General features: G+C 41.5%; 4 protein-coding genes, 1 long non-coding RNA gene and 2 other non-coding genes across 11 annotated transcripts; 5 read left to right on the plus strand and 2 right to left on the minus strand.

The window, feature by feature from the left end:
• The first annotated feature begins 13,072 nt into the window (after window positions 1–13,072).
• Window positions 13,073–34,191, plus strand: LOC134485924 (uncharacterized). Its single transcript, XR_010064302.1, has 2 exons — window positions 13,073–13,187; window positions 31,600–34,191. It is a non-coding gene; the product is annotated as an uncharacterized LOC134485924 (long non-coding RNA).
• A 44,231-nt stretch (window positions 34,192–78,422) lies between these two features.
• Window positions 78,423–81,235, plus strand: C2h3orf80 (similar to human chromosome 3 open reading frame 80). The gene has a single exon (NM_001399852.1). It carries the CDS (start codon window positions 78,787–78,789, stop codon window positions 79,528–79,530), a length of 744 nt encoding a protein of 247 aa, NP_001386781.1. The 5' UTR covers window positions 78,423–78,786; the 3' UTR covers window positions 79,531–81,235.
• Window positions 81,236–98,908: 17,673 nt separating this feature from the next.
• Ift80 (intraflagellar transport 80) lies at window positions 98,909–193,218 on the minus strand. Of its 3 annotated transcripts, none has more exons than XM_063281591.1 (20): window positions 193,051–193,218; window positions 183,420–183,503; window positions 178,827–179,046; window positions 176,565–176,675; window positions 174,140–174,208; window positions 161,607–161,716; window positions 156,469–156,558; window positions 155,186–155,323; window positions 143,814–143,993; window positions 134,841–134,959; window positions 130,691–130,765; window positions 126,481–126,644; window positions 123,112–123,176; window positions 118,800–118,935; window positions 118,272–118,419; window positions 116,575–116,746; window positions 115,436–115,525; window positions 115,154–115,326; window positions 103,653–103,776; window positions 98,909–99,431 (listed from the first exon to the last, which is right to left on the minus strand). In XM_063281591.1, the coding sequence occupies exons 2-20, from the start codon at window positions 183,456–183,458 to the stop codon at window positions 99,321–99,323; spliced, it is 2,334 nt and encodes a 777-aa protein (XP_063137661.1). In that variant the 5' UTR covers window positions 183,459–183,503; window positions 193,051–193,218; the 3' UTR covers window positions 98,909–99,320. The 3 variants fall into 3 exon arrangements, with proteins under 3 accessions (XP_063137661.1, NP_001013933.1, XP_038957948.2); NM_001013911.1 differs by having other exon boundaries at window positions 178,827–179,048; window positions 183,422–183,503; window positions 193,051–193,139; XM_039102020.2 differs by lacking the exon at window positions 193,051–193,218 and having other exon boundaries at window positions 178,827–179,054; window positions 183,366–183,498.
• Window positions 193,219–193,397: 179 nt separating this feature from the next.
• Smc4 (structural maintenance of chromosomes 4) lies at window positions 193,398–221,831 on the plus strand. The gene is made up of 24 exons (NM_001037185.2): window positions 193,398–193,711; window positions 194,633–194,770; window positions 195,749–195,927; window positions 196,515–196,706; window positions 198,049–198,225; window positions 204,488–204,652; window positions 205,029–205,156; window positions 206,454–206,594; window positions 207,202–207,352; window positions 209,132–209,296; window positions 210,253–210,486; window positions 211,963–212,148; window positions 213,346–213,507; window positions 214,979–215,204; window positions 215,299–215,378; window positions 215,937–216,089; window positions 216,991–217,117; window positions 217,681–217,870; window positions 218,605–218,749; window positions 218,960–219,133; window positions 219,778–219,960; window positions 220,059–220,291; window positions 220,865–221,048; window positions 221,618–221,831. Exons 2-24 carry the CDS (start codon window positions 194,638–194,640, stop codon window positions 221,768–221,770), a joined length of 3,861 nt encoding a protein of 1,286 aa, NP_001032262.2. The 5' UTR covers window positions 193,398–193,711; window positions 194,633–194,637; the 3' UTR covers window positions 221,771–221,831.
• Mir15b (microRNA 15b) lies at window positions 198,314–198,411 on the plus strand. Its single transcript, NR_031816.1, has one exon. It is a non-coding gene; the product is annotated as a microRNA 15b (primary transcript).
• Mir16 (microRNA 16) lies at window positions 198,463–198,557 on the plus strand. Its single transcript, NR_031817.1, has one exon. It is a non-coding gene; the product is annotated as a microRNA 16 (primary transcript).
• Window positions 221,832–222,318: 487 nt separating the features above from the next.
• On the minus strand, window positions 222,319–236,586 carry Trim59 (tripartite motif-containing 59). Of its 3 annotated transcripts, none has more exons than XM_006232484.5 (3): window positions 233,954–236,586; window positions 233,082–233,156; window positions 222,319–224,976 (listed from the first exon to the last, which is right to left on the minus strand). In XM_006232484.5, the coding sequence occupies exon 3, from the start codon at window positions 224,971–224,973 to the stop codon at window positions 223,762–223,764; it is 1,212 nt and encodes a 403-aa protein (XP_006232546.1). In that variant the 5' UTR covers window positions 224,974–224,976; window positions 233,082–233,156; window positions 233,954–236,586; the 3' UTR covers window positions 222,319–223,761. The 3 variants fall into 3 exon arrangements, with proteins under 3 accessions (XP_006232546.1, XP_006232547.1, NP_001102415.1); XM_006232485.5 differs by lacking the exon at window positions 233,954–236,586 and adding an exon at window positions 233,724–233,877; NM_001108945.1 differs by lacking the exon at window positions 233,954–236,586 and having other exon boundaries at window positions 222,332–224,976; window positions 233,082–233,142.
• Between the last annotated feature and the right edge of the window lie 31,274 nt (window positions 236,587–267,860).

Raw genomic sequence — 267,860 nt, forward strand, 5'->3', positions numbered from 1 at the left:
TTGTTGAACAGCAGCATGACTCCTGTAATAAAGGAATGATACTTTGTTGTAAGGTCATTTTGCCCTGACTTCTCTTCTAATGTGACCTAAGTATATTCCGGAAGAGGAGGGATTGTGTAATGGTCTATGGGGGTTTGAATATATTTGGTCCAGGGAGTGGCACCATTAGGAGATGTGGCTTTGTTGGAGTAGGTGTGGCCTTGCTGGAGGAAGTGTGTTGCTGTGGGGCCTCCTTCTAGTCATGTGAGAGACAGTCTTCTCCTGCTTACCTTCTAAACAAGATGTAGAACTCTCAGCTCCTCTAGCACCATGCCTGCTTGGATGGTGCCATGTTCCCACCAGGATGGACTGAACCCAAGAACCTGTAAGGCAGCCTCAATTAAATGTTGTCCTTTTTAAGAGTTGCCTTGGTCATGGTGTCTCGTCACACCAATGAAAACTCTAAGACACAATCCCTACACAAGAAACCAAATTAATATCCCTTATAAAAATGGTCCTGAGAGGGGCTTGGTCATGCTACACCCCTCTAGTCTTGGTTTCCAGGCCTGTTACATATCTGTAGGAGGTGGAGGAAGCAGAAAACAAAATCTCATTACGGAAGTCAGGCAAGCTGAAATTCACTGGGTAGTGAGCTAGACTTGAACTCTCAATCCTTCTGTCTCAGCCTCCCAAGTGCTGAGATTATGTCTGCAATGCTGCACCTGGTTCTCAGTGTCCTTCTGAATCATGCTGCTGTGACAATTCCAGCTTTGTAGACAGGGCAGCCTGTTAGAATTAATCAGTTCCTGAGCAAAATGAATGCCAACGTCACAAGGAAAACCTAGTTTGTGTATGTTCTAGGTCACAGTCTCTGTATAGAATTCAGTGGGTAGGTTCACTGAAATCAGTGATAGCCAGCCCAGTGTCCTCTCTGGCTTCACTGAGGCCCGAGGCCCTCTGGGAAGCCTGCTGACCCCAGCTCGAGAACAGGGGCAGTCCATTTCTCCCTTCTTCATCCTATTCCTGACTGTAAAGCACAGGGTCCACCTCCCAGGGAGTTTTCACACAAGCAGGAATCCTGATGTCTGCTTTGCAGTCACCTACACGTGTATAGATCTGTATGGCCTTGGCCTCCCTAGCAAGGGTGTTCACTCCAACTGGACTGCCATGAGATCTAGCTATGGCATACGTTGCAAAAGGAAGACTTTTAATTTGCACTTTCTGTGGACTTAATTTTGAACTTAGTTCCAGTCAATAAACACCTATGCTTCAGGGATTAACAGAATCTAACAGGCCTTCTGCAAGTACCCAGAGCTAGAGCACTTTAAACACTTTGTATGTCCTCCTACCCTTCCCCCAGATTCAACAACTCTCTGCCTGAGTGTTTTAGAAACGATCCCAAGGTCACCGGTTCCATGACATAGTTCCAAATGGATTGAGAAGTGTTTTCCCTAAAGACATTAGGTCTTGATTTATTATATTCTACCTTGATGATCTTGGCTTAGGCAATTGTCCTTTAAGACAGTAGTTCTAAAAATCTGAGCCAAGGATCTTTTGGCTTAGAGCACTAATCTCCACAATATGTACTTTAGGAGCATGAATTAATAATTAAGTCATGATCAATTTACTTGTGATAGCCCTTCTTGGTGTCTCATCAAGAATACCACCATCCCATCAGGAGAGCCTCTTCGTCTCCACAAATAGGAGATGGGGGGCAGAGAAAAAAAGGGAAAGAAAGAAATTCATATTAAAGTGCCCAGTGATCCAGAGTCTACCTGAAATGCCCAAGATTCATTCGCAGGAAGCATTGTGGTCATCCTGGAGCTAGTACTGCACAATACATCATGGAGAAACTACTTCTCCAGCCCCTTTAAAATCGGGGAATCAGAAAGCCACTAGGGCAATAATCATTGACGTCCAGAATAGCAAAAGATACTAAAATCATTGCACAGGAGTGTGACAAAGGGAACAGAGCTACACAGATTCCTACAAGGGTCCCATTGATTACACAGGGAAAAGAACAGCTTGAGAGTGACGAATCCTGTCGGAACTACCTTGGTCAAATGGTCCACATCCCCATTATCAGTGACACACAAATAGGCATCTCAGGCCCCCGACACAGTGTGGTGGGCGCTACTTCTATTGTTGAGATTCGTTTGTTCTGTGGTACCAAGAATAGGGCCTGAGCCCTGTGTTATGAGGCAAGTACTCTATCACCAAGCTACATCTCCAGTATTTGGGTTTATTGCTTGCTTGGTTGGTTGCTTTGTTTTGGGGCATAGGTACTTCCTAGAACTTGAACTTCTGGTTTTTTGAATCCCAAATGCTGAGATTATAGGCATGCTCTGTTTTGCATGGTACCTGTGAAGGATTTTCTTAGCAAATATCTGAAAACCTATGTATGACCGTGAGAAGGTGTTACACAAACCCAATCTTAGCTGAAAAGCAATGCCCTTCCAAAGGTTCAGTGTCTTAAAAGACAAAGGGAGAAGGAGCCGTCTAGATTAGAGAGTCTAAGAAACAGACATGGCACTTGATGTAACCTGAGAGCCTGGATCCGGATCCTGTTTTAGAAAAATGGAGTTCTGAATGTCTGGTTTCAATCCTTGTACTGTGGTTACAAGGTGTTGACATTTAGAGATTGAAATGTGGGAGTTTTGCCATTTATTTTAAAATCTGAAGGTGCTTCAAAACTAAAAGGTAAAAAAGAAAAATCCTCAGACCCTGATAAAACCAGGAAAAAAAAAGAGACACCAGAGCAAATGGAATCAAACAAAGGTGATTTAGAATGACAAGAAATATTTGTTCTCTCAGTGAACAGGCTTTCTGCAGGCCAGTGGCTGTCAGGGAAGTGCAGATGGTATTATGAGGAGGCAGCCTTGGTGGAGGTTAGCAGTGTGCAGCTACACTGTTGAATGCTGTGTCGGGGGTCACTAGGAGTTGGACCATAGAAAGAAATGAACAATAAAAACCAGTATTTAAGCCAGGTGGTGGTGGCACATGCCCCTTGACTCAGGAGGCAGAGTCAAGTGGATCTCTGAACTCAAGGCTAACCTGGTCTACAGAGTGAATCCCAGGACAGCCAGGGCTACACAAGCCAGGGCTACACAGAAAAATCCTTTCTCAAAAAAAAAAAAAAAAAACAGGATGTGTTAAAGATGGCGCCCAACACCATTACCAAACCCTGAAGGAGAAGGGCCCTGTGGAAAGAATGAACCAGTGACAGAAACAGTCAGGAAAGTGTGGTTGGTGGGACAGAGAGGGAAGCAGGAAGCTGGAAGTTGGCCAAGGGACAGTCCAAGGCTTTGGGAACATCTGGGAGGACGTGGTTAAAGATGGGTAAGTAGCAGGGAAAAGCTGAGGCTAGGAACACAGTGAAAGGGTGAACGGCAGGAGCTTCATCCCTCGGCACGAGGAGCTGAGTTTCCTTGTGGATGCCTAGGCTGAGGGGCTGAGTCCCTGAGAGTTAGAGACAGAGCGGTAGAATGTTGGGAGCAGATGCACACTGAGATCATGCTGAATGTGAAGAGGGAAAATGATAGCTTCTTGGAAGGCAGGGGAGGGTATTGACTTGTCAGCCAGTGTTACCTTGGCAACAAGAAGGTAGCAAGCAGAGCTGAAAGGCTGTAGCCAGTGATGTAGAAACTACACAGGCAGGGTCTGGAGGCTGAGCACCAGGGCTGAACTGGTGTTCTTTTTGCCTTCTCTGTCTCAGGTCACCGCTCTGAGCCACATTGTGCAACCACAGCAATGGGAGAATCCCCAGGAGCTGGAGATGTATTTCTACTTTGCTTTACCCAAGAAAAGCTCTAACAAAGGCCAGAATCTCAGAAAGTCCAAGGCCTATTTTGGTCTTTATTATCCAGTCTGAAGTGGTTTGGTTACAGGCAAGGCTAACTGCTGCACTCTATAGCATCTTTTCTAAACAGATTAATTCAGAGATCTTTTCTCTCCCGTGAAATGTTGACAGAAACGCTGCGTGCATTGGCTACAGAGCTAACGCTTCCCGTGAGTGGTGGCTGTGAGCACTCAAAGGGGAAGCAGGAAGTGGAACTAAGAGACGTCTCTTTCCTGGGACAGTGCTTCAGACTTGGGGAGCTGATTCAGTGAAGTGGCCAAGCCCAGCAAAAGGGAAAATGCATGTAGCCTGAACCCAAGACCAACAAAGTCCACACTGGAGACAAACTTTTAGCAATTAAGTGGTGCTCGAACAATTAGCCAGCACTGAGTCAAGATGCTGACCTGTTTGAGAGAATGTGTGTGCACAGAGTGTCAGTATGCAAAGAGTGTGTCAGCATGCAGTGTGTCAGCATGCAGAGAGTGTGTCAGCATGCAGAGAGTGTGTCAGCATGCAGAGAGTGTGTCAGCATGCAGTGTGTCAGCATGCAGAGAGTGTGTCAGCATGCAGAGAGTGTGTCAGCATGCAGAGAGTGTGTCAGTATGCAGAGAATGTGTCAGTACACAGAGAGTGTGTCAGCATGCAGTGTGTCAGCATGCAGAAAGTGTGTCAGCATGCAGAGAGTGTGTCAGCATGCAGAGAGTGTGTCAGCATGCAGAGAGTGTGTCAGCATGCAGAGAGTGTGTCAGCATGCAGGAGTGTGTCAGCATGCAGAAAGTGTCAGCATGCAGAGTGTGTCAGCATGCAGAGAGTGTGTCAGCATGCAGAGAGTGTGTCAGTATGCAGAGAGTGTGTCAGTACGCAGAGAGTGTGTCAGCATGCAGTGTGTCAGCATGCAGAGAGTGTGTCAGCATGCAGAGAGTGTGTCAGCACGCAGAGAGTGTGTCAGCACGCAGAGAGTGTGTCAGCATGCAGAGAGTGTGTCAGCATGCAGAGAGTGTGTCAGCATGCAGAGAGTGTGTCAGCATGCAGAGAGTGTGTCAGCATGCAGAGAGTGTCAGCATACAGAGAGTGTGTCAGCATGCAGAGAGTGTGTCAGCATACAGAGAGTGTGTCAGCATGCAGAGAGTGTGTCAGCATGCAGAGAGTGTGTCAGCATGCAGAAAGTGTGTCAGCATGCAGAGAGTGTGTCAGCATGCAGAGAGTGTGTCAGCATGCAGAGAGAGTGTCAGCATGCAGAGAGTGTGTCAGCATGCAGGAGTGTGTCAGCATGCAGAAAGTGTCAGCATGCAGAGTGTGTCAGCATGCAGAGAGTGTGTCAGTATGCAGAGAGAGTCTATAAATGTGCAATCTGTGAGAAGGGAGGGACAGGCAACAGTCACAGTGGCTACAACATGAAGCCATCTGTGGATAAGCAAATTTTTACTTTTAATTCTTTTCTTTCCTTTTATTGAAAGTATCGTTCTTATCTAATGTATCCTGATTATGCCCCCCCTCAACTTCTCCTTACTTCCCATCCCATCCAGATCCACCACAACTTCTCTTTTTTGAAAAGAAATAGGCTTCTTAGGAATAATAATAAAGCAAGATAAAATAACTAACACATCAGAATAGAGCAGAACAAACAAACAAGAAGAGCCCAAGAAAAGGAGCAAGAAACAGATGCAGAGAACCACTTGCTTGTGCACTCAGGAATCCCATAAAAACACTCATCTATACGCAAAGGACCTGTATGGCTTACGTGATGGTTTGTATATGCTTGGCCCAGGAAGTGGCACTATTGGAGGTGTGGCCTTGTTGGAGTGGGTGTGTCACTGTGGGTGTGGGGCTTCAAGACCCTCATCCTAGCTGCCTGAAAGTCAATCTTCCACTAGCAGCCTTCAGATGAAGATGTAGAACTCTCAGCTCTGCCTGCACCATGCCTGCCTGGATGCTGCCATGTCCCTGCCTTGATGATAATGGACTGAACTTCTGAACCTGTAAGCCAGCCCCAATTAAATGTTGTCCTTTTAAGAATTGCCTTGGTCATGGTGTCTGTTCACAGCAGTAAAAACCCTAACTAAGACAGTGTGTGTGTGTGTGTGTGTGTGTGCACGCGCGCGTGTGTGTGAGTGTGTGTGTGAGTGTGTGTGTGTGTGTGTGTGTGATATTAATTTAGAAACAAAACATGGAAACCCCTGACACATTAATTAGACAAGGAAGCGTCAAAGCTGCCACTGAATTTATTTTCTGCTGGCGTCTCCTGCTGGGCACGCAGCCTACCCTTAAGAGTAGTTTGTTTACCCAGTGAAACTCCCTTGGCCTAAATTCAATCTTCATCTGCCAGTGCTTATCAACAGGAGATTGCTTCTGGGTTAGGGATGCGGGCATGTGTCCATTTCTCCTTTCAGCTCTGGGACCCCATCTGGTGCAGACCTGTGCAGGCCCTGTGCATGCTGCCCAGTCTCTGTGAGCTCATATGTACGTCAATCTTTTTTATCTAGAGGGTCTCGTTTTCTTGGTGTCCTTCATTCCCACGGGCTCCTTCACTCTTTCCACCTCCTCTTCCTCAGATAACCCTGATCCCTGAGGGAAGGGATTTGATGAAGACATCCCATTTAGGGATCAGTGCTCTGAGGTCTTTACTCTCTGCATACCGTCTGGCTGTGGGTCTCTGTATTTGTTCCCATCTGCTGCAGGAGGAAGCTTCCCTGATGATGGCTGAGCAAGGCACTGATCTATGAGTATAGCAGGATGACACTGGGAGTCATTTTATTACTACATTTTTGTTGTTGTCTAAAACAGTAGCGTTTCATTTTACTGTGGGTCCCTATGGAGTAAGGGGAACACACATCCATTGTTGGTGGGGGTGCAAACTCATATAGGGAATCAATCTACCTAAAGATCCAGCTATTTCACTCTGGCATATTCCCAAAGGACCCTTCATCTTGCCACAGAAATGCTTGTTCAACCATGTTCAGTGTTATTATATTCATAATAGCCAGAAATTGGAAACAACCTAGATGTCCCTCAACCAAAGAATGGTTAAAGAAAATGTGGTGTGTTTATGCAACCGATTATTATTCAGTCGTTTAAAAGGAGGAAATCATTAAATTTGGAGGTAAATAGATGGGACTAGAAAATCATCCCAAGTGAGATAGCTGAGACCCAGAAGGATAAATATGGTATGTATTCACTCACACGTGAATATTAGCTGTGAAGTCAATGGTAAGCAAGCTCCAGCCGGCAGAACCACAGAGACTTGGTACAGAGTTAAGGGACTGGGAGGCACGAATAGATGGTGGGAGACTGGAGTGGGAGGATCAAGTGGAGAGTGGGATGGAAGAGGGAGATAGGGAGGAAATAGAGAGAGAACAGCTACAATTAAAGGTCCATCAGAGGGATAGTATGGAAACTTAATATAGCAGAAACTTCCTAAAGTAAGTGTGTCTGTCTGTCTGTCTGTCTGTCTGTCTCTCTCTCTCTTTCTCTCTCTCTTTCTCTCTCTCTCTCTCTCTCTCTGTGTGTGTGTGTGTGTGTGTGTGTGTGTGTGTGTGTGTGTGTGAAGATAATCTAAATGAAACCACCAAATAATGGGGTAGGCAGATCCCCAACTCGATACTTCTTGTCACCAAATGAAGTTACTGGCACTCGGAATGGGTTACATCCAATTAAGTTGCTGTCCAATAGGTGCCCTATTGGAATCCCCAAACAACACAGACTGTTGCCAAACTATAGGTTGTTCTCCACAAACTGGTGATGAGATCCCATTGCCGAAGTCTACACTACTCAGCTCTTTGCAATGAAGAAGTCAAGCTGGTTCCTACATAGAGCCTCCACCCCTATTTTCTATTGTCTTTGGTACCAGAGGGCATTCTGCAGGGCACTAAAGGAGAAATGTAAACACCAACCTAGCCATATATCCTTTTGTCTACCACGATGTCCCACCTCCAAGCCGTACTAGTGCGATGGTGGCACAAGGATTGTGGGAGTAACCAACCAATATCTGATTTACTTAAGGCCCACTCCAAGAGATGGAACCCATCATACCTGACACTGCTTGGGTGATCAAGAACCTGAGACTAATTTTAATTCTTAAGCGTGGCCACCAGATGGAGATAGGTTTATATTGCTGGATAACAGCTATCACAAATTATCTAATTGTAACTTTGGGGGAATGCACTGAAAGGAACTGAATTATCATCTTCGTGACTGTGTGCCAAGCAGTAGCAAAAGTATTATCGCTCCCGTACACCAGTAATAAGCAGAAGTATCTTTCTTCCATACATATTGTGCATGAGGGACTGCATGCACTGTGTACTTAAGGCCTAAGGCAAGTCTACAAGACAAATAATGAAATGGAAATCTACCTGTCCAGGGTCCCAGTGGGAGAGTAGGAGGTATGTGGTAGAGTGGAGATCTCATCTCAGCCCATGTGCTCCAGGGTGTAGCTTACCCATTATGTCCATCCATCCTTTGGTGGAACTTGAGACTTGCTGCCGGATTAGTAGATTTGGTTCAAGCCTGTAAGGCTGGAGGAAGCAATAAGCAAAAGAGAGACTAAAGGTTGACAGCGGACAGATCACTTCAGAAACTGAAGAAATTTTCCGTTTCTCTCTGCCAAATACCTCTCTGTCCCCCCAGACTCTCCAAAGACTCTATATGAACTCATGGGGGGGAAAAAGACTCGAGGAAATTCAAGAGGTGGAATAAAACCTGAAAAGATAACAGTTACTTGGAAACTATGATAGCAGAGTTTAAACTATAAAGGAAACAAGCCATGCTAGGGAGAACAAAAGGTAAAGTAGACACTGATGAGCCAGGCAGCAAAACTGTCAAGTTTTATTACACATTAATTATGCATAATAGTGAGTCTCATGATGACATTTCCACACTTGCATGTAATCTATTTCGATCATTTATCCCTCCCCCAAGCTGTACCCCTCTCCTCTCCTCCTCTTCCCACTTTTCACCAAGAGGAATCGGGTTGAATATCACACCCACTTGAAGGCACAGAACTGAATGAAAAGACAGGTTTCAGCTTCCGTCCAACTAAGCGAATTGCCTTCAACTGCAAGCTTATGAAAACTCTAGGATACGTAACCAATTTCAAAGTCTAACCAACATAAAACGCATACCCCAACTTCAAGATGCAATCTACGGTTACTTGACATTTTAAAAGAAAATTGTGGTCCAGTCTCTAGAGAAAAAGGAATCAGAAAATACCAGCCCCAGCATCACCCTAAGATGGGCTGAGCAGTCAAGGATTTTAAAACTTAAGTTCTGCTCAATAAAATAGAGACATATGTCTCCCCAGTAAACACAAAACTGGGGGATCTCAACAGAATAGTAAAAATATCAACAGAAGTTCAAAAAGAACAACATGAAATGTAAAATAACTAGGAGAATAAATTTTACTCTAAAATTATAATTTTAAGGTAAGCATGGTGGTCCCAGTGCTTGGGAGGCTAAGGCAGGAGATTTGAGAGTTCAAGGCCATCTTGACCTACTGACAACATCCTATCTCAAAAACACAACACTAAATTAAATTTCATAGAAGAATGGTAATGATAATGGAAAAGTTGATGACCTTGAGTATTCATCACTAGAGATCATTAAATCCAAAGAGCAGAGGAGAAAATACAAACCTGAATGAACTCTATGGGACAATATCAAAAAGGTCTAGGAAAATACTTCAGGGGTCCTAGAAGAAAGACGAAAGAGTTAAGCAGAAAATAATCCTTAAAGATATGGTAGAGGAAAATTTCCCAAGTGACAATAAGACAGGGCAGTGCAGTTTTGGAGCCAGCTGTCAGGCAGGACACGAGCTAGACGTGTACTTTGAAGAGTAAGAAGATATCTTGTAAAGCCAAGGATTTAAAACGCTTAGGTTAAACAACATAGATTCAGTTCCAGAAACTTCTGCATAATTATGCATCTGCTCTGTACACAATTGTACATCTGCTCTGTAATAATAAAGCCTATTTAATAATAAAGTCTATTTTAACACTACAAATACAGCTAATGAGTACTACCGAATAAAAGGAGGCAAACCGAAGCTTACACTTAAGGATGTTCACTGAAGCATTGCTTATAAGGCAAAAAGCAGAACTGTGTGCCCAACAACAGATTAATGGACTGTGTACACTGAAAACCCGCACAAGAATGAGATGGTTTACATATGCATGCAATATACACTAAGGGGGTCGTTAATGGATAAAACCAAGCTGTCAAGGAGTTACGTTTAGATGATCCCAACTGTTTGTATTAAAGCACTGTTGTGTTCTTGCCTATACTTGTGTTAAAATCAGCAGACTGTGGGGTTGGGGATTTAGCTCAGTGGTAGAGCGCTTGCCTAGCAAGCGCAAGGTCCTGGGTTCGGTCCCAAGCTCAAAAAAAAAAAAAAAAAAAAAAAATCAGCTCAGCGGACTGAAGTCCTTTACCTCCACCCAGCCAGAAATCACAGGTAGGCAAAAAACCATCTCTCCTTGTTCCTGTCTATAGCTACAAGCCCATGACAGTGGCTAATGTTTCAGCTCCCAGGTCTGCAGGGTCTGAGACCGAGTTCCTGCTCTCTGAACTCTCCCAGTGACCAGGGCAGTTTCTCTTCTGACTATATCCATCTGGAAATGCAGCTCAGCTCTCTGTCCTTTCTTACTATCTCTGCCCTCGTTGTTGTTGTTCCCATTACTCTGACCTTTGTCCTATGCTATGTTGGAGCTGCTGTTGCAGCCACCCTGGCTCAGGTACCCACTACAATGGTCCCCTCCCCCTTTTGTGCTGCTGAAGCTGCTGTTGCTGGTGACTGGACTCCAGTGGCCCCGCCTCTTCTGCAGGCCTCAACTGTAGTTCCTCTTTGCTGCTTCCTGTTCAACCCCCGACTGGCCAGCTCCATCTCTGTCACTCCTCTGGGTCACTCAGGTCACAGCCCTGCTTCTGTGGCTGGAAGGCTGTCACTGTGGCTCTGCCTCTGTGGGAGCCATCAAAGCAGCCAGTCACCCTGCCACTTCCACACTGGGCATGGTGGTGCTGTGGCCACTCTGTGCTCTTGTCCATCACTTTCCTGACGCTGAGCTGTCTCTGCTGCTTTGGTTTCCTGCTTTGACCTCTGGCAAGAAAAAACCATTCTGGAAAAGTCTTTTATTGAGCCTAATATTAGAACAAAGCAGGAAGCAGCCCGGTGATTCTCCCAACAGAATCACCAGGTGAGATGAACGACCTGCTTATGTAGCCAGAGTGGAGGTGTTTGCACCAATCACAGCTAACCCTCTGTGAGAATGGAGGTTTGTATTTGCACCAGTCACGGTATCGTCGCCTCTGCAGGTCACCCAGGGCTGGTTCACAAGTCCTGTGATGGCAAAGTCTGGTGCCAACTGTCTGAAACAGTCATGGCTGGGGCTGCACCTTCAGATGCTAGGCTAGCAGCTGTGATGGTCATGCAGCGTTCTCGAGGCATCTATGGGGTGTTCCAGACGGTCAGTGCTGATGTAAGGATGGTTTGGTTGGCCACTTGACTGACAGTTCTTAGCTCAAGGAAGCCAGAGCATGGGGTGGAGGTGGGAGAGGGGGGCTAACAGCTATCAACTAGAGTGTCAAAATGCCCCATCCTCCAAATCTGTTTCCTAAACAAACATCAGAAGTCACACTTATAAGAACTCGTTATCAATAGCAATATTAATTTCTGTCTTTTGGGGGGCGGGGTTCAAGACACGGTTTCTCTGTGTGTATCCCTGGTTGTTCTGGGACTCATTTTGTAGATTGTAGACAAGGATAGTCTCAGAGGTTCCTGCCTCCCATGTGCTGGAATTAAAGGCATGTGCTACCATACTCCGCTGATTGGACAGTCTTTTACAGTGCTTTAACAATGTTTAGCATCTATCTGACTGGCAACCCAGAGAAAGAAACTCTCCTATCCATCTCAAATGCATAAGAAACTTGCTGCAAGGATGTTCGAGACTTGTCTCTAGTAGTTACCTCTTGGAAGTAAGAATGGGGGTGATGACCTTTGTTTTCTAATTTATACTCTTTGAAATTACTCGAGTTATTTTCTTAGTCATAAGCATTATTATTTAATATAATCTTATATAATATTTAATATAATTATTTTATATAACTTTCAAAAATGTTTCTTTTGCTCATAATAGTAGTGCTAGCCTCAGCCTGCCTTCTGCAACTCAGCACCAGTCACTAAATGTGATTTGCATGCCCTTTAGCAGGTCCCACCATCACAGACTGCTCTCTTGTCCTCTCCCTGACTCTCTTCTCTGTTTCTCTCACTCTACCTGTCTGCCTCTGTCTCTATCTCTCTCATGTCCCTGCTCAGAGACAGCCTTTTGGCTTTGCCCTTCCCAATAAATCTCTTACATGAGACACCCCCGCTCCCTAAGAGCTCCCAGAGACTTAACCACCACCCAAAGAGTACACATGGAGTGACTGATGGCTCCAGCCACATATGTAGCAGAGAATGGCCTTGTTGGGCAACAATGGGAGGAGAGGCCCTTGGTTCTGGGAAGGCTCAATGCCCCAGTGTAGGGGAATGCCAGGGTAGAGAGGCAGGAGGGAGTGGGTGAATAGGTGGGGGGAGCAAGGGGTGGGGGAATGGGGTAGGAGGTTTCCAGAGGGGAAATGGGGAAAGGGGATAACATTTGAAATGTAAATAAAGAAAATAGCCAATAAAAGAAAAGGAAAAAAAATCTCTTGCAAGAGATCTGTCAAGTAGTATGATCTCTGTAGCATACCCCAGGTGGCCAAGGTACTCCCCTGCTTAAATCCTAACAGTGGTTCTGCCACAAAAGTCCTAATAAGTAGACTAATCTTTAACTTGCTGAGTCAGCCAGCTATATAATTTTAAAAGCAACAACAGCAACAACAAAAATTTATTCTTAAATATCAACCAGTGGTAGCTGGTTGCTCTGAAACTGAGGACAAAGAGCTAACTGAGGTGCCCCATTAACATACCAAAGCTTGGGGTTGGGAATTTAGCTCAGTTGTAGAGAGCTTGCCTAGCAAGCACAGGGCCCTGGGTTCGATCCCCAGCTCCAAAAAACAAAACCATACCAAAGCTTACTATTGCAGTCTGCCAAGCTCTCGAAGATTCTTAGATACCTGTTACAGAGCCCTGGCTCAGCTCACCACTGCTCACCCACTCTTAACTTGTAACCTCTCCAGACCCCAGCTTTGCTTCCCTTCTCCCAAAGTGGCGGTTTGGCCCAGGGAGTGGCAGTATTAGGAGGTGTGGCCTTGTTGGAGGAAGTGTGTGACTGGACTTGAAGAAACAGTCTGCTCCTGGCTTCCTTTGGATGAAGATGTAGAACTCTCAGCTCCTCGTGCTCCATGTCTGCCTGGATGCTGCCATGCTCCTGCCAAGATGATAATGGACTCCTCAGAACCTGTAAGCCAGCCTCAATTAAATGTTGTCCTTCTAAGAGTTGCCTTGGTCATGGTGTCTGTTCACAGCAGTGGAAACCCTAAGACACTTACCTTCTCCTTTCATATACAACTCAGACATTTTGGTTTCACTCTTGGATCTCTCTTGGTTTCCTGGTCTCCTTGCCCCTCTTTCTTCTCTTTCTCTCTCACTCCTCCCTCCCCCAAAGCCATGTTTAGTCTGCACTCTTCGGGATGCCTCTGGCTGTCCTCTCCTTCATAGCTATAGTAAAATCTCCTCAAGCGTACCTAGGAGCAGCCAGGTCCTCATTTCCCATTCCACAGCGTCTATCTGGCAGCTAATGACCATCTGCAGCTCCAGTTCCAGGGGATCCAACGCTTCCTCTGACCTCCTCAGGCACCAGACATGCACTTGATACACAGACAAAAGTGCAGCTGAAACATTCATATGTGTAACATTTTTAAAAAGGAAATTAAATGTTTAAAATATACATTAGTCAGTAGAAGAAACCGACCCATGTCTCCTGCCTTTTGTCTCTGTATCATTATCACAAGAACCAAGACTTTGGAATGACTTCTCTTCCCGTCGTTTACTCTCGGGTTGCCCTGTGTCCTTTCCTAACCCATTGCCCATCATCTTCTAATTCCTGAATCTGTCCCTTGTGTCCTTTTTATTCTCAGAGTCAACATTAAAACTTCTTTGTATCTCTACTGTCCTCTGTAAATGCAATGTTCACCTTCTCCCTGGGCTAGGACCCAGCTCTCCTCAGGATGTTCTTCAGGCCCCTGACGGCCACGCTAGCTTCATGCCACTCACCCTAGAAAGGAAGAGGGTGTTTTCTGGCCTCACATGCTGCACATCCAGCACTTTTGGACCATGGGTCCTTGGGAGGCCTGTGTGCACCTGTCCTTGCTACAGTCCTGTGGGGACATACTTTAGCTATCAGCTTCCTGTCACTCTGCTTCCTTGGGAACTTCCTAAGGCATGATGATTCTTATAGAGCCCTGTCCTCTTAGTTGCTGTCTCTCCCTCCTAGGATCCTGTCCATTCTGGCTACTCCCTGAGGAAGTCATGGCTCAGCTCATCAACACTGACAGCCCCTCTATAAACCTAATCACTCTGCTAGTCCCTCCCAACTTCCCATCTGTGGGGGCAGAAGGGGCAATTCCTATTCTCACTCATCCAGGGTCACAACCAACGGTCCCAAAACAAAGATTAATAAGAGGAAAGCAGAATAAAGTTGTGTGCCAAAGATGATATGACACAGAAGACTCCAGAAATAAAGACCTAAAGATCCAGAGGAAATGGCCTATTTTTAAGCTTAGATTTTTTAACAAATGGACAGACTTGTAGATATGTAACTAGATAAAGGAATGTATTCTGATGTACTGCATCCCTCCTAGCTGTGGGGCAGGACTCCTCTGGAATAGGAACCTTTGTGGGGAAAATGAAATATATTAGCATTGCCTGATGTGGATGCTGGGAACTGAACCTGGGTTCATTGGAGGAGCAGTAAGCACTCTTAACTTTTAAGCCATCTTTCCAGCTCTTCAATTCTTTTTAAACCAGTTACAATTGCAGAAACAATGAAGCTATTTTCTTAGATAGCAGGGATGCAAGCCCAAAGCTCCTGATGCTTGCATGCTGCTGTCACAGACTTTCTCTGCTTTCTCCTGAGACAGATGACCTTAGCAAAATGGTATCTTGCAGGTCAGCAGAATCCCTTTTGGAGGTGTGACTTGGCAAGAGACCAAGCAATGCGGTCTGGCCATAATTTCATTTTGATTTTAAGAATTTCAGTTGAGCCAAATGAATACCTTGCTCCATTAAGAATGATCTTAGGTAATGGATCTACTCATTGCTTTAGACATTCATCTCTTTAAAGACTTCAGATAATGCCTTTTTGCAATTAATATCCATATGAGTACCTGCCTTTTGCAAACTAAGACAAGTCATTTGATCTTCCTGAGGCTGTACCCAAGTGCACCCATGTAGACTGTTCATGACGATCATTCAACAAACCCATCAAAGTAGGGCAAGAATTTTGAATCCAACAATATTTTGGGATGATACAGCCATAGATCTTTTGTCATTGCTTAATGGCTCACCTGATAGACTCATCTTGTAGCATGTCCATGGTCCTGCTAGGCTGGGATTGAAATAGAAGGCACAGTAGCTGGGCTTCCCATCCACAGGCAAAGGTTGAGTTAGTTACTTCAACCTGAGCCAACACCCTGGTCCCAGAGATCTAGCGGAGTCAGCTGTCCTCTGAATGTGTCAGCTTCAGCCCACACACATAGCTTCTCAGGAACTGGCCCTAAACAGACTTTGGAGGTTGGTCTGGGAGGGTGCAGCAGAGAAGTGTGAATTTATCACCCTATTATCCTTTTATGAGACCCAAATCCCTCTCCTCCAAGATTCCATCTTGGAAAGGAGTAAAGAGAAAGAAGAAAGGTATATTAGTTTAAAAAAATTGTAATGCTTTGGGGCCTTGTCATCTTGGAAAGACTGCCTCTCCTAGAATGTAATTCTTATAAAGAGAGTAAACACCCTTCCTGCACCAAACCTCTCACACAACTGACCAACTGACCACCTCCACCTTCTTGACCTAACTATCATACCAAGCCCACATGGATCTTTTACTAAAATCACCCTGTAGCCCCGAGTCACTGACATTGTTGAGACCTCTAGTGCTAACTCAGCACATCTACTTGGCCTTACCATCCCATCCCACAAAAAACACAGTAAAAACCGTGGCCCAGGCACTACCCCTATCTGTTCCTATTACCAAACCTTGTGTCTCCTCATGTGGACCTGCATGGGATAACTTGCCTTCTGCCCTTGGGACATGTAAGTAATGAGTTCCTCTTTCAATGCCATTGTTTCCACCCAGCATCTAACCATATTCCATTAAACAAAAGCCAGGGGTTTAAAAACAAGAGATAGTGAGAACTTTTCAAAGACAAGCTATTTTTTTTATGAGACAAGCTCTCAAGGGGCCTCAAATTCCCTACAATAGCTGAGAACGACCGTGAACGTCTGGTTCCTCCTGCCTCTAACTCCAAAGTCCTGGATTACGAGCATGAGTCACCATGTCTATTGGATGAGATGCTGAAGACTGGAGGCTTTGTACGTGCTAGGCAAGTACTTTACAAATGTTACCTATCTGCACCCCAGTCACCAGGGGAAAGTGCTTCAAATAGGAGACACCATGATTGCTTCAGTAACCAATTAATCCTACTCAAATCACCCCAAATGTGGCCTTCCTCAATGCCTGCCCCCAATGTTCTGGGTTCCCTAATGAGAAATACACACACACACACACACACACACACACACACACACACACACACACACACACTCTTACTTACATTTTAATATGCCTTAAACAGCTCAATGGTTGGGCCACTTCCAAACCTCCATGCAGCTAACCTACTCTCCCCTCCAATATTCCTGAGTTATTACTTACTAAATCCTATTCCATTGGCTGCCCCTGACACAGACCTCCAGCTCTCTTGGACTGAGCTCCCCAGCCCCTACATCATGGCTATGTTCTCTGTATGGCATCTCTCAGGTGTGGCGTCCACTTCTTTCTCCCCACAGTCCCTTCCCAGGAATCCTAATGTCCCACCTCTGTCTCTGCTGCACTTCCCAATTAATCCTGCTCCTTTTTATTGGATATTTTTATTTACATTTCAAATTAATCCTGCTCTAATCAACCCAGTGGCAGCTACATGTGTTCCTCCTAACTACCTGCCCAAAGTTCTGGGTTACCTAATGAAAGACACACACAGCCTTACATTTTAGTATACCTTAAATAGCTCAATGACTGGGCCTCTCCCAAGCTTCCATGTGGCTAACACCTCCCCTCTGATATCCCTGAATTATTACTTACTAAAATTTATATCCCAACATTGTTGCCCTAGAACCAGTTGCGGGGAGGGCAGGGCCACTCTTCCCTGCTCTTACACGATTGTTCTGCTCTCTCTTCTGCCCTCTCAGGCCTGGCTGCCTGTTCTTTCTCAGCAAGGTGACTATATCTCCTTCTTCCTCCCTTGCCCAGCTTTACAAAAGTCCTGTCTCTCTGCCCAGTCACTAGCTGCCAGCAATTTTATTTACCACTCAAAACCAATTGGGGGTAGGGACCCTCAGTGTCTTACATACAGATTCTTATGCAATTTTGGGAACCCAATTAATATAACACAAGCATTGGACCAAATTTCAACACATGATTCTCTTAAACTTCAAGTTGTAATTTACCTTAGTTTATGGAGTGTGGAAACAAAGACTTTCCCCAGGTAAGAAAGGCTTTCAGGAACCTTGTCACACAGGTTCCAGGAAGCAAATGAGAGCTGTGAAGAATAAAGTGACAGCTGCTGCTTTGTAGACACAGGTGGCTCACAGGTGGCTCACAGGTGGCCGTGGCCTTTGTCTTCTGTCCACCTGTGATGGTTTGAAGTGCTTCTATATACTTACCCCACCTCATTCTTGCTAATTCTTAAGCAGAGTAGGTAGTACCTGCTTTACAGATGAGATTCACTGTCAAATACATTTCCATACTCTCAAGCTATGTGACCCTGGGCACAATATGAGCTGCTCTATGGTTCTGATTCTTTCTCTATAAGAGACTGCTGCTCGGGGAAGATGTATCCTAAAGTATCAGAAAGTCAGGGCTAGGTGGCTCAGTTGGTAAAGGGTTTGCCACACATGGAGTTCAGAACCTCAGCGCCCAGATTAAAAAACTGAATGTGGCAATGTGCACCTGTAATCCCAGTGCTGAGGAGGAAGAAAGAGGAGGATCCCTGGGGCATGTTGGCCAAACAGTCTAGCTGAATTGATAAACTCCAAGTTCAGTCAGAAACCCTGTCTGAAATAAGGTGTAAAGCATCTCTATTTGCTGAGCCATTTTGCTAACCCTTATGAGCAACCTATTATTTTATATAATATATAAGCAACCTGTTATATAATATATATAATTAATATCTTATTATATATTACATATAATATATTATTGTATATTATATATAATAAAATATAAGCAATTTATACAATAATTTATATAACATTAAATATAATATATAGTATTACTATATAATATATTAAGCAATCTATTATTTTAAAAGTTACAGTGATTAATTGAAAGTGATGTTCTGGTTAGATCACATATGCAAATATGGTCCCATAAGATTATAATGGAGATGAAAAATCTCTATTGCCAGTAATGTCAGAGCCATTCGGTGAAATGTATTTCTCACTTGGTCACAGCAATGCTGATGTAAACAAATCTATGATGTCATAGGTTTTCTATAAGCATACATATGAATTTGTAAATAATACCAATTACTTTACATAATAACTATGACTAAGTTTCTAGTCTCTGGATTTACTGATCTATACCCTTTATTGTTATTTAGAGTGTAATCTTTCTGCTACTGTAAGCCTAGCCAAGAACCCAAGACTGGAGAGTTCATAGACCCTGAAGAAGAACCTACCACTATTATTTTGAATGAACATAATATCAACTTCCTAAATACTTACCTTAATCCCATAAATCAGTGCAGCTCTCAACTCTCATCAGCAGTAGACAGCAACTAATACAGAGACTCACACGTGGTCAAAGTGCACATAACAAGTGACTGTGGAGGGCCCGGCCACAGATGAGTCATCTGCATCTCACCCTGTCCCTCAAATCTCAGCGAACATTCAGGAAGAAGGAACAGAAAGGCCATAAGAGTCAAAGATTGAGGACAAATGCTGTGAAATAGCATTTGGGGGACATGACAGGATGCTCGACTTGTGAACTCACAGCAGCTATAGCTACATGAATAGGACCTACACAAGATCAAGCCAGCCAACATGGCAGCCTGGGCAGGGGGAGGGGCTCACGAAGCCCCACCCTTTTCTGAGAAGTTGTTCTAATTGAAGATTGCAGGAAGAGGGAGAGTCAATTTTCTGGAGAATGTTTCCTAGCATGTCAACCATGCTGCAATGGATGACACCTAGTGAATGTGTGTGTGTGTTTGTGTGTGTGTGTGTGTGTGTGTGTGTGTGTGTGTGTGTGCAGCACTAATTGTCTACTAAAGGCAGGGAGGTGTGAGGTTGGGAGAGGAGTAAGGAGCATCGTGGAGGTCTGGAAGGAGTGGAAATGGGAAGTAAGGTGTGGATGTGATCAAACATTGTACTGTGTATGAAAGACTCAATGAATACATTTAAAACGTTTTGAGAAAATGTTCCAGTAGGCTATGAGATATGATATCCTTGGCAGCTTCATACATATTGGGCTTGCTGATCCTTTAAACATCATTTTCTTCTGACCTGAATTTTGTTATTTTATTCACTGTGGCCTTAACCATACAGAACCCACTGCTGCTCTTACTGATGAGAAGCCACATTGAGTGATCGACCTGAAAACAAGATTTAAAGTAATTAATAACTGCAGAGTGGAAAGCCCAGGCTGGTTATTACTCACTGGTCAGGCACGTCCCATTGCAGCACAGATGTGAACTTGAACAAGAGCCAAGTGACAGAAACCACTGAAGCTTCATTTACTTCATTAAAGGCAAAAAAACTAATCAAGGTTTGAAAAGGGCCTAGAATGTGTGGAGAAACTCTTAATGACCTAGACTAATAACGCAAGAGCATATCTCTCCACAAAAGAGTGAATCTCACCGTGATAAAGAAAGAGGGAAAGTTGTCTGTGATCTTAAAGACGCTGACCCATCACTATACTGAATTCACAGCTAGCCATGGCTGGTTTAAACTACTCAGGAATCATTACACATTCATTAGCTGGTGTGAAAGTCAGCATGGAATCTACCAGTACTGGTGTGAAGCCAGACAAGGAATTTTTGAAACCTGTAGCTGAGTTGTTCGTGGAAGAAAATTCACTGGAGCAAATCTTTTTTCTTTTCTTTCATATACATAATCTAGACTTTTTTTTATTAGATACTTTTTTATTTACATTTCAAATGTTATTCCCTTTCCCAGTTTCCCATCCATAAGCCCCCTCTCTCTCCCCCAACACCTCTTCTATAAGGGTGTTCCCCTCCCTATCCCCTCCAACATTCCCCTACACTGTGGGGTCCAACCTTGTTAGGACCAAGGGCTTCCCCTTCCATTGGTGCCCAAAAAAGCCATCCTCTGCTACATATGCAGCTGGAGCCCTGGGTCAGTCATGTACAGTCTTTGGGTAGTGGTTTAGTCCCAAGAAGCTCTGGTTGGTTGGTATTGTTCTGCTTTTTTTTTTTATTAGTCCAAACCATATTGTATTTGATTGCATTATGAAATAATTGAATATTAACTTTTAAATGTTAACATTTCTTTTTCTTTTTTTTTATTAACTTGAGTATTTCTTTTTTTTATTTTTTTTTTACATATTCTTTTTTTTTATTTTATTTTATTTTTTATTATCTTGAGTATTTCTTATATACATTTCAAGTGTTATTCCCTTTCCCGGTTTCCGGACAGACATCACCCTCCCCCCTCCCCTTCCTTGTGGGTGTTCCCCTCCCAAACCTCCCCCCATTGCCGCCCTCCCCCCACCAGTCTAGTTCACTGGGGGTTCAGTCTTAGCAGGACCCAGGGCTTCCCCTTCCACTGGTGCTCTTACTAAGATATTCATTGCTACCTATGAGGTCAGAGTCCAGGGTCAGTCCATGTATAGTCTTTAGTTAGTGGCTTAGTCCCTGGAAGCTCTGGTTGCTTGACATTGTTGTACATATGGAGTCTCGAGCCCCTTCAAGCTCTTCCAGTTCTTTCTCTGATTCCTTCAACGGGGGTTCTATTCTCAGTTCAGTGGTATGCTGCTGGTATTCGCCTCTGTATTTGCTGTATTCTGGCTATGTCTCTCAGGAGCGATCTACATCCGGCTTCTGTCGGTCTGCACTTCTTTGCTTCATCCATCTTGTCTAATTGGGTGGCTGTATATGTATGGGCCACATGTGGGGCAGGCTCTGAATGGGTGTTCCTTCAGTCTCTGTTTTAATCTTTGCCTCTCTCTTCCCTGCCAAGGGTATTCTTGTTCCCCTTTTAAAGAAGGAGTGAAGCATTCACGTTTTGATCATCCGTCTTGAGTTTCATTTGTTCTAGGCATCTAGGGTAATTCAAGCATTTGGGCTAATAGCCACTTATCAATGAGTGCATACCATGTATGTCTTTCTGTGATTGGGTTAGCTCACTCAGGATGATGTTTTCCAGTTCCAACCATTTGCCTACGAATTTCATAAAGCCGTTGTTTTTGATAGCTGAGTAATATTCCATTGTGTAGATGTACCACATTTTCTGTATCCATTCCTCTGTTGAAGGGCATCTGGATTCTTTCCAGCTTCTGGCTATTATAAATAAGGCTGCAATGAACATAGTGGAGCACGTGTCTTTTTTATATGTTGGGGCATCTTTTGGGTATATGCCCAAGAGAGGTATAGCTGGATCCTCAGGCAGTTCAATGTCCAATTTTCTGAGGATCCTCCAGACTGATTTCCAGAATGGTTGTACCAGTTTGCAACCCCACCAACAATGGAGGAGTGTTCCTCTTTCTCCGCATCCTCGCCAGCATCTGCTGTCCCCTGAGTTTTTGATCTTAGCCATTCTCACTGGTGTGAAGTGAAATCTCAGGGTTGTTTTGATTTGCATTTCCCTTATGACTAAAGATGTTGAACATTTCTTTAGCTGTTTCTCAGCCATTCGGCATTCCTCAGCTGTGAATTCTTTGTTTAGCTCTGAGCCCCATTTTTTTAATAGGGTTATTTGTTTCCCTGCGGTCTAATTTCTTGAGTTCTTTGTATATTTTGGATATAAGGCCTCTATCTGTTGTAGGATTGGTAAAGATCTTTTCCCAATCTGTTGGTTGCCGTTTTGTCCTAACCACCGTGTCCTTTGCCTTACAGAAGCTTTGCAGTTTTATGAGATCCCATTTGTCGATTCTTGATCTTAGAGCGTAAGCCATTGGTGTTTTGTTCAGGAACTTTTCCCCAGTGCCCATGTGATCGAGACTCTTCCCCACTTTTTCTTCTTTTAGTTTGAGTGTTTCTGGTTTGATGTGGAGGTCCTTGATCTACTTGAACTTAAGCTTTGTACAGGGTGATAAAAATGGGTCAATTTGCATTCTTCTACATGCTGACCTCTAGTTGAACCAGCACCATTTGTTGAAAATGCTGTCTTTTTTCTATTCGATGGTTTTAGCTCCTTTGTCAAAGATCAAGTGACCATAGGTATGTGGGTTCATTTCTGGGTCTTCAATTCTATTCCACTGGTCTATCTGTCTGTCTCTGTACCAATACCATGCAGTTTTTATCACTATTGCTCTGTAATACTGCTTGAAGTCAGGGATGGTAATTCCCTCAGAATTTCTTTATTGTTGAGGAACCAGGACATGTAAATTTTTAAAAAATCCAATTAAAAAAAAGAAATGTCAAGAAGTTTTAAAAACAAAGATAAACTTATCATTAATGATAGAAAATCTGGTCCTCACTCACCTCAACTCTGAGTTCTACTGGCTACAAACCTGGGAAATGTCCATCAAAGTGTGCCATGACTTAAATGTTTTATACCATGCGTTTGCTGGGCCTTTTCTTTGTTCACATAGACTCTGATATATGAATACCTACTGTGTGCTCAACTGCCTACTGTGTGCTCAACTACATACTGTGTGCTCAACTGCCTACTGTGTGCTCAACTGCCTGTAGTTTTCAGTACAGCTGCCTGCTTCGGCAAGGAATTACTAAAGCCCTGTGGTCAAGGTGTGCTGTGCTCCACTCTCTGTGCTTGCTTGTAATTTCTGCAATGTTGACACAGTGAAGAAATAATCTAATGACGTGTTTCTTAAATATATATTCCCCTCATTAAGTGATGTCTGACTGTATATCACTTAAGCTTCCACAAATTGACTCAAAAAATGGCTATAATACAGTACAGTAATGCATCAGACATGTAAAAGCCACCATTTCCTAATTCTTTTACGACCTTGTATTATTACCAGCCCTGGAAGTTAGTATATACTTCCAGTTGTGTGTGTGGTGGGAGTCCCAGTAGCAATATGCTATTATACGTCTCTCCCAGCACCTTAGGTGGCACCCTATACAAAAGCTAATAGTAATTTTTGTCAAACCTAGGACCCCATTCCTGCTAGCCATACATCTACCACTGAACTACACCCCATTCGTGGTGAGCATTTTCACACCATGGAAGTTGGCAAACACTGCAATGGTGTGTGCTGCCTTTCCACAACGCTGGTTGTGAGCTGTTTACCAGCATACCACTGGCATCAGATAACCCGAGAAATCTCTAGATAAAAGTAAAAGTCATGTATGAAGTTTTCAGCCAAGACAAGCAGCCAACACTGCAGTTACATCAATATCTCCAGACCAGAAAACAGAGTCTGCAGGTTCCTTGTTCAAAAGTATTAAGACTTGTCAGCAGGAGCTGGAGAGATGGATGGAAGTTAAGAATACTTGTTGCTCTTGCAGAAAACCAGGGTTCGGTTTCCAGGACCCACATAGTAGCCCAAAACCATCTGTAACTCTAGTTCCAGGGGGGTCCAATTCTTTCTTCCGACCTCTGTAGGATCAGGCATGCACATGGTACACTTACATACATACAGGCAAAACACATATACATGTAACGAAATAAATAATTCTGTCTAAAATGAAAGGAAAAACACTATTACGTCACAGCAGAGCACTGAAGCATATTTGGAATCCTTCTAAGGGCAGCTGTATAGGCTACAGGCCTGAGAAACCAGCCCTGCAGTAGCCATACTGCAAATGCAAGGCCCTCACCACCTCCTCTGCTGAGATCGATCTTACAGTATCTTTACTAAGAGTTTGCATAATTCAAGTGAGGCATTGGATTTGCCCTTCAGTAAAGCACACACAAGCACACTCACCTATATAGTTACTCATACACACACATACACACACACACACACACTCACACTCACACATTCACATACAAACGCATACAGACACACTCATATACAAACACAGACACACTCACACTCACACATTCACATACAAACGCATACAGACACACTCATATACATACACACACACACACGCACACATCCACTCATATACACTTTCACATACACATAGACACAAACACACATGAATTGACATGCACATATACTCAGAGACTCACAGACACACTCACATACACAAAGGCACAGACACACACACATATACTCACACACTTGCACACGTACTCTCACACACACATACTCATATTCACACTCATACACACAGACACACACACAGACACACTCAATATACTCACACACATACACATACTTACATGCACACACACACATACTTACATACACAGACACACACACAAACACTATTACATATACACACTCTCACACACACCTACACATACATACTCAAATACATGCACACCCTCTCTTACACACATACACACACACATGCACACACACACTCCTACGGTTTCCTCTGGACACTGTTCATTGGAAACAACTTACACCCTCTGCCACCTGTAGTTAGAACTCTCACAGGGTCTTGTCAACCACAAACATTGAGGCCACCCTGAGCAACACTGCCAAGCCCAAGGCAACAAGAGGACCTAGAAAACATCAAGGAAGGCATCTGTAAGCACAGTCCCTATGTGACAAGGCCTCCGCCTAAGAAGAGAATCTATACACAGGTCAGGAGGGCAGAGCACAGGACACGTTGAGCTAAGCTGGCTGCAGAGGAGGCTGGGAAAGAAGTGTTTCTCACATTTGGCTTCTGGCATTTTCACAGTGGAAAGACACTGTCCCAGGGTAAACTGCCATGTTCTCTGGATCCCCAAATATATTTCCAGGCTTCATCTCTACTTCTGCTTCTTGGCCCTAAAGAAGTCATTGCCTGTTCCTCTGACAAATGAATAACCCTTGGCCCTCTTGGTGCTTTCAGTTGTGCTCCTTCTTGATGTTCATACTTTCTCTCTGAAACTCCTCAGGTGTAGGTGCTCCCTAGCACAGGCTAGCTCCTTTGTCATTGTCACTGGTACACTTTTTTCTCTCTGAAACTCCTCAGGTGTAGGTGCTCCCTAGCACAGGCTAGCTCCTTTGTCATTGTCACTGGTACACTTTTTTCTCTCTGAAACTCCTCAGGTGTAGGTGCTCCCTAGCACAGGCTAGCTCCTTTGTCATTGCCACTGTTGGCTGCTGAAAAACACACAGATGTGGTTAACCTGAAGTTGGAAATGATTAGCATTTAAATGACCCATAAGATTGTGGGACTGGGGGAGATGGCTCAAGAAGGAGAGGCCAGGGTCTCACAACACAGCAAAGCAGTCTAGAAACAAGATGCTCATAGCATACAGCTCGGGATCTGACGATATAATAATCAAGTTCATAATAGTTATTCCCCTAGACCAGCAGTTCTCAACCTGTGCATTGTGACCCCTTTGGGGTTGAATGAGCCTTTCTCAGTGGTGGCTATCAGATATCCTGCATATCAGATATTTACATTACAATTCAAGTTACAAATTCAATAGCAAATTACAGTCATGAAGGAGCAGTGAAAATAATTTCACGGTTGGGGGTCACTACATGAGGAACTGTATTAAAGAGCCAATGTATTAAGAAGATTGAGAACCACTGCCCTAGACACTCCTATAAAATTAGTTAGTTGTGCCAGAGATATTCTTTGAAATGAGGGTTCAACCCAGGACTGCAGCCACCGTACCTCTCTGGTTACCTTGCTCTCCTCAGGGTGGAAGCATGCTTCAGTCCCTCTATGAATTTTACACCACTGCCAGTTTTAAAGGTCACAGGTGCCATTTTGTAAATGTCTGTTTCATGAGGAACAAAAGGTAGCTTCTGTTTCTTTCTTTACTGCACATCAAGACCCATTGGCCAAAAAGCCTGTTGGCACCACCCACAAATCCACACACTCTCTGTTTTCAGCATTTCCCAGATAAACAGGGTCTTGGCCATTTGACTCTGCCTGCTTTGTATGCCCGAGAAACCACACCCAATGTCTGCTAGCCATAGCGAAGATGAGCCCTGTCCATGTGGAAGACCCCAAGCCACTGTTGCCCTCAGTCTCTAGCACAGAGACTTCCCATCACATACTAAAGCCTGTCTCCTAGACACACAGCCTCCTCCAACATCTCCACTCCCTTGAGCCTCACTTTGCTTCTGTGGGCCCCACACTGTGTCCTCTAAAGAATCTCATTCTAGCCCTGGCCAAGCTCTGCATCCTCAAATGTGCCATGCACACCCCTCACTGGGTATTAGCTTGTCTGGTGGTTCCTCCTGGTTGGGTCAAGGGCATATCTCTTTATCAAGAATACCACAGGAGTGACCGTATGGAATGGCAATGGGCAGGAAGGGGTCGATCTGTCCTTTTGCCGGTGGTATTGACATCCATCATTTGATTGCAATGATGCCCACCGTAAAGATACTTTTCAAACCATTGGTAATGAGTGAGTATTAGATATCCAGATCCTCAGATACTGTGTAAGCAGCTCCTTCATTCTGCTTTCACCCACTATTTGTAGTATCATTGATGTTTCCTACCTGAGTAGTTACTATCATGAATGCCCTGTGGTTGTTTTTTCAACTTCTATATCCCTCTGTGTTTATTATATCCTATCTTATTATGACAGCAAGTTTTCTATTTTATCTATTTATTTATTCATCCCTCAGTTTCTCTAGGTGCACAAAGGTAGGCAAATTGTCATCCATGGGACAAATCTGTTTTCTTACCTGTTTTGCAAATAAAGTTTTATTAGAACATAGGCACACATTAGTTTTCATAATATCTAGGGCCACTTTTGTGCCCCATCGGTAGAGCAGAATAGCTGACTGAGACTGTATATCTTTTAAAAACTAAAATATTTATCATCTAGTCCTTTATGGGAAACACCAGCCCCTGATTTATATCTTCAAGATACGTTCTTATTTTATCCCGCCAGTCATTATCTATTTTGATTCCCAAGTTGTCCTAGATTTTGTGGTAGCACCCATCGCATCTGACTTCTGTACCTTTTCGTATTTCCACAGCTCTGTAAGCCCTCCCTTACTCTGAGGTACAGTGAGATATTCTGGCTTATTTCTTGCTCTCTGTTATGAATTGGCCATCTCTCCAGGGACCATTCATTCCCTTTACTTGGGACATTCCTTTCAGCTTTGGGTAGGGACAGAGGCAAGAGCTACAGCTCTCAATGTCACCCTCAGCAGTGTTAGAAGGCTCCCCTAGACATCAAGGACCTCAACTTAGGCCAAACCAGGATTCATGGGGTTGGCACTAAAAAGACTTTCAGGACTAGGTGGTTTTTGAACCAGAGTAGAGGATTAATGGATATTGTTTAGATGATTTAAGATTTAAGGTTGAGAGGAGAAATACTCAGAAAGAAAAACAAGACACAGCAGGTGTGGGTTTGGACATTTATGGAAGAATCACACCCATTGTTCCTCACCATAGCTGTCTATAAGCTTGGGTAGGGGTTGAAGTTACTATCTTTAAGGAATTGCTAAGAAACCTACATACGATCACCGGGTGATCCCTGCCGACAGGATTACAGTTGATAACATCCCACGACGCTGGAAGGTAGGATATCTTTTTTTTTTTTTTTTTTCTGGAGCTGAGGACCGAACCCAGGGCCTTGCTTGCTAGGCAAGCGCTCTACCACTGAGCTAAATCCCCAACCCCAGGTAGGATATCTTTACAGTTGTTAAACAGCCTTGTTTGTGATTCCCAGGTAACCTCTGTGGAAAAGAACAAGGCCCTTCCCAAGGTCATACACGTTCAGGTCATAAGCTCTTATAAGTCTGGATCTTGTTGGTTTAAGAAGTGTTTTTGAAAGGAGTAGTAACTCTGTATACAAGAAATGTTTTTAAAAATAACCAAAGATAGTCAGTTTGATTGGGGCCCAAATTTTCTCAATCTCTGCCCTCGTCTTTGCACACAGTAGCCAATCAGGTCAGACTGAAATCTGCTCACAGATGTAAAAGACAGAGGTCATTTTGGCCAAGTGTACTCACTTGCCCTTTTTGGGTTCAGGTGCTTCTTTTTGACAAAAAGAAATCACCTTGCTGAATTGATTTGCTCCTTGGTGAAACACTGAGATTTTTCTTCCCCCAGCAAACGTCAGCACCCTTCTGCTAACTCCAGAAATGAGAGTGCAAAGGCCACCAACCCACAGCCAAGGGGTTCTTTTTTGTTTTTTGTTTTTTGTTTTTTGTTTTGCTTTGTTTTGTTTTTGAGACAGGGACTGCCCTGGCTGGCCTGGAATTCACTATGTAGATCAGGCTGGCCTTGAACTCACAGAGATCCCATCTGCTCAGCCTCCTTACTGAAGATGTGCACCACACCAACTTATTTTTAAAGGTCCCACTTTTTAATATTGCCAACAATGGGAATTAGATTTCAAAATGAGTTTGGAAGGGGATAAATAGTCAAACTGCTGCTACACCCATAAATAGATTCAAAACTTGCAAAGACTCAAAACTAAGTTGACAGACTCTTGGTTTGTTCTCCGTTAAATCACTTGAAAATAAGCTGTGGTTACCACAGTACTTTTCCCTGTGTCTCCTCTGAATTGTCTATAGGCAAAAATGCCATCATTACAACTCAGAACATTAATCATTTATTTTTTTAAATGTTTTAATTGTTCTAAAGTAGCAATATAAAATATACTGTGTCCTAGTTTCCTTTCTGTTGCTGGGATAAAACATTAACCAAACACTGCTTAGAGGAGAAAGGGCTTGCATTCCATCATTGAGGGAATTCAAGGCAGGAACTCAGGCAGGAACTTGGAGAAGAAACCTTGGAGAGATGCTGCCTGCTGGCTTGTTCACCAGCCAATTCATCGCCAGTTAGCTTTCCTATACAGCCCAGAGAACGGTACTATCCCCCGTGAGCCAGTCTCCTACATCAATTAGCAATGAAGACAATTCCCACAGGCCAATCTGATCTAGTCCATTTCTCAACACAGGGTTGCCGCTCAAGATGACCTGGACTCCTAAACAATCAAAAAACACGCTTCGGAATATGAGGTCTGACGTTTTAATTCCATAGTTTAAGGTGTCTGCTGAGCATGCTCACAGTCTGGAATTCAACCTCAAACCCTCAATAAATAAATAAGTAAATAAATAATAAAATTCAGTGATGTTAAATATAGTCATAGTGCTACGTAACAAATTTCTGGAACTTTCTCACCAGGTAAAACCGAAGCAAAAATTTTTCATTCCCACATGTTAATTTTCATCCAATACTGTTATATAATGCGAAGGCCATATTCCAACTTTCCAAATCACCCTTCCCCTTTACCCATGGGCTCTAAGTGTGCCACACACACTCAGTGAGCTATGGCCCCTGCCCTCTGTTTCTTATTGTCCCTCTGTCACCACCTTCTGCACTCACTGGGCTCTTACTGGCCCTATTGTTGTCCTGTTCAATGTACTGTTGTCACAGTTGGCGTGCGGGAGCCCATTCAACCTTGCTTTTCTACACGGCCGCGTTAATCTTTCAGTATTTCATTACTTTTGAACTCAATAGAATTTCCCAGGCTGAACCTTTTCTGTCCAAGACACCAACTCCGCCATTTCTGAGAACATGGTTTCTTTAGTGGAGAACGGAACACAGAAAGCAGTCTAGGGGCTTTGGTGTTGAATACATCGCAGTACCAGACCAAGCCTGTACCGATGTGCTCATTTCTAGGCAAGAGCATCCTTGATTCTAGTCACTGTCACCGTGCAGATAGGAGGCATCCACTGAGCCGCACGCTCTGTCTCAACATGGGCATTCATGCTGCTCCCTGCAGTCCAAATCCCACAGCACAGGGTGCTTTTAGCCTTTCCTCAGACTCTATTCTCTCTCCCTCTTCTCTCACTGTGAAAGCTCTGGCTCACAAAAAAAAAAAAAAAAAGTTAACGTGTTCATTAATTCCGTCTGTCTGATAATGCACACCCAAACATTTAGAATTTCATTATCGGCTCCACGGTTAAGCACAAACCTACCACTAAGTCCAGAAATTTTTGTCACCTTAGGATATACTCCACTGAGAATATAAATTGGAAATTGTGTGCTAAAAAATTATTTGCACTTTTTTTTTCATGTTATAAATTTTTTTCTTCTTCTCCTGGTATCTCCCCCTTGGAGTCTCAAGGAAGAAAATGACTCTGTGTCATTCAGACTGGCTGAGCTTCTGGGTGGTCTTCTTGGGTCTACCTCTCTGGGGTCAGGATTACAAGCATGTGTCACCCACCATACCTGGCTCCAAGCTATTAATGTGCAGTGCTGACTTACATCAATATACATATTTTTATTCTGGTTTTACTTAGTTTGATTCTTCAGTTTGTTAAACAGAAAATTCAAAAGTCGAACCAACAGAAAAAAGCATGCTTAGAAAAACTATTGATTGATTAGAGAAATCTTAATCCCATTCTTTCCACTTTTATCCTGTTTGCTCCTGTACTGTCAATAGTGGGGGGATGGTACATGCACACACATGAGTATTTGTCTCCTGCTATTCCTCTGCACCTTATCTTTTGAGACAAGATATCCCACTCAACCCCAAGTTCATCATTATGTTAGGCTACCTGGGCTCTGAGGTCCTGATATACCCCTGTCTCTGGCCCATAGCACTAGGGTTATAGCCCTGGGCCAACACACGTGGCTTTTTTACATGGCTGCCAAGGATCCAAACTTAGGTCCTTGTGTGACAGTCACTTTACTGACTGAGCCATCTCAATGGGACAATTTTCAATAGTTTTTAGACAATCTGCCCATGTTTAATTGAGAAATCTTGTTACCTCCCTCCTGAAGCCCTGGACCCTTCCCCTCAAGGCACATCGGTGAGGGCATCTCCTCTGTTTGCTGACCCTAATCAATCATGTGAGCTCTGCAGGCTCAGTCTCATCGGCAGTGAGGGATGGCAGTGCCTTGCTTGGTGAGAGTAGATATGTGAGAAGTGACTTTGCTGTGCCAATGCCAGATATGGTCCTGATTTCACTGCTAGTCACCATGTCTTGGGCCCTGACCATAACAGCCCAGGCAGCCCCAGGTGCTCATGGGAATTCACTGACTCCCGACTATAGCGGACTAGGACTCCATACATTGAAAGCAAGCAGTTGAGTGGAGCGTGTGAAGTGAGGCCTTCTGGCTGCAGAGACCAGGCTCCCACTCTGCTGTGTGGGACTGACTCTAATTATGAATGGACTCACGCCAGGCCAGGGACAGCACTAATCTGTCATCTCAGATCCACTTTCTGTATTAACAAGAAACCCAGGAAGTAAGCCAGTAGACTCATAAAATGATCTCTCCACATATTGGGAGCCTCAAGGAAATGTTTAAAAAAAAAAAAAAACAGTTCACCTTTGATTGACAAGCTTTGGTATGACAAAACTTCCTTGACTCACAGCAAGTTGCTCTAATAATAAAGTATAACCCACTCTCTTATTTCACAGCTCAAAATTGAAGATTATTCAAGAGGAACCGACTGAAATGCTGAGTAACTACCCAACCAAAACATTACTACTTTAAAGGAACATGGGCAAAATCTTAGTGGTGGCCATTTTAAAAACATTGGAAGGAACGTGGCTGTCCTTGGAGGAGTCTAGCTGAAGTGTGAGACACAACTGCAATGCTCTGTAGTCTTGAACAAGGATCGATTGAAGGAAAAATTAGTCCCACATGCAATTGTAAGTAAGTACGCAGTGTGCAGAAGAACTAAGTCTGATTTGACTCTACTTTGAAGATGACTGACTCGGCTTGTAGACGCATAGAGAGAAAGCTAGAATAAGTTAACAAGCTCTGAACTGTGGGGGGAAAATCACTAGGTGATTTTTTTTTTGGTTGCCTAAATTATAGTAGGTTGTTTGAATTATTTATAAGCACTAATTTGATTTTGATATCATACAAAAACGATATATTGTTTCAGTAGGCAGACAGACAGACAGGGTCTGTCAGAGATGGAGGCAGAGAAACTGCAGCCTGAAGTGTGGCTCTGCTCCCCAAGTCTATCAACTGCTGCCCGGATTCCTGGCAGCAGAATTCTACGGCTGGCAGGCTCAACGACACAGCCTCCTGCCAACAGGACATTGGCAAGCAGGGACATTAGAAATCTTCCTTGAGAGAATTTTAACAAAAGCCTAATAGGCATTACCACTTGGAACGATGGCCAAAGGCGAAAATCCATAAAAATCCCCATCCCCCAAGTCTCTATACATGGTAGGGGGGAAAAATGCAGCCATTAAGGCAGTGAAAGGAAGTAGGGTCATTAGGAAATCAAACTGGCTTGGCTGCAGAGAAGACAAGAACACGGTAAGTGCAATCCATCTTCAGAGAACTCCCTTCCCATCAGGCCTTGGGACCGACTGGGCCATAAAAGCAGCAGAGATAAGATAAATAATCACTGGGAAAGCTGACATCTTTATAGTGATCCACAAATGTCAGCAATTCACATCCATTTTATGCCCCACTGCATTTGTCTGTCGCTTCCAGAAATGTGGGGACACGGGATTTCCAGCTGAGGACGTTGTTGGGTCACACAGCGGGATCCAAGGCAGGCTTTAACACACCCACTTCTGTGATAGAACATAGGGCCGTATTTGCTGTCTCCTTGGAACTACACCAAATCATGACAGTGTAGTTCTCTTGCTGAAAGGCGGATAAACAACGTCTGCACTCAAGGCCAGAAGGCTGGTGCAGAGGAGCCTAAGGGTGCGGGGGACCATAGATGAGAAGAGAAACTCAACAGTTGACTTTCCATTTGAGAGTGGGGACGGCACGCCAGGAGAGCATGGTCCCACAGACACATGATAATGTCCCCTTTATTTTCTGTTCTCAGACCAGCTCCCGTAGCTGTGGTTTCCCCCCAAAACCTCTCCTCCAGTGTCCAGACACGTGGGATGCAGAGGAGGGCTTGTGGGAAAGCCTTTCCTATCCTAGTCTCTTTTGGAGGGCTACAGTTCCTCCCTGAAAGACAGAAAACAAAACAGTCAAATTGAACTAAAACCAATAACGAGGCCTCCATGGAGGACCATTTTAATGAAATTATCTCCTGAGGCTTTCTGCACACAGTTCCTAAAGACAAGGTCAAGCAGGAAAAAAAAATCCAGGACTTCTCTTCATATTTCTTGTCTGCTCACGAAAAGGTAACTTTGATTGGTTGGGGTTTTTTGTTTGTTCATTTGTTTGTTTTTTAATGAGACACATGCTTCTGTCTAAATCCTGGAGTTTCCCATGATGTTGACTACAGAATGAATAATTTTGAATAGCCAAGCACAATACCCATATGCTAATCAATGTAAGCTCAAAGTTGCTGAAACCATGGCATTCAATCCTGCTTCCTCATTCAGCTAAAAAGTTACTGAGAGAGTTTTCCAGACTTTAAAAATGATAAATAATCTTTTATTTTATTATGCCTGTATTTGCATTTATAAAATCAGAGAGTATAAATTCATTTATTTCCTTTAAAGCCCATATATATATATATATATATATATATATATATATATATATATATATGCACACACATACATGCCTTTTTGGAAGTAGCAAGGTATCCATAAATAGGATACTAGTTAAATAAGTTGTAATATCTCCAAATATGGGATAAAGTATCATGAATCTACTAAAAACATTGGCCCAAATCTTCGGAAATTCTTGTGGAACAACCTCCAAGATACATTGTTAAGGATATATAAAAAAGTAAAACCCTTATGTGGAGCTGAGCAAGGTGATCCCAGTGCTTGGGAGTCTGACACAGGAGGATGACCTCAATTTACAGCCATAAATGAGCTACAGAGTGAAACCAGGGCCCGTCTTGTTGTAGAATAAGAAGATGTGTCAAAAAGCAAATGAGGGGGGCTGGAGAGATGGCTCAGAGGTTAAGAGCACCGACTGCTCTTCCAGAGGTCCCGAGTTCAAATCCCAGCAACCACATGGTGGCTCGCAACCATCTGTAATGGGATCTGATGCCCTCTCCTGGTGTGTCTGAAGACAGCTACAGTGTACTCATATATAATAAATAAATAAATAAATCTTTAAAAAGCAAATGAGGGAGGGAGAGGGAAGAAGAGAGAATTGCCACAGTATCCTCTATAACATATAATTACATACATTCGCAAATGTTTAAGTATGTAGACACAGACATACCAGACTGATAAGAATGTGCTCCCCGAAGGAAGAGAATGGGGTTGCCCTGGTAGCAAGACGACTGTTCCCATATGTGGTCTTTAGGACTGTTGGAATTTTCCCTTGATTCTTTTTTCAATGTTTTAGCTCCACATGTGGCCAACCCAGCTCAGTTAATACCCAAAATCATTTACAAAAGCAATTCATATACTCTAACAACTCTTGCCTCAGGCCAGCTATGGTGGAATCCGCCTTTAGTCCCAGCACTCAGCAGGCAGGAGGCAGGAGCGTCTGCATAGTGAGTTCCAGGAGAGCCAAATGTACACAGAAAAACCCTGTCTCAGAAAACAACCAAAAATTCAAAACCGAAATCCATCTGTCCCAATGCAATAATCGTAGCATGTACTCACCTCTGATCATGTTTCAACAAAGTTTAAGCCTTTGATTTGCACATCCCCAAAGCAAAGACTCCCTCATGAAGACTGGAACACAACATTTGCGCAACTTTTTCGTAAGTCACCAGGGTGATGGACTGGTGCTTGGCAGGGGCTGGGTTTCAGCTGCAGAAGGCAATGGCTTTCTCTCTCCTGGCCACTGGGTACTTTTTCATCATTGGATCATTCAGGTTGAATTGAACTTGACTTACAGTGATCAATTATGTCTTTTGGTATTACCAGACCTAATTCATTACCCGATCCCTGGGGACAAAGTTTAGCATTACATATGTTTATAGCGGCAGCCAAATTTATAATCTGCTTATCAGTTCAGTACACTGCTTGGTCATTCTTCCACCTCTACTCAAGAAACAGTAATACACATCACAAACCTAACGATGACGCAATACAGTTCCCATGTTTGCAGCCATGTTGGAGAAGCAAACGGACACTAACGTTTGTCATGTAGATGCCTGTACTTAAACCACATAACCAGGAATTGAGAGCCAAGGTTGAAAGCGGAGTCCCAATTATCCCATCCCATTAGCTACAATTGTCCTACAGTATTCATATGAAAGTTCAAACAAAAGTGTGTTTGTATATAAATGTAGTTTGTTGAGTGAGAGTAATGTGTCACCTCTGTGACTTCTGGATTTGCTGAGTGGTGCACACAGATATTGGGTCCTTTGCAGCTTTAACCTGCCTGGACAGTTGGAACGTCTGACTACGCGTGGGTAGCCAGTGTGTGCTCTCGTGTGATGGGGACCATTCATTTTCACAGTCTCATTTATGACTCATGAGTCGACGTGGGTGTTGAAAAGCGAAATCCAAAGAAACAGGAACAGGAAAAGATGTCTTTCTATATTTAAATATAAATAATAGAAAGAGACTGAGCGAAGTTATAAATATCAGAAGCAAAGTGTTCTCTGTAAGGTCCGTGGTGAATGCATTACTGCAGCCTGAGAAATGTCGCTTAAACTCCGCTTTGGAAGCCCTGGTCATTGTGAAAATGAATGCCCTTTGATTGTCGTTATTGCACCACATCCTTTCCCTGACGTTTTCCAGGCTTACAAATGTTACAGCTGGTTTTATACATTTCAGGAATTCTGTATGTGATGTTTTTCTATGTTTATCACATTTTAGGGAGAGCATACCTATCACGTGATTCGCTTTCACAGCACGTGTGCACACAGACTGATGATTTTACACTGAACAGTTCTTACAATGACAGGAAAAATGTTTTTCAAGGTTTAAGTTATCCTCCTGATTAGCCCTACACACACTCATTGATAAAAACATTAAATGGCAGGTCTGAGACTAGAATCTGGGAAATTTGACAACATCCATAGCATTGATGTGATTTCATTGCAGTATTTTCAAATTTTAATGAAGCTAAGTCATTAAATTCACTTTTAGACAGTATCTAACTTGCTAGGAGGAAAAAATGGCATAGTCTGAGAGAGAAAACACCACAACCGTATACATACCAGTGCTGAAATCAGCTTTCTTCAAAACTTGAAAGAAAATACTTGCTTACAGCAAAATGCTTCCCATCTCCTGTTGTTTGGTTCCAACTTGCAGAGTCATCTTGCTTCTAAAATGGTTTCCAAGCTAGAGATAGGGAGGCTTTTGAGTCAGTGGGAAACCCCCTTCATCCTTGAGTTTGATCCCTTTCAGAACGAGCCGCTTAGGGGCAAAGTGCTTGGCTGTGCTTTCAATGCTTTTAAGTTTCCTCACGATACACGCAGGTGACAAACACTCATTTGTAGACTGCACAGGAGTGACTCTATTAATCATACCATCATGTCCAGTGATAAAACAGAACTGCCCTCTCCTCATAAAGGTGCTTTCAGAAGGTTGTGTGTAGGTCCTGTATCCATGAGAAATGCAATTGGTATCAAGATAGACAGTAAAGAGAGAGCTCGTGTGACCATGGATAACTAGTTTTGTTACCTGTTTCTCAAGACTGATTTATCAAATTTAAGGCAAACCAAAGCTAACAACCTGTGTTAGGAAACATTAGATCACCTTGAAGATTAACACCAACCCACTAACTGTTACCGATCATGTGCATAATTTATACATGTCATTATATACAGTTTTTATCCCAGAGTGTATGAAAGCACACGCCAGTATGAAAGCATAAATTATCACAACATGCAGGAGAGAGAGCAGAGCTTCAAGCACATGAATAATAGCACACTGCTATCGACAGCTAGGTAACAGGGAGACCAACTGCTCCAGAGTTCCAAGGGAAGGCAGATTCCAGAAGTCAGACGCACCAGGTCTGAAGTTCAGACGGCAGTTCATTATGAACAAAGGCCTGTGTGAACAGAGCAGGAACCATAGATCAGATTCTAAGGTAAACTTTCATATATATTTCCCGCTAAGATGAGAAATCTCAAGACCACGATCCTTTCACTGCCATATTGGTTTACGACACCCCAATCAATTTGTTACCAGGAAAAACTGAGTCAGGAATTACAGCTGTTCTCCAAATCCCTCTAAGCTCAGCTCCTCCTCTTGGCTGGTAACAAATGGGCAAATTTAACATTCGTGGGCACTGGTGATAGTGCTTAAAGGTCAGGAGATAAGCAGTCCACCTACGTCTATGGTGGAGCCATGGTGCCTCATAGTTTAGTGTGTAGGAGCCTGAAGTGGTTGCTATAGAAATGTGGTCATAGAGCTGGGACGGTTGAGTTCTTCATAGATCCTGGGTTTCAAAGTCTGTGGAAAGGGACAGGACTCTCCTTGGTGCCCAGTGTTTACAAGGCAGTTACAAGGGTGTGATTGATGTGGCTAGCCTGGGACCTCTGACAGCCTGGGTAGGGAGGAAGCTGCTGCTGCTGGAGGCCTGGGCATGCTCATTGGGTTTAGAGTGTCAGGACACTAGATATGAGTGGGTGTTAGGGACTGCCCACCTTAGTCTCTATAGACAGTCCATTCTTTTCATCCGTCACTGTGACTGTAGTTAGAGCAGGGTTCACTGCCGATCTGAGGGGAGCACAGCTAAACACTAAGAGGATGGTAGGAACTGAGATCAACAACATGAAGACAAATGAGAAGGGTCTTAGGGTCCGGGGAGGGGAACAAATCCATTATGCAGAAATCCAAACTGCTGAGAAGGCTTCCAAGGCAAAGCTCCAGGATAGCTCAAGAACCAAATGTTAGGTAGGCAAAGGGCAGACAGAAGCAAGCAGATGGACCAGGACAGCATTTCTGAGAAAGATCCTGTGTCTGATCCAAGGATTGACTCACCACAGCAAGCTTATCGCTTGCTGAAGACTACTGGCTCAGCACGGAGGGAGAGCTGGGCTTCAGAGCCATTTTTCCATTTCGATTAGAGCTAGACACTGTGGGCATTTTCTGGGCCAGTCCTTCATTTTATGCAATGCCATTGAAATCCTGAAAGACTTAGGGCACCCATAGCAAGGCCAGACCTGGGACTGGTACCTCACTCCCCCTTGGTCAGAGTTCTGTCCATTCCATGGCACAGGGTGGTAATGGAACTTTAATCCCAGCACTCAGGAGAGTCTCTAGGTTTGAGGCCAGCCCGGTCTGCAGAGCCAGTTCCAGGACAACCATTGCATGGGCTTCTGGTAGCCACAGAGTATTTTAAAGCACTGTGTCTGTGGAGCGTCAGTTAGCCGAGTAGCAGGAATTCACAAGTCCACAGATGGGAAGAAGAAAACGCACTTACACCGCAAGAGAATGGATGAAGATGAGCCATTAGATATCTACTAACGATAATTTATATGAGGCCCTGGAGAGTTAGGCCCTGGAAAGTTGGGTGTGTGATCTAGGATGTGTTAGGAAAATGTTCCACAAAGAGTTATAGCTATCTGAAGCTGAGGGCTGACATGAATAGGGCCTGGTAGGTCTCACCTGACTGTACATCTGAAGATAGCCAACTGTTGGCAGTAACTTACGCTTTGTGGGATTTACAGGCTGCATCTTTTTGATATCTCAAATTATCCTCACGGTCACAAAAAGGTTGTCTACCTGCAAACTCACATTCAAACAGGAATTGTGTGACACGACCACCCTTAGCTGCCAAACAAGCCAGGCAAGCAAATATTTCGGCTTTTCATGATGTCCAATAGATCTGTGCACAGGGAGAAAGCATTTAGAAAAGGTATTGGGTTGGGCAATACTCAAACCTGGGAGAAAAGGTATCCACATATACTGCTGTTCCATCCCGGAGACAGACATTACTAATCAACCAGGACAGTCTGTTTTTATTCAGCTTGAATATGATCTTAAAACTCTTCCACATAGTTTTCCAAGCAAGTTCTACTAAATAAGAAAAGCTGGCTTATGAGATGAAACCCGCAGGCTGGCATTGTTACTTTGTGGCTTTCAGCACAGCTTTGAGATATCATGATAAAGCTCTCTTAGGTCTTGGGTTCAATTCCCAACAACAACATGGTGGTTCACAACCATCTGTAATGGGATCTGATGCCCTCTTCTGGCATGCAGATGTGCATGTATATAGAACACTCATTTGCATAAAATAAATCTTTAAAAAGCAACAACTGTCTTAGTTAGGGTTTCAATTGCCATGACAAAAATATCAAGTTGGGAAGGAAAGGGTTTATTTGGCTTTTACTTCCATAGCACTGTTCGTCATGGAAGAAAATCAGGACAGAAACTCCAACAGGGCAGGATCCTGGAGGTGGGATCCTGGAAGCAGGACATGATGCAGAAGAAGAATACTGCTGACTGGCTTGCTCTTCCTGATTTACTCAGCTTTCTTATAGAATCTGAGGACCACTAACCCAGGGATGTCGCCACCACAATGCCTCCCCACTCCATCAGTCAATAATTAAGGAAATGCCCTACAGATAGATCTTATGGAGGCATTTTCTCAGTTGAAGTTCCCTCCTTTCATATGACAGAGAGAGAGAGAAAGAGAGAGAGAGAGAGAGAGAGAGAGAGAGAGAGAGAGAGAGAGCGCAATTTGTGTGGATCAACTGCTTCTGGGCGTGGGGCTTATCCTAGAATGTGGTTCATATATCAATTATCACTCCTAAGAAAACTGACTTTACCCAGCAGCAATCAAAAACCAACAAACGGCTCATTTGTTAGGAGCAGGGCTTTGAGCCCAGCTCCCATCCTCCATGCTGCGATTTGGTCTGGCTTGGGCTTGTGCAGGCCTGCTGTCACAGCTCCTGTGGGCTCGTACATGCATCTGCCCTTTTGAATCTGGAAAACATTCTTTTCCTTGGTGTATACGACCTCTCGCTTTGTTTTGTCCCCTCTTCAGTACAGATCTCTGAGCCTTGAGGGGACAACAAGTTTCTTTTAAGAAAATAACACCACTGCCAGAAGGTGGTGGCAGCACATTCCTTTAATCCCAGCACTCAGGAAGCAGAGGCAGACAGATCTCTGGATTTGAGTCCAGCCTGGTCTGCAGAGCTACACAGAGAAACCCTGTGGGAGTTGGGAGAGGAATAATAGCCATAGAGATTCGGTATCCAAATCACAGCTCATGAGGAAGTACTGAGAGTGTTTGTTCCTAATTCCCCACTTTGAGGCCAAAGAGACTGAAGTGGTTAGGGAACCTAACTGGGGACTCCATCAGCCACTAAAATATGGCCCTTTTACCAGCAGTTAACCTTGAAACTAGTGAGAAAGCACAGAGGGCAAAAGTACTCAAAAGTACTTGTGTGAGATGACAAGTCTGGTGATTGGAGTTCAGTCCTGGAGCCCACATAAGGGGAAAAGGAGAGAAGCAGAGTCATGAAATTGTCCTGAGTTTCACACGCACACAATGGCATATGTGCGCGTGTGCACACACACACACACACACACACACACACACACACACACACACACACACACACACACACACACACTGGCAGTAAATACATGAGAAACTTTACCTTGGTTCTGCTTCTGCTAACACCATTTCCCTGAAGTGCCTTCTGGGACATCTCATCTAGTCAGCAAGCTACTCAGGAAAACCTGGCCCCTCTATTTATAGGTTCCTCTGGCCCCTCCACACTCCGCCAACCCAACTCATTCACGAATGCATTTGTTTAAGGCTTGGGAAAGTGAATCCCCCTCCCATGGCCCACCCTCCATCCACGCTGAGCTGCTTCATGAAGAACACATACGCTAATGAAACTGATCATCAACCAGTGCAGCTCTGTAGACGGCTTACGACGCTGTGAATGTCCTGCGATAGGCTGTTGGTCAGGTGTGACCGGTACCTCATTTTAATTGTTTAAATTTAAATAACCACATGGCTACCATACTGAGTATCTAGTTCTAGACCCTTCTCTCCCCTTTTTCCCAAACTCTCTTTTCCTTATGTTCCAAGTACCTGGCTCAGTCATAGTTCTGCATTTCCTCCGGGTCCCTTGTGTGTTTATAAGACAGAACCGCTCGGCTGGCTCAGCTTCCCCTCTTGGTTGATTTAGGAGCCTTGTGGCACACCTTTGGCGCTCCCACCCCCATGCAGGGCAGCTTAGCTTCTGTGAGTCTGCCACGAATACGTAGAAAATATCCATATGAATGAAGAGTCATGCAGGTACTCTGGCTGCTGGTCTGTGTTCAAGTCCTGCAGCTCAGGCATCAGATGCATGAGGAGAGGCTGGTGTCTCTCTCAGCCCTTATGGTAGCAAACTGCAACTGTGGCCCTGTGAGTGTTTCGACCGAAATGGTCTTTTTGTCCTGAAGATTTCCTAGTGGTTCAAAGGTAACAGTGTCTTCAGGTAAGGCATTGTTGAAAGCAAGCTTATGAGATTTTTCTAGAACCTAGTTCAAAGAAGGCCTAAGCAGAAGACATGACAGGGCAGAACCAGCTTGGGCAACACTACTTCTGTTGCTCCTTTCTTGTTCAGTCAATAACCAACTACCCTGGGGGTGACCATGACTCCATCCTAGCTCACTGTGCTTCACCTTGGTCATGTCTATGCAGTCATCAGTATTTGGCTCCATGTATTTTGCTCAACACAGTAGCAGAGATTGGCCTATGTTACTGACATGTATAGGCAGTTTGTTCCTTTCTCCTCCTCCTCCTCCTCCTCCTTTTTCCTCTTCCTCTTCTTCCTCCTCCTTCTCTTCCTCCTATTCTTCCTTTTTAAGATTTATTTTTAATTCATATGCATTGGTGTTTTACCTGCAAGTATGTCTGTGTGACGGTGCCAGATTCCAGGGTTCAGTTCACAACATCCACATCAGATACCTCACAACCATCTGGTTCTAGGGGATTCATTGCCCTCTCTGATCTCTGCAGACACATGCACTCAGGCATGTACCCATTCCCATTGAGACACAAATACATACACATAATTGAAAATAAAATAAATAGTTTTAAAAGGACTCCATACATGTGTTTTCTTGTTAAAATATATACTCAGTTATCTTGAGCAAAACCTGTCAAACTGATGAGTTATGAACTAGCCAATCTTTAGCTTTAGTAGAAACAGCCACATTTGATCAGAACCATGTGTTAGAATAAATGAGTGAGTGAATGAGTAAATAACATGTATTTCACAGTTAACTTGTAAACACTAACACATAACTATATGAGTCTGGGCCTAAAATAAGAAATCTCTTAAATACCAAAGATAAATCCTTTCGACTATGTTGACAAAGTTTAATGCTGAGCATATGGTCTTGGGAGGCAGAAGGAAGAGAAGTCTATCCAACAGAGGCCGGGAGAGAGGCAGGTCAGGACTAGAATGAGATGCGAATAGGCTTTATACAGTGCAGAGCAGGGGCCAGACCCAGACATTGGCTCCCACACATATCCATGCCCACAGAAAGCGGGGTGTGTACTTCCACGGATGCTGTCTCCTGTTTCCTAATTGGTTACCTTCACCGTGGGAGTCTTTAGTCAGAAAGCATTTGGCTGCCAAAACATTATCAATTGAGCCATATGGATAATGTATCGGCAACATAATCTGCAATTAGTGCAGCTGTCAGTCAAGAGCTAGCCTGGGGAATACAATAGACCCAGAGCCCTACCTCCTCCCCTAGCTGTTCCAGCTTCCTTTCCAGGCCGACCCTGAGGATCCAGCGCCATCCTGCTTCCTCTAGGCTCATGGAGTAAGCTCTTAAATCCTCACTCAAAGCCCTCCTCAGGAGTTCTGGAATGATTTCGGCATATCAGCGGAGGATTGTGGGAAGAGGTAAGGAATTGGCACTGACCGTAGAATTTCATCGACAGGGGACAGAGTCATCGAGACTCCCAGGGATCCAAACTCTTGCCTGTTTTGTCTTCAGGTGTCACTGGCACTGCTGATAACAACGCTCTTTGATTGTGAATTTGCCAAGAGCATCTAAGTTCTTAGCCTTCTTACCTAACATCTTTTCTTACCTCATTCTGGCTATACCAGCCTTTCTCAGCCCCTCCTCCAAAACGTCTCTCAAGGCTTCAGAAAGGGAAGCCCCAGCCTGTGTGCCCCCTCATGAGCTCCCTTCTACAGCTAGTTCTTTTGATTCCTTCAGCTCAGTGTCTCCTAGAAAACTCGTCTCCCATTCACCACATACAGCATGCTGAGTCTGAGGATATCGTCAGAGTTGGTGCTATTCAAAAAGAAAACGCCTTGCAGATGTTACCATAGCAAAACTGGAAGATCCCAGATGTGTGCATCCAGCATATTAAATTATCTAAGAGCCAAGACTGGCTCATAAGATACTCTAAGGAAAGTTGGCAGAAAAAAAAAGAATTCGGATCAAAAAGTACCTGTGTTCAATGAAAGTACCAGCCTCCTACATCCTGTAACATACGCCTGTGAGGTCAGTGCCAGAGATCTGAGCTGCAGCTTGCCTTAGAACCCATGGCATCAGAGACATGAAGAAAAGTAAATGCTCTGGACTGGAAAAATGTTCTTTCATTTGGTCTAAGGACGGTGTCTTATCCTGCAAAGAGATATTTAAAACTGTTGGGCAAATGCTGACTTTGTAGTACAATGATTAGGAGACTCAGAGGCACATAAATACTGGTTCAAGTCCTAAATGTTGGGCCTTGGGGAAGCTATTTTAATCTCTTAAATGTTGAATAACTTGACATTTATTTTCCTGAGACTGGAGAGATAGCTCAAGAGATAAAAACTCTTGCCACCAAGCCTGACAACCCGAGTTTGATCCCCTGGACTCACATAGTGGAAATAGAGAACCAACTCCTATAAGTTGTCCTCTGACCTCCACATGCATGCCTGTCATGTATGGGTCACCTACCCTAATAAATAAATGTAATTTTAAAAAAATTAGATAAAATATTTCTTTTCTTGGGTGAGGCTATAGGTCCAAGGCAGAGGCCTTGCCTTGCTGTGCTGTGCCATGCCTTGTCTCGTTCTATGAGGTCCAAAGTTTGAACACAAACATTGAAAGAAAAAAGGTCTCCTTGAAATGGGGTGGTAATAATACACATAGGGTGGCTATGAGATTAAAAGTACCCAGTGTGTGTTCTGAATTATGATAACTACCCAACATGGGGAAGTTCTAGCTATTGCTGACATCACTACTGTTATATAATTCCCTGAAAGCTTGGTTTTTGCAATGTGTTTTTCACCTCTGGGAGATCAGACCCGGGGTATTGAATGTACGAGGCAAGTGCTACACCCCTCCCAAGACCATTAATGGATTCTTTAAGACCTTGTAAAGATGTCAAAGATATTTTACAGATGTTTGAGTTCACTCCGAACTAAAGTTAACAGGTGACTTAGAAGGCAAAGGAACACTGATGACCTACACAGAAACCACATAATCTGATGTCAGCCTCTGTTTCTTTTTGTTGTGCAGAGTTCTGGGATGGGGTATCTGGGTGAACAGTTGTACTGCTGGCAAGTTTGTGTTTGGTGGAATCACACTACCATGGTACCAAGCGGGGTATTGACATCTTGGTTTGAATGTCTGGCATGGTATCTTGGACATCACTCAAAGCCTTGGACAGGGAACATTCTGAGGAGATTGGCCTTCACTTGTGGGTAGAAAGAAGAGGCTACAGAAAAGACACTCTGTCCAGGCTGAGTCAGCTCCACAGCCTGCCACATCATCTGCCCAGTTAATAGAGTAATCTCCCAGGACAGATGGGACATGACAAGGCCATCAAGAGTCAACCTAAGTGGTAGTATACGGGAGGTGGTTGAGTCTGTTCTAAAAAAAATGATACTTCACCTGAGAAGCAACAAAGCACTCCCTGTGATTCAAATAAAAAGCACCTTGGATATTTAGAGCGACCTCCCAGCCTGTCACACAGCAGTGTCCGGGGGGGGGGGGCAGTTGGAACCACTTCTCTGAATACTGAAGCAATACCAAGAGGACATCTCCGAGCCAAAGAATTGCAAGGCCAAGGGGATGTAGCCATTCAGAGTCTTGCCTTTTCTTCCAAATGGTACCATAAGTACCCAGGATGCAGAAATTCCCTGGCTAGTTTGGCTCAAACCCACTTCCAAGGCCTGCATGCACCTCTCCCCAAAGGCAAGACCCTTGCCAGAGCTTAACAAGTCACCAAATGGCAGTGAAGACTGGTAAAGTTCCCCCAAGTACTGGGCAGAGAGGGTAGAATCAGAGGACTAGGGTTAGGAATGAGGGTTCTTGATACATACCACCAATTCAATGCAGAACTCAAAGAACTCTAGCATAGGTCTTTACAGACTTGAACAGTTTGTTCATTTGACTTGTAACAAAATATAGACGTGTGGTCTATGAGCCTCCAATTACTCTCTAGCCCAGAGCTGAGCAATGTTAACCTCTGTAGACAGCCACTAAGTATTGTTTCAGTAAAGATGCAATGAATGAAGACATCCTCAAGAAGAATGAATAGAAGTTAAACTCGCACCAGAGTTCCCAAAGTCACTACAGTCAATAAAGCAGAGCCTCCCGTCTCTCAGCTGAATATGCATAACCCAAGTAACATGTGTGTCTCACAGTGAGATGCAGCAGGCTGCCCCGGAGATTTTTGGAGGGCCAGCCTCGGCAATGAAATCTCATTAGACCAACAGCTCAAACAGCTGCCAGTTTCCTGGGAGGAAGAGAAGGATATTCAAAGCTTTCCAAAGATTCAATCCACCATACCTGACCCCTGCTAGGACTTCAACTCCAATTGCACATTTTTATAAGGCATTAAGGGGACATCATGATGACTAACTGGTTCTGTCTTATTTTTCCCAGGAACTATGAAGTTTGTTGCTTAGGGCTCTAAAAAGATAATTTTACCAAAGGAGGGGGGAAAGAGTTAATTCCACAAAATGAAGTAACTGCTAAGGCAACCTCTTTTAAAGCACTTTAAAGATTCTAAGGTCAAGAATTAATGGTCCGCTTACTTCAAAGGAATCAATTTATTTCTTCAGTGCTCATTTTCAGAATCAATCATTTTGCGTCACCTAGAGGACTTAAGACACTGAGCTTTGAGAGCACATTACCGTAAACTCACATCAGTCTGTGCATGACTTCCAGCTACCGCCAGCCTTTTCCACATAAATCCCTAAGATAGGTGATTTCTTGTTGCCTCAATTGGAGTGTACGCAACCCTTAGAGGCATTCTTAATAAGGGGTGGCAAAGGAGAGGTGTGCAGGCATTGGCTTAGCCCAGCAACCGTCTGGGGAGAACCCAGGAGGTGCTGTTGGGTGTGGCACATAGCCCTAGCCGTAGTACTTATCTCACCTTCCCTTCCCTCGCTGAGTTACTTCTCTAAGATGTAATGTACAAGGTCTGGGGCTCTGAAAGGTTGGAGAACAATAATTAGACACGGATGAGTCTTTGGACATATGCGTTTAGTTTCTGCTCTGTATAAAACATCCGTTCCATTTAATCTAAAGGTTGGTGCTGCTATCCCAGTGCTGAAGCTAACAGCCTGGATGACCTTGGACAAGTCTCTCCACCTCCCCAGAGCTTCAATTTGGATGGATGATCAGTGCTAAGTGTCTGGAAAATCCCATGCTAATTGACTTCACCAGCGACTCAGACAGACCAGCTGCTTGGCTTCAAAACCAACAAAGCTCCCAGAAGAAATGAGAGCATTTTAGCACTGGGCTTTTTGGCAGCTGCACACCCAGTGCATAATAGCTGCACTTTAGTCAGGGCCACTCGGGTAGAGAGAGCCCCGGCATTCAAACCCTGAGCATCCTATCCCGTCAGAAGTCGTTGGGGATTAAACCGACGTCCAAATTACACGCTTGTCCCGGATTGGATTTCAGCTGAGCACCATCCCTGGGGTGGAGGAGACATGGCTGCAGTCCCGGGCTACCTGCTCTGTCCAACCTTTATGAGCTGATTGGATCAAGGGGAAATGATCCCAGGAGCCCACAGATTTTACCCTGCCTTTGCCTGGACCTAATGGAAAATGACCGAGGGCTACTGCTGCTTGTGGAAGGTAAGGAGGATGCAGCTCTCCTATCCCAAATCTTCAGTCGCCCTAAGCATCTCTTCTCTAATTAGTGAGGCCCCTCCATGGCTAGCACGTTTTAATACCTCAGTAGTTTCCAGTGCGAATTGGGTCAGAGCTAACACATCTAAGGCAGCATTTAGAGAAGAAATTCTAGTTCCTTTTTAAAATTACCAGTGCGGTGTCCTACAAAGTGATCTAATTTAATTGGCCCAAGGGTTGCCTGGCCATTCATTTCAAATGCTCCCCAGGGGGTACTGTAAGTAAGCAAGACTACTTCAGAGAGATGGTGTTTGACACACCCAGCTACCAAAATGTTGCTCACCGCTTAGTTTTCCCTTTTCTTCTCATTAAAAGTCAGAAAACTAAAATACCTACTGCTCTGTAGTTCCTTTGGCTAAGAAGGGAGTTTTAGTAAAGAGGATGAATGGATCATAGAACAGAGAGAGAAAGCCCTGGACTTTTGGGAACATTGTGGCCAATGGCATTCACCCTGCTTGCTACATGGAACCATGACGTAGGTAATTTCCTCCCTTATTTCAGCCTCTGGGTTACGTCCTTCTTGCATGCTCCCAAAGGTCATCCTTAAAATGATATACAACACAAAAAGATGTAATAATAAATGTGCAGCCTTCTCAAGACCACCTCCGCCTCAGAGCCTTAGAGACAATCTTCTTTGTTTGAAAAAGGTCATTGCATTTAAATTTCATTTGTATTTAAACCAAGAATGTTACATTTTCAGTACTTTCCGGAACTTTCCATCCCCTGTGTCCCCATCGTCCATATAATGCTATTTAGAGAAACAAGAAAGTAGCCAGAGAGCTGTGGATTTAAAAGGGTGATTTCTTTTCTGCAAGACACATCAGTCTACTGACGACAATGTGCAACAGAAGCAGAGGCTGGCCACTGAGATGAGAACGGAAAAACAAAAAGGCAGCATTCTCAGAAAGGCAACCAGATCCTGGAATGAGGAAGGTACAAGCAGAAATCAGCCTTTGTGAGAAGGAAGACCAGTTCCTCTGCCCAGCAGGAGGGAGGTCCCGGTGGGTGAGTTTGACTTATTTGCCTAAAAATGCAGATGGGAACTCCTCAACCAGGCAAGAGTGACAGCAAAGATGTAAGTATTGAAAGTCAGGTGGGGGAGAGAGAAGCAGGTAGAAGCACTCCCATACACACACATGCACACTCTCGTGCGTGCACACACACACACACACACACACACACACACACACACACACACACACACACACAAACACCATGTGTACTACAGCTGTGTCTTCCTCTTTCCCTTTTCTCTTCCATCAGCCTTGACCTGTAGCAGGCCAAAGAGTGCTTGTGTAATGGTTGGGTTTAGTGCACACACCCAGGCACACACACACACATACACACACACACACACACACACACACACATACACACACACACACACACACACACACACACACACACACACACACACCTGGCTAGCCTTGGGTTATGAGACCCAATCTATGTACTGAAATGTTTTCATTGTAGGATATCAGGTCATGCAGACAATTGCATAAGATCCTGTTTTTGCACTACATCCAAGTCCCTTCCTACAGTTTGTCTGTATACCTCAGCATCCTTGGTGAGGATGAGAGAAGCCTTTTGATGAGCATCAAAACTGGACTTCGGCAAGCAAATATGGAGAATCCACTGAAATGAAAACGAAACATGGCAGTGAAGAGAAGCAAAGGTTGTATAAGGAGTTCTGCGGTCTCTGGACATAGCGTGGCACTCCTGTGGACCTACAAGGCTTGCAGAAGGAACAGTAATCTCAATATTACTCTTACTGCTACTCCCAAAGTCAGTCCTAACACTCCATCTCAATTCCACTAGACCTTTACCTTATTAACCCGGAGCAGTTCTACAAAATGGCAGGGGAATGACCCAGAACGTGGGTACGGGAAGGTAGAAGAGTGAGAAGAAGCTATGGGGGAATGGGCCCAAGTTCTCCAGCAATGCTTTCTGCCACTGCCAGGAACCCCACACCACACAAAGAAGCAGGGGCATTGCTGAAAAAGAGACACAAAGATGTGGATCACCTTTTCCTGGAATCAAGACGGAGGTCTGTCAGGTCCCAAAGAAACCCAGAACACGTGACCATTCGTGTGTGTCTATTAGCATATCAAAAGGATGCTGGGCCTGAGCCTCATTCAGTGCCCATGGCTTCTCTCAACTCTTCTCACCCTGCCTGCTTCCCTAAACCTCTCCTGCCCAGGGGCTTCCTTTCCCTTCCCCTCCTATAAACTCCTGCGGTTTCAGTCACATGTTCTCTTTGTTCTTCACTGGCTGTCAGTCCATCTCTATTTCTCTCTGTCTCTGTCTGTCGCCCTCTGATTTTCTTGGCCCTCTCCTCTTCCTCTCTCACAGCTCCCTCCCCACCCCACCCCCAGCCCCATGGCCACAGGTCAGTCCATCGGTCATGTGTAGTCTAATTTCTGTCTCTGCTCTGGTCTCTTCCAGATGCCCCTGGCTGTACCCTCCTTCATATCTCAATAAAAACCTTCCCCTCAAACATTACCTTGGGCAGTTATGTTCTCATTTTCCTTCATCTGGTGGCAAAATCTGGGTAAAACATATATGAGCTTCCTTTCGAGGACCTAAGCATCCTCCTGTTCCTAGAAGACCACAATTCAGAACTGCAGCTATAACTAAGAGAGTGGGCAATAAAGCCCACAACCTGATGAGCAGAACCGGGAAAAGACCAGCCAATCTCTTTCAAGATGATCCTTTTACTATAGCCTCCTAAGTCAGGGTTTGCCACGGTTCCCATCCTTCCCCTGTGGCTCTGGCTCCTCCTTATGAAGCCTTCACCCTCTGACCGCTCATAGTTACACTGTGTTTAGTACATTCATTATGTATGCATGTGTGCATGCGTATGGCTGCATTCATGCGCTAACACACATAGATCAGAGGACACTTTTGGGAGTTGGTTCCCTTCCACCGTGTGAATTCCAGGCATTGAACTCAGGTAGTCAGCCTTGGCAGCAGATGTCTTTAACTGCTGAGCCACCTCACTGGCCCCATAGTTAGAGCTTGTATCCATCTCTTTCCTTCTCTTAAAGTGATCCCAGTAAGTGGATAGCTAAAGAACTCCTTAATTTTAAATGCAAGTTACAAATATTAGACCGTTCTTCTCCTGCCAAAGTGACCAGAATTAGAGGTTTGGAATTTTCCAAGAGGTAATCTTAGGGGAGGGGAATATCTTCAGAAAGCAATGGCTTTAACATTACGGAATGCTATTTCTTCATAAATGGATATTAATGAATTACCACATTCTTATAATGAGAAAGTGGTTAAATGATTTTGTAATTCATGGTGAAGGACCAGGAAAAATTCAGACCCCCTAGCAAACAGAGTAGAGCCAAAAATGTAGGTTAGCCAGTTCAGTGACTCTGTTCCAGGAACTTGACTGACCATAGAGCTGATGATTACAGCAGCCGGTTCAGTAACTCTATTTACTGGCCATAAAGTTAGATTACAATCTTGAAAACAATCTTGAGAAACAGGAAGCTTCTCCTTGCAATATTTCACTGGTATTCTCGACATTTTCCAATGATGCCATCCCTACCCCCATGGGTTGTGGTTTCTTCCTTTAAATACCCCTTCTCCCAGCTACTCAGAGTTGAACTCCTCTACCCTTGAGTGGGATACGAGTCTCGACCCCAGTGCACTGGTTCCTATCAATAAACCTAGTGTGATTACAGCAAGGATGGTCTCTCGTGAGTTCTTGGGGGGGGGTCGCATCATCCCGAGACATGAGTAAGGGTCTCCCTACTCCAGCGGTCTTTCATTGGTCAACTTTCTTCTATTAAAATGTCAAAGCAGAGATCAGAAAGATGGCTCAGTGGTTAAAACATGTTGCTGCTCTTGCAGAGGACCTGAATTCAATTCTAAGGACCCAAGTCAGGCAGTTTATGACTACTTGTAACTTCAGCTCTGAGGGATCCGAGGTCCTCTTCTGACCTCCATGGGTTCTCCTGGAGTATCCATGTGTACACACCCACACACAGATGCATGTACTTACACATAATTAAAAATATAAATAGATAAAAAAATGTCAAAGCAGTGGTTAATTAGAAAGTGGGGCATAGTGGCTCTTGAGAGAGAAGTACACTTGTTTTTGCTGGTGGTAGTTTAAGTTTGTTTCTTTAGTTTTCACACAGGGTCTTATTATGTAACTCAGGCAGGCTTTGAACATCTTGTCCTTCCTGCCTCAATTCCCCAAGTATTGAGTGTCTTAGGCATGTGCGCCCACATCGGGCTCTGTATATTTATTTTTACAGTTAAACTGAATGGAGAGATACTGAGTGTGGGGATGGTTATTTTGAGACAGATTACCTGCATAGAGGAATCTAATCCAGAAAACTGGCTGCTCTGATCACATCTAAATTCCTTCTAAGTCTGAGTGATCCAGCTGGAAAGCAGACACACCCTTAGTACACACTGTTAATCTCTCCGACTGGAATCCTTTAATCCCAAACAATGGCGCCCAATTGAGGGCAGACAAAGTGATGAATCAGAGAAAGATTTGACAGAGTGGGTCAGAGATAGGATACACCCATCTCTCAAAGAAAAGCTATTTAAGAGCAGCGTAGGGGGAGTCGGTTCAGTCCATTCAATCAAATGGAGTTGAGTTGAGTCAGTTAGGAATCAGTGCAGTGAGTGCAGTGCAGTAGACTTGAGTTCATTCATGAGTTCATGCAAGTCGGTGCAGGTCAGCAGAGGCAGTTAAAGCCACAAATAAGAAAGGAGCCAAAAGATGCGAGTAAATTGCCAGAGTTAGTTTAAGGCCAAGCAGAGTAATTCAGTGAGAAGCTGGGAGAAGCCAGATTGCATACGTCAGCTTGGAGAGGAGTTGGAGCCAGAACAGCTGAGTTGAACCAGCCAGCCAGAGTTCAGAAGAACTAGAAAGAATGACCTTATTAAGCATTAAGCCTCCCAGATAACAATTACAACTGGTGAATAAAAGATACTTGTCATGCCTGCCTTGACCTGACCCCATTAAAATACTCAAGTTCATTTGGTGGAGAGAACCTAGCATTTTTGTGCAGGGCTGTGGGAAAGAATGTGAGGAACTTAAAGAGTTGTTTATTTTTATTTTATGTGTATGACTGTTCACCTGCATGTATCCATGTGTATCCTAGCATGCCTGGTGCCCATGGAGACCAGAAGATACTGGATCCCCTGAAACTGGAGTTATATAAGATTGTGTATCACCATATGGGTATTGGGAACCCAACAGGGTTCCTCTGCAAGAATAGCTAGGAATAGTTGTTCCATTTCTCCATCATTAGATGAACTGAATTTAAGATGAATTGAATATGAGAAATTTGAATGTATAAAAAGAAAATAATAAAAGGGGGAGAAAGTAGAAGACAACAGTGGATATTGACCCTATCCAAATGTACCTTTGGGTTACAGTTCTCTCTACAACGGGCATCTAGCCATCCCTCCCCTGTTGACCATCACTGTTAGTGCCTTCTGTCTCTACAGTGATTTCCACTCAGTTGTGGCTAGTTATCTAGTGGCCTTCAATCAAGGAAACAATGAAAGACAAGCCCTGATCCTGTTGTTCTTCCTCTGTTTGAACACCCCTACCTTTCCATCAATGCTGCTAACATTGGACTTCTGGATAGCACAATTGTGCTATCAAGCATTGAAGGGCACCCTGTACTCACCCCTGAGGTTTGAAACCAGGTACTGTCCCATTGGTGAGCTCATCCATCTGCCTTCCAGCCATTTGCGGAGTGCTGCTCCTTGGAGGACTCTCATGGCTGCAAAGCTGCAGCCTCACTGAGCTGCAGTCACTGAGCCTCCAAGAACAAGGAGGCTACCATTTGGGAGCAAGGTACAAAGGGCCATCAAAGCACAAGACTTGCCTAGAATTTATTGATAGGTTGATGAATGCCTTGCAGCTTCTTTTAGTATGATTGTTGTCTATATATTGATTTTAAAACAACAGCTTTCAATATTGTGGTTTATTTGTCACAGAGATTTGAGTTGCTGGAGGTGACCTCAAAATTGATGTAATTAACTGGCTGTAGTTTGTTCTGTTTAATTGATGTTGAGATGCAGACAAAGTAAAATCTCATGTGGGGGGAATTGTTGGTTCACTGGACGTTGTTTCTGGCTTCAGAGCCCTTGGTCCCTCAGACAATGATGTTCTGATGTTAGCTCCACTCTATTAGCTCACTCATGATTACTCTGTCATTATGGCTAATCAACAGCTGTGCGGAAACACATCCAAATCATATTTTTCCTTCCTAGAAATTAGCAGATGAAGGATAATTACTACCAAATAGCTTGAGTTATGATAGATGGCTTCCTGCCTTACACTGGTATGAGTGGAAACCTAAAATATAAAACTTTTATTTCTCTCTCTTTTATGTTTCTATAAAGTATGAACTTACAGCTTTTTCTTCCTGTCCGAAAGCTGGGAATGAGTTGCTCACTTCTCTATCCAAATATACCTGTCCAAATAAAAAAAGTTTTATGTTTTAGGTTTTCACTCCTACCAGCATAAGCCTTGAGTTCCTGGAAATGGAGATGCAGATGGTCATTAGCCACTTTGTGGGTACTGAGACTCAAACCTGGCTCCTCTGAAAGAGTAGCCAGTGCTCTTAACTGCCAGGCCACCACATCATTCCCATAATGGCCCTCTCACTAGAGTCCACTGCATATCATAACCTCACTCAAATGTATGGTTATAACAAGTGTCAGAAGCCAGTGCCATGGGGTGCTGGGGCATTGTGGGAGTGGTCCTAACTGTGATGGGGAATGACCAGAAATGGCAGCCTTTCTTAGAGATCAGGAGGTACTTGGGAGTCTGACAGCCTTGCTTCTAAGTCTCAGCTCTGCCACCACTTCAGGTGAACAGTATAAAACGTCCCTTGTCATCAGTGAGACCCTGATGCTACCAGTGTCTATAACATTGAGAGACATGGGTTTCAACCATTGTTCTAAAGTTTTTGAGTTATGGTCTTCTTGGATTTTTCTGAAAGCTAGGGCTCCTTCTCCTTAAAATATGTACATACATATTGCTATCCGGTGATGGTTAATCTGTTATCAACTTGATTGGATCTGAAGTCAGCTAAGAAACAGACCTTTGAGTGGGTCTGTGAGGGTATTCCGGAAGGATTAACTGAGAGAAAAAAACCCTCTCTAAGAGAGGCACCACCTTCCTGTGATGATAGATATCTGAGAAGAGGCGCTGCTTTTGCCTGCCTGCTTTCCCTACTTGCTGGTGACTCTACCTACCTTGTTGCTGCTACTGCTGTTGCTATCCTTTGCTGACACTCGAATTTAGCTTCTCCAGGCTTACGTTGTAGAATAAAAACCAGCAGATCTTCAGGAATCACCCAAGACTTCAGCCTCAGATTGGGACTGCTAAAGCATCCATTTTAATGGACTGAGTTCTCAGACTTTCCAGCATACAGATAGCTGCTGGTCAACTACCAAACCCATATCAGGAGGCCAAAAATCAAGGAGCAAAAGACTTTGCTCTTTTTCTAGAGAACTCACAGCCCACAGCCCTGATGAAATTATCCCTATAAGCCATTCTAGTTCCTTGCCTTCTGTGAAATACCATGGAAAGGAAAGGTCCACGATTTAGACTCTAGAGAAGGAATTAGAAATATTGGACCCTTCATGGCCCTGTGAGTGCACAAGTCACATACTTTTTTTTTTTTTTTTGGTTCTTTTTTTTCCGGAGCTGGGGACTGAACCCAGGGCCTTGCGCTTCCTAGGCAAGCGCTCTACCACTGAGCTAAATCCCCAACCCCCAAGCCACATACCTTAAAGAGCATCTTCAATCAAAATTCTCCACTTAAGTAATCCTGATTTATAAATAATAGAACTCAGTATATGTGGATATTTGATGATGAAGAAAACCTTAAACCACTGAAAGACCAAACATCTAAACACTGAGAAGCAAAACAAAGACATAACTGCTAAACTGGTGATAAAGCTCCCTGTGACACTTAGTACTCATTGTCAAGTTGACTGACTCTAGAGCCATTCAGAGATAGGCATGTGTGGGCTTATTTTGGTTAAATTAATTGACCCATCTTTAACTGTAGGAAGAACTATTCCCTGGGTAGAGGGCCCTGGATTTCCCTTCCATGATACCTTGAACTGTGAGCTAAAATAAATCCTTTCTTTCTGGCTTTTGTCAGTGTATCTTATTACAGCAACAACAACTAAATGATACCCACACTCTCCAACTTTACATATTAGAATTATCGCTTGACAGACTTGCTAAAGACATGGCTAGATTCTACCTGGGGTTTCTTACCAGGAGCTTCTAGGTCCAGGGCTCAAACTTTGAGACTTGCTTGTTGGAAACTAGTGTTGATTGTTGTTACTAGCCTTGAAGCACCAACTTCTCACTCTACTGACACCTATGCTGAGCACCTCTGAAGCTTCCTCTGTTGCCTAGCAACCACCCACCCCGCCTTACACTTTTTTCACATACATCTGTCCCGTCCCACTGTAACTGCCATTCTTCAAGGCAAGGCAAGGGTAACACTGGACCTGGTTTCTTCTTAAGTGCCCTCACAGAGCCTAACACAGTGTCTGCAAAGTTCATTGGCTTGACTTGAAATAGAACTAAATAGGCTGTATTAAATAACTTTAAAACCTGGTTCTGGCCCTGATTTTATTCATTTTGATTTGATTTGACTTGAGAGAAAGTCTCTTATAGTTCAGGTTTGTCTTAGTTAAGGTCTCTATTGCTATGGTGAAACACCATGACCCAACAAAAGCAAGTTGGGGAGGAAAAAGTTTATTCAGCTTGCACATCCACATTGCTGTTCATTAACCAAGGAAGCCAGGACAAGAACTCAAGTGGCAGGATCATGGAGGCAGGAGTTGATAGAGGCCATGAAGGAGTGCTGCTTACTATTTTGCTCCACGTGCTCAGTCTGATTTCTTATAGAACCCAGGAATGCAAGCTCAGGTGTGCCTGGGCCCTTCCTCATCAATTACTAATTAGGAAAATGTCTATAGGCGTTCTTATAATTTCATGGAAGCATCTTCTCAACTGAGCGTCCCTCCTCTTGGGTGACTATGTTTGTGTCATGCTGACATAAATCTAGCCAGCATAAGGCTGAATCCAAATATATTACGTAGTCTACAAAGACCTCCAACTTCCTATCCTCCTGGCTCCTGAGTGTTGGGGTTACAGGCACACGCCATGTCTAGTTTATATGATGCTGGAGATTGCATCCAGGGTTTTATGGATTCTAGGAAACCACTCTAAAGGGAACCACATACCTGTTCCTTATGACTTTATTAATCAAGCCTTCATCTTTGACCTGGCCTTTGCTGTCTCCTCCATGGAAGACACTGGCTGGCAGCTCTCTAGCCCTGTTTCCCTGTTCCCAGTACATGGTGACAATCTGCTCCCAGCCTCCTCTGCAGTTAGATTCAGTCTCATGATTTCAAGACAATGCATCATACACACACACGCACACACACCACACACACACCACACACATACACACACACACATCACACACACACACCACACACACATACACACACCACACACACATACATAAATACACACTACACATACACACACACACCACACACACACTACACACATACACACACACCACACACACATACATACATACACACACACTACACATACACACACACATCACACACACACACACCACACACACATACATAAATACACACTACACATACCCACACACACCACACACCACACACATACACACACACCACACACACACTACACACATACACACACACCACACACATCACACACACACACTACACATACACGCACACACATCACACACACACACACCACACATACACACACACCACACATACACACACACACCACACACACATACATACACACACACTACACATACACACACACACATCACACACACACACACCACACATACACACACACCACACACACATCACACACACACACACCACACATACACACACACCACACACACATCACACACACACCACACACATACACACACACCACACACACATCACACACACACCACACACACATACACACACACCACACACACATCACACACACACCACACACATACACACACACCATACACACATCACACACACACCACACACACATACACACACACCACACACACACCACACACATACACACACATACACACACACCACATACACATACACACACACATACTCACACATACACACACATACACACACACACACACACACACACACACACACACACACACCTGGTTCAGTGCACAACCAGCCCTTCTGCATGCTCAGTCTCCACAGGTTTAAGCAAGTTGCTAGAGAGACTGATGATGTAGGATCTGAGAAATGAAAGGAACCTGGGTCTCCTCACTGCTGCTTAGTGGAGACTGGACCTGCCTTGAACCTTTTGAAATAGAGGAACAACACTGCCGAGTAGATTCACTGAGATCATGAAGTTGTCTGCATATAAGTCCTCTACTAATGACCTTGTCACAGCCCAGAGATTTGTCACCTGTGCCAGACTCTGGGTTGGTATCTATAATGGCCCCTCACCAGCTTCCCTCTCTCCTCACGGGAAGTGGCTATCCAATCAAAGTGTCATATTGGCTTCTTCCATGGTCATATTAAGTAACTCATAAAAGCCTGTGAACAATGCCTCTTGAATTCCACAAAGGCCCTGGCTAGGGTGAGATACAGTCTAAAGAAACCACCACACTGAACACACTGTTCACCAGGTGCCTAATGCACACACTGGGCCATCATACAGAAGATGGCTGGGAGGGGTCAGGGCCTCTCAGGTCCTAAGCCTGATGCTCCGCTAATTCCATTTGTCTCCTGACCATTATAGCATTCATATCTCCTGGGGTATTCTGGCCTAGGTCAGCCTCAGTCACGTGGTCACTCATGGTTTTCTCTACAGCCTCTCTAAAACTGGCCCCAGGAAGCACAGGCAGGAAATTTCACGAGCTGTGTGATGTCCAACCTTCTGTTTTTAAGTCAGCAGACCCTCTATTTGCTGACTGCAGAGCTGATCAAAGTTCTCCTCCTGAATGTGAAGATCCCCAAGCAAACCTAAACTGGCCCTAATTATGCCCACTGCAATCGTAACATTTGGAGGTGCTGCACTTGGGGACAGCTTCTAGAAGAGTGATCACTGGATCGAAGGCAAGCTGAGTTACCTAGACAGATGGCCACAAGCTACACTTGATGGCCTCAAGTGTTCTTAGACTTAGCTGAGGTGAGAGGACTCACTTTGATTCCTTCGGTTTTTATGGTAAACCACCTTAAAATAATAATAGCCACAAATTCTGTCCCTGGGTTCCATGGGCCAGGAACTGGAATGCAGCACTGTGACAGTGGTGCAGTATGGCTGTTCCTCAGTGACCTCAGGGGATGTGAGGGCAGGGTTCTTGGCAGGCGAGCTCACTCACATGATCCTGGATATTGACTAAAGCCCTAACTGAGCAGCGCTGTCAACTACCATTGCCATGGGACCCCTATGTCCAATATAGAGAGAAAAGGAAGGAGAGAGAGAGAGAGAGAGAGAGAGAGAGAGAGAGAGAAGAGAGAAGAGAGAAGAGAGAGGAGAAAGAGGAGAGAGAGAGGAAGAAAGAGAGAATGAGGGAGGGGGAGGGGGGAAAGGAGGAGGGAAAGTCATATTGTATTTTATAACCCAGACTTGAAAATCATCCCGACTCATTTCTGCTGGTTTTCTTGTTTTTTGTTTTGTTTTGTTTTGTGTTGTTTTGTTTTGTTTTCTGTTGTTGTTCAAAGGGAAAAGCCATGAATCCCAGATGAGGTGAGGTTGTAAGAGGATACATAGAATGGATCTTGTAGCAATCACCCATGATCCCAGCATTAGGAGGCTGGGCAGGAATGTTGAAAGTTCAAGGCCAGCCTAAGTTACCAAAACAAACAAAACAGCAATCATGCAAAATGGAACATATCAAAGGTAGCCATAATCCTTACCATAGGAGAAGGCCATAGCAGAGTCAAGAGGCAAGGGGATATTTACATTACCATAGATCTGGGAAGAGGAGAATCACCTACTCAATGTTAGAGCATATGTACACTAGCATCTGATATCTATCTATCTATTCTATTTCCCTCCTTTCCTTTTCTTTCAGGATTTTTCCCTCCTTTCCTTTTCTTTCAGGATTTTACCCTGTAGCCCAGGATAACCTGCAGCTCAACCCACTATGAAGCTCAGATTGGCCTAGAACGCACTGCTATCTTCCTGCTTGGTTCCCCAAAGTGCTAGAGTTACATGCACCCCATCAACCCCAGCTATTGCACTGGATGGATCCTAAGATCTCTGGTACTTTATAACCAACCATCCACAGCTCTGTCCCTCTCCTGAGTCCTCCTCAGCCTTCAATTACAATGTGCTTTCATCCCTGAGCTGGTATGGCCTTCTCCCCAGGGTCCCTCCTGTCCCCAGATTCACAGAGTCCAAGAGATCAGCTTTACAATATCTGTTGCTTTTGTTATCCCCAATTAATGGTAGTGAATAGCAAATGTTGTTGGGGGCATCATGGGAATATTCTACTCTCTGGTGTTCTTTTATGCCTCTAATATGTAAGTGTAAACTTCAAATTCCATCTAAAAATACATATTGGCTTACTGTAACTACAAGCCTACGATGCTGTAAGCATACTCTGAGGCTTGCCAAATCTCTGCTTTTAAGAGTCTATTAAGCAGCTTAAATATTTTATTTTGGATTATGTAGATAAAGTTTATAAACACAGTTGTTAAAAAAAAAGTACTGGGGATAAGAAAGGCTTTCTACTTCTTTCTTTCCACTGGAGAGGGGGCATAAAACACAGCCTGTCTAAGTCTTTATCCTGGAGCCCAGGAGCTTGACCCATGGTGCCTCCTCAGCAAGAGCTAACATATACTTGCTGACTTAGTGAGCATGGTCTCAGGGAGCTCAATTCTCAGGGCGATTGAACCATCGGCATGGGCACATCCCAAGGGGCAACACTTGGGTTTGAACTTGAAACTACCACTCAGACACCCTCACCCCCAAACACACACAACTCTCTCCTGGTACAGCAGTTGAACTAGTGTAGAGTATTGTTGGGCAGGATCCCCAGTGACACCCTAGGGCCCAGGGCCCCTGTGGCTTTCTTACTGTCACTAAGAACACCAGAGTTAGAATCATAGCTCTCTCCCTGTTTCTGTGACCTTGAACAGATGACTCTTCTTGAATGTCATTTTCTTCTAAACTCTCTGTAATAATTTACTGAGCACTTACTATGTACCAAGCCCTTTGGATTATGATTTAATCCTTATAAAAACCCTTATAAATTAGATTTTGTTATTACTCTCATTTTATAAAGGACAGAAGTGAAACTTGGAGCAGCTAGGTGACCCACTCAAGATTTCAGAGTTAGTGTCAGGACTGAATTTAAAATCAGGTCTGAGTATACGATTTTGTCAAATCTGAGAGAATAGGCATCACATAAACAGGAATCTGGAATTCGGGGGCTGTCCTGCTGCACTGGAATCAAAGCCAGCCGCTAAGACTCTCGTCCTTCATGGATCACTCAGTGGCATCTTTTTTGTTCTGCTTTAATAAAAAGGAATCAAGGTGAAATGTCTTTCTGAACAGCTTGATTATAGAGTAGACTTGACAACCTTAATAAAATTGTGTCTGGTGTTTGAGGATTATATATACAGAAATTGGTGGAAAGTTAATTTCTTTTGTTTTCCAAGCATGTCAGTAAAAAAAAATTCTCAATTGATCCCTCTGCCCCCATCCTTAGCCTCATATTTAACCTAGCTCTGTCAAACGCTAACCCGTAGCTGTAGTCCCAAATGCATGGTGAGGCTGTCGAATTTCTGCCTAGACTAGTAGATTTTAAGCAAAAACAGTGAAAGTGTGCCTTTTAATAATTGACTTTTATTATTATAATCCTTTTTTTTTAATTAAAGTGTCCTTAGGGTTGCTCATCACGGAAACACTCCTGGTGGTGAGCGATTGCTTGGATTACTTTCTTGATGCTGAATACCAAACCTCAAATGAGCAACTTACAAAGGAGAGGCTCCACCACAGCGGGGAGAGCATGGTGGTAGAGTGGCTTGCAGCTGTGTAGGACACTACCTGTTCACAGTCCCTGGACATATGAGACTCCAACCCCTAATGGTCTCCCAACCTTCCAGAATAGTCCTACTTACTGGGGACTATGTGCTCAAAACCATGCTGGCACGATGGGAGATGTTTCACGTGCAAACCCTAACAGCAGCCATTTCATTCTTCTGGAGAAGCACCAGTCCACAGAAGCAAAACTGCAACAGCATTGCCCTCTGATGAGAGCCCTGCACCCTCAGTACAATTGGAATTTCAGGTAAGAGAAAAATCACAGAGGAGGAAGTTGGGGAGGTTTTTGGCCACTCACATTGGACCGGTTCTTCCCTGCATTGTTTCTTTATAGAGAATCACAGTATTCCTTGACAAAGCAAAAGGTTCTAGGAAATGGTGAGGTAATTAACTGGGCGTTTCCCAACCTTACTTGACCGCAGAGCATTTTTTTTCTAAACAAGAATAGCGTACCCCAGGATTCGTGCCCCATGAAAGTTTGGTAGAGGCTATTACAGTTGACTGTGAAATAACATGTGACCAAAACCCTTGAGCATGCCAGAGTGGACACAGCTGAGAAAGGATAATAAAAAATGCGATTATTTTTTGCATTGAGATTATATTCTAAAAGCACTTTAGTGCTAAAAAATATCACAACGTATTCAGAAAAGCCTACAAATTTAGAGTTTATATTATATCTTATCACACTTATAACATAAATGGCAAGATATGAGTAAAGAATGATTTAAATAACTAGGTGAATAGCTTAGTTGGTATTGGCTTAGTCCCTGGAAGCTCTGGTTGCTTGACATTGTTGTACTTTTGGGGTCTCGAGCCCCTTCAAGCTCTTCCAGTTCTTTCTCTGATTCCTTCAACGGGGGACCTATTCTCAGTTCAGTGGTTTGCTGCTGGCATTCGCTCCTGTATTTGCTGTATTCTGGCTGTGTCTCTCAGGAGCGATCTACATCCGGCTCCTGTCGGCCTGCACTTCTTTGCTTCATCCATCTTGTCTAATTGGGTGGCTGTATATGTATGGGCCACATGTGGGGCAGGCTCTGAATGGGTGTTCCTTCAGTCTCTGTTTTAATCTTTGCCTCTCTCTTCCCTGCTAAGGGTATTCTTGTTCCCCTTTTAAAGAAGGAGTGAAGCATCCACATTTTGATCATCCGTCTTGAGTTTCATTTGTTCTAGGCATCTAGGTTAATTCCAGCATTTTGGCTAATAGCCACTTATCAATGAGTGCATACCATGTATGTCTTTCTGTGATTGGGTTAGCTCACTCAGGATGATATTTTCCAGTTCCAACTATTTGCCCACGAATTTCATAAAGTCATTGTTTTTGATAGCTGAGTAATATTCCATTGTGTAGATGTACCACATTTTCTGTATCCATTCCTCTGTTGAAGGGCATCTGGGTTCTATCCATTTTCTGGCTAGTATAAATAAGGCTGCGATGAACATAGTGGAGCACGTGTCTCTTTTATATGTTGAGGCATCTTTTGGGTATATGCCCAAGAGAGGTATAGCTGGATCCTCAGGCAGTTCAATGTCCAATTTTCTGAGGAACCTCCAGACTGATTTCCAGAATGGTTTTACCAGTCTGCAATCCCACCAACAATGGAGGAGTGTTCCTCTTTCTCCACATCCTCGCCAGCATCTGCTGTCCCCTGAGTTTTTGATCTTAGCCATTCTCACTGGTGTGAGGTGAAATCTCAGGGTTGTTTTGATTTGCATTTCCCTTATGACTAAAGATGTTGAACATTTCCTTAGGTGTTTCTCAGCCATTCGGCATTCCTCAGCTGTGAATTGTTTGTTTAGCTCTGAACCCCATTTTTTAATAGGGTTATTTGTTTCCCTGCGGTCTAACTTCTTGAGTTCTTTGTATATTTTGGATATAAGGCCTCTATCTGTTGTAGGATTGGTAAAGATCTTTTCCCAATCTGTTGGTTGCCATTTTGTCCTAACCACAGTGTCCTTTGCCTTACAGAAGCTTTGCAGTTTTATGAGATCCCATTTGTCGATTCTTGATCTTAGAGCATAAGCCATTGGTGGTTTGTTCAGGAAATTTTTTCCAGTGCCCATGTGTTCCAGATGCTTCCCTAGTTTTTCTTCTATTAGTTTGAGTGTGTCTGGTTTGATGTGGAGGTCCTTGATCCACTTGGACTTAAGCTTTGTACAGGGTGATAAGCATGGATCGATCTGCATTCTTCTACATGTTGACCTCCAGTTGAACCAGCACCATTTGCTGAAAATGCTATCTTTTTTCCATTGGATGGTTTTGGCTCCTTTGTCAAAAATCAAGTGACCATAGGTGTGTGGGTTCATTTCTGGGTCTTCAATTCTATTCCATTGGTCTATCTGTCTGTCTCTGTACCAATACCATGCAGTTTTTATCACTATTGCTCTGTAATACTGCTTGAGTTCAGGGATAGTGATTCCCCCTGAAGTCCTTTTATTGTTGAGGATAGCTTTAGCTATCCTGGGTTTTTTGTTATTCCAGATGAATTTGCAAATTGTTCTGTCTAACTCTTTGAAGAATTGGATTGGTATTTTGATGGGGATTGCATTGAATCTGTAGATTACTTTTGGTAAAATGGCCATTTTTACTATATTAATCCTGCCAATCCATGAGCATGGGAGATCTTTCCATCTTCTGAGGTCTTCTTCAATTTCTTTCCTCAGTGTCTTGAAGTTCTTATTGTACAGATCTTTTACTTGCTTGGTTAAAGTCACACCGAGGTACTTTATATTATTTGGGTCTATTATGAAGGGTGTCGTTTCCCTAATTTCTTTCTCGGCTTGTTTTTCTTTTGTAGAGAAGAAGGCAACTGAGTTATTTGAGTTAATTTTATACCCAGCCACTTTGCTGAAGTTGTTTATCAGCTTTAGTAGTTCTCTAGTGGAACTTTAGGGATCACTTAAATATACTATCATGTCATCTGCAAATAGTGATATTTTGACCTCTTCTTTTCCGATCTGTATCCCCTTGATCTCCTTTTGTTGTCTGATTGCTCTGGCTAGAACTTCAAGAACTATATTGAATAAGTAGGGAGAGAGTGGGCAGCCTTGTCTAGTCCCTGATTTCAGTGGGATTGCTTCAAGTTTCTCTCCATTTAGTTTAATGTTAGCAACTGGTTTGCTGTATATGGCTTTAACTATGTTTAGGTATGGGCCTTGAATTCCTATTCTTTCCAGGACTTTTATCATGAAGGGGTGTTGAATTTTGTCAAATGCTTTCTCAGCATCTAATGAAATGATCATGTGGTTCTGTTCTTTCAGTTTGTTTATATAATGGATCACGTTGATGGTTTTCTGTATATTAAACCATCCCTGCATGCCTGGGATGAAGCCTACTTGATCATGGTGGATGATTGTTTTGATGTGCTCTTGAATTTGGTTTGCCAGAATTTTATTGAGTATTTTTGCATTGATATTCATAAGGGAAATTGGTCTGAAGTTCTCTTTCTTTGTTGTGTCTTTGTGTGGTTTAGGTATAAGAGTAATTGTAGCTTCGTAGAAGGAATTCGGTAGTGCTCCATCTGTTTCAATTTTGTGGAATAGTTTGGATAATATTGGTATGAGGTCTTCTATGAAGGTTTGATAGAATTCTGCACTAAACCCGTCTGGACCTGGGCTCTTTTTGGTTGGGAGACCTTTAATGACTGCTTCTATTTCCTTAGGAGTTATGGGGTTGTTTAACTGGTTTATCTGTTCCTGATTTAACTTCGATACCTGGTATCTGTCTAGGATACCTGACATTTCCTGAAGATTTTCAAGTTTTGTTGAATATAGGTTTTTATAGTAAGATCTGATGATTTTTTGAATTTCCTCTGAATCTGTAGTTATGTCTCCCTTTTCATTTCTGATTTTGTTAATTTGGACGCACTCTCTGTGTCCTCTCGTTAGTTTATCTATCTTGTTGATTTTCTCAAAGAACCAACTTTTGGTTCTGTTGATTCTTTCTATGGTCCTTTTTGTTTCTACTTGGTTGATTTCAGCTCTGAGTTTGATTATTTCCTGTCTTCTACTCCTCCTGGGTGTATTTGCTTCTTTTTGTTCTAGAGCTTTTAGGTGTGCTGTCAAGCTGCTGACATATGCTCTTTCCTGTGTCTTTCTGCAGGCACTCAGCGCTATGAGTTTTCCTCTTAGCACAGCTTTCATTGTGTCCCATAAGTTTGGGTATGTTGTATCTTCATTTTCATTAAATTCTAAAAAGTTTTTAATTTCTTTCTTTATTTCTCCCTTGACCAGGTTATCATTGAGTAGAGCATTGTTCAATTTCCACGTATATGTGGGCATTCTTCCCTTATTGTTATTGAAGACCAGTTTTAGGCCGTGGTGGTCCGATAGCACGCATGGGATTATTTCTATCTTTCTGTACCTGTTGAGGCCTGTTTTTTGACCAATTATATGGTCAATTTTGGAGAAAGTACCATGAGGAGCTGAGAAGAAGGTATATCCTTTTGCTTTAGGATAGAATGTTCTATAAATATCCGTTAAGTCCATTTGGCTCATGACTTCTCTTAGTCTGTCGACATCACTGTTTAATTTCTGTTTCCATGATCTGTCCATTGATGAGAGTGGTGTGTTGAAATCTCCCACTATTATTTTGTGAGGTGCAATGTGTGTTTTGAGCTTTAGTAAGGTTTCTTTTACGTATGTAGGTGCCCTTGTATTTGGGGCATAGATATTTAGGATTGAGAGTTCATCTTGGTGGATTTTTCCTTTGATGAATATGAAGTGTCCTTCCTTATCTTTTTTGATGACTTTTAGTTGGAAATTGATTTTATTTGATATTAGAATGGCTACTCCAGCTTGCTTCTTCTGACCATTTGCTTGGAAAGTTGTTTTCCAGCCTTTCACTCTGAGGTAGTGTCTGTCTTTGTCTCTGAGGTGTGTTTCCTGTAGGCAGCAGAATGCAGGGTCCTTGTTGCGTATCCAGTTTGTTAATCTATGTCTTTTTATTGGGGAGTTGAGGCCATTGATATTGAGAGATATTAAGGAATAGTGATTATTGCTTCCCGTTATATTCATATTTGGATGTGAGGTTATGTTTGTGTGCTTTCATTCTCTTTGTTTTGTTGCCAAGACGATTAGTTTCTTGCTTCTTCTAGGGTATAGCTTGCCTCCTTATGTTGGGCTTTACCATTTATTATCCTTTGTAGTGCTGGATTTGTAGAAAGATATTGTGTAAATTTGGTTTTGTCATGGAATATCTTGGTTTCTCCATCAATGTTAATTGAGAGTTTTGCTGGATACAGTAACCTGCGCTGGCATTTGTGTTCTCTTAGGGTCTGTATGACATCAGTCCAGGATCTTCTGGCCTTCATAGTTTCTGGCGAGAAGTCTGGTGTGATTCTGATAGGTCTGCCTTTATATGTTACTTGACCTTTTTCCCTTACTGCTTTTAATATTCTTTCTTTATTTTGTGCGTTTGGTGTTTTGACAATTATGTGACGGGAGGTGTTTCTTTTCTGGTCCAATCTATTTGGAGTTCTGTAGGCTTCTTGTATGTCTATGGGTATCTCTTTTTTTAGGTTAGGGAAGTTTTCTTCTATGATTTTGTTGAAGATATTTACTGGTCCTTTGAGCTGGGAGTCTTCACTCTCTTCTATACCTATTATCCTTAGGTTTGATCTTCTCATTGAGTCCTGGATTTCCTGTATGTTTTGGACCAGTAGCTTTTTCAGCTTTACATTATCTTTGACAGTTGAGTCAATGATTTCTATGGAATCTTCTGCTCCTGAGATTCTCTCTTCCATCTCTTGTATTCTGTTGGTGAAGCTTGTATCTACAGCTCCTTGTCTCTTCTTTTGGTTTTCTATATCCAGGGTTGTCTCCATGTGTTCCTTCTTGATTGCTTCTATTTCCATTTTTAATTCTTTCAACTGTTTGATTGTGTTTTCCTGGAATTCTTTCAGGGATTTTTGTGTCTCCTCTCTATGGGCTTCTACTTGTGTATTTATGTTTTCCTGGAATTCTTTCAGGGATTTTTGTGTCTCCTCTCTATGGGCTTCTACTTGTTTATTTATGTTTTCCTGGAATTCTTTCAGGGATTTTTGCGATTCTTTCAGGCATTTTTGCGATTTCTCTCTGTAGGGTTCTACTTGTTCTCTAAGGGAGTTCTTCACGTCTTTCTTGAAGTCCTCCAGCATCATGATCAAAAATGATTTTGGAACTAGATCTTGCTTTTCTGGTGTGTTTGGATATTCCATGTTTGTTTTGATGGGAGAATTGGGCTCCGATGGTGCCATGTAGTCTTGGTTTCTGTTGCTTGGGTTCCTGCGCTTGCCTCTCGCCATCAGATTATCTCTAGTGTTACTTTGTTCTGCTATTTCTGACAGTGGCTAGACTGTCCTATAAGCCTGTGTGTCAGGAGTGCTGTAGACCTGTTTTCCTCTCTTTCAGTCAGTTATGGGGACAGAGTGTTCTGCTTTCGGGCGTGTGGTTTTTCCTCTCTACAGGTCTTCAGCTGTTCCTGTGGGCCTGTGTCTTGAGTTCACTAGGCAGCTTTCTTGCAGCAGAAAAGTTGGTCTTACCTGTGGTCCCGAGGCTCAAGTTCGCTCGTGGGGTGCTGCCCATGGGCTCTCTGCAGTGGCAGCAACCAGGAAGACCTGTGCCGCCGTTTCCGGGAGCTTCAGTGCACCAGGGTTCCAGATGGTCTTTGGCTTTTTCCTCTAGCGTCCGAGATGTGTGTGCAGAGAGCAGTCTCTTCTGGTTTCCCAGGCTTGTCTGCCTCTCTGAAGGTTCAGCTCTCCCTTCCACGGGATTTGGGTGCAGAGAACTGTTTATCTGGTCTGTTTCCTTCTGGTTCTGGTGGTGTCTCAGGCACAGGGGTCCTGCCGCTCCTGGGCCCTCCCCCACGGGAGCCCAGAGGCCTTATACAGTTTCCTCTTGGGCCAGGGATGTGGGCAGGGGTGAGCAGTGTTGGTGGTCTCTTCCGCTCTGCAGCCTCAGGAGTGCCCACCTGACCAGGCGGTTGGGTCTCTCTCTCACAGGGTCTGGGGGCAGAGAGCTACTGTGGGCCGGGATCCGCGGGTGTGGGACTTCGGTATATTCTTGCCCAAGAACTGACACTATTAAAAGGTGTGACCCTGTAAGAGTAGGTGTGGCCCTGTAAGAGTAGGTGTGGCCTTTGTTGGAGGAGGTGTGGCCTTGTTGGAGGAGGTGTGGCCTTGTTGGAGGAGGTGTGGCCTTGTTGAAGTAGGCTTAGCACTGTGGATATGGGACCCTCATCCTTGCAGCCTGGAAATCAGTATTCTGCTAACAGCCTTCAATGAAGATGTAGAACTCTCAGCTCAGCCTGCACCATGCCTGCCTGAATGTTGCCATGTTCCTGCCTTGATGATAATGGATTCAACCTCTGAACCTGTAAGCCAGCCCCAATTAAATATTATCCTTATAATATTGCCTTGGTCATGGTGTCTGTTTACAGCAGTAAAACCCTAACTAAGATAGTCCCATAGTTGATACACTAGTTTTTGTAGCTAGTGTTTTTAACCAACTTTGTTCTGTTTTGTTGATAGAGGGAAGGGAAATAAAGTCCACAGACTCAGAGGATAATCACTGTCTTTGCATTCTAGACTTGGTGAGCATGGTTCAAAGGCACAGCAGCAAACAGAATCTGTAATGGCTAGTGTTGACTGTCAGCCGGACAGCATCTAAAGTCACCTAGGAAACAATCCTCTGGGTGTGTCTTTGAGGGATTATCTAGATTAGGTCTGCTGAAGTAAGGAAAAAACACCTTATCTATTCGAGACACCATTCTCCAAGCTGGGGTCCTGGACTGAACGGAACAGAGAAGGTGAACTGAGCAGTCATTATTTGCCAAATTCGCTGCTCCCTGTGTGATGTGATATGGCCAGCTACCTCAAGCTCAGATTGCCATGACTCCCTACCGTGATAAACTGCCCCTCCAACTAGGATCTGATATGGACCATTCTCCCTTAAATTGCCTTTGTCAGTTAATTTATCACATCGATAAAGATGAGTAATTAATGTAGGGTCCAAACAGGAAAACATAGCTCTGAAATTTTTAAACAAAAGAAATTTAAAGCAAGAAATTAGTTACAAGAAGAGCTAAGAATCTGTCAGGGAAAGAATAGGCAGCCCAGAGACTGCCACTAATCGAAGGAAACCTTGGGGTAGGGTCTCCTGCAGCACCATGAACATCAGCTAGCCTAGAGAACTGCTAGAACCCCACTTTACCTGCCTGACTTGTACACTATCTCACTAGCAGAAGTGCAGCCAAAATGCTTCCACAGGGAAGCATACCCTCCAAGTTAAGCCACCCTCTGATCTGGGGCTAAGCTTCAAAAGGTTAAGAAAGAAATGCAAAAACAAGGCCTTGGAGCCTAGCTTAGGTGCTGACAGCATTAATGTAAAATTTCCATCTTGTAGCTGGGCTTCAAGGAGGCAAATCACAGGTTAATTGAATGCTTGCTCTCCAAACCCCAGGTCCCCATAGCAAAGCAGAAATTCACTTTGGGGTTGAAAGAAGGAACCACAGTAAAACACTGCATTACAGATATTAGAACCATAGAATTGTTGGTACTCAGGAGGAAATATATACTAAAAAAAAATCCTATTTTGTAAATATAAGCAAATTCCACAAAGACCATTTTCTGTGGCACAGTGAACCACCCAGCAGAGGTCCTAGGATGACGTGGCCATGGCAGTCTAGCTCTTCCAAGCCATTCATGGATGTGAGGCCTTCGTTTCGGTCCAGGTTGGCCTATACATGCATGGGTACTATCTGTCAGGGAGACAGGCACTGTGGGTCTATGACCTGTGTGTGTCCAGGAAGACTGTTCCAGCAGTAAGGTCTAAGGTGGCGCCTAAAAACTATCATCTGAGAAGTTTGCCTCATAAATTTCTAACAGCACTCATTTCTCACGCTCGTGTCCAAGAATTGCTGAAGAATGATACCCCAGACTCAGATACCACGTAAAAGCAAAGAGCACTTATTTAGCTGTGCTTTTTGTATGCAGGGTCCTCCCCATTTGGGATGGAGACCCCTGGTGGCCTCGCAGGTCCAACTTTTATTGTCAGTTAGGGGAATTGCAGGGAGGGGTATGCCCCCTTATACCTTGATTGGTTAGAACTATCTCTAGGTGTCTGATTCTGCAGTTAGTTGGGCTCTAGAGACTTCCTAGGGAGTTGCTTACTCATTCTAGCTACCTGTTCTTACTCCAGGCCAGATGACAAAGTGTCCTCAGATTGGCTGCCAACAGCTGTGATTGACTGACCCCAGGTTCCTGGATCTGGGTTCTCATTTCTGGGAAACAGAAACTTAGGCCTAGTCTCCAAAAACTGCCAGTTTGCAACCTGTCCTGGAGTCAGTCTGACTCTGGCTAACTCAATCCTCTGACTAATAGAAGCTTATTTCTAAAACTTCTAAGGTTACTGTCTCAGTCAGGGTTTTACTGCTGTGAACAGACACCATGACCAAGGCAACTCTTAGAAGGACAACATTTAATTGGGGCTGGCTTACAGGTTCAGAGATTCAGTCCATTCTCATCAAGGTGGGAACATGAAGCATTTAGGTAGGCATGGTGCAGGCTGAGCTGAGAGCTCTACATCTCCATCTGAAGGCTGCTAGAAGAATGCTGACTTCCGGGCAGCTAGGATGACCACACTGACAAAACTATTCCAACAAGGCCACTCCTACTCCAACAGGGCCACACCTTTTAATAGTGCTGAGCATATACAAACTGCCACAGTTACGATGTGTACATAGAAGGGAGAAGATGAGAATCACCTCACCCATGAGATGGTGCTAAAGGATCCCATGAGGAGAGATGTATAGCTTCTAGTTGGGGGCACATAAGGCTTTGAAGAGATGTCATCAGACCTGGTGTGCCTTATATGGTTTCGAACTGTAGGGGCAAGGAGAGAATTCCTGCTGGCACTCACAGAGAGAACTGTGTGACTCTCAGAACCATGTGCTGAGCAGCTGAATCAGGTAGCCTCTTACATGAAGCAAAGGAGCAGGAAGGAAAGAGGTAGAAAGTGGGGAAGAAGGTTAAGATTATATTTGAGGTGTCTTTTCAAATCCACGATTGGATAAATCTTCAATGAGAGTTGCTTGGAGAAATTTCAAACATGTGGGGTAGCTTCAAAATGTTTGAAGACAGATCTGTCTTGGAGGTGATATGTTAATTACATCCAGCCCTGGAGGAATGCTGGTTGGACAGACCACAGCCCTCCCTATAGTTTACGGATGAAATCTTCCCTGCAAAAAAGATCTGCTCTTGAAGGTTGGTCTCCAACCCGTGGTGCAATCTTGGGAGATGGCAGAAGCTTTGGGAGCCTACTGGAGGCGGCGGCAGATCACGCTGGCTGTGTCTTGTTCTGAGTTCCTCACTCTGCTTCCTGTCCACCATGACTTAAGTACTCTCTGCCATGTGGTCCCAACACATCGAGTTCCACTTCATCAGGGACCCAGAGTCAGTGAAACCAAGAATTGTGTACTGAAACTGTACATGGGACACTAAATCCTCTCATTGTTAGGGGACAGGTGTTTTGTCCCAGCAATGAGGACAGAGTCATGCCACCAGTGCTGGTGTAAGTGCAGAATCTGAGCTGGGTGGGGTGAGGCAGAGCATGAACAGTCACTGCCCGATGCACCCGGGCTTTACAGAGAATGAGCAGGCTGGGTTGTAATAAGCCATTTCCCCTTGTTATGAGAAAGGCAAAAGGTATATTACCAGTTTCAAGTGAAAATAATGGGCCATAAAAATGTTTCACCTCATGAAACTATTTCTTCTCATGAAATCATTTCATGCTGTATGAGTTTTCTGCCAACGTGAGCATTTGGCTACTCGATCAACCTCTGAAAAATATATTCTGACTTGAACATCCTAACAATTTAAAATAAGCATGAGAGAGAAACTCATTCAGTTAACATAACTGGAATTCTAATTTCAGACAGCCAGGGCCTCACTAAGTAGTTCTCATAATGTTTATGGTTTAGTTTTCATATTGTCAGCAATAAAGTGAATGTTACCAGCCTCTCCTACAAGGTTGCCATGGTAAATTATCATGGAGCAAAATCTCGGGGATGGATTTAGAGAGATGTTTCAGCAGTTCAAAGCACTCGCAGCTTGAGCAGGGAAACCAGGTTCAGTTCCCAGCATCCACATCAGGTGGTTCACAACCACCTGAAACTCCAGTTCCCGGAAATCTGGGTACCTTTTTCTGGATTCTCCACTCACCTGCATACTCATGTTGCACATGCATACACTAAAGTGTACCAATGTGTGGGCAAGAGCACGTGTCCGCGCGCAAGCACGCACACACACACACACACACACACACACACATACACACATACACACACTCACACACAGAATCATAAATAAGTCAATCTTTTTTAAAAGAATTCGGGACTGATGGTTTAGCTCAGAAGTGGAGGGCTTGCCTAGCTTGTACGAGGCCCTAGGTTCAAACTCTGCAGCAAGAATAAATAGGTAATATATATTATTTATAGTATATAAATATATATACTATATATATAAATGTAAGTCATTAGTAAATAATATTGTATGTTCATTTGTTTTCCAACACAATCTGTCCTTATCAAAAGGATATAGAATTTCTTATTTATTAGCAATAGGTGACTTAATTGTAGTGGAAGAGAAAACTTGTTCGCAGAAATACAAACTGAAACAGCTGGTCTGTCATGTGATTACAGAAAGCATTAGTAATGGGTTACTAAAAGTGGCCACAAAATGACAGACAGACATAAAAGTTCTATTTCGGGTCTGGAGAAATGGCTCAGCAGTTAAGAGCACTGACTGCTCTTCAAGAGTACCTGGGTTCAATTCCCAGCATCCCCATGGCAGCTTATAATTTCGTGTAACTCTATGGTCTGACATGCTCACAGACATACATGCAGGCAAAACACATAAAATAAATTACTTGAAATTTTTATTTCTTCAGAAGAACTTTATATTTTTGATCTAGACTAATTCTAGCTTCACCACCATCAAAAGTCTTTTTTTTTCTTTGAGACTGGGGTTTCTCTGTGTAGTTCTGGTTGTCATACAACTTGCTCTGTAGATCAGGCTGGCCTCAAACTCGAGAGATCCACATGCCTGTGCCTCCCGAGTGCTGGACTAAGGGGCACCATGCCCACCTTCCTCATTGGTCTTATTATTTGCCTCTTCCACTCTCCAGGAGCTGTCATAGTGAAGACTGTCCCTCCCTGCACTTGTCCAACACAATAGGAGGTGAGCGGCCCACTTAGCCTTTCGAGATAGACTTTGATTGATAGGCCTTGGGTCTACTTTCAGTGCTGTCCCTAGTTTATCCTGTGATTCAGGTGTGGGTCTGTCCATCTGTCTGTCTCTGGCTCTAGGGCTGAATCCTGGGCCTTGCCCATGCTAAACAAGTACTCTCCAATGAACTACGCCCCCAGCCCAAATCAGATGTTTTAACGTATGCTGGCTTGTAAAAGGATAATAGCAACCTACCTGTCTTATAGACATTGAATCAGGAGGGAAACAAAACAGCATTCATCAGAGCTCTTTGAGAAGTTGTAAGCGAACACAAATGTGATTCAAAAGCCAACCTGTGGTTACAGAGTGGGATCTGTGTGTTCATAAGGGCCCGCAATTTTCAACCTTCCATTTCTAACCTCCATCCTGGAGCAAGTTCTCCATTTCCTTTCGCACATAGTTTAAACAGAAGAGTCAGGACTGACTTCCATTTTTCTCCTAGCATGCATCTTGAAGAAGTCTTTTGCTGGCTAGTCAGGAGCTCCTAATGTTGATGAGGACATCTGAATTATACTCCAGTGAAGGGCAGGAAAAGTGGAAGAACAGGAAACCCTTTGATCGATTTACTGGTCTCTAAGGGGACTAAAGATCCCACCTAGACCACTGGGTGGAAGAAGGTTGGGTTTGAGACTCTGATGTAGTTGGCTTATTACCTAAAGCCTGTCTCTATAAGCAGCAAATCTTGCAGTAGAAGCAACACTGCTTTCTCCAAATATTGGGGATGGCAGATGAAAGATCTTGCCACCTTGGAGACTTATCATTATAAAGTTTCCTTTGCCTAAAAGACTCCTGCCTATAGGATGATGTCACTATGCAGCAAGGCAGGTCCAAGATAAGGTGAAGCCTATCATTGGATGAGAAGGAAAGGGGGGCAGGGAAAAAGTCTAGGCAGGAGAGAGGAGGGGGTGAAGGAGGGAATCCAGATGGAGACGACAGAGCAGGATGAACCAGATCCAAGTGGACTGGGTGAATTTTATCTCATCTAGGTGGGCGGTTTCTAGCTTTGTTAATTGGCAGTGAATTTATTGTGTGGATGTATTGTGGATTGAGAATTTAACATATAAACCTGATTGTTGGTTTACAGTTTGTTGAATCTTGATTTCACCGGGTAGTTGGGAGTTTATACTTTAACTACAGGGGGTGGTTGCTGGGAGTGTGGGCAGAGTCCATGGCAGGGAGCCGCGATGGGACAGTCACTGCTGGACTTCTAGAACCATGATTTTACCAGGTAGCTGGAACCAGAGAGTTCGAAGCTAGCAGAGAGCCATTGAGAGATCCTAATCTGAGATAAATTAGAGATAAATTAGAGATGGCCCATTGGAGCCGAAACCAGCAATCGCCAGGGTACTCACAGGAACTGGTTCCATCATTTTTTTAATTTTTTTTTACCGCAATCCGTCTCCTGCTTTTTGTTCTGTTTTCCAGAGATCTTTTCTAGAAGGGTCTTCCAAGTCAATGTCGTGCCCAGGCAGGCCAAGGTAAAAACTTTGAGCATATTGAACTTTTCCGTCATAAGCACTCACTGGTGGGACATCATTTCACTATTTGACTGTTTCTCTGTTGCTTCCTGACCTTTCTCAAAAAGCTCCCAGAAGACAGAGAAAAGCTGGATTTCATAACATCCCCAGAGTAGGACCGAGTACTCAACTCAGAGAAGGGCCCACATTAAATATTCATTGAAGGAGGAAGGGGAGAAATATGATATTTAAAAAAACAAACAGATTATCTCAGGTCACAAATCATTTCTAGGAAGGCATGTTCATGCAAATCTGCACAAACCCCTTAACTGTTATTCAGGGAAGACTTATTACAAGTGAAGGGAAGCCACAAAAGGAGGGTGTTTAACAAATCAATTATAGTAATGAAATATCAATAAGGACCACACTGCACATCTCAAGAGCCTTAAGGCAAGAACCCATGGGCAGCACACACAAGAGAGGAAATTACCTTCTATTCTAGTGTGATATGCTTGCCATGTATGGTGGATTCATGCTGGGTCCACTTGGTTTATCTCAAGCTGTCAGGACAGCTTCCAGGAACACACAGGTTACTATGACCAACTCAGCTCATGTTCTTAATTTAAGTGTGTGTGTGTGTGTGTGTGTGTGTGTGTGTAAGTCAGAGGCTGATTTCAGGTGTCTTCCTTAACCGATAGCCACCTTATCTTTTGAGAGTCTCTTGTTAAACCTAGGCTCACTAATCCAGGCAAGCTTGCAGCACCTGGCTTTCTCACCTCCTCAGACACATCCTGACCCACCCAGCTTTTTACATGGCTGCGGGGATCCAAACTCAGTTCCTTCTGCTTTCACAGCAACAATTTTACCAACAGATCCATCTCCTTAGCCTGTAATGTCCTTAATTATTTACCAAACTGTATTCCAACAAACCATGCATTTTGGATTAAAGTCAGTCACCTTTTACTATCTTCCCTCCCCCTCGTGTACTTATTAACAAAATCTAGTGCAAATTTTAACAAAATGCACTCTTTTTCCTATGAAACGTGTAATTAGCTTCTATCTTCCTGCTCTATTTATTTGTATGTTAGATGTAAACAAAAGAATCTGAGGAATGAATGCAGCTCTTGCGAGGCTTTATATGCACGTGCTCAGATTGCTTTTCCTCCCTTCCAAAAGTTGCACACAATACATTCATCACATTGCAGATAAAAATGGATTAGGTGAAACCAAGGGCCCCGAGAATAAAGAGTTTCTGCCGAGGGATCTAAGAGATGACACTTTGGGACTATCAGTTTGGAAAGCAAAGAATAAAAACTCCATTTTATATTCGCTTTTCAGAGCTCATCCTTTGTTTTCATGGAAGCAAGGCGTCTCCGTGTTTTATTTTAGACCAGGCCTGTATTCTTTAACTGTGTCCTAAAATTCTGCCAACAAAAATCTAACTCATTAAAAGAAGACAGAAGGGCTGGGGATTTAGCTCAGTGGTAGGGCGCTTACCTAGGAAGCGCAAGGCCCTGGGTTCGGTCCCCAGCTCCGAAAAAAAAGAACCAAAAAAAAAAAAAAAAAAAAAAAAGAAGACAGAGAAGAAACAGGTTAAATGTTGATGTTTAGGGGACCAGTGAGATGGTTTGAACTGTAAAAGGCCAGAAATGTGAGTTTGATTCCTGGGACTCACATGGGGGAAGAAGATATACCTCCCCCATAAATATATAAAACGTGATTTAAATGTTTAATGCCTTTGTTTCAAATTTCAAAACACCACCAGGCAGGCCACCCTTCTCTTTCATCAATCACAGAATCCCCCAACAAACACACTTTCCTCCTGCTGTTGCTTCTGCTGGCACTTGATTGTAAAGGCCCAAGGAGACTCTGCCGTTCTTTCATTTGTCCTTCCAGCCCATCTTGTCTTGAACTTCCCCTAGCCTGAGACTATTAAACACACCAAGTTTATCTTTGCTTTAGGCAAGTTATGAAGAAGGAAGACGTTTGGCATTTGTTCCCTCTGTTTAACTGAAATTGGGTATGCAGAAATGGGGTCACACCATTCTTGGGAGGCTATTTATTTATTTATTATCAATTAGCAGGGTTCCCGAATACAGAACATACTCAGTATACCTTCTCAATGTAAGTACAGCAAAAAGATACCGGCACTGTATCAAAAAAAAAAAAAAAAAAATCTCTTCCATCCCCCTAACTTGCTATAGCTTGAAAGCATTGGTTTTTTTTGTTTGTTTGTTTTGTTTTGTTTTGTTTTTTTAAGCTTTATGGGTGGACTAGGCCTCAGTCCTTCCCCGTGGATCATGGCCAGAGAATGTTTTGGCTTCATAAGAACTTAGTAAAGTCCTGTGCTTAAGGAAGTTTCACAGACACTTTTCCTAGAAGAGACAGCATCATTCTGAAGTTCAAGCAAAGCAAGGTGCTCCCACCCAAAGAAGTATTAGAAGACTTTTCATTTAGGCTGGGCCATGGCCCATCTCCATCAACCCACTCCATCTCCATCAACCCCACCCCTACCCATCCCGTTCTGCTTGTTCGACTTCTCTATTCAGGAGAGAAAGCTTGGCTCATGGCTGAGTCTGTTCCGGCACTTTATATCCGTTTACTTATTTTCTCACACCAACCTTCAAATTTCCCTGTTAGTTTTTCTCTTCAGTGAGTCCTTCTGCGTGTGTCTGTTTTATACTGCCTCAATCAAAGTGGCTTTCTCAGGGGGGGCTCCATCACCCAGCAGATGTGCCTAAAGGGTCTGGATGTGCTGAGCCTTTCTCCAGGGGTTGGTGGCATGAACGTAAACTGCCCGAAGAACTAAGTAGAAACAGTGCTTGTTTCCTTTAAAGTAAGATTTTGCAAACAAAAATAACCTTGAAAAAGACCTTCAGATAGTGCTCAGGAACTTTGCCAACCGCTTCCCGCTCCCCTCCGCCATCACAGATAGGCTATTTATGCTGCAGGAGGGAGCCCCTGCACCCCACAATTCTGCTATCCCTCTTTGGGCAAAGGAAAGCCAAGATCTGAGTTGGTGAGCCTCTGGGAAATAGGGGGTCTTCTCTCCTTGATGAGCTGAGTCACCTCAACAGAGTGCTTCTCTGTCCCTCTGGGGCTACTTCTGTGGCTGTAACTTGAGCCTCTCCAAAGAATTCTTACCTGTTCTGGAGTTCCTTAGGGTCCCGGCTCCCCAACAACCTGGACCTACCTGTCAGCAGAACTATCCAGCAGTTCCCACCCTTAGGGCAGCAATGAGGCTGCACTGGCCATTAGTGGCCATCATTCATTTTTAATCAGAAAGATCACAAGAAAGACTGTAAGCGGAACCCGGTCCGAGTCAATTTAAATAATATTCCCGGGGAAATCCAATCACTTAAAACTGAGACACCTACGCTAGTGAGAGAGAGCGCCCCGCCCGTCTGGCCGGGAAGAGCGCGCTGGCTGAATTAATCAAGATCAAGGGGCTCCGGGGCTGAGAGCTCAGCCTTAACCCTTCCAGCGCCGCGGGGTACCCAGGTGCCGGAAGAAGAGCGTGGCCGGCGACGGCCGAGATGCCCAGAGAGACCCAGCGCCAGCCTGCTCTGTTCATCCCGGCGGCTCCGCACGCTTCTCCCGGGACCCTGGCACCCGGGCGGCCCTCGGACTCCAGGTCACAGGTTCCCGAGGCGGCGACAGCGGTGAGCAGCAGCCGCCTCCCGCAGCCTCGGCGCGTCCCGGGCTCCTCCTCCCTCTCCAGCGTGGCCAAGTGAGCACCGCTCGGGCCGCAGGTAGCCGAGGCGCGGGAGGCGGCGCGCGCGGGACCCATCGGCAGCAGCGCCCGGGCCAGACGGAGCTCCGAGCCTTGCGGTCCCGGACCCCGGCGGAGATCCGCGCTGGCCATGTGGGGTCCCGGGGTCACCACCGAGGGCCTGTCGGTGGCTCCAGCGCCGCCGCCGCTGCTGCCTCTGCTGCTGCTGCTGGCGCTGGCGTTGGTGGCGCCCTCCCGGGGCGGCGGGGGCTGCGCGGAGCTGGCGTGCGGCGAGCGGGAGCGCTGCTGCGACTCGGCCAACGCCACGGCCGTGCGCTGCTGCAAGCTGCCGCTCCACGCCTTCCTAGACAACGTGGGCTGGTTCGTCCGCAAGCTCTCTGGGCTGCTCATCCTGCTGGTGCTCTTCGCCATCGGCTACTTCCTGCAGCGCATCATCTGCCCCAGCCCACGCAGGTACCCGCGTGGCCAGGCGCGACCTGGCCAGGCGCGACCGGGGCCTCCCGGGGGTGCCGGACCGCCGGGGACAGCGGGGCCACCCGACGACGACGACGACTCGCCCGCTCTGCTGCGCGATGAGGTGGCGGCGGGCTCGCAGGACTCACTGCTGGACAGTGGCGGTGGTCGGGGCCGAGGAGGTGGCGGACGCCTGCCCCCATCCAGCGTTTCGGAGCACGAACTGCGGGTGGTGTCACCGGTCTTTCTCCAGCTGCCCAGCTACGAGGAGGTCAAGTACCTTCCCACCTATGAGGAATCCATGCGGCTGCAGCAGCTCAACCCGGCGGAGGTCGTGTTGCCGGTGTCGGTGCTCGGCCGCCCGCGAGGCGGCAGTGCCGGGGACCCCGACGGCGGCCAGGGCCGTTTCCCGCTCATCTGAGTGCAGGGAGCCTCACGGGGATCGCCGGGACCGTACAAGATTGGGGGCTGTGGGTGGCACTCAACTGCAGGTGTGTTGGCAGCCGTCACTGACTGCCTCTGATCACACCTAGCATCCCCGCACAACCTGTAGCCTGGCGCCTAAGTCGGGGTCAGCCCCCTCCCTCTCGCTTCCCGGGGAATCTGTGGTTTTCTATGTTTCTTTGGGCTCAAGGCTAGGCAGCTCGGCGAGGCAATGGCTTTGGATTAGCCCCCCCAGCTCTTCTTGGACGGTCGTCCCCGCCCTCTGCCATGCCTCCCCTTGTGTTCACTGTAAGTGCCTGCTTCTCCAATCCAAAAGAACACGGAAACCATTTGGTGTGTCTAGAGACCCGCGGCTTGCTTTAAGGTTAAAAGGGAAGGAGCACAGGTTCATTCCTTGCTCTCCTGCTCGGACAGGTCACAGTCTCCCAGGACATAATAGTCAGGAGCCTTTGGCTCTGGACCTCGACCAGTGACTGCTACATGCAGGTCTGTGGAAGCAGTACTTGGCTGTGAGGGGATCCCTTGAGAAGGACCCAGAAAACCCTTTGGCGTCTTCCTGGCCGAGCAAATAGTTACAGCTGATGGCTCACAGTTTTGTTGGGGAAGGGATACCATGATGGATGGTTTAGCGGCTGCATCTGTTCAAGATGTGGCAACTTATTAATCCAGACCGTATTTGCAATATGGTACCGACGGGCTTTGATTTTTCAGTTTGTAGACTGTTTGTTTTGTCTTGTATTTTTCTATTTTATCATGCATTAGACAATTCAACAAATTGACAAGATAATCAGTTTTGTTTTAGGCCAGTCATCGTCAAGAAATCGCCCGCGTGTTTGATACAGTGTTGCACATCATTTCATTAAAGGGGGGAGGGCAGCGTCAAGCAGGAAATGTGACATAAAAACATGAAGGATATCTTATTTTCACTATTTGAGAGTATATTTTATTTTTAGTACTGAAGCATAATACATAACTTTTTATAATCACTGTGTGCGTTGTGTAGCCCGGCTCTGATGTGTATCGTGGAAGGATCATGAGTATACACACGCCACACGGTGGAGCAAGATGGCTTGCCTGTACTTCCTTCTCTGTTTTTCATCGGAGATACATTCTGCAAATCCATTCTAAACGTAAAAACGGACTTGTAACTTTTGTTCAAACCTGAAGATTTGCAGTAATGTGCAAAGATGGGTTCACCCAACCTGTTTATTATAACTAAGCAGTATCATTTACTCCATCTACCATTCTGGGACATTCCCTTTAAGCAAAGGGCAATAGGACATGTCTGTGTAATGTATCGTCCGTGAACACTATATACATCGTGTGCCATATAGCTGTGGTAGCTAACTGCTAACATGAAAGGAAAGGGTGGCAAGGAATATAGCTAGCTTCCCTGGAGAAGTGTGAATAGTACCAGTTGTCCAGAGAGATTTTCCACATGGGTCTATGACTGAAGAAGATGGGCAGGCCTAAGAAATCTTCAATTATCTGATTTGTATTTTTAAAAACAATTCGGTTACTTTTAACTTTTAGAGGGTGATTGAAAAGGTCCGATGTCCTGGGAACTTCTTTACTGTATGAGTTAAAATAAAAGAATTGTTTGCTTTAAACATCTCAAAGCTAATGACCCTGTCATTAAAGAAAATCATCCAAAGTGTATTAAAACAGAAAAACACCGAACTGTTTCTCTGTGCATTTTTTATTTCTCTTTAAAAGACAGGATCTCAGGTTGTAAACCAGGTTTGGCCTGGGACTCTCTCTGTAACCCAGGCTGGTCTCAAAGTTAGCTCAGTCTTTTCGGCCCTGTCTCCCAAGTCCTCAGATTGTAGGTGTGAGCCACCATACCTGGCTCTCTTTGTACAATTTTATCAGATTTATTACTGTGGAATAACATATTAAAATGTGAAATACATAATCCCTTGTGGAAAAGCAATTTTAAACTGAACTGACAGGCAAAAAGCATTAGCACTTGAGATTCTATTACCTGAAAATGATACAAGATTTAACCAAACTTAATTATACTGCCTTATATATCTATGTTAACTCATATATGGTAAATTTGTGTTGTACATGGCTATCAGTAATCACAAAATGAGCTTATTTTTATAGCATATACGTCTTAGCCAAATGAATTCAGGAGTGCCATGTTTCCCTGAAAGGCTCTGGTCTTTCCCTTCTCACCATCCCCCTGCCCACAAACAAAAAAGATAATAATTCCAAATATGGTAATCAATCTAGAATGCAGACGTTTACAAGCTAGATAAACACATGCACACAAGTAATGTACACGTGTGTAATCACTGGCTGTGCGAAGCAGCCATGTGGTATGAGAGTTCAATATCATACAAAGGGAAAAGGTCTTCTTGAGATAGGATGAGTTTTAAAGGCCATTGATTGCCACATCCTGCAAAGGCAAGGATGCGCCAACCAGGCAGACTGGCATTTGCAATTATGCCAAAGGGCATGAAAGTACTGTGGAAGGAAAAGGAGGGAGATGGCAATTGTAGAGGCCGAAGGCAGTGTATATAAAGTAAATGGCCTCCCTCAACACTTTAAAAGGCAGTATGATAGGTACTCCGATATCCTTTTTTGTACATGGTTTCTCTCAAGTGGAGTTGATAAAAGCAGTTCAGAGCTGAAACTGATATGCTATCAGCGTGAACGGCAGGTTCAGATTTACACAGTATTCTATAATGGCTTTTCATAAACTGTAAATAACCCGGATTTCCTGGTTGAGAGAAACCGTGTATGTGTTGAATTTTGAGTAACAAGCCTTAACCACCTCGCATTAACGATAGAACAAACCCTCCTTCCTTTCACGTGGCCAATCACAGAAATGGTGATGCCATAAAAATCATCAAGTGTTAAATAACTGGTACATTTGCTATTCATAAAAATCGTATAGAGCCTGATTTTACTTACATACTTTTACTTACAAAATTCACTTTTAATTTTATCACAAGAATTACAGCATGGGGATGGGGGTGACACATATGCCTGTCAGTAACTCAAACAGTATCAGCTGAACTCCTAGTTCAACAGGGTTAAATATCCCCATTGTTTTGATATTTCGTTCTCTCTTCTCTCCTGTGTTCTTGCTCTGCATTGTTTTCAGGTTTTCTTCAGAACCACTTCCGAAGAGAACTTCTCGGTTCTCACTGCAGTAATTCAATAGCACTCTAGGTACAGCCTCACTCTTTGCACAGAACTCTTGCAAATCAGTATTTTTCTAGCATTTTCTTTGTTTACTCTTTGCATCAGACTTCTGTAGGCTTATATTTTGAGCCAAGTAAGTTTTTCCCCTTTAATTTTTACATATAGATCTCTCTCTCTCTCTCTCTCTCTCTCTCTCTCTCTCTCTCTCTTTTTCTCTCTCCCCCCCCCATTTTGGGTAAAAGATGGGATCTTACCATTTCTAGATCTCAAACTCGTTAGCCCCTGACTCGTTGCTGTCTCTATTGCTCCTCATCTAGAGATTCTGGAAAGGATGATCAACACTTCTTTCTATCTTGCTCCGAAAATACATTATCTGCTGTATTGGGGAACAGAATTTGGCTTTTGCATTTTCTTCATAACAGGGACCTTATTTTGTTTCCAAACCTTATGCATATAGTATTTCTTCATAGACTGCTATATCTTTCTGCTCAGTTTTTCTCAGTTTGCTTTGTTTCCTTGGTGCATACTGCTTTATCTAAGAATTGGTTAAACCCATGTTGGCTTGCCAACAGTCATTTGTTGTCCTGGATAAAAGATCCCATCCTGTGACAGGGGATGGAGCATAGTCTGAGGGAAGAGCCAACCAATAATTAATTCAACTTGAGACCCATCCCATGGGCAAGCACCAATCCCTGACACTATTAGTGACACTCTGTTATGCTTGCAGACAGGCATCTAGCATGGCTGTCCTCTGAGAGGCTCCATCCAACAGTTGACAGAGATAGATGCAGAGACCCACAGACAAACCCTGGATAGTACTTGCAGGGAAGAATGAGGGAAAAGATTATGGCCCCTAAGGGGATTGGAACTCCACAGTAAGACCAACAGAGTCAAGTAACCTGGACCCTTGGGGGCTCTCAAAGAGCATTTGTGGACTGGACCTAGGCTTCCTGCACATATACAGCAGATGTGCAGCTTTGTCTTCATGTGGGTCTCGAACAACTGGAGCAGGGGCTATCCCAAAAGCTGTTGCCTGAACTTGGGATATGTTCTTTTAGCTGAGCTGCCTTGTCTGGCCTCAGTGGGAGAGGATGCACCTACCCCTAAAGAGACTTGATGTGCCATGGTAAGGGTATACCCAGGGGGGGTCCCCACCTGCTCAGAAGAGAAGGAGACTGGAGAGGATTATGGAAGGGAGTGACTCGGAGGGAGACTATGAGCAGGATGCAAAGTGATTTTTTAAAAGATTTACTTATTTATTATATATAAGTACACTGTAGCTATATTCAGACACACCAGAAGAGGGCATCAAATATCATTACAGATGGTTGTGAGCCACCATGTTGTTGCTGGGATTTGAACTCAGGACCTCTGGAAGAGCAGTCATTGCTCTTAACCACTGAGCCATCTCTCCAGCCCCATGATTTTTTTTTTATTTCATCCTGTTATAGACTATGGAGCCTGGAGACCTCAAAAGCACCTGGGTATGGGATGATTGCTGTGTCTTCAATACTTCACCGTGTTCTCATAAGGTGTTTGCAGTATCTTTGTTTAATTGGCCAGAGAAGAAGTTACCCCTGACTGTTTCTAATGATTCCACATGATCTTGTAACTTTACTAGCTTCATTAAGATTTTTGTCTAAAGAACTATTTTATCTTTTACCTCCTCGTTGGTCACACGTGCTTCATTAGCCCAAGGATTAGACCCTTCCAGATTTATTCATTTGTTCTTCAGTTTATATGAGTTTTATTTATTTTTATTATCAGCCCAAGATGTTACCAGATCAAAACTAATTTTGATTATTTTTCTAGGTCTTAAAGACGTCATCTCTTGACTTATAGGCTTAATTTTGATGTGAACTCTCTGGTTGGTCTGCCTTCTACTGCTGTGATAAACTCTACAGCCAAAAGCAACTTGAGGAAAAAAGACTTTATCTGGCTTACAGGTCCTGACCAGGTCATAATCAATCACTGAGACAACCAGGAACTCAGGAGGAGAGGAACAAGAACCACCGCGGAGGAAAGCTGCTTACCGGTTTCCTCTTCATGGCTGTCCCGGCTGGCATTTATGTATGACCCAGGACCACCTGCCCAGGAGTGGTACCACCCACAGTGAATCCAAGAGCATTCATTAATCAAGAAAATGCCCCACTGACTTTCCTACAGGGAATCTGGTAAAAGGATTTTCTCACCCGGATGACTCTAGTGTGTGTCAGTCTGATAAAGAAACAAACCAGCCAAGCAAACGTCAGGATCGTTCATGAGGCTGTCACATCCCTTGATGCTCCTGATGCTTGGCCTAGCTGGCTGCCAGCTTTCTGCAGCCTCATGACACGTTTGCCTCTCCCTTCGTGTCCCCCTCAGTGTCTTGCTTCACAGATCAGTCTTCCAGGCCTTGTTCTTGGAAGCTCCTCACAACATCCCCGTCTTTACTTGAATCTTTTCTTTTCACAGCGGCAACCTAAGACCTTTGCTGTCATCTACCAGTCCCGTATTTGTGACTGGAACAAAAGGACATTCTCCGACTTGCCTTCTGAAAATTAATCTCCTAATTCTTTACTCTCATCTCTGTCCACTGTTTGAAAAAACAGATGTTTACATTTCTGAAGCTCATGGCCGGGGGTGGTGATCTCGTTCAATGACTAACACTGTCTTGCAGATTCTTTACCAACCTCGAAGACATTAATTTTGGATTCATATTCACAGAGATCACAAGAGTCTTCTTGCCTGGGAGCCTGGTTCACTCCCATCTGTGTTTGCTGTGTGGAGCATGTCTCCACATCTATTGTTAAACACCATTTGACTTGCAAACAGCACTTTTCCCCCTTGGGTCCTGTCATGCATGCCCCTGTCCCAAAACACCTTCAGATGAACTTTTATTGCTTGACTTTTTCAATAAAATAATTTCTACTTGGCTCAAGGTTTTCATTCATTTTAAGACGTTGTAGACAGCCAATGTTGAAGATGGGTAATGCTTTAGATGGCCAGTGTTGTAGATAGTAATATTGATAGCCAATGTTACAAATGGTCAGTGTTGTAGATGGTCAGTGTATTAAGTAGTCACTATTTTAGATGGTCAGTGTGGTGGTTTGAATAAAAATGGCCCCCCATAGCTCCATAGGGAGTGGCACAATTCGGAGGTGTGGCCTTGCTAGAGTAGGTGTGGCTTTGTTGGAGGAAGTGCATCACTAGAGGCGGCTTTGAGGTCCCAGAAGCTCAAGCCAGGCCTAGGCCTGTCACTTCCTGCCACTTGTGGATCCAGATGTAGGACTACCCCTCCAGCACCACATCTGCCTCTGTGCCACCATACCTCCTAGCATGATGATACTGGACTAAAACCTCTGAATTCTAAGCCAGCCCCAATTAAATGCTGTCCTTTATAAGAGTTGCCATGGTCTTGGTGTCTCTTCAAGGCAATAAAACCATAACTAAGACAGTGTTTTACATGGTCAGTGTTTTAGATGGTCATCAATGTGCTTTTGACTGAAAATGTGTGTGAGCAACTTGAACGGAAAGAATTACAGAAATTCTTCGTGACAGGTACTCTCGGCAATGGTTCCTCTGCTGCTTTTCTGTTATATCTGAATCCGAGATAAGAGCTTCTTGCTATAAGCAAGTTCTCCAAGCCTCATTATAAGCTTCATAATGTCTCCCAAGTCTCTCACACTTACTGTAGGAGTCTCCAGCGGTCTCTTGATGTTCTCTATGATTCACGGTTCCACTGTGGGATTGTCAGGAGGTTCTTGACACTGATCAGAGCTTCTCCTCTGTTGTCCTTTTTTCTAGGTCTCTCTCTCTCTATTGGTTCTCCTCCAATCTCTCTTAGATTCAGTCCTATCCAGAGATGATCTCAGAAGCTTCTTGAGTCAAAGATTCAACTGACTGACATTTCTTTGCAGGAGCTTTCCTGGGTTTGTCTTTTTTGGCTCCACAATTTGCTATAGGGTTCTCTAGGTCCCTTTATAAGAAGAGAAGACAGACGAGATACTCACCAGCTGCGTAAACCTGTGAAGGGTTTATTAGACCCTTCAGAAAGACAGCTAAAGAGCCAACTTCCCTCACAGATTTGGTTTTTTATTGGGCTGGGGAGCGGGGAGAGGCATGAGGGCAGAGGGCAGGAAGGCTTTTTGTGGTATTAACTCCAGGAATTTGAAAGCATTGGTTACAGGGAGTCAGAGGCACTAGTAGGCTGGGATGGACTTGTTTTCAAATGGAGGACACTTTTGTGTTTTGGCATCCTTGGTTTCTGCTGTCTTCCTGGGTCTGGCCTTCTCTGTGAGCAGTCTAAACAAACTTCTGGGCGAGGATTGGCTTTTCACACATCTCCATTTGACAAAAACAAAGCCCTTACTGCTTCAGCTTGTTTAGGGACTTTATTAAATTGTTTAGTACATTTTTGAACTTTTTTACTGCATTTTCCCAGTTGTGCCTAGAAGCCTTGTAGTTCTGATTTCGAGGTCTGGGAAACATAGAGCACAAAATTTCTTATTTTTCTATTGATATTGTCACCTTGCAGTCTCTTTTTAAGTGTTTGCAGGAGCTCTGAGAACTACTGGGTCTTCCATGAATTCTGATTTTGTTTTAGGAACGCAGCAGCTTCCCTGTGAGTGTTAGATAATTCACTGGTTCTAGATTCTTCTCTGGAATGAACCAGTTCCAGGTGTTCTGTGGACATTGTGTCTGCTTGTTGTCTATTTGCTCACTGGTCTCTTCTGTGTTTATGGGGACACTCTGAAAGCTTCTGGCTCTTTATGGGGCCTAGCTTCATCTTAAGTGTCCTCAGCTACTTCATAAGCGTTCTCAGAGTTTTGCTGCTTCTGGTTTATGCTTTAGAAGATTGTTGTATAGCAATTGCCTTTGAATTGAATCAGTCAATTCCTGGAAGTTCCTTGCCTTAATACTGTGGAGCAAACAGCTCCCAAGACTCAGGACGTCTCTGTAACTTACCAACTTCACCAGACAAAGTAGCAGAAATAGGACTAGTATTCTTTTATAGAAGATAAAACCCATCTATCCCTTGTTGGCTCATCCACACATCTGGCGACTTACAGTGGAATAGATTTAAGGTGTTTACCCAAAGCACAGGCTTCCCCAACATTACACAGGTTGTGAGGAATGCTGAGGAGAGGGGACTCTCAGAGCTGTCAAGCTGCCTACGAGTGGTGCTTCAGGGTCCAGCTTTCATTGGTCATCACCCATACTGGAGTGGGCTTTTGGCAGCCATCGAGTCATCCAAGCTCCCATAAGTAATCCCAGTAAACTAACTGTTCACCAAGTCAGACTTTGGTAGCCATGGTGGTTTAAATAAATATGGTGTCCATAGACTCGTGTATTTGAATGGTTGGTCCATAAGGTGTGGCATTATTAGGAGGTGTGGCCTTGTTGTGTTAGGCATGACCTTGTTGGAGGAAATACATCACTGTGTATGCAGCCTTTGAGGTCTCATTTATGCTCAAGCTATGCTCAGTGTGGTAGGCAGTCTTCTTGCTGCCTGTAGATCGAGATGTAAAACTCTTGGCTTTGTCTCCATCGCCATGCCTGCCTGCACGCTGCCATGCTCCCTGCCATGATGATAATGGACTAAACCTCTGAACCTGTAAGCCAGCCCCAGTTAAGCGTTGTCCCTCATTAGAGTTGCTGTGGTCATAGTATCTCTTCACATCAATAAAACCCTGGCTCAGACAGTGGACGTACTTTGTTCTGTTGTTGATTCATATCTTGAACAAGTAAATGCTTGATCATGTCTCCCCAGAAACAGTGTCTTACAAAAATTCATCAGTTTATCTCTTTCTAAGATAGTCATTTATCTTTCTGTCAGAGCTTCTATATTCCTATTCCATCCATTCTGGATTTCATGTATCCCAGGATGCTGGCCGAAGTCCATGTGTATTTAAAGATGACCTAAACGTCTGATCCTCCTATCTCCACCTCCCAAGTGCCAAGGTCACAACCATACAATTCACCATAACACACTGAATAGCATCACTTCTAGCTTTCTGTACAATAACATTTGGAACAAATTTTCATTCCAGCCTTTCTTATTGAGTAATATCCATCTATAACAACTCCCAACTATTTGTGTGATCTAGACAAGCTTGGTGGGTAAAACTGAACAAAATAAAATGTGGGCATGAATATGTCTTTGAATATAATGGCACATGTTATGGAGGTGACATTTCATTTTTTAATCATGATAAAACAGTAATAATCATGATAAATCATTTTAACAGTACTAGCTGTGTGCTTCATCCTGCCTAGCTTGGTCCTGGAAACCTGACCAGGTGATGAGGGAATGAGTGAAGGGCAGACAGACAGACACAAGTGCAGAATAGCTGGGGGAGGATGGGCTGTGCACTCTGACGGACACAGAACAGCAGCAACCCTATTTTGTATGTCTAAATCGAGGAAGTGAGTGTATTGCACACTAACCTCACTTTTTCCCCCACAAACAAAATAATTTAAATTTGTTACTTAAAGGAACCATTATTAAAAATATTATGAAAGGATAGCATGGTGGTGCAAGCCTTTAATGCCAGCACTCGGAAGGCAGAGGCAGGCAGATCTCTGTGAGTTCGAGGCAAGCCTCCTTGTCTACAGAGCAAGTTCCAGGACAGCCACATACAAAGAAACCCTGTCTCAAAAAAAAAAAGTTATAGAACTTGAGTGGGCACCTACAATGACTTCAGATTATGTGTAGGCTGAAGACATGTTTAATGATAAAAGATGTTTGAAAAAGTGACTCACATTGTTTCTGTCTGTTTCACTTTTTTAAATCTGACTTGGTTAATTTTTAGGATTTAAAAGAATTTCTTTAAAAGATCTGAAAAGCCCTGTTAGCATTTTAAAAGGGGAACAATGTTTTCCATGCTCACCATGCAGATGAGAAAACAGACTGTAACGTACCTGAACGTCCAGTGTAAAGGGAGATCCTGCATCAAGGACAAACGTAGTACATCCATGTGTTAGGGCTCTCTGTATATTGGGGAGAATGTTATTGCTAAGATTTCATATAGGATGGTAGGCTGTCTAGTCCAACTTGATAAACCTGGCTGTAAAGTAGTATGTCTACACCTATTTTCTTTACCAGTAAAATACCTACCGTAGAAGATATTATGGGAATGGAGATAATGTGTAGAGAGTACTTAACATAGTCTCTTGGGTATAAAGGTGGATTTCCAGTACTAATGCATAAGATTGACACGGGGGTCCGTGAGACGACTCAGTATGACTGATACAGTATGGTCCTGGAGTGCATTTATATAGCATACTTACCTTGTTTTTTAGAAAAGCATAGTTTAATCTTTTTTACTTTTGCCACAGTGAGGATCTCACTTGTGGACCTGCACATGCCAGGCTTGCCTACCACTGAGCAGCAGCCACGGTCTATATACATAGTTTGTATGTACAAAGGGAAGTTTAAAGATATTCTTCAATACACTCACAGCAAGTTTTTACTCTAGTAAATCATATACTAAAATATATATGTAGTGAAGATTCTGGAGTTTTTGTTTTTTTTTTTAAATTGAAATATTATCAGAATGGTTTTTTGTTTTAATGCCAGGTAAGGAGATATGGGGCTGCTTCGCCACAGCTGACAATAATTTGCCTTGTGGCCTGGCAGAGACGTGGTTTTTCCAGCTGCAGACAGTTTCTGAATTGTATGATGTTTGGAATTGTGGGAATTTTTCAGATCATGTATATATGCTAGAGGCCTGATAGGAGAGGTGGGTGGTTGTTGGTCCTTCAGGGGGTGGGTTGTGGTTTGTTAGGAGTCATGCTCAAAGAAGAAACAAGAAGAAAGAAATTAGTTTCAGAAATTTCTCTCTCCCTTCCAACCTTCTCTCTCTACTATCTAGTGATGGAGTGAAACAGGGGTTGAAAGGAGATAAAGAGTGAGAAAAAGAAGAACCCACAAAGAAGAAACAAGAAGAAATTAGATTCCTAGATCACTGTCTCCCCTCTCTCCTTCCTCTCCAATCTAGTGATTGATAGAGGGTGAAAAACGGGATAAAGAGTGGAACAAAGAATCCACAAAGTAGCTCAGTCTAGCTACATATACTTCCTGTCAAACTCGTTTAAAATTTAGCATAGCTTGATCTGGAGAAATAGCTCACTCATAATGAGTCTTCCAGGCAAGCACAAGGACCTAAGTTCTGATCCTCAGAGCTTATGTAAAAAGCCAGGCATGGTGGCCTGTGCTCTAACCCCAGCCTTGGGGTCAGAGGTGATCAGAGAGTTGAATCCCTGCAGCTCCTGGCCACCCAGCCTAGCTGAAGTGATGAGCTTCAGGCTCAATGAGAGACGCTGACTGGAATAATCAAGGTGAAGAGAGATCAGGGAAAGACAGCCATGTCAACCTTGGACCTCCACGAACATGCACACACAGATGCACATGTGCACATGTGGACATACCACACACGCGCACCTATACAAAGCCACAAACATGAATAACACTTACCATAATCTATGTTCTGTTCTGTACACCATTCTTTGTCTAAAACATAACATTGGAAATATCAATCTACAGCAGGGACCAGTGGCAGATATATTTATAAAATATACAGGGTGTTGATATATATGTGAAAAATTCTACCAAAATTATGAAAGTTGAAGTAGCTGAGAAGCTTCTATGATAAATGTGGGTTTGTTTGTTTTTTGTTGTTTTGGGGTTTTTACTTTTATTTTGAGACAGAGTCTCATTCTCTGTCCCCTAAAATTTGGCCTAAAATTCTCCATGTAGACCAAGCTCTTCTTGGACGTCTGGCATCCTACTGCCTCTATCTCTCTAGTGCTAAGGTTATAGGTATATGCCATCACGCCTGGCATATACACATATATGTGTGTGTATATGTATATACACATAACTATATATATATATATATGTAGGTTTGTATATATAGGTCAGGTATAGGTATGTGTGCCAACACACACACACACTATATATATATATATATATATATATATATATATATATATATATATGTATATACTATACACACACATAAGCACCTGTAAATACAACGTTCAAAGTGACTGGGCACATGACTATCTGACACAACACAGAATACATCTGGTCCTTTTGAATGTCCTGAGTGACCGACATGACTTCAGTATCCTAATGAGACACTCAGGCTGGAGCTGGCCACCTGCAGTACCACCCCAGTGATTAGTAGGTTGGAGATCTCAGTCAGCTGGACTCCAGGGGACAAAATGGGTTTGGAGATTGAATTCATTTATGCGGCCAATAAATTCTACAGTTATGCCTATGTAATGAATGCCTGATTAAGTAATCAGAAAAGACCTGAGGACACTGAGGCTGGTTGGTTAATACACGAGTGTGCTGGACAGATGACAAGCAGATCCCACAAGGAGGCACAGACTCGCCCCCCATCTACACCCCGCCGCATGTCCACCTTGAACTTGGCAGGCGCATGTCTTCTCATGTGGTTATTGTTAAATTGCATCTTGCATGCTGAAACTCAAATTCTAAGTACTGGTGGGTTCCATGAAATCACTCTAGTGGAATCTGACGCTAATTCACTGATAGTTTATCTCAAAATTGGATTGTAGGACAACAGCTGGTGCCAGAAAATTGTGCTTTGGTCACATTTGTGCCATGACAAGACTTGCTTGAGTGGTTCTGATTCGTAACAATACCAACCGCAAAGAGAAAGGCTAAATGCAGACAGCAGGAGGAGCCTTTCTTTCTGAAAGGTTACCATGTTAGTCCAATTTCTGTTGCTAATCATCAGTCCAGCATGGTTTACCTGGCTCCAGGTCTTAGAGATTCCATGGCACAAGGCTGGTAATGGCCCTCCTGCTGGTTGAACCCCAAAGCATATAGGATGTCACACAGCATGAGACAGGGAGGGTGCATGTACCTGTTTGGCCCTCTTCTGAGAAGGAACCCCCATCATTGAGATGCCTTGATAATGATTTGATCTAAGTGTATCTCTCAGACCCCAGTTTTGAATGTCAGCTTGGTTGTTTTCATTTTCTAAACATCCAGCAATGGAGGTTACTTTTCAATGCATGAAGCCTCCAAGGACCTTCAAACCATAGCACACAGTCACTGTCCGTACTGGACATATGAAGCCACAGAAGGAAACAAGTCATCCGTGATATGAAACTGTAACTGTACCACAACCAGCTGATAAAGGTAAAATGAAATTTTATCAATGGAATTGAGAACTGGTGGCCAACACCACATTAGGGCAGGACGCTCATTTGGATATGTAAGGAGGTGCAAAATAAGTAACACGTTTTTGCATATGACCACTCGATGCTGCTACGGAAATAGGTAACAGTTAACATGAGAGTAAAGGAGAACACTAGACAACACCTTGACCCTGAACCAAGCTCAGATTTTGACAAGTCCGAGTCATGGTCACTTACCTCGAGAACTTGTTCTGGCACAGCACAGGGACATGCCACAAAGAGACAGGGTGAAACCAAGAAACCAGTGAGATCGGTAGCTATTAAATGAAAGTGCTGGCTCATTCTGTGGGTGCCTGGAATTAGATTAGGGCCTTGGGAAATCTCTACTTTATTTTGGCTTTTAGATTTTCGAGACCACTCTCACCACGTTGCTGAGGTTGGTCTGGAACTTGCTATGTAGCCCATGCTGACTTTCCAACTTCCTGTTTCTGCAGGCCCAGGTAAGATCTTTATCTTAACTGAACTGTGAAGGTTTCTGTGGGTCTTTGCTTTCAAAATCAGTTATAACAACAGCCTTTAAAAAGTTATTCATCTACACAGAGCTCACCGTGGCACAACTGCAGACAGCTGCACATGATCCAGTCACATGGCAAGCGACTATTCCAAAGGGAACGGCCATCCTGGAGGACTCAATACAAGCTGTGGTGAAAGGCGTGTCCTTGCTGAGGGTGCTTACCAGTTCTCCTTTACAAATGTTCCACAGAAGCCCCGAGGAAGCAGCTGGTGTGTGTTGATAGCAGGACTCAGCTTTATACTGAACGTATCCACTGGACAAGTCTGTCACACAGGGCATGGGAAATGTTGCTCTTAGGGGTCTCTTTGGCATCCCACCAAACCTTACTGCTACAGAGTCCACCAACAGTCTGAGAAACCTCATCAGATCTACTGTCGTAGCTTTCTCATGTGGGCCTTTTAAAATCACCTGAGAACATGGCTGTTACTAACAGGAAAGTGGGGAGAGAGCGATAGGAGAATCAAGGAACTCCTCCCACACCAAGTCTAGGTCATAGTCTCGAAGCAGACCGCCCTACACACAGCCGAGGAGTTGACCAATGGCAGCAGGTCTGGGAGAGAGAGGGTGGGGGAGGGCTTCAAATGGGTCCTGGCAGGACTGACTCTGGACCAGCTTAATTTATTCAGGAATATATAAAAATGCTGAGACAAATGACTAGAGGACAAGATACTACACTGAGTCAACCACGAGCCACCTTACTTATGCCAAAGGATACTTACAGTTGAAACAATCGTTGACTGCAGGAAGTCAAGGAGCACACTGCATGAAGGGCGAGCCTTCTTCATGGGTGTCAGCAAGCAGATGGAGGATCTGCATTAGACAGATCCCTGTTCTCTTGGTTCTTCATTGGTTGTGAAGGGCATTCTTGGTAGAGCAGTAGACTAGCAATCAGGTCAAACCCTTGCATCTAAACTCCTAAGTATCTGATAGGGGTGGGACCTTAGTTGCTATAATAAAATATTGAAAAATGTATGAATTTAAAGACATTTCTTTCTCGTGGCATTGGAGGTTGAGGAGCCCACTATCGAAGGGCTGAGATATGGAGAGGTCCATCTCTTTGTATCTTATCAGGGTGGAGGGCGAGACACAGTAGGAAAATAAGCAGAGATTGGGAGTGAGGGAACACACATCTCTGTTGTAAGAGAAAACTTTTATAACAACTCCACTCTCTTGTTAAGACATCAAAACGGCAACCAACAGATTGGGAAAAGATCTTTACCAATCTACAACAGAGAGAGGCCTTATATCCAAAATATACAAAGAACTCAAGAAGTTAGACCACAGGGAGACAAATAACCCTATTAAAAAATGGGGTTCAGAGCTAAACAAACAATTCACAGCTGAGGAATGTCGAATGGCTGAGAAACACCTAAAGAAATGTTCAACATCTTTAGTCATAAGGAAAATGCAAATCAAAACAACCCTGAGATTTTACCTCACACCAGTGAGAATGGCTAAGATCAAAAACTCAGGTGACAGCAGATGCTGGCGAGGATGTGGAAAAAGAGGAACACTCCTCCATTGCTGGTGGGATTTCAGACTGGTACAACCATTCTGGAAATCAGTCTGGAGGTTCCTCAGAAAATTGGACATTGAACTGCCTGAGGATCCAGCTATACCTCTCTTGGGCATATACCCAAAAGATGCCCCAACATATAACAAAGACACGTGCTCCACTATGTTCATAGCAGCCTTATTTATAATAGCCAGAAGCTGGAAAGAACCCAGATGCCCTCCAACAGAGGAATGGATACAGAAAATGTGGTACATCTACACAATGGAATATTACTCAGCTCTCAAAAACAATGACTTTATGAAATTCATAGGCAAATGGATGGAACTGGAAAATATCATCCTGAGTGAGGTAACCCAATCACAGAAAAACACACATGGTATGCACTCATTGATAAGTGGCTATTAGCCCAAATGCTTGAATTACCCTAGATGCATAGAACACATGAAACTCAAGACGGATGATCAAAATGTGAATGCTTCACTCCTTCTTTAAAAGGGGAACAAGAATACCCTTGGCAGGGAAGAGAGAGGCAAAGATTAAAACAGTGACTGAAGGAACACCCATTCAGAGCCTGCCCCACATGTGGCCCATACATATACAGCCATCCAATTAGACAAGATGGATGAAGCAAAGAAGTGCAGGCCGACAGGAGCCGGATGTAGATCTCTCCTGAGAGACACAGCCAGAATACAGCAAATACAGAGGTGAATGCCAGCAGCAAACCACTGAACTGAGAATAGGACCCCCATTGAAGGAATCAGAGAAAGAACTGGAAGAGCTTGAAGGGGCTCGAGACCCCATATGTACAACAATGCCAAGCAACCAGAGCTTCCAGGGACCAAGCCACTACCTAAAGACTATACATGGACTGACCCTGGACTCTGACCTCATAGGTAGCAATGAATATCCTAGTAAGATCACCAGTGGAAGGGGAAGCCCTTGGTCCTGCTAAGACTGAACCCCCAGTGAACGTGATTGTTGGGGGGAGGGCGGCAATGGAGGGAGGATGGGGAGGGGAACACCCATAAAGAAGGGGAGGGGGAACGGTTAGGGGGATGTTGACCCGGAAACCAGGAAAGGGAATAACACTCGAAATATAAATAAGAAATAACTCAAGTTAATAAAAAAATTAATAAAAAAAAGACATCAATCCATTTGTGAAGGTGGGGTCCTCGTGATCTAAACACTTCTTCTTAAAGGTCCTACTTCCCAATACCATCACTATGGAAGTTAAATTTCAATGTGAGACTTGGAGAGGATACTCAACTCATGGCACCCCATGGATTAATGAGCACTGTGTTGTGTATGATAGAAACAGCTGGCTGATTCTGTACTCAATGCAAACTTACACTCTGTGAAGTGGACTGAGGGAAGAGTGCTTGCTACTTACTGCTAGGTCAGCACAATGGTCAATGCTCTTTCAAAGGGGGAAATGGATGATGTAGAGGACAGGTACCTAACGATACAGGAATGAGCCAGTGGATTAAATAGAATGCCAAGATCACATTAACGTCTCAACAGAGGCTTGGAGGAGGACAAGACAGTGTCTCATTTCAATCATACCTGATGACTGAAAGGGTGACGCCATGTATTCAACTGAGGTATAGTGGTCATTTTAAATTGTGAAGGTTCATACTACTATTAGTTAAATAGGGCTCAGATAGTGCACCAGTATCTTCAATTACATTTATATCACAGTTGGTTATTCCCACTGGCCTGATTGGTTAAGAGTCCGATATCAATGCTGTCAACTGCACTGGAAAATTACAAGTGTTGTTTTTGCTATTGGCAGAGTATGGATTTTTTTTTTTTTACTATAAAAGATACAGTGTCAAAGATTAGGGATGGGCTATAATAAAGAATCTACCTGATCTTTGGGAGAAGGAAGGTAACTGGTACAGACCTTTCAGAGTCCCAGAATTGTCTTGAATGCTAGAGTATCTGTTATAATAAATGGGGTGACTTGGAGGAAGGAAACCTAGATGGGATGTAATTATCAGAAAAAGATCTCAGGGCGAGAGACGAAGGTCAGCAGCACGGCTGGTTTACACTGCCAACTCGAGACAAGGTAGAGTTATTTGGAAAGACAGACTTTTGAGAAAATGCCTCAATAAGATTCACTGAGCAAATAAATAAATGGAATCTGCAAACCCATTGTGACTCCTGGAGTTCAGCTGACTGAGAGGTCTACCCCTGTCTCCAGGTCCCTGCCCTGTTTGGATTCCTAACCACACCTCCTTCGATGATGGACTGCAATATGAAACTGAAAACAGAAATAAATCCTTTCTCCCTAAATTGTTCTTGGTCATGGTGTTTTACCACAGGAACAAAAACTCTAACAAGACAGAGGGCAACGTTTCAATCAATCATGCATATATAATTAAACCTTAATTTTAAGAACAAAACTGAGAAAACTCAAGACAGCAATACTCAGGGAAGATGCTTCCTGCTGAACACATTCATGAGTGGGGAAGATGGACAGTCTCCTGGATTCACAAGATCAGGACGAGGAGGTTCTGTCTGTGCCCTTCTTCCTCCCCAGGACTTGCTCTCTGTGCTTCCTCTATGTGTCTGTTTGACTTCCATTTATCCTTCCAAATAAAACCTCAGTGAAGCCCTCCTGTAAGCTCCACAGATGATTCTGCTGAATTATCAACTTGAAAGGGAGGGGTTTATGGGGGCCCCCAATGTATAGCCATGTCAAATACAAGTGTAGATAGCTGGGGACTCAGGGCAACTGATAGCTGAAGAAAACACAGTCCAGCTGCAACCTGTGGCCTGTGGTGTCCACTGCTGACTCTGGTAGGCAGTGTTAAGAATAAACTGAATTGTAAGATATCAAAGAACACAAATAGACTTTATCATTTTTTTTAAACTTTTTTATTGTGATAAATATACTAAACATAAAATTTAACCCTTTAGCCATTTTTTCTTTTGAAACATTACGCTGAAATGTAACAATGTAGAAAGCATGTAATACATATAAGTCAATTTCTCAACTTCATGAATTGAACATATTCATGTATCCAAACTCTGGACTTGAATTGAGCAGTCTAACCGTTTATAAAAGAAAAGGTACTTGTTGGAACTACGGGCATTTCGATGAACAAAACCTGCATCAGCAGTTACCGTGGAGGCCAGGGGTGGTATTTTCCCCTGTGAGTGTTCATGAGCTCTGTGATGCACAGAGCTGGCTCAAGGACACTGTAGAGGGATGTCTGTGGCATTGTTAAAAAGCTTTTAGGGATTTGGGGATGCATTAGATTAAAGCCAGCCAAATAGGTTCATCCAGTGAGGAGAGTTTTGAAAACTCAGACTCTAGGGCTTAGCACAAATATTCTCAAGTCAGGGAGGAATGAAGAAAATGTAGTTTGCCCACTTTTTTCAATAGAGTAAAAAAACAACAGAAAACCTGGAAAGAAAACTTACCATTTGAATCCTTTTAAGAGGACAACAGAGGTTTACAACATCCACAGTGTTAACCATCACCACTACCAATTTCTAGGACTCCCTCACCCCAAAACAGGAACTGCACAATGCAGTCCTGAGTTCCCTTCCTCCAGTGCCTGTCCTCTTGTCTCTGTTCTGACCAGAAGAACTTGCTTATTCCAGTTGTCTTGGGTAAGCTCTGCAGGACTGACTGACATCTGTGCTATGTCCAGTCTACTTCACTTAGTGGAAGTTCTCCAGGGCCCATCCATGTTGCAGCATGTACCACAGTTCAGTCCTTTTGAGAGAATAACTCCCCTGCACGTGAATACCCTGGTTTTATCTAATTGTAGCTGATGGGCATCGGAGTTGCTCCCAGCTTTTGCTATTTGAACTATTAGCTTCAGTATACAACTGTCTACACTGTAACATTTTCCTCAAACCCTTCCTCCTGTATTTTTGTTTTATAAAGTATGGGAGATACTTTATAATTTATATATCAAGTAGAAACGAACAATAAAATACACTGTAAATAACTCAAGGCTTTATTATAAGAATTAATAGCTATTCATACTGAAGAACCAGAAATAAAGAAATGAAAAAAAAACTGGAATGTAATCCACACTCCTAGGGCATAGATAAGCATATAGAAATATTTTCTTAATTATTAGACTAGAAAAATATAAATGATGGAATTGTGTAAGTTATTTTGTGCTTAATCTTCCTGAATGTACCTTAAGTATTAAATACACAGAAAGTGCATACACTTATTCTTTTGACAGGGCTGGGGATCAAACCCAGGGCCTCATGCATGCTAGGCAAGTGCTCTACCATCAAGAGACACCACTAGCCTTAAAATTATGCCTTTTTTTTTAAGCAAACAAAACATGCACATCTTTGGTTATTCCGCACTAGGTAGAGGTTGGCATGGCACTTAGGGCTTTAAGCCCGTATTCTTGCTGGACTGGCCGCTGGATGACCGGTCTCGTTCTTTCGTAATTTCCATCTCGATTTTCGCTTTGATTTTCTCCCAGTCTATTTGGAGCTACAACAGAAGGGAAAAGAGAATTGTATTTATATCCTGTGTTTTTGGTCAATCTAAAGTAACCAAGAGTAAATAAAAATGGGATATATGACTTCCAGAACACGGACAGAGAAGGTATTAAGAGACGTTAGTGAGAAGTAATGCTGAAAACCCACAAGCTACCTTTGGGATCAAGAGAATGGTTATAAAGTACAAGAAAGACTCATTCTGAGATTCATAAGACCAAAATTCCGTGCAGCTCTGTACACAGCACATGGAAACAGCCACAGAACTTCAGAATCTGCACAGGAGCTTAGGGACAATGTAAAGCAGCAACTCTGACCCCAACAAAGGCAAACTGGGCAGGGAAGCAACTAGGGTGTGCTTGCACCAGCTCTGCTGTGGACATCTAAGCCATTAGAAGTCCAGCTTGCAAGGAAAGACAAGGGAATGTTGTTTCACAAGTGGCTCCATGGTGTGTTAAAGTGACAAGGGTGTGGTTACTCACTAACTGATGAAAGCCATCAGAGGAAGCAGATGACAGGCATGATTGGGAGACACAAGAGGTAACAAAAAGAGTTTTATGTGCTTCTCTTTTATCCATTGACAAAGGCACGTACACCCTAGCTTAGACTCATCTCTAAGTTCATTGGATTTGATATAGGGAAAGGACTCCTCTGTCCCTGAGTTCTATGAGAAATTTCTTTGGAAATATTTATTTCTTTAGGAATCCACTGTTAAACAAATTTGGAGATCACTTATTTAGGAATGTGTGTCTTCTGAGGCAAGACATGAGAAAAATTGGGTTCTAGACTAAGTTCAAACTGTGAAACAGACCCAAAGCTCTAAGACTCAGTCAGAAATGAAGAGGCTTTACCTCTTTGCACAGGAGCACTGAGTAAACAGTAAACCAGACCAAAGCAGCACGGCTGCTTGAGCAGACTCCTCTTTAGACACTGAGAGATTAGCTCAATCCTAACGGAACTGCATGACTATTTTGCGCTACTAGTATTTGATGAAATCATTTAGTTATTTTTTTATTCCAAATTTTGTCTAAATTTCCATTAAGTAATTTGCTGATATTTTGGTAACCGTAAAAATAATTGTACATACTTATAATATATAAGACAGACTGATTAATAATTAATAGAATGTCTTTTAGCCTAGATGATCACTGTCTGTACTAAGAATCCAATGACAGCCTGCAGAAAAGCAAGACAAATATTAGACTATTGAAAGAGTGGTTTCCATCGGGCCACAGCTTGCTAGTTTAAATGGCAATGCATGCACTTCCATGTTTAACAAAGCTGTTATAAAAAGGGAGACAAACTTTGCTGCCTGCCTCGACCTTCTTCCAGCCGTACACTGACTGATGTCTGTTTCGCTAGTGAGCCGAGGTACAGCTCTACGGAGCACCTGCTGCAGTGCTGCCCCTGCAGCCAGCCCTGCAGCCAGCCCTGCAGCCAGCCCTGCAGCCAGCCCTGCAGCCAGCCCTGCAGTTCAGCTCAGGACGTCATCGGTTCCGGGCTGAAACGCAAGTGAATGCATCACTCGATGGTCTCCTGCAGAAGATGACTGTCTCATCTCACCTGACATTTATCCAGTTTTAGGACTGTGTTCTACAGATAATTTAGTCCTAATAAAAATATTTTTAACAGTCTGTTTTAGGTAAGAGTGCTTGTTCTCTGACAGTTTCAAGTGTCTACATCAAAAGCCGTACTCTCTACTATAGGGAGTGCCAAACTATTTGGAACTTACCTTGATCCCTAGTCACTTCTTAGTTGCATAAAAGCGTTTAAATAATCCGTGTCTAATGGCTCTCTGTCTTAGTGCCCAGTTTGCCTACTCTTAGTAAAGGGCAGCTGCCTAATTAAACCGAGAATACCGAGGCAATCAGCCATGAATGAATTCACTGTCCTTTTACTCAGCTACCTAACAGCCCTCACCCTGTTTTCCTTCTGCCTCAGGCTACCCTCTTCTTATCCCTCACTCCTCAAGGACACTGCCTTCAGGAACCACAGAGTCAAGTCCTTCTCTTCACCAACTTCTCATCTCCTGCCTGACTCTCTCTGAGAGCTTCCACACTCAGTCTTCTCACTCAGGCCCCATTCTCTCTCCAGAGCACTGTGCTATGGCTGACTGGTCATCAGCTACACTTCAGAAATGTGTGTTTGATGTGAAGCGAGGGATCGAGCCAATGGCTCACATATGCTAGGCAAGGCCTCTATAACTGACCTACAGCCTTGGGCCTGGGAACTTTGCTGAAGCTCTCAGCTGTTTGCATCCTTATCCTGTATTATAGCCTTCTCTATGCAACAAATATGGAACCCCTGTTTATGTCAAGCCTTGACCTAAGGACAGGGTTCAATAACGGACGAAAACATTAAAAACCACTATCTTCATCGAGATAATAAACACAGAGACAGGTAATAAATACATTTTTAAAATTATGTAAGGGGAAGGAGACAGTGAGTGCCTGGTATAAAATAGGAAGTCACATGACCATTTGATCGCTTGTTGAATTTCTAGGTGTTTTTCAATTTAATGGTCAGTGAAGGTAATGGAAAACTAAGATTTGAAGAGGCAACTGCATAACCAAGAAAGGGAAGAAAAAGGCCTTGAGACAGGAGCATTTTGGGGGCCTTGATTACTACTACTGACATCTCTCCTGTCCAAATGCACCCTTATCTCTCTTCTAGTTTCTGCTCCTTCCAAATGTCCCCTCCCACAGCCACCTTAGAAGACGTCAGGAAGGGCAATTTTCCTCAACTCTCCTAAATTCATAGTGACATTGATTCCTGTAATGAAGGACAGATTAACAAGAGAAGCAAGCCAGTTTATCGGTGTGTGCAATGCGCATGGCACAGGAACCAAACGCCATTGCAACGGCTCAGAACTGCAGCTAATACGGCCCCTTCACAAACAAGAGGCTGTCAGATACGACAGGATACAACAAGTACCAGTTTCAGATTCTTCAGACAGGAAACCAAGGGAAGGTAACCAAATGGGAACAAACTTAGGGCGTGGGGCCTGGAGTCATCTTTCTGTGCCCTCTCTGATCTGATCTGAAGCTGTCTCCAGGAGGTTGGAGGGGTGGCTCCACAGTTAGGAGAGCTGTGGCTCTGGCAGAGTTCAGTTCCCAGCACTCACATCAGGTGGTTACAGTCCCTGACAACTCCAGCTCCTGCTCCAACGCCCTCTTCCGGCCTCCACAAGCACTCCAATGGATGCACACGTACTACTCAATCTGTTTTAAAAGAGCTGTCTTCAGTAAAGCTGAATTTCTCTCTCCTGTGTTCTGGTAGGAAGGGCAGAGGATGGACCTCTCTCTCTGTGCTGGTAAGGGCACACATCTGTTCAGCTCTTAGCTATGAGATAATATATATGGCTGTAATTTTAGCACAGTAGATAACTATGGATGATAACTGGGTGGCAGACCCAAATGATACCAGAACATCAGCACATAGATGCTGGCCACACAAGCTATTTTCCTATGCTTAACTTTTACATCAATAGTCAGAAAGTTTTAATTAACTTCTTTTTTCTTTTAATCCTATTTTGTGACTTTTGTTGTTAACTTTCAAATGCCGTCCACGAGGAGGAAAAGCAGGAGGCTAGAACACCAGAGAAGATGGAAGTGGCCTGCTACACAGCAGCCTGTTTGGGCTAACAAACCCCCAGAGCCCCTGGCTCTGGCTGAGCTTCCAACTGAGATACCATGCGTCAGCAGCTGTACATGTCGCATAGGAAGGAGGAAAGGACGCTGCAGTTTGGCTATTTGAAATGTAGTTTTGAGCCAGAGATGGCTGCACGGCACCTGATGCTCTAGCAGAGGGTGCAGGTGTGGTTCCCAGCAGCCATGTTGGGCCCTCACAAGTGCCTGTTAACTCTAGGGGTCTGATGCTTTCTTCTGTCCTCTGCAAGTACAATCAAGTGTACAAAGTCACAGACTACACAGTTTAGAATAAAAATGTCTTACAAATAAGCTAAAATTTCATTGGTGGAAGTAAGGTGTTTTGGGCGTGTGTGTTTTTCCTAAACAAGGGGAAACAGATCTAAGAGTTAGCTTTCTAGATATCTACATGATTTACCTAAAAATATCAAATAGCACCAACCTCAAAACAAATTATCATAAAAACTGATGTGCGTTATTAAAGAAATTAGAGTATGAATCGCTCAACTTCTGTTATACGATGTTTACATAAGGCATACATACTACTGTAAACACTGTATAATACTTACGCCTTCTGCGTATTGCAAATATCGTTTATTCGTTTCCTGTTTACCAAATGTCTCCAAAAACTTTTGACGATAAGCAAGAACTGTATCAACATGGGTTTTGTACTTTACAGCCAATTCCAGTGCCCTATAATGAGAAGTTACATATTGTCAATATTTCTGTTGTTACACAACAGAGTTCTGAAGTCAGAGATAGGACAAATGACCGTTCTGCTTACCCTGCAGAATAGAAAGCCATTTTCTGTTGTCGCCATCTATGTATTTTACAAGGCCCACATGAGATATGACCCCTATTTACTGACCAGCTCCTCTCGTACAAATACAGCATTTTTGCACACTATTCTGCTAGCACTAGTTATAAGGTAGGTATGTATTATGGACTTCCGCCAGTCTATACTACATCTTTTGAACAGAGATCTAGTTTGCATTTCCTTCAGTGAGTACTGCAGAGGACATGTATGAAGAACACTCAAAAAAGTTTTGGTAAATCATCATAAAATGCAACATTTTATGAATCTATAACAAACTTATAGAATAAAAAGTGATATTACTATATCAAATTAAAAATATATAAACTACAAAACTGATATTAAAACCACTGTGAGTAAATGCTATTACTACTGAATCTTGGAAGAGGCATGCTAGGCTGGCAAGGTGTCTTAGCAGGTAAAGGTTCTGGCCACCAAGCCTGATGATGGACAGAACCAACTTCCCGAAGTTGTCTTCCACCGATGCACATGAGCACAAATCAATCAATCAATTAATTAAATTTAAACATCTAAAGAAAATATTAAAACACCACTGAAATTTTATAATTCAGTATATCTATAAAACTAAACTATTTTAAAATAAGCCTTTATTTAATAGAATTACTTTTTTAAAAAAAGGAAAAAAGAAAAAGAAAAGAAAACACTAGCACTAGCACCACACCAAAGAATTACGTTTATCCCAGTGGTCATCTGCAAGGAGGTGAAAAGATTATCCCAGCCCGGCGTCTGTGTAATTTGACTAGGGTCTCAGCCTAGTCAAAATGCTGTTCATGATTCACAGGACTTGAGTCAAGAAAACCCAAGTGGAGCATGTGTCTCTACACTGTTCAATGCCATGTTTTAAGGCACAGGTGACCGTCACTGTTGTAGTCAAAAGCACACTAATCCTCACACTTTCTATTATGCCATGACATGAATGGGACAATTATGAATTATCTGAGCCAACTACTATCAATCTGTTATTTTAGACAAAAGGTTAATATTTTGTAACTTGTAACTCCAGTATTAGCCAAACTGAATAACACCTTTAAAAAGAAGTTTTGGGGTCCAGCAAGATAGTTTGGCAGGAAAAGGTACTGGCTATACAAATCTGGCAGCTTGTATTCCATCCTGCAACCAACATAGAGGTGAAGAGAAAGAACCAATTCCATAAAGTTGTCCACTAACCTCCATGCTTGCACTGCGGCCTGTGTTCTCTACCTCACTCCCATCCCCCAACCCCCGCCCCTGAGACTCACACACACACACACACACACACACACACACACACACACACACGGAGTAAATTTAAAATTTTCAGGGTAATTTACCTTGAAATAGATAATGTTGTAGATAATGTTACATCCACTGACAATTGATAGGCAATTGAGAAGCTATCAATGACATTATAAAAATGTAAGTCAGCAGTACTATAAATGGTAATGCCAAAATGAAGAAGCATGATTCTTCTAAGACATATCAACATATGCTAGATATTGTTCCAATAGGTTGAATGAGAATGGCCCCCAAAGGATCATAGATTTGAATGCTTGGTCACCGGGAGTAGCACTATAGAAAGGAGGTGTGGCCTTGTCGGAATGGGTGTGGCCTTATTAGAGTGTCACTTGGGGTGGGCTGTGAGGTTTCAGGAGCCCAAGCCAGGCCCAGTGGCTTGCCCTCACTGCTGCCCGTGAATCTGGATATAGAACTCCCAGCTGTTTCTCCCACATCATAGCTGCCTGTGTACCACCACGTTCTAGGCCATGATGAGCATGGACTAACCTCTGAAACTATAAGCAATCCCCAATTAAATGCTTCCTTTTATAGGAGCTGCTGTGACCATGGTGTCTCTTCACAGCAATAAAACCCCGACGCCATGGACTCCCAGAATTCCCTCATTTTGTACAAAGTTAAGTCTTTCAGAGAACAATGAGTCAGGGATGGGGGGCTGACATGAGAAATAAAAGGCAAGGACTGAGTAGCAGAGGCTCTCATGAGCAGTGGGCCGAGGTGCCTTACTCCTCCTAGCCTCTATCCACCCGAGCCTCTGACCCCGCTGAGCTGTGTGTCAGTGGAGACTGCTGAATCACACTACTGGCACCTTGCAGTAAGTGATGGGCTGGGGCAGCTTGCCTGCAAAAGTGAAAGCAGGACTCATAAGCAGCCACTCTTATTGGGGCTTTTAAAAAATTCTAGGGAAGTAATTTGGTATGCAAACATCAATACATTTAATTATGCAGAAAAGACAACGTAATATCTAATCCTGTATTCAGAGGTTAGGCTGAGTATTCTCTACATTACTGTCATTATTATAACAATAAAACATGCATTATTTGAGGAGTAATGGCTAAAAGTAAACATTTACATATGTGCTATTTTAAGTACTCTCTAAATGCATACACACTGGATAAAAAATGTTTCTCTACCACATTTGGAGGGAGCTTACTTCAAATTATATAAGGGTTTTGGGAACAGTATGTCTCTAGTTTTAAAATGGTTTGGCAACCAAACAAATGTGACATTAGATTCTAGGGCTGGAATAAGTCCATGTATTTTAAATAGGAAGAAGTTATATAAAAAGATATGATAACTTCCAAATATGATCTTTTGCATAACTTGAATAAATCTGAAGTCCTTTATATAACTGGCAGAAGATCAGAAATTATTTTATTAACACCTCTACACAGGATTAATGTATACCTGGGGCTTTCACTCTTCCTCTCCGAATTTGAGTTTCTCAGAGGACAGTGACACTCAACGTACAAAGGAGACACCAAACAGATAAACTACCTACCTACAAGTCTCTAGTCTCCACATTCTTCCAGGGTGCAGGCAATCTCCACACACAAATGTGAAATCCAGATACACAACCAGGAAGAGCATGGTTTTCAAGCAGAGTAACACACAAATGAATTAGAAGCCATCCCCTTCAGAAACTTTAAACAGAGGTAGAGGTCAGGGATCTCAAAAGAAATCTAATGTGTCATTCAACACTTCCTTCTACCATTGTAGAATTAAGGTACCTAGCAGTGACCATCAATGCTTGCTAATAATCAGAAAACTACAGAGGACCAGTCATTCTGGAAGCTACATTCCACAAGCTACAGTACTCATGGTCCCTCTCCCTATCCTCCAATTAAGCTTAAACCTACGAGGCTCCAGATTTAGGATGAATCTGTAGCTAATTCAGGAGACAGACACCATAAGGATGTAATCAACAATATCGAGATGATAGGAGCTCCTAGAGGCCCAGTTTCTACAGTGGGAAAATTATAAGCAAACACAAAAAGAACTAGAACCTGTCTAAGACATACCAACTAATCACAAAACGTGGGTCTTTTATGGATTCCAGTTCAAACCATAAAAAACACTTATTAGGTAACTGAGAAATGGGATCATTATATAATTGTTGATAATTTTTATGTATGGTAACGGTATTATGGCTGCTAAAATCTTTTGGAGACATACACTTAAATTCTCACAGATAAAATGTGATAATTGTAGTCTGCCTTAAAATAAATGGTAGGAGAAGGGAGGGCGAGGAGACTGCAAAAACTGATCACTGCTAAGGCTAACTGTAGTGTTCCTCACACTATTTGTTATGTGCTTTTCCATAACAAGGTCGTTTTCAACTTTATCCTTTTGGCTCTTCCTAATGAATTTTGCTTCATATTCTTTTTCTCCCTTGTGTATACTAGGCAAGCATTCTACCAACCAAAAGCTACTCCAAAGCACAGTCTTGTGTGTGTGTGTGTGTGTGTGTGTGTGTGTGTGTGTGTGTGTGTGTGTATGTGTGTGTGTGTGTGTAAGCCAGAAAGTGATGCTGGGTGTCATCTTCAATTGGTTTTCACTTTACTTTTTGAAATGTTTTCATAATTAACTATATTTGTTCATTAACATTTTAAAATGTGTATAAAATGCATTCTTATTATTCTTATCTCTCACCCATCTCCCTCCTCATCCTGTTTCCATCCTTATAAATCTCTTTCCCACATTCATGTCTGTATGTGTGTATTAAGTGACCCACTGAGTACAACCAGGTCCTCTGTGTTACCATGGTAGAAAATTATTCAATGACTGCTCATATCCCAGAATCTATCAGTAACCCATATTAGAGCAAGAAAAGGTGGGGCCATAGAACTCCTCCCCAGCAAAACCTATTGCTGACAGGGTAAGTTTTGAGCAGGTAAGCACAGCTGCAAAGTTCAAGACTACAGTGACTGTCACACCCAGAAAAGTGCATTTAGAAGCTGTTCTCTATCTTGAGATATTCCCCAAGCCTTACAGGGATGTTGTTATAAATATCTGGCTAGGTGTGAGCACTATCTGTCACTATACCTTACTTTTTAAAGAAAACTCTCACTGAACCTGGAGCTTGCCAATTCAGTTAAACTGGCTGGCCAGTAAACTCCAGTGATCCTGCTGTCCTCCTCTTCCCCTGGCACTGTGATTACAGGCTCACTGCTGTACCTAGCTTTTTATACAGGCGCTTGGAGTCTGAACCAAGGTCCTTAAGTGCTCATGTGGCAAGCACTTCGCAGCTGAGCTCGGCCCTGATGACCAGTGGGTATTTGGTAAGGCTGTTCTCTTCTCTATCTGTAAATGCTCATTGTTAACCACGGCCTCATACTCTCCACTGACTGACAATTCCTTAAAGGAATTACCCTTTTCATAATTTTGATAGTTTTATATTGAAGAATTATTTGATAATTCTTCAAAGGCTGGGAGCTCCCTTGAAATTTACATCTGTAAATCACACTCCCTGTAGGGTTTCAGGACCTTAACAAAGGTGATTTAACAGTCAAGATTTTGGTACAGAATAGCCATGACTTCCTACTCACCACATAACAAATAACCCACCAAGGAGTGAAGCTTTGGCCTGCACAGTGTGACAGTGTGGGCCTTTTCTGCTGCAAAAAGTGCAGGAATACATTTAAGCCCTAGCATATACACAATTCCTTTCATATACATAATCCCTACACATTTTAAAGTCATCATTTGATAGTATACCTCAACTATGAAGACCTTTGTTTGAGAGAATGACCATCTGCCCAGTCCTAGGAAAAATTAGAAATATATGAGGTAAAAAGATCCTTTTGAAAAGATCCCTGTGCTTTATTTAGCTGTCAATCTGATACAAGCTACAATCACCAAGAAGACTCTTAATTTAGGAACTGTCTACATTAGGTTGGCCATGGGCACTTCTGTCAGGTATTTTCTTAGTTGTTAATTAAGGTAGGAAGACTGACCCTGAATGTGTGCAGCATCATTCTATGGGCTGGACCCTGAAAGTGGCTGAGCGTGAACAGCAGCAGGCAAGGAACAGAGGGTGTCCGTTCTTGCTGTGCTCTTGACTGTGGGTATAATAGCTTATGTTTCTCCCTTAACTTCCCAAAATGATGAGCTGGAACTTGGAAATGTAAGTCAAATAAGCCCCTTTCCCTAAACACACACACACACACACACACACACACACACACACACACACACACCCCACTATTTTCTCCCCTAAGTGACTTCTTGGTCAGGGTACTTCAATAACAGAAATTAATAACAGGACCATCATCTGCTACACAGATATACAAATCTATGATTAATCAACCACGTTATCACTTATTCTATATGTGAATAACTTTTACGTGTTTCCTAATTATTTATTATTCTACCATATCTAAGTATACGAATACATACTTATACATACCCTATATATGATATATATAATACTTATCCTACCTACTTATAAGTTTCATATTAGCCATGCCAGCTAAGAGTTTTACAATTAAAATCACTGCCACAGGCTTTTTCTTGGGTTTGTTCATCTCTCCATTCACAGTGCCTACCGTCTATTGGTGGTACTCAACAAATACATAACACACGACTAATAACACTATTTAGTAAAGGCTTATTAACTGTCACAAAGTTTGCTAAGGTATTTTCAGATATAATTAGTTCAATTTTGATGTAAATTTGAAGTTGTTTCATCATCTTAATGATATGGAAACTGAAATGTACAGAGCCTCAGTACTCTGTCCATAGCCAGTAAGTATGGACTATAAAATGAAACCAGCCTGACTCGAAAGTCCTGATCACCCAACACCTCTTACAACACAAGACATATTTAGAGACCACATTTTACCAAAGAGGTTATTTTTTTTGAAGATCTCTCTGAAATATCTAAATATACCTATGGCAGTAGACTCAGTAAATATGCTGAATAAATGAATATGCAACAGGAACAAACAGTCTACATGGTTTCAAAAATATCTGTAGGATGTGGAGAGAGTGGCAACCTCTGGGTCTCTCTAAAGTTTCTTGGCAGGTATAATTACTTCCTTGATTATCTGAAGTGACTCCTTGCCACAGTCTGACATCTGTACTACAAGCAATGAGGAATGTTAGGTTCCATTTAAACGAGGTGAAGGTCAAGTGTCACATGGTTAGAGTTCCACTGCGAGATGATCACTACGATTATAGTGTCCAGGAAGGGAACGCGTTAGAGGTAAGGAGATTAGTGGTGGCATCACATTGGAGAACTCTGATCAGTTTAGACAAGGGTGCTACTATGAAGTGTTACAAACACTGGGTGAGGTCGAGGAAGGTAAGTGGTTAAGATGGACAGAGGCTAAGAAGGATGCCAACAATAACTCCCAAATTTCCAGCTTCATGCAAGTGAAGTGATAAGGTATTATCCCAGGATAATATATGCTTATATATGCTTGCCTGGCATGTCTGAGGCCTGAGATCAGTTCCTCTGAAAGGAGACAGAGGAAATTCAAATGTAAAACATATGCTACGCAATGGCACTGTTACATAGACAGCTGTGTAACTCCCAACAGGACACAGCACTCATGAGATGTCTGTTTACATCTCTAAAGTGTATAGAAGGTAATCAGAATTCTGATTGGGAATAGATGAAGTCAAGAAGCAGAGGAAAGGCAAAGCCAGAGAGAAGGGATGGAGGAACACCCAGGATACATTCTTTTCCTCCTCTTCTCTCACCCCCGTAGTATTTAATCATCTTGAAGCAGGGTTCTGGCTGAGACTTGGTGGTAGGGCATGTCAGCAGTGAGCGGCCTAGAGGGATGGCAGGGAAACTGAAGTCAACAGCAAGGAATTAGTATGGACATGTGCATAAGCTTCAAACACCTAAGGTTTTTATAAGATACCAAAGAAAAGATGAAGACGATGAAAACAAAACCAGACCATAGCAACCCCAGTCACATGCGGAAGCTAAGAAATGCATAGGTAAGAGAATAACAACTTAGAAGCTGTGCTGTCTGGGGGAAGACAGCTTCAGGTAGGTCAAGGCTGGTTCACAGGGTGCTATGGAGCATCACGGGCACCGTTCTCTACCTCCTTGCTAGGATAACTACCAACCAACTGTAAGTTGGCCATCGCCAATCAATGTTTGGAGCGTTAGAGCACTGCAAAATGATTAATTATTGCATGGACTAGAGGATAGGAAGCACAGGGATATCATATATCTATTACACAGAGGTAATATAAAGTGTTTCTCTCCTTCAGGAATACATTATATGAAATGGAAGATGACACAAATATCTACAAGGACAATAATTAAAGAGGTGCAGCATCCAACAGAATACAGGCAATGTTATCTGGACTACAGGACCTAATTGCTTGGTGATAAGTCTCTTTCTATTTACCATTATCAGTGATATAGAATGGAATCCCACCTAGAAAGTAAGTTTACAAGATAAAGACCATTACAATGTTGTTGTATTAAAATGTTCAGTGTTACATGAACGACAGTAGCTACCATTGATCAATGCACATATTTTCTCAAAAACAACACTTGAAGCTGGATGTGTTTAACACTCAGGAGGCTGAGGTGGGAGGGCTGTTGTGAGTTTGTGGCAAGAACAGACTATATAGCAAGAGCATGTCAACTGCCCCCTACCAACAAAGAGAATATTGTAATTACTAGCTTTCCATATTTCTCATATAATTCTAGTGGTAATGTTCTATTATTTAATATAGTTTACTAATATTACTCTTACCCTATCTCTTTTCAATCCTTACAATTTAAGTGGTTTAACCATTCTTGCAGAACAAACATCTTTCCTGATCTTCTATATACGACACAACAGTAACAAACTCATGTAAATGAAGCACAAAGACAGAGAAGGTGAATTTATCAACAGTTGTATCATGAGAGTATAAACAGATTGTGATATATTAATCACAAAATTAACACAATACATTTTACGGCTTTATTCAAGGAAAAGGTATAGAAGGGATAGCTACAGAAATTAAACCCTGAGAGAGTTATGAATTCTAATAGTTGAAAGATATGTGGGTTATTTGATCTATAATGGTGTACTGTCTGCAAGATATGTCAAGGACAATGGTGGCACAAAGCTTTGGGAGTGACCAAGCCATAACTGATCTGACTGAAGCTCCACTCCACAAGATGGAACCCATATCTGACACTGCTTAGGTGACCAAGAACCAGAGACTAGACAGCCCAGAGACCTAGGGTAAAACCAAATAATACTGGTCTATAAAAAGAGAAGAAAAAGAAAAATATATAGTGATAAAATGACTTCAAATGACATTGTTATACTCACAGATCTGTGTGCCTTGTACAACCATCCTCAGAGAGGCTTCCTCCTTCACTAGAGGGGCACAAATACAAAGACTCACAGCCAGACATTATATAGAGAGTAAGAGACCTTGGGACACTAAGTTCTAAGTGGGATGTCTCCATTAAATCACTTCACAGAGCTCAGGGAACCCCAAGAGGGGTAAGAAAGAGTGTAAGAGACAGAGGGTCCTCTAAATAAAATGATCAAACCTCATATGAAGTCACAGAGCTGAAGCAGCATACACAGGACCTCCATCAAGGCCCTCTGCACATAGATTACAGTCTCCAGCTTAGTGGTTCTATGGGATTCCTGAGTGTGAGAATGAGTGGGTCTCTGTTTCTTGTGTCTTCTCTTGAGCTCTGTTTGTTTTGTCCAATTCTAAAGTGTAATATTAAAATACAGCAAAATAAAATATTATAAAACAAAAATTAACACCTCAGAATTAGAAAACAACAGGCTTCTAAGAAATAATAGTTAAATATAACAAAGACACGTGCTCCACTATGTTCATAGCAGCCTTATTTATAATAGCCAGAAGCTGGAAAGAACCCAGATGTACCTCAACAGAGGAATGGATACAGAAAATGTGGTACATCTACACAATTGAATATTACTCAGCTATCAAAAACAATGCCTTTATGAAATTCATAGGCAAATGGATGGAACTGGAAAATATCATCCTGAGTGAGGTAACCCAATCACAGAAAGACATACATGGTATGCACTCATTGATAAGTAGCTATTAGCCCAAATGCTTGAATTACCCTAGATGCACAGAACACATGAAACTCAAGAAGGATGACCAAAATGCGAATGCTTCACTCCTTCTTTAAAAGGGGAACAAGAATATCCTTGGGAGGGAATAGGGAGGCAAAGTTTAGAACAGACACAGAAGGAACACCCATTCAGAGTCTGCCCCACATGTGGCCCATACATATACAGCCACCCAATTAGACAAGATGGATGAAGCAAAGAAGTGCAGGCCGACAGGAACCGGATGTAGATCTCTCCTGAGAGACACAGTCAGAATACAGCAAATACATAGGCGAATGCCAGCAGCAAACTATGGAAGTGAGAACGGGACCCCCACTGGAGGAATCAGAGAAAGGACTGAAAGAGCTTGAAGGGGCTCGAGACCCCATATGTACAACAATGCCAACCAACCAGAGCTTCCAGGGACTAAGCCACTACCTAAAGACTATACATGGACTGACCCTGGACTCTGACCTCATAGGTAGCAATGAATATCCTAGTAAGAGCACCAGTGGAAGGGGAAGCCCTTGGTCCTGCTAAGACTGAACCCCCAGTGAACTAGACTGGTGGGGGGAGGGCGGCAATGGGGGGAGGATGGGGAGGAGAACACCCATAAAGAAGGGGAGGGGATAGGGGGATGTTGGCCTAGAAGCCGGGAAAGGGAATAACAATCGAAATGTAAATAAGAAATACTCAAGTTAATAAAGATGGAAAAAAAGACATAACAGTTAAATGTAACAAAATAGAATATAATGAGATAAAACCATAACTACAGCAAAATAAAATATTATAAGATAAAACAAAAATTAATAACTCAGAATTAGAAAACAACAGGCTTCTAAGAAATAATAGTTAAATATAACAAAATAAAATATAATGAGGTAAAACCGTAACTATTTCTTAGAAGCCTGTTCTTTTCTAATGAAAGACAGAAAGGAGTAGATCCAGAGAGGAGGGGAGGTGAGGAGGAACTGGGAGTAGAGGGTCAGAAAACCATAATCAGGTTTTACTATTTGAGAAAATAATCTATTTTCAATAAAAGAAAAAAGATATGTGGATTATTTTTGAGCCCAGAGAAAAGCAAAGCCCATAAAAGACATTTTGGACATATAAAAGTATGTTTCATACTACATAATTTCTGGGACATAGAGTGACACAATTTTGTTCGCTCTGAGATCCATATCTAAGGAGGTATAGGAGGCCCTTAGTGTGCCACAGAGAAGAGCAGCCTACACTTTCTCAGAGCAAGCTGATGAAGCTCAGTGGGTGAAGAATGCTTCTGAGCACCTTACTGTAAACCTCTCTTCATTCCTCCTCAGTGCACTCTCTCCAGCCCCTTGGTTCTTCCTCTCGATGATTGACTGATGGAATCATATGGTAAGTTTCTCTTCTTTCATCCACACACAAGTACAGTTGAGCTCGCCTCGCTTCACACTCTCTAGTCCATGTACCTACTCTTGCTTCCACTGCTACATTTGCTACTGAGTCTACAAGTCTACTTCCAGTCCTGTGAGTTCAAGTCCATGACTGACTAGGACTACCTAGCTCATAACAGGCCTTTCAAATTCAACTTGGCTAACACAATTCTACTAATAGTACCACTTCTGTAGCACTGAAATTATAAATTTGGGAGGCATCTTAAGACTCTTTTCTTCTTCAGACCCCAATTTCTAATCAATAACAAGTTCAGAAAAAGCATAAATTTCCACAAATGACATTTTCCAGCTTGAAAATGTTAAGATTCACCAGACAGGATACCCACAAATGTAAAATGAACAAATTCTTATGTAGCATTAGAAAATTTTAAATATACCAGAAAATATAATCGTCTAAATTGCAGACAGAAGAATACATGAAGGTCATAAGGGTCTTGGGACTGTGTAAGGGTTCTTATTACCTTTCCCAGTTATAGAGATTAATGTTGATCTGTATTGCTTGATAAACGAGGCCAGCCTGGAGAAGTATTGTTTCAGCCTCCTGGATGTTCCCACTAAACATTAGTATGTGGGCCATTTTTGACTCTCTAGATGGAAGATCTTTCATAGCATTGATGTACCGAACTTTATCGATCTAAAAAGAGGAAGCGAAATATGTCTATCACAAGTCAGTAATAATAGAAATATAACAAATTATGCTAAGAAAGAACCAATTGCACATTACCTGAATATGATTTACTTACTTCCCCAACTGCCGCATAGGCTATTTCTGCAGTAACCATATCTCGATTAGCAACTGCCATAGCCGCTAGGCAAGCCCACAGGCTTTGCTCCTAAGTGAAACATGAAAAATTATCTGAAAAGCATCTTAGGTATAAACCAGCAGTTCTCACCTATAGGTCATAACCCGCTTGAGGGTCACATTTCAGATACCCTGCTTATCAGATATTTACATTATGATTCATAACGTATTGCTATAAGCAGTGGTTTAAATTCTAATGGTGATACAACTAAGTAATTAATTTACAAATAAAAATTACGAAACGTGGCATTGAAAGAAACCAATAATAAAATAAGTTACATAGACGCTAGTCATGGTAGCACACTTATAATCTCAGCACTCACTAGGCAGAGACAGGCAGATCTCTGTGAGTTCAAAGCCATTCTGGTCTACACAGCAAGCTCAAAGCCATCAAGGGATACATACTAAGTAAGAACCTTATACACACACACACACACACACACACACACACACACATACACACACCCCGAACTAAAACAAACAAAAAAGAAATTACTAAGTCTATTTAAAAACATTATCATCAGAGACCTTCTTTTGAATAAAATTTTCTAAAAAGTTTTGTTTCTAGTTATTAAAGATTTCTTTTCTTTATATCTCAATATGAGCTTCCAATTATTTTTTTTAAGAAGTGGCAAGGAATATAACTTACAAGGAAAAAGAGGAATAGTGGGTTCTCAAACAATGCCACCAACAAGCCACTGTATGGAAAAACATCTAAACGCCATCCCACAAACATGCATTCTAAGGGATGTTACCCAACAACTAATAAAAAGGGCCGTGTTCAAGCCTGTTTGGAGTATACTGGATACAACCAGTTAGGAAATGCTCATCCAAAGCAAAGTTTCTTAATCTTAGCTATGCAAGAGAAAATCTGAGGAGGCTGAGATGTGTACCTCAGCTTCCACTCAGATGTAGCAAGTCAGAGTCGCTGAGGGTAAAACTGAGGAGTCTGACTTCTCCACAAGCCTTCAAGTGCTTGCTTCAAGTGACTGCTCACAGTCACCCTGACCCTTACATGTTACCGTTACTCATCTCTCAAGGGGACACTAGTGTACACTATGTGCACAGTATGTAAGGTACCTTAACAAAGCGGCAGAGCCTTACGGCGTCTTCCCATTTTGAGCTGCTCACATATTCATGGAGAATAGCAGGGTACGGTGAAATGCTGATGTGTACCAGGGAGCCATCAGCTCTTCTTACAGTTACCTGATTTCCAACAAAACTCACTATATGTGGGTTTTTACTATATTCACTGTGGAAAACAAACAAGAAAAACTTAAAGCTACATTCTACACATTTTTCATATGTATTCAATTTGGGAATTAAGTCTAACATATAAGTCTAACAAAATTGACACCCACCATGTATATTCAAATAAACATTTCAATAAAACATGTAGATAGATATACAGTTGAAGCAAAATATATCAACAATTTAAAGTGGCAAAGTTATTCCATCTTTGATTGCTCCCCTACTGGCCTCTACAGTGAGCTTTTGTTATTGTTTGGAAGGAGCCCTGTGGTAATGGCTTGTTCCCCAAAGGGGTCAGTTGGAGGTGAGCCTAGGGAGGCCTGCTCAGGGGCAGGACACTGCAGGGGAAGGTTATCCTAGGACCCCGTTCCCTCCACTCATCCCCAATTTTGCTCCGTCACTCACTGCTGCCATGCGCTCTACTACCTAAAAGCGACGGGGCCAGTTGGTCATGAATTAGAACCTCCAAAACCTCGTCAGAATATCCCTTTTCTTTTTATAAAGCTGCTCGTCTCAGCTACGTTACAATACCAGAAAGCTGACAAACATTTCCCTTGAACCTTAAATTATGAAAACGAATAACTTAGCTATTGGTTTTTGAAAATAAAGACAAGTAAGTAGATTAAAAATAAGTCACAGTGAATTCCAAAATTACTTTCTTGTAGTCCAAACTTTGATAAGAAGACTGACATCTTTTCATTATTTGTTTTTCCTTGTTTTTCTGACCAGGTCTCACTCTGTAGCCCTGCCAGGTCTGGAGCTCACTGTGCAAACCAGGGTGGCTAAGAACTCACAGAGATCCTCCTGCCTCTGCCTCCTGAATACCGAGATTGAACTCATGTGCCATAACCCCTGGCTAATTGATAAATACTTTAAAAAGTAAGCCTTTATTTTGTTTCTTAGGTGTTCCCCTAGTTTTGTTATAGTTATGAACTTAAACTCTAAAAATACACTGCGAAACTTGCTGCTTGGACCTAAGGAGTCTAACTTACTGCTGTCTGAAGAAAAAGAAATGTTTCTCTTAAAAATTTAGGAATAATTTTCCTGACATGTTTAGGTGTTGTTTTGTTTGTTTGTTTTTAAAGATTATCAGCAATTGTGGTTTAATCTACCTTTAACATCACTTAAAAGTCCAACTAAATAGACACGTCTTTGGAATTCTTTTTTTTTTCTTTTTTCTATTTTTCGGAGCTGGGGACGTCATTGGAATTCTTAAAGTCAATGAAAATGCATTCGCTGAGTAATTGTCACAAAGTATATCTTGCTGCAAAATCTGCCCGGTTTAAAAAAAAAAAAAAACCACTAAATCACAGTGAAAACCTCACCTGAGCTATTATTAAACAATCCTCAGAAATTATACTCATTTATAAAAGATGAGTAAATAGTTCATAATTTGTTTTCAATTTGAGTCCATTACATAAATTTTAACCACCCTTAGCTGCGTAATTTATTTAGTTATGTCTGATTAAACTTAGTATGGCAATTAGAACTTTATTTACAATATGGAATCCTGGGCAACACATTACCTTGCATCTCTTTCATACAATGTTTTAGGCAGAATGTCTCTGTCCACATAAACAGCATTAGGGTAATACCATACTGTGAATCGCGTATCTTGAAGTCCACAGAGGATATTGCATGTATCACACCATGCCAAAGTATGTACCATGGTTCCTGAATTTAAAAAGAATAGTCATGGTCCATTAGTGCCAACAGATATTAAAGTCGATCTTTAACATCAGCTGACAGACACATCCTAATTAATATAATGGCTATATTTCTACTTTGTTTGTATAACAAAGATACAAAACTGTGAAAAATGAAAATACTTGAATGTTCTACCCAGAACCAGTCTGGTTTTAATCAACAGGTGTTTTAGTGCTGATTTAGCCACAGAGTTAAAGTTTGCTATTGAAATTGAGTGACAAGGTAGTGAAGAAATGTGAGACTGAAACTCATTCATTCATTCCAATATTAAAGCTGCTTAGTACACAGTAGACCATCTAAGAAAATGGATAATAATTAAAATTTTAAGCACATGGAAATTATTTTACCAAGTTTAATAATCTGTTCTTCTTTCCCAAATCGTTTCACTGAGGTGATATAGAGATCTCTGTTTTTATCAATGAAAGCAATTTTTCTGTCATTGGTAAGTCCTTTTTGATCCAGAGCAACTTCTGAGATTTCATTCTAAAATTTCCAAAAATATGCAAGTATTAAATCCACTTTAGGGCTTGGCATACGGTCACTTTAATTCATTATCAGCACATTTCTGTTCTTAAGGATCAAAGGAACCAACTGTGGTGGCACACCCCAGTACTCCTGGCACTCAGGAACCAGAGGCAGACATCTATGAATGTGAGGCCAGCCTGGACTACAGTGCAAACTCCTGTATTGGAAGAAAAAAAGAAACAAACAAACAAACAAACAGAAACCCATCCCACAGAACAAGACATCAAAAATTAACTAAATGTCAATTACCCACTCATAATAACAAAATGTCCCTATTAACTTATTTCATTAATGTTTTTAAGCCCGTGGAACACAGATTCAAAGAAAAGCAAGAGTTAACTCCAAGAATGGGAGAGGTCCCTACACAGGACTACCCCTTCTTCAGTAATTATAAATTGGTAATAACTAAGAATTCAAGAGCAGCGCCAAAGTATAGTTACTTTGCTGGCAACCAAGGTTCCTTAAAATATCATCACTGACTCTGTAGTGAGAACATCTGTGTCCTGTCCTTAGCAGACAGAATCAAAGGAGAAGGGCTTAGTATCACATGAGAGGTCAACATTAATGAAAAGCTTCCTTATAAAATTTATCCTGAATAGATTGCCTAATACCTATAATTTAAAGATTTGTTAAGTAGACTTCAGAAACATATGGGAGTATCTCATGTTTCTAGAACCTTAAAATTTACACTGTTGTTTACTGTGAAACAGAAAATGTACTGAAGGCATTACACTTCCCAAATGAGAGCCTTTTTTTTTTTTCCAGCAGGGGTTGTGTGTAGGGGTCAGAAAAAGCAAATACAAAACAAGTCCAGAACTTATAGCTTAGACTTCTACCTCCAAGATCTCTACTTTTCTACAATAATAAAACATCTCTGGAATATTGGATTAATCTATTACAGTAACTAGTAAGATGACGTTTCTTAAAACTCAAAACACTTCAGTATGGGTTCATTGATGCCTGATCCATGAGTGATTTGTATGCTGCCCACTGTGTCTGAAGACTTTGCTAGGAACTCTGAACTTACAGGTGTGATGATTAAATTGTGTCCAGGATTATATGCACAATACCTGTGATGGTCTGTATAGCTTGGTCCAGGGAGTGGCACTATTAGAAGGTGTGGCCCTGTTGGAGTAAGTGTGTCATTGTGAATGTGGGCTTTAAGACCCTTATCCTAGCTGCCTGGAAGCCAGTATTATCCCAGTGGCCTTCAGGTGAAGATGTAGAACTCTCAGCTGGTCCTGCATCATGCCTGCCTGGATGCTGCCATGTTCCTGCCTTGAGGATAATAGACAGAACCTCTGAACCTGTAAGCCAACCCCAGTTAAATGTTGTCCTTATAAGAGTTGCCTTGTTCATGATGTCTGTTCATGGCAGTAAAACCCTTAGATAATACCTTTTAAAATAATATATGCAAATTTGTGGACCAGTCCTTCTACTTTATATTCTTAAATGAGAGCCCCTCTAGAATATAATTCATATTTTAAAGAAAAATAATTCTTGTTTCATGAATATTAAAGCACTATGATTCTAGTGTTATAAAAACACAAATATTTCAAATAAATTATCTTTACAATTAAAGGCGTATTTGCTGGCCTGGAAAGATGGTCCAGTGGCTAAGAGTGCTTGCAGTGCAATCATGAGGACCAGAGTTCAGATCTCCGCACCTGTACCACAAGCCTGGTATATGCTTTAACCCCCAGCTTAGTGACCGGATGGAGACAGCAGGGTCTCTGGGACTTCTGGCTTCTACTTATGGGAAAAAACTCAAGACCCAGGTTTATAAAAAGACCTTGTCTCAAAGAAACAGGTGTAGAATTATGGAAGAGGAAACCTGGAACCCTCTTTTGGCCTCTGTTTATGTGTGCATGCAAACACATGCCCACATACAAATAAGTAAATCTTTCTTTTAAGGAGTGTTTGTCACCATCAGTAAAAGAAGCTAGAGTTGTTGTAATATTAGAAATAGTTGCCCAGAGATTCTGGTTTCTAGGAAAGTTAAAGTCAGACATGGACAGTAATGGTGTGTGTACACACAGAGGCCCTCTTCACCCTGCAGAGCTCCCTGTCCTCTTGGCCACCCCTGTCCTGTTCTAGTCCTCCTGAGTCACTCTTTGCAGTAGGACATGAAAGCAGTCTCTGCTCATTCAGAGTTTCCCCCTTGCCATGAACTGGTGACAACCATCTAATGCTGCAGAGACTTAACTTCCATGTGCTGGCATGTGCCTGCAATCCCAGCACTCGGGAGGTAGAGATGGGAGGACCCGGAGTTCAAGGCCATCCTCAGTTACATGGTAAGTAAAATAAAACACAACACTTGAGTTCTACTGTGAACTCTATTATTACAGAGAAGTGCTTCAGCTTGGGTTTCTTTAAAGGATGGGATGAATTGTTATTGCATAGAGTTTATTATTATTATTACTATTATTATTATTTTGTTTATTGATTATTTTGTTGTTATTGATTACTTTGGTTTTTATTTGGTTTTGTGAGACAAGATTTTTCTACATAACCTTCCTGGCCTCAATTACAATACTAGTAATGTAGCCCATGCTGGCCTCAAACCCATAGTAATCTTCCTGCCACAGCCTCTTGTGAGTGTTCAAGCTAACCCAGAGTGTGAGTAGGATGTAAAGCCTATTATTCCTTGTGCTAAAGTCACACACACTGAGCAAGTTATGGGATGCAGAAGAAATGGCCTCCATTCTTAGAACTGTGAAACTCTACATTCTTACACTTAGGATATGTTATCACACTAAAACAAATATTTATTCAATGTTATTAAATTATTGTTTTAACCTTTCTTACAAAAATGATTACAGCTGAGAAATTTACTTCTTTCTATATACTTAACTCTACTGAGAAGGAAACTTCCTGCTTATTTAGCACTGATTTGAATGTCAATAAACAGGTATCCCATTAGCTTCCAGTAGGAAGGTAAACTGATGCAGCCTCTTGGGAAGATAATGGTTCTTAACTCACACACGCTCAGATCCTCTGACCCAGTTTGGAGTCAATGGCACAGTGATAACAGAGCATATGCAAGGCAACAGCATGGTGGAGAACGGCAGACATTTTCTCGCCTGTCTTTGGAGAGTCTCACTAGCCCATGCCAGCCTTTAACTTGTGATCCAACTTCAACATATCCACACTGGGATGACACATGTGCAGCACAGTGGCCAGTGACACCAGAAGCTTAGACACTCACCAACGAGGCAGATTAAGCAAACCAATATGCTATATTATATGATGGTAGCCAGGAGAGGAAAAGACTATATATGTGTAATAGGTGTGGAAAGACCTCCAACATGGTGTTCTGTGAAAGAAAGCAAAGTGCAGGTCTCTGTGGGGCACGCTGGTGTAAGCAGAGGGAAAGAAGACAAGTCAGCACTGTTTATGAGCGAAAAGTCTCTGCAAGCACATGTAAGATGTTAGTGACTTTGGTACTTCTCTAGTAGATTACTGAAAATTGGTGCGGTAGGAGACATTTTTTAAAAATATATTTAAATTTTTCTTACATTTTGATTTATATGAATTTATACATTATGTAAAACAAATAATGAGTAAAGGGGAAATACAACTTAAAGTAGCAATTCATCGGAATTGTTAGATAATGTTAAAAGCATCCTTCCATTCTCAAATGTCACTTGTTTAAAACAATAACTATAAAGCAATGAGTTCCTTTTTAAGAGTTAAGACCAAAACCAACCAACACATACTTTACAATTCAGAGTGCTTTATACTTACATGGAGAAAATAACTTAGTTTTTGAACTAGGATCTGAAAATCTAAAGAAAATGCTGTCTAAGGACAGGTCAGTAAGGAATTTACTACAGATTTATAAAGGCACTTTAATCTACAAGTTTAGTAAAATAGAACAAGCAGTAAAAGCCTGGTCAGCAGGCACAGAATGGGTCACTCACTCTTGCCCGCACAGACCCTATTTCAGAGTTTCCCTGTCCTTAGTCTTAAGCTTTGGCTTTTATTTATTTATTTATTTGACATAATATGGAAGGTATACACTTATATTTAAATTAAATTAGTGTGTTTTCTTCCTTAAGGGATAGCTATTATTTTAAAAGGAAATTAGCTAAACAGTGGCCATTTATACTAAACACAGCAAATGTTTATTACCTTATGAGAAAGAAGTTTCCCATCCCCTAAGGGTTTTCCAGTTGAAGCCTCAAAGAGGAAGATTACTAGAAAAAAACCAAACAACGGTAGAGCACTAATGAGTGATTAGAAGCACTGTTGGTAGTTTTAAATGGAGCTATCATAATTCTTCAGAATATTACTTAACTTTATGGACCACGGAACTTCTACCAGCTCAGAAAACCAACAACATCAAATTTCTAATTATTAATAAGGTCACATTTTTCATGAGAATAGTAGAACTAAAATGTTTTCCCAAGTGTTAACAATGGTTAAGGAAAAACCCCATGGTTTCATCAATGGCAAATCCAAGTGTGGATGGAAAGTTAAATTCTGGTCATCTCTAATTTAGTTCTGCATAACAGTCAAAATGATTTTCAACAAAAGAAAATATGCATTAAAACCCATTTATATGATAATATACAAGCTATTTCTATTATACACTCGTGTGATAAAATAAATAAATTATCCTGGATTCTTGTCTGGGAGCTCCAAAAGCCCTTAACATTTCTGGAATAACATGAGATTTTTTTGCTATGTTAGTGAGAACAACAGATTTGTTGGTACTTTCTTTACTACAGATAAGGGTCCACAATCAGATGAGCCAAGCAGCAACTAATAGGATGGAGCTTTTAGTCTCTGACTTCTGGGAAGAAGTTATCTAGAGACTGAGCTCAGATGAGTGGCCAGTGAGTTAACTAACCATACCATGTAATAAACCCCCAAAGCTCAGCCAGAATAAGCAGCTGACATGGAAAGTGATGGCAAGCTCGTAAACAAAGAGTACCCTCAACTTTGTAGGATGTAGGAATTCTGAATATTCAGAGTTTGAACAAAATTGTAGTATACCAGGTTTGGGAGGAAATGGATGTCAATAATTAAGATTCTTCATAAACATTAATAGGTTATTACAAATTGATGGCCTTGTAAAGTATTCAACCTAACACCTATCAGCTGGCTTGCCTCAGAACAATGGGGAAGCCATAAGCAACTACATTTGTTAGAGACACTTGCTTTGGGAGCTCACCTAGTTCTCAGTCCAAGAATTTCCTTGAATTCTTAAAGGAAGGTTCCAGAACTGTGCCTTCCATATTTCCAGTGAGCCTTTAATTTTTAGAATTAACTTAGAGGAAAAAGAGATCAGCTATTATAGTTTGGACCATAACTGTCTCCTAAAGCACTGCACTAGAGTTTGGTTGCAGCCTGCCATGCCAGAGAGGGGTGCTGGAGTCCAGTGAAGGAAGTCAGGCACCATGGGTGTGCCTCTGGAAGGAGAGTGCGACCCTAACGCTCTTCTCTTTCTCAGCTTCCAGACACCGGGAGATGAGCAGCTCTGCCCTACCTGTGTTCTTCCCACAATGTGCCTCACGTGACCATACACTGAGTCTTGATACTGTGAATACAAATAAGCCTTTCTATCTCGTAGTAGCTTCTCTCAGGTAGAGAAAGCTAACTCGTGTAAATAAGATGAAGTTTATAAAATATTTACTTTCTATCAGGTGACCATTTTAGAACTATCTCTTGGGTAGTTTTCTTTTCGAAAGCTGTTAGCAATGATTTATTTCCCTGAATGCTAGTTAAGAGAACTATGATAAAAACCAAAAGACACTTCAATATAAAATAACTTCCCTAGATAACCAGGAGTTAGTTTTAAGACAGGCATTTTACAGGGCTAACAAGTCTATAAAAGGAAATTGCAATGTTCTACTATTCCAAATCACTGTATCACTTCATATCTGTTAGAATGGCTATTTAAAAGCCACAACAAACAAACATGTCAGTGAATGTGGGGAAAATGGAAATTAGAATATTTACTCACTGCTTGCTGTTAGTAGTATGCAAAATGGCTGTTTTCCATAGAAAATAGCACAAAGGAACATCAAAAAAGTTAGAACCCCACGTGGTCTAGAAATCCATCACTCATGGGAAACACTGACTTCAGTGTCTCATACCAGCAGTCTCATGGTCACTGCATCATTACATGCCACAGTCAAAGTGTGGACATAGTCTGATCAGTAGACAAAAACGTGTGTGGGGGAGGGGTGCATGCCAGGGGGACTGAGGAGGGGATACAGAACAGTCTCTGTCTCTCTGTCTCTCTGTCTCTCTGTCTCTGTCTCTCTGTCTCTCTGTCTCTGTCTCTCTCTGTCTCTCCCTCTCTCTCTCTCTCTCTCTCTCTGTCTCTCTCTCTCTCTCTCTCTCTCTGATATATCACTTAGCCTTAAGAATGAAAGACAGAAGAGAAAGCCCTGTCCATCTGGAAGATTATCAGGCCAGGTGAAATAAGGTAGCCACCAAAGGATGAATGTTGCATGATTCTGCCAACATAAGGCACCTAAAGTAAGGAATCTTAGAGAAGCAGATAAGAGGATAGTGGTTGCCATAGCAGGAAAGATAAATGATGTCAAATTTCAGTAATACAAGATGAGCAAGGTCTAAAGGTCTTCCGTACAACACTGCACCCAAGGTAACCGGTAACACTTGTGAGGAGAAGCTTCATGTTAAGTGTTATCACGAATTAAAGTAGTACATGGTCTGGGTACAGCTTAGTGGTAGGCATTTGCCCAGCATGGAGGAGACTGGGTCTTGCCTACCTCTCTGTCCTCCTCTCCTGTTTGGTTCATGCTGACCCATGGTATAGCCTTCTGTAGTCCCTTTAACATGTCATCATTCCCACCCCAGGGTCTTTCTGCTTATTTTTGCTATAACAGTTAGTGTGCCCACACTGCCACTCCTCCACTCTGGATTAGTTGCTTCATAGCACGTGTCATTAGCCAACCGATGATTACATATATGTTCACTGACTTTATTGACCACCATTGATAATTTATTTAATCTGGAATATGAATATCTTAATAAAATGGTTTAATATACCATGGCATTGTAAAACATATGTAGATATATTAATATGGTGTAGATTTTTACATAAAATTTAAATTATTCATACCTTCCTCTTACTTTATTAGCCTAAAATATTAGTTGAAAAACATATAAACAAAATAAATGGCACACTGAAGAACAACATTTACCATATTACTACATGAATACAAAGGGAGTATCAAAGAAGCTTAAAAACTTAAGAACACATATTTTAGAATCATAACCTTGAAATAAAATTCTGTGATGAATACATACAGAATTACTTTCCACTGGTCTTGGATGTTGAGACTACATATAATTGTTCTATCAGTATGACAATTTTAATTATTTAGCTCACATTTAAAAGAAATCAGGGAATTCATAATTTTTCCACATAAGGTTACTATATTAAAGAGATGAAGAAGTGAAAGCTCATGGAAATTCCATAGCATTATAAACTGCCTGAAATTTGCCACATAACGACAGACTTACTCTTCTCATCGGCTTTGTCTTTTATTGCTATCGTGTCGTTGCTCAGAGACACAGTCTGAGCGTTCAGGATGTCTGTTCTCATGCCGGGAAACTTTGGAGAAGAAATGAAGCGGCCTTCATAAGAGTGAAGGTAGATACCACCGCCATCCACCAGAAGAAAATGTCTAAAATACCAAAGTTATTTTTAAAAAAATGGAAAGTTACAACATTTTCATTTCTGTATTAAATAAGAGTTAACCCTTGGGGGGATGTAAATCCTAAAATTATAATAAGTATATCAATAAGACAAATATTTAAAAACTTGAAAGTGTTTAGTTTTGCCTTTTAAATAGAAGTAGGAGAGGAAGATGACAAGGTCAAAATCTCAAGCCGTGATTTCATTTACATTATGCCCTTAACTCATGTCAAACTCATGTTAGATAAAAGTCAGGAGCTGGTTAAAGTCAAAACCAAACATGACTCAGAAATTCCCTTCAGTGCCAGCATGTATTGAAGTGGGCTGCTTCTGGTTTTGACATCATGAGAGACCATCAGCATGTGTGCATATCTGAACACTCATGCATGTTTGCAGTGGGCATTCAGGTACAGCTGCGTGCATATGCTACAGCCATATCCAAGGCTCTGGATCCTTGGACTCAATACTTTCTTAAACAGTTTATGGCCGATATAGTTTTCATTGAAAATCCACACATATTATAAACAATAAAGAAAACAAAGACCTCTGTACAGAAATCAATTCAAATAGATCTCTACCTAATATAGACCCTGACAGCAAACAAAGGGTAATTACAGCAAAAAGTTTAAGTAATTTTTCATCCTTGGGGATTGAACCTGGCTTTGGATATGTGAGACGAATGCTCTATCAGTGAGCCGTTCACAGAGCTATTAGCTCCCTGTGTGTGTGCATGTATGTGCACCTGTGTGCATGTGTGTGCATGCAGGCATACACAAACTATATAGCTCTCCATATATGTAGGTCACAAGGCAATCTCAGGTGTTAGCCCTTGCCTTCTACCTTGTTTAGGAAGGAATTCTTTGTGCTATAGAGCTGCACACACCAGGTTAGCTGACCTACAAACCTTAGAGGTTCTCCTATCTCCAGCCCCCACTCACCACAGGAAGGCTGGAATTACAGATGGCCACTACAGTACTCCGCTCACTTGGGGTCCGCACTCTGACCCTCAGATTTGTGTGATAAGCGTTATGTCCAGGAAGCAATCTCTCCAACCCCTAACTCACGTTTGATGAACATTTTATTTCAAATTACACATTGCTCTTGTTCTTTTGGGGAAGCAGGGGAAAAGATGAGAGACAGGGTCTTTGTAGCCCCGGCTGTCCTTAACTTTTTGGTTGGCCTCAAACTCACAGAGATCCATGTGCCTTTGCCTGAAAAGTACTGAGATTAAAGGTGTGTGCATGCCTGGCTCTCCTTCTGTTTCAAATCCTGTCTACCGTGTACATTCATGTCTGTCTATTTACTTTAAATACACTTTATAGAAGCTCACTGCAGGATCAAAGAGCACAGAACTTTTAAAATGAAAGTGGTGGATGTATACTACAACTATATTTGTATTTCTAATGAATACAAAACTTGCTTTCTTTGTTTTTACACTGTACAAAAATCAATCCAAAATAGACCAAACTCCTCAGTGTAGACCTGTTATTTTGAAACTAGTATACAAACTTAGGACAATTACACTGAGATAGAGTCACACGCCAGAACTCTCTGAAAAGGACTCCAAGAACCCAGACAATAATGAGGATTGGCAAAGTGGGGGTGGGAGGATAGCTGCTGGTAAAGTACCTGTCTTGGAAGTATGAGGACCTAAGTTCAGATCCTTGGCACATAAAGCACTGGGCACAGCAGTGTGCTCCTGCAATCCCAGCTCAAGGGTGGTGAAGATATGAGTGCCTGGCTCCCTGGCCGGGCAGCCAAATGGGGAAGCTCCAGGATCAGTGAAAGACTCTATTGAAATATAGAACAGGAAAGCCAAGGAGGCCTCAATCCTACACTAACAACTACAGGCAACTAAGGAATGCTGAGAGTGGGAGAAATTGTCTTTCTCAAGGAAAAGCACATCAACTGGTTGTCCAATAACCAATGGTCATTCCTGAAACTATACCTACAAGTAACAGTATACAAATACACACACACACACACACACACACACACACACACACACACACACATACACACACCACCACCATCACCACCACCACCACCACCACCACCACCAGCACCACCACTACCACCACCAACAACAACAATAAAAAAGGGCCATGGATTTGAAAGAGAGCAAAGAGGAGCATATTGGAAGGGTTTGCAGGGAGGAAAAAGGAAGGGAGAAATGATGTAATTACATTATGACCTCAAAAGAAATAATAAAAAGGTAAGGTAGAGAACATTAGATGAAGACACCAGGCGTGAACTCTGGCCTTCATGCACACAAATGTGCACATGCACACAAATATGTACACATAACACACCTACTCCCACATACACACCCTACACACACATACAAACAAACAGACAAACTGAGCAATGGAGGAAGACACCCAAAGGTAATCTCTGGCCTACACACATGCATGTATACCTGCACATGTGCACGCACACACATGCACACAAATGCCACCACACTCAGCACTGCAAGCATTTCTTATTATAAATAAAACATCAGCTTTTAAACTTCTAATGGAAATACTGTTTCTATGGGTAAAGGTCTGACTATAGAAATAAGATCAGAGGCAGGCAGTAACTAAGTTATCTTTTATATAATTATTTATGCCATCAATATATACTTATACTATAAACATAGTCAATAAACTTATGAACAATATACACATTTATTTGGAATAAAAGGCTGAGAAATAGGGCCTTTAGATAACTGACCTTTAGATAACCTTTTAAATGGCAAAGTGACTTATATTTGAAAATTATGATAGAAATAAATCATGTTTCATTTCATTAAATAGATGACAAAGTTTGATGCTACACTTCCTTGATTACCCAGGATCACCATTATGATAACCATGTCCTTTCTCTGGGCTGGAGAACGTGCTAAAGAGCTGCACGAAGGCTGCCCACATGACCGGAGAGGATGAGTTCCAGTGTGGCTGATGCAGAGGTCTTACGTACATCTGTTCAAGTAAAACAACTACACTCCACACTTCATTAAGTCTCACTGTGTAGTCTCACTGCACTGGCCAGAACGCACAGGAGTTATTGGAGTAGCTTTTCTAAGTTTCATTCAGAAGGGGATCACTGTCCTTAATAAATCGATTGTCATTTTTATTTTTAAATTGTGGCTTCTAGAGTAACAGCTAGTCCTAATTCCCTCAAACGTATCACCCAGAGTTTCTTAGTCTTGTATCACTCAAGAACTTGCCAGAAAATCCTACTTTTCAGTTTTAGGAGTAGGCTCATGAAATCAATGCATTTCCACCAACATTTAAAACTGGAAGCAGAGCTGGGGTACAGCTCGGTCTCAAAGTACGGACTGCGCACATGTGAAGCCTGGGCTCTGTCTCTGATGCCAGGGAGAAAAAGGAGGAGGGCGAAGGACAGTGGAGCACTGAAGCACTGCCGACCATTCGTCCTCACCTACAACACTCTACATTCGTAGACCTTTCCCAACATTTAAAGCTACTAATCTAACAAATTGATTTTTAATTTTAAATATATTGAATGTTAATATATATATAACCTACATGTTACCTTCAATATCTTTATAAGAATATAAAGAAATTCTGAGAATAAAATTTAATTACTACTGATCTACTTTTTAAAAATTATGAAACACATAATAGAAAAAGACTAATACCAAATGATTATTTTGTGAGATTTTAAAAAATATGATTTATTTTTATCTGACATAAGAATGAGTGATTTTGGGGTTGGAGATTTAGCTCAGCGGTAGAATGCTTGCCTAGTGGTCCTCAGCTCCGGGGTGGGGGGTGGGGTGGCGGGGGGGGGGGGGATGAGTGATTTTCCTGCGTGTCTATGACATGCATGCAGTTCCTATGGAGGCCATAAGAGGGCACTGGATCCCCTGGATCCAGTTACAGAGGCTGTGTGTGAGCCAACATGTGGATGCTGGGAACTGATCCTGCAAGTCCTCTCTCCTGCCCTTGTGAGATATTTTAAAGAGTATTTTACTGCTAATGAGCTCTCTTAACCCTAAATCCAATAGTTAAAATATAAACAAATTACCTTTCTGCCTGCAGAATTAAACTAACAGTTCCTTCTTTGAGATCAAATATAAGTGGTGTATTCCAGTTCTTCGTACTAAAAAATGAATACAAAGAATTTTAGCATTTCAAACATTAAACACATTTTAATAAGCAAGCAGTTACTCGTCTTAAATAGTAAGCTTAATTTCACAAATTATCATGTATCGTATGTATTTCTATTAAGGCACTTTTAACACATTTCTCTCAGGTTATTCACAAGTCAGAAACAATCCTCAAGTAAAAAGCAGAGATTCTGTGTCTCCAGCAACTTACACAGCAAGCTTCCAATAAGTGCTCACTGGAGATTCTAGTACATGAATTAGGAATCCTAAGAATAAGTCCTTCTTGGCTGTCTATTATTGGGCGGGCCATCTAATATGTATCATCTGAAAAACAACAGCAGCATAGCATCCTGAAGATGGATTAGGCAAATCTGGATTAAATGTCAGGCTGCGACATGTCCAGGCGTATGACATTAGCAAGCTTAGCCTGCGTTAAGCCAGTGTCTTCACTGAGGATAATGAAGAGCCGTCTGAGTGTCTGACAAAGAACTTAGTGATAGGATGATGGCCCCAGGCATGGTGCACACCTTTAATCCTAACACTCGAGAGGCAGAGTCAGGTGAATCTCTAAAGTGAGTTCTAGGCCAGTCAAATCTGCATCATGAGACCCTGCCTAAAACAAAAACAAAAGCAAATATAACATGTTCAACATGATTAATTATTTTTCCTATAGATCTCCCAGTGTTTTTGTTGGATTAAAACATTATTTCTGTAAAGTGCTCTAAAAAATGTAAGCTATGACCATGCTTACTCAATAAAGTGACAAGTAGAAGCACAAATAATTCCTCTTATTTTTAATAGGACAACATGATTCAAAGAACTGGGAAAGAGGTAGACATGGTAACTAGTAATCCTAGCATTCAGCAGTCAGAGGCAGGGGGATGACTGTGAGCTCAAGATCAACTTGGACTACACAATGAATATTAGACCAGCTTGGATTAGAGACACCTGCTTTAAACAACCAAAAACAAAACTGGGAATAGCAAAGAAACATCTACAACTGAAGTTGTTTCATATTTAAATGTTTTATTATTCTCAATAACTTTCATAGAATTGATTCTGGTTTTTTGAGACACAGTCTTGAACTAGCCTAGACAGTCTTGCTGTCTAGTAGAGTTCTAGGCTGGTCTTGAACTAGCTCTCTAGGTGCTGATGGCCTTAGACCCTTTTGTCTCTGCCTTCCAAGTGTTGGGGTTATAGGCAGTCATCACTTATCCTTCTACTATGAGACTATGCATGCATGTGCGGCTCTGCATAGCTTTTGACTTGGGTGCTAGAAATTGAACTCAGCTCCTCATGCTTGCACAGGAAGCTCTCTTACCCACTGAGCCATCCCCCGACACCCTCCCCATCCCTTAAAGAGATTAAGCTTCGTTTTCACATCAGGGAGATAGAAAAGAGGAAGACTGCAGAGAGTAGGTCTACTGTGTACAAAGAAGTGCTGGCTGGCTCCTGCAGCAAGTGTGTGCATACATATAGCAAAACAACAAAATGTAGCAGTTTTGTTAGAAATGGCGACTCAAGGGGTTGGGGATTTAGCTCAGTGGTAGAGCGCTTGCCTAGCAAGCACAAGGTCCTGGGTTCGGTCCCCAGCTCCGGAAAAAAAAAAAAACCAAAAAAACAAACAAAAAAAAACCCAAAGAAATGGCGACTCAAAATTAGTGCCAGTAGTCAGTCTGATAAAGTGTGTTTGTATTTCAGGACAAAGCACAATATCCTTCCTTAGTTGCTAGAATTTACCGCCATCCTCTACCTAGTGAGCTAATCAGAAAAGTAGTGGTTTATGAGGCTTCTGGAAATGTCCTCATAGGGGTGGGGATGGAGTTCAGAGGTGGGGATGGAACTCAGGGGTGGGGCGCTTGCCTAGCATGTGTGAAGCCTAGACTCAATCTCCAGTGCTGAAAAAGAAAGAGGAAAAAATCCCTCTTAGAATTATCGATAATGTCTCACAATTGCGATCTAATATAAACATCATGGAAATATAAATGCCCTAAGCTAAGAGACTGAGAAAAAGGAGGGTTTCTAAGACTTACTTGAAAAATTAAGCAAGATGTAATATGCCATTTTTCGGTATTAGTTTCTTTTACCAGAATTTCTTTCTATAAATTTAAGTATATTAATGTTCATTTTTAAACTATATATTATAAATAAAAAGGCAACCATAGTTAAGAACTTACAATCAAACTTCAGTAATAAAGTTAGATAATTTAACTTGGGGCCAGGTTACTAAGTTATTCTCCGTGTGCTTAAGCTCTTCATCGTGTAAAGTAGGAATCGTACTAATGACGAGCATAGAACAGTGTGGCGAACCCTCCATCTAACCATAGCTGTTACGACCTAAATCACTAACTTCTGACGTCACGACACGGGCTCTGGTGCACCGTCTCAGTGCTGTGTGTTCCTACACTGATACACTGTACTTCACTCACATTCATAAGTATTGGCACTTGGTATCTTACCATATATCTTAACAACCAGAAAGTAGAAACAAAGAGAGACAAAGAAGACAGTCTGACACTGTCCCACACAATGCAGTATAGGAGAATAAGGTAACTAAAAAGTTAAATAACATAACCTCTGACAACCTTCCAGCTTCAAGCAGTGTGTTCTTGTCACTGCCACCAGTAAACTAAATCCCTTAGTACGGATTTGGCTAATCACATTATCTACAAAATGAACAAAAATTTAAACAGAGGAACTTGCCTTCATTTTTCTTAACCCACTGAGAATTAATTAAAAATGCGTCTGTCCTAAATATTGTTCTTCTATGTTACATTCTCTTCCCTATATCATGGCTGTCTGGTTAAGTATCTGTTTTGGTTTTCCCTAAATCACCTTCCTGCTGTCATCTAATATAACATTGAGCTGCTTCTTTCTCCCCTCCGCTGTGTCTCCCCCTCGGTACTCCTGACACGGCTGCCACGGAGCTGCAGATTCTCACTAGTTGCAGACTTATACCTATGAAGCGGGACCTGGAGCACTTGTCAGTGAGATTCCATATCCGTACATTATGGATTACTGGGCCTTAGGATATCAAAGCAATACTAAACTTTATATGCTTCAATTCATTTCTTTATTCAAATAAAGTCACTTGCAAGGTAACTACCATATGTTGAGCTAAGCACTGGGAAAACAGTCTCTATCCCCTTATTTATTAAATGGTCCAACCATAAACACATTGTAGTGTAAAAGCAAGCACAATTTTTTAATGTCCTTAACAAAAACTCCAGAGGGTACGAGTGGTTTTTGAGTTTTCCGGAGAGTTTAGATGGCAGGATGTAAAAGCTGGCTTGTACTACTTACCGTAAGGACTCTGGAAGTTGACTATTAAATATGACCACTGCCTAATAAATGCTCATCCCTCCAGCTTCACTTGGCCAGCTTGTCATACGCATTGCAAGTTATTTGCATCCATCGCCGCTATGTGGCTATAATAGTACGCACTGGTGCCTTCGGCCTCTCGTCTCCTCGTGCAGCAAGCTCGCACTGATAACTAACATTGGTCAAGGCAGAAGTCTACGTCAGCTACATTGGTCCAGACAGCTCCCTGTGCAGTGCTTATGAGCGCAGCAATACCAAGTGTGATTTAGGTTTCCAGGCAAGTTCTTGGTGCATTAATTACCATTCTAGTAAGGAGGACACTGACCAAATTTTTCACTGTTTCTGGACAACTCCAGGTCATCAGTGCATTTACAGTTACTGTATTTCCATGTCCTTACTGAATCCTCCCAGCCTGCCAGTCATCCTGTTAGTGAGTCTGCTGACCCCTCAGACACCCTAAGCCCTGGAATTTGAGTTAAGATTCTACCCAAGTCTTCAGAGCTGTAAGGAAACCACACCACACAGGATGTTTCCAGCTTTAAAAGTGAGCGTTAGCCTCTGACACACACACTTTATTTCCTCATTTAGACCAGGGGTTTTCCTCATTTCTTGGTCTGAAATATGGTGCTAATCAGTAGTTTTGAGAAAGTTACGGTTAAACCAAACTGTGTTGATATGAAAACTTGAAAATAAATCTCTCATCCCTGACAAAACGTCTGTATTTTCAGGAAATGCAAAGGTGCTTACGAGAACACGTAGCACTGGAGAGACGTAGAAACAACCAAGTGTGCGTGGTTCAGGGACGCCTTAATGACTCTGTCCCGGAACTCCAGCAAATCCACGGCATCATTGAGAACATTGCGAACCTAGGCAAGGAAGCACAAGGGAAAGACAAATCAACAAAAATTGTTTTAAAAAAATCATAAATTTAAACAGATAAGCTAGAATTATTTTAGAATGCATAAAAATTCAATGTACTTTTTTTTTTTTTTTGAAGCTGGGGACCGAACCCAGGGCCTTGCGCTTGCTAGGCAAGTGCTCTACCACTGACCTAAATCCCCAACCCCTCAATGTACTTTTAATTAGCTAAATATATAAAAAATAATTCATCTAGGCATAAACTGATATGCTTTGGTATAGAAATCAACCGAGAAGGTCTATATACATAAAAAAAATCTCTTAGAAATAAATAGAAAAGACCTATAAGGATTTTTCATCTTCATGACAAACCAAGTGATGGGAACGGGATGAAGTTAGAAACACCCCAGCATCGAGATGCAGCTAGAGAAGGGTGACATATACAAGCTGGGAAGAGACCGTATGACTTCTCTCCAAAAGAGTAAGAATAGCTCTGTTTTGGTTAGACTTTACTTCAAATTTTAAGTTTTAAACAAAGAGATGATTGCCATAAAAATCAAAAGTGGAGGAGATACTGGTTTTATAAAGGAAGTGTAAAGACTGTACAGGGAAGAGGAACCATGCACAGAGGAGGGAAAGCTCTTCCATATGAGAGAACAGGTAGTAAAGAAGGTTAAGAAGCAACTGGAGCCAGGCGTGGTGATGCAGGCCTTTATCCCCAACACATGGGGAGCAGAGACAGTGTTGGAAGCCAGCCTGGTCTACAAAGTGACTTCCAGGATAGGCAGGCGTGCACAGAGAGACCCTGAACCCCTGCACCCATCTCCCCCCAAAGCAACTGGAAAGGGAAAACTCAAAGCACTTCCTGGGGAAGAGAGTAAGCCTGCTCTATGCATGACCTCCTTCAGAAGGGGGCTTGACGTTGCTTTAATCTGACATAGCTTGCATGAACCGACTAGCACCCGCTGTCCTTTATCTCATCCCGTTACTGGGTACCTGAGCTGAGTCCCCACAACCAGTCCATCCCCACCATTATCTTACACCCTGCTTTCAAGGACTTGCACTGACTTGTCCATGCTTGTTTTCCCCTCTTGTCAGTCCCTCTGGGAGCTAACCTCCTGATTACACTCATTAGTTCTGGGTCTATGTAGTCACCACTAACTACTGGATAAAAAGCTCTCTGGGCAGAATTGACATCAGCACTAACTTCACTGAGCATTTTCTAGCCCCATTCACTTTCCTGGAAGAGTTCATAATTTCATTTTCTTTACAGCTGAATAAAATTCCATTGTGGAAAAAAAAAAGTCTTACAAATGTTTAGAGCAGACAAGATTGCAAGGATTCTAGCATTTGGCCACATTGTCAAAAGTTTTTAAGTCAACGGACAAACTATAATAAATCAAGAAAGAAGGTGGATGGGTCAAGCTCTCTAAGCTCTGGGTGAGACCCAGAGGCATAAGGCAGCAGGCTTGTGGAGTGGAGAATCAGGAAAACAACACCACGATGCCCACAGACCCTCCTCGTTCTTTAGGCCCTCCTCTAGACGGTATCAGTTTTTTCTAGCAATGCAAAGCTTTAATAAACAATTAAGTGAAAGAAAGACAGGAAGTCACATTCTTCTAAGTACAGCTTCAATTTTCTGTGTTGAGTGTTTATGGCCCCCTCAACTCCTGTTGTGAGGTCCTCAGGAAATCAATTCATGCCTTTAAAAAGAGGTCCTTGCTCTCAAGTGAGGACGTGATAAGAACGTTCCAGCTATGAGACAGAGTGTATCCCGTTTGGACACTAAATCTACTGGCTTCTTGGTCTTGGACTTCACAGCTTCTCGAATTGTAAAGGAAACAAACCCACTGTTTACAAACCACCAGGCTCTGGTGTTCCACACGGCAGCCTGATAGCCTGGCCAGTGCCACATATCTGTCCCCAAATATCCTCATAACACGAGGAGCCAGTAAAAGTACATACACATACACTCTTGGTCACAGCATTTTCAGTTCTAAATCCTACCTCAGAGATGTATAAGCAAAACTATAGGGGTTGGGGATTTAGCTCAGTGGTAGAGTGCTTGCCTACCAAGTGCAAGACCCTGGGTTCGGTCCCCAGCTCTGAAAAAAAGAAAAGAAAAGAAAAGAAAAGAAAAGAAAAGAAAAGAAAAGAAAAGAAAAGAAAAGAACAACTATAGAGCTCCACCCATGCAGGCTGCTTACCACAGCACTATCAACAGCAGCAAAGGCTAGAAACAGCAGACACCTGCCAGCAGTTCAGCAAAACACAGTGCAGTCATATGCAGTGTGACTGGAAAACAAACTACAGCGCCATAAAGGGTCAATACAAGGCACAGAGCAGCACCTGTAGTATGCTATCTTCTATCCCAAAGTGGAAGGATGTTTACATATATGGGCATGCTTGTGTTTCTAAAAACAAAAATATTAATTAGAACTCAATAACATATGAATAACTTTCCTATATATAGAAAGTTAATGACTTTGAGAATCAAATTTTTCTTTTAAAAGTAAGGACAGCAAATAAAAACTAAAATCTCTGCAACCTTGAGTATGAAGTAGGACTTCTCAGTATGAACTCATGATTTACTTCTATCCATGAAAACCAAATCCTTGTGTCTATAAGTCATGATCACTCAGCACCAATGAATGCATGGAGCACCTGAATTTAGTCTCTATACCAGCACGTCTTCCAGCAGAAGCAAGGCCTTCCTGGGAAAACGGCTGACTGAACGATGGTGCAGCAGATCAGGCTAGAACAAGCACCTCAGCCATAAGAGCGAATTGAGAGTGCATGGTAATTGCTCTTACAGTTTTACAACCACGGCAAATCCATTCTATGCTCAGTGGGAAGGTGTGCACATTATTCTGCCCAATGCAGGACTACTCTCAATTAGGCTCTTGATGCTTATCACCTTATACGTGTCATGAGGACATACATTGACTATCTTGTCACCCCAGAAAGCAAGGAAGCCACTGAAATCACATCAAAACAAGTAAAAGCCATTGGCCAAAGACATAACAATTTGAGCTTGAAAGAAAATAATGACATCAGTGGGTTGAAACATGTCAAAAGTGTTGAAGTTGGGGCTGGAAAGATGGACGGATAGTTGAGTACATACTGTTCTTAAGAGGACCAGCACCATGCTTAGGTGTCTTACAACCTGTTCTAACAACATTCCAGGTCATCGAACAGACAGCCATCTTTTGGTCACAGACAGCCATCATAGGCATAGGAACACAAACATACATACACATAATTTAAAAAATAGTTTCAAATGTTAACATCTGCATGTTTATAATGAAAACATCAACAATCAAAAATTTGTAAATAGGGTTGGGGATTTAGCTCAGCGGTAGAGCGCTTGCCTAGCACAAGCAAGGCCCTGGGTTCGGTCCCCAGCTCCGAAAAAAAAAAAATTGTAAATAAAGGAAAATAATCCAGCATTTGTCTCATTTCTGAGGAACCAGATAGTTGATAAGACTAAATCCTTTCCAGAAAAACTCCAGCTGATAAATATGGGAAATGCTGGAATTACAGTATAAGCATGTTGCAACCTTTACAGAGAGCTGGTTGTAAACAACTGTGGTCAATGGCTTCTAAATACACTTAGGTAAGATACCCAGCAGGATCCCTTAGGACAGATGGATCAGGCTTACTGTACCTGGACATAATGAAGAATCTTAACACTCACAGAGACAAGCAGACACACGTGCCTTTTGAAGGGACACAGCAGGGAATGCATGGCATCATCCTACAAACTATTTTATAAATATCAATACTCAGAAATACTTTTTTTGAGACAGGGTCTCATGTATCTCCAGCTGAACTCTAAGTAGCGAAAGATGACCTCAAACTGTTAACTCTCCTGTGTCCAACTCAAGCGTGCCAGGGCTCCAGGCCTGGGCCACCACACCTGGTTTATATGGTCCTAGAGATAAAACCCAGCACTTGTGAGGCAAGCAGTCTAAGAACTACCACAAATACAACTGTTCTCATTTAAAATCGCCTCACGTATTTATCACAGCACATGAAGTCTGACTGGCACAAGGGAGCTGTGGAAGAAGCAATGGTCTCTGGAAGAGGCTATATCTCATATACTCAACAGGAGGGGTGGGAGGGGACAGTCACAGCAGAGATAACTAAAATACACTATGTTTGTATGAAATTGTCAAAGAAGCAGCATATTTTAAGAAGGAATGTAGAGAATGTTTGAGTGTATGTGTGACACCATTGTCACTAGAAGTCTTAGTCCCCAGAAACCTTCCTAAAGACTCAGAAGTCTCTCTTCTCTTAGAAACACTTCCAGGCTAGGAGAATGGTTTTAGGAAATGATTCCTGAAAGGACAGTCTTCAGTAGAATGATTTGAAAACTTATTTATTTTTATTTTATATGCATCTGTGTTTTGCTTGCATATTTATTTGTGTGCGAGTGTAAGATCCCATGGAATTGGAGTTATAGACAGTTGTGAGCTGCCATGTGGGTGCTGGGAATTGAACCTGGATCCTCTGGTAGAGCAGTCAGTGAATGCTCTTAACCGCTGAGCCATCTCTCCAGACCTAGAGTGATGTTTTTTAAAAAAGAATTTAAGGAACGGTATTAGTTTCTTTAGGACAACATGAGATGCTGTGAAATAAGCTGATGGCTAATAATCCCTTAAGAAAACATAAAAATATTAAGAAAATATTAAAATAAAAATATTCCATATTTTTAAAAGTCCTATTACTCAAATTATCATACGCTTCTTAAAATCCATATTTCCTAGAGTTTGCTAAGAAAGAGTATCCATTTTTTGTCAATGCGACATAATAGAACCCATCTGTTAATGAAATATCCCAGTCATAAGAGCAAAACTAAAGATACCGAAATCTTAGAACTTCAACATTGTTGAATCTCAGCCAGGCATGAGGCACAGGTCTTTAATCCCAGCACTTGGGAGGCAGAGGCAACAGATAACTTTGAGCTCAAGGCCAGTCTGGTCTACTGAAGAAGTTCCAGAACTACATAGTGAGACTCTTTCTCAAAACAACAAAAATAAAAAGGGAAAGGAATCTCACACAATGGCTTATAATAGATTTTAAAATGTGTCCATTACTCTGTTCAGTTCTAGTCTTCTCCAGGATTCCTCCTTAATACTTCTATTAACTTATATTTCCTCATAATATTTAGATGTTTCCGTTTGATATAAATAAAATTTCCTCAACATTCACTTAGCCCTCCACTTGACTCTGCCAGCAGCAGTAGCGACCATTCACTGTCATTTCATTGTCACAATCTCCTCCAATCCTCATTATTCACAAGAAACAGAAGGGAGAGGACCAGACGGCACATCCTGAATGTCGGCAGCTAACAAACATCAATCTGTACTCCGTGCCAAAATGTGGATAACAGCAAAGAAACGCAGGCCCGCTGCCTAGGGTCTACCTCGTCTCCCACACCGGCCACCCTAGGCCCTTCCAGACCAAGATATCAGCTTTCTCTTTTGGAACAAATTATCTGTTGGAATGCAGCCTGCTGTACAAGAGGTAGATGAAGAAGTCTTCTCATCCTAACCTCTACTAAGTCCCAGGAAAGCTGACATGAGAAGACAGACACTGGCTGATAGCAGCTGCCAGGTCAAGGTCTACATTAACAGCAACAACCCAACGCTGTCTACAGCTTTTTACTACGTAAACACAGTTAACCACAGTTCTACTGCACATCTAAAGCAGCTATAAAACTGCAAGCCTTGCAAGTAAAAGTTGTGATTACTCACTCTTTATGGAAATCCTGTCACCTCCAACAAAAGAAGGTAAGTTGCGAAGAACTACAGTTCCCCATAAGAGAATCCTCCAACATGTCTGAAAGGTACTTCATAAAAAGGCACACTGGGATGCCAAACTGACAAATATACAGCTCCCTTGCTGTGGTGCAATGGTCTGACCAGAGTGACTCTAAGGCAGAGGGGTTTATTTGAGCTCCCAGCTCAAGAGAACAGTCCCCCTGGCTGGGAAGCGAAGGCAATAAATAGCAGCTTGAAGCAACTGGTTACACCATACCTAGAACGAGAGGCAGAGAGTGATGGAGAGATCCTACGTTCCGTTCACTTCCCTGTCTTACTCCAGGGAAATGGTGCCACCCACAGTAAGTGGCTCTTCCCAACTAAATTAACCTAAATCAATTTGTATTAATGTACAGAGTAGTTTTAAAACACTAACCTAGGAGGGACAATAGAACAGAAAACAAATGTTTCATTTGGTGCTGTGCTCCTCATTACTTAGCATAGCACCTGGAAAGCAGTCCTCTAACTCATAAGTATCCAATGGATAAAGAAGGGATAGTACTAAGAAAGAATACTGAATAGGTCCAACTCAACAAACACACTCCTTTATAATCACAGAGAGTGTAACTCTTTATAAATTAAAACGCTTTCTAGTTCTATTTAATTTATCAACTTTGCTTCTAAGGATACCTTGAATTCAATATACCTTTTAAAAGATTCCATATGTAGTGTCACATGAAATGTACCTAGTCACTGAGATGAGTCTTTCTTATTTCCAAACTAACACTCTATTTAGAAGCATGACTATGTTCTCAGGAGAGTTCTCTAGAATATAACACTGGAGTTATTTTGATAATACTAAACTCCTGCACATATGAATAAAATAGTTTTGTCCCAAATCAGCAGATTAGAACTCTCAACGTGATTCTTTGTTCTGGAGATAGTGTCATGTTTTGGTTCCAAGTTAAACAAGAAATATATATTTTATGCTATTGTTTAGATACAACCTTCAGTTTTCAGGAGTTCCAAAGACCAAAGGGATATGTCAATCCCTCCCATGGATGGAATGGGCTTTCACCCAGGAGAGCGGCTGACCTAGTACATTACCCTAGATCCAATCACTAGCATCAGAAAACAAAACAAAAATAACACTCCACAGACCACAACCTGAGAAGTCCACAGTGTGAAAAACTCTTCAACTATATGGCTTCCTAAAACAAAGGTAAGAAGAAACAGAGCCAGGAAGGAAGGAAGGAAGGAAGGAAGGAAGGAAGGAAGGAAGGAAGGAAAGAAGGGAGGGAGGGAAGGAGGGAGGGAGGAAGGAAGGGGAGAAATTACAGACCAAGAGCAACTTAAACCCATTGCAATCACTTGAATGCAGTTGTTTGAATCTTGACTTAAATAAACTTGAAATTTATAACATGTAGGAGACATCTAAAGATGAGCATTTTGTAGAAAGTTTATAAAATTAAAGTTATTATTGTTCGTTTATGAAAATGATATTATGGTTATATTAAAAACAGAGCTGCCCTATGTTTAACTATGTAGAACATCTTACTGATGCAGTAAGCTGTAGGAGTTTGCCTGACACCCAGGGTAAGTTGGGAAGCAGGTGAGGCTGTGGACGGGGCAGGTGAGCCTCCAGCTGATGACTGCTGTGGCTGGATGGTAAGGATATGGAGATTCTACACACTATGCTCTGCTTTTCTTAAAAAAAAAAAAAAAAGACATTTTCCAAGTATAATACTCAAAATAAGCAAATAAAGCAAAGAAAAATTCTACTGAATCTAATACTTAGTCTGGGGATCACATTATTGGCATTTTAAAATCTTGGTACTTGAGCTAGCGAAGTTCTTTAGTAGGTTAAACTTATGTATGCTTCTAATCTTTTACAGGAACTAAAGCCCCATGGCTATGAATACATAAGACAGAGCACTGATAAAGATGAGAGGGTGAGGAGAAAGTAGAACCTCCTCCTTTGGCAGATGATCTTTGGGGGCAACAGTCTGCACAGCAGCTAACATGCTCTTCGGCTGAATTTCAATAAGTCTGTTGGACACTTACTCTAGGCAAGGTACTAAGCTAGTGCCGGCCTAACTGAAAAAACAGAGAGCACAGTACCCACCAGTCTTTAGATGCTTACAACTGACCCGTGGATGTTCTCTGACCTAGAAACATCCCCTCCCTTCTCCCACTGACATACCCTATTTCTGTGTATTAAACTACAAAGTATTCCACTTCAAAACTACACAATATCCCCAAATATGGCAGCTGGCATTTACATATCCCCAAGCAAAGGAACAGGAAGACACAGGAGCAGAAGGTCACTCTGCCTTTCCTACTAACTTGCCCTGAGCAGGTTGTAAGCCTTAGCAAGTGTCTGACCTTTCTCTGAAACAGCTCAAAGGCCCTTCATGCAGTGTCTTCACAGAGGTACTTAGGGACATCCTATCTCTGAAAGCAGAGGGATGTGGAGCAGGGTCTGGGCCCGCGGACTCTCCAGTCCGTGCTCACTGGAGCAGATCACCTTGCCCTAGCCCTCTCTCCACAGCTGTCTACTCTTCCTCAAACCTATAATGACATGTAAAACTTGCACTCAGTAATGTGGCCACTTGTAAATCTGCCCTTTGTCATAAAGGCCTCAGTCAGAAACCCAAATATGAAAAAAGTTCTTCTCCCTTACTTCTTAAATCCCAAGAACAACTTCCTAAATCTTTCCCATCTTAACTTGCCTTACCTAATCCTTAAAAGGCAATTGGAAAAAACATAAAAAGGTTAATTGTATTCACCCATAAAGAAATAGTGCCTTGGAGTAGCTTCTAGTGTGAAACCTGACACTTCTATTCATCTGACTTCTTCAACTGTCCTTCCTCAAGTGCCTCACACTCCCTAAAAGCTTCAAATGTCACTAGCATGTGCTATGTTAAGCACAGTAACTACATACACTCAGGGCTTTCATAAGGGTCTTATGTCATGCCTATAGTCAACGTACTTTCATCGGTGACTGGATGTCTATACATGGGTAAGAGTGACCAATAGGGATACATCTGTATAGTGCAAAGAAGCAGATTTACTGGACTCTGGGACATGATCATACCTGCATGGTTCTTCTCTTCGTTAGCGTTACTTGAAAATTTTTCCACTCCCAGCGCTGCTCCACCACATGTGCAAAGACAACATGGCCATTTCCACAGGCTCCAGCAATCTGAGTGCCATCAATAGACCAGGCGATATTAAATATGCTGCCAGTGTTGGGTTTCTCTAAAGCATATGACCACTAGATGGAAAAAGAAGAGGGTGAAAAATTGATTTATTGCCCCCCAAAAGTGAGAACTTTTAAACATATTAAAATATTAAGGTGATTTTTAAAAGAGTGTATTTTGTGATTATTTATAGCTTTACTTTCTGGAATTTAAATGTTTTGCAGTGAAGCAATGGCAAAAATATATGTCTCTCCTGGAACACACTAACTTCATTAAGGAAGGTATTGACTCCTTAAAGTAGTGGTTCTCAATCTGTGGGTTTTTGTGGGAGGGGTCAAATGAATGCATAACAGTAGCAAAATCACCGTTATAAAGTACCAATGAAAATGATTTTATGGTTGGGGTGATGGGTCACCACAACGTATGGAACTGTATTAAAGGGTCCCAGCATTAGGAAAATTAAGAACCACTGCCTTAAAGGGACTGCTTCATTCAAGTCCACAGACACACAAAACTCCTAAAGTTGATTTCAGACACGATATCATTCCTAAGTCATTTATGCTTGTGAGACAGTGCCCTTCTCTGCAGGGAACCGATCGATCACTGCCATTGTTAGGGCAGAGGAAAAATGTATTTCTATCTGAAATTACTGAAGGTGTTTTCTTGATAGAATTATATGAAAGATACAGATAGAATTTTTTAAATTATACATTAGGAACACAGAAAAACAGTATATGAAATAGCCCCAAAACTGCCAAAACCACACCGCTTTAATGCAAATGATTACTTTTAGGTAATAATGTTGAAAATAGTTTATTGGAAAATATTTTACTCAAAGAATAAAATCTAAGTCATCAGGCCTGGAAGGACACGCCGGCCCAAGACTGTTTATTTTTGAGTTATTCAATCACAAAGGAAATGCACTTCAGTCAGCTTAGTCCCATGAAAGGTAAGCAGAGCCAGCAAGACAGCTCAGCAGGCGAAACACTTGCCACCGAGCCTGACCGCCCATCTGAGTTCAAGACCCAGGGCCTGCACGATGGAAAGAGAAACCCAATTTCAGAGAGCTGTCCCCTGATATCCACACAAGGGTCATGGTATGCAGCTCCCTACTAAACACGCATCCAGACAGCCAGCTTGCTCTGGGGTCACCCTACCTCTACCTTCCAAGTGCTGGAATTTCAGGCAGGCACTGACCACAACCACCTGGCATTGATCTGGCTTCTGGGGACCCAGAAAACAGTCCTCACAGTGGCAAGTACTTTATCAATGGAATCCCCTTGTCCCAAGATGGTGATATTTGCAAACAGAGTTTTGTTGTACAACACAGACTAAGCTGGCCTGCAAGTCTCAATTTTTCAATTTTCCTGCCTATACCGGGGATTACATACACCTGACTGCACTTTATTATTATTATTATTATTATTATTATTATTATTATTATTATTATTAGCAGTAGCAGCAGCCTCATCATCCTCATCATTATTGCTACTATGTATTGTAAGACAAGTCTTACAATTGAACCTAGGCTAGACTGAAACTTGCAGTAACCTTTGTCCATGCTACAACTTCATACTCTCAGGACTCTTGAAAGGGAAAGTGATGGTTTTCTCCAAACAGCCAAAGGCCCAGGCATGAGTACTACTGAATGAATACATGTACGAATGAACAAGCTTATGGCTGTAGGAAGTCCTTTCCAAAGCTAAATGACATGTTTAACTAAAGGTGACCTACAAAATAATTTTTAACAAATTCCAAGAACAACAAAACCCAGATATTAGATATTTTCCCATCAGCCTACTCTGTCAGCACATACAGGATCTCTCATTCAAGACCTGTCTGGGCTACATGTCAAGACTCAGGTCTAAAATAACACATAAAATAAATTAGCCACCTCACAAATGCCACCAAAATTACTGACTGGGTCACCAATAAACTAATCGAGATGCTTTACTAATAAAACTCTTTGGAAATAAAACAATAAAATCTGTCTATAAATTAATCCTCTAAAACTGATCATTTCTACAACACCCTCTACATTCTGTGTTAATTTTTGTTTCTTTATATATTTAAAAATATATTGTATGTGATGGGTGCTCTGCCTGCAAATACATCCGTACACAAAGTGCATGCTCAGTGCACTAAGCGTCCTGGCAAAAGCCAGAAGAGGGCATCAGATCCCCTGGACCTAGAGCTGCAGATGGCTGTGAGCCACCATATGGGTGCTGTCCTCTGGAAGAACAGCTCTAGGCTCTAAGTGTTAGTTTTAAAAATAATGAAACTAAATTCTGTAATAGAAATCTAATTTTGAATAACTTTCTGAGCCTCTCAATCCTAGATAGCAGAAAAGAATCCTTTTGCTTTGTGGTTTATATTTTATGGTTTCTTACAAAATAGGTTCTATATCAAACATGAAAATGTAACTATAAATTCCTCTTTGTCTTTCATTATAAAGTCAGAAATTCACTAACATAAGTAGGAAATTTCTCAGAGGATTAAATTAAAAACTTCTGGTAAATCTGAAATGGTCTGAGATAAAAATGACTGCCTCTGCCTCCTTCCCCATTACTAAGACTTTGTCCTCACCAGCAACTCGCGTGGTCACTGTACTTGAGTCCTGTAGCTGTGTTCATATCATCTCCCCCACATGCCTAAAAACATATGATTAGACCAGGCTTGTACCCCTAACCTACACAAGGTTACTCGTCTCTCCCCTGGTACCAACATGCAAAATTGGGACATGGATGTAGTCTATACTCTTCAATGTAACAGGTGTTCACTTTAAGTCACTTTCCAGCATGGCATTGGGGAAGCGAGGCATAAGTCACTTAGCTGGGAAAGACAGACCAAAAAAAAAAGACGACGACCTTGGATATGCACACTGAAGCAAAAACAAAAAACACAAAGAAAATGCTTTTAGTTTTTTTAGCAATCTACTTCTTGGTTCCTAAGGCCTTCTTAAAATTTCCCTGGGTCTCTAAAAGATTCCTCTGGATCTTTATATCTCTTTGTTTAATGGCTTTTACTTGCATACACCTCAATACATGGTGGAAATCTAAAGTCATAGGCCAGTCATTGCTCCAGCACAGCTTGAGATCCCCCCCACCCTGTGTTTGTTGTGCCCTGAGCAGTTTTACTTCTTGTAGTAAAAGGCAACGAAACAAGCAATTAGTACTCATAAGAAGTAAGTGGCATGTCCAGTGACAGGGCGAGATGGCACAGGATGGTGGAGTTAACAGAAGAGATGATCCTGGAGCCCCGAGCCCTTGTTTTGTACATGAGGAATATAAAGGCCCAGAAGGAGCCTTTACTTTGTAGCACACCTCAGGAGTTTTGACCCCAGAACTCTAGAAATACACCAAAGCAAAAATGTAATAAGAGCTTTAAATTTCACTAAAATAAGCAGTACAATATTTTGGACAATATTTGGCAGTACAATATTTGGACTGGACAGTACAATATTTTTTAAAAGCAGCTGAGGATGCCTCTATAAAGTGTTAACTTCAGGGGCTAGGGAGATGGCTCAGTGGTAAACGGCACTGGCTGCTCCTCCAGAGGATCCAAGTGTGATTCCCAGCACCCACATAACAGCCCACAATGCTCTGTAAATCCAGCTGCACAGGATCCATTGTGCTAATGTGGTCTCCAAGGGCACAGACATACACGTAAGCAAAACGCCCAACACTCAGAATAAAAAGTGTTAGATGTTATGGTACGGAAGAAAAAGACAAGACTTATTTTCTTGCAATCTCTGAAGTTGTTTATGCAAGTCATTTCCCAACAGAGAAATACATATTTAAATGTTAGACAATGACTTAAGTCTTAAGGAATCGTCTTAGTCCCTCTTAATATGAGACAAATGGCCGTTATATACATCATGAACAATGAAAACTTACACAAGGCTCAAAGAAAGTTCCTGCAAGTAATGAGTATTAAATTTAATTTGATTGAATGGATGAGTGAATGAATAGAAGAAAGTCTGAATGTTCAGAGAAAATGAGAATTACAACTTATCTTCTGTGCAACCAATAGCGCCCCCTACTGAAACATAAATGTTACATTGCTAGTTATTTTAGCCTAAAGTACCTTGTATCTTGAGCTTTTTCTCCTTAAATCCTATTTTGTCTAATAACTTGTGTAATTCATTAACAATTCTGAGTGTTTACTTAAAATGCCTATGTTAATTTGAATCACATTTTTAGATATCAAAGATAAAAAGAAAGTTTTATTATAGAACCTAGAAAAATACAGAACCAAAAATCTTAAGTTTATTCCACAAGCAATTCACTTATTCCATGATTTATTTTACTGATAACCTAGTAATGTTCATTTTCCTGGCACATTTCTTAATAATTTACCTTAAAATAATGCTACCTCAAACTGAAGAAATACCTCAATGGTTAAGAACACTTGGATTCGCAACTGTCTGTAACTTTCCTGCTCCAGGGAATCCAATATTGTATTCTGGCCTCTGCAGGCCTCCACACATGTGGCATTCATACACACAGATACACACATAAACATATACAAACGATGCTCTCTCTTTCCAAGCTTAACTTTCTGTTCTCTTATTGTATTTATTTATGTTGGTACTCATGTGGAGGTGAGAGGACAGTTTAGTTGGTTTTCTCCCGCTGCCATGTGGGTCTCGGAGATCAGTCAGGTCGTCAGGATGGGCATCAAGGCCCACTACCTGCTTAGCCATCTCAGGGAACATTTTATACTTTCTTGAATGTATTACAGCTGTGTCAAAAGTATCAAATTATACTTGAGAAAACCTACAGTGACCAATGCTTCTATCCATGTGTTTCCACATTTTCTGGGCAGTGAAAAATGTATTGCTGCTTGTCACTGAAAAGATAGTATTTTGGAGTATTTATACTTCTTTAAGCCCTTGCTTAACTTCAGAATTCTAATTGGATTCTTTTAAAATAATTTCTTTGGTTGGGTGTTGTGGTGCATGCCTTTACTCCAAGCACATGGAGAGCAGAGGTAGGCAGATCTGAGTTTGAGACCAGTCTGGTCAACAAGAGCTACACAATGGACCCTGTCCCACTGTCTCAAATGTTTTCTGTTGATTTATTGACATGTCTTTAAATATTTTGAGCACATGCTCTTTGTCTGACAGGTTCAGGGTTGGCTATATTGGAAATGGCTTTTGTCACCTTTTCCCCCTAAGAATGGACCATTGAATTCTGCTTTTCAATGTGCCTTATGTCTTTTTCTTTTCTTTTTAAAACTGGTTATTTGAAATACCACCCTGTGAATAGCTCTGGAAACCAGACTCCTCACTCTGTCTGAGTAGTTGCCCAGTAGGAACAGCAGTCATCTGTCCTTTTAGAGACTTTTCCAAACTGTTAGCCATAGACTAATACTCTCCTGTGTGGTAACTGAAGTCTTCACTGTGTTATTCAACAGTCAGCCAATGCCCTGACATAGCCAAACAGAGAGAAAAATGCTACCTTCTTACCTCTGGCCATTTGGCTATGCCTGGAGCACTCTTGTAGCATCAAGCCACACCATCAGAAATTCTGATTTGGCCTCCCCAGTGTGTGAATCACCCACAAGCCACCAGCCACAGATGCTGAACGTCTTCCCTGGTCTTCTCATGTGTGTCTGACCCTGCCTTGTATGGTAGACAAGATTCCTAGTAGACGTGAAAGCCCACGAAAGCCCCTGTTCCTTATCTTCCTCTCTCTACTCTCCTAGGTTTGTTTGGGATCAGTCTACTCCCTGCTTTATCTGCCACCTCTCACTCAATTGCTGCTGGTAGCCTTTTGAGGAGGGAAGGAGGAAAGGAGGGAGGGAGGGAGGGATGGAGGGAAGGAGGGAGGGAGGGAGGGAGGGGATGAGGGAAGGAGGAAAGGAGGGAGGGGGGAGGGAGGGTAGGCAGGCAGGCAGGCAGGCTTATCAGGGTGTCCTTCTGACTAACTAAGCACAATCTTCCTTTCACATTCTTAAAGAACTACAGGCAATGCATTTAGGAAAACAGAACAAGTGCCAATCAGTTTCCTACTTGCAGACACTTACTCTTCATTTTGCCTTAATACTACTAAATAAGACCTGAGATGTGTTATACAAACATCATTGTAACTGTGCATACTATACAGTATCTCATCACAGGAAACGCCTCTAGGCAGAGCTACTGAGCTGAGGAATGTATCAGCTGCCCATCAGAGGCAGGGGATGGAGGCAGAGTGCTTATCAAGCATGCACAAAGTCCCAGGACCATGAAAACTGGGCACAGACCTGCCCAGGGTTTATTCCCTAAACAGGGACAAGGGAAAGGAAAGGAAAAAATGCATGGACCAAAGACTACCCTGACCAAAAGACAGGCTAGCAGAGGGCCACCCATACCACACTCCTGTAAGTAACTTCAGGGAACACATTGGCTTATCAAGGCAGACCTGGGCGATCCTTTCCTTGGTCTGTTTATAGTGCCATCTAGGGAGAGTAAATGTTTGTTTTGCATTTCCGGGGTTTGTGTGTGGGGGGGTATCACACAGCAAGTATTCTCCAATTCCCCAATCAGCACTGTGAAAACTGTCCTGGGCCCTGTCCCTTGCTATGGCTTGCACTAAGAGCCACAAAGCAGCAGCTCCCAGCCTCCTTCTAACAGGAAATTAGATTTTGAAGAGGTGGGAGCAGGGAAAGGGGATTTTGACAACTGGGTATTAGACTAAGGAGCAATGCAAACACAGAAATGACCAGAAGAAGAGTCTAAGCCTAAGAAGTGACTGTCTAGAGTAAGATTTCACTTCAGCACATTACAAATAGGGCTCCAAAGAGGACACAGCTCTGCGCTCACAGGGCCTAGCAGGGAGCCTATTACTATTTTGCTAAACAGACATCAAACTGCCCCCTACACTCATATCTTTAGACCCACTGACTTATTGGCGCAGCTGTAAGACCTCATGTGAGAAGCTTCTTTGTGCAGTTAATGCTGAAACTCAACTGGTTAATGTGGGGAAAGTGTCTGTGGTGTGCTCAACCACAAATGGAGCATCTATGTGACACTCCTTTCCCCAAAGGCTCAGGACCATTGTGCAATAGGGGACAAAAAGAAGGTAAGAGCCAGACGTTGGGGAAGACTGGAGTGTAACAGTGTCTTCTAGACATTCCTAGACAACCACACTCACGGGCACGAGGCAACTGGTTATCTACATAAGATCTGCACAAAGCAAGCAGACCAACATTCCAGCCTGCACAAAGGACGGCTCATGGACTCCAACTCTTAGCTAAAGAGCCATTTACACCGACCGAAGCTTCTGGGGAGAGAGAGGCTGCTTTCTTTGTGGATGGAGCACCCAGAGGTTGACCATGCTGCAGAGGATAACCACCCCCCAGACCCTGAGTATAAACTGGGCTCAGTAGGCTACTTGAAAACGTTTCTTAAGGGGCTAGAGAGATGGTTTAAGCAAGAGTGCTGGTTACTCTTCCAGGGGACTGGGTACAATTCAAGTACCTACATGGCACCTCACAACTGTCTGTAGGTCCAGGACATCTAGCACTCTCACACAGACATACATGCAGACAAAACACTAATGCACATGAAATAAAAATAAATCATTTTTAAAAGTCCTTTTAAAAATTTTATAACCAGGAGGTGGTGGTCCACACCTTTAATCCCAGAACTCAGCAGGCAGAGGCAAGTATATTTCTGTGAGTTAAATGCCAACCTGGTCTACAAAGCCAGTTCCAGGACAACTAATGCTACACAAAAGAAACCCTGTCTCAAAAAAATCAAAAATAAATATAAATAAATAAATGTAAAAGAAAAAATAAAATTTCAAATACAGAGTCAAGAACATACCTTTTAGCAATACCCAAGTAACACTTATGCAAGCTAACTAGGAAACTTGATTATTGTAATGTTCAAACAAAGTATCTATCAAAATAACACAAAGTAAGAATAATTCATATATTATGTCATATTCAATTTATGTCATATTAGGGGGTTATCTTCAAGAAATTCATGCCTCTCCCCAAATAAATAGCAAAGATCTCTCTCCTGAACCAATCCCTTTACAGATCAACTTGCTACCCCATTATTCAGACCAACAGCCTAGGCACTCTGCTTCTGTTCTATCTTGTTTCTAATCTGTCCCACACTGACCTCAGAGTACACTCTTTCAAAATGTCCTATCTCTTAAAGGTCACTACTAAGAATCAGTAACTCACCATTGTCCCCACAGTAAAGTCCACATTGCTGCCCCATGCTAAGCTTTGTCTGGTAGACTATAACTCCGTGATTTTGCTTGGTATACCTTTCCCCACATCACTTATTGTTCTAATGTGTTATTACCTGCCTTCCATGATGCTTTACAGGCTAACACATCATGCTGTCTTTCCAATTTCACTGTTCTAGCTATTCAAAAGACTCTCATAGTAAACCAGGTCACTATGGAGCTGTCTCTGGCTGCTGGAGGCAAACACTCTGATCTCAGCCTGGCCTTTCTCGCTCTGCAGCAGTCCCTGAGGGGCTGCACGGAAAAACATTATCTTCAAGCTCTAAACTATCCTCTTCTATACAGTCATAACAGGCATGCTTGGTGAATAGCTCTTCTGTATCAACCCCTGATAATATCCTATGCAAGATCTACTGGCCACACAAAACCTGCCGTACTCTTTCACACTTGGAGGCACGAGACGTTCCTCTTGCCTGAACCTTGGAGAACTACTTATTCACCAAGCCCAATCAATGTCCCACAGGGAGAATTAACCTTCTGCATATCTTCACAGTGCTTTACAAACCTCCTATGTACTTCAGTTTACTTTTCCAGAATTAGTAAGTCTAAAAAGGATATGGTATTAAATGAGATGAATTTGGAATTTGGTTACTTGCATAAATCAATTTTTAAATTTTTGCTCAAATGACATTAAAATGACTATGTACAATATGAACTTAATAAATTAATTACTGGGTATCTACTGCACTTAAGTATAGATAATACTTGAGCTATGGGATCCTATAAACTATAGAGTCAAAAGTAATATATATAAAACTAAAATAGAAAATAAAAAAGCATGATATATTACAAAAATGAGTGTATATGTTCTATAGACATAATTACTGATAGACACCTGAGGTAAAGATCCTTACATCTGAAAACAAATTGAAACAAAAAAAGTTTGTAAGCAATTAGATAATCTAACATCCTGATGATACCATCAGGATGCTAAACAAAGTGAGAAGTTGAAAAACAGATTTCAATACCATGACATGATAAAAAAGAATGCGAGTGAAGAGACAGACCTTAAAGAAGGAGTACAGTTCCCTGAGCAGAAGATGGAAATGAGAACAGTCCATGAAAGGATGAAAATGAAGCTCACACGGTCGGCGCACAGCGGGAATCTCAGTGCTTGAGAGGCAGGGGAAAGATGACATGTTCAAAACCGTCCGGGCTGCAGAGCAAGACCTTGTCTTACCAAAAGAAAGGACAGAGGGAGGGGCTAGAAATAGGGAAGGGGGAGGGAAAAGATGAATAAGAGAAAGAAAACAGAAGTGAAGGTGTGACTAGCAAGACAGGCTGAGGAACCGACGCTCAACCGGACACACAGACACTTAGGAGCTGTGGGGAAGTGACTGAATGTTTGTCACCAGATATCAAAGTGTCTACTGCCAGGTGCAAGGATGAACTGTTTTATGATGGAAAACAAGTAATCAAACAAGTTATAGGCCATTTATAAAGTTCTAAAATTTTAACTAATCAGCTTTGCACTCAAAGAAGGGAAGCCATAGAACAATTAGGAGCTAACTCTAACAATTAACTGCTCTTATCCATGTAAGAACTGTCTCCAAGCATCCATTGCTAAGATCAGACCTTCAGTATCACCAGACACCTCTCAGTTAATGGCTTAAACAGTCTTCTGGATAACGCCTTTAGGAGGTTATAGAACCTACAGAAGGTAGGGCAATGCAGAGGAAGTCTTTTTGCACTTGGCACTCAGTACATCCCTTGAGAGGCACTATGGGACCCTCCCTGTGCTCTTCCTCCCTCACTTCCTGACTTGCTCTGCACACACATCAGCCTAATGTTGCTTCCCACATGCCCAAAGGCATGGAAACAAATGGTCATGGACTGGAACCTCCAAGAGTCAAAATAAATTTTTTATTCTACAAGCTGATTTCCTCATGCATTCTGTTACAGTGACAGAAAGCTAACGTAACAACTCAGACTCTTTCAGCCATAGAATGCTCTGGTTTTGGAGCACTTTAATAAAAAATTCATCCTTCAAGAACAATGGGGAAATGTTACTGAGCTTGTCACTTGCCAGAACAGAATTCTGCTCTACACACAGTATGTACTTGTATCTAAACACTAATACTCATGTGCATGCTCGTGCACTCTGTCTGTCTCTGTCTGTGTGTATATGTATGCATATGCATGCTGTGTCACATACGCATATCTGTATGAGTGTGTGCACATGCACATATAGGTGTACATGCATATGTGCATGTATTTGAAGGACAGAAGTTAACATTAAGTATCTTCCTCTATCTCTCTTCATGCATGTTTTGAGACAGGAGACAGGATCTCCCTGAACCTGGCGCTTATCCATTCAGCTAAACCAAATACCTAAGAAGACATAAGGAACCTTATGTCTCCACCCACCACCAGTACTGAGCAGTAGTGTGCAGCGTGCTTGGCTTTTAGAGGTGTGTGAAAAAGCAAAGCTGAGGCCTCATGCATATCAGCAGACTCTTACCCACCAAGCCACGCCCAGCTCCCTAAGCATGAATCCTTGAGAAAGAAATGCATAGCCTTTGGGGATTTTTTGAGAATGGTTTGCTTGCTTATCTTTTTGAAACAGGGCCTCACTGTTCCTGGCTATCCTAGAACTTGCTATGTAGACTAACTGGCCTTCAACTCAGATCTGCCTGCCTCTGCTTTCTAAATACTAATACTAAAATTGACTTTTAAATTTAAATACTGGCACTAAAATTAACTTTTCAATTTACTATTAATTCCTTACAAAAATTTTATATGAAACATATTGATGCCAAAAATAACTTAAAGCTCTGTGCTTCATATTAAGTGGGCAGAAAACTGGAATAAACTGTTTAACCACCCTTTAGGCTCATGCTCAAAACAAATATTTCCAAAAAGACAAATAATAAAGAATATGTCCACTCTTCAGTTGCAAACTGCCTCATCTCATAAATCAGGAATCAATGAGAACATTTCAAAGTGCTCGCTGAGTGACTGCTGTATGTGATACACCAGCACGTGCGGCAGGCAGCATGCCTGTGACTGACACTTACCCCAGTTTTATCACACAAGCGTAAAGTATGAAATGATCCGACGGCAAATAACTCCCCATCTGGAGCCCAGGCCACTGAGGTGATAGGGTGCTCATGAGGCTGGGAACCGTACAGCACACGGCCATAACTATCCCAAACCTATAAAATCAAAATTGTAAATGTTTATATCATCGCCTCATTACTACAGAAAAGTCTATCCTCCAATAAGATATCAAGTGAGACCAAGAAATCATTGTTGTACAGAATTAGCAGTCAGACTTTACCCTCACACAAGAGGACAAAACAACATTCCTAGAAATGTTCATGCCTTAGAAAGAAAGAATTTCAGAACATTATTAAATCTGCCCATTTTAAGAACTTTGAAATTAGTAGTAAACGTGAAGAGGGTTAGTATTTTCTATCATTTCTTTCTGCCAAGTGAGATTTCTACTGACTCTCTCTAATAATTGATTTCAACTAAAGTCCCTGCAACTACAGTGACAGTAAATGTCACTGTCAGACCTAAGGACAGACCTCAAAAGGAGAGCCTTTGCCTAGCATATCCATGGACCCAGTACTGCAGAAAGGGAGAAGTGTCTTAGCATCCACAAATTATTTTATTCTGAAATAGTACAATATTTAGGAAGTGAGGAGGTTGATTTTTTTAAAAAAAAAAGTGTGAATAAAGAAATGAACTGATTTAAATTGAAACACACACAAACATGAGCTAAATTGAGATGTTGCTGCTTATTAAATCAAAATTTTATTATGAGAACTTAAAATAGCACTTAAAGTTGGAAAACAATTTGTTCAATTATTACAGGTAAAAGACTAAAAGATAATTTTATACACTATTGTAAGCCAAACAATTCCCCTAAATTTCATTCTTTTAAGCCGATAAATATTAAGTCCAAACACTACATGCTATGACGGTCAGTCTTGTTTGCCAACTTGACACAGTATACAAGAAAAGAGTCTCGGTGAGGGATGGTCTAGCAAGTTGGCACAGGGACGTCTGTGAGGCTCTGTTTGATTACAGCAGAGGAAGCAGGAAGACCCATCCTAGTGGCAGCATGATGCCCTAAACTCCAAGCAATGAAAAACGCACTGAATAAAGGCCTGGGCGGGCGCACTCAGCCCTCTGCTCTTGCCTGCTGCTGTGACTAGCTGCTTCCAGCCCCTGCCCTGATGGCCCTGCAGTGATGGACTACAGCCTGCACCTATACGACAACAGGTGCCTTCCCTCTTAAAGCTGCTGTCAGGGCACTTTGTCACACAGCAAGGAATGAAGCTAAGACACATACCTTATACTTACAGTCTTCACCAGCGGATAAAATAAGATCATTAACTGAGTTCCAGTCGACTTTTAAAATGATTCCATCATGGGCTTTCCACTACGAAGGAGGAAAAATAACATTACTTAAAACTTTAGAAGGGAATTTTTTTTCTATAAAAATTTTTTTCTGGGTTCTTTTCCTTTTGACTTTTTTTTTTCTTTTTTTTTTTTTTTAGCTGAGGGTCTCACTGTGTTGCTCAACTACTGAACTCAAGTGATACCCCTGCCAAGCCTGCTAAGGAGCTAGGGCAACTGCAGACACTGTCATGCTCAGCCTGTCACCTCTTTCTGGTACACTTCTTTCTCCTTCTTTCCCCATCATTCCTTCTTGGATTCTTGTCTTCCCTCCACAGTCACTGTGCAACTCCTCAAGTGCGTTGTTCCTTCCCATTCACATCATGGGAAGCAACCCGGTGTCCACTTTACAGTTCATATGCTATGAATTTTCTTCATTGCCTCAACTTCAGTTGGGAACTGCTTGCTGCTAAATTGTTTCAAGATTAGTGTTAATATAATTAACTGGAATAAATGTTATATAATTTCAGCTGACTTTAAATCTCCTTTGTTCTGCTGATCCTCTCAGTGGTACAGTCTTCATACTTACTTAAAAAATTCTTTTTCCTCTTTTTTCTTCATTGGGGCAAGAGGAGCAAGAGAGAGGGCTAGAAACTGATCCTAGGGTCTCACACAGAAAATTAGCTACATGCAAAGCTATTTTCTTATGTTTCAACCTCTACTGTGTAAACATCTTAATATTCTCTCTCTCTCTCTCTCTCTCTCTCTCTCTCTCTCTCTCTCTCTCTCACACACACACACACACACACACACACACACACACACACATACCTCCCAAGCTTTATTATCTTTACCTTCGTGGGTCTGGGTCACAAACTGGATTATTAGACATATACAAGCTATCTACAAACTTGAAAACTATAAGGCAAGCATGCTTTCCTTACTATTAAACATAAATAATCCAGAGACATATAGGAAGCAGACCCGTATGTGGATATAAATGCCACACAGAAACTGAAAATCTAGAGCATAAGCACGGGCAGACTGCTATTCAATGCAACTCGTGTTTCCATTTGCTAGGCAATGGAGCTAGGCAATTCTTTACAGGGGTGCTTGCTTGCTTGCTTGCTCGCTTGCTTGCTTGGAACAGATTTCTCTGTGTAGCTCTGGCTGTCTTGGAACTCACTCTATAAACCAGCCTGGCCATGAACTCAGAGATCCACTTGCCTCTGCCTCCTGAGTGCTGGGGTTAAAAGCATGCATCCCTACTCTTGGCAGGATTTTTTTTAATAAGTTCCTTATGGCAGGAAACATTGACTATTTTTTCCTCTTTCTTATAAAATAAACTGAGGGCAATTCCTGACGGCTTGCTTGTTCTGTGAGTGTGATACTGTGATCGAACCCAGGGCCTCACATGCTGATCTACTTTAGAATGTGTCACCAAGCCCCACTCCAATCTATTTAACATCTGATACTAGCATGCTGGCATACAGCAGGCATGCAGTATAGTTAATCTGAATAAACATGCTTCCTCATGAAATGCCAGGTTCTGCATGTGTAGAATATTAAAGGAAACAAGATTGACGGTCTAAACTGCATCCTGCCCTCATGGGTAAAGCCGTCCTCTTTGAGGACAGTCCATATTCACATGTGCTTTTGCTCACGGAGGGCGAATTGCCACAAGTTCAGAGTTCCAAAAGGAATGACTAATTTGCATTAAATTTCTAATTATACTCTAGCCCTTGTTTCATGTCAGCAAATCTGATAATAGGCATTTTTTTTTTCTTTTCTCTTCTATTCTGGCTTACAGAGAAGTCCTAAAGTATATTTTATGGTGATGCACAAAACTTTGATGTCTTAACTCACAGGAATATAAACCAAATGTGTAAGTGAAAAGATTCCACATTCTTGTGTTTGCTCTTTAATTTCATTGTAGACTTATTGATTAGTTTTGTCAGCTTAACACAAGCTAGTGTCACCTGAAAAGAGGCAACCTCAGTTGAGAAAATTCCTTTATAGAAGTAGCCTTTATAGGGCAAACCTACCCCTTATAAAATTAAATTATTAATTTCTTAATAATTGATATAAATAATTAGTAGACAGACATAAAGATTATAGAGGCATGGATAGATAGATGATAGTCAGAAACAGAGATAGCATGCACAGTCTATTCAGAAATATAGAACATCAAAGTTTCCTTAATCTCTTTATTGTTTGAAATCTCCATCTATCCAACTTCTGAAACTGATGGGTTTTTGTTTTTTTTTTTAATTTATGTGTTCAAGTACCTGCATGTATGTATGTGGATTACATGTGTGTAGTACCAACAGAGGCCAAAGGAGGGCATTAAATCCACAGAAACCAGGGTTACAGTTATTTGCTAGCTGCAGTGTAGGTGCTGGGAACAGAACCAGGGTCCTCTGCAAAGTTGGTAAGTTTGCTTAACAGATGGGCCATATTTCCAGCCCCCAAACTAATGCTTCTTAAAACAGTCTTATATCTGATGCAGTCTGTCAATCTTTACCACCAAATTCCTTACATCTTTTTAAAACGTAACTTTTATTTCATTTTAGTATTTTATGTGTAAGTGTTTTCCTGCATGTATGTCTAGGCACCACATGTATGCCTGGTAAATGTGGAGGCCACATGAGGGCTCTAAATATCCTGGAACTGGAGTTAGAAACCGTTGTGAGCCATGTGGGTGGTAGAAATTGAATCTGGGTCCTCTGGAAGGGCAGTCAGTGCTCTTAATGGCTGAGCCATTGCTCCAAGCCAGTCCTCTCCCCTTACATCTTTTCTTTTCTGACATCTCTAGCTTATTAAAGGACAAAGAAAGAAGCTTCATAATAACACAACATCAGTAACAGCTACTCTGTAGCACGTGTTGACTACACACCAGACAGTCATCCTCACAACAATCCTAGTGAGTAGGTATTGTGTAGGAGACAAGAAGGGAAAGAGAGTCAACCACTTTGTCATCGCATAGAGGTAAGCATAGAGGTGACCCAGCGCCTCACTCCAAAGCTGCAGTGCTCTATATGAGAGCAGTCAAACCTGGCAGTATTGTCCACACAGTTCTGGCTTTAGAGTTATGAAAGATACGTGGGTAAAGGGGTTGTAGAATCTTCTCCTACGGCTAAAGGGAGGTGCTCAGGCCAGGTATGTGTCAAGGACTGTCTGGAGGCCTGAGAGGCTGTTGCATGAAGCTGTGAAAGTGAAGCCTGGTTTGCTTGGATACTCCAAGACTTTCAAGATGCCAGGGCCAAGGACAGCTGCATACAAGGGCTGGAGCCAGCCCGAGAGAGACAATTGTGTTGCAGCAACTGAAGCCGAAAGGACTGAGTCCTCTGACAACTTTTGGAATGGTAATGTTATTTTGTGTCACTGTATGTTGGAAATGTATAATTTGCTTTTTAATTTTATAAGGCACTATACTTAAAAGATTGCCTTGAGTCTCAGAAGAGACTTTGTACTTTGAACTTTTAAACTGTGTTGAGACTGTGAAATACTGTGAGTTTTAAAGTTGGACTAAATGTATTATGCATTATGATGTGACCATGGGCCTATGGGGCCAGTGAGTGGAATGTGGCAGTTGGAATGAGAATGGCCCCCATAGGCTCATAAGTTTGAATACTTGGGCTCTAATTGATAGAACTGTCTGGGAAGGATTAGGAGGTGTCAATGAAGGCTTTAAGGCTTCAAAAGACTTGCAGCATTCCCTGTGTCTTTTTCTCTGCCTCCTACTTGCAGATAAAGACATGAGCTCCCAGCTACTATTTCAGAGCCTGCCTGTTGTCATGCTCCCCACCACGAAAGACATGGACTCTAACCCTCTGAAACTGCAGGCCTCAAATAAACCCTTTCCTATAATGTCAGAACACAGTCCAAGAGTGCAGTCATGTGAAATTCTAAGTGCTTGTGAGAAAACTCCAAGAAAACAAGAGTCTTGTGACCTCGGTTTTTTCAAGATACAGAATTGGTCTTGGATGTGTGTTCATGATCCGCCAGGTGTATCAGATAGGAGAGAGCTTACTTCAGCTGTTATTCATGTGCCTCTGTGAAAAACATATTCTTGCCACATGCGGCTTATTCTTGTGATTGTACACTTTACTCATGTGACTCTTCTTAGCCCTCAGACACTCTGACACTCTGAATAAAGTTGGCTGTTGCATGAGACTTTAGTCTACCTCATTTTTAGGCCCTGGGAGACCTCGGTTCACACTGGCAACTGGAGAAGTAAACACTATAGGTTGTCCTGGTCATAGTGTATTATCACAGCCATAGAAAAGTAACTAAGACAAAACAAAAGCCAGGCTACACTCTGCTAGAATCCAATAACCAAATCTTACATACTGGCTTAAAATCTGCCCTTTATGTGGCCTGACCTTCCTTAATAGCCATTACTGTTTCTTTGCTTTTGTGTGGTTCTGTTTACCCCTCTGTCACACAGTTTTGAATAACCAATTTTTTTCTACTCCCTGAGTTTAGGATCACTTCCCCATCTATTCTTTGAGATCTAGCTCCTAATAATTATTCCTCTTTTCTGAAGAGCACACAAGCCAATGTCAGCTCAACATCTGCCCTTAGGCCCAATGCTCTCTACGTCTATTATTCATAGTTATATGCGCATAATTGCTTCTAAGTCTAATAGTGACTCCTCCATCACTCTGAAAGAAATAAGCCAATGCTAGCTAGCCCTTTGATTTCTCAAGTGTGTGAACAGATGATAAGGATCATGAACAAATCAGCACTCTTAAGAGTTTCATTTAGCTGTGTTTCATCTCAAACCCACTCACGAGACGACTCTGTAAACTGGAGGCTGCTCAGCTGTGCCGAATCACATGACAACCCAGGCACTCGAAACACCTGCTTGAGTAACTAGACCAATCTAGCTGAAACACTGGGAAAGCGAGCCTTCTGGAGAACATACACAGAAAGGAAATTCCCTTATCTATAATAAAGTCTGCTAAGCCGCCAAACTACGAGCTCTGCAACCATAAGGAGACGAAGCAGAAGGCAGGAACTGCAAGCACCACCCAGCCGAGCAGTGACAACAAGCCAGGGAACTACTTACAAAGGCCCGAAATGTACCTGTAAAACTTTAGCATTTGGTTGAAGAGGCTTAATGATGAGCTGTTTGCCTGCTGTATAAAGAACCTTTTCTGAATCAGGGCCCCAGGCTACTGAATACACTGGTATTCCTGTAAAAAAGAAAGGGAAAATGATAAACCTACATTTTCATGTCCTTGAAGAAGAATGATGTTAAGAGGATAAAATTCTTGGTAAGGTGGCACAGGCCTGCAACCCAAATACTAGGGAGGCTGAGGCAGGATAATCCTAAAGTCTAGGCTAGTCTGAGCTACATACACAGAGATGCCCCACAGATGAATAATCTCTGTGTTATTTTCACTCTCTCCTTTATCAGTGCTCCTTTCATATCATAGAATAATAGGAGACAGAAACACAAATTAATAATTTCAAAATAAAAACATAAAAGATCTACTGTATTTTGTGTTTCTATTTTTACTTTGTTGTTTTCATTTTGTTTGCTTGAGAAAGGATCTACTATGTAGCCCAGGCTGGCCTTGCAAACTTCCTGCCTGACTTTCCCACTGGGATTACAAGTGTGCCCCACCTTACCAGAAACATGATATCTTCTCAACTGATTTGGATCAGCTAAGAAAATACAACAGTTTTCAGATAGTCCCGATACTATGCCATTAAGATCCATAAAATAAGATAAAAGGTTTTAAAAAAAAATTCAGGGTTCTTCGCTTTCCATGAACAGCCAACAGAGCTATTCTGTTGATCTAAACTACCTCAATGTGTAAATTTAAACAGAGAGAGAGAGAGAGAGAGAGAGAGAGAGAGAGAGCGAGCGCACGCACACACACACACATACACACACATATCGTGGGGGACGGCACTTTTAGGGTTTCTCTATGTTGCTCTGGCTGTCCTAGAGGTCACTATGTAGACCAGGCTGGCTTTCAACTCACAAGATCCACTTGCCTCTACCTCCATAGTGCTGGGATTAAAGGCCTGCACCCACACCAGGCTGGTATAGTCTTACATAAAATATACACTGAATCTATTGCTATCACTCTCTACTACATTTTCCAAGACTAAGACACAGTCTTTCACTGATCATGGAGCTCAACCATTTAGCTAGAGTCGCTGGCCAGGAAGTCCCATGGATCCTCCTGTCTCTGCCCCTCTGTGACGAGATTACAGGTGTGCTCCTCTACCTTAGCTTTTCTGTGTGGGTGCTAGGGATAAGAATCTAGGTCTCTCCCTTGTGTAACAAGCACTTTCCCAAAGGAGCCATCTCCCCATCCTCAATCCGATGATTTCTTACATGAAATACTCTCAGAGGAGGACGGGATCTACTGTTGGTCAGATGTGGTGCCTAGAGCCAGTTGGCAGTGACACTGCAAAGGGGAGAATACACGTATGTGTACAGTTTGAATGTGAAATGCTCACTGTGGAAGGCTTGGTCTCAGCTCGCTGCTCTATTACAGGAGATTCTGAACACTGGAGGAGGTAGGCCTAGCCCCAGGAAGTATATCAGTCAGGACCCCGAGCCCCCTGCCCCATCTCTCTCTAGTCCTTCGCTTGCCATGACATGAATTGTTCTGCTTCTCCATGTCATTGATGTCATGATGGACTAAGTCCTCTGAAACTCTGAGTACAAAGAAAGCCTTCCTCCCTCGGTCATGACGAGTGTTCTAGCACAGCAACAGTCAGACGTAAGGATGCTAGCTTCTAACAAGAGTTTACACAGTACTCTTTAAACTCAGTCACTTTTAGGGACAGTGCTTTGTTTCCTTCCATCCTTCCTTTTAAAAAAATTATTTATTTTCATTTTATGTGTATAAGTGTTTTGCCTATATGTACTATGTCTGTGTACCACACGCATGCCTGGTACCCATAAAGGCCAGATGAGGTATCAGGTTCCCTGGGCCTGGAGGTAAGAGAGTTGTAAGCCACCAGGTAGGTGCTGGGAATAGAAACTGGATACTCAGAAAGAGTTATCTTTCCATCCTACCCCACTTTTTCTGACACAGGATCTTGCAATATAGTCAGGCTGGCCTCAAACTCCTGACCCTCCTACGTTTGTACCCCAAGCGCTAAGATTAGAGGTGTGCATGTACCACCATGCTTGGCAAGGACAGAATTTCTTAACTCGATAACTCCCTGGGCTACCTACTATCTTCTAAAAACTATGATTTATGTGGCCTTCATTTTAAGTATAATAAATATAATAACCAGGTAAGTGGTACATGCCTATAATCTTAGCACTCATAGGCTGAGACAGAAAGATTACAGATTAGAGGCTATGCTGGACCACATAGTGAGTGATAAGCTAGTCTAGGTTACAAACCAAGGCTTTATAAGATAGAAGGATAGATAGACAGATAGATAGATAGATAGATAGATAGATAGATAGATAGATAGATAGAACAAGCATTGGTTATCTACTAATAAATAATCTGTAATCCCCTTACCTTAGCCTAGCTACCTATTCATTAGAAAAATAATCAAGGTTATAAAATCTATAAAACATTAACCCATTTTTAATTATAAAACCAAGTCTTTGAAAACTGTCTAGAATCAGACCATTTCAAGCAATTGGCTTCTATGAAAAAAATGAATGTTTAAGAAATTTAAATTCCCAGGAAAATAAAATCTGAATTTGCTGATTCATAGGTGATAGGTATTTTCTCTCCAACTGTGATGCGGATATAGGCCATATTGGACCAGATTAGAGGTAGATAAAAGCAATTTATTAGGAGGCAGCTCTGGGGTGCATTCGCGGTCAGTCGAATCACACATCCAGACTGAAGCAAGGGAGTTTTATAGACCTTAGGCAAGGAGTGATGACATGTCAACCAGGAGCTGGGATTATGTCCATACATGGTCAAAGCCTGAGCCCCGGGCAGGCCCTCTAGGGACGATGAGGGATGAATGCTAACCTGGAGTTTTCTCCAAGCAGATGGGGTGGGGATATGTATTGTTCTGTGCAGGCGGGTTTGGGGGAAGAAGGGCAGATGAAGTTTGACAGCTTATTCGTGAGATAAACAGAGGTTTCAGCCTAACAATGGACAATCAGTAAGATTTAATTACTTATTTGGAGAGAAAATTCAACATGCTACAATCAATAGGGAGTGAGTATCACTAAAACAAATTACTGTTTATTTTGTCCATTTTCCCCAAATAAAAGCATGCATGAGCAAGGGTGGTGGCTTATGGAGGTTGGATGGTCTAGTTTACACCTCGACCATACAAACTCTTCAGGATGGCTGCACACTTTACATTGAATGTTATAAAGTCTCTAATCAATAGCACCCGGGCTGCCTACAACAACCCATGAACCTAGGCCTAATGAGGTGATCGAACTCAATCAAACACTGCACCTCCCCTTTCTGTACTTAATAACAATATTCTCTAGAGTAGACTGGAGCAGGCCTGGGACTCAACAGCAAATCCCTAGCCAGGCAGGCTCATGCCTATAAGCTAGCATTCAGGAAGTTGAGGCAAGCGAATCACACCAGGACTGTCCTAGCCAGGCTAGACGATGCGTGAGACCCCTCCTCAAAAAACAAAACAAAACAAATGCAACTCTCAACTCTCAAGCAACTCCCTGCAGGACATAAACCCAAATTTCAGAAACTCCAAAAGTCGTTCTTGGTAAGACTGGAAGGGAAAGAACAGTCAGGGATTTAGTAGTTAGAAGGCGGTTAGTTAGCAGTGCCAGCCAGACAAGCTTGCACCCTCATCAAAGAAGCCTCTTTTTGCAGCAGATGAAAGCTACTTCAGAGATCCACAGATGGTCAAATGCAGAGACTAAAGAGCCATGGGTGCCAGGCCCCAGTTGGTACATCCACAGCACAATCTCTATACTATGCCTATCCTGGACAGTTTTATGCCAACTTGACACAAGCTAGAGTCCTCAGAAAGAAGGAAGTCTCAATGGAGAAAATGCCTCCATAAGATGGGCTTGTGGGTAAGCCTGTAAAATATTTCTTAATTAGTAACTTAAGCGGAAGGTCCCATTTTGGGTGGTGCCATCCCTGGGCTGGTGGTAAAGGACTCTATAAGAAAGCAGGCTAAGAAAGCCAAAGGGAGCAAACCAGTAAGCAGCATCTCCCTATGGCCTCTGCATCCGCTCCTGCCTCTACATCCATACCCTGTTGAAGTCCCTGTCCTGACTTCTTTGGATGATGACGTGTGGAAGTGCATACCAAATAAACCTTTCCTCCCCGCTTGCTTGTTTGGTTGTGGTGTTTCATCACAGCAACAGTAACCCCAACTAAGACCGTGGCTAAGGAGACATTAGAGAAGAGGAGGTAAAAAGACTGACTGTAAGAGTCAGAAGACACCTGACAGAAGATACTGTCTTCTAGACAAGACTGCACCCGTGAAGTCTAAACAATATGGTTGTCTAAGCCTGTATAATAAACAAACCATTCCACATGCCCATGTGGATGATGGGCACCATCAAATCCCACCCCTAACTGAATTGTTACAAGACGGACAATGGCTGCTGAGAGGAAAATTACATTTTCTGCAGGGATGAGACCCCTGATAGTTATGCAATCTCAAGTGATCAGCATATAGGCAATCCTAAATGAACTCAGAAGGCTGTGTACAAACACAACAGTATGTTTTGTATACACACAACGACGACATCATCAGGCATGGTGGCAATCCATGCCATTATTTTCCACTACTCTGGAGTTAGAGGCAGGCAGATCTCTGAGTTCAAGGCCAGCTGGATCTACATATCGAGTTCAGTACCAGCTAATGATGTATATATAGTCAAACATCATTAGAAACAAAAGTAAGAATTAAAACTAAGAATACTTACAGAACCAATCATGACTTCAAGGGAGGGGGTGGGAGGAGCAGGAGAGGGAAGAGGGTCAGGGAAGAAATGATGCAAAGACACTATTCTCATGTATAACATTCTCAAAGTGTCTACATTAAAACAGACTGTGATTATGATTATAGTAAACTAGTATGTGCTTCCTAATTTCCATTATTATACTTCTATTTTTGTACAAAGGGGAAATCAATATACTTTAATTTATAAATTATCATATACTCACAACACTCAGTAAAGTACACTTTGCTTAGTTATATACTAACCGATAATAAATATTTATACCAAGGAAATAATTGTGTAGCTACAGCTGCCATTTAGTTGCACAGGATGTGACTTTCAGCCTTGTTGTGGTGTAGGATGAGGAACCAGGGATGTGTTCCTCCTCCTCACCTTGACATTTGAGCTGAGGCCCTCAAAAGGTGGCTGTGTCCCCATTCCCCTGTTTACAAACCTCCTTCAGAATACTTACCCACCATGTGAGGACTAGCGGTCACTTTATTTCCTGCCTGTATAGTTTTTTAAATAATAATAGTGTTTCAGAAACATGATTAGTAAGCTTAGAAAAGTGAAACACGGAGTTTCTTTACTAAAACAAGCGTCTACACCGAATTCCTTCAATAGGAAGGTAGGAAGGGATTTTTGAGGCAGGCGCTCTGGATAAACAGCATTTATTTAGGCACATGAACAGAGAAAATGATTTATGATGAGTCCCTCTTACTAGCATTTGAGATAAATCCATAATACTGAACCACTGTTAAAGGCACATGTTAAAGCATGAGTTAGTCAGGCATGGTAGTGCCTGTGTGTGATCCAAGCACCTAAGAGAGTGTGGCAAAGGGACTGCTCCAAGTTCAAGGCCAGCCAGGAATCTCCATCAAGATGGAGACAAAACAAACAAGTAAAGCACTAACCATACTTCAGCTTGCAAAGTAGAAAAATAGTACCTTTAGGTTCCAGATGGAATTATTTTAAATAAGAATTTAGTAAAGCATGTAACAAGATGTTATTAATTTTATCATTAACAAAAATAGAAATACATAATCACTTTATAATAATTTCTGGCTTTTTGTATAGGAAATTTTTGTTTACGCTTCATTTCAGTTAAAATACTCAAGAAGACCTTGTTTTTCTGACTTGGCACACTAAAGTCATGTGATCTTTTTGACATTTTTTAAGAAACCACATGCACCTGGGGTTGTGTTAAATGTCAGACCCTTATCTCTCTGTAAAACAAATTATCTAAATTCTTTCAACCCTTGAAAGCATTTTAAACCACAGAGGAGTGGAGAAAAGTGTATTTCGATTGTTTTAAGGAAGTGCCTGGTCAAATGTACCATGTTTTTCACATTCATACCATAACCGTATCCCCTAAAGTGTTGTTTTTCTGTTACTAAAGGATGTATTAGAAACAAATACTCACTAATGTGGTACAGTGGCTGTCTTTGCCTAGATTTTAATATGGATCTAGAGTGGCTGGATCTTGGAATGGAGCCTCGCACTAACTAAACTGTACCTGCTAACCAGTACACTAGCAATGACTTTGTAAAGCGACCGGCAGCAGTCGCGCCTTTGTTGTTCACATAGAAAGTACTCAAGAACTAAGGGGTCAACTAAGCCCCAGAAGTACTCAAGAACTAAGGGGTCAACTAAGCCCCAGAGGCCTACACCTGCAATCCCAGCACTGGAGAGGCTGAAGCAGGACTGGTCCACAGTGCCTTCTGACAAGCTGGGGTCACTGTGCAAGACCCTGTCAAAGATAGTCATATTTCCACACAACTGGATATGCAGCTTGGTCTTTATGTGGGTCCTAAACAATTAGAACAGGGCCTATCCCAAAAGCTGTCGCCTACATGTGGAATATGTTCTTCTAGATGGGCTGCCTTGTCTGGCCTCAGTGGGAAAGGAAGCACCTAGCCTTACAGAGACTGGATGTGCCAGGGTAGGGGGATACCTGGGGGAAGAGGGGATCCCATGGGTCAGAGGAGAAGGGGAGAGGGGGAAAATTGTACAAGGGAGTGATTGGGAGGGGGCAGTAAATGGGATATAAAGTGAATAAGTAAAAAAAAATAAAATTTAATTAAAGAAAAAAATTCACGATTCACTTTCACTCTACTTGCAGAAGGCAGATAATCAAGTGGGACTCATTCCAGAAAGGAGAAAGGAGCTTGCTTATGTGTGTCACTGGGTCGGGGAGAGAAAAACTTAAATAAGAGTATTTGCTTCTTCAGGTTCTACCCTCTGCTACCTCCCAATTTCTCCATGACTTCAGTTCTTCATTTCTACCTATGTAACTACTCCCAAGTCAAAGTTTAGCCTTTATTTTCTAATCTTCAACACATCTCCATTTCCCCCAAAGACACCTACAAACTAAAACTCAAACTCTCATATTCAAAGTGATCATTGCTCTGCCAGAATCCCTTATTCCTCTGACCCTCTAACGGGGTATCCACCCTTTTCAGCCTCCACCCCCACCCTGGAGTCCTAGACCATTCTTCACCCCTCCCCTAATGGCTTCTCTTAAATCCCACTCTCATTAACAAAGGACCTTTCAGAAACAGCCTCGCTGGTGATCCTCTACAAATCCCAACCTCCTATTCCTCTTTCTGTCTCAGCAACTAGAGTAAGCTCTGAGGAGATAATCACTTCTCCTCCTGTCCTACACGGTGTTCTCTGGTTTGTTAGTTTGTTGTTCCAGGGCAAGACAGTGCAGAGAGTCCTCCACCTCACAGTCTTGCTGAAGCCATTGTAGACTGATGGGAAGACCATGGGAACTTCCCCACCTCTATTCTAGGGACCCAACACCAAGATGCTCCAACTAAACTATCTTAGCTTCTGTTAAGCAGAGCATCTGCACCATCCCAGTTCCATCAACCCAAAGGCAAGAACAGCAATTCCTGGGATCTGCCAGGTCTTATAGACTTTGGGTGCCAGGGCTCACTGAAATAGCCAAACCAATATATGAGGCCACCAGGGGCCAGTAAAAAGATGCTACACGGTTTGTTAACGGCCTTTCCAATAAATACTTTCTCACCAACCATCCAGCAGTGTGCATTCTGCTTGGATCATAGCTATTCATACTAATTTGTTTATTTTCTTCACCAATTTCATCATATATAGTTCCATCTTTTATTGTTCCACTTCTGTCTGAAAATGGGAAATGTACTCGCATATTTACTTGAATATTTTAATCTAATCTTAATCCACAATCACCATGTACAGTGTAACACAGATAAGCTGACTTGTAATTATTCATCACTTACATACCCTTCTCAAATAAGGATAATGACTACTCGTAGGCACCAGGAAGAATCACTCCTAACTCAGTTAAACTGCATCCCACTCCAGTTGCAATTCATCTTTAATATTAAAGAGAGTTATGACTGTCACTTCCTATGTAGAAACCTAGTAGTTATAAACGATGTGTGTAAAAAGCTCTAACAGTCAAAAAATGAATACAGGACTGACTATTGGCATGCAGTTTTTAATCCCTATATTGCAGAGTCTGAGTCAGTAGGATCTATGTGAATTCAAGGACAACCAGGGGTAGAGAGAGACCTTGTATCAAAAAAAAAAATTAAATGCAGGAACTAATTTATCTTCATTAACAAATAAACAGAAGGGGAACAAATCACCCTGCCTCAGCAGGTGAAGGCACATCCTGCCACGCCTGATGAACTCAGTTTGATCCCCAGGCCCCACAAGCGCAAAGGGAAGAATCTACTTCTGTAAGTTGTCCTCTTGTTGTGAGGTGAGCACACCAGAGACTGCCACATGGACACTCTTACAGCCAAAGAGAAAATCTTTATTGCACAGGGAAGCTTAACCAAATCATGCAGCCCCAGCCCGTGACTCTGTCTTTTATGCACAAAACCCACATCCTGACTGTTCCATTTCAGTCAGCAGGAAATGTTACTGCAGAAGGCAAAAGGCAGGGTAGGACATTTGGAGACTTCCCACTTGGGGACTTAGCCTTTGCTCCTGTTTTGGTAGGTGTTGCAGCCTACATACTGGGTTTCCAGGCCTGAATGGTGCTTCAAACATGGCGCCAGTTGTGTAAGGTCTGGAGGCCTGTTACACTCTGACCTCCTCAGATATGCCACGGCATGCATCCATCCACATGCATATACAATAAATAAATGAAAAGATATATAGATATATACATATTAGAGAATAAACTTTTTTAAAACGTATAGCTGACATGAAGGTATAGACAAAATAATAAGGATACTTTCAACACTGTTCAGAGAATTCCAAGTTTTAGAGCAATTTAGAGTTGATATATTTTTATATCCAATTCCCAGACTCTGCGAAGGAAGCTGAGTTGCCGGGCTTTCTGATTTGAGCCATTAGTGCCCAGCCCTCAAAATCTGCAGTCTCCAACTCACTTTATAAGTCATCAGGAACTGTTCTTCTGAAATAGGTCATTATGACAAGTTAATTTCTCTAATAATTTGTCCAGAGATGAAGCATGAAAAGTCTGCCTTGTTAGAAAAGAACACCAGTAATTAAAACTTCAAGAATTATATGCACAGTTCTGTAGTATTACCTTTAAAGGCAGATTGTTTGACTGAAATAATAACATGGTAACCAAAATAGGAAAATATAACTTAATATTATTGATCAATTTCATAATTAGTATAAACCTTGAATGAGAATAAGACTAAGTAAGGTAAAAGTAATTAGCAGCTTCCAAGTTGCCCCCTACTAACCCTAACAGGATTTCCCTATGTAGCTCTGGCTGTCCTCAAACTTGCTCTATAGAGCAGGCTGGCCTCAAACTCAGTGATCTCTGCCTCCAGAGTGCTGCTACCACCTGGCTCTCTAAGTAACTCTTACACCAAAGAAATTATTGCTATTTAAAATGCTGATAAATAATATCATTATTAACTTAAAACATTTGTTTGTACACTAAGCAGTAGTTCAGTTTCTAGATCCTTAACATATAAAGTACAGCACAGAACTAATATGTAGCACTATATCACCACCCTCTGATGAATACTGTTAATATGGAGCAACTTACTCCAGGTTTCTACTTCAGGCTTGGAAAATCTGAAATTCAAAGGCAGTATGTGGCAAAGAAAACAACCACGGAGGGGCTGCAGTGGCTCAGTGGTAAAGAGCAGTTGGTTCTCGTGCAGAGGACCTGGGTTCAGTTCCCAGCACCCACAACTATTTGTAACTCCAGTTCCAAGAGATCTGACACCTCTTCTGACCTCTGCGGGCAGGCTAGGAGAAAATCTATGGGGCCAACAGCTATACGTAGATTGGTGGTAGCCTAGACGTTACAAGGCCTTGAATTGGATCTCTAACTCTGGCATTAAAAGAAAGAAAATCTATAAAGCCAAAAGAAAATCATTGTGTCCACTAAAGACTTATTTTCAATATACAGTTCATCATTTTACTACCAAAGTAATAATAAACTCTAAAGCATGAAACATACCTATGTTCCTACAAAATCTAAAGGTTTCTATTCATCAATGAAAATTCTACTTAGACATGATAAGCAGAATAAAAAAGACTTTACCTCAGAAGACATAAACTACTTAGCATTTCTGGTCACCTCTGTTAACATTTACTTAATGAATAACTAAAATATATGTAACTTTAACATTAATATAAGAGTAAACACCATTTAAAAATATAATTAGTTATAAATGCTTTATGTTACAATTTTTAAATAGAATCCTGAACAATTATCTGCAAGTGTTTTTTGGCAGCCTGTCTATAGATCAGTTCATACATGCTTAGGTAAACAAAAGATTCCTTTGTGTTCTAGGACATTTAACCTGCTTTACTATAAGAATTTACATGTATTTTAAGCCCCAATTGGAATGGCTACCACATTGATCTACTGCCACTCCTCCACCCATATAGATGTGTATCTGTATGAGGATATGTAGCATATATACATACATATATGTGTGTGTATACATATATATAGCATAGATAGATAGATAGATGATAGATAGATGATAGATAGATAGATAGATAGATAGATAGATAGATAGATAGATAGATAGATATTACTCATACAGAACTCAGAGATGCTCCTTTAAACAGTGCCAGTTACCAAGTTTCACTCGTCACCATGTCTATTCCCCTTTATTAGGACAGAAATCAAAGTTTAACATAATTTATAAGGAGTGCTAATCTTATCAAATTACTAGGACTTTTGTTGTTTTGTGGCAGTATAGCCCAGCTAGACAGGAACTGTCTATGTAGAACAAGCCTCAAACTGGTAGGCATCTTCATGCCTCAAGCTCCAAGTACTGGGATTACAAGCATGGCCCACTAGTACATGTTCTCTCTCTCTCTCTCTCTCTCTCTCTCTCTATTTCCCTCTCCCCCCCCCTTTCTTCCTTTTCAGTACCATGGATTGAACCCAAGGCCTTCTGCATGCTATGTAAGGAGCTATTCTTGAGACAAGGTCTTGTTATATACTCCAAGATGCCCTCAAATCTAATCTTCCTGCCTTTGACTCTTAAGTGCTATGATTAAAGACATGTAGCACCCTGCCCAGGTAGAGTGTCTTAACTAAATACCCAGATATACTTTATATGCAAGATATTCTAAATATTTCAGAATCATTTAAAAATATTTAGCTTATGACTGCCTTTATATAAATTCACAAAGAAAAAAGAAAAAGCCTGTCTGTTAATAATGTAGCTCTGGATATCCTAGAATTGACTGTGTAGATCCAGCTGCCCTTGAACTCACAGAGATCCAATCCTTTTGCCTCCAGAGTATTGGGATTAAGGGTGCCCACCACACCACACCTGGCTTTTTAAATATATCTTAATTTAAGTATTAAATCAGGCATCATGGAAAGTAAGAAATGTACAGAGCCAGTGAGATAACTCAGCAGGAAAATATTTACCACTCAGCCTATGACCTGAGTTCCATCGGGAGTCCACACGGTAGAATGAAAACCCAACTCCCATGAGTTGACCTGTAACCTCCACATGCACACCCTGATGGGTGAAGGCATACAAACCCACAAATAAATGAATACATAATGTAATAACAACAACGTACAGGGGCTGCAGAAATACTCAAATTAGGACATGTGTTGCTCTTGCAGAGGACCCAGGTTCAAGTCTCAGCACTCACAAATTCCTGTAACTCTAATTCCAGAGGATCTGACAACCTTGCCTTCTTCTGGCCTCTGCACATACCAGGCATGCACATGGTGCACATCATGCAAGCAAAACATTCACATATATAAAATAAATACGTCTTTTTTTAAATGTTCATAAGTCCAAATAGAAGTAAGAAAATTCAGGTTTTGAATGTAACCAAAGTCAATCTCAACCACTATAAGATTCTATTCTTTGAGAAAATCTTATATATATATATATGTATATGTATTATATATATGTATATATATGTATATGTATTATATATATATGTATATATATTATATATATACTTATCCACTATAAATAAGTTTTTAGTTCATTTATTTTATGCATCTAGGCATTTTGCCTGCGTGTATATATGTGTACCATGTTCATTCCTGGTGAGAATATGGTCAGATGCTTTGGAAGTGAAGTTTCAGACTGGTGTGCACAGCACTTGGGTTGTGGAAACTGAACTGAGGTCTTCTGCAAGAGAAATAAGTGCTCTTAGGTTCTGAACCATCTCTCCAGCACTGTAATAGATTTTTTATAGAAGAGAATGCTGCGGCCCTCGTGTTGTACAAACGCAGAGATAAAGGACCAAGTGTAAAGCATACCTTGCTGAGCTAAAGTTGATCTAAGCATCCCCGTCTTTGACCAGATTTTTACTTGTCCATCTTCTCCAACTGTGCAGAAAAAAAAAATTATCTGTAGAAAATAGTCTTAAGATTACACTTGCATATATAAATAAGCATCTACGTGTTTAAAATTCAGACCCACTTCATTCCAAGTGTAAGAGAGTGTGTTTTAACTGTAAATTTAAATGAAAATTACATGGAAAAAAACACTTTCATCAATGTAAGCTAACTTCTGTAGTCAACTTTTCATTTTTTCCTTCAAACTTGGAAAACTCAGGAATGTGTTACCCACACACTATTTCCGTTGCCACCATGATCTCCACTCAAACATTAAGGAATGTATTCTCCATGTACTATCTACTGCAGCTGCTGCCACCCAGGAGATGAACTCCACCCGAGCCCATCTTAGCTCCAGAAGGAAGAAAGAGCTTGGAGCTGCAGACAGTCATTTAAGGAAGGGGCTTCTGCTTGCTTGCTTGCTTGCTTGGTTTTTGTTTTTCCAAGACAAGGACTCACTGTGTTGCTCTGGCTGTCCCTAACTCTCTATGTAGACCAGGCTGGCCTCAAACTCACAGAGATCTACCTGCCTCTGCCTCCTGAGTGTTGGGATTAAAAGGCATGCACCACCACACCCAGCAGGATTTTTGTTTTTATTTTCTTACTTATATTCTATTTCTGTGGTGCTAGGGATCAACCTAGAACCTTGTACGTAATGGGTGAATACTTACTGTGCTACTGAAATGCATTCCAGCCTAGAATTTATATTTCCTTCCTAATTTTTAAAATGATTTGCATCTAATACATTTATGTGCTGAAAAAGAAGCCATTGGAAAAGAAGTTAAAGGTACCAGTAAGACAGAGGACATGTCACTAAAAAAAACAACAATAACAAAAATCCTCCAGAGAAGGCCTAAGGGAGACGTTAAGGACGTCTGCACACATTTCCGTAGTCCTCTTCAAGGGGTGTGGCTTAAGCTGCTCTTCTTCAGTGTGGTCTGTACTTGGTGACTTGCTTCTAAGGTGAGCAGGATGGGAATGGCCAAGTATGACTTCTGAGGGTGAATCAGAAAAGATACTGTGGTTTCTAACCTGCTTTATTTTTCACCCCAGAAAAACCATGTGCCATGACATAAAAATATTCTACTAACCCTATGGAGATGCCTATGTGGCAAGGAATTAAGGTCTCCTGCTAAAGCCAGAGAAGAACCAAGGCTCATGCCAGCGTCCACGCGCGTAAGCCAGCACGATCAAGCCTTCTCAGGACTGTAGCCACGTGTTTCAACTTGAAGGAACCTTATGGCACACACAGCCAGAAATATCCACTCACCAAAGGGGCTCTCAGGCCTACAGAAATGGGCACATATTCAATACTTATGGCTTACGTCTCTAATTGTTGGGGTAACTCATTATGCAGTGATAGATGACTAATACAGTAAGTCCTACCTGGAGTAGGCTGGGATAGAAGAGAGAAAGCAGATATAGGTAAGTTATATGAAAAAATTTTCAATTTTAGAAATTTTTATTATAACTTTTACCTACTCTAGGACTTGATCATTCTAAAAGCATCCTTTGATAGAAGAAATAAAAGTAACGGTTAGTATGAATGTCAAAAAATGAACATAGTGATATTCTCCTGTAACCCCAGCATTGAGAAGACTGAGGCAGGAGGATTGCTAATGAGACCAGACTGACCTACAAAATGAATACCAAGCCAGCCTGTACTTCATATCAAGATTTTATCTCCAGAAAGAAAATGAAGGAAAAGTAAAATATTCTGAATGATACCTATGCACAGCAGTCTAGATTGGCACTGTGACAATTATTTGCTACTAGATGGTGAAATCTGCTACTGCTAAATGAATATGGTAGTTAGTTTTAAATGTCAACTTGCCACATGCAGAACTAACTACCTGGGAAAAGAATCGTAACTGAGATATTATCTAGATCAAGTTGGCCAAGAGGCATGTCCATGGGGGATTATCTTGACTATTACTTGACATTGGAAAACCAGCCTAGTGTGGGTAGCACCACTTCAGTCTGGCCCAGAACTACAGCAAAGAAAGCTAGTTAAGTTGTTTGCTCTCTCTGATCTTGACTGTGGGTGCAATTTACTGAGTTCCTGCCTTGACTTCCCCACAAAAACAGACTATAATCTGGACACGTGAACTACAATAAGTCTTTTCCACCCGGATGCTGGCTTTGCTCACAGTATTTTATTACAGCACAGAAATGAAAGTAAAACAATGAAAATGCCTTCTTTGAAACTTCCTTTACAAGTTCATAAAAGGTTATTTGGGGGCGAGGATGAAGATATTGATGAGTGGTAGTTCACTTGTCTCGCATGTGAAAGAGTCTGGCTTTGATCCCAGCACAGCAAAGAAAGACAAATGTGCAGATCACTTACCTGTAACTAATGCAGTCCCTTCGTAATTCCATCTTCCGGCGAGCACAGCCCCACAATGAGCTTCTACACTTTTTTCCACTCTTCCTAACTTGGAAATCAGATGAAACTTACCTAAAAGAAATTATCTGTGAGAACCTATTTTATTAATTGACTTATATTAAAATATCAATTAGCATTACTAAGCCAACAATCAGCTATTAGACACTAGAGGCACAAGGACAAATAGTGTCATTATTCTTCTTAATCTCAAGGAATGCAAGTCTAATAAAAAAAAGATGTATAAATATAGCATGATAGACATTCACAAATAGTATATTTCATTTAGTAAGCAAAAAAGAATTTAAAAATACATAAGCCATGACTTCTTGGGGTAATGTAACTTAATTACAAATGAGAAAATAGTTATATACATTTGAAAGATGCAGAACCACATTTTAAAGATCACAAATGCCTTACAACTGTCCACAGACTGGGACATACCAGTAATGTCAGCACATAAGACACTAAGGACAGTGATTCCAGAACAGCCTGGAACACACAGTGAGACTTGGAAGGACAAGGAGAGAGGGAGAAGAAAAACACAAAGGAGAGGGGAGAGGAGGGGAAGACAGACCCGAAGGTGTAAATGATATGTCACAACTACTAAACGGAGTATGTCTTACAGTAATCTAGTGTCTAGATTATTAATTCTGAAAATTCTATATTATATAATTAAATGAATGAAGACATATATTGATAATAACCATAGTTCCTTCTGTTTCCAAGAATTGGGGGGGTGGGGGTGGGACTAAGCCCTGTAGCATTGAATTAGAATTGGTATAACCAGAATATATCCAAAGTTTAGATAGAAAGTGATAGATTTACTGACATGCAATTTATTGCATACATTTATTTATTTATCTATTGGGAGAAGAGACTGCATGTACCAAAGAATGCATATAGAGACCAGAAGACAACTTACAAAAGTCAGTGTCTCCTTCCCACAATGTGGATTTAAGGATTGTAATTCAGGCCTTCAGGTTTGGCAGCAAGTGGTTTTACCCACTGAACCATCTGAATGGCTCTGATTTTTAAGCATACACTTGTATCCCCATGTCCTAGCTCTGTTTGATGAAGAGTCTGAAGAGTAGTCACACCCCTTAGAAAGAACACTCCCAGCAATGCCTGTATCTTGGCTTTTAAATATCATTATTCATCTAAAGACAGAGCTGTTTGGAAAATGGCTGACTTAGAAAACAGGACTATAAGATTAGTCCTGTTTGGGGCATCTTATGCAGGTAAGGACATGCTCAAAGCATGAAGAGCACATCCACAAAACAAAAACAAAAATCAGTGCCATTGACTCCACTGATTGCACTCTCAGTGGCCAAATGTGAGACACTTTCAAAATCAAGATTAAGAAATTATAGTAATAGAATATTAATGAAATAAACATCTATGAGGTTAACCTAACATTAAAGCAAGTAAGATAAATGGCATGGGACAGAAAGTTTTTTTCTTGAAGTAGAATAGCAACCATCTAACATGGATTACAGAGACAGACAAGCTATCCTCTGGCAGATTTTCTGGTAATAAATGATCTAGCCAAGAATCATCGGTAGATTTTTGGAAGTGAGAGGAAGTCTAAGAAGGAAAAAATATTTTTATGTAGTATCAAATACACTTTCATAAACAAGTTATTAAAAGGAGGGAACAGAGCCTAGAGAGATGGCTCAGTGGTTAAGAGCACTTGTTGCTCTTCAGGAGACTGACTTTACTTCTCAATGCCCAAATGACGGCTCACAACATCCGTAACTCTAGTTCTGGGGCATCAGACAGTGTCTGATCTCCCCAGGCACAGGCATGCATGTGGTACACATGCAATACATACAGGCAAAACACATGTACACATAAAATAAAACTAATTAATGTGGGGGTGGGGAATAGTAGCATCGCAGATTTACTTAGTAAGCATCGGCTATCAGATAAAGACAGTTGACATCACAACAATTTGTCAATCAACAGCATGAACCTCCCAATAGTCTCATTAAAAATGTGTAGGCTGAGTCAAAAAGAAACCATGAAAAAAACAAAAACAAAAACAGGGACTTTCTATAAAGTAATAGACCGGAATCCTTCAAAATCACCAAGGTCACAGAGGAAACTAAAGTGACAGTGTATCTACATCAAATAGCAGTTTTATTAGACAACTCCAGGCACAAATCACAGTACTGTGCTATATTGTTAACAGAGCTGTGCAGAAGCCATTTATTAGAAACTTACCATCAGAGCTTGTGAGGACGAAACTTTCTGCCTGAGTCTGCTTCTTTATGCCTAAACTCTTCGGAAACCAGTGAAGGTCTATCGGGTAGATGTCATCAGGCAGCTTGACGATTAGGCTGGTTTCACTGGTTAACAGGTTCCACTTCACTATCTGGTGATCGTCACTGCATGAGTACAGCTCCTCGGCAGTAGTCCAACCCACGCAGCTCACTAATTCTTGATGTGGTACTGGGTCAAGGAGATGTAAAGTCATTCAAGATGTGGACGATGAAAAGCCAAATGAATAGCTGAATGTTTTCCAGCTTCTAAATGTTGTTTTTCATTGTGTGACTTTTTTATATTTTTAATGATTTATTTAACTTTATTTTATGTACATTGGTGTGAAGATGTCAGATTCCTTGGAACTGGAGTTACTGACAGTTGTGAGCTGCCAGGTGGGTACTAGAAATTGAACCCAGGTCCTTTGGGAGAGCAGATGGTGCTCTTAACCACTGAACCATCTCTCCAGCCCCTCATTGTGTAACTTTTAATACTTTTTCCATATAAAGGAAATTGTCTTCTGAATAAGTTGCAAGAAGAGAAATCAAAGAAGAATGCCAGACAGAGAGGGAACAAAATTTGTGATTGAAGATATTTCATAAGCATGGTCCACACACACACACACACACACACACACTCAAAAACAGTAAGTAAACACACAAAAGGTAGGAAATGATGTTGGGAGATAGGGAGGAAGAAAGGGGGAACCAAAGATATAAATGCTTACATATGCATCTCATTACAGAAATTGTTATTATAAAAATATATTATAGTTTTACATTGTTATAGATTTATTTAACAAGTATGATCTATTTAATGTGTGTGAATGTCTTGCTTGTGTGTAAGTCTGTGCACTATATGCATGGCTGTTACCTGTGGAAGTCAGAGGAGGGTTCCAGATCTACTGGACTGGAGCGTGCTAGCTAATTCTGCCAATTTGATACAGCTCGAGTCATTTGGAAGGAGGGAACCATTTGAGGAAATGACCCACTAGACCGGCCTGCGATGCATTCTTCTTGATTGAGGATGGATGTGGAAGGGCCCTGCTCTCTGTGGGTAGTGCTCTGGGATGCTGGTCCTGGGCCACAGAAGGATAGGCCAAGCAAGCCACGAGAGACAAGCCAGTAAGCAGCATCCCTCCATGGCCTCTGCATCAGCTCCTGCCCTGACTTTCAACTGGAAGTCCGTCACTTTCAAGTGAGGCTGTGGTATGAAACTGTAAGGTTAAAGAAACCCTTCCTCCTGGTTGCTTTTGGTCCTGGTATTTTATCCCAGCAATAAAAACCTAACTAAGATGGATTTATGGATGGTTGTGTGCCACCATGTGAGTGCTGTTAATTGAACTGTGTCCTCGGAAAGACCAGTAAGCACTCTTAAGCTCTGAGCCGCTCTCTCTCTTTTTGAGACAGGGTCTCCCTAAGTATCCATAACTGGTGTAGAACTTACTAGGTAGAGTAGGCTGGCCTCAAAATTACAGATATCCCTCTGTCTCTGCCTCTGCCTCTGCCTCTCTGCCTCTGCCTCTGCCTCTGCCTCTGCCTCTGCCTCTGCTTCTCTGCCTCTCAGCCTCTCAGCCTCTCAGCCTCTCAGCATCTCAGCCTCTTGGCCTCAGCCTTGGCCTCTCGCTGCCTCTGCCTCTGCCCCTATGCCTCTGCCTCTGCCTCCCAAGTGCTGGGATTAAAGGCATGAGCCACCATGCCCAGTAACACACATTATTTAGTAAATTAAAAACATTAGGGGCTGGGGATTTAGCTCAGTGGTAGAGCACTTACCTAGGAAGCGCAAGGCCCTGGGTTCGGTCCCCAGCTCAAAAAAAAAAAAAAAAAAAAAAACAAAAAAAAAACAAAAAAAAAAAAAAAAAAACATTAATATTTTTAAAGACTGAACTCTCACAGTGAGCTGTCTCTTCCAGGTGCACACTAGAATGATGGTCCTCTAGGGAAGAAACTACTACCTTACCATTTCTCCTGTTTCCATGCCAGTTGCCTGTTTCTATTTTGACTTTTTCATTTGTATGGTCCTAAGAGTCCTAGTGCTCTATGTATGATGGCTCCATCCCAACCCTTACTTATTTATGTTTAATTAACAATAAAATGGTTTTAAGTCTTAGAACCATATTTATTATTTATTATTTATTATGGGGGAGTGTGCATGCATGTGCGTGTGGTGTGTGCACACATATGTGTGTGTTGTGTGTGTATGTATGAATGTGTATGTCTGTGTATGTATGAATGTGAATGTGTGTGTGTGTTATGGGTGGATGCGTGTGTGAGTAAGCACCACCACAGTGCTTGTATAAAGGTCAGAGGGCATCTTGCAGGAGTGTGCAGAGTCGGTTTTCTCCTTCCACCACATAGGCCCCAGGAATCGAACTCAGAACAGGCTTGGTGCCAGGTCCTTTACCCACTGAACCATCTGAAGGCTGCAACAATACAAATTTTCTGACACTGAAATAAACAATAATTCAGCTACAACTTACCTGTAAGATGCACAGGAATAAATGAAATATGATCCCCCAATTCTTTATTCCCTTTAGTTTTTTTCAGTCTCTGATCTAGCCCAAGAATTTCTATAGTTCCCACATCTACTATCAGGACAAACTGATAGTTTCCTCAAGCAGACTGTGTCCCTGGAGGGAATGTTCCACTTGTCACTTGTGTAAGGTGCTTATTCTTGTTTATCTTTCTACTCCTAACTCACCAGGTCAGCCCTGGTTAGGCAGTCTATTCTCTTAGAGTTCTTCTACCATCTTCTCACTTTTTCCTTATTTTCCCAGCAATGTTCATTTTACATTATATAAACAAACTTTTTCCAAGGAAAGAGACTGCACCCTAATGTGTTCCAAGATCTTTTAATTAATTCAAAATATGATAAATTAAGCAAAAAGATAAAAAGACAATAGAGTACGGAAGTGGCAGTGGACTATTCTGAACTGAAGCCCAATGGATGTACAGGAAAGGACACTGGGCCACTACCAAAGCGCTCAGCACAACTGCAGCCACCTCACGATGTTTCCTTTTTAAGGATTTACTTGATTTTTTATTTGTGGATATGTGTGTCTGCCACAGGTATATGTCAGTGCCCCCAGAGGCCAGGAGAGGGCATCAGATCCCCTGGAGTCACAGGTAGCTGTAAGTCAATCAGGGCGAACCACACTTGGGAAGCAGAGCAAGTGCTCCTAACTGTCCTGTCCTAACAATATCTCCAAGACCAAGACAAGCAGCTAAGGCAACCCCACGCCACACACGTTCATCTCAAAACACAACAAGAGTAGTTTCTATAAGGTTCTATACATGAGTATGTGCAGGGTAAGCGAAGACAGTAGCCATTTGAGGACTGCTAGACAAGGAAATGTAAACCCAGAGTTACCCTTGAGCTTAAAGGGGGAAGTGCAGACAGGGAGCACCTACAGTGCTCTGAATTCCTGAAAACACACTTTGAAAAGACAGAAAATCGAGTTAAAGAAAAGCCATATCTCTATTCAAGAATTAAATAATTAAAGTACTACAAATAAAAACAAAATTTAAAATGAGAAGGATATGCTTAAATCAGTATTCTCCTATTTCTGATGAGGGACCAAATTTTTCTTTGTTTAATATCTACAGCAGATCAACATCTTGAAAGATAAAATAAAAATGGGGGCTGGGAATATAGTTCAATGCAAAAACTGCATTTAATGTGCTCAAGGTAGGCGTGGATTCGATGCCCAGCAACAACATAAGTAAACAAACAAGCAAACAAAAGAACCTCAAATTACTAAAACAGGATCTCTGAATGCTGCAAGGGTGGTAAGTCCCCCCCATAGTAAGTTTCTTACACCCTCACAGACTGGCAATGAAGCCCACAGGTAATGCTGTGAGAACTGACTGAAATGTCTAAGAATGAGACAAAGAAGGACAATTTTACCTTCTTAAAGTCCAAATAAAGGCTCTGACAAAATATAAGGGTTGTATATATAGGAAAGAATAATTGCTGCCTTCCCTTGTGAAATAATAAAGCTTACTGTTAGGATTTCCCTAGCTTGCCCTCTACTTTATCAGGAGTACAAAGAAATAAAGCAAAACTAAATGAGCGCATATGTGTGAGATCACATTAGCAAATGAGTCAGAGCTTTGTTTTGTTTTTTGAGGCAAGGTTTCTCTGTGTAGCCCTGGCTGTCCTGGAATTCACACTGTAGACCAGGCTGGCCTTGACTTGAAAGTCCACCTGCCTCCCTAGTGCTGGGACTTACAATGTGCGCCACCACAGCCTGGAGGATTATCCAGGTTTCATTAAAAACTCTTTTAAGATTCTATTAGAACAAAGGTTACTTTTTAAATACTTCAGAAGTAGAGTAATAAAAATGTCAGTAAGTATTTAAAAGTAAGTCTTTGGGCTCACAGTATACTTCTGAAAAATCTACAACTGGAATCTTAAATATTTTAAAAACAATTTGTTTATAAAATACCATCGCAGAAATGAAAAATAGCCAGTAAGTAGTTAAAAAGAGTAGAAGAGAACCTTGATGGTATGACCGCAGGTTGAACACAGTAAGGTTTAGAAGATTAAAAGGATATGCTTTGGTTCTTTTAAGAGAGATATCTTCAGTCTCATGTCTCCAGTTCCAGAGAAATGCTAAATACCACTTGATTGTATTCACTGTAAAGATAAAGAGAACAGATATCAACATTGAGAACTGTGCACACAAGCATACAGGTACATGTATATACACATACATGTATGCACACACCTATACCCTTTGAGTCCTAAGAAACACAATAGCACCTTTAGTTCCTCTAAACACATGGAGAGAGGAGTAAAAGTATCAGTAGACAATAAGGCCCGTGGGTTGAGCACAGGGTTTGCTATAGCATGTCTGCAATAGGCCTACATTTCGGAACACCACTAAGTAAACCTGTCTGAGGCCATGGCATGCATGCACACATACAATAAATGAATTCTTAAAAACAAACAAACAAAATGTTCCAAAAGTATACTGGGACCAAGTAAAAAGATGTGGCAAACCAGGAAACCCTTGATCACAGCTCAGTTTTGATCCCGTATAATGAGTTAAATTCCTCAGGCTAAACTATATTTTTAAGTGCCATAAATCTATAATCTGCATGAAAACAATATGGTATTACCAATGTTGTGTGTATGTGTGTGTCTCAGTCTGGGGCTAACTGCCCAAAAGCTACAGCTAACACAATGAAAAACCACTGAATTGCTTAAGAACAAGGTGATAAATCGCTTTAAAAGTTACACAAGCTGGGTGTGGTGGTGCTGCTACTTGAAAGAATGAGGCACAGTTGTTTAAACCATGAACAAGACCAACATGGCCAGTATGATGAAACCCACCTCAAAAAAATTTTAAGTTGAACACAAAATCAACTTGTAGTATGGCATTGTAGCACACACCTTCAATCCCAGTACTTGGAAGACAGAGGCAAGTGGATCTCAGTGAGTTCAAGGCCAGCCTGGCTTACATTTATATTCTTTGAGCAGTGTTGTTAGACAATGTAGAAAAAAAATCAAGTGAAAACATAATTAAAAGGGGTAAAAAATCTCTACCAGGTCTAAAATTACAGGGAACTACAAACATTAAAGGAGGTCCTGACTAGAGATTAAAAAACAAAATCATTGGTGCTCACTGAGGTCGCTTCACAGTCCCTGAATTCAGGAAGTGTCCTGGGTAGGCAAAGTGTGCAGCACGCTCTACTTCTCTCTTTGGGTGAGTTCTCTTAAACTTTAAAAGTATAACTGTATGAGGCACAGACAGGGACAAATGTGATTCACTCCAGGCACATTTCCTGCATTTGTTTTAGATACTAAGGACCTCCTTAGCTTCCTCAAAGCCCCTTCCTTCTTTCCATCAGACCCTTTTGAGATTAACTAGTGTTAACCCCAAAGATTCCACCATAACGAAATTAACTACAGCAAGTTTTTTGTTTGTTTGTTTGTTTTTTAACTCATGTACTCGGGCTGTCTCCTCATAAAGGTAGGGTTCAAGAGACCAGCAGTGGGCATGGGGGTAGGGCTGTTATAGCTCAGGGGTAGGCAGTTTCCTAAGGGGGGATTTGGTGAGAATAGGAGTGGTTACAGAAGCAGAGTACAACTAGGTGGCCATAACAACAGGTGGACATAAGAACTCTGAAACAAAGGCAGGGTTGCAACGTGGTCATTACAACAAAAACCTGGTTTTCCTTTCCTGGAACAGGCAACACAGGATCATTTGTTGTTAAAATTCCAGGAGAAATGGTCTTAAAGTACAGTCTGAGAAACAGATTTAATCATAAACAGGAACGAGTCCCCTTTCTCTTTACGTCTTTACTACAAGATGGCTTTTAAGCCTAAGGTGAAGGCAGGCTGGTTCATCATTAGAAGGAAAAGGGTAAATAACACTCTATAAAGACCTGATTCATTACAATTATTCAAATCTATTAAAATTTTTAAAAGTACAAAAAATTTACAGAATTCTTGTTGCTTCTGCAATTGACAAACCAAAGACGGGATATTTACGTATTTATACTAACTACAACCTAAAACATAATATTTGGAATGATGAACTACAGTTACATCTATAATAATTTAGATGCTTCCTCACCAGAAGTCATAATCAAACCTTCTATAGTAAGAGCAGTTCATTCCTGTTACCGGTTCACCAGGCATTCAGACACAATGATGCCACAGAGAAAGAGTGCAAAAACCTAACACAGGGAAGATTCTCCCTGCCTTGGAGAGATTTTCCCTGAATTCCATTTAGCTGAAGTCATCTCTATCAATGACATCTAAATGTTGATATGGTATTAAATAAGAAAATAAAAGTAAATACTTTCCCCACATAGCCCATCTGAAGACATGCAGAACAGCCTGACGCTGCACTGAGGGATGTTACCTGCCCACATGAGATGGCTAATGTCCACTGTCAACTAGGCTGAATAAGAACAACCTAGGGCATCAGTGGGACATACCAAAAGCTCTATCCGTGATGGTGTTTCCAGACGTTTAGCTGAGGAAGAAAGTCCCACCTGAACGTGGGCTTGTGGTAACTTCTCGTGGCTTGGATCCCAGACTAATTAAAAAAACAAACTAGCCAGACAGCTGAGCACTGACTCCCTCTCGGTTTCCCGACCAATAGTGCAACAAAGCTGCTCTGCAGGCAACGTCGCCTGACCACGGTGAAACGCAGGGAAGGGTCTGACCAAGCAGTGGTCTCTCAGGAGTGGGCAGGGAAGGAGAGGACCAACCAACAGTGTCTGGGTAGGAGGGAAGGAAATGTCAACAATCCCCAGAACACAGTGTGAAACTTTACACAGGAAACAGAACAGCAATAGCAAAGCTTGTTCTTACGCTAAATATCATCTATAGGTTGGTGTTGATCCAGTGTGAGTCAACATTTATAAGGTTTGAGGAGAAAAACTGTTGTTTAGCAAAACCTGATGGGTAGGTATGGTGAACAAGTTTGTAATCCCAGCAAACACAAATAAATTAAAATGAAAACAAGATGGCTTGCTTGTTTGTTTGTTTTGAGACAGAGCCTCACTATGTAGCTTTGGTTGTCCCAGAACTCACTATGTAGACCAAGCTACCCTCTAACTCACAGATATCCACCTGCCTCTACCTCCTGAGTGCTGGAGTTAATGGTAGTTGTCACTATACCCCACTAAGAGTGCATTTTTTATCATCCAGGTCCACATGCCCAGGTTCCAGTGCTGGCATAAAGATAAATAATTGTATATCTGTCAAAGAGCAGGTAAATGTCCTCTGTTTGGGAAATTCCCCACTTCGAGTTTTATTATAAAAGTGGACAATCCACTTAGAAAAGAAAGAAGAAAAAGGAGAAAGAAAAATCTACTTCCTTCCCAGTTCTTCTTATAGCACAGACAGATACACTGACAGCCACTATGCTACACACACCTTATTTTGAGTGAGAAAGTACTAACTCAGGAGATATTACAAAAGAAATATACTCTAGGAAGAACTCCTAGTTGAGGAATTTACTATTTGCATACGTATATGAGATACCATGTACATGATACCCAATCTGAGCACAAAGTTTGATTATAAGAATTATAGATATATGTTCATTAAAATCTTGCATGGTACAATTTGAGGCTCCAAAATCTAAGTGTCACCAAAATACCAGTAGAAAGGTCCATACCTGCCTTTATATGACAAACCAGTGAGAACAGAGATGCTCGAATAAACATTGTATGAAATTCCTTGAGCCTATACTATGATGTACATAAATATCAAACTGTGTGCTCAGATTGGGTATCATGTACATGGTATCTCATATACATATGCAAATATTCCACAATCTGAAAAAAATCCAAAGCACTTCTGGTCCCACACATTTTAAGTTAGGGATACTTATCCAATACTATCAAAAAGTGGAATTCGGGGCTAGCAAGAGAGCTAAGGGGGCTGGGCAGTGATAGCCCATGCCTGTAATCTCAGCACTTGGGAGGCAGAGGCAGGCGGGTCTTTGAGACAGACAGAGCTACAGAGAAACCTTCTCCCAGAAAAAGAAAAAGAAAACAAAAGATAAAGGGGTAAAGGGGTAAAGGGGTAAAGGTACCTGTTGCCAAAACTAATGAGTTGAGTACAATCCTGGAAATGGCTCAGGGCTTTTTACCTTAAAACCCACTACCAATGACATGCCTCCTCCAGCCAGGCTGTAACACCTACACTTCTCCAAACAGCACCACCAACTGGTGACCAGGTGTCCAGATGCCCATGACTATGGAGAACATTCCTTATTTCAAACCACCTCACATGGCAAGTCTCCCCCACCTCTCTCTCAACACACACACACACACACACACACACACACACACACACACACACACACACACACAAAATGCCAAAGTTGATAGCTCTATTTAGAGTTCTTTTATGGCTCTTCAATTTAAAAAACATTTTTTTTACTCAGATAAGTTCTATCAGAGCCGTTAGCAAACAAAATTTAAGGTCTATTGTACAGCTGAGAGGAAAACTAGAGGCAGGCTCACTATTTCCTAGAGAAGACTAAGACATGTGACCACCCAAGGCAGCAGGCTTATGCATGATAGTACAGTTCAGTAAGTAAGGCCTCCAACCCTCACCCCCTAATTCCTATATGTGCCTGCTAAGATAAGCTTACTGCTATGTGCTTGTTCTCTCTGCTTCCTGCTTTCTGTTCACCACCTGAGCTCTGAGCTTCTGCTCATACTAACCACACCTACTCCTGCAGCCATGCTGGCCTCTAACCCTCTAGGCTTGTCAGCCCAAATAAACTCTTCTAAGTTACACTGATCATTGAGATATATATATATATATAGATATATATATATATAAAATCTCCTTGCAATTCTACCCATGATAAATATCTACACTCCAATATTACCTTTTTATTTTGAGACAGGGTCTCAGGTAGCCCAGGCTGGCCTCAATCTGGCAATATAGCTGAAGATGTCCTTGAACTTCTGATTTTCCTGCCTCAAGCTTACAAGTACTATGATTAAATATGTACCATTAATACCAGTTTTCAATGTTTTCTTTAATCTTTTTTTTTTAATTTGGTCTCCTTAGAACAGCATGCATATGGAATACAGATGTGCATGCAATCAAAATATCCAAACACATTAAAAAATCTCTTTTTAAAATTTTACCTTATTATTGGTGTCTGTGGAAGTAATAGGACAACTTTTAGGAGCCAGTTCCTGGGGTAAACCTTGCATCCTTTGACTTGCCCTGAAGTAATTTTTACCTAAAAACTCTCTCTCTGACCTCAAGATTATTATTATTGAAATTAATTAATTAATTGTGTGAGTACAACAGTACAACTTGCAGAAGCTGACTGGGTCTCTCCTTCCACCATGCAGTTCCTCTACTGGATGGAAGCCCCTATCTTGCTAGCTCCCTATGTCACTGTTAATGGCTTTTACAACTTTTTTGCAGGGTGTTCAATTAATTGTGCAAAGCACTAATTCACTAGTCTAAAAATATGTATTAGATAGTGAGTGAGGTTGAGGGGATGGCTCAACAGGTAAACAGCAGCCCTGCAAGTGCGAGGACTTGTCTTTGGATCCCTAGCATGCATAAAAAACCCACATGTGTTTGTAACACTAGCACAGGGGATAGAGAGATGCAGAACCCCAAAACTGCCAGGAGGTCCAGCCAATTGGTAAGTTCTGAGTTCAGTGAGAAACCCTGTCACAAAAACTAACACAGTGAGGCTGGAGAGATGGCTCAGAGGTTGAGAGCACTGACCACCCTTCCAGAGTTCCTGAGTTCAATTCCTAGCAACCACATTGTGGCTCACAACCATCTATAATGAGGTGTGGCACCCTCTTCTGGCATGCAGACATATATGCAAAGAAAAAAAAAACAGCAAATGACAGAAGATAACAGATATCTACCTCCAGCAACATAGGCATGAGCACCTACACACACATGTACATACAAATACATATACACATGCATGTTTACACCCCAACCACACAAATACCAATGATCTTTAATTCAAATAAAACTGAAGAATCATATTGCACCAACAAAATACAATGCTACACGATTATTTTTCAAATGGACTATCTATTGATAGAGGAATATAACTGTAATATATAAAAGAAAAGCAAGATGTATAGCAATATTATGTAACTTAGGGTCAGCAAAATGGCTCATCAGGTAAAGAAACCTGTCACACAAACCTGATGACCTGAGTTCAATCCCCAGAACCCACCTAAAGGCTCTGGAAGGAAGAAATTGACTCCACCAAGTTGTTCTGTGATCTCCACGTGTGCCATAGCACATGCCTATACACACATCATGTACATTTTACAAAACCTTTGTCTGCAATAAAAAATGTATTTAAGTTGGCGGGTACTAAAATACTTCTCTGGGAAGATATACAAGACATTTAATGATGGATAGCACAAAGAACCCAATGAAAAGTGACATTGTTTTCTCCCTTTTGGATACCAGGCAAGTGCTCTGCAACTGCACCATGGCCTCCCCTATACTGTTTGACATTTGTAATCATACTCAGTAGTATAAGAAGCTAGACTGGCCTTGAACTGACAGAGATACCTGCTTCTGCCTCCCAGGTGCTAGAAGGCCTGGACCAGAACACTCAGATTCGTTTTGGTTTTTTGAGACAGAATCTCATAGTCCAGGTTAACCTTAAACTAGCTATGTAAAATAATCTTGAATTCTCTATACTCCTGCCTTTCCCACCTGAGTGCTGGCAATACAGGAGTCTGCTATCCATATCCATGTCTTAGGCAATGCTGAGAATCAAATCCAGGGCCTCTTTAAGCACTTTACCAACTAAGCCTACATCCCCAATCCCTAAATGCCTTATTTCATCATGTTCAGATTCAGACTTAAGACTACTTCTATATCTCTTCTTCATTGTGCAACTTAGTTTATGGCTGTTATAAAAATGTTTGTGTGCCAGGCATGATGATGCTTGCCTCTGATTCCAGAAATCAGGAGATAAACAGAAAGTCAACTCTGGCCTTGGCTATATAGTGAATTCAAGGCCAATTTTAGCTATATGAGATCCTGTTTCAGAAGAAAGAAAGAAAGAAAGAAAGAAAGAAAGAAAGAAAGAAAGAAAGAAAGAAAGAAAGAAAGAGAGAGAGAGAGAGAGAAAGAAAGAAGGAAAGAAAGAGGGAGGGAGGGAGGGAAGGAGGGAGATGTTTGCTCTGACAGGGCATGGTAAGTTCAATTAAATTTAAGACTGTCCTTAAGTAAAATGATTTATTGGAGACCACTGCTTTCCACATCAGTTAAAACTTTCCATATTGACACCATCATCAACTATAATGCTACTGTTTATGTTATTCCTGTTACCTCTTCACTAATTCAAAGGTCCATAAAGAACAGCATTTGACTTTGTTTATACTCTTAACCACCAAAATCTATAACAGTCCAAAAGAACTGTGAATCTTTCCTTTCTTTTGCCTAGGCACTCTTCCCTACCACATGAAAGCGTGTTTATTAATATCCATCTAACTAAAGCTATGACTGATCTCTTTTCCCTGTAACATAACAGCCCACTTCAGTTCTTGTTATGAATTCTTTTTCAGGCTTGAGAGATGGATCAGTGGTTAAGAGCATTGACTACTGTTCCAGAGGTCCTGAGTTCAATTCCCAGCAACCACATGGTTGCTCACAATCATCTGTAATGAGATCTGATGCCCTCTTCTGGTGTGTCTGAAGACAGCAGCAGTGTATTCATATACATAAAATAAATAGTTTTTTTTTTTTAAAAAGAACTCTTTTCCTTCTCCTCATTCTTTTTTTTTTAATACTATCTCACTGTAGAGTATTGGCTCCACCTCACCATGTAGCCTAGGATATTCTAAATGCATGGCAAACCTCTTTCCTCATCTCCCAAGCTATACACAGCTTATAGCTATATTCTGGACTTGCCTTTCAAGATCCTTCATAACTACTCTTTCTCAAATTTGATATGGCATTATTGATATTAGCACATACTTTAAATATGCCATCACACAGTAACATCAAATACTTATGTATACTAGATGAACAATTACAAACAATTCTATGAGATAAACATTATTTGTTGATTTTTTTTTATAAATAAAAATTCCCAGAAACACTTGATGAGTAAACTGCCCAATTATACACCCAAAGAAGTAATGGGATTTAGGGTTGTTTTCTAATTTTTAATGTGTACATGTGAGTGCCTGCCTGTATGTGTGTGTGCGTAGCATGTCAGGTCCCCTGGACTGGAGTTACAAGTAGGTGGGAACTGCTCAGTATGGGTGCTGGGAACCCATACTATTTTCTATTTACAGCGTTCTACTAAATTCTGCTCTGACTAGCATATACACTTTTCCATATGGCCTAATCTACCTTTTTATTACATTACATTATTTACTTTACATGCATGAGTGTCTTATCTGCAAGTATGTGTACCACATGCATGTCTCCCTCCTGAGGCCAGAAGAGGACACTGAATCCCCTGGAACTGGAGTTACAGATGGTGCTGGACAGAACCTGGGTCCTCTGCAAGAGCAATAAGTGCTTTTAACACTGAACCATCTCCCCTGCCCCAGTCTATTTTTTCATTGTAGGTATCTCTCCACTCGGCTTGGTTGTATTTTAGGACCTCTAAAAATACAAAATAATTCCAGAAGCTCCTAAGAAGAATCCCTGTATCCTCTTGGTATTCCTGCAACGCCCTCCTCCCCAAAATTCATTAAGCTTTATGGTGACATTTGTTTTAAGAAGACAATTTATTTTCAACAATAAATATAAAGGTGCATTATAATTTTAGCGAATGCTTATTCAAACCACACCAATCTCCAAACTCCAGCAGACTCACACTTGTAGTCTCCACCAGCACTTCCAGAGAATCACTGAACCTAAGTGTTATGCATCTAAGAGCCATGACATATTAGAACAACAACGTAAATTCACTCATTAAACAGGTTTATTGGTGCTGTAATATGCCAGATCCTAAATAGGTAGAGGGAAATATCGAGAAAGGCTAGCAGCTCTCAATTTAAAAGTTACTGTATAAATATTTACTAGGGGCTGCCAAATTAATCAGCGGTTCTTTAACATTGCGGAGGATGAGTGATTCAGATCGTTTTTTCAAAATTATAGGAAAACTAACCATCCAGGAAAATAAAGCCTAAACACACAAAACTTAGTATACAATTTTCAGAGAGTTAGAAACTCAGTCCCAACCACCATTATCCTCAAACTCAGGTTAAAAGCCCATTAAGGAAACCAAATTGCCCGGGATTAAGAATTGCCACATCTATTTAATAATCGTGGTTATTCCTTTCACTGTGAAATGCACACAAATGCTACTTATGAACTAATTCCCCCATAACGGTAACGAGTTATCACCGGGGAATCGTTTCTCCCATAGGAGTCCTGTTGGCCAAATGGTTATTTATATACAAAAACTTTCATTAGACACTAACACAAAATAGTTAAAAAATTATTGTTATTCATAAATGGACTACAAGATTACTCACTAATCCCGGTTTCCTCGCTATGCCTGTTAACTCCACATCCCAAGATCAACACCCAGAGAGAGCCCTCCCGGCTGGAAGGAGATGGAAAATAACTGATGCTCCGCAAAGCTCATCCCAGCAAATCAAGAGAAGGTAGGTACCGATGACCGCTACAGCTTCCAGGGCCTTTCTTCAAAGGCTCTGGAGGTGAAAAAATTTACCTCAAGTTCCAGGAAAGCGGTGGCAATTGCTCTCAGAGCTCAGACCAGTTACCAAGTAGCCTCCCGACCTTTCCGTCACCATAGTGATTTCTAAGCGCTATGAGCGTTCCCTCTGCCCTGTTCCCGCGATACTTGCCGGGTGCCAGTCACCCAGGCGGGTTCTTGACCCCGCCCCTAACCGAGCCCGCCCTCTCACTGGAAGGTGTTATTGGGCAACTGGACCCCGCCTACAGCTGTGGGCGGGACCCTGCTTGGTATTTTTTTTCTTTTTCAAATTTCTCCTGTCTTTCAAATGCTGTCGTTCTAAAAGTGCGAGAGGCCGTAGTGTCCACAACTCTTTCTGTTAAAGACCATAGAAAAGACGTAGTATCCCTCCTTGCTCTCCCTTCCCAGTCGGAACTTCCCCCTCGCGCCACAGTCCCGGGTAGAGCCCGCGCATGCGCTCGAACGGCCCGAAGATGGCGGTGGGAATCGCCGCACTTTTTTTCAAATTCGCGGGTCCCAGAAACCATTGCGCGCATTTGTAACGAATTTCCGTTCGAGTTTGGATTTTAGGCGCCATTTTCGAGTGAAGGGCCCGGAGCCGAAACACCGGTAGGAGCGAGGCGGGGGTCGGCAGTCCCACGGTTTCAGCCCTGCTCGGAGTGGACCTGCCGACAAGGTGAAGTACTTCTTTTCTAGATCAGGTTATCTCATTCTTCCTCCCTGCCCCGCGGGCGCCGAGAACACGGAGGCCTGGAGCCAGAGCGGCCAAGTGCAGCGGAGGCGGCTCGGGGAGCTCCGTCGCCTGTCACCCCTCCCCCTCGGCTGCCGGGCGGCGGCTCCGGCGCCTCTTCCTGGGGGAGGCTGCGAGCCTGTCTCGGCCAGGGCGTCCCCCCTCCCCCAGGCCGGTCCGTCCCGTCTCTCAAGGGGACTGCAGTCCCACTCAGAGCCCCTCCTTGGGGACTTGGCATGACTTATACTGTCCATCGGGACTCCGCCTGGGACCGGGGGGATAAACCCCTACTATCCCGGAAAATGACCCAACCGGAGCCGACGCTGCCAGAGTCCAATTTTGCAGTGTATGGCGGGTGGCTTCGGCTTCGGCCATCCTCTTCGCTGGGGCGGTGAGAAGAGACTTCGACTCCTCCGGCCGTCCAGGACTCAGGACCTAAATGGCGGGTTGCAGGGAGGGGGATGACAAGTCTGCCGGGCAGGCGCTGCTGCTCTGGAGAGTAGTCACGCAGACCCGAAGCTGGTCGAACTTCTCTTTCCGATACCGAGCGCATTCACTCCCCAGCCCCGACGGCAGGAGACTGTCAGCAGATGTCCTTCTCTTGAGAGATGGCTCCACAGGGGCGGGTGGCCTGAGCGAATTCCTCTGTCCCGGGCGGGCGCGGCTAGGATTTTTTCCCACTTACCTGGGGCGTGGGAAAAGCCGTCCCGCCTGGTTGCCGCCGCTGTGTTCCTAGTAGCCACTTTCCTCAGGACCCGCTACCTGCTTGCGGCGGCGGGTGGGTCCTGGGCGGAGCCCGTCCTGCTGCTGCGGGACCTGGGCAGCGAGCTGCGGGCCGACCTGACTCCAGATTCTCTCCTGCCGCAGCCACCATGCGGCGTAAGGGCACCAAGCCCTCCACTGCCTGCCACCAGGAAGAAGGGCCGCCGCCCTCCGAGGACGGTGCCCTCAGCGAAGGGGAGAAGGAGCAACCGGACTGCGAAGTGGACAGCGCTGCAGCTGCAGGTGAGTGACCGGCCAGGATCCGGGTGCGTCAGAAGCCTGCGGAGGTTGGCGGGCCGCAGGCGACAGGTTGACTTCGGTAGCTCCGGAAAGCCATTCTGTGGTTTTCTAAAGAATTCCATGCAGTTTTCTGTAACGGTTCTGGAAGGGATGAATGTGAGCGGAAAACTTGAGTTGTGAATTTCTGTGTTTCGGAGTAGCACTGACATCTTTCCCGTATTTCCGTTGAAAGCGGCAATGGTCAGCCCTGAGTTGCTGAGCGCCTGTGCGCCCCTAGACTGGATTGAATGTGATGTGGAGTTGCTTGACTCACCCTTTACTGTTGGACTGCCTTTTGGGGTGTAATAGTAATTTTTACTTTTTAAAGTGTGTCGGTGTTTGGTGATGGGGGCATATGTACATGAGTGCAAGTTCCCGTGGAGGGCATGGACCTCCAGTTATAGGCGGTCTCAAGCCTCCGATTGCGGGTGCTGGGAACTAAACTCGGGTCCTACACAAGAAAAAAAAAAAAAAAACGCTAGGCCCCTTAGATTGCCTTTAAAGAGAAGGTATAATTTGAGAGTGTGGTGCCTTCTGAGTGTAGAAATTAAGAGCTAGTGTGAAATTCCCGTGACCATTAAGTTTGTGAGTTTCTTAAGTGCTGAACCTTGTAGAGAGTTGGATTTTCGATCGTTAGAGTTGCATCTCCAGTCTCATATTATTAGGCATCGGGGAATCCGTTTGTTGCAAGGTTTTCTTTATGGTATAGTATTTTGACTCCTCTAATGAAAACAGTGTAGTTTTACCAAATTTTGTGAATGGTCTGATTTCTTTGACTAATTTGAAGGAGTATCCATCCCCATGAGTTTAGGATTTGTTTGTGTGGAAAATAAATTCCTAGGTTTCAAAAGTAACATTCCTGCATTACGTTCTTTAAATACTAGCAGGCAATGGGCTTACAACTAATTACACTAATGTAGGCTTTCCTCTTCGTTAACCTAGAGACTCCAGGTGAGGAGCTTGATAGCAGAAGTTTAGAAGAGATTTTGAATAGTATCCCTCCACCCCCACCTCCAGCAATGGCCAGTGAAGCTGGAGCTCCTCGGCTTATGATAACTCATATTGTAAACCAAAACTTCAAGTCCTATGCTGGAGAGAAAATTCTGGGACCTTTCCATAAGGTATTTGCCTACTTAAGTAACTTGTAATACATCTTTATTACAAGATATTTCAGTTTTCTAACGGTCCTGACTCGATTCACAGACATATGCACATAGACACAGACAGCATGTTGCTGCCTGTGATTTCAACAACAGGAATTGGTTTTTTCTTTATCTGATATCTGGTATATCTTTAGCACTAATGTTTGCATATTGAATAAGACCTGATTTTGTTAGAAGGTAATTTTTTTCCGTTGACTGTGCTAAAGAGGTTTGTAAGATGTCGGGATTAGAATTTGAATATGGTTTTATTTAAGATAGTAAAGCATGTGCTAGAGAAGAACATGATGTAAGAAAACTCAAATTGGGATTTTGGAGGGCATTCTTTTCCTTCAGTTCACTGGCCACTCCCATTCTTGGAGTGCTTTCCTTTTCTTAATAAACTGCTTTTAATTCTAAAGAGAAAGAATGAAAAAGTATTTATCTTTTAATAATGAAAACCTTTAAACACCTTTAATTTTTACTGTAAATTAAGTTATGGAGTAGTTTAAAATTAGTATAAGTGTGACTTTAAATTTAAATTTTTTTTTAAATTTACTTTTATGCAGCGTTTTTCCTGTATTATTGGACCAAATGGCAGTGGAAAATCCAATGTTATTGATTCCATGCTTTTTGTGTTTGGCTATCGAGCACAAAAAATAAGGTCTAAAAAGCTGTCAGTACTGATACATAATTCTGATGAGCACACGGATATTCAGAGTTGTACTGTAGAAGTTCATTTTCAAAAGATAATTGATAAGGTAAGATTATTTGCTACTTGCAACTTCAAGCAAGAAAAACACATCACATTTTATTATTGTAGACCTGAATTGTTTATTTTATGTTTGTGTATAATTAAAGCAAAAGAAATGTTTTTTGCTTCTGTGACCATATTTGCTTCAACTTTTTGGAGGAAGACACTGACTTAGGGGACCCTGAGTGCTAACTAAGCATTCATTCTATTCAGGATACATATGGGCTTCATTTTAAGTCATACATTTTTTCTCTTTAGGATAAACATTTTAATTTTTAAAATGTAATAATTGAGTCTAAAATATAGTAATTAGCTGTGTGTGTAAAATATGGAATTTTCTAAGGTTTGAGCTACCATGATGTATTTGTAGCATTTTTTTAAAATGGTAGGGGACAGGCCTCTGTTTAATTAGCTTAAAAAAATCTATGATTCAAAAAGCAACTGAAAAGAACCTTAAAAAAAATTAATGCATATAATAAAGTAACAGATGATTGGATGCTGGGGGTGTGTTTTAAATATACAGAAACATCTATCGTAATTTTGTTCTGAATTCATTCTGTTGTATTTGAGTTAGAGAATAAATTGCCAGTAAATCAGATATTCCAATACCTAGTCTTTGATCCATCTAAAATTGAATATGACACAGAGCCTTTAAGAATAAATGAACTTTAATGCTAAAATAAATTGATTATTTGCTTTATTGGCTATATAATTGAATTTTTATGATTTGTCTTTCAATTAATGATAGGAGATGTTGTTCAGGAAAGTGCAAAGGGAATCCCAGACACAGACACACACAGACACCACACACCCACACAGACACTACACACAATAAACTGACAGCCATACTCCCTGACACACCTTGACCAGTAAAGTATTTCCCCTTAGTACTTTCCTTAAGTCATCTCTTTTTAACCAGTCATCAAGGTTATTCGAATGGAGTGGGTTGTTGTACATATGCTGGAGTTCTTGTTCACCTTCCTTGGCTCTTATTCAGATATATTTTTTGGCTTCTTCAAAAATTTCATTTTTGTTTGCTTGGTTTAAACTTTTAGAGGTTTTTGAGAAAGAAACCAAACAACTTGGAGAAGTATCTAGTCCTTTGTAAACCAGTTTATTTTTACTTCATTTTAAAATGGTTGTCAGCTTATGGTCATACTTAATTCAGGGGAGATAAAACTAGTAATAGGTGAAAAGTACTAAAGTTAGTTATATACATTTATGACTCTGCTAAAGAATACAAGAAAAAAATAAAATATTTAATCCGTTCCATTAGTTTCAGTATAAAGTAAATAAAATCTGGATCAAACATACCAACAGTTTTCTGGTTCTGTTTTTCCTAAAAACAGGAAGGGGATGATTATGACGTCCTTCCTAACAGCAACTTCTATGTATCTAGAACAGCCTACAGAGATAACACTTCTGTCTATCATATAAGTGGGAAGAAGAGGACATTTAAAGATGTTGGAAATCTTCTTAGAAGCCATGGGATTGACTTAGACCATAATCGATTTTTAATCTTGCAGGTACGTTTAAAAATTCTTCCAAAGTTTTTGGGTTTTGGTTTGTAATAAAGCTTCAAAGGGCGTTGTTCTGTTTGGTGAATCCTGTCTTTTGGAACCTTAAAGTACTGTAGCAGCACATCATGGTTTACATACTACAGTCAAGATGCGAATCATTATTTGCTGCTCTAGAAATTTAAGGAAATTCATTCAAGACTATATTGTTATCATCACACTTGTATTATTATGTTTGGACATTGACATACTTGTTCCGCTCTAGCAGCACGTAAATATTGGCGTAGTGAAATAAATATTAAACACCAATATTATTGTGCTGCTTTAGTGTGACAGGGATATAGCAACTCCCTTTAAGATAAAAGTGTTTCATAGTCCCTTTTGTTTATTGTCACTTTTCTAACATAAAAACCATATATTTGATATTACAGCAAATTTTCCTGGGTACCTAATATAATATTTTTATATTTCAATAAAGGTTTACTTTGCGTGGGTTTAATTTGTACACAATGGCCTAATTTCTTAAACCAATACTATTAGTATCAATTCTTAGGGAAGTCCTTTTTAGAAGTATAAAAAAAATTAGGTTCCTGGTATTTTCATTATTATTATTTCTTTTATTTTATTGTTTCTTCCTTTTTATTTATTTTTCCAATTTTGGTGTGAGTATAGAAGTAAAAGTATATCCTGCTAGTATAATTTGGAAGGAAAATTTTGTCTTCCCTACTTTTTTTTTTTAATACAGTTAGGTATTATGAAATTTCTGTTCTGATTTGAAATTATCTTTTTTTTTTTTGTACTATGCCAAGCTACTAGGAGCATGAATAAAATTTAAAAATGAAATTGCCTGTTATGCAGAGACAGCTGCCGATACAGTGTATCTTTTACTACTGATTTTAAAATAAGTTGGGAGTTTCAATTTAATATAAAATGTTATGTTTATAAATGTTCCCACTAACATAATTTTCACAAATTTTACTCTATATTCTTGAGATTATTATTATTTGAATCATACCCAGTATAAAAAACAAATGATAATTTTCTAGAATACCCCTTAACTGTCATAATAGTGTATTTACAGTACTTTAGTGGGCCAGTGTTACTTAAGTATTGAAAAAAATCAGTTGCAGACATGCATGCTAAATAAGATTTGGATTTATATAGATGTAGCCTTATACCATTGTAGTATTTTTTAGATTTCTATTTTCAGAAATTTGGTTTAATTAACTGGATAAAAACCTGTATTCCTTTATAATCTTAAATTTAGTGGTGGTAACAATTTTGCAGGGAATTATACTAATCTTTTTATTATTTGCTGTTTGCTTAATTTTATTCTGAGATCAGTTTTATGCCAATACAAAATAGACTATGTTTTAGGTCTTGTAAAGTTTTTATACAACGTCTACATAATTTGCTAATACAGGAAGCTGATAAAGTAACTTCCCAAAGAAATAAATAAGTTGAGTTTATATTAAAACCTGCTCCTGGAGTACTTAAGATGAGTTGGTCCTCCTAACTGAACCCTTGTCTGCTCTCACAATTAAACTTTTATATTCTTTCCAAAGAATACTAAGTTAAACATTCTAATTAACAGATTTAGTTTGATTTGGTTGAACTTAGATAAGAACTTTAGCAACTAGATAGAATTCAGAATTCTGTTAAGTCTGAGAGAAAGTGGAAGTAGTTTCTGTGAGTGTTCCTTAGCTCCTTATCACAATCTTTGATTCTTCAACTAGTAAGATTTAAAGCATATGAAGGTAAGTGATATTGTAGCTTTTATTTCATTCTCTCCTCACTGACATTTGTCTTAAAAATTACCCATGGTTAGGGAGGCTAGAAAATCAAAGACAGTATCATAGTACAGCATCCAAGATGCAGAGACAGTGATATGATTATTTCATACGTAATCTAAATTTAGGGAAAGCAAATTTTTAAGATTAAAATGAACTAGATTTTAGAAACTGAAAAGGCTTTAATTACTGTTTATGGACTCATGTTTCTTTAAGCATCTTTGTATCCAGATCCAAGTTTCACTCACTATTTAAATGTGCTTCTAATGGGGCACTGTGCTGAGATTAGTCTAAAAATGGATAAAGCCCATTTCTTATCCTTGGGGACAGGTATACATGGGCATGTGTACTTCAAAAGTAGTCACATAGTTGGTTGACCATTGGTTTGCATAGTTTTGTATGTTACAAGGGAGACTTTGTGATGTTTAAGACTATTGGTCCAAATAAGAAAGGTTTTATTAGCCTGTAATATTTCATAGGCACTAAATTTTATTGGTTTGCTCTATTAGTTGATGATTTTGTTCCATTTGGGTTAGAGAAATGATAATCATATGCTTCTGTTACCCTTCAAAGTTGCATTAATAAATTGCTGTGTTGAAAGTGGTTTTATAAATTCCTTAAAAGGCAGAATTTTGATTTGGTCAGTTTTTAGTTCTGTATGTTTTTTGTCTTTTTTAACAAAGTGAAACAAATGATTTTTGTTACCAATTTCTACTTTGGAGAATGGTTTAACTTAGATCTGAGTTCTTTTTTTTTTTTTTTAAATATACTTTTACAGTTGGTGTGACATATAAACTTGTTTATATGTAGTCTCTTAATCTGTAGAAATAAAGAAAAATTAAAAGCAAATAAGTCTGTGACTAAATTTCAAAAGAAATTTTTTGAGTTGACAGTAGTGATAGCTCAGTTTTCTAAAGGTGTCTGAGCCGAGTGTCTGCTTCGGGAACCCAGCTAGGACACGCCTCCGAGCACCCAGAATAGACAGAAAAACTAACCACGAGGGCATCCACTTTTTACTTATACTTTAGACAGATGCTAACTTTAGAAATTGGTTGCTTGTCCTTTTGCAGAAAAATTAAAGTAAAATGTACTTGAGGAAGGTAGAAGTTAACTGATAGTGTGGTGAGAAGCAAGGAAAAATGAAAGTTATTTAGGCAAAACAAAAAACCCAAGGGATTGGAATATTGCTCAGTGATAGTGATTATCTAGCACTCGTGAGGCTCTTGGGTTGATATCTAATCATTTCTCTTAGTTTTTCCTACATGTACACATGTGTGCCATATGTGTGCTTGGTGCCAAGATGGTCAGGAGAAGGCATCAGAACCCCTGGAACTGGATAGATGTAGGCCACCATTTCAGTGCTCTTCACTGCTGAGCTATTTCTTCAACCTCTTCCCAATCTGTATTTTAGTGGAAATAAAAGGATTTATTTCACTTTCCAATGTTAGGGTAGGGGGTGTGTGCTCCTATACCCACTTTCCTCTTGAATTTTAAGCTGTAGATGCCCAGCCCTGCCACTCTAAGATGAGGGTATATGAAATTTTACATGCCAACAGGAAATGTCGTAGATAACACGTTTCTGTTACTGTTCGTGATTGGTAACCTTGGTATGAAAGAGTATTGAAATTGATTATACTTTTTTCTGGGTGATGGGAGATACTTCCGGGGTTGCTGCTGTTACTACGGAGGAGCTGAGATTGGTTCTCAGCATCCAGTTTACAATTGCTTGTAACTCCAGCTCCGGGGGAATTCATCACCCTCTTTTGAAATCCATAGGCATCCGCACTCAGGTAGGCATATAAACACATACACAATTAGTCATTTTTTTAATTATTTCAAAATATACTAAGCTTACTGCTTTAAAATCTTTCACATGAGCTAGGTTTTTTGAAAACTCCCTCTGTCAGTCCACAAATGACACAGCAGATGGCATAAAATGGAAATATTAGAAAACATAGAGTAGCAAGTAGTTGGGCACATGAAGGGAGTATTAAGGATTAAAACAATAAGAAAAGTTCTAGGTTGTCATTGAAAAGCCACAGCAGAAACTGGAGAAACGGCTCAGCAGTTAGGAGGACCCAGCTGGAAGCTTACTACCATCTTTGACTCCAGTCCTAGAGGCTGAGATCCTCTTCTGTCCTCTGGGCCACTGCCCATACATGGCACATAGATATACTACGACCCATAAGATAATAAAATGATTTTTTTAAACCACAGGAATCCTTTCAATTAAAGACCTAACTGCCTTATTCATTCACTGTCTAGTCTTTAAGGAAAGCAGTAGCAGGTGGTGGTGGTGGTGGTGGTGGTGGTGGTGGTGGTGGTGGTGGTGGTGGTGGTGGTGGTGGTGGTCAACTTTAATCCCAGCATTCAAAAGGCAGAGGCAGACCGATTTCTGTGAGTTACTGGATAGCCTGGTCTAATTACAATTCCAGAATAGCAATGGCTACAGAAAAATACCCTATCTCAAAGGAAAACAAGAATACAGTATAATACAATTTAAAACATATCCCATGAAACTTGAAATAGAATTGTTTTGATAAACAAATGACCTTGTCTTTATTCAACAACTTGATTGGGATGGGAAGAAATCAGCTGCTTCCTTCATCTTACTTTAGGAGGAGCAAATAACAAAAACAATCAACTATCACACTTTCTCTCAAACTAGATTGCTTCTTAATAACTATATATACCTTCCAAAAATAGTGTAGGGGCTCTCTGACACCTCTCTCTCTCTCTCTTTCTCTCTCTCTTTCTTCTTCTTTCTCCAATCCCCCTTCCACAAGTTCCCTGCTGGTAGGCCTCTATTTCTCTCCTTCTGTACCCCACCCCCACCCCTGCCTCTACTCTGTTCTCAGCCCCACTTCCCATGCCCCAAAATAAACTCTATTCTATACTTTAAAAAAAATTAGTTTGGACAAGAAATATGTGGTACTATTCAAATATGTTTACTTGTGTGCATGGTTTCACTGAACCCCAGGTTTTGATTATTTGAAAAATGTAGACTTAATACCTTGTGGACATTTGACTAAAATGTGGGTTCTTTTGGCATATTTTTTTATTTTATTCATTTGAAACAGACACTTAGATACTCAACATGAATTAAGTAATATATCAGAGTATATCTTCTCACTGATTAAAGTTACTACTGTGATCTGAAGCTTTGGGCATACTTCAGGTTTGGATCCTGTCTAAACTTATATTGTTGATGCAAAGATTTGAGAACTGACAGGAAAGTACTCTCTGCATACTATAGGATTATCGTACATATAGGCATTTTGGTTTACAATTTCACTCAATACTCCATGATCATGTGGTACTGCTAGATTATCAGAGTATTAGCATAACGATACTTATAAAACTACTAAAAAGATCACCTGTTAGCATGGCATGGCTTGATATGGTGCATGCCTTGAATCCAACACTTGGTAGGCAATGACAGTTCTTCAAGTTCAGGGCCATTGTGAGCTCCTTAGAGACCCATCTTAAAAATCAGTACAAAGTATACCTGCCAGCAAGTACATTTTAAAGTGTTAAGCGTGATTCTTTTTCTTCAGTGCATTTTAGCCTAATTTTTAAGGTTGAGTCATACACTGATTAAAGTTGAATCACTAAAATATCTTAACATGTATTAACATGTAGTTCCTTTTTGGATTTAACTAGAAATAGTCTGTCCCTGGCCATTCTCTCTTCACTTCTTGTTTCTTTGCTGTTAAAATGTTGACAGAACAAAAAAGCTGTAGAATTTACTTCACTCTCAGGTTAATAGGTTACCTGGAAATCAGCCTTAGGTGCGACTTGTAGGTTTTTGGTTTTGGTTTGTTTTGGTTTGGGTTTTTTGTTTGTTTGTTTTTTTGTTTGTTCGTTTTTCTTTTTTAAGTAATCAAAGATTTTTAATTATAGTTTAAAGTTGCTAGATTGATTACAAACAGAAGGTTTCCTGCATGGCATGTAACAATACTATTTGCTGTCCCTAATCAGGATACTTAAGAGGGAAAGATAATTTCCTTTCCCATTTAAGTTGAAAAAACTCAGAACACTTTAGTCATCTTTTATGAAGTGGGTCCCTTGTTAATTTCACACCAGGTTTATAGAGAAATTAGATAGCTATATAGAGTGCAACTATAATTACTCGGGCGGGTTCTTTATACACCTCATGAAGAGACGTTTTGAAAAATTCTTTTAGAATGATAACTAATTAGCAAATTGTTTTAATAATAATTGCTAGTATATCTAACCAAACTGCTTGACAGAAAAATTTGTTTACTTAAAAACATTACATGGGGCACCTTTGTGTATATATGTGGGTATGTATTAAATATATAAAATATTTATATATATTATATATATTTTTGACCCCTTGCATAAAATATCCTTACCCTATTTGATGAATATCCTTTAGTTGGGATTAGCCTGCTCACACTGAAAAGATTTAGCTGCTGTGTGTATATACAACGAATATGAATGTGACTCTCTTAAAGGGTGAAGTTGAACAGATTGCTATGATGAAACCAAAAGGCCAGACTGAACATGATGAAGGTATGCTTGAGTATTTAGAAGATATAATTGGCTGTGGACGGCTAAATGAACCTATTAAAGTCTTGTGTCGAAGAGTTGAAATATTAAATGAACACAGAGGAGAAAAGGTAAATGAATCTTCTGTAATCATTTGTTGCCAATGAGATTGTCTTATTAACCAGACAGTGGTTGCACATGTCTTTAATCCCAGCACTTGGGAGGCAGCAGCAGGCAGATCTCAGAGCTTGAGGCCAGCCTGCTTTACAGATTGAGTTCCAGGACAGTCAGGGCTATAATAGAGAAGGGGGGGGGGGGGCGGTGTCTTTATTCACAGATCAGCTGAATTTACTAAGTTGAATACTAATGTTTTATAGTTCATACTTGCAGAAATTTTTATCAAACCCTCTATTTTTATATTAACCTTTGCATGAGATGCTTTTATTTAATGTTTATGTTTCAAATTGATTTTGTATATGAAATGTTTTAAATCTTTAATGTTTGTAGTTAAACAGAGTAAAAATGGTAGAAAAGGAGAAGGATGCACTAGAAGGAGAGAAAAACATAGCCATTGAGTTCCTTACCCTGGAAAATGAAATATTTAAGAAGAAGAATCATATCTGTCAGTACTACATGTAAGTACTCTGGTCAACTTTATACATTTCTCAGCATCAAAGCCCCTTTTTTCTCTATAATATGTGAATGCCTAGTTTCCTGAAGTCTTTAAGTACTCAGTGTTTAGTGTTCTATTTTAAAGTGAAAGATCATTGTACCATTTTTAAAGACTGGGGGTGGGGACACATGTTACATGCAGTTGCTCCTCTCATTAAAGGGCTAAATTTAGAACCTAGTAGAAATCACAGATAGTATCAAATCTTTATATATACTATTTGTTTTCATTTATGTCCTATAGAAGTGTCAAAAAGTCAGGGTTAAATCTACCCTTTCATGTGGTTTTTCTTTTGTTTTAGTTACTGTGCAAGGGTAGATGAGTACTAACTCTCTTAGATAGGATGACAACTTCCTCTAGGAAGTTCCAGATCTCAAACTCGGGTCATCAGGTTTGCCCTGCAAGCACTTTTACTCTGAACCATCTCCCCAGTCTGTGGTGGTGGGTTTTTGGTTGGTTGGTTGGTTGGTTGGTTGGTTGGTTGGGGATTTTGGTGCACATGCGTGGTCATGAACATGTACATGCATGTGCTTCAAAAACCAGAGCAAGATGTGGCTATCTTGCTCCCTCTTCACTTCATTCCCTTATATGGTCTTTACCTAAAGCAGAAGTTCACTGATTCAGCCAGGCAAGCTAGCCACAAAGCTCTTGGGATCCACCTATTTCTGCCACTGTACCACGGTGTCCCCACCCCAATGCTGATGTTAACATCACACTTAGCCATGCTGCTACAGTTTTACCTGGATGCAGAAAGTTCATTATTAGATCTTCATGCTTGAAAATCAAATGTTTTTACTGAGCCATCTCCTCAGCCCCTTCTTTCATTTATGCCTTTTGCATTATTAGTAAATACAAGAGTTACTTGAACAAAAGCATAGTGATACCTTATAGTTGATCCCAATAACCAGTAAGACTTCTAACTGACTATAAGGTTGATATATTCCATGTTGCAGTACTAAATAAAAGGAAAGATTAATAGTGCTAGTCAGTGTGAAATTTAAAATTGCCTATTCTAAAATTTAACATTTAACTGACAAGGGTAGACTACAAGTAACTCAAATCATGAAAAATAAAAACATAAATTTATATGATGAATCTAATTTATTTCCTCAAACAATTTTGTTCTTAAATTCTATCTAGTCTTAAGCCAGAGGTCCTGCCCCAGTCACTCCTATAGCCCTGGCTTGCTATAAATTGATGAATATTTTAGAAGCAGCTGGGTTTACTAATGACATTTTGCATTCTCTGATTTTCCCCTCTAGCTATGATCTACAAAATAGAATTGCTGAAATGAAGACTCAAAAGGAAAAAATTCATGAAGACACTAAAGAAATCACTGAGAAGAGCAATGTGCTTTCCAATGAAATGAAAGCTAAGAATTCAGCTGTAAAGGATATAGAAAAGTAATAACCTTTGAGAAAGTATTAAGTATTTACATTCATTTTTCACCTGTCTTCATGTAAACTTACTGCAAATAGGTTGAATGTAATATATTTCCTAGGAAGTAAATCAGTTCTTTTAGATTACCCCCACCACCTTGCACCTAACTCATTGCTACAGTTGCCCAACTTTGAAGTCCTGCCATATTATATGCCTTTCCTCTAGTGGCACAGTAACATCCAAAGCTGAAACACAAGCATTACCTGGCCCATTGGTCCTAATGGTTTGCAAATTTAATTTAGAAATCAAGTTTTAGTTATGAGCTTAGATTTAGTTAAAGCACTTAGGGGGCAGAGGCAGGTGGGCCAGCTCTGGTCTACTGAACAAGTTCCAGGAAAGCCAAGGGTATGAGAAGAAACCCTATCTTGGGGAAGGAAATTAAAAAAAGGACCACAGTATTTTCTTTCCAGCTTAGAAACACAAAATAACTCATGATTAAAAAGAAAAAGTCTTCACCTATCAGTGGAAATCAGCTTGGGAGTTTTAAGGTTTTAGTTGTAAAAGTTTTGACATGAATAGATGAAATATGCCAGAAAGATTGTATCTCTGACAATTTATTCTCTTTGGTAGGAAGCTCAATAAAGTTACAAAATTTATTGAACAAAATAAAGAAAAATTTACACAGCTAGATTTGGAAGATGTTCAAGTTAGGGAAAAATTAAAACATGCTACAAGTAAAGCCAAAAAACTGGAGAAACAACTTCAAAAAGATAAAGAAAAGGTAAGTATTAGAAGAAGTCCTGAATTTTTGATTTCTTAAGTGCCAGATCTAGTTCTTTTCCCAAATTCACTTGGCTTTGGTTCCCTAAGAAAATGGGGGTTGGGGATTTAGCTCAGTCCCTGGCCCTGGGTTCAGTCCACAGCTCTGAAAAAGAAAAAAGGAAAAAAAAAAAAGAAAAGAAAATGAATTGGAATACTAAATGTAAAATATTTTATGCCTGAACACAATTCCTCCCAAGGAATACGTTCTCTCCATTGAGTTTTAGAACTTAGTAATAGAGTTGTTGGTGAGCGATCCACCTAGTCAGCGATACTATTTTGATGCTAGTGGTAATTTTCCTAAAATAGTAATTTAAAGGGATCTTTAGGTGTTTTGTGTTTTTGTTGTTTTTTTCTTTTTGAAGATGAGGTGTATTTAGCACTGGCTGGCCTTTAACTCCCTATATAGATCAGGCTGTCCTTGAATTCACTGAGATCCTCCTCTCTTTGCCTACTAAGCGATAGTTGGCTAAAGATTTTTTTAATTATTTTTATGTGCTTTGGTGGTTTTGCATTATATCTGAGAATGTGGAATCACTTGGAGCTGGATTACAGGTATGAGCTCTACCATATGAACCTAGGTTCTCAGTACTCCTAACCACTGAGCCACCTCTCCAGCCCCAGCTATAGAGATATTTTTTGAGTAAATATTACAGTTTTTAAAAATAACCACATTAACTGTATAACCACCACCCCTGTCATTTATTTGTGTGCCTGCATAAACGTGTGCTCTGCATGCATCTGGAGGTCAGAGGACAATTTGAGGGAGTTGGTTTCTCTCCTTTCACCTCATGGGTCTCAAGGATCGAATTCAATTAGGTAATCAGGCTTGGTGGTGAATGCCATTACCCACTGAGCAATCTGAGCATTCCCCATAAACTTTAAAAACTTTTGCCTTCTGCAAAAGCAAGAAGAATTTACAATCTAGAGTTAAAAATTTTTAAATGCATTTCATGGCCTGGACAGGTGGCTTAGTGATCACTGGCTACTTTTGCTACAGACCTATATACAATTCCCAGTACCCTCAGTGTCAACTCAATGTCTCTTAACTCCAGTCTCGGAGGTTCTGATGCCCTCTTCTGTCCTTTGTGCACATTGCATGCATGTGGTGTATAGACATTTGGTAAACACTCGTACATACAAAGTTAGAAGAAAAACTCAACCAAAAAATTGGTTCTGACAGCTAAGTAATTTGGTGTCTCTCAAGGTATGTTCATTTCTTTACCAGATGTAGATAGATACAAAATTTGGGTTCTACTTTACCTATAAATGTTTTCCAAATGTACGTACTATAGCTTAACAAAGGTTTTGTGAAATACTAGAAAACAGAAATAATATGGAATAATGCTCAAATTCTACAAAAACATTACGTGTGTGTGAATGTGCCAGTTTGGATTCCCCCTCAAACTGCAGTTAACAGGCAGTGGAGAGCATCTGGGTGAGGGGGCTGGACTTACTTAGGTCTTCTGGAAGTGCTCCTAACTGCTGAGTCAGCTCTCCAGCCTTTTCAGGAATAAACTGTTGGTATGTGATTACTATCAGATTGTATTTTGGATAAAACTCTACATGGTGTCTCTGAAGAGTTGGAAATTCTTAAAGATCTTAGGATTGGGTTGAAGAAGGGAACAAAGATAATTCAGTGTGTTGTCTCCAGGAAACTATAATTATTAGGTACATTTTATCAGTATAGAGTACCCTCCAAAATATATTTTTATAATCTTAATTCGTTTCATAATCCCAGGTTGAAGAGCTGAAAAGTATACCTGCCAAGAGTAAGAATGTCATAAATGAGACAACAACTAGGAACAATTCTCTTGAGAAAGAAAGAGAGAAAGAAGAAAAAAAATTAAAAGAGGTTATGGACAGCCTTAAACAGGAAACACAGGGGCTCCAGAAAGAAAAGGAGGTAAGAGTCTGTCAGTGATGGTTTTAGTGACTTCTGCCTAACCTGAAGACTGTTTTTGCAATAACATTCAAAGATGAGCTTCTGAAAATAAGTTAGGCCTAATACAGTGCTGTACACCTGTACTGTAATGTCAGCTGTCTGGTAGGCTGAAGCACGTAGGAGAGGAGTTAGACGCAAAGCTATGTTACATATTACAAAAGACTATCTCAAACTGTTTAACCTTTCAGTTTAAAATACCTAAAACTTTGGTCTATAATATTTGCCCTTTTTTGTTTTGTCTTTTGGAAAGAAAAAATGTTAAAAAAAAAATTTGTAATTGTAAGAAATGTGAGGTCAGGGGCTGGGGATTTAGCTCAGTGGTAGAGCGCTTACCTAGGAAGCGCAAGGCCCTGGGTTCGGTCCCCAGCTCCGAAAAAAAAGAACCAAAAAAAAAAAAAAAAAGAAATGTGAGGTCAAGTGCTTTGCCATATAGCCATTCTATGCATTCAGGTTTCTTATTTAATATACATTGAGGGGTTTTTTCCCTATGTATCTTTCTTTACCCCTTGTTAATGATAAAACTATGAATGGAATTAAAATGAAATCTTACCATATTGCAGATTTTTCAACAAGATGAACACATTTGAAGAAATTTTGTGAATAATTCTTATACCTAGTAATGTAGTAACAGTATAAAATCTACATGTAAGTCCAAAGTTTTCTTAAGTGTTACATTTTTATTCAGAAATGAGCATGCTAATGCCAGTGTCACAGAGCTCATTGACATCAGTTAGGGAAAGACACTGAGCAGTGTACACGGAAGACCTGACACAGGCTGTTTTAATCTAGTCCACTTACACAAGTTATTTTTAATAGGACTTTATTTGTAGACCTTCCTTTCTTGATTGACTTAAGAAGTACAATTTTCAATCTAAGCTTGAAAATATATTTCATTTAATAAACTCATATTTTAATAGATTCAAGAAAAGGAACTTATGGGCTTTAACAAGTCAGTAAATGAAGCACGTTCAAAGATGGAAGTCGCTCAGTCAGAACTTGATATCTATCTCAGTCGACATAACACAGCAGTGTCTCAATTAAGTAAGGCGAAGGACGCGTTAATCACAGCTTCTGAGACTCTCAAGGAAAGGAAAGCTGCAATCAAGGACATAAACACAAAGCTCCCTCAGGCTCAACAAGAATTAAAGGAGGTAAATTACTTCTACCTTTCATCTAAACCTTGCCATCTCTATAGTTATGTGAGGGGTTGTTTGGCTGGTTGGTTTGTTTTGAAATGTCCAGGTTTAAAGTGACTGTCATATAGAAATTTTTCTCAACATAATCTTGAATGAGAAAGTATTTTAGTATTTGAATTACTGATAATTAACTGGAGCTATAAATGTGGGTCACTGGTAAAGCCTGGGTTCCATCCCTAATACATCCCCAAGAAAGAGAGAATGGGAGTAGACTCACTATCATCTCCAACAACAAACAGCAAGTAACCACTGCCACGGTCCCGTGGGAATAATTATCAGATTTCTCAGGCTGGGCATGTAGCTCAGTTGGTAGGGTGCTTCCCTATCCCTGGTACAAAGTAGAAATGTTAGTATGCCTTTAATCTTAGCATTTGAGAGGTTGAGGCAGGAGGATCACTTTAAGACCAGTGTTAGCTACATAGTGGATTCCAAGCTAGCCTGTTGCCGCCCCCTCCCGCCCCAATGTTTCACTAAATGTACAAATACATAAAGATATGTGAAAAGTAACAGGTTTTTTAAAATTTCTTAACAAAGTTTATCCTCAGACCCCCAACATGGTTATTTGAGGAACTGGGGAGATGGCTTAAGCAGACACAAGCATTTGCTGCTCTCATAAAAGACCAGTTGCCAGCACCCACATTGGGTGGCTCATAACTATCTGTGGCTTCAGCTCCAGGGGTTCCGATATTCTCTTCTGGACTCCAGGGACACCTGCACATACCCACACACAGACACACACAGGTACACATAGTTAAAAATAAGTATTTTTAAATTATTAGTAAATTTATACTATTTGACCGTCAGGCAGTTTCCTGGTGTATAAATTTTAAATGTATATTAAATTATATGCAATAAATATTCCTAGTGATTAATTTTCTTTTTCATTGATTTATCTATAATTTGAGCTTTTACTCTACCTGGATCATAAGACATAGAGGAGGAGAATAGCAGTTAGAGAAAGATGGTTGCTTCTAAATTGGAAATTGAGAAACTAAATTTGGGGGTTGATTTCCCTGGTTGACAGCTATCCCCTTCATCTTTTCCCTCTCTGTTTAGGAACTATACCTTTGTGTTTTGTTGTTCACTTAGCCAAAAAGACCACAACCATAGATCTGCCTAGCTACACTTACCCTGGAATCTCATTCCTAGATTTGGTTTTGTTTAGGTCAGAACTTGAGGAAAATCTAGTGGAATTTTTATACTCATAGATACTTTATGAGATCTTGGTTCCCTCGTGTTGAGCCAAATAATGTATACTTCTTTTAAAATAGGAGAAACTCATCCATATTTTCAAAGCCAGGCCAAAATATGAAAGCTCAGTGTTATTTAGGGGCCTCACTTATTTATTGTTGAAACATTACAAATGGTTTTCTGCTATTATTGAGTGTATTTGAGATCAAATGCTTGTAGGTTTCATCTTCTCACTTTTAGAAAGAAAAAGAACTTCAGAAACTGACACAAGAAGAAATAAACTTGAAAAGTTTGGTTCATGATCTTTTCCAAAAAGTTGAAGAAGCAAAGAGTTCCTTAGCAACAAATCGAAGTAGAGGAAAAGTACTTGATGCAATAATTCAAGAAAAAAAGTCAGGCAGGATCCCAGGAATATATGGAAGATTGGTAAGTAGATTACATTTTACTCAGAAAAGTCTTAACAGCTAGAAGGTCTCATATACCTCTGATTAGCCTTAAACCATCTGTAGCTAAGGTTGACCTTGCACTTCTAATCCTTTTCTATCTTCCAAGTGCTAGATAGGTTCTAGGTACCACAAAAGAAAACTTTTTTCGAAGGAAAGAAAATTAAATTTAGACATTGGCCATGGTGGTGCATAGTTTAGTCCCAGCACTAGAGAGGCAGAATTCAAGACCAGCCTGGTCTACATATTAAGTTCTAGGCTGGCCAGAATTACATAGTGAAACCCTATCTTTAAAACAAAAGCAATCTTAGGCTCTGAGGCAATATTGCTGAGATCTATTATCCTATTAATCTTCAGTGTTGATTTGACTAATGGTGTTCCTCACCATTCAAAGTATGTCCTTCCTGAAGCTGCACCCATTCTTACGGGATGACCTATCCAATTGGAAGAGGACTGGGTTTTTTGGTCAAAGGTGTACAGTAGTTGCATTCCCTGCTAGATGCTCCAGCCCAAGAATGTGTAAGGATTTAATATAGTCTAGGCTTCATAACATACTTAACATTTGGGTATGGTTTCAGGAAGTGGACTAGCTAGTTTCGAACTCTGGTAGTACCAGTTTGGGTTTGTTGTTGTTCTTGTTCTTGTTCTTGTTCTTGTTGTTGTTCTTTTTTTCGGAGCTGGGGACCGAACCCAGGGCCTTGCGCTTGCTAGGCAAGCGCTCTACCACTGAGCTAAATCCCCAACCCCGAGGGGGCTCTTTACCTCTTTCTTGGCCTTAGTGTGGAAGAGCGCCATGTGAGTTAGAAGAACATAAGTATCTCTGTTCTATTCATTACTTGCCCTGCAACCATAACTGAAACCTGAGCCCATACAGTTGATGAGTTCCCTATCAGCCTTCTGAAAAAGAAAACAGTCGGCTAAGAAGGGAACACTGGAGGTCGTACCCTTTTATACATGGAGGTCATACCATCCTTTTATGTATATTTAGTCTTCCATTAAGGAAAATAGCATTCAAGGACTTGGGGACTTGTACCACTGTACAAGGGAGTCCTGGTCAGTCTTTGACTACACAAACCCAAGGGTTAGGAAAGAATGGTCAAATCTGAATAGTAATGAAATGATCTATTTAAAGATCTATTAATCTAATTATAAATTAATTTTTATTCCTTTTCGTTATTAGGGAGACTTAGGAGCTATTGATGAAAAATATGACATTGCTATTTCATCCTGTTGCCATGCATTAGACTACATTGTTGTTGATTCTATTGATACAGCCCAAGAATGTGTAAACTTCCTTAAAAAACATAATATTGGAGTTGCAACTTTTATAGGTTTGGATAAGGTAAGTATTCATGGTAAGCTTCCTATAATTTAACTTTGAGGTTCCATATATTTTCCCCCTAGAATGTCTAATTTTTCTCCACCATTATTCACCCCTGTTTTTCTTTTTTTTAAATTCCAGTGTTAGGGTGTTATCCAGTGGAGGAATGATTGTTAGTATGTTTCTTTTGTGGGGGTGGGAAGAGGAGGTTCAAGACAGAATTTCTTTGTATGGATTGGCTGTCCTGGACCTTGCTCTGAAGACCAGGGTAGCCTCAAACCCCACCACCTGACTGTTAGTATATTTCTAACTTCAATCACCAACCACTGTTTCCTTAATAGAACCTTTACTGAGATATGTTATATAATTTGTATTTTAAAGTAGAATTCAATTATTTTCACTATATCTACAAATTTACTGATGTGTGGCTGTTGTCTAATTTCAGACCGTTTTCATCACTTCACAGGCACGAACAATCACTCCACACACACTTTTATTTAACCCTCAGCTACAAACCTCGACATGTACCTATCCTTCATTTTTTTTGTTCTGTTCTGTTCATCTTTTTTATTGCCCTGAAACTAGTGCTATAGCAAAGATTGATGTACAAAATTTTGTGTTAATGTAAGTGCATACCTAGGGATGGACTTAATTACTGGATCACATGGTGTGTCTTACTGCAGTGCGTCTTCATAGATGAAAAGTGATGACCAACTACTTTCATCTACATTTCCCTATGGCTAATATTAAGCACACGTTGTGCCTAGTAATCATCTTTCTTGAGGGGAAAATGTGTTTGAAACCTTTGATTTTTTTTTTTTCATTCGTTTGTTATATTGGATTGTAAAAACCCTTTAAATTATATATACAAGTCAGGTGCATCTTTTAAAATATGTTTTAATTTAAACCTACCATTTGTGACTTTGTTAATTGTGTATTTTGAAGCACAAAAGACCTAATTAACAGTAGTTTTCTTTAGTTTCTTAGGTAGTAGACATTGTGTTTAGACAAGGACTTGCTAATATATCTTTGGATAACCTAAAACTTGGTATCTGGGCCAGACTAACTTTAACTTGGAGCAATCCTCCTCTCTGCCTTCCAAGTGATAGATGGGGCTATAAGTGCTGGATGTTTCTGAGTTTTATAGGTTTCCACCCTTATATTTAGATGTCTAATGCATTTTGAGGTTTTAACTTAGTGGTAAATTTTGTCAAGTTTTACATTGATACTGTATAGATATAAAATTAATACTGGGGAGGAATTTAATGCCATGGTAAGATTTTATTTAGGAGCTGGGTGGTGGGGGCACATGCCTCTGATCCTAGCATTCAGGAAGCAGAGGCAGCTGGATCTCTGAATTTGAGGCCAGCCTGTCCCCAAAGCAACAGCAAGAGCTACACACAGAGAACCCTGTCTCAAAAAACGAGATTTTTATTTAGGGTTGTAATACTTAGAAAACTTTTTATAATATGCACAATTTTTTAACTTTTAGATGGCAGTGTGGGCCCAAAAAATGAACAAAATTCAAACTCCTGAAAATACTCCTCGGTTATTTGATTTGGTTAAAGTAAAAAATGAGGAAATCCGCCAAGCTTTTTACTTTGCTTTACGAGATACCTTGGTGGCTAACAATTTGGATCAAGCTACAAGAGTAGCATATCAAAGAGATAGACGATGGAGAGTAGTAACGCTACAGGGCCAAATCATAGAACAGTCGGGTAAGTGGGGTTCCTTTTCTGCTGGTTGGGTTTGGTTTTTGCTTTTTCAGTGGTGGGTAAAACATTTAAAACTGACTTGTCATATGTTCCCCAGGTACAATGACTGGTGGCGGAAGCAAAGTGATGAGAGGAAGAATGGGTTCTTCAGTTGTTGATGAAATCTCTGTAGAAGAGGTTAGCATGACCCAAATAGTGATCGCTTCTTGCAGACATTTGGGGATCCACATGGACTACTACTTGTAGCTCTTATTTTTGTCTTTATGTTTGAAGCTTGGGGTTTCCCTCTATTTTATGTTAATGGATTTTATGTATGTATGTATACCATGTGCATGCCTCGTGTCCCAGGAGACCAGAAGAGGGTATTGGATCCCCTGGAAACTGGAGTTGCAGGAGGTTGTGAGCCAATATATAATGGCCAGGAATCAAACCCTGGCTCTCAGGAAGTGCTCTTAACTGCTGCATCAGCCCCAGGTTTTTTCATTTCATAAGCTAACTTTGAACTCCTGGAGGGCAGGTGAGATTGTTGAGTTTTGGGTTAATGATGGGTAAAAGTCCTTCCTGCCAAGCCTGACTGACTGCCTGAGTTCAGTCCATAGAAGAACCAACTTACACAGGTTGTCCTTTGACACTTGTTAGGTCATACATAATGGCTTAACACCGCACAATGCTAATATAAGAAATTTAAAGGGGTTGTGACACTGGAGAAAATTGTATTCCCTTTTTTCTTTGAAGGTAAATAAGATGGAATGCCAGTTGGAAAGGCATTCTAAACAAGCAGCACAAGTCCAGGAACAGAAAGTACAACATGAAGAAGCCATAGTTAAGTTAAAGCAGAGCGAACGAGAAATGAGAAATACACTAGAAAAGTTCACTGCAAGCATCCAGGTATTGTGTTTGGATATTAGCTGAGATGGTTACAATTCAACAGCAATTGCAAAGAAGCATTTTGAGTTGGCTTCCAATTCTGAAATATAAAAGATGATTATTTCCCAGTCTAGAAATTTTTCTCACTATGTAGTTCTGGCTGTCTTAGAACTCCATGCTGGCCTTGAACTTAGAGATCCACTTGACTATGATTAAAGGTGTACACTCTTATTCCTGGCAGCCAGTTCTTTCAATTTTAAGGCAGTTTTCAGTAAATACTTAAATTACAACCTTCAAATGACACATAGCTTCAATTTTTAAAATTTAGTTGCATGAAATATGTTTACACATATCTATGCATATTTGTGTATAAAGAGGTATAAAATAACTTTCCTTTGCTTAATATCTGAATTTCCTTTGGTTTTTTTTGTTGTTGTTTTTGTTTTGTTTTGTTTTTTTTCTTTTCTTTTTTTTTGGAGCTGGGGACCGAACCTAGGGCTTTGCGCTTGCTAGGCAAGTGCTCTACCACTGAGCCAAATCCCCAACCCCTCCTTTGTTTTTAATGTCTGCTATATTTCAAGTTTTTCTGTGCTATGTGCGCAGCTACATTTACAGTTATAGTTATGTCTTTATATACACGTGATTACTTCTAGAAGACAGCTTCCTGAAATTATTAGCTGTATTTCATTGCTTTAAAGGACTTCTTGCCTCATACCAAATTGTCCAGATAATGGTTCTAACTCATTATCTTTATAATGAATTTGTATACGTTTTGTTTTCTGATCATCTGTATTTTTATGCTGATTATGCTTTTTATCAAATTTACCTTTTAGTCTTTTAAATTTTTTTTAAAATTTGGTGTTCAAATATTAACTCCTACCAAGTTAAAGTATTGACCGTAAATGCTAAATTATTTTTATAGGGTTTATCAGAACAAGAAGAGTATTTGTGTGTACAAATTAAAGAACTAGAAGCTAATGTGCTTACTACAGCCCCTGATAAAAAGCAGCAGAAACTGCTTGAAGAAAATGTCAATGTTTTCAAAAAAGGTAAACTGCATTTCAGATTAAGAATGTGTCATTGCAACTTGTCAACAAGTATGTATTTCACCTAATGTCCCCATTACTAATTACCGCTTACAGTAAGGTACTGACTTGCTAAGCAAAAACCAATCAGTCCATCAGTTATGCCTTCTCTATACGGTATCTCTATTGTATGGTATCTCTGGTTGATTAGACCAGGAAGAGTCTTTCCAACAGGAAAACCTCAGGTCTTGCATCCTTCACTTTGCTATCATATGGAGGACTGTTTGCAAAAGAAACTACCCAGCTTCTCCAGACCTGAAAAGGGTGGTCCTAGGGCAAAAGGCATCGAGTAAATATTCAGTGAAGTATTTTAAGAAAGGGTGTGAAAGAAAAATCACTAAGAAATTTATCAACAACTTAACCAGTTATATATTAAAATATTGTTTTGTTTTGTTTTAGGTATTCTAGGTCTTTCCCCTAAATGTCTTATATTTGATACCCAGTATCAGATTAATTGAACAAATATACATCTACCATAGTTACTGATATAGAAAAGTGAGTTTGGCTTTTTTCTTATTTAATTTCAGAATATGATGCTGTGGCTGAGAAAGCTGGTAAGGTTGAAGCTGAGATTAAACGGCTACATGATACCATCATAGATATCAACAATCGAAAACTCAAAGCCCAACAAAACAAACTTGACACAATAAATAAGCAGCTGGATGAATGTGCTTCTGCTATTACCAAAGCCCAAGTGGCGATCAAGACTGCTGACAGGTAAGAGTGCGTGCTCCCCCTAGTCTGCCCTCACCCTACCTGGACACTGGGAGGAGTGCTTAACACTGCATGGGTGTTGTCTGAACTGACACTGCCCAGCAACACTTCAGAAAGAAAGAGCTTACAATAAAGATTTATATCTGTCTCCAACTTAAAACACACACACAAACAAGATGATGCCTTAGAAAAGTTGGAGTTTTATTAACCCAGTTATTCAAGGCTTATTCATTTTGTTTCTCTGGCATAGAGTAGATGTAGCAGAGCTAGGTCTTAAAAACAGGAAGTGGTAGGAATGAGCTGTAAATCAAATCTTTTTAAGATTATTTCTTAAAGTTTGTATTAATGATTTAGCTAAAGGAGCTACTAAATCATTTGTTAGGAGCAGAAAGTATGTGTAAGAGAGTTGAGGGGAAAAAATTTAAACTCACTTGGCTGGACATAGTGGCATACACCTGTAATCCCAGAGACCCCCAAACTCAGAAGACAGAGTCAGGCAGATTTCTTGCGTTCAAAGGATGACCATGTCTCAGACAAACCTTGTTGAATGTCAAGAGTTTGTAATCTAATAGGTAGCAGCATCAGAGTCTGCTAGAAGCATGGGGGGGGGGGGGGGGCGGGGTATTCAGATCTATGGAATTTTAATAAAACATACAACTCAGACTACAAGTATTTGTATAAGCATAAAACGTAAGGGTGGTTCAGTAAATCAGGTCATAAAATGTTTGCTTTTTTAGAAATCTTAAAAAGGCACAGGATTCTGTTTGCCGTACAGAGAAAGAAATAAAAGACACTGAAAAGGAAATAAATGACTTAAAAACAGAACTAAAAAATATTGAAGACAATGCCGAAGAAGTCATAAAAAATACAAAAGATGCAGAGGTAAGATATGTTTCTGCATTGCAGGTAGATGACATTTGAAGTAATTAAAATGTTGGTTGTAAGTTAAATTTAATTGTATGAGCTTAAAGGAAACTTTCTGTGAATTAAAATTATTAAGGTGAGACAGGAAGAGGAACTGCTAACTGTCTATGTAATGTTAAAAAAAAATGCCTGTTTACCACAATATTTGTCACATTTCTTCGTTTTTAGAAGTCCTTACCAGAAATCCAGAAAGAACATCGTGCTCTCCTTCAGGAGCTAAAAGTTATTCAAGATAATGAGCATGCGCTCCAGAAAGATGCACTTAGTATTAAGTTGAAACTTGAGCAGATAGATGGCCACATTTCTGAACATAACTCAAAAATAAAATACTGGCAAAAAGAGGTGAGATTTTTGGTATTTAATTAATGTTAGACCTTTTGTGGGGACTGGAGAGATAATTCTTGTAGAGGACCCAGGTTTGATTCCTAGTACCACATAACAGATCACAATAGTTCTAGCTCCAGGGAATCTAATGTCCTTTTATCGTCTCCCTGGGCATCAGGCACACCTGTGGTGACTATCATCAATGTATAGATAATAAAAGAGTAGTAAAGCTTTTTGGGTATTTTTCTGTTTTTTGAGGTAAGTTCTGATGATAATAAATGTTTCCACATTTATAAGGGATATGACTATTTAAATTCTTAGATAGAAATTGCTAATCATTAGAATAGGGTAAGTACCTTCTCTACCTGGAGCTTATATGGAAAGTAGTCAGTTCATTCCCATATTATTTTTGTAGCTGTCATTTCTCATGTTGTTAACGTAAATAAACTGAGAACAGGAGAGATAGCCCACTGGTTACAAGCACTTGCTGCCTTTGCAGAGGTTCCCAGCACTCCAACCCTCTGGCTTCTCTGCAGCAGTAAGCTCCACAGGGTCTGGCACCGTCTTAGGTGTGTATGGCATCTACTTGGCATGTACCAACACACCAATGCACAAATTAAAATAAACTTGACCTGTTTTTATGTCTTCTCAATTCTCTTTAGATTTCAAAAATAAAATTACATCCTGTCGAAGATAACCCTGTTGAGACAGTATCAGTGCTAAGCCAAGAGGATCTTGAGGCAATCAAGAGTCCAGATTCTATAACAAATCAAATTGCACTTTTGGAAGCTCAGTGTCGTGAAATGAAACCAAACCTTGGTGCCATTGCTGAGTATAAAAAAAAGGTATGAGTGAATTATTTCTAATTTTGCGTAATGACCAATGCTTAATTCTCAGATTTGTATGTAAAAAGTTTCTTTTGTTTGTTTTACAATCTTCACAGGAAGAATTATATTTGCAAAGAGTAGGCGAACTGGACAAAATTACTTCTGAAAGAGATAATTTTAGACAAGCATATGAAGATCTTCGAAAACAAAGGCTGAATGAATTTATGGCTGGTTTTTATGTAATAACAAATAAACTAAAAGAAAACTACCAAATGCTCACTTTGGGAGGGGATGCTGAACTGGAGCTTGTGGATAGTTTAGATCCTTTTTCTGAAGGAATCATGTTCAGGTTCGTGAGATTTTAGTCTTACATAGTTTCCAAATTCTTACTATTTCTTGAGTGTATGTAGTAGAGTTTGGAAGTACTTTTATTTGGTAACAGATACTACCTTGCTTATGGACTTTCATGCTTGCAGCATAAAGTATGTGCAAAGTATGTTATAAAATGTCTAATTCATCTTTTAAAATCTAAAAACGTTAGACGTAATAATTTAATATTTATAGTCCCAGCACGCTCCTTTGAGGAGATGGACTCAGAGACAGACTCACAGGCCAAGTAGCCAAGCTTAATGCACCAATGAAATGACTCACAGACAGGGCAGAAAGGCCTTGCATCAACAAATACATCCAACATATCAACCAAAATAATTTTTTTTCAAAAAGGATCACAACTTTTAAAAGTAGAAAAAAGTCATTACATACTGAAAATTACCCTGTTCAGAAAACCAACATCAAAAGATAATTGTGAAAAGAAACTTACAGACTGAGTAAGAAAAAGTGGTTGTTAGTTGTGGGAAGCACTTCAGAAAGTCTCAGCCTTAGTTTTACAAGGTGTTTGAGTAACATTTCTTAATAATTGCAGTGTTCGACCACCTAAGAAAAGTTGGAAGAAGATCTTTAACCTTTCAGGAGGCGAGAAAACCCTTAGCTCATTGGCCTTGGTGTTTGCCCTTCACCACTACAAACCCACTCCCCTGTACTTCATGGATGAGATTGATGCCGCTCTGGATTTTAAAAACGTGTCTATTGTTGCATTCTATATATACGTGAGTAAACCTTTGGGAACTTTATGGGTTCTTTCTTGCTATCAGGATTTTTTTTTTAAATAAATCTTTTTTTTTTTAAAGATTTATTTATTTATTATATATAAGTACACTGTAGCTGTCTTCAGACACACCAGAAGAGGGCATCAGATCTCTTTACAGATGGATGTGAGCCACCATGTGGTTGCTGGGAATTGAACTCAGGACCTCTGGAAGAGTAGTCGGGTGCTCTTAACTGCTGAGCCATCTCTCCAGCCCTCTCCCCCCCCCCCCCCCCCCCCCAGAGCTGGGGACCGAACCCAGGGCCCAGGGCCTTGCACTCGCTAGGCAAGCGCTCTACTGCTGAGCTAAATCCCCAACCCTTTTTTTTTTTTTTTTAAATCAGACTGCCAGGTTTTTTTCTTCTAGCCTTAAGTCTTTAAAAAAAAAACTCCACACTTCACAAATTATCCATGAAGTCGTTACTATATGTATCAATCCTCTATGTCAGAATTACTGCTCACAAACTTTATAAGGGGGGTATGTTTGCCTATTTATTATGACTTAAACTGTTATTTCTGTTTTCTTTTTAGGAGCAAACAAAAAATGCACAGTTCATAATAATCTCTCTTCGAAATAATATGTTTGAGATTTCAGATAGACTTATTGGCATCTATAAAACATATAATATTACAAAAAGTGTTGCAGTGAACCCAAAAGAAATTGCATCTAAAGGACTCTGTTGAAATTGTTCATACTGAAAATTTTCAAATAAGTTGTATATAAAATAAATTTTTCTAAAACGTATGCTAATTGTTTTACTTGAGTGATGAGGTCTTTAAAAGTTTTATCCATTTCTGTACTGCAGAAATGAGTCTGACTGGTTTGGTTTTTTTGTTATTGTTGTGGGTGGGGGTGCTATTTGGTTGGCAGTGTTCAGTGTGGTTGGCAGTGTTCAGTGTAACCCAACTGACCTCAAATTCTGTATTGTCCTGCCATAATAGGTATATTACAAGTATTCCACCATATATTTCTGTAGTCTCCTGTAATTCTAGGGTCATAGAGGCAGACAAAGGTCATCGCTGGGAACTGTGGATGTATTAAGTGGAAGTCAGTTACACCCCAATATCCTAATGTTACCAACTTATTTCTACTAACCTAAGTTAGCATTTTCAGAATGAATTTGAACATTATATAATAGCACTATGCTACAAATGTGCTTACATAGAAGTAGAAATGAAACTTGATAGACTTAAGTCTTCAAGAAAGAAAAGAATAACCAGAATCCATGAGATTATGCCACCACTTTCAATAAAATGTCAAGTTTATTAAAATATACTGTTAGACATAAAACCCAGAATTTCCAAATGTATGCATTTTAAGTTGTACAAACTCAACCTCCTGGTAAAAATATAAAACAAGTATATCAATACAAAGCCTAAAGGTAATACTGGGTATATGCTGTTTTACACTAAAATAGAAGTTTCAGTTTCTCTCCCACCTGCTAACACCAACACTGCACTTTATTTCCTCATCTATACAAAGTTAGTAACCCCTTGAAAAATGCCTTAGCTAATGTTCTTCACCTGCTAATATGTACATTTAAAAAAATAACACAATGACAGGTATCTGTTAAAAACTGACCATTCTTTCTCAACTTCAAAATGGCCTCAGTATATAGTAACTGTTAGATAAAATCTGACTCTGATAAGTGGACTTAGTGATACTTGAAATAAGGTCCAAAGATGATAATTCAAGAGCACCTCATTTGGGGTTTCTGGAATGTTTTTCAATTTTAATGGCAGTGAACCAAAGTTATACCACATGCATCATGGTTGTCCCTATCAAAAATTAAAGGTTCCAACTTAATGACCTCTTTTCAAGACTAAACAGATAGTGGCAGCTCAGTGAAACCCTAGTACATGAGCTACAGGGTGAGCCCATTTTAAGATGAATATAGCATACATGATACCAAACCTATTAAATGAATCACATCAACATGATTGTCTTAATATACGTTTCATATAATTTTCATCTAAAAATAAGATTAAAACACCACAAAATCAAATACATACTTGGTTTGCTTTGCAGTGCTGGAGCCAGCAGCCCAGGCAGGGGGCTCTCTAGCACTGTAACTTTTTGGTTGGTTTTTGAGACCTCACTGATATCAAGGCTGAATTGAACTCCGTGCTAAACACAGATGATTTATCCAAAAGCAGCAAGCAGCTGGTTGGGATGAATGCTCTGAAATCTATTAATTGACCAAAAAAGGTGTTTAAACAATCCTGGCCTAGATTTTTTTAAACAACTTCTATGTCATCTCCATCTATACATTGAAAAGCTTCAAATCCTATCAAACTAGGCTTGTGGACCTCAAGGAGCTTGTCATCTTTTATAATCTTACATCTGCATATACAAAGAACTGCAAAGTTAAGCACTGTATGTAGCAGTTGAAACACTAAACAGAATAAAGCATTGACTAGTAAGCCAATAAAAGCAAGGTACAGTAGTCATACTCAAAACAAAACTTGTCGTTTTCTAATTTGATTTGAGTTGCCTTTCAGATAATGTCTCCTTTCTGACCACTTCTACCCCACCTTGGGAAACCTGTCGTATTTCTGTGTGTCTCTAAAGATGTTTATTTGCTCCTTATGCCACCCTGACCTTTCAATCTGCCAACCAATACTTAGCCTCTGCTATACAGAATACACCTACATGAAACTGGTAAATTGGGTTTTCAACAAGACACTATTTTCCACATAAATTCCTTTAACAAATATAAAGTGTAGCATACTGTGTTTTTTAAGTCATATAAGTTCTTAGATAAACTTTGGTAAACAGAGAGAAAGACTTCAGAGAAACATATGGAAGTGATTTCATTTAAGAAGGTTATTATGTGATGGTTGAAAAGGAGTATCAGCATTAGTATCACTGAAATTAGTGAAACTATAGCAATGTTTAAAATTTTAAAACATTCCATTTCTTTTTCATCCTTATCAGGCCAGGAACATGGCATCCTTTTTGAAGAGATTCTCATTTCAGGGATGACAGCTTTCTTAATGCGTCCAATTTCTGTTCTGCTCCACTCTTCTTTTAATACATTGCTTACTCGAGGATAAATTTCAACAGGCTGGACCTCAGGAAGTGGTCTCTGTTTCAACATCTGCACACGTTGGCGAACATCATCAATTTTTTCAAGAAATTTAAGTGGAGATTCATCTTGTAAAGATGTTGTCATTGTCATTAACTCAAGTTGTTGTTCTCTTATTTCCTTCATCCTTTCAATCTGTGGAGTGTATTCTTGATTAATCATCTTGCCAACATCACAGAGAGCTGCCAGAAAAAATTTTTTTTTCTGTTCTAACGTATCAGTAAGCTCCTTAAAATACTGGAGAACAACTTCCTTATCACTTTGAACGATTTTCTCAGAATGACATTTCTGTTCTTCAAGCTTTTCAATAAGGCGAGTGATATCTGTCCAGTGTGTGTCGGTTAACTGTTTAAACAACTTCTGAGGTGTATCCTTTTCTTTCAGATAGGCACTTTGAAGGTCATCTATAGGATGGCCATGATGTTGACCTATAGTAAGACAATGGCCACAAACTAATTTTTTATCTAGTAGACAATAAACATTTAATGGTTGCCTGTAATGTTCAGGGCAGGTGACAACATCTGGGTGGTCTTCTTGCTGGTACTTTTCAATAATTGCTCTTAATGCAAAGTTTACAGGTAAGGATTCTATGCCAGTCGAAGCAATTTCAATAATACTTCTGCAGTTAGGACACTTGAGTGGGATTCGCAGAGGTCTCCATATGTAAAAGTTACCAGATGCCTGAAGAACATTTTCCAAACAGTTTCTACAAAATGTATGAGAGCATGGTAGTACACGAGGATCGTCAAAGATACTATAACAAATGGGACAGGTTAACTCGTCCTCAAAATTGTGCATTTCCTGTCAAAACAACAACAAAAAATTAAGTCTATATGTAGCACACATCTGGCACACATATAAGGTTTTAGGCATGACCTTCAAATTAATAACATACTATATTCACCATTTAAGAGAAAAGCACTGAGATTTCTTTTTAGATGGAACTTCTTTTATAATTCAGCTCCTAATATACTGAATAAGTATATCACCTTAAAAGTTTATTTTCCAACAAAACCCCTAATTTGTAATGCTCCAAATCAGTCAAACTGGATTCTATGTAACGACTAAATAAAATTCAATTGAAATCTACTCATTACAATTACTATATGCAAGTTACATTCTTAGATACCAAAGTAAAACTGCACATGTAATGACTAAAACATTTGCATAACATTAGGCTTAGCAAAATTATTCAATTTAAAGGGAGAAAATGTTATGTGATTTTTTTTTTCCTGAAATAAATCCTAGAGTATGAGGATGTTATCTGATGTTTTTTCCTGAGCTAACTGCTACGGTTGTTAGGTATGAGGAAGCACAACTAGCTCAATCATACTTCTTACAAGTTATGTTTGGCTTCACACATAGCAATTCCTATTTCTCTCTCTCTTTTGTGATGCTAATAAAACTCAAAGCCTTGTACATGCTAAGCAAACAGCACTGAGTTATACAGATCCAGACCTGTGCTGCAGTAATTTTAAGTTCAAGATTTGAAAGGGAAAGGTAATTATAATTAGTCTTTGCAATTAAAATCGGTTTGAAAATGACTACAGTGACAAACAGGCACTGATTGAAAAATGAAAATCTACAACAAATGATAAAGATCCCACTCATCATTTTACATGTTTGAGAGACTGAAAAGATGGCTCAGTGGTTATGACTGCAAACTTGCTCTTGCAGAGGACTGGAATTTAACAGCACATCCGGAGGCTACATATGTAACCACCTACAAAGCAGGGAATCTGACACGTACCAATACCTGCACATACCTGATGACAACACACATAAAAATAAGCCTTTTTTTAAGATATGTTTTGAGAATATCCCTAAAACCGAATAGCTCTGAGATTCCACAGAGGCTGGTAGTTTTGGTTTTTAAATATAAAAGGGAGTTTATTTGGGACCTGGAGAATGGATAGAGGCAGAGAACAGAGGACAGAAAGAGGAAGAAGGGAAGAGGGGCCTGCTGGGGACTGTGGGGAAGAGAGAACAAGTAGAGGCTGGCAGTTTTACAGCCCACTGTTTTTTTTTTTGTTTGTTTGTTTTTGTTTTTTAAGTTCTTTTTTTCGGAGCTGGGGAACCGAACTCGGCCTTGCGCTTCCTAGGTAAGCACTCTACCACTGAGCTAAATCCCCAGCCCCTACAGCCCACTGTTATAGTCCTCTGTATTGTTCCAGTGCAAGCCATAAATCTTCAAAAACTACCCTTTGTCAGGAGAAAAAACAAGTATATCACTGTTTAAAATAACAAAATCCTAGGTACTATTTATGTAGAATACAAAGGCTGACAAAAATTCCATATAAAACCAGACCCAAATTAAGTTCATAAAAACAGGGTTGGGGATATAGCTCAGTAGTAGAATGTTATGTCTAGCACTCTGCATTCAGTTCCAAACACCACCAAAAGATGCTTGTAGCAATAGCATTTAGAAATAACTGTTCTTCTTAACTCCCTTTTAAATCTGTTTAGCCCTTAGCTCCTTAGCCACCTACTTTCTGTGAGGCTGCTACCTCCATAGGTGCCCCTGTAAATTTAACTGGATAGACTAATTTTACTTCAAGTACTTAAAATTTTATATAAATTTTACAATATCTATGTATTAGAATGTAAGCTTCCTATAAGGTCAGAAATAGTATCTAAACAATAGTACTTTTAATAGCAATCTGGGCTTTTATAAGATTTATTTATTTATTAATTATAAGTACACTGTAGCTGTTCAGACACACCAGAAGAGGGCATCAGATCTCATTACAGATGGTTGTAAGTCACCATGTGGTTGCTGGGATTTGAACTCAGGACCTTTGGAAGAGCAGTCAGTGCTCTTAACCACTGAGCCATCTCTCCAGCCCGGCTTTTACTTTTCTTGTTAATAATAAAATCTGTTTGAAGCAATGAAGAGCCTATCAGAAAATATACCATGACAATATTCAGGATCCATAATGAGCCAAGTTGTGGCATGTAGGAACTAAGTGATGACTGTCTAGGATTCTAGGATGGTTGGGCAGCAGTACAGAAGACAACAGTCACTGAAAAGAAATGCAAGTGAATGCAGTTTACAAGCCTTGACAATTGTCACCACGCCCACAGAGAGCTGGGGAGTGAACCCTCAAAACAAACATTTCTCTGAGTATTTCAATGATGTCAAAATACACAATGACGGAATGCCGAAAATGGAAGCAGTGTACATACACAGTCAATCCAGATTTAATATCTGCTAGTAAAACTGCAAAAACAGAGTTTAAGACGAGTTTGCATACATGTTAAATAGTTCTAGTATTATTAAATCTTCATAGCTCTATTTTAAATCTCACAGGAAGCTGGAGGCGGGGGTTAGGGGGATGGCTCAGTGGGTAAACCATTTGCCACCCAAGCTTGACGACCTGAGTTGGATCCCCAATATCAGACAGCAAGATGGAGGCAGGGGTAAAAAAAAATGACCCAGTCTCAATTAGGAGGAGGTTGGTCCTCTGACCACACATGCTTTTGAAGGGGAGGGCATGTACACATAAAGATTTGGGGAACAGGGAAGTCACAATGTGCCTGAGAATCTATCTGTAGACCCAACATCTCAACTTTAAGTTATAAGAAGCTTGCAAACAAAGTATCAATAGCAACAATAAGAGCATCAGTGGCAGCACTGGACCCTCCAAGACAATGAAGCAATGCCTCAGCAAGCTTCCCTAAGGGCACCCATAACACTATCATGAAAAAAACAAAACACAGCAAACTACTGAGCAATGAGAAGCAGCTCAGCTGTTAAGAACACTTGCTACCCTTTAAGTGGAGTTTAATTCCCAGTGCCCATATCAGACAGTTCACAAGAGCCTGTAACTCCGGGGTTGGGGATTTAGCTCAGTGGTAGGGCGCTTGCCTAGCAAGCGCAAGGCCCTGGGTTCAGTCCCCAGCTCCGAAAAAAAGAAAAGAAAAAAAAAAAGAGCCTGTAACTCCAGCTCCATGGATGCGGTGCCCTCTTCTGGCCTCCATGGACAGCAGACTTATGGTATATACTAACAGACACATAAGTAAATTTAAATATAAAGCCACCACCCTAGAAGAATGAGGGCGGGGGCTTTTCTAAAGATGCTACTGCAGGCATAAAGGTCGTCTTACCAAGAGAACAGAAAAGCAAACTCTAAAACAACTCTGCAAGCAATGTAGAAGCGATGGACAACTACAAAAGGGATGTCTTTGCATACTACATATATATATACACACACATATACATACATACATTATATACATATATACATACAAATATACACACATACATTACATACATACCATACATAAATTACATACACATACATATATATACATACATACATATATTACATACAGATATACATACATTACATACATAATTACATACATACCATACATGCAATAAAACTGATAGGATTACTTGTGTCTCAACATACTGAAGGGTAATGAGAAAAAATAAAACCATGAAAAAGAATAGTATATACATTTTAACATATTCATAAATACCAAATAGTGATTTACCAAACAACAAAATTACATGGCGGATGGGTAAAAACAACTACAATTTTCCTTATTAAAGAAAAGCAATAAAAGTGTCAAATGTTCACTCTTTGGAAGTGTTAAGATGTCTGAGTAAATGAATGTAAAGCACAGGAAATTTGCAAAAGTCAGTTCTCTCCTTCCTCCACATATTCCAAGGACTGAATGCTAGTAGTCAGGGTCATGTGACAAGCACTCAGTCACTGAGCCATCTTGTCAGACAAAAAAGGGAAAGAAAAAGAAATTAAGTACATTTAAAACATTATTTAGACTAACAGAAGTGAGAGTGGCACAGAGGAGAGCAAGCCTTTCACCCCAGCACTTGGGAGGCAGAAGCAGTAGGAACCACTGAGCTTGAGGCCCACCTGGACTACAAAGAACCGGACTCAGGGGGAAAAAAATAAAGGATAAAGAAACACAGAAGTGAAAACTAAAAGATAACATTAGGAGTATGATAAGTTTTGAAGAACGAGAGCAGGGAGTAGAAAAACATAACTGCAAGCTTCTATATTAATGTAAGTTGTTTCATTTAATCAGCATACAGCTAAAAATAAAATTATTAAGGAAGACAGACAATCCTACAAGTGGCCAAGCAGAAGTGCACAATGCAAAACCAAGAAAACATCATCAGCAGAGGGAGTTGACAAGAGAATTAAAAATTTGTGGCTGCCAAGAACACAGTAAGTTCTTTAAAAAAAAAAAAAAATACAGTTCTCCCCTAGAGCCATAAATGCACTTTAATTAATGTTCTTTAATTAGTATAACTTATCTAGAGATGAACTCTATTGACCACCACCACCCCCAGAAAATGTTGTAATTTTGTATAAGCCAAATGACTAACTTGGACTTTTATAAAAAGCAATCCTGAGTTGTAGGTATGATCCTTAAGAAGCCACGAATATGGGTTACTGTTGCTGTGACAAAATGCCATGACCAAGGCAATTCATAGAAGACAGTTAGTTTGGGCTTACAGTTCCAGAGGGTTAGAGTTCAAAATGAAGACAAGGGGACTTGGGGGGGAGGAAGCTAGGAGAATCTTAGCTTGAACCAGAGAGAACAAACTAAAAGTGAGGTAAGACTTTCGACTCTAAAAGTTCCCCCACCCTGCAGTGACATGTCCCTCCTCAAGGCTGCATAATCTCTCCAACAGTGCTACCTACCAACTGGGGACAAGTGTTCATTGCAAATGCCTGAACCCATGGGGGACATTGTCACCCAAACCACCACACCTAGCACCCAGATGCTGTATAAAAAGTCTAGGCTAACTAGATTTTTTAAAACAGCACTAGGATGCCAGACCTACTAGTAAAAAGTCCTTGGAACATAGCTAACCAAGTTTTCAAGTAAACAGTTGAAAAATGTTATGAAAAAGCAGCCAGCAAACGAAGCAAAAAGAAATGCTTCCAGAAAACAATATGTAAAATGTCCTTAAGTTCGAGAAGGAAAAAGATATTACCCCAGCATTCTGTACCTGTGTGATTTACCCACATATATCAACAAAAACAACATAGCAGTGGCAGCTTCCCAGCAAGCATGAAGAATGTGAGAACCTCAGACACCCAAGAAAGCCACTTGTTCCTGAGAAAAGAGCAAGAATGTACTGACTTGAGAAAAAAATACATAGAAAAGGAACAAATTGAGAGAAAAGGCCAAAAGTAAACAGAGTATCTTGCACAGCTCCACACTAATATATCTGATGACTTATATCAAATGAAGTATTCAAAGTATTGAACAAATCAATTCAAACTACTGAGACTGATCCAGGAAAATAAAGCAAACGAACATTTTTACAAGTTAAAAAAGTACTGTCGTGGACAGAGGGCTGGGGAGGGTGGGTCGGGGCAAGCTTCTATGATGAATTCTTTCAAATGGTCATGAAACAATTTCTTGTTCATCTGTCCCAAAATACAAACTTAAGCATGCAAATTTCAAGACAGTATAGTAGCAGAGATAATACAAACTAAAAGGAGACTCATTTCCAAAAACAGATAATTAGCAAATTAGCAAAAATGACTACTGAGTACATTAAAAGCATGCCAACCATGGCTAGGCCAGGCCTGAGCAGCAGTGACAGGTTCTAGGTTCACTCTCTACACAACTAAGTGAACCTTGTTAATTGAATAACAGGAAACCTAAAATAATTCACTCAGTGAAGGCAATGGAGGGTGAAAAAGGTGTAACCACACAAGATTTTCAAAAAACAATGCAAGTATCAAACTAGAAACAGAAAGTGGAACGGTGGGGACTGCAGCCTCAGGGAGAAGAGAAGGCAGCTACTGTTTAACGAGTACAGAAGCAGAACTTGGCAAGATGAAAAGATGGAGAGAATCCCATGTCCCAATGATTACACACCAGTGTGCGTACGTGTTCTGGTACCGAATGTCCACATTACCAAAAGGATCGATGGTAAATGTACGCACTGCAAAATACAAAAACTATGAAACCTTTTCATAGCTACTTTATTTCCTCTGCCAGATTATAAATTTTAATCAGTTTGAATTAGTTATGCTTTTAAAAAGTAACAAAAATAAGCCATATGGAATGTAGTCTCCTCCAATGAGTACTAAAATCCCAAGTAAAATCTGATAATTAAGCAAGATAACCCACTTCGATTTAAGTAATCAAACAACAGGTTGTTTTAATACTGAGATGAAACACAAAGCTCAATTATCTATTTGTATTTCACAAATTTCTTGTGTTTAAATGTAAACACTTCTAAATTTCTCATCCTTTTTTACAAGACTAAGCTTCTACAGTGTCTACAAGAATACCAGATATAATAACCAGTATTACATATACAACTCCTGATCCTGCACTTTCAGACTTTAATTCATAACAGTTAAATGCTCTCTTTGAACATGAGTGTTATAAAATACTCGATACTTTTCCTTCATTGAACTGGGTCTCCTGTTCTAGGCTGACCTCAAACTGCGCACCTGACCTGAAGGAAAGCTGACCTTCAATTCCTCCACCTCTGAGTGCTGAGACTGCAAGCCATGTGCACACAGGGTCCAATTATATTTTACAATCTACAAAGAAATTATGTTTCTCAAACCACAGTGCTCCACGACTTGCCACAGGACTTCTAGTGAGTCAGCGAGAAGCCTGGGAAAACTCAGGTGTTGCTACACCCAATTCTGCACAGCCTTGTGGCCCTAACTGATAAAAAGTCTAATGTGTGAGATTACTGACTTGAGAGAGGGGGTGGAGAGAATTGCTATGATTCTGCCACTTATATACTACCATAGGACAAAAATTTAAAATAAACTTTTGTCAGTCACTATATGCATATATGAAATCGTGTTGAGACCTATATTATATACTGTATGTTCATTTTCAGTTGAAAAGAAATTAAAATATTTTCATGTATAAATATAAAATTATACTTTTCCTTTTGAAAGGATTTCTCTGTGTAGCACTGACTGTACTAGATACAATTACACTTTTAAAAAAATACTATAACTATCTAATTCTAAGTCTTTACTCTTTTGTTCTGTTTCATTTTAATATCAACCGATTCCACAAAACTATGAAAGAAGCTCTTAATGCAACTTAACCAGGAATTGAATGAGAAATTAAAGCTTTAATTGAAATTTTTAAAATATTTTTTTAGGGTTGGAAAGATGGCTCAGCAGTTAAGAGCTGAGGTCCTGAGTTCAATTCCCAGCAACCACATGGTGGCTCACAACCATCTATAATGGGATCTGATGCCCTCTTCTGGTGTGTCTGAAGACAGTGAGTGTACTTATACAAAGTTTTAAAAAACTAATGGAAAACATTCAGCAACACACTTGCTGAAAGGCAATGTCAGTATATAGATTACCTAAAGTCAAAATTTTACTTTACCAGGCTAAAATACAGTATCTTGGATCACTAGAAATGTAGATCAATGTGTAATACTGGGCAAATAGGAATAAAGGCAGCTAGAACAGTAACCGCAGTCTGCGGATGTGTAAGGCAATTCCATTTTGTGTGCAGCCTTCAGACACATCCTTATACAACTTCTGTTAGATAAAAGTGGAAATCTTTTAGCTGGGCAGTGATGGCTTTAGTCCCAGCACTCGCAGAGGCAAGGGAATCTCTGAGTCAGAGACCATCCTGGTCTACACAGCAAGTATCCAGGACAGCCAGGGCTACAAAGCCGGGGGTGGGGGGGGGGGGGGTGGGGGGGGGTGGGGGTTGTTATCAAAAAACAAAAAAATGAAAAATCTTTTGGATTAGGTTATTTCTCACTTTATGGTTCCTCCATAAATTGGTTAAAATTTTATACACTACCAATATACATCTTATTTCAAGAGACTTTAAATTTTATATCATGGCCCAGAAATCACACAGTGTAATAATGTACTAAAGTTTCTTCATATATACAGTTACCTTCCAGAGCTTACCTGGTCTGTTAATCTCCTGATCTGGATACTGAATATACTTTATCTTCTTCAACTTTTCCAGGATCTTTTGTTATTCTAAAATTAAAACAATTTAATGTTTCAGATTTTGCCTGTGTAAATACTTCATCTTGAAAATCCCAACCATTTCTACACAAAAGACTTTTTAACAACATAAATTATCTAGAAGTCTGGTCAAAATTAACCAATGTAATGGCGGGAACTGAACACTCATTCTTCGGTTTGGTTCTGTTGTTGCTGCTGTTGTTTTGAGACCAGGTCTAATAGTGTAGTCCTCACTGACGACCTGGAACTCACAAGAGAGCCTGCTGCCTCTGACTGCCCCCATACTGGGATCACAGGCGTGCACGTCCATGCCGTGCTACACTATTTAAACTCAGCAAGATGACTGGAAATATCCACACGCGTAGATTTCCCCCAACTCGAAACTACTGGCATTAAATTATTCCTTCAATACATTCGCCCACGTCTCGGTTGTCTTTGAAATGCTGAGAAACTCGGTCAGTTTTAGCTATGAAGGTTCACATCTGTAAAATGGGCATAAGTCCTACGTGAACTCCAAACAAAGAAGTGGCTGAAGATAGCAGTCGTCCCCTCCCCTTCTCCAGGATGCCCGGGACTCACCAGCCCCGCACGGTCTTGTGGGGTCTGCTAGGCTCACCCACCGACCCTTATGGCCACGATCCTGCCCGCAGCTCAGAGCGCCACTGCTCCACTCGGGCGTGAGGCGAGCGCACGCCCTCCGGAACCCGCCCGCCTCCCCATCCTCTAGTTCGCGGTGAACGCCCGGGACAGCCGGCACTCGGGAAACGAGAGGCCCCGAACCGCCTCCCGGGCAGAGCCGGCTTACTCACCGCGAGGCGGGCGACGATGCACACAGCGATGGCTCCCAAGCAGCTTGGTGCGGACACTGCAAAGCGCTCGCCGGAGTCCTCAGGTGCCCAGCGGGGGCGGAGCCCGCGGCCCGACATTGGCTTTCAACTGCGCCGCCTCCGCCAATGAGAGGGCGCGGGCGTCCTTTGAACGCCAACGGCCGCGGGCCAGGCGCCTGCGCACTGAGTGTGGCGCGGAAGCGCCCTAGCGGAGGGCGGTCCGGACTGATGATCCTCAGTGGCCTGGGCCCCGCCTTGGGGGCAGGGCTGGCGCCAGGACCTCGTGATGGCGGGATGCACGGGCGACCGGCGGCTTCTGGAGGAGGCTGGGGGGTGGGGGGTGGGGGAAGCTGCTTATTAGGACCACGCCCGCACGGCTGGCAACTCTCAGCCTTCTTCCATTGTTACCTCACAGGTTCCTTGCTCAGGCCAGTGAAGTCACTGGCGCTCGTCCGTCCTCGTGAGGCTTCGGTCCCCCGGTTTAGGCACGCCTAAGCCGTCGTCTGCTTCCTCCGCGTCCTCTCTTACACTCTGGATCAGAAAACTCAGTAGTGGTTTTTCACTTTCACAGAGAAACTCCATTCCACAGCTCACATCGCTCTCCGCTGCCGGTCAGTGTGGGCTGCATAGCTAATTTCAAGCCTGCCTAAGATACACAGCAAGGCTTGATCTCGAAGACAAGATGGAAAGAGGGGGAGTAGAGGAAGGAGAAAGGAAGAAATATGGCTACAATTGTGCCTTCAAGGAGTATGGTTTACAAGTCCTTAGAGTTCCCGACTCTGTTAGAGATTTCTGTAACCAAACATGGGGAAGGGGCAGAGAAGAGGAGCCTTAGCAATAAGTCAGCGTTGCTCCCGTTTATGGATAGTGATTCATACGCTCTATAGACGATAGTCTTGGCCTGGAAAAGAGAGACCAGAACTTACAATTCAAGTAGAGTGACCAAAGCCTAAAAGTCATAAACCTAAAAGTCCCATGTGTTGGTGCTTCAGACTCCCAAAACTTTGGGCTGCAAAAAAAGTTCAGCTGGTTTGGGTCTTTCCTGTTATGCTATAGACACTCCCAATAATTCCTTTGTGATAGAATTTTTTTAAAGAAAGATAAAGGATGGGAAATACGTGCTTTTGCTGCAGATATATCAGAGAGATGATGAACTGAAATGTGAAATCTGAGCGGGGGGTGTAGTTCAGCTCCAGTGCTCCCCTGGCATATTCAGTTCCCGACGTGGAGAAGCAAACCCACTGTGCTACATTGACAATTTCTTGGTGCTCCTCAGACCCCTTGCTTGAAAACCATCTGTCTTGAATTTTGAAACAGAAAGTCAGCACTGGCTGCTCTTCCAGAAGACACACACCGCAGCTCTCAACTGTTGCAGGGGAATCTGATGCTCTCTTCTAGACTGTGGGAGCACCCGGCATGCATGTGATGCATACATGCACATTACAAACCACACTTTATAACAGATAAACACGGTTTTGTTTGTTTTTTAACTGACCAGAGGCAACTCAGCAGTTAAAAGCACTTACTATTCTTCCCAAGTTCAGTTCCCTACATGGTAGTGGACCCCTCGCAGCTGCATGTAACTCCAGTTCTAGGGGATCTAATGCTTGCTTCTCTCCTAGCTCTGCACGCACGTGGCATATACTTACACTGAAAATCGCTCAGACACATAAAGCTAAGGACGGTAGAAGCTTGTATACTGTCTTAGACAAAGAACAAATAAATTCTTGAGGAATGACAGCGTGAACATATGTTTATATTAGGAGGCAAGATCTAGGGCTGTTACTAAAAGATAGTAAAAAGATGGGGACTGGCAGAGGCTAGTAGAATCTAAGGATTACTTCAATGAGCATATTTATTCAAAGAGATCATTGTAGCCTAATCTAATGGTCTCTGACCAGCAAGGATACTTTCTGATCTTCCTATCTGAAGGAGATCCTTCCCACAAGAATATCTCTGTTTGCTGCAGACAGGAAAATACAGGCCCGTTCCTGCAGAGTTCCTTAAGTGATTTCAGCTGTAGTCATCAACATACCAACCCCACCTAACTTGAGATAGTCCTTAACTCTATGAGAATTAACATGGACTGTAACCCAGAAAATGGGTTTCATGCCAGACAGTGATGGCACACATTTTTAATCTCAGCATCTGGGAGGCAGAAGGAGTGGGTTCTCATGAGTTAGTAGCCAGCCTAGTCTACAGAGCTAGTTCTAGGACAGTCAAGACCACAAAGAGAAACCCTCTCTAGAAACACCATCACACACACACACGCACGCACGCACGCACGCACACAATAAGAAGAATGTATTCCACGTCAGATGTGGTGAGTCAAACCAATAATCCGAAGGCAAGGATCTGTGCAATTTAGAGGCCAGCATGGATTATACGTGAGTTCGAGGACAGCCTCAAGGTTGGGACCTTCTCTCCAAACAAACATAAAAAAGGATGTTCATCTGTAATGCTTCTCATCAGAATCGGAGAAAGCCGGATTTAATAGCATGTGCCTGCAATGTCAGCACTTGGGGAAACTGAGGCAAGAGACCTGCCATGAATTAGAGGACAGCCTGGATTGCATAGTGAGAACTTGACCTAAATAAATAACCAGTCATTGTTAAACAAATTGCCATTGTATCTCTGTGACAAATTTCTCTAAGATTTCAGGCCCAGGGAAATGTTTCTTTTTCTGGTTTCCTTGTTCTTTGGTGAGCTATGCTGGTCACATAATGATAACTTTGTTGCCAGCTGCTGAGGAATTGGGTACAAATCTTATCAAGCACTTCCTTCCCGGGATACATTGCTTCAAGTAATGTTAGCCACAGCCTCATGAGAGATTTCTGACCTCACATGAATTGTGAGGCAGATCACTCTTTACCAGTAGAACACAGGCACTCAACTCTGGGAAGGGCTTGAGGGTGTTGATTTTAGCCCTATCCGTTTCCCTGGTATCTACCCTTCATCTCAAACTTAAGAAAAAGTGACCTGAGACTATGTAGTTCATCCTTGGTTAATGCTTGAAGATTAATCAAATCCTTGGTTAATCCAAGGGGAACAAAGTCACTGCACTGGTGGATGCTAAAGTGGAACTGCCAAAGGTCCTCCTCAATTGTGCCAACTGGCAAGCCAAACAAGCCCCAGCAAAGACACAGTGAGCCCATGCATGCCTCAGTGCTGAGGTGAGTGTACACAAAGAGCCCACAGGACTGCACAGCTGCCTGGCTGGATAATGTGCGAGCGTGAGGCTCCTGGGGAAATACTACCTGGAAAGAATTCCAGAGTCTCCAAACAGTCATGGCATATCCCCTGAAGATTCTATTGTAAGCATTAGCAGGGCAAAGAGAATGCACATTGGGCTTCCATGGTGCTGATGAGCTGCAAGCCCTCTGACTTCATCCTCTGGCTCCTACAGCAACACAGAAGGATGAAACCCAGCCAAGAAACAGCTGGGGGCTGTAGAAAGAGCAGACCAGTAGAGAGGAGGTCCTTTGGAACAAAGTGACAATGCTCCCCTTGAGCCATCCACCCCACTCTAGCTGAGGTGTGGGAGCAGCTATAATGTCAAAGAAAGTGCCAATAGAATTAATTTATTAAAAATAGTGTGTGTGGGGGTTGGGGATTTAGCTCAGTGGTAGAGCACTTGCCTAGAAAGCGCAAGGCCCTGGGTTCGGTCCCCAGCTCCGAAAAAAAGAAAAAAAAAGTGTGTGTGGGGGGTGTGTGTGTGCTTAGGATTTGCAGTTAAGTTACCCAGCAGTGACTTGAAAAGTCATGAACCTGATGTAGCTTCATCTTCTTAAGGGAAATCTTTCTCTCTGAAGTAGGGTTTTTTTTTTTCTTAAAGTGTTTTTTTTTTCCTAGACCTTCATAGATGAGTACCAAATCTACATGTCCCTCGGCAGTCCCTCTCTTGCCCCTCCCAAATTAGTCTCTCTGTTTAAAATATATGTAAATATATATTATATATATAGTACTGAATCCATTTACCTTTGGTCATACCTACAAGTCTCCAGGTTTGGTCACTTGGAGTTATGGAATAGAGTTTTGTGGGAACCCAACCATGGAGAAAATCGAGCCCCCCACTCTGCCTCCTTTCTCACCAACCATTGTCCATTCATAGTTCTTCATCTAGGGGCGGAGCCATGTGGAATCTCTGCAGTGGCATGTCAGTTGACGTGGTCTTTGTGCCATTCTTGTTCAGGCAGCCATGTTAGTGAAGGATCACAGGTACACTGACCTTGTTATGTCTAGGGACACGGTATCACAGCACAGCCCCTGGACATCACAGCACAGCCCCTGGACCCCTGCCTCTTACAACCTCCCTGCCCCTTCTTCAACAATTCCCCCTGAGCTTTAAGTAACTCATACATCCTGCAAATGCAGATGCAGAAATTCTATTGATTTAGGAAAATGGCAGGAGATTCTCTGGGGTTTATGACCTCTCTCCAGTCAGAGCTTGGCTAGGTTTTCAGTTCCAGACTTGCATTTCTCTCCTGTTAAATGGGCCTTAGGACTTATTAAATAACTACTGGTTGCTCCCAAGATAAAGGTGCCACTGTTGTGTCCTTGTGAATTTCTTGCCAGTTTAGTCATTCTTGTGGTCCATAAGCTTTACAGGTAAGTGGGACTACCAATTGCTCCTCTCCCTTGGTAGCTTGCATAACATCTGATACTGTAAGAACCAGTCCTCAGGAAGGAAGCTTCCGGATCAGAAGCAGCTCTATGTCGACTGTGTCCTAAGTATGTGGTGCGTTCAGCAAATACACCTTACCTTTGCATTCGGAGAAGCATCCAAGGGCAGCCATGTGGCCTTATATTGTTCTGTGGGTCTCAAGGAGTCCCTTGACTAATAGCTCAAGAGGAGCCTCCTCAGGCCTACTACTTGGGTTTTTGTTAGTCTATGGCTCATGGCATAAAGTAATTTAAACTATATACCTACACACACACACACACACACACACACACACACACACACACACACACACACGGGGGTAGGGGGGAGTATGTAATTTTGGAGAAACCTAGAATAAATAGTATTCCTTATGTTTTTTTCAAATATCCTGAGTTCTGTAGCCCTCCTCTTCCCTCTTTACCGTGTAGGTTTTATAGCGCCAGTTGAAGAACAAAATCTACTTGCTATATAGTTGACGTGTTCTTGTTCAAATCATCAGTTACTGTGTTGAAAACCAGTCACGATTTCAACCACCTGCCAACGAACAATTGGAGGCCTATTACCCTTAAACAAAAGGATATTTGTTACACCCAGACAATGTTGGCAGAGATGGATCCCATCTTGTGATGGCTTCATTACCACACTGCCATTCCTTCTTCCATGCCCGGTACAGACAGACAGACAGACAGACACACAGAGAGACACACACACAGACACACAGAGAGACACACACACACACACACTCACACACACATACACACACAGAGACACACAGATACACACAGAGCCACACACACAGACACACAGAGAGACACACACACTCACACACACATACACACACAGAGACACACAGATACACACAGAGCCACACACACAGACACACACAGAGACACTTACACACAGATGCAGACACAGACACAAACAGACACACATAGAGAGACACACACACACACACACACACACACAAACACAGACACAGAGAGAGAGACACACACAGACACAAACACACAGATACACAGAGAGACACACACATAGACACACACACACAGAGAGAGACACACACACACATACACAGACATAAACACAAAGACACACACACACACCTGGAGTAAAACACAGCTTATTTGCTTTTCCACACGAAGCAGCTCAGCAGTTCTTGAGTTAGCTCCTTAGTCACATGAGCAAGCTGTGCTCACTAAAACAAGTGCAGCTCCTTCTCTAATAACAACTCCAGTGTGAGAGAGATGTTAGGTTTTCTATTCAGCCACCATGCTTAACAGTAACAAAAATAAAAATAGAAGGTGGCCTTGGCAGTGTGCATGCTTATAAACATAACTCCCTTTCCAGTAAAAATTGTGGTAGCCGTCAGAACTTTGAAATTCCCATGAGCGGCACAACTGCTTGGCTACAGCGTTGATGTCTCTGCAGCTTCACACTCTCGGCCTCTGAATTCTCAAGCATAGAGTCTGTTCAACCCAGCTACAGACGAAGCAAATAACCCCAAGTGAAAGGCAGGACTGTCGGTGATGATTTGAGCTGTTTCTAGCAGGACCACAGTCTGGACATCATGAACTGGGACGCTTTCTACTATTTAAAGTTGTACGGATAACGGATGTTCCTTTATGGAAGAGAGTAGTGGCAGAGTTCTCTGTAACTCCTGGTCATAAGCTATGTGGAACAACATAACTTTCCAATTAATAACAAGATATTTTCCATGGAGGTGTGGGAGATAACTTGCTGAAAATATTCCTAACTCTGATTGGAAGATCCAAGAATAGGTCCAGCAAGATGGCTTTTTACTGGGTAAGTGTGGTTGATGTTGAGCCTGATGCCCTGAGTTTGATCCAGGAAAGAGAGAACCAACTCCCAAAAGTGGTGCCCTGACCTCCCCACATGCTCCCTGACATGCCGCCTCCAGTACGTTTTTAGAAACCTAAGTCCCGGAATATTTTTAAATTTCTCAAATATTACAACTTTTCAAATTACTTCTCAGCACATTTTGATGGTTTCTAAAATGAGCGTGTACAAGTTGTAATGATAAGGCAAGCAAGGTCTAGCCTTGTGTCATCCCTCTAAATTGTAACTTATCTGAAGGTTCAACCATTGGTACTGCTTCAATCATTCTGAGCTCTTCTTTGGGAATTATGTTTAAAGTTAGTCCATGAACCAGACCTCCAGATAAAAATAAATGAAATACAAAGTCATTAACTTCAGGGGTTATTTACATATAAGACAATAAAGCCAAGACTGGAGAGATGGCTTAGAGGTTAAGAGCATCATTGCTCTTGCAGAAGACCAAGCTTCAGTTCCCAGTACCCACTAGTGGCTCAGGACCTGTAACTAAAATTCAAGAGAATCTGAAACCCTCTTCTGCATGCTCAGTATAAATCACACACATACACATTAAATGAATAAACATTTTAATAACAGAGTATAGATTATAGGGAGATGCCAGGTCTACTCGACATTAAAACATTAAAAAGTCTCTAGAAAAATGGTTCCTTGTGCAAGAATTAACACTAGCTAAAGCAGAGCACATTCAGCGATCTACAGGCTGTGATTGTTTATTTTTGTAAATAACACCCGCTCATTTACTAACTGTGCCAACATTTGTCCTTTAACAGCAGAGATGGTGTGAGTCTCCACGTGAGCTACATCCCCACTGGCAAACCATTCTTAAGTAGTAAATACTTACGCTTGCAAACTATATAGTCTCTGGTATAGAGTGATTTCTAGGATATAAAAAGTGAAGAGAAAAAGAGGGAGGGTCCCTAACATATCCTTTTAAATAAGGAGTGACTGTCCTATGCAACTTTCAGTTTGTACAAAGATAAACAGGAACTCAATCTAAAACCTCGAAGTTGACTGGTCATCAGAGAATGAATGAGAAGGGTGTGTGTGTGTGTGTGTGTGTGTGTGTGTGTGTGTGTGTGCGCGCGCGCGCGCGCGCGCGCGCTCGAGACATTGTATGGGCTCAGGGATAATGCGGCAAACGAACAGAAACAATGTGGATCTTACCTGACAACTTTGAACAGTTGGGTTTGAAAGACCCGGCACTATAAACAGCACTTTAGCTTTGGTCCCTGGTTGAGCTGGATTTGGATACGCTAACTGAACCGGGACCTGTACACGGGAATAGCTTTGAATGCTCCTCTGTGTCTGTTTGTTAGCAGTCCGCCCTGCTGGATCGATGAGGCAAACGCGTGGGCGTGTACTGACGCTGTCGTGTGATGGGTAAATGTCAGCTGTCAGCTTGGCAGGACCTAGAATCACCTGGGAAGAGAATCTCAATGAGGGATTGTCTAGATTCGGCTGGACTGGGGCCATGCCTGGGAGGAATTTTCTTAATTAAGTTAATTGAGGTAGGCGACAGCATTCCATGGGCTGCGCCCTAGACCGGATGAAAGGATAGTGCAGTGGAGCTTGCGTTTGCCATTCTTTGCTTGCAATGTAACCAGATCCCTCCGAAAGAACCCGATGTCCTCCGCTTCCCAGCTCGATGCACAACACTCTAGAACTAGGAACGAAATAAGTCCTTCCTCCCCTAAGTGGCTTCATATTAGGGTATTTTATCCCAGCAACTGGAAAAGACGTCATCACCAACCGAAGTCTGTCCGTCCACACAGCCAAATTCATCACAAACTTGTGCTGGAAGCTTGTTAAAATAAACTCGTTACAAGACAGGTTAGTTCGGTTCCGTCTCAAATACATACTAGCAAGGTTATGGTCTCTGTTCACTATCGGCACAGTAAAGTTAAACTTTATTTCTATTTTCATCTTTACGTGTTTAATTTAGCTTCTATTTAGTGGGGGGAGGGCAACATGGGGAGAGGTCAACATTCGGGAGGGTAACATGGGAAGGGCTCCACAGCACCTACATGGAGGCCAGAGGACAACTTACATGAGTTGCTACTCTTCAACCACGTGGTACTTGGGGATTAAACTCAGGCTTGGCAACACGGGTCCTTACCTGCTGAACATTACATCTGCCCACTGTTTTCATCCTTACTACAAAGTCATGATAATCGTTTTCCCTTTTCAAGGAAAAAGATCCTATAGACTCATGAAGCAATTGAAACTAAAATATAAAAATCTGCCTTCTAAAAAAAAGTTTTTATTTAAAAAGTGATGACTACACTGAGGTATAGTGCCAACACCTTCTAAGTCTAGCACCTGAGAGGCAGAGGCGGTGGATTGCTGAGTTCAGAGATAGCCTAGTCTACAAAGTGAGTTCCAGATCAGCCTGGTCTATAGAGAGAGACCCTGGCTTAAAAAGAAGAGAACAAAGAAACAAAGGAAGGAAGGAAGGAAGGAAGGAAGGAAGGAAGGAAGGAAGGAAGGAAGGAAGGAAGGAGGGAGGGAGGGAGGGAGGGAGGGAGGGAAGAGGAAGGAAGGAAGGAAGGAGGGAGGGAGGGAGGGAGGGAGGGAGGGAGGGAGGAAGGAAGGAGGAAGGGGAAAAGGGAAGGAGAGAGAGAAACTTTTTTCTTTTTCTTTTTCTTTATTTATTTATTTATTTATTTATTTATTTATTTATTTTTTAGTTCTTTTTTCCGGAGCTGGGGACTGAACCCAGGGCCTTGCGCTTCCTAGGCAAGCGCTCTACCACTGAGCTAAATCCCCAATCCTCTTTTCTTTTTAAACAAAACCATCAGTATAGAAAGGAGGGAAATTTTAATAGACTAAATTCTTAGAGGCAAGCCGTGTTCACAGTGAGATGTCCAGGAGGGTAAGATGGAAAAGCTGAACCAAGCAGTTAGGAGCTAGCCTAGACAACAAGACGCTGCCCCAAGCAGTTAGGGGCTAACCTAGACAACAAGACGCTTCCCCAAAGGAAGGGGGCATGGCAAGATAATTAGGTGCCTAAGGGTCCTCGCTGCCAAGCCTGATGATCTCAGTCTGATCCTAGGAATCCACATGCTGGGGAGAGAACTGGCTCCCAGAAGCTGTTCTCTGATCTCCACACAAGTGACATGGCATGGGAGCATCTATCTACATGCACAGTCATGAAACACGAATGCAGAAGAACATGTTTAAAAAACAAGTGTTTGGGGAAAACAGTGACATGCATAGACGTTGCCTTTATCTGCAACCTTTGGAGACCAAGGGGAACTTTGCAGAACACCTAAACACATCTGTCTTCCCAGGCATCCCTGGGGGAAGTCAGCAGCCTTGTCACCCTAGACTCAGCAGCTCATGCACCCCACGCACCTCCTTAAAGTCCATGAAAGCTTTCCATCCTAAAACTCGGAGTTCTGTCTTAGAGTATAACCCTGGGGCCACACCGCATCTCCCTGAAGACTGATGTGAACGCTCTTCTGCAGAGTCTTTACTTGTTACTCCTTGTTTTGTTTTTAGGGTTTTTTTTGGGGGGGGATGTTTGTTTGCTTGTTTGTTGGTGTTCTGGATTTTTTTCAAGACAGGGTTTCTCTGTGTGGCCCGGGCTATCTTGGAGCTCACTCTGGAGACCAGGCTAATCTAAAACTCACAGAAATCTGCCTGCATCTGCTTCCTGAGTGCTGGGATTAAAGGCCTTCACCATCACCTGGCTTATTCCTTGAATTTTAAAATGCAGCTCCTTTGTTTTTAAGTTTTTGGGTCACTATGTAACCCAGTATGTTCTCAAACTTATAATCCTCCTTGGTGCTGGAACTGAAGGCATGTACCACTAACTAGCTGAAATTCTTGTAACGATCTCCATCTGAATTGATGAGTGTTCTCCTGAGAGTTCTGAACATTCCCATGTTTCCATCTCTTTTGTGGTATGAGTGACATCTGTTCCATCGTGTGTCATCCCAGAAGGCAGAATTCCATAAAGAATCCCTTCACCCAAACACAGGCCATTCCAAACCTTTACCAAGCCTGGAGGATTGTTTCGCCAGCATCCAGTATTCCTGCTGCTTTTCTCCTTGCCTCCGAGACTCCCCATTCTGTAACACCACATTCTTCCTCTTTGGTTGCTCAGGTAGTAAACTCCTCTTCATAAGCAGAGAGTTCTCAAAGTGTAGTCTTGAAACTTGCAGCATCTGTTCCAACCAGATGTGTGCACAAACTCTTGAGTCGTACCCAAACCTAGTGATCAGGAACTCTGGGAGGTGGTGGGCAGTGGTATGTTCTCACAGTGCAGCAGAGAGGTTCTGACGTGTACTAAGATTCAAAGCCTTCTGTGCTAACACCCAGGCTTAAACTCCATCCCAGGGCTGTCAAGATGGCTCGACAGGAAACGGTGATGCTTACCTTCAATCACCACAATCTGAGTTTGGTCCACAGGATCCATATGGTTGAGAACTGACTCCCATAGTGAGTGTGAGGCTCAGCCAGCTGCGCTCTGACCAGCCAGGCACGCACACCCCCTCACATGCACACCATGCACATACAAAAGCAAACAAGTGCAATTTTAAAATGTCGCCGCATGTTTGCTCTTCTTACACAGGAGCCGTCCAAAGAGGAATGTTAGCAACACATACTAAGAGAGTATGGTCATGGCTTGCTCTCTTCCCTTTATTCATTGGCTTCTTGCTTTTCTGTTTTTCTCTTTCCTAACACCTTCTCTTCCTTGCTATGAAGTGCAAAGGCAGAGCCAGCACCTCAGCATCCTCTTAGCCACACCCTGATCCATTAGCTGCCAAACCACTCTCCAAAGCCTGGGTGGGCCCAGCCTGTAGGGACCTGATAGGCAGTGAGGCTAGGACAGTTAGGTGTGTACATGAACCAGCATGTCAGGATGGCATGTGTGCTGTTAACCAGCCACTACCAGATGCTAACTGACAAGGTGAAATGCAGCCCTTTTCACTACATCTATAGTCTTAGAAGTGAAGAGCTAGGAACAGCCGTGCGTTCAACCCAACTCCCACTGTGGAAGCTAGCAGCTTCCGGTCTTAGGTGAGTGCTCCATTCCACAGAAGATACTCCATTCTTGGAGCCTTCAGCATTCCCAAGGCTGGAACTGAAGCAAGGTCTGGAACTTCTTGGGGCTCAAGGCCCCTGAAAGCACGGCGGTCAGTCACTCTTTGCGTCTGTGTAAACCTGGTTAGGTCTCCGTTTCTTTCTTTTTAGTCTGTTTCATATGCCCAGGCTTCGAGGCCTGTTATCTTTCTCAGTACCCAAATGGGTTGAGAGACCCGGGTTACTCACAGCTCCGCTCAACAGGCCTCTGTGGCATTTTGCAGCCTTAGTCATCACTGGCATTGAGACGATTTAACAACTCAGAAACTCTCAGGTTTTGGAAGATTGTGAAGATCTTCCTTCTCTCCTCTCTGGTGGAGTCTCCTCTTTGGGAATTGAAGGGAGGCATGGCTTGGCTCTGTGCTTGAATATCAGCTTAGCATGTGCAAGATCCTGGGTTTAATTCCCTGTGAGAGAGGGAATGTATGAGGAAGTGCAATGTTTCCTAGATTCAAGTGACCCTCCTGCCTCAGTACCCAGGCCTCCACTCTGCCACTCTGTGCGCATCTTGATGAGGACTTCTTTCTTTCTTTCTTTTTTAATCTTTATTAACTTGAGTATTTCTTATTTACATTTCGATTGTTATTCCTCTTCCTGGTTTCCCGGCCAACAACCCCCTAACCCTTCCTCCTCCCCTTCTACATGAGCTTCCCCTCCCCACCGTCGCCCCATTACCACTCTCCCCCAAACAATCTCTTTCACTGGGGGTTCAGTCTTGGCCGGACCAAGGGCTTCCCCTTCCACTGGTGCTCTTACTAGGCTATTCATTGCTACCTATGAGGTCAGAGTCCAGGGTCAGTCCATGTATAGTCTTTAGGTAGTGGCTTAGTCCTTGGAAACTCTAGTTGCTTGGCATTGTTGTTCATAAGGGGTCTCGAGCCCCTTCAAGATCTTCCAGTTCTTTCTCTGATTCCTTCAATGGGGGTCCTGTTCTCAGTTCAGTGGTTTGCTGTTGGCATTCGCCTATGTATTTGCTGTAATCTGGCTGTGTCTCTCAGGAGAGATCTACATCCAGTTCCTGTCAGCCTGCACTTCTTTTCTTCATCAATCTTATCTAGTTTTGTGGCTGTATATGTATGGGCCACATGTGGGGCAGGCTCTGAATGGGTGTTCCTTCTGCCTCTGTTCTAAACTTTGCCTCCCTATTCCCTGCCAAGGGTATTCTTGTTCCCTTTTAAAGAAGGAGTGAAGCATTTGCATTTTGGTCATCCTTCTTGAGTTTCATGTGTTCTGTGCATCTGGGGTAATTCAAGCATTTGGGCTAATAGCCATTAATCAATGAGTGCATACCATGTGTGTTTTTCTGTGATTGGGTTACCTCACTCAGGATGATATTTTCTAGTTCCATCCATTTGCCTATGAATTTCATAAAGTCATTGTTTTTGATAGCTGAGTAATATTCTATTGTGTAGATGTACCACATTTTCTGTATCCATTCCTCTGTTGAAGGACATCTGGGTTCTTTCCAGCTTCTGGCTATTATAAATAAGGCTGCGATGAACATAGTGGAGCACGTGTCTTTGTTATATGTTGGAGCATCTTTTGGGTATATGCCCAAGAGAGGTATAGCTGGGTCCTCAGGTATTTCAAAGTCCAATTTTCTGAGGAACCTCAAGACTGTTTTCCAGAATGGTTGTACCAGTCTGCAATCCCACCAACAATGGAGGAGTGTTCCTCTTTTTCCACATCCTCACCAGCATTTGCTGTCCCCTGAGTTTTTGATCTTAGCCATTCTCACTGGTGTGAGGTAAAATCTCAGGGTTGTTTTGATTTGCATTTCCCTTATGACTAAAGATGTTGAACATTTCTTTAGGTGTTTCTCAGCCATTCGGCATTCCTCAGCTGTGAATTCTTTGTTTAGCTCTGAACGCCATTTTTAAAATTTTTTATTTTTTATTAACTTGAGTATTTCTTATTTACATTTCGAATGTTATTCCCTTTCCCGGTTTCTGGGCCAATATCCCCCTAACCCCTCCACCTCCCCTTCTTTATGGGTGTTCCCCTCCCCATCCTCCCCCCATTACCGCCCTCCCCCAAACATTCAAGTTCACTGGGGGTTCAGTCTTAGCAGGACCAAGGGCTTCCCCTTCCACTGGTGCTCTTGGGCACCAGCACCATTTGCTTTAAATGCTATCTTTTTTCCATTGGATGGTTTTGGCTCCTTTGTCAAAAATCAAGTGCCCATAGGTGTGTGAGTTCATTTCTGGACCTTCAATTCTATCCCACTGGTCTATCTGTTTGTCTCTGTACCAATACCATGCAGTTTTTATCACTATTGCTCTGTAATACTGCTTGAGTTCAGGGACAGTGATTCCCCCAGAAGTCCTTTTATTGTTGAGGATAGTTTTAGCTATCCTGGGTTTTTTGTTATTCCAGATGAATTTGCAAATTGTTCTGTCTAACTCTCTGAAGAATTGGATTGGTATTTTGATAGGGATTGCATTGAATTTGTAGATCGCTTTTGGTAAAATGGCCATTTTTACTATATTAATCCTGCCAATCCATGAGCATGGGAGATCTTTCCATCTTCTGAGTCTTCTTCAATTTCTTTCTTCACAGGCTTGAAGTTCTTATCATACAGATCTTTTACTTGCTTGGTTAAAATCACACAGAGGTATTTTATATTATTTGGGACAATTATGAAGGGTGTCCTTTCCCTAATTTCTTTCTTGGCTTGTTTCTCTTTTGTGTAGAGGAAGGCTACTGATTTATTTGAGTTAATTTTATACCCAGCTACTTTGCTGAAGCTGTTTATTAAGTTTAGAAGTTCTCTGGTGGGTTGGAGAGATGGCTCAGCCATTAAAGGCTAGGCTCACAACCAAATATAGAAGTTCTCTGGTGGAACTTTTGGGATCACTTAAGTATATAATAATATTGTCTGCAAATAGTGATATTTTGACTTCTTCCTTTCCAATCTCTATCCCTTTAAATCTCCATTTGTTGTCTGATTGCTCTGGCTAGAACTTCAAGAACTATATTGAATAAGTAGGGAGAGAGTGGGCAGCCTTGTCTAGTCTCTGATTTTAGTGGGATTGCTTCAAGTTTCTCTCCATTCAGTTTAATGTTAGTGACTGGTTTGCTGTATATGGCTTTTACTATGTTTAGGTATGGGCCTTGAATTCCTATTCTTTCCAGGACTTTTATCATGAAAGAGTGTTGAATTTTGTCAAATGCTTTCTCAGCATCTAATGAAATGATCATGTGGTTTTGTTCTTTCAGTTTGTTTATATAATGGATCACATTGATGGTTTTCCGTATATTAAACCATCCCTGCATGCCTGGGATGAAGCCTACTTGATCATGGTGGATCATTGTTTTGATGTGCTCTTGGATTCAGTTTGCCAGAATTTTATTGAGTATTTTTGCGTCGATATTCATAAGGGAAATTGGTCTGAAGTTCTCTTTCTTTGTTGGGTCTTTGTGTGGTTTAGGTGTAAGAGTAATTGTGGCTTCATAGAAGGAATTTGTTAGCTCTCCATCTGTTTCAATTTTGTGGAATAGTTTGGATAGTATTGGTATGAGGTCTTCTATGAAGGTCTGATAGAATTCTGCACCGAACCCGTCTGGACCTGGGCTCTTTTTAGTTGGGAGACCTTTAATGACTGCTTCTATTTAGGAGTTGCGGGGTTGTTTAAATGGTTTATCTGTTCCTGATTTAACTTCGGTACCTGGTATCTGTCTAGGAAATTGTCCATTTCCTGCAGATTTTCAAGTTTTGTTGAATATAGGCTTTTGTAGTATGATCTGATGATTTTTTGAATTTCCTCTGATTCTGTAGTTATGTCTCCCTTTTCATTTCTGATTTTGTTAATTTAGACACACTCTCTGTGTCCTCTCCTTAGTCTGGCTAAGAGTTTATCTATCTTGTTGACTTTCTCAAAGAACCAACTTTTGGTTCTGTTGATTTTTTTCTATGGTCCTTTTTGTTTCTACTTGGTTGATTTCAGCTCTGTGTTTGATTATTTCCTGTCTTCTACTCCTCCTGATGTATTTGCTTCTTTTTGTTCTAGAGCTTTTAGATGTGCTGTCAAGCTGCTGACATATGCTCTCTCCTGTTTCTTTCTGCAGGCTCTCAGAGCTATGTTTTCCTCTTAGCACAGCTTTCATTGTGTCCCATAAGTTTGGGTATGTTATACCTTCATTTTCATTAAATTCTAAGAAGTCTTTAATTTCTTTCTTTATTTCTTCCTTGACCACGTTATGATTGAGTAGAGCATTGTTCAACTTCCATGTATATGTGGGTGTTCTTCCATTATTGTTATTGAAGACCAGCTTTAGCCCGTGGTGGTCTGATAGGACACATGGGATTATTTCTATCTCTCTGTATCTGTTGAGACCTGTTTTATGACCAATTATATGGTCAATTTTAGAGAAAGTACCATGAGGTGGTGAGAAGAAGCTATATCCTTTTGTTTTAGGATAGAATGTTCTATAAATATCTGTTAAGTCCATTTGGTTCATGACTTCTCTTAGTCTGTCTATGTCTCTGTTTAATTTCTGTTTCCATGATCTGTTCATTGATGAGGGTGGTGTGTGGAAATCTCCTACTATTATTATGTGAGGTGCAATGTGTGCTTTGAGCTTTAGTAAGGTTTCTTTTATGTATGTAGGTGCCCTTGTATTTGGAGCATAGATATTTAGGATTGAGAGTTCTTCTTGGTGGATTTTTCCTTTGATGAATATGAAGTGTCCTTCCTTATCTTTTTTGATGACTTTTAGTTGAAAATCGATTTTATTCGATATTAGAATGGCTACTCCAGCTTGCTTCTTCTGACCATTTGCTTGGAAAGTTGTTTTCCAGCCTTTCACTCTGAGGTAGTGTCTGTCTTTGTCTCTGAGGTGTGTTTCCTGTAGGCAGCAGAATGCAGGGTCCTCATTGTGTATCCAGTTTGTTAATCTATGTCTATTTATTGGAGAGTTGAGACCATTGATGTTGAGAAATATTAAGGAATAGTGATTATTGCTTCCTGTTATATTCAAATTTGATGTAAGATTTTCTTCTCTTTGTTTTGTTGCCAAGACAATTAGTTTCTTGCTTTTTCTAGAAGGTAGCTTGCCCCCTTATGTTGGGCTTTACCATTTATTATCCTTTGTAGTGCTGGATTTGTAGAAAGATATTGTGTAAATTTGGTTTTGTCGTGGAATATCTTGGTTTCTCCATCAATGTTAATTGAGAGTTTTGCAGGATACAGTAACCTGGGCTGGCATTTGTGTTCTCTTAGGGTCTGTATGACATCTGTTCAGGATCTTCTGGATGTCATAGTCTCTGGTGAGAAGTCTGGTGTGATTCTGATAGGTCTGCCTTTATATGTTACTTGACCTTTTTCCCTTAGTGCTTTTAGTATTCTTTCTTTATTTTGTGCATTTGGTGTTTTGACTATTATGTGATGGGAGGACTTTCTTTTCTGGTCCAATCTATTTGGAGTTCTGTAGGCTTCTTGTATGTTTATGGACGTCTCTTTCTTTAGGTTAGGGAAGTTTTCTTCTATGATTTTTGTTGAAGATATTTTCTGGTCCTTTGAGCTGGGAGTCTTCACTCTCTTTTATACCTATTATCCTTAGGTTTGATCTTCTCATTGAGTCCTGGATTTCCTGTATGTTTTGGACCAGTAGCTTTTTCCGTTTTACATTATCTTTGACAGTTGTGTCTATGATCTCTATGGAATCTTCTGCTCCTGAGATTCTCTCTTCTGTCTCTTGTATTCTGTTTGTGATGCTTGTATCTAAAGCTCCTTGTCTCTTCCTTTGGTTTTCTATATCCAGGGTTGTTTCCCTGTGTCCTTTCTTTATTTCTTCTATTTCCATTTTTAATTCCTTCAACTGTTTGGTTATGTTTTCCTAGAATTCTTTCAGGGATTTTAGTGATTCCTCTCTATAGGCTTCTCATTGTTTATTTATGTTTTCCTACATTTCTCTAAGGGAGTTCTTCATGTCTTTTTTGAAGTCCTCCAGCCTCATGATCAAATATGATTTTGAAACTAGATCTTGCTTTTCTGGTGTGTTTGGATATTTCGTGTTTGCTTTGGTGGGAGAATTGGGCTCCGATGATGCCATGTAGTCTTGGTTTCTGTTGCTTGGATTCTTGCGTTTGCATCTCACCATCAGATTATCTCTAGTGTTACTTTGTTCTTCTATTTCTGACAGTGGCTAGACTGTCATATAGGCCTGTGTGTTAGGACTGCTGTAGACCTGTTTTCCTTCAGCCAGTTATGGGGACAGAGTGTTCTGCTTTTGGCCGTGTAGTTTTTCCTATCTACAGGTCTTCAGCTGTTCCTGTGGGCCTGTGTCTTGAGTTCACCAGACAGGTCGCTTGCAGCAGAAAAGTTGGTCTTACCTGTGGTCCCGAGGCTCAAGTTGCTCGTGGGGGGGCTGCTTTTGAGCTCTCAGTGAGGGCGGCAACCAGGAGGGCCTGTGCCGCCTTTTTGCAGAACCCGCGTGCACCGGGGTCCCAGATGGGGTTAGGCGTTTTCCTCTGGAGTCAGAAATGTGGGCAGAGTGTAGTCTCTTCTGGCTTCCCAGGCATGTCTGCCCCTCTGAGGACTACTTTCTTTGGCCAATTGCTCAGCAACCTTAGCGCTTCAGTTACCGGATATGTTTAAGTCTCAATTCGTAGCTGCGGTTCGGGCCTCTCCTTTTCACTCCAGAGCCACATAGGAATCGCTCTCTGGGCACCACATTATCATGGATGTCTCCAGGTCCCTGCTTTAGTGCGTCCCAACCCATAGTTTCCCCCTCCTATGCTCTTCACCTATGGTCTTCAGCACAGCCGGCGACACCATTACCCTCATCATTTTCAACCAGGAAATGAGACACTCCAATAACACTGGTCTCTTGAGTCTGTTTCCTCTTCACTAGGCAGAACCAGCAAACCACAACATCCTGAAGCAGGTCCTGGTCGCTTGGTTTGTGTCAGGGCCTGGCTTGGAATTCCTACCTAGAGTTCTCCCCTGGAATTCTGCATCCCTCCAAGACAGTTTTTGCTTCTGTTATCATTATAGCATGTCCAGAAAGTGACAACTTTTGCACCTCAAATAGCCACTTGAAGGGCCTGGAGGAGGTCACAATGCTCAGCCTGACCCTAGAAGTTATCTTGGCTCAAAGACACATTAGCAATATTCCTTCCCCTTACTGTAGCCAAAGCAGTCTGTCTTCCCTTCCTTTCTCTCGGGCATCAGTGCTATGGATTAAACTCAAGGCTTTGTGTGAGTTAGGCAAGCATTCTACCATTACACCCACCCAGCACACTGAGTGATCTTCCTGAATATAGAACATGCCAGATCTTTGTCTTTCTCATAATCTTTTTCTAGCTCCTGACCAGCTTAAACACCCCTTCAAGATCTAACCCCATGGCCCTCTCTAGCCTCCTCACTCTTTCTTGTCTTCTCCATGCTCTAACCACACCACAGAGGCGTGTGTGCATCTGTAGAGCCCCTGCAATTTCTCCCCAGTAGCCATCCTAGCTCTTCTCCCAGTACTCTGCACCGTACTTAACCACTGTGTCTTCAGAACTTTCCTGAGAATAGAGCTGTGCCCAAACCATGCCTGCACACAGTGAGACCCCAGAGGGCTTCTGAAGAATGGCCAAGAGAATCCACCAGCTTTGGTAGCAGCATTCAACAGCAGAGAGAGTAAACTGGCCCTCCACTCGGCACTACCCTGCTCTACACACTTCTTTCTGGGCCTCCATTTTTCCTCACCCACCAAATGGGAGTATCCATCTCTGAATGTCTTCCAGTTCCAAGGACTTGCTCTGTCAGGCTTAGTGGAACCTGGAAGTTCTTCAAATGTGTGAAGATTGCTTCACGTCTGTATCAGCACACACAGACGCAGTTAAATGTCTGTCATCTTTTGATTACTTACAAAAAAATCTTCACTTGGAGAATGAAGTCTTCCTCATACCCTTTCTGCCATGACTGTGGAGGAGTGAAGGTTTGCGAGTCCCTGTGCCGCCCTTCTTCCTGTCTTCATTCCATGTCCTCCATCTTGTCCTCCACCTGCATTCATTAGGTGCAAGCAAAGAACAGATACACTGTCTATCTTAAGGCTAGGAAACAAGGCCGGAAGGTGCTGGAAAGGTGAGTCCACAAGGCCTGACAGGCAAGCTATTAAATCCTTCTTTTCAAGATCATACTGCTCTCCCCAGACTGTAGTCACTGAGCAAAATGCTTTAGTCACCGTGCGGGAAATGAGTTATGTGAGCGCTGCCCTTTATAGTGCCCAGTGACTCGGAATGAAAGAGATGCTAATAAATGACCCAACCCAAGAAGAAAGAGAAGGGACAATGTTCCCACTGAAAAGCACTTAAGAAAACTTAGTCAGTGTTACACACTTTTCATCCTGAAATTCTACTGCTGTGTTAAAGGTTAAAACAAGGCCTCAAAACAAAATGATTGCTCCAATTAAGGTTCTTGTTGGGAGGAAGGTTTTGTAGTTCAAAGTCCTGCTTATAGCTGATGGCCATATTAACATTAGCCATTGGCTGCTGACCTATTAAGATGTTGTATACACTGTAAGCAAAGAAAAGCCAATGCTAGCATGATGCTTTCTGAGAATCTATTTGTTCTTCAACCTGAGGGAAGCGATCATGAAAGGAGGCATGCGTGCGCGCACACACACACACACACACACACACAAACACGCGCGCGCGTGCGCATGTCTCTCCTGTATATAATCTAAGTCTATACAACAATTTTTGTATATTTTACATATGTATATGTCTTATATATGTATGTTATTTTTGTTTCTATGATTCTTTTCCTTATGTAAGAATCTATTTTTAAGAGAAACATTTAAAGAATTTATTTTAATTTAATGTAACCAACTTTTGTTTTGCTTTGTTCTGCTTTTTGACACATGGTCTTTCTATGTAGCCTTGGCTGGCCTATTACTCACTGTGTAGTCCAACCTGGACTTGAATTAAGATTCAATGACCTCTGCTTCCCAAATGCTGGGTGTACACCATGTCTTTTGGGCTATTTTATTATTTTAAAATGTGTGTGTGTGTGTGTGTGTGTGTGTGTGTGTGTGTGTGTACAGGAGCCTATGGAAGCCAGAGGTATCAGATCCCCTAAAACTGTAGTTATAGGCAATTGTAATCTAGTAGATATCACTGCTGGGTACTGAACTTAGTCCTTTGGAAGAACAATTAAGAGTTCTTTTTTTTTTAACGATTTTATTTAGTTTTATGTGTATATACAGAACACAAATATATAAGCCAAATATTATATCTAAAAGACAGACCTTAACAAAGATCAAACACTCCACTTTTCTTAAAGTAGAGATCACCCAGATGGGAAAATCAAGAAACACTTCAATTAACAACAAAATATTTCATCAAACAGCAAGAGGACATTCTTTCCCTCAGAACATGGAATGTTTTCTAGGACTGATCATTTATCTCAAGAACATAAAAAAATAAAGAAAAATCCTATCACATATTCTCAGACCACAATACAATCAAATGGAAAATCAATATAAAATGGAAATGGATTAATATATGGGAACTTTAAAATATGTTTTTTTTAAATTTAGAGAATACTTTATTAGTTTTTGTAATCAAACCCACGTAGATAAGACCTTACATATTTAATACAGTGTGTTACCCCTGTACAAATGGAAAAAACTTAAGTTCAACATTTCTAGACCAATATGGCTGTTAATTTCTGTACAGTGCCAACTCAACACAGTAAACAGGGATACTTTTTTCCAAAGTTGACAGCACAGCTAAAGTTTCAAAAAATTCAAATTATGGGCTGGAGAGATGGCTCAGTGGTTAAGAGCACCGACTGCTCTTCCTGAGGTCCTGAGTTCAAATCCCAGCAACCACATGGTGGCTCACAACCATCTGTAATGGGATCTGATGCCTTCTTCTGGTGTGTCTGAAGACAGCTGCTACAGTGTACTCATATATAATAAATAAATAAAATATTAAAAAAATTCAAATTATATATCTGTGTATATATATTTATATTTATATAAAAAGACCAATAATAGCAGTGTGTTATGCATCAACAGCAGCAACAGCTTTTCCAGGTTCTGCAGTCATCTGAACAAAACTGTAGAGACATCCAGCACACTCCATTAAAAAAAAAAGTAAAAAAACAAAACCCGAGAAAACAGCACAGTTCTGTTACTCTTGTGGTACCTGGCACCATTTTTTTTAAATTAGCTTCTCAATCATCATCTGGAAAGAAAACATTCTGAGCAACATCATTAAAAACAGCTCTGATAAAGCACAGTCACTACTACGTGTCATAAAGCAGGTACAAGCTATTTTACATCCACAGAGGTATGGTACAGTACTGTCCTACATCTATAATACTAGAGGATACAATTTAAAAGGCATTATTTGAGACTTGATTCTACTTTTCCAGCAGAGGGCCCAAAGGATGGTGTGACACAGCTTTGTAAAGAAACATACTCTAGACAGGATTTCCTTTCACTAGTGGCACAGTTCTAAGGATTCATTCTCTCCATGAATGTCAGCTAAAACCGTTATTAAAAAAATGAAATATCCCTAGAACAAAACCGTATAACCACCGGATTCACATGAAGATGACCTAGTGGAGACAAGCTGGACCTCACCTTACCAACAAGCTATCAAATCTGTTATGTTTAAACAGTGAGACCTCCAAGGAAGGAGATGCCAAGTAGTGCTTCAAAGCTTCGGACCACAATCAAACACAGCATCCTTTTCAACAGAAGCAGAAGCTCATCTGAATATGCTCAAGGATGCTGACATCAACATTTAATCATCTCCTCACTCATCCAGGAAGAAGGGGAGATCAGTTACTACTGTACTTTATTGTGTTCAATCAAATCACCATGTTACAAAAATAGCAAGCTGCCATAATAAAAAATAAGGCTCCTCTATCCAGCACCAGATAGCATCATTTTACTTTCAAGCCTAGAAATTGCACACTTGTATATAAACCAACCGAAGATGAGGATTGAGAGTTCATCTTGGTGGATTTTTCCTTTGATGAATATGAAGTGTCCTTCCTTATCTTTTTTGATGACTTTTAATTGAAAATTGATTTTATTTGATATTAGAATGGCTACTCCAGCTTGGTTCTTCTGACCATTTGCTTGGAAAGTTGTTTTCCAGCCTTTCACTCTGAGGTAGTGTCTGTCTTTGTCTCTGAAGTGTGTTTCCTGTAGGCAGCAGAATGCAGGGTCCTCATTGCGTATCCAGTTTGGTTTTTTTGTTTTTTTTTACATTATTTCTAGTTTTATTTTGTTTTTTTCCAAATAATATTTTTTTATTATTTTTTTTATTAATTTGAGTATTTCTTATATACATTTCAAGTGTTATTCCCTTTCCCGGTTTCCGGGCAAACATCCCCCTCCCCCCTCCCCTTCCTTATGGGTGTCCCCCTCCCAACCCTCCCCCCATTGCCGCCCTCCCCCCATAGTCTAGTTCACTGGGGGTTCAGTCTTAGCAGGACCCAGGGCTTCCCCTTCCACTGGTGCTCTTACTAGGATATTCATTGCTACCTATGGGGTCAGAGTCCAGGGTCAGTCCATGTATAGTATTTAGGTAGTGGCTTAGTCCCTGGAAGCTCTGGTTGCTTGACATTGTTGTACTTTTGGGGTCTCGAGCCCCTTCAAGCTCTTCCAGTTCTTTCTCTGATTCCTTCAACGGGGGACCTATTCTCAGTTCAGTGGTTTGCGGCTGGCATTCGCCTCTGTATTTGCTGTATTCTGGCTGTGTCTCTCAGGAGCGATCTACATCCGGCTCCTGTCGGTCTGCACTTCTTTGCTTCATCCATCTTGTCCAATTGGGTGGCTGTATATGTATGGGCCACCTGTGGGGCAGGCTCTGAATGGGTGTTCCTTCAGTCTCTGTTTTAATCTTTGCCTCTCCCTTCCCAGCCAAGGGTATTCTTTTTCCTCATTTAAAGAAGGAGTGAAGCATTCACATTTTGATCATCCGTCTTGAGTTTCGTTTGTTCTAGGGATCTAGGGTAATTCAAGCATTTGGGCTAATAGCCACTTATCAATGAGTGCATACCATGTATGTCTTTCTGTGATTGGGTTAGCTCACTCAGGATATTTTCCAGTTCCAACCATTTGCCTACGAATTTCATAAACTCGTTGTTTTTGATAGCTGAGTAATATTCCATTGTGTAGATGTACCACATTTTCTGTATCCATTCCTCTGTTGAAGGGCATCTGGGTTCTTTCCATTTTCTGGCTATTATAAATAAGGCTGCGATGAACATAGTGGAGCACGTGTCTCTTTTATATGTTGAGGCATCTTTTGGGTATATGCCCAAGAGAGGTATAGCTGGATCCTCAGGCAGTTCAATGTCCAATTTTCTGAGGAACCTCCAGACTGATTTCCAGAATGGTTTTACCAGTCTGCAATCCCACCAACAATGGAGGAGTGTTCCTCTTTCTCCACATCCTCGCCAGCATCTGCTGTCACCTGAGTTTTTGATCTTAGCCATTCTCACTGGTGTGAGGTGAAATCTCAGGGTTGTTTTGATTTGCATTTCCCTTATGACTAAAGATGTTGAACATTTCTAAAGATGTTTCTCAGCCATTCGGCATTCCTCAGCTGTGAATTCTTTGTTTAGCTCTGAACCCCATTTTTTAATAGGGTTATTTGTTTCCCTGCGGTCTAACTTCTTGAGTTCTTTGTATATTTTGCGTATCCAGTTTGTTAATCTATGTCTTTTTATTGGGGAGTTGAGGCCATTGATGTTGAGAGATATTAAGGAATAGTGATTATTGCTTCCTGTTATATTCATATTTGGATGTGAGGTTATGTTTGTGTGCTTTTCTTCTCTTTGTTTTGTTGCCAAGATGATTAGTTTTCTTGCTTCTTCTAGGGTATAGCTTGCCTCCTTATGTTGGGCTTTACCCTTTATTATCCTTTGTAGTGCTGGATTTGTAGAAAGATATTGTGTAAATTTGGTTTTGTCATGGAATATCTTGGTTTCTCCATCTATGTTAATTGAGAGTTTTGCAGGATACAGTAACCTGGGCTGGCATCTGTGTTCTCTTAGGGTCTGTATGACATCTGTCCAGGATCTTCTGGCCTTCATAGTTTCTGGCGAGAAGTCTGGTGTGATTCTGATAGGTCTCCCTTTATATGTTACTTGACCTTTTTCCCTTACTGCTTTTAATATTCTTTCTTTATTTTGTGCGTTTGGTGTTTTGACTATTATGTGACGGGAGGTGTTTCTTTTCTGGTCCAATCTATTTGGAGTTCTGTAGGCTTCTTGTATGTCTATGGGTATCTCTTTTTTTAGGTTAGGGAAGTTTTCTTCTATGATTTTGTTGAAGATATTTACTGGTCCTTTGAGCTGGGAGTCTTCACTCTCTTCTATACCTATTATCCTTAGGTTTGATCTTCTCATTGAGTCCTGGATTTCCTGTATGTTTTGGACCAGTAGCTTTTTCTGCTTTACATTATCTTTGACAGTTGAGTCAATGATTTCTATGGAATCTTCTGCTCCCGAGATTCTCTCTTCCATCTCTTGTATTCTGTTGGTGAAGCTTGTATCTACAGCTCCTTGTCTTTTCTTTTGATTTTCTATGTCCAGGGTTGTTTCCATGTGTTCTTTCTTGATTGCTTCTATTTCCATTTTTAATTCCTTCAACTGTTTGATTGTGTTTTCCTGGAATTCTTTCAGGGATTTTTGTGTCTCCTCTCTATGGGTTTCTACTTGTTTATGTTTTCCTGGAATTCTTTCAGGCATTTTTGCGATTCCTCTCTGTAGGCTTCTACTTGTTCTCTAAGGGAGTTCTCCACGTCTTTCTTGAAGTCCTCCAGCATCATGATCAAATACGATTTTGAAACTAGATCTTGCTTTTCTGGTGTGTTTGGATATTCCATGTTTATTTTGGTGGGAGAATTGGGCTCCGATGATGCCATGTAGTCTTGGTTTCTGTTGCTTGGGTTCCTGCGCTTGCCTCTCGCCATCAGATTATCTCTAGTGTTACTTTGTTCTGCTATTTCTGATCGTGGCTAGACTGTCCTATAAGCCTGTGTGTCAGGAGTGCTGTAGACCTGTTTTCCTGTTTTCTTTCAGCCAGTTATGGGGACAGAGTGTTCTGCTTTCGGGTGTGTAGTTTTTCCTCTCTACAGGTCTTCAGCTGTTCCTGTGGGCCTGTGTCTTGAGTTCACCAGGCAGGTTTCTTGGGGGGGAAAAGTTGGTCCTACCTGTGGTTCCAAGGCTCAAGTTTGCTTGTGGGGTACTGCCTAAGTCCTCTCCACGGCGGCAGCAACCGGGAAGATCTGCGCCGCTCTTTCCGGGAGCCTCCATGCACTAGGGTTCCAGATGACTTTTGGTGTTTTCCTCTGGCGTCTGGATGTGCACAGAGTGCAGTCTCTTCTGGTTTCCCAGGCGTGTCTGCCTCTCTGAAGGTTTAGCTCTCCCTCCCACGGGATTTGGGTGCAGAGAACTGTTTATCTGGTCTGTTTCCTTCAGGTTCTGGCGGTGTCTCAGGCGCAGGGGTCCTGCCGCTCCTGGGCCCTCCCCCACGGGAACCCAGAGGCCTTATACAGTTGCCTCTTGGGCCAGGGATGTGGGCAGGGGTGGGCAGTGTTGGTGGTCTCTTCCGCTCTGCAGCCTCAGGAGTGCCCACCTGATCAGGCGGTGAGGTCTCTCTCCCACGGGGTTTGGGAGCAGAGAGCTGCTGCGGGCCGGGATCCGCGGGTGAATTAAGAGTTCTTAACTGCTGAACCATCTCTCTAGTCCCAAGTGACATATATTCATTCATTCTTTCTTTTTCTTCCCTTCCTTCCTTCCTTCCTTCCTTCCTTCCTTCCTTCCTTCCTTCCTTCTCTCCCTTGTTTGTTTTTGTTTTCCAAAACAGAGTTTCTCTGTGTGACAGTCCTGGATGTCCGGGAGCTCACTTTAAGGACCAAGTTGTCCTTGAACTCACAGAGAACCACCTGCTTCTGCCCACTGAATGCTGGGATTAAATGTGTGTATCACCCCCACTCTCCTCTTATTGTTACATTTGCAATCTTCCTAATATACCCAGTGGAACAATAGGCAGGGGTCAAGATTTGATGGTTTGGGAGACTGAAGAAGAGAAGGAGGAAATGGAGGAAAGGAGGGAATAGAGATGGGAAAAAGAAAAGGAGAAGGAGGGAGAAGAAAAAGAGGAGGAGGAAGAGGAACAAGAGGAAGAGGAGGAGGAGGAGGAAGAGGAGGAAGAGGAGGAGCAATAGGAATAAGAGGGAGGAGGAGGAAGAGGAGGAGGACGACGACGACGACGATGACGATGATGACAGAGGAGCAATGGGCGAATAGGAAGAAATAGAAAAGCTAGGTGACCAAAGAAGACACAGGGATGGTTTTGGTCGATGAGAGGCAGATGGCAGATCATGACAACACTTCCTAGCTGGGGATTGACCTGGCAAGGACTCACAAAGGGAGGAGGCTGGGATAGCCCCCTAGAACTAAACCAAGAGACGGCCCTCCTTGGTCAGTGCAGTGCCCAGGGACAGCATGCTCTCCATAAAAGGTGTCTTCAACTTTGGGCCCCATCTAGATCTAAAGGGCAGCATCTTTCAGTGGACAGTAATTGTTTCAAGAGGTGACATTGAGAGCCAGGGAGATGCAGAGGCAGTGAGAGCTCTTCACTCTTTAATGCTTCCTTGCTACAGGGGCAGCCACATTCTGTGAACAGTGAAAGTGCAGGCACCAGGCACACAGGTGGTGCACAGGCCTAATACATGCAGTCAGGATAGTCACATACATACAGGGGGAAAAAGACACTCGGTGTGTATGGAAGCTGATCTTCAAGTATCTGAAAGTGTTTTAAGGTCTCAGGTACTTCCTGTTGTCACATAGCAAATAACGTCCTGGAACAGTCAACATGTGTGACAAAGCTTGGTGTAAGGTTAGAGGGGGAGGCCACACCGGAGATGAAGATGCTGGAGTTGCTCGTGTCTCAGCACATGTGCTGCTGAAGTGAGTACATACTCTGCATTCTATCACTGGTAAGTACCATTCTCTGTTTAAGAGGAAGAAGAGAGAAGAGGAGGCGGAGGAGCAGCAGCGGTGGTGAGCAGAGCCGAGCAGCGGATGTTACCAGGTCGTGGGCTCCTTTACCTTCCTTCTTCCTGTCTCACCTGAAGGGTTCAGCAAGGTACCGAGCAATAGAGGACGTTTCAAGCAGGTTTAGCATCTCCAGTCTTCATCACCCCTAAGCAGTGAATGGCTGGGGGATGTGTGGCCAAGAGCTGTCATTAGCATTTTCAGAAGCAAACTCTCAGAACCTGTCGGGAGTTGACCTCTGTCCTAGTTTGTTTCTGTTACTGTAATAAACACCATGGCCAATGGTCTGGAAGCGCTTGTCTTTGTCTTCCAGGCCACAGTCCATCCTTAGGGGAAGCCAAGGCAGGAGCTCATGGAGGGACTCTGAGGAGAAGCTAGAGAGAAAGGCTGCTTACTTGCTTGCTGGCTGGTACTCAGACAGTTCTCTCATCCAGTCCAGGGCCGCCTGCGCTGGGCCTTCCCACATCCATCACCTACCAGAAACTGCCCCCACAGCCATGTCCGTAGGGCAGCCCGATTGAGGCCATTCCTCAATCAAGGCTCCCTTTCTCTGCTGTGTCAGCTTGAAAGCAGGATTGGTATCAGAGTTCTGTGCCCAAGTCATCAGAAAAATTAGTGCTGCAAAATGCAGGAAGAAGATAGACCCTGAAGAGAGATGGAAGGTGGTTTGAGGTGGGGGATGCTCTTATTATAATAAATGCATAGCACCAGGAAGAGCCCTGCAGTTCTTGGGACCCTTTACACTCATTGGCCTATGCTTTGAGTTACAACCATAGCAGCTGAAGATAAATGTAACAAGCACCTGGAAAGCAGGAACTGACGTCTTATTTTACTACTGAGAACTCCTATGACCTAAGGCCCAACACAATACTAGGTAAACAGATGGTGTTTAGAAAACACTATGGCTCAATTAACTGATCCTGTCATGTATTGTGTGCTACGCTGAAATGTTTATCAGCGTGCTCTACGATGAAGACAATAGTTGTAAAAACTTTTTAAAAACTTAATCACATAGCAGACACTAAGCAAGAGATCTATCACAGAGGGACATGCCCAGCCAGACAAGAATTCTATATTTGCTCATTTACAGTTTCCCATGTTATGGTTACATTTTAGAGCATGCTGTAGATACATACTAACTTTCATGACAACCCACCCTGGTTCCACCCCTCAAAAGATGACTTTATGGGGTATTTGTTTGGGGTGCACACACACGCGCACACACACGCATACGCATGCATGTGTAGTGTTGGGGTTGAACTCAGAGCTTTCTGCATACTATATAATTGCTCTATGACTTACCTACATACTGAGTCTTTTTTTTTTTGATTTTTTGGTTTTTTTGTACAATAAAGATATAATCTCATAAGTTTGACAAAATGCAACCATACTTCAAGTAGTAAATGAACTGTTTATTTGAGAACAAAGTTCTCAGTATTAGCTTAGCAATATTACAGTGCTAGATAGAGCTGTGAAAGTATTTAAATGCCCTTCAACTTACTCAATATTCCATGAAATGTTAACTGTGATTGAAATATTTGGCACCTATACCAATCCACTCTCCCTTTCCTAGGGAGTCAGGAAGGCCATATGGTGTGATAATTATTATTCTGGGGGTTCACTACAACCCCTTTGCTTCCTTTAAATATCTATTTGGGGTTTCTACTGGCACTCATGTAGGGTTATTGTGGGGTCCCGCATCTGCTCTGCCACAGGACTCGGCCTCTCTGGAAGGCAGGATGTGGGAAGTTTGACTACACTTACCCCAAACTGCTGCCGGGCAGGTGTCGGACTGTGAGAAGCCATGGGACACCATTCCAAGGGTGGGGGATTGTGGTTTGAGGCACAGGATATAGCTGGAGCTGGCTCGGGTGTCCCCAGGCCTGTAAGGAGGCCAGGACCATTTGGTTCTCAGGCTCTTAGGCATCCAGGTGCCCCTGGGATGCCATGTAGGGCAAAGGCCTTCTCTGTGGCTGCCCACAGCAAATCCCAATGAAAGGAGATAGTCCGTGGTTTTAAGGTATTTATTGTCACGATGGAAAGTGGATGAGTAAAACCGTACCCCACTTCTCAGAGTGGGCCTGATGATTAAATAACTTTTGTAGGGAGGAGTATCTGGAAGTGAAAATTCATTGGCTAAGCCTCCAGGCCTTTAGGTACCTCATTATAATGAAGATCTGTCTTGAGCCTCTGTGACCTGTGGCCATGTCTTCTACCTGTGAAAGGGCTAAGGGTGTTGTCCTTCACGTGACTGAAATCACAAATCTATGGAGGGCTGCGGCTAGTGACGGGCCTGCTTTCCTGGAAATCAGATGAAACACCTATCATCCCTTCCCGGTCACTGGGGATTTCAAACCTCCTCAACCAGGAACTGGGGTGCCTTTCACGGTCCCACATTCTACCTGAAATCAGATTATTTAGTTCCCAAATAAAGGACACAGAGACCTTTAGATTTATAATAAGCTTCAGAGTACTAGAGCTGGGCAGATATCAGCCCTCTATTCTATGTTGTCTACTTCCCTCTGGCGACCCCTGAGATATCACTTGCCATGGTACACCTAGGCCACTGCTACTCTGTCAGGCCAGCACTCAAGATCATGTGTTCATGGTCCACCTACCCCATGGCAACCTCCTCCCTTCTTTCTCTCTGGCTCTCTCCTCATGGTCTCTGCCTCAGGCGCCAAGCCTAGAAAGAGTAGGTACCCTCTCTTCTGACTACCCCAAGCTATAGACATCTTTTTTAACCAGAGATAACTTGGTGGGCAAGATTTACATAGCACCATTTGATGTACATGAAGATTTCCTTGTCGGGGGCAACCAGATCTTGGGGCCAAGTACTTAGCATTTGAATACATGACCTGGATTCAATCCTCAGCACCAAAACCAGAAGATAGATGGATGAATGGATGGATGGGTGGACAGACAGACAGACAATCTCAAATGGGTGATATTGGTAGTGAGTGCACTGGAAACATGAAAGGCAAAGGCGAGATCAAAGTGGCCTACACACAAGAAGAACTGGAGTAGAAGCATGATCAGAAGAATCTCTTTCTACCCAGTATCCTTGCTTACAGGAACCCACTCTGGATCTTCTCCAGCCACACTTTAGCACAAGAGTAGGAGATCTCTGAGAAAATGCCTGCCCTGTTTTCTGGGCCATGCTCTGTGTAGTGGAACCCTAAATTCTGTAGACATTCTGAGCCCATTTCTAGAGATGCACATGATCTCCACTGGGACATCCACGGCCAGGGGAAAGACTGCAATGACAGATATGAAGCAGGGTGGATGTTGATGTAGTTGTGTGTCCTAAAGACCCAGCCACTCCACAGGCTAAGGCAGGAGACTTCCTAAGCTGAAGGCCAAGACCAGCTGAGACAATATAGTAAGACCCATGAAGAATATAGAAGAAAAGTCCAGTGGGTACAAGACTGGCTAAATGTTGGGAACTGACTCTTCTTACACCACATCTCACTTATACTATAGAGGAAGAATCCTAAACTAGAGCTCAGGCTTCCCAATGATTATAAAGATGTAATTGTGCCAGTTATGGGATGTTCACCTATAGTATATGCTGAGGAGGCAGAGGCAGAAGGAGCACACACACACACACACACACAAAATGTAGTAGTCAAAGGAGGAGAACAGAACGAATCCTTTTTAATGTTAAATTATACATTAAAATATTTAGACATAGGTAACACCGACTCAAATTTATGCTTCTGTTCTTGACCTGCTGTAGTTGTGCCTCTGATCAGAAGGTGTGGGCAAAGATAACTGGTAAGAAAGTAGAGAAAATGAAGGAACAACATGTGATTCTTCAAGTTCTAAGAGCAGGTCCCACAGGGTGGCAACAAAAACCTTTGCTGCTTAAATCAAACAAGGCGAAGGTGTATCTTAAAGGCACTATAGTTTGGGTCCCAGATCACAGAAATGAATATTACAATTAAATGAGTCATATAAAGTTGTTAGTTTCCCAGTACATAAAAATTTAATGCTTACATTCAACTGCAGTCTATTAAGTGTATATTGTCATTGTGCCTAAAAGGTACATATCTGGATAAAAATATTTTACTGCTGGTTTGGAAAGACAGCTCAGTGAGTAAAGGTGCATGTGGCACAAACCTTGGAACCTTCAGTCTCTGGAATCCTTGGAAAGATGTAAGGAAAGAATTAGCTTCATGAAGTTGTCCTTTGGTTTCCACACATGTACTGTAGCACATGAAAATTAATTTTTAAAGAGTCATGTTTTTGAGTGTGGGCTGGACACTGTCTAGCAGGACCATGAGACTGTCCCTGCCTGTTTCTGCTGTGCTTGAGTTTGTTGCCAACACACTGTCATGCAGTGGTACCCAGAGGGTAATTAGCAGTGGCTTGGAATTCATGAAGGATATAAAGGTAGATGATAAAGCTGGTAGAAGATGAATCTACAGAGTAATAAACTAGAGGAAATAACATCTAGAGAGGATGATGTGTTGAAGCTTCATTTGGTATAGATGCAACATCCTGCCATCCTGTATATAACAGCAGAAGCTTTGACAGTAGAGAACACTGTAGAAAAATCTTACTCATTGATTGATTGTACAACAAAATCTGTAATGCATTTTACTTTATATTTTGAGACAAGGCTTTCTCTGTGTAGTCCTACCTGTACTGGAACTCACTCTATAGACCAGGCTGGCCTCAAACTCACATAGATCTGCTTGCCCTTGGCTCCAGAATGCTGGGACTCAAGGAGTGCACCACAATGCCTGGCTTGGTTTATTTTTAAAGTTTTATTCACTCTTCACTTATAAAATACATTCCAACCACACCCTCCCCCCTCCTTCTCCTCCCTCTCTCCCCCTAAAGTCTCTTTCACTTCTTGTCTCTCCCAGAAAAGAGCAGACCTCCCAGGGACATCAACCAAACATGGCACAAGATACAATAAGACTAGGCAAAAACCCTTTAAGGCTGGATGAAGCAACCCAATAGGAGGAAAAGAGTCCCAAGAACAGCCAAAAGAGTCAGAGATACCGCATTTCCACTGTTAGGAGTGTCCCAAACCAAGTCAGTAACCATAATATATATGCAGAGGACCTCTAGCATAGATCCATGCAGGCTCTGAGACTGCTACTTCAGTCTTTGTGAGCTCCCATGAGCCCTGCTTAGGATTCCTACAGGCCATGCTCTCCTAGTATCTCGGGTCCCTCTGGCTACTACAATTCCTCTTCTCTTACCTGTGGGGTTCCCGGATCCAGTTATAGTAGGCTCAGCTATACCAGTCTTGGGCATAGCCAAAAGATGTTTCCTCCTATCACAAGGACACTTGATCAACTGTGATCATAGCAGCTTTATCCATAATAACCAAAAACTGAAAACAATCTAGATATCCCTCAAGCAAAGAATGAATAAAGAACATATGGTATATTTTAAAAATGACATCATGATATTTGCAGGCAAATGGAACAACAAAAACAAAACAACCCCACATCCTGAGGTAACCCACACTCAGACAAACATGGTATACTCACTTAAAAATGGATGTTAGGGGGTGCTGGAAAGATGGCTCAGCAGTTAAGAGCACTGACTGCTCTTCCAGAGGTCCTGAGTTCAATTCCCAGCAACCACATGGGGACTCACAACCATCTCTAACAGGATCCCATGCCCTCTTCTGGTGTGTCTGAAGACAGCTACAGTGTATTCATCTAATAAATAAAGATCTCTGAATTCAAGACTAATCTAGTGTACAGAGCAAGTTCCATGACATCCAAGTGTAGGCAGTGAAGGAAACCATCAAAACCAGAAAGCTGGTGAAGATGTAACTGAATAAGGGGCTGTGTTTAAGCCCCAGCAAGCAGCAGAACTTGGCAGCTTTGTTCACATATGTCTTTGGTGACAAGTACATTATTAAGAAGAATAACATTTTGAATTTTTTCCCTGAGCATTAATTTTCAACTGTTCCAAATATTCAACAAACTAAATCAGCCAGTGGTGGTGCACAGCTTGGGAGGCAGAGGCAGGCAGATCTCCTGAGCACAAGGCTAGCATGGTCTACATTGTGAATTCCAGGACATCTACAGTTATTGAGAAACTATCTTAAAAATCCAAAAACAAAACTAAACCAAACCACAAACCAAATAAAAAAAAACCAACCAAACAAAAGCAAACCATGTCATAGGCAGATGCTGTTTAGTTGTTTTTCTGCATAAACATAAACACAAATAGTGCAGATTTAACTGTTAAGGGTGCTGAGATCTCTGGAGTGGTAAATGAGTTCTGGCTT

This window comes from Rattus norvegicus, chromosome 2 (assembly GCF_036323735.1).
Source record: "Rattus norvegicus strain BN/NHsdMcwi chromosome 2, GRCr8, whole genome shotgun sequence".
Lineage (NCBI taxonomy): Eukaryota > Metazoa > Chordata > Mammalia > Rodentia > Muridae > Rattus > Rattus norvegicus.

Bases quoted from the DNA above. Each gene is read 5' to 3' on its own strand.
- C2h3orf80 (NM_001399852.1), top strand. From the start codon at position 78,787: ATGTGGGGTCCCGGGGTCACCACCGAGGGCCTGTCGGTGGCTCCAGCG.
- Ift80 (XM_063281591.1), bottom strand. From the start codon at position 183,458: ATGAGACTGAAGATATCTCTCTTAAAAGAACCAAAGCAT. The intron at 126,645-130,690 runs GTAATTTGTTTA...TTGGTATTTTAG, and splicing joins TTAATTCTGCAGGCAGAAAG to ACATTTTCTTCTGGTGGATG. The intron at 123,177-126,480 runs GTAAGTCTGTCG...GTTTTTTTCTAG, and splicing joins AGACAAAGCCGATGAGAAGA to TAATCTTCCTCTTTGAGGCT.
- Smc4 (NM_001037185.2), top strand. From the start codon at position 194,638: ATGCGGCGTAAGGGCACCAAGCCCTCCACTGCCTGCCACCAGGAAGAA. The intron at 213,508-214,978 runs GTAAGTATTCAT...TTTAACTTTTAG, and splicing joins CTTTTATAGGTTTGGATAAG to ATGGCAGTGTGGGCCCAAAA. The intron at 216,090-216,990 runs GTATTGTGTTTG...TTATTTTTATAG, and splicing joins AGTTCACTGCAAGCATCCAG to GGTTTATCAGAACAAGAAGA.
- Trim59 (XM_006232484.5), bottom strand. From the start codon at position 224,973: ATGCACAATTTTGAGGACGAGTTAACCTGTCCCATTTGTTATAGTATC.